At 42.7% G+C, this 277,403-nt stretch overlaps 2 protein-coding genes and 1 pseudogene across 3 annotated transcripts; 1 reads left to right on the top strand and 2 right to left on the bottom strand.

Annotated features, from left to right (window-relative positions):
• The first annotated feature begins 54,719 nt into the window (after positions 1-54,719).
• Positions 54,720-62,986, top strand: LOC308435298 (di-N-acetylchitobiase-like; annotated as a pseudogene). The gene is made up of 2 exons: positions 54,720-55,624; positions 62,961-62,986. The product of its transcript is annotated as a di-N-acetylchitobiase-like (transcript).
• On the bottom strand, positions 61,946-171,270 carry MSRB3 (methionine sulfoxide reductase B3). The gene is made up of 7 exons (XM_080935051.1): positions 171,118-171,270; positions 147,288-147,401; positions 130,346-130,454; positions 128,257-128,334; positions 103,686-103,714; positions 71,694-71,791; positions 61,946-64,842 (listed from the first exon to the last, which is right to left on the bottom strand). Exons 2-7 carry the CDS (start codon positions 147,361-147,363, stop codon positions 64,675-64,677), a joined length of 558 nt encoding a protein of 185 aa, XP_080791177.1. The 5' UTR covers positions 147,364-147,401; positions 171,118-171,270; the 3' UTR covers positions 61,946-64,674.
• A 21,147-nt stretch (positions 171,271-192,417) lies between these two features.
• On the bottom strand, positions 192,418-238,821 carry LEMD3 (LEM domain containing 3; the record flags this gene model as incomplete). Its single annotated transcript, XM_080935042.1, has 13 exons — positions 192,418-194,373; positions 194,569-194,647; positions 194,739-194,844; positions 196,447-196,528; positions 197,424-197,602; positions 198,126-198,228; positions 198,341-198,442; positions 199,675-199,820; positions 199,910-199,989; positions 209,885-209,952; positions 212,161-212,227; positions 215,040-215,077; positions 237,309-238,821. The coding sequence occupies 13 exons, from the start codon at positions 238,819-238,821 to the stop codon at positions 194,210-194,212; spliced, it is 2,727 nt and encodes a 908-aa protein (XP_080791168.1). The 3' UTR covers positions 192,418-194,209.
• Positions 238,822-277,403: the final 38,582 nt, after the last annotated feature.

Here is a 277,403-nt window from a genome sequence, read left to right as displayed (position 1 = left end):
CCCCCAAGTTGGAAATATTTAGATTGAAAAAGAATGTAGGTTCCAAGTACAATTCTGAACCTAATCGCTATCACCACAACCACGTGAGGTAAAAACAAAGACACACAAGCCAGCGAGAGAAGACCAGTTGCCATGGCAACACGATAGCGCTCACCAATCACAACTGACTTCGCAGAATCAATGGATTCCAGAAAGCAGTGGAAGACAATCTCTTTTTCACTGATGGGAAGCAACATATTTGAGCTTTCTGTAACTTGTTAAGATTTCATTTTTTAAGTGAGATTAAAGTAAAGATCCTCCCAGACATTTAACGACTAAAACTGCTCACTACCAAGACCTTCAGAGAAATATCGAAGAATACACCAAATTCAGAAGGGAAGAGTGAGGCATGGAAACACACTGGCTGACACAAATAAGCAAAGCATGCTGGGAAGTCTCCATCCACTTTGCCTGGAGATACAGTGCCATGTTATCAATAACAGAAGAAGAGGGTTACTCTGCAATTACTGTGTCAGGAGATACTTATCCATATTAGGAGAGGTACACATATTGGATAAGCTTCAGACTTTGAAAATGATATCTTAAGTTTAACAGCATAAAACTACATTAATTGAGGAAGAATATTTTTTGGCCATAGTTCCAGACCAACTTGGAAGTTCTTGTTCAGAGTGTCTGGAAAGGTCTCTATTTCCATGTGATTTAACACAAACTCCATCTTGTAAGCTAATTTTGCAGAGCGGTCATAGCTGAGACTCTACTAAGTGGAACTTGATTTCTGGGTTCTTTCTTTTGAGTCTTGAAGCTGGAGAGACAAGCTGCGAGCCAGGACACAGGAAAACCAGTGTGTCAAAAGGAGATGATTTCTAGACAAGTGTCCTGGGACTCAAGTGGGGAAATCCTCCATCATCTTCCTGGCATGTGATGTTTTTGCAGGTGATTGGAGTGACGAGGTAATTTCATAGATCCTGACCATAGGAAATGAATTGTTTTGAAGTGACAATTTAAATTGGGTATTTGCAGGGATTGAATATTTAGGCTAATGAGTTTAATTGAGTATCAGGAAGCGTTGTTCTTTTCTTCTTTTGCTTTTATTACTGTGATGTAATAACCATTGGCATTCTCTGTGTAACAGCAGGAAGGCTTAAGTGTTAAAGTGTTTGAGCAGTACTGGTTGAGAGAAAAGTGTAGCAGCATGTAAAAGTGATTAGCTCAGTCTGGGTGAGAAGCGGAAGTCACTGAAAGTCCAGAACAACCTGGCTTAACTAAAATCCAGAGCCACTTACCGGCTCCTTGAATAGAAGTCTTCTGATCAATATATGATACGTTCAGTGTCACCTCCCGTCTGCGAGTCCAGAGATGGACGCCTGTGTTGAGAGCCACAGTCTTTGGAAATACTGATAGACCTTGGGTGACTTTTGCTTCAATATGTAGCCTGTTTTGTTACAGCTCTGTCTCTTTATCTAAAGACCCATATGGATCGGTTAGAAGAAACCATACACACGGCTAAGCCAGAGAATGATGGCCAAGTTCTTCCTAATCTCAAAACAAGTTTAAACGGTAAGACCATCACATCAAATTGTTGCCACTCAGAGATGTGGGTGCCTCGAGAGCAGGATTCTGCTGTTTAATCAGGGCATCTCCAGATTCAGCCTGATGCCTGGCACATAGTGGTTTCCCAATCAACTTTTGGTTTTGAGTGAAAGTTAATGGGTGAGCTCCCGGAGGTCAGTGTTCCTCCTCTCACCATCTCAGAAAAAAAAAAATCTCCCCTACTTCCTACTAGTCTGAAATCCCATGTAACTTAGGCAGCATCCGGATGTGCCTCATAGAGACCCATGCCTTCTAATATATAGTTAAATCTGGTTATGCATATATACATTGATGGGATTACATTTCAACTCATCATACTAGCAATACTTCAAGAGTTCAGTCTCCGCAGACGACCAACAGCTACTACATTCAAAAGCACAGCTATAGAAGGTTCCCATCATTCTAGAAAGTTCTGTCATGAGGCTACTATAAAACCCAAGCTGGGATCTCTAAGCCCAGGTCAGAGTTGGCTACTTAGTAAGGATTAGTATTCCACTTCACAGACACATTCAGGTCTTCCTGCCCAAAGTACTCCCCTTTCCCATATCACTTAGCAAATTTCTTCTCTTCTTTCAGGTATTGGCTGAGTCATACTATGTCAGCTAGATCAACCTGAGTGAATCCTGCCCAAATTGATATTTTAGGTACCTTTATATATTTATATATATACATTTTGCAAAATCTGTCTCTCAAGTCAAACTAAGCACCAGGAGGCTGAGAGTAACCACATTTTGTTTACAATGTATCCCCACTGAAGAGAAAACCGAGAGGTTATACATTTGTTGCAGTTCTCTCTGGACCACCTATGAAGGAAGCATCACCTCCAATGTTCCAGCCTCAGCATCTCAGTGGTTGATGAGCTGCAGGACCTGCCCGCTGCTGTCACACACAGGGAACACCTTAGCCATCCTTTAGGGATATCATTCCTTCATCGCCTTCTCTGTTCATTTACCTTCCTTGGCTGTGCTAAATACTTTCTACATCGCTGTCAGTGAGACTATCCACTCTCCCGAATGAGAAGACTGACCCTGCTAAATGAGCACCCACAGTCTAGGAGAGCACAGCCCTTTCTGCAGGTATAGAAACAGGTTCTAGAATTCTCCATAGATAGATGTCACTCTTTTCCATGAAGTTGGACACTTAACACCCAGCCCTTCTCTGCAAAGTAACATCCCCTAGAAACCTCATCTCCAGGGTTTACTGTCTGGCCCCACTCTGGGGACACATATCCATCATTGTTCCAATAGAGTGACCCCAGTTCTCCCCCATGCCCCCAGAATTTTGCTGTTGTCTGGGTAGATTTCTGCAGCACCCTGGCCTATTGCTTCCTGGAGCCTGGGGAAAGCAGAGCCAGTTGCAGTTGAGTGTCTCCTGAGCTCTGCACATTTCACAAGTCTCCAGCATAGGCAGACAGACTCAGCAACAGAGAGGACAGCCCACTCCGTCTCCTGGGAGACTCCCTGTCTGAGTTCATGCAGCTCTCACTCCCAAACGGAAGTGGAAAACCAAATAAAGTCAACTCCACGGAGGTCCCGGGGCCTAACACTGAGCAGCCTCAGGAATACCAGAGTGAAACATCATGACTCGTGTTATTACAATAAATGCCTAAGAAAGTAATAAGAATTTGGCACTTAGTATAAAGCATTGGCCAGACAGCTTGAACGCTTTCCGCTTGTCATAAAACGTAGCCTGGGACATTTTCTCTCATTGAGCAACAGGCATTAGCAATGTTATCTACAGTAGTACAGGAGTTACTCACATAGCTTTATTAAGTGATGTCAAGCTCTGTCCTTCCGTGTGTTTTTCTCTTTCCTGGGAGAGGCTTCAGACACTAAGAAGCTTTTTCCAGGGTGTCTCCAACAGTCTATTAGGAGATGAAACTCATACCTAGAGGGTTAGCAATTCAGACATCACCTTCCCCAAAATGACTTGCTTGGAAGACAGACCACTTCAAAGGTAAACGTGCTCCTGAATCAACACCGCCATTCACATTTGCAGAAGAGGCTCTGCACGGGGACAGGGACACATTAAGACAACAAACAAACAAACACATTGCTCGCGAACCAGCATTGAGAGCAGAGGGGAAGAGAAGTCATTCAGCTAATGCTCTGGGCTCTCCAGAGCATGGAGCAAGGTTGTGGCTCTAAGCAGGGAAAGAGGGTCTCTCACGGAGAAAAAACAAAATCATCTTAGATCTGTTCAAGCGGCTGGTGTCTGTCCAGCAAACAATCTCACACAGGCCAGTGTGGAGACGTCTTCATCGCTGCAGGCAGGTCCCTTGGTGTGGTGATCTGAATGCAGCTGCAGTGTGTAGGGAAGGGGTGGCCCTTCATCTTGTGCCTAAAACAAGTTCCTCCTGGTGGAAAGCCCCAATGGTATGGAATCTTGCTTGAGAAGAGTTGGAAGGGATTGCAACAAGTACTCTGCTCCCTGCAATGGAAGGCCTGTCCCAGTCTGGGAAAGGAAAGAAGCCTTCTCTGGTTAGGTACTGCTTCCTTAGCTCACCCCACTAGGATGATGACCATGAGGTTTGCCTGGGAAGCAATGGCTTCCTGACATGTGGGATTTTCATGCCGAAATTAGGACAGTCTTCCTGCCTGCCATGCCTACATTGTGTGTGTGACCTTCCCCTGATGTGTCTTGTCGTCTGCCGTCACAGTTGGCTTAGAGCCCTGTAAGCTGCCAGCTTGTCACGGATAGGCTTTGGTGTCAGTCACCTCTGTAACCCCTGGTGATGGGCTGAGAAAACAACCCAAAGCTTTTACAGCCTTTTGATAAACGAATGGAAGGCGGTCCTCCCTCCTGGGTCCTACAGCCTTTCCAGCTACTTTGAATCTAGACACGGAGACTAAGATGATACCTCTGTGTCCTACACCCACAGCAGCCAATGGGTGTCTGATTCCTGCATCTTTTCATCATTTTGTCCCTTAGTTACTAGAATAAAGAGATTAAGGACTAGGGGTCCTGTTTGTCCCTTTCTCTTTTTCTCTTCTCCCCCATTTTCTTCTTTTTCAAACAAGGTCTTATTCTGTAGCTCTGGCTAGCCTGGAACTTGCTATGTTGACCAGGCCTTCCTCAACTAGCAGATATCTGCTTGCCTTTGCCTCCCGAGTGCCAGGATTAAAGGCGTGAATCACCATGCCCAGTAGACCCCTTCATTATCGCTGCTGATTTCTTTTTGTCTGACACGAGGAGAATATTTGTAAGAGCAATGGGACTCCCTACCTTTAACTTTCTGAGTTTACATTCAAAATATCCTACTGCCCCCATCTTCCAGATATAAGTTGGATGGGGCAGAGAAGTAAAATGATTTGCTCAAATGCCCGCAGTTACTTACATGTAGCCCTGAACTAGACCCCTAGCCAGACTGTGTACTGCACACGTTTGGAACCACAGAGCTTTACTGCCAGAAGCATGCGTGAGGGAGGCTGCATGCATGTAGGGGGGACATTACTGCCAAGTGTGGATGTAGCATTGAGGAAAGGGGTGCTCAGCGCCTGTTTCTCTGCCCCTCGTCCTTTTAGCCGTACTGAGCCTGGCTCCTCTGAGGTTAGAGAAAGCGTGGTGCAAGAGTGTGGTCCAGGAGACTGAATAGCTAACAAAACAGGAAGCTTGCTCACTGTTTATGAGACAAATGAGAAGCAGAGAGCAAAGCCAAGGTGGAGCTCCTGCCCAAGGTAACAGCCAGACAGCGGCAACGCCAGGCTGGGAGCCTTAATCCCCTGACTTCCTGCCCGGGTTTTCTCTAGGCGTCCCCCCACCCCATTCTGCTACTATAAAAAAACACACAGGGCTCTCTTTACCACATTCCTCAAGTTTTAAAGGCATCGCTCCTGCTGTCCTCCCTCCCAAACTCTAATACCCTTTTCTTTTTGGCATCTGAGGACGAGAGTGTTATAGTTGAAAGCATTTGGATTCCACTATGTCACTGTAACATAACGTGTAATAAATACCTCTTATTATTTATTACTAAAAACTTAGGGGCCATGGAAGACTAAAAGCTATCCCCGCTCCCCATGAAGATCTAAAGAAGTTTATTCCAGCCCCTGGATGGAGGGCAAGGGTGGAAAAGGGCGCAGCTGAGCTTGGGGATTTAATCTTCCCAGTACCACGGGGCATGTCTCTGTGATTATAGTGGAATTGTATGTGGTTGGAAGATTTGTTTTAGCTCAAACCTTGCAGCCTGGAGAACGGCAAGCTCCCGGAAACAACCTATGTAGAACATCCCCAGAAGCAGCTGAATCAGCTAAGGTAGAAACTGAACCCCAGAATTCCCAATGCTCTGAAACTGCTGTTTCAGAATAAGAGCTTCTGAGAGATCTGAGTCAGTTGAGCACTTTGTGGCTATTTCTGGTGAAGAAGGAAAACAAAACAAAATCCTTCATCTTAAAAGGCACAAAAGGCTACAAGTCACCCACACTCTACCCTCCTGGCCCTCCATACCTGATAGGTGAGGAATTTTGTTTGCATTAAAATGGCATCTTCCAAGAGGACCCATGAACCTGAAACAAATGTTGTTTAATTTGCCATTCATTAGGGGTGTGTCTGGATTGATTTATTGCACCCTTATGACCCTAAGTCTTTGGAACAGCATTCCTGAACGATTAAACAGAGAAAGGGTTCAGGCAGGACTTGCAGGGATCGGCAAAGAAAGCCACGGGTGATACTGCAAATTGCTGTGTATCGAATAACCAAAGAGAACACAGATCAGTTGAGCTTTGAAGGCAAGTGAGCCAGACAAGAGTGTGTAAGCCTTTTGACCCAAGTTTGCCAAGTCTCGCCTAAGGGATGTGGTCATCACAGATCACAGGTCACTGTTACCCAGGTTGTGATTAGAAGTTACAATCTCTCCTTCCCTCCCTCCATCCCTCCCTCCCTCCCTCCATCTGTCTCCCTCTGTCTGTCTCTCTCTGTCTATCTTGTCTGTCTCCCCCCCCCCCCCAAGGAACCCTGCTCTTTCTGCTAACTACACAGTGGCCGGAAAAAAAGATGGAACTAGGTAGTGACAGAGACAGACACTGGAGATGTGCACTAGGAAAACCAAATGTCTTCTGGCAGCTCAATGGGCTGGCAAGAATCAAAAAGTGACCGAATTAAACGAAACAAAACCAGACCAAAACAAAAACCTTGCCAAGTGCAGAGAATTGAGGAGACAGCCATCACCACCTGAGAACCAGGATCTGTCTCCTCTCTTGTATGTTGGCATAGGTCTAATTGCAGCAATTACAAAGGAAAGACTCCAGTGCTTTATTTTGTTCTCCACACGTAAACAAACCACCCAAGGATTAGCAAGCCCCAGATGGCTGGCATTTATTTATTATTTATTTATTTTTATCTTTTACAGTGACTCACATTGTTTTAATTGACTTCCCAGAAAAGGGAAGAGTGGAGAGCCTTTGTGGTTGTGACTGTAGTGAAATACCATGGTTTACCTGAAGCTGGGGGTCAGAAAGGGAGGACATGGTGCCTTTGATTCGCTACCCAACCTCCTTCCAACCCAGTCACCTTAGGCTCCCCTACCTGAGTTCCTGGGGCTGGGTTGGAATGATTGAGGACCCTGTGCTCCTGTGCTTCCTGTGAGAGTTTAAATGCTGGGTCTCCCTTGAAGCAGCTGTCCCTGGGTCTGACCTCCCCTACCCACATTCCTCTCTCAGACTCCCACTCCAAACTGGCATGTATCGGGTGTCTAGCAAGCATCCTGGCTTTGTTTGGTTTTCCCATTGAAACCCAATGACTATATAAGTAAAAAGGAATGTGAAGGGGCACATGATCACATTCTATTGTTTGGGGGGACGTTAGGAAGTCCATTTTCGAATTTTCTTCCCACAGAGGCTGGCATTCTACCACATGTGAGGGACTGGCTTCCCCCAAGAATGTTAGGATTTATTAGTGTAGTTTAGGAAAGGAGCCCCCAGAGACTCACCGTGGACTTCAGTATGCTGAACGGCTGCTGTGAGAAGCAGCCTGCTTGCAAATCAGATAGATACTCCAGAGGGTAACTTCCTGCCTTTCCCCAAAGAATCTGGGGTGTGCTTCCTGGAATTGACAGCAGTAAGTCTGACTGACCTACAGGTAGCATCCAAACGGAACTAGTGGTTCATACAACTGGCTTCTCATACATTCATTCACTCGCCAGAGGGATGGAACTTAAATGTTATTGATGGAAACTGATGCCTGCAGTTTAAGAATTTCCCTTACAGTCTTAGGGATAAAAATCTTGGCTTCCCTGTTTTAATTCAAACACAAGGTGAGAGGCTCTCCTCACAAGATGAGTGACAAGTAAATCTCTCGGGCTCTGTCTCTTAGGAGGCCCTGTCCTCCTACCAGCTCCGTGGCCTGGGTGCCTTTGGTGTTCAGACTCCCTCCTATACTAACTCCCAGCAGGATGCTCTCCCTGGTCCCTTGTAACCTCCCCACCCAAGGGCTTCTTGAATGTGGGAAAGGGGGTGGAGCTGAGCAGGGGGGCGATCTGAGGTTCCTCAGCCTGCAGGGATTTCAGGGTTAGAGGCCAAGTCAGCATGACAGACAGGAAGGTGCAAAAGGATGGAGCAGAGAAGGAATGCCCAAATGAATGAAGCCAAAGATCCAGCCAGAGCTTCCCACGACACTCACGCCACAAAGTACTGGCTATATTTGGCGAGATAGTTTTTATGCCCTTCATCTACTTAAATGGCCCCATGACCAACCAATTCATGCTTGTTTCTTCACAACTGTTTTCAACTGCAGAGACGACTCAGGATAGTGATGGACAGACAGACAGACAGAGTTTCTGGCTACAGCTGCATATGCCCACCTCGTTGTAGCCTTTACCCTTTTCCTGTTCCTGGCATTATCACCATGCTCTGCCTCCACTCCAGCTTTCTTGTCTTCACAATCTCTGCCTTGTTTGCTCTACGCCATTCAAGGAGCTGCAACACCTCCAGCTTCCTAATTTTCTTTCCACACCCAAACTTCATCCTCTCCCTTTGGCTTTGAAGATGTCCGTATGTCTCTTGACACTGGTAAATAAGTGTTCAGTGTGCAGATCCCCTTCTGGATTCTAGCAGAACTAACCCAAGAGTTGTAAGTAGAATTGTACATGGAACGGTGGCTATTGAAACTGATAGTCAATACATATCCCATGATGCCCTTCGGGAGACCTAAAGTCTGGGCTGTTCATCAGAGTTCCCAGATGTTGGCTCCGACTTTACCCAGAGGGCAGCAAAGGCTGGGTGCATGGCGTGAGTGTATCACAGGACACTGCCATTTTCAACAGGGAACAGGGCTGGGGAAGGTGACGACCTTTCTAACAGTTTCCAAAGTGCTGAGGAAACACGTTATGAGTGTTGGAAGAGTAGCTGCAGAGATTGTCAGGAGGGAGTGGAAAGGAGCCTGGCCGGAGAGCAGGATGTCAGGGCCTTGGGGTCTCAGAAACAATCTCTACAACCATCCATAACGTGGGCCCCGAGGAAAATGCCCCTTGCCCAGGTGAAGATTCCACGTGGAAGGCCTTTGCTTCTGAGTTAGTTTGCCCTGAGGTCTGGCACATTTCTGTGACTCCAGATGCATAGAGTAAGCTCTTGGCATCATTTTGGGCATCATAGAAATGTATCTCTGTCATTATTCAACGCTGCCACATTACTATCACTCTGTGTCCTCTGACACACAGGCTGGGTGGCAGAGCGTTCCGGGAATAATTGATTACCTCGGCGGGAAAACAGGAGCCGCCTCTGAGATTCACAACACCTGCAACAGGTCGAATGTTAGTTTTTCATTTCCCTGAGCAGAAGGTTCCTTAGTGCAGTACAATGACACGAAGCCACTTAGTGTCTGGCTTTCGCCAGATCTTTCCACTCCAGAGTGGAAGTATGGGGTGTTATTCTTAACTCCACCCCTGAGCTATCATGGGATAGTGACCGCCCCACACCAGACTCCCTATTGCTGGTGACAAAACTCAAGAGAGAAAAATATTTAGCACCCAGTAAAACTGCGATTGTTCCAAATAGTTCATAACGATTTTTCCCCCTTTCTGGGAACATATCGTTCAACTGAAATAGCATGAAAAGGCAATGGGAAAATGCACAAGCATGCGACAGCCCCCCATCTCCGCTGTTCCATGGCGGCATGTCACATCACGGAGAAGAAAATAGAAGGAAAAATGTGTCTCTGGAGAGTCAACAGCTCAAGTTTCTCTGTCCCACAGAAAAACGATTGTTTATAGTATATGCCAAAGCACCATATTAGGAGACTACTTTTTCAGTGTTTCTTTGTTTTATTCAACCAATTCAGGGGCAAAGAGCTTCAAAATGATTAGAAAACGTATTTCTGTGGTTCTTTAATGTCACTGTATTGGCACTCTTCGTCTTCTGACACACAGGCTGGGCGACGTGGCCAGGAATGATTACCTTGGCGGGGTGGGGGTGGGGAGGTGGGGGCAGCACCTTTGGGATTCACAGCAACACCTGAATCGGGTCAGACATTCCCAGGTTTTGATGTTTCTAAAGAAACGATCAAGCTGGCAAGCTGGGGAGGGAGTTCTTTGATGCTGCCCTGAACAAGATGCTGCCCAAGATCCTTGGTCAGGGAGAAGCTCTATTCAGTATGATGACTTCCCCAGTGAATGTCTCTGTGGCCAGCAGTGTAGGCTAAAGAAAAGATCTCTGGGAACCTCAGCTCAGACTGAATTCTATTTCACGAATCCATTAGGTACATCTCCTCTGGAAAGCTACTGGGCCTCGGTTTTCTCGTAGATATGAAGTTCTATAATAAGAGCTCTATAAATATTACACATCACTGCTACTTCCATTGAGCTGAGCAGCCAGGAGAAAACATTAAAGAATGGCTGCCTTAAACAGCACATTTGTTTTCTCTAAACTCTGGAATCAAGACCCAGGCCAAACTGGTGGATGGTTTGATTCTTGGTGAAGACTTTTCTCCTAGCTATCAGATAGCCACCTTCTCAGTTGTGTCTTTGTACAACCATTCCTTGCGTGGTGTGCAGAGAGAGAAAGGAAGAGGGGGGGGGAGGTGGAAAAAAAGAAGAAATGGGAGGAGAGGGAAGGTTGGTTTCTTTGGTAAAGCCTTGTGTCAGAGCACTAATCCTATTGGACAAGGGTTCCACCTTTATGGTTTCACTTAATTTTAACCCTTGAAGTCCACATCCCACATTGGGAACCAAGAGCCCGACTGAATGGATTTTCCAAAGAAAACACTTAGTCGATAAAAACTATAGTATTATCACTATTCAAAATTACATATTGTAAACTTTGAGTTAGATGGATCCAGTGCAAAATTATGAAGTGAGAGGAACATGTGGCAGTTTGAGTGAAAATGGTCCCATAGGCTAATAGGGAGTGGCACTATTGGGAGGTATGGCCTCACTGGGTAGGTGTGGCTTTGTTGGAAGAAATGTATCACTAGGGGGTGGGCTCTGAGGTCTCAGACACTCATGCCAGGCCTATTGTGACATTTGCTTCCTGTTGCCTGAGGATCCAGATATGGGATTCTCAGCTACCTCTCTAGCACCAAGCTGCCTGTATACCACCATGCTTCCCACCATAATGATAATGGATTAGTCCTCTAAATTGTAAGCTACCCCAATTAAAAGTTTCCCTTTGTAAGAGTTGCCATGGCCATGATGTCTCTTCACAGCAATGGAAATTCTAAGACAGGGGGTCTCTGTCTCCATTGTTAGGCCATGTTCAGTTAACCATCACACAACTGTTGATCAGACCCTCAACCTTCATAGTGACCACCCACAAAACCACCAACTACTCCTCTGAGACACGTCTTAGGGCTTTACTGCCGCGAACAGACACCATGACAGAACTCTTATAAGGACAACATTTAATTGGGGCTGGATTACAGATTCAGAGGTTCAGTCCATTATCATCAATGTGAGATCATGGCAGCATCCAGGCAGGCATGGTGCAGGAGGAGCTGAGAGTTCTACATCTTCATCTGAAGGCTACTAGCAGAATACTGGCTCCCAGGCAGCTAACAGTAGGGTATTAAAGTTCATACCCATAAGGCCACACCTAATTCAACAAGGCCACATCTCTCAACAGTGCCACTCCCCGGGACACTTACTGATGCTTTTTCCACTCATGATCTGACTAAACTTTAGGAAGACGTGATCTGGAGAAGGGAACTCTAAGAGGTGATGTGTATCGCTTTGACTAAAGACCTTGGTATGTATAAGCATCTCCAAATTTTCTATCTTCAATAACACATACACAGCAACTGGTCTGACTCACAGCTCCTGAACTCTGTGCTATTTGCAATTAGTTTCCCTGGCACCTGCCATGTTCCCCCTACTTGGCAGAGAATACACCTATGAAGTTAGAACCATGCTCATTACCATCCCAAGATTTTTGCTCAGGCCTGTTCAGCTGTCTCAAGCTATCCCATCGTCCTCCCTGTGCACACGCCTTTACCCATGAAAATTGCAAATGGTGATTTTCATACCCACAGTGCTTGCCCCAAACCCCTCTTCTGGCAAAGTCTTAAGCCACGTTTCTAGACTTTCTTTTCTACACTGGGCACACCTTCGCTTCTATCATACTTCTTACTCTCCTGGCTACGCATCTTCCCAGCTAGAATACTCTTGATGGTTTCAAGTCTCTAAAATATTTATGAGGAACATAGTAGCTCTTAGTAAAGAGCAACTAACCCCTTTCAGTCCTTTAATTTTCTTTTGAGTTTTTATTTTATGTGCATGAATACTTCATCTTCATGTGTACCTGTATACCACGTGTGTGTGTGTGTGTGTGTGTGTATGTGTGTGTGTATGTCTGTGTGTGTGTGTATGTATGTGTGTGTGTGTATGTGTGTGTGTGTGTATGTGTGTGTGTGTATGTGTGTGTGTATGTGTGTGTGTGTGTATGTATGTGTGTGTATGTATGTGTGTGTATGTATGTGTGTGTGTATGTATGTATGTGTGTGTGTATGTGTGTGTGTGTATGTGTGTGTGTGTATGTGTGTGTGTATATGTGTGTGTGTGTGTGTGTGGTACCTATGGAGACCAGAAGAAAACATTGGCTTCCCTGGAATTGAAGTTACAGATGATTTACAGAGGAAAACATGTGGGTGCTGGGAATGGAGAACTCGAAGACCCATCAGTGCTCTTTACTGATAAGCCATCACTCCACTCCCTAACCGTTTACTGAAAAGATGGCATCCTCAAATGGTCCCCACTGGAGCTGTAAGGTGGACAGCCTATGTGGCCATTCGTACAGCTCCTGAAGTAAATACTTTCTTGATACCTCCAACTGCATCATGAAGGAGACATCTCTACTTTCTATCCAGTCTCCAGAATCAGGTGACCTGTACAAAGTGACAATCTGACTCTCCCTTTCAGATGAGATTCCTTGTGTCTTAGTCAGGGTTTCTATTTTGGCACAAAACATCATGACCAAGAAGCAAGTTGGGGAGGAAAGGGTTTATTCAGCTTACACTTCCGCATTGCTGTTCATCACCAAAGGAAGTCAGGACAGGAACTTGGAGGCTGACATCCAAATCATTCCCTGAATACTTAGTGGCTTTAAATTTTTGTTTTAGTTGTCTCAAGGTTCAAGGTTAATTAAAAGGCTCTCATATAGACTTCCACACATTGATAAATGAATGCCTGCTATGTCTGGAGTCATTACAAAATCTTTTTACTCCTAAGTCTACCATCGATTCAGGCTGATAGCTGTGACCTCAGCCGGGAATGTCAGCTGAGTTCCTTCCTGCACACGGCCTCTTTGCTGACCAGGGCTTCCTCTTAGCATGGTATTCAGAAGAGAACATCCCACAAGGACCGGGTAAGAAGCTCCTTTGAATTCTATGACGAGCATCAGAATCCAGAGTAACCTCATACTCTTCTTGGTCATTCAGACTCAAGGGGAAGATACAGAAACCTCATCACCGCTGATGAGAGCGATCAGAGAACCAGATGTTCCAAACCACTGCAACTCGGCAAAGAAAACAACCACCGAGTCATATGATAATTATGACCAAAGGAAGGATTGTTGTGTGTTGCAATTAGTGAAAGGAAAACGGCCTCATAGACTACAAGATAAAGACACCAACAATCACACCTCTTACTCAAATTCTAGTGGGCCGGGGAAATGAAATAATAACCAGCCTGGGAATCCAAATAGTTTTCATTCCAACCCAGCTAATTTCTCTAAAAGACAAAAACGGAAACCAAAGAGAAACAGAAAAACAGACAGAAACCCGGTAAAGTTGATGAAGCTGCTGATCAAATGCATCACCAGCCACTCACCACTGGGCTCTCTCCCATCCACCAGCCTCTCTGTCAGTGTCTCCGCGGTGACCCTTGAGGTCCTTTACTTAACTAGATACATCCTGCCTTTCCTTGCTACCTTCTATCTTCTACTTCAAAACTGCTTATTTGGATGAGTTAGGGTGAGTGTCTAATTTCTCTTTTCTTCCTAGACGGTAATCTTCATGAGAGCAAGAACGAAGTCTTAGGGGCCTAGGGCAAAAACTAAATCTATTTTGTGCATGACTGCCTCCCTCCGAACTAGTATGGGTCTGGCCTGAACCAACCATCTAAGTAAACACATGTGACCAAAAAGCAAAAAAGAGCTGTTTATAAGGCATCTCATGTGTGCAGCTCCATGTTACATAAGCAGTTGGTAAATTACTTAGTCTTTCAAAATGAATGTATGTATATATATGTAGGTATATATGTATATGTATGTATGTATATATATATTCAACAAAAGTAGGATTTCTCTTTTGAAACCTATTGTCTGTCAAACACAAAAGCATCAACCGGAATGACTAAAGCCAGTGCTTCTACTCAAGTCCCTGCTTCACATTGTTTCCGATAGATTATGAATCAGACAAGATATCATTGACAAAGCATAATCAGTAAATGAGACCCTCGTTGCCTTGCAGGGGCAGAGTCCAGGAACATGTTTAAAACCCACAACATGTTTGGTGTCTCTGCAGTGGGCAGCCCTGGAGAAGGGCCAAGTATGGAAATTCCCTTCAAGTTTCAAAGCCAGGTGCATGCCGTGTGACCCCCCCACCCCAAGGATCTGAGTTCAGATCCTCAGAATCCACGAAAAAGTCACATGCAACAGTGCCCTTAACTCCAGTGCTCCCACAGCTGGAGAAAAAGGGGAAACACAGAAGACTCTCCAGCAAAGAGACCCTGTCTCAGACCTGTGTGAGGTGATGGTGACACTGGAAAGTGGCAGTATCCTGTTCCACTTGCATGTGCTCATAATTGTCCACACACACTCAAATACAGAAAACAAACAAGGAAAGAAAGAAGAAAAGGAAAGGAAAGGGAAGGGTCAGAAATTTCTTTTTTTTTTTTTTTTTTTTTTTTTTTTGCTTCTATTCCAGTCCTTCCATTCCAAATATGGGTCCCAAAGACTTGATAGTACATTTAAAAAAAAAAAATTAAGGGAAGAAAAGAAAAGGCAATTTGGCATATGTATTTTCTTTTATTTCCCCTAGGAAAAACAAAACAACAATAACATACGCACCAAGTCTGGGGTTACCAGCTACAGCCCACAGATACCTCGGGCAGAGTTCTTTGTCTGACCTCTGCTGAACTTCTTCTCTGGGGCCCTAAATCCTCTTTCTTGTCAAAGCCCAAGGATGACTTACCTTGTACCCAGTGTTTAGACGCGTTGCTTCTTGCAGGCAGGTAAATGGTCTCTCCTCCCACTGCATTCTTGTTTTCTCTGTCTGCCCTGAAGCCTCTTCTAAGACATGAAAATCCCATCTGTTTACTTTACAAATTCAAGGAAACTGAATTTGAATTATTTATTGTCTAACAAGAGATAATGCTATATAAAGCATTAGTTATGAGGGTTATTGCCTCTCAAAGATTCAATTTCTTTACCTGTAGTGTAAATAATCACAAAAGCTAAGTCATAAGATGTTTCAATAATTAATTAGTTAATTAATAAAAAACAAGAGAAGGCCGGCAAAGCTCTTAGCATGCGGTTTATAGTAGTGTGGATATTAAACAGGGTGGTGAAGTCTTTGTTGTCTTCCGTTGAAAGGCAGAATCCGATCCACCTACATCTGGATACTGAATGGTCTTTATGCCTTTGTTTGTTATCTCTCTGTGTTAACAGTGATACTCTGAGATTTCCAGGATCAGATCACGAGAAACTATCCACCTTTTGTACAATCAACTCATGAATTCCGCAGAATGCCCTCCTCCTCCCTCACCCTATCACCCCCCTCTCTCTCCCTTTCTCTGGGTCTCTCCCCCTCCCTCTCCCTATCTCTTCTCTCTCTTATTGCCTCCCTGTCTTTCTCTGTATCTCTCTCCTTCTCTCTTCATCTCCCTCCCCCTTCCCTTCTCTTTGTCTCCTTCTTCCTCTTCCTCCTCTCTCTTCCCCCCTCCATCTCCCTGTTGTCTGTGGACCGGGATACACTCAGGTTCTATTCCAGCACTTTGCCATCTTGACACATGCTTCCCCTCCATGGTGATAATGTATGAACCCTCTAAAACTGTAAGCAAGCCCCTCAAAGAGTTGCTTTGGTCATGGTGTCTCTTCACAGTGGCAGATCAGGAGCTAAGACACTTAGCAAGGCAGAGAGACAAGAGTGCAGCAGGAACAAGATGTTTAAGGAAAAACAGAAAGATCCAGAATGACTTTTGTGGCTCCTGTATGTACTGAGCCACCCCCCCCCCCTTTTTAGCATACTGTGAGTCCTTGGGAGTTCATGGAATGCATGCTGCTCAAATCTCAGATCAGGCCCATTAATATCTCCTGCTCCATAAACACTTATCACTCGCACTGCTGACATCTGTGTCCTCTTGTTTAGGCCCTTATAAGACATGCAGTAAACTGTGAGCCATGCACACTCCAATTTCAAGTTAGAGAGTCGGAAGAGCAGAGGAGAGGAGGAAACAAAGGAAGGCCACTGGAAGAAAGGCCACCATGTTCTTTGGAGCAACCAAGCGACTGCCACATTGAGAAGGAAAATAGATGAATAATATAAGTTCATTTGCTAAAAACAAACACCAATAACAACAACCCAAAACAAACAACAGTTAATATATCCCCCCTCATCCCCCCTCATCCCCCCACCCCCATCCCAGTGTTCCTCCCTCTCTCCAGACCTACACCTGGAGGCAGAATGAGGTAGAGCCAAACCCTACCATGGCAGCTGGTGGGCCCGAGCTTTTGGGTAATAAGCTTAAGTCATTGTTCAATTCTTTGACTATTCCCCTGGGCTGGTATGGTTAGAAAATTACCTGTTACATATGAGCAAAAATTCAAACTCAAAAGACTCGGATTTACCCTCATCAAGACAATTCCAAAGAATGTGCGGGAGGCTTGAAGACAATTCCCAGAGACGTGCATTCTCAGAATGGTTTCAAGTAATGGCTGAATCATTGGGACAAACACTGAGCTCCTCCCCTGGGGACCAAGCTCATTGAGATGCATGTGCCGAGGACTGTTCAGATTCCAGCTCATTACATAATAGTTGCACCTTATGCACTTGGATACCTGTGAAAATGCTTCCAGCCCTTCCATTTCAGTCCTCACAACCCACTGACAGGCTCCTGTGCCTCTGAGAGAACACTGCCCTAGCAAAGCTTAAAAAAAAAAAAAAAAAAAAAAAAAAAAAAAAAAAAAAAAAAAAAAAAGCAAGGCACTGCTGTAACCAAACCTCTCTAGTTACTTCCTTTGAAGTTATCCCATCTCAGAAAATGATAATTCAACCCCGAGAATAATTCCAGAGTGTAGGCTGACAGCACCTGGAAGGAATGGTTGCATCATCTGATGGACTTGCTGTTCAATCCTGCTTTTCATTAGAAGATGCCTCATTTCCCCTGCACGATGGACTCAGATATGGCTCTGTCACCAGTCTGTCACTCTCCCACTAAAGCTTGTGGCTCTACGTCTCTTCTAGCTACCTCACTTTGCTTTCTTTGTACTTCTTGTGACTTTTGAGCACTTCGTTGAATATGAATTACTCAAAGTCTTATGTACAGACAACTCAGATTTATATGTAAATAACAAAAACCCAGGTGTAGGGTGGAATGTTTGCCAAGAAAGCAGTCTAGTGTATAAGACATGAGTTCCAAGCCCATTCAACCTAAGGAACAAAAGGATCTCCCATTTGTCCAATCAGATTCAGAGTTCTAATACACATGGGTCTTAACAAATAATAAACCGATAAGGCTTCGGAGGTGGTTAGGAGCGTGTACTGCTCTTGCAGAGAACCCAAGTTTGACTCTCAGCACCTCTCTGGGTGGTTCACAAGCACCTCTGTCTTCAGATCCAATGGGACCTACATCTTTATTCTCTATGGGAAGTGCATTGATGTGTATGCACACACACACACACACACACACACACACACACACACTAAAAACAATTTAAAAAAAACATAGCCCTAGTGATTCTTTATTAAGTAAATTGATTTTTAACTACTCACCAAAAAAAAAAAAAAAAATTAGTCATGTCAAATACATTGTTAACTTTACTATGGTAATTATCTTAATAGATCTACACATTTCACAACGTCTTAAGCCACGAATCTAGGTAGTGAATTTTATTCCAAAACTTCCTTTTTAGCCAACTTATGCAGAACACATGCACCTTGCCCTGAGGACTTCGCTGTTTTTCGAAAACCCTGCCACTAACGGGACTGTCAGATGCAAAGATATTTTCAGTGCTATTAAGGGGAAAATGATGATGTATTCCACTTCTCGGATGCTAGATATTGAGATCTCCATGTTTACAGATGGAAACTTACTTAAGTTAGAGCTCTGTGTGGAGCTAGGGAAAGAGTAGCAACTAGGAAGCTGGGGGTTTGTTTAACCATTAAAAAGTACACATTTGCAGCTTCAGGATAATTTCGGCACTGTTCACACTAATCAGCGTATGCATTCATCAGGAGGGCAGCCAAGGCATATACTCCGCGAATAATAATCAGCCTTCAAAAGGAAGATAATGTCATTTGCAACAACCTGGATGAACACAGGGACATGACATCAAGTGCAAGAAGCCTGGGAGCAGAAAGACCACCAATGAACGGCATTGTTAAGATGCAGAATCTGAAGCTGCACTCACAGAGAACGGAATGGGGGACCAGGGGTGAGGAGGACGAGCTGGGGAAGTCAAATGAGGCAACATCTCAGAGAACGTGTGATCTTAAAGGTATTTATCGTGCAGTGCGGAGGAGAGTAGAAAGCTCTCTGAATAGTACACCCCCTGTGTACCATCTGTAGGTTATGTCCTGCAGTGTAGGGGACTTATGATCTTCTTGCATGTATTCTTTACTTATGAGTAATATTATTAATTTTTTAACATTAAGAGGTTTATTGTGTGTGAGGGCATGCATGGTGGGGCAAAGAATGATTTCTCCCTTCCAAAGATTTATTCATTTATTTCATGTACGTGAGCACACTGTAGCTGTCTTCAGACACACCAGAAGAGGGCATCAGATCTCATTACAGATGGTTCTGAGCCACTATGTGGTTGCTGGGATTTGAACTCAGGACCTCTAGAAGAGCAGTCAGTGCTCTTAACCACTGAGCCACCTCTCCAGCCCCAGAGGATGATTTCTAAGGGTCAGTTCTCTCCTATCATGTGGGTTCCAAACCTTGAACTCTGGTTATCAGGTTTGGTGGCAAGGGGTTTTGTTTCACTATAAAGTGTTACCAACCCACAAAAAAGTGGAAAGATATTTGGGGAACAAGATTTGTAGATTGCCTAGCCAGCTGTGTTCTTACGACACACTGGAGGTTGTAGGTGATATCACATCACTCCACTGTAAGACTGGAAAGAAGAAACCCTGGGTTCATCTAAACATAACTAACACAGCTCAGATCTGTCCCTCTGACATCCTGTGATAAGGAACCGTTGGGCTGAGGAAGTTGCTGAGTTTTCTGTTGTTGGAATTACGTTGAAAAAAAAAATCACTTCCTCCAGTGTCTGTATTTGTTCCTGGTGGCAAGTCACATGCCAAGAGCATAAAGGTGTTGTAGGATTTGATCTGCTGCTAGATAACCACCAGTCCAAAAGTGTGACCACGCACGACCACATACAACCCGTAAGGCACCTACTAAGAACCACATGCAGTCAGAACTCCAGTATTTCAGCTGAGCTGGTTCTGTTGGTTCTGGCCTCTCCCTGGATTGTTAAGGCATGCATGAGCAGAAGCTACATGGTCACCCGAAGGCTTGATTGATGCAGGTGGAAGATCCACTTCCGCAGGGCGACATCCGTCATGGCCAACGCGATGGCGGATGCTAGGATGGCAGTATGCATGCTGATGTTTCCATACTTCTGGTTTGGTACCCTCATAGCTGGCTTTCCCCAGAGAAAGTGGTCCTTGAAACTGAGGAAGAAGTTTGGGTGGCTTTTGAGACCGTATCCCCAACACTCATGTTCCACCATTTTTGAGATTCCCTGTTTTCCACAAAGGTCATCTCAGATTGGTTTGTGATCAGACTCTGCTTGCAACAGTTCTCAACCTGTGGGTCGTGACTCCTTGGAGTGGGTAGGGGAAGGTGTAAACACTTTTTCATAGGGTCACCAAAGACCATCGGAAGACAAAGATATTTACATTATGATACATAACAGTAGTGAAATTCCAGTTATAAAGTAACAAAAATAATTTTGTAGCTGGGGGGTCACCACACCAAAGGGACTGCATTAAAGGGTAGAAGCATTGGAAGACTAAGAACCGCAGAGGTTGTGGGTTATTTTGAAGGTGAAACACCAAAGACGATGTAATTTGTCAAGAATCGCTAAGGTGCAAATTTGCCAACTGGACAGAGGAGTTCCTTCTGTGTATAGAGTTTATTCTCAAGGTGAAAAGAACAAGAACAAGACATAATAAGCAACGAAAACAATCAGGGGATTTCAGTCTTGTTTGACAAAACAAGCCTGTGATCCCGGCATTTGGAAGGCAGAAGCAGGATGATTAGGGCAAATTGAAAGCCATCCTGGTTTACATAGCAGTTTCCAGGCTAGCTGGTGCTGCATTGTGAGACTGTGATTTAAAATACACACATATATACACATACATATATACACACATGCATGTATGCATTCATGCCTACATATATACACACATATGCATGCATACATATGTGCATACATACATATACACATACACACATGCATGCATACATATATATATACATCCAGGTGTACATGTATGTGTACATGCATACACATACATACACACCTGCATTCATACATATGTACATATATACATATATGTATACATGCATGCCTACATACATACATATACATTCATGTGTGCATGCATGCATGCCTACATACATATACACATGCATGCATGCATACATACATATACACATGCATGCATGCATACATACATATACACATACATGCGTGCATACATACACACAGACACCTGCTGTTGAGAGTTGTGGGAAAAATTAAACAAGATGAGCTGGGGCTTTCTTTTCTAACAGACATTCAAGGTGTCAGTGTCCAGGTGTGGCTCTCTGAGAAGGTATTTAAATTGAATATGAATTATGAGAAGGACTGAGCTTGAAGGGGTCTGGGGGAAAGTGCCCCTGGTAGTAAGAAGCAAAGCAAAAGCACCACCTGAGTATGTGGCAGACACAGGGACAAGGGGGAGAGGGAGGGAGCTGGATCAGAGACATAGCAGGGGCTGGAATGTGGTCCTTGGAGGGCAGAGTGGAGGGGTGGGGGGACCAGAAATCCTCTCTTGGAGGTGCTAACTTGAGACGTCTGCTGGTTCAGTAAGTAGGAAAGTCCAGCAAGAGGTTGGACCCATACAGAGTACAGGGGGCCATGAAGTAGACCTAGGAAACATCTGAAAAAGAGCCCACGCTCGGAGACGTGGAAGAATGGGAGGGTGGATTCCTGGCTGGAGGCTTCCCTTTCCGCAGAGACTCTGCCAGCAAAGAGAATGGGGAAGGTCAAAAGGAGGACAGAGACAGATTTTGCAGGATGGCAAGTCAGGGGTTTGACAGTAAGTAGTACATTTGAGAAAGGATGACCACAGTGTACACACATGCACACACACATACATACGCATGTATGTGTGGAGGAAGGGAGGGAGAGGAACAGAGATGGAGGGCAAGGGAGAAGAAGGGGAGGGGAAGGAGGAGAGAGGGGGTGAGGGAGAGAGAAGGAGGGAGGGGCATTAGGAAAAAGAAGAGAAGAAACAGAAATAGAGCAGAGTCTCCCTGTCTAGCTTAACTGGGCAGAGGCCGTCACTGAAGACCTTAACGCGCCTAAATGTTGGTTTCCATGGGCTCTCTGTTCTCTGAAAACCAGGACTAGCTTGCTCTCTCTTAGCACCCAGTTTATGTTCAATAAACAAATAAATTCCCCTGAGGAGGGACCATCTCCACTGTCAGGGGGCTCCCTCTTCCTAACTCTGACTTCTACTGTCAGGGGTCCTAAGGTGGCAGGCTCTGAGGCCACCCCCTGCACTCGGGAGAGGCTTCTAGCTACTGTAAACCAGGAGAGAAGTGGAGATGCCTGGTGTTTTAACTCAGGTGCTAATCTATCTCCCCTTTCTCTCACTTAAACTGTGCTTTTCCTGGGTGCACTGGGCTCACTGGGGAAGGGAAGGGAGGTTCCACTTAAACTGTGCTTTTCCTGGGTGCACTGGGCTCATTGGGGAAGGGAAGGGAGGTTCCACAAATCCAAAGTGAAAAAAGCACATTAGATACACTGGGCACATTATCCCACCTCAGAGACATTTTTACAAACACACGTATTCACTTTGTGCCTTGAAATGGGAAGATCTGTTTGATGCCTTCAGATTTGTTATTGGAATCAGTTGAATGGGGAGCCCCCCCCCCCGGAAAAAAAATAATGTCTCAGTAGGAAACTGCCACCCCGCCTCCCATGTCAAAAAAGCATCAGAGTGAATAAAACAAGGTTGTGAAATGTTTTACCTTTGGGACTTGGTTTGGACATTGAGATACTGCAGCCCCCTTTGGGGGCCTTGGTCAGCTCTCCACAGCCGTGATTTGCTATAATGTAGCATCTGTCACAGGAGCCTACTAGAGCATCACATCACACCCAGCAAGTTAAAATTGCTCACGTTTCTTGGTCTGACTCAGAGCCAACCAGCCCTTCCTTTTCAGCGACATCAAAATAGGAGCATCACGCAGGCCTGTCTCTGCGAGTCTCATCATTTTGAGTTCTCCAGGACAAAAGGAATGCAACTCAATTTTTAGGTTCTGATCCCTCAGCATGTTCCTCTCCTCGCCCCCTTTCCTTCCTCTTGACTGAGCTGCCATGGACTTTATCAAAAACCCTGTCTCTTACCTGAGTTTCATCCAGCGGTTCTCAGCCTTTCTAAAGCTTCAGCCCTTTGATACAGTTCCTCATGGAGGGGTGACTCCCAACCACAAAATTATTTTTGTTGCTACTTTATAACTACAATTTTTCCAACTGTTATACAGCATCCTATAAATATCTGATCTGTGAGCCCCGTGGGCGTCACATCCCACAGGTTGAGAACTGCTGCTCTAATTTTTGTCGTCTCTCTGCAATAACCTCCGTGCCCTCTGCAAACCTGAGTTCTTTAGTCAGTTTATCTGTGTGGCCCAATCCCCGTCCAGAATAGAATACCTCTGGCTCTGAGTCGAGGCGTGACATTGTCTACGGAGGCTCCAAAGATTAAATGTGATATACTATTGTCCCCTCCCTTAAGAGCCCACCAGGCCACCTCCAGGAAAGCTGGTTCTTCTAAAAGCATGCAAAGGGGCTGGAGAGACGGTTCAGTGGCCAAGGGTACTGTCTGCTCTTCCAGAGCTCCCAAGTTCAATTCCCAGCAACCACATGGTGGCTCACAACCATCTATAATGGGATCCAATGCCCTCTTCCAGTGTGTCTGAAGAGAGACAGTGTACTCACATACATAAAATAAATAAATACATCTTTTAAAAACTTCTTTTTTAAAAGAAGGCATGCATGAACATGGGAAAGAATAACTATCTCCTTAATGTGAAACCTAACTTCTCCCTCTGAGGGTCTGAGGGTGCAGCCATTGGTGTAGTTTTCATCGAGTAGCAAAGCAGAACCCGACCACTATACTGGCCAGAACCCCAAGTGTCACACTGGGTTGTCCCTTTTTTCCCCTGAGCTTGCCTACCCTTTTACCGAGCAGCTGCTTAGATGTCTACTGATAAAAAGGGCAGGGTCCTTGGCGTGTTCTCTCTCTCTCTCTCTCTCTCTCTCTCTCTCTCTCTCCCTCCCTCCCTCCCCTCCTGGCATCTGCCAAAACTTACAGTTTGGCTGCTCTGTTCTCTCCCCCCCACCCCACCTCCCACAAACTCTAATAAAATTGTCCCAGAGCTCGAGACCATTTCTAAGATCTAACAAGACTAAGACCCCCAAAGAGGGAACCCCAGTTATCCCAGACACAACAACCAACAACGCTAGAGGCAAAACAAGGGAAGGAAGTCTTAGGGTTCACGCCTTTCATACAGCTGGCCCAAACCAAATTGTTATTTGCCAGTCACTCTACGGTCCCATACCAAACACCTCAACCCCTCCTTCAGCACAGCAAGCAGTCTGTCGGCTGGGTGGTTCAGCCTCTTTCTTCGGGCCACACGTTTGACTGACCTTGGCGTTGTGCCTTTGAGTTCTGCCCACGGGGGTTTTAGGGAGAGGATGAACCTCTGCTAGAGCTAACAGGATTTAGCTTTATGTGATAGAAGACTAGTGTCAGCCCGAGCCATGCGCTGCTGGATGCTCTTTGTTAAGCTCCCTGGGTCTGGGAGGAAGCAGCTATGCTCTTGTTTAATTCCATATGAGCGGGTTTTTTTTTTATTTTATTTTTTATTTTTTTATTTTTTACAAATAGTCCTCTCGCTGTTAGGGAGTGAGTGAGGGGCATAAATCATCATGTCTTTGGCAGCCAGGATTTCGTGGGCATGGTCCTCATTAAAGTCTTTAGTCGCAGGGTTCCTGGAGACCTTGCTTTGATACCAAAAAAACATCAAACTGAAGCGCCACGGTGGGGGTGGGGAGCATGGAGAGGAAGGGGTGGAAACTCAGGGGGACCCCAGAATTTACTGTTAGGAAGCAGCAGAAAAATACTAGAATGATTATTTTTTAGCTACAAAAAAAAAGGCAAAAATTGTGGCGTTATACACCTTCTTCGCTGCAGTCCAGTCAGCCCCCCACCCCCAAATAACCTCACAAAGGCACAGAAAGCTATACAGCGAGAACGCTGCTGGAGGAGGGGGAGGGGGAGAAGAAAAGTTCTCGGAGCTTTTCCGTCCCCAGACCTCAGCCCAGCAGGCCACGGACCTCAAGGAACTAACCTTTTCCTAAGGCCTGATCTCCCCGCTGGGAGGGAATCCAATCCCCGGGCAAAGGTCGCCCGGAATGGCACTGCGCTGCTGGCCGCGCTGTTCATTCACAAAATGAGCTCTTGTGATAAAGTGAGGACAGCAGCCCGCTAGTGTGCTTTCCAGGTTGGTGGCAGGAGAGCTGCCAACAGCGTCCCAGGCTCTGAGAACTCAGCACTAGCATCTTCCTCCCCCCGCCCCCCCCCCCCCCCCCGCCTCCCCAACCGTCCCGGCCCTGCCGAGCCCTGCACCTCCAATTCCAAGAAATCAAAGCACGTTTGAAAAGTGTGTGGGGGCTAGCAATTGCAGGGAACCGTGCAGTTCCTTGTGACAGTTTTGAAAAGTGAAAAATTCCGGTTGAATTCATGTATTTTGTAACAAAAAATGCACCAGGCAAAGGGCTGGGCACCAGGAGCGTTTCTCTTAAGAAATCTCTTAAGGGTGTTCCTGGGCCTGAGGAAAACCCCTTCCAGGCTCTTAGTTTTGGTTTTGGTTGAGCCGAGAGGAGTTGCTTGCACACCAGTTGGCTTCCCTGCCTGCCCAGGCAATGCCTTTTCTTTATGCAGACAAGCAATATCCGACGTCTTTTTAAGGCCTGCCAGAGGAAAGATAGCCAGAGTCACAGGGGAAAGGCCAGGCACCCTAACTCAGAGAAGGCACCCTAACTCAACTGTCCTGTGGCAGAGCCCACCCATCCTGGCAGCCCTCTGTCTCCTCGTCCCTTCCAAGGGACCTCACAGCCCAGCTTGTCCACTCTTGTTCCTACGTACAGTCTGCTGCTGTACTGACCCACGTGCGACGTAAATCCTCAGTGTCATTTGGGAAATGTGCTGCACTTGAAAACGTGTTTAAAAGAGAGCCTAAAGAAAACAGAGCCTGCACCCCCCCTCAAAAAAGAAAGTGTGCACAAAGATGCACGTCAACTCACAGCTAACTGTTGCTCCGATGCCTTCCTGCCTGAGCATCCTAGGCCCAACATGCTTTCAACTGAACTTGGACTGAGTTTACCCATCAACTATTCAGGACTGCTCATTTATGAGATATGGATGCATTTCTGAAATCCCCCTATAAGGGAAATAAAAGAAAGACAGCGGGGGTCCGAGAGAGAGTTCTCTATTGGTTCACTGTGGCTGGGGGAAGAGGGGGCACAGAGCTTTAAAATGTCTGCATTTGGGAAGCAGAGCCAGGTAGATCTCTGTGAGTTCAAGGCCAACCTGTCCTTACAGCCAAAGCTACTACGTGAGACTCTACCTGAAAAACACACACAGAAACAAAAAGGGTTTGCCTCGAAGTCCTAAGAAGGATTGTGGCAGCGCTAGGTCCTCATGCGGTGACATTGGGAGGGACTTCAGGGAGAGACTGGGATGGGGCTAGCGTAGTGCTGAGATAGCCCATGTGCTAAACAAACAGATCTAATTACTAGTGCCACCTCCCACCTAGTCAGTCATCAATGCGGGGACACATGCCCTGAGCTGTCCATGTGTAGACCATCCTGGAGAAGGAATTGTTAGAATCCACCCTGAGCTGCTTACTTCGAGCAAGGTTTAGTGGCAATAAGTCCACACTGACCGTGCAATTGAGGATTTACCACAAGCAGAAAGAATCACACCTGCAGCAGTTCTGAAGGGCACGCACACGCCCCCCATAGGCGGTCTCCATTTGTTGACATGGAAGGGAGTGAGATAATGTCTCTAGGAAGACCACCGGTCCTGGGGACTCCTAGAGACTGTCCTGTGCACCTGGGTAGAATCCACCATGCCTTGAGAAATACTCTTCTCTCTGGCTCCTAAAACCTGACTCCCCCAGCTCTGAGGTGCACTTTGACCTCACGTACAGTCTCTGCCCTGGGCCACTCACTACCTTACCATCTTCCTTGTCTAGTAACCTATAAGATCTGCTGTAGAAATGTCCCAACTACACAATGTATGTTTGAATACAGCAGTTACACCATGCCCACTGACCTGAACAAAAAGAGACTGGTTATCTTAGGCTAAAATAGGAAAAAAAAAAAAAAAATAGTGCTTGGACATCTTGGCCTCAGAATGGGATGAAATCCAGGTCCAAATACTTCCAAGTAGACAAGAAGGCAATGTGGCCTCTAACAAGGTGAAGTGCGCAGCTGTAGTTACAGCGTCTGATGAAACTTGATTATCTTTATTTCCAATGTTGCCATCTCTTAGTAGCTCAGTTACCCACTGTGCTTTGTTGTAAGAATTATTTAGAAATCGGTGCGGGGTTTCTTCCCATCTTTGACCAGTTATGTTCCTGAATGAAACACACACACAGCCTTTATATGTTAATATGCTGTAAGAAGCACAGTAGCTGGACAACCGCCTACCCTCCGTGTTGTTAGGATCTACTCTCTCATAGACAACCCCAAATTACCACCTACTCTTTACTATGTTCCATCTTGGCTGCTCTTAACCATTGGGCTGGCCTCTGGGGCATGTGCGTTTGTCCCAGAGGCCATGGGAACTCTTGCTTCTCTCCTGCAAACTCTTCTCAGGCATGGTGTCTCTCTTCCTGCTCCTTCCTGGTGATCCCAACACCAGGAAACACACTCTGACTGTCTATCTCTCTCTTCCCCAGCTATTGGCTGCTGGCAACCCTATTCACCAATCAGAGTTAACTTGGGGGCCGGGTCCCAAAGGCTACGTGCTGGCTACAAATCTTAGCGTTAGAATCCAAGCAGCGTTAAACCACCTCACTCTGTGCTTCGGTTTTCTCAGCTATAAAATAAGGACCAGGGTGAGCCCTGAACGAGGTTATGCATCTGGAATTTTAAGAACAGCCCCAGGCACAGGGATTCACAGAACTCCCAGCACTAATATATAAACTCCATCTACAATACAAAAGATGGTGTGGTACCAGGAAAGTTCAACTGGGGACCACAAATACAGTATGAGAAGCCCAAGCCTGGTGTAATTTTGGACAGAACCAAGGCGAGTTCAGTGGTCAAAGCAGAAACTACTAAATGCTATCCCAGTTAATGCTCCAATTCCCTCCTAAGGGGAAGACTGTGGTCTTTATTATTATGTCAAAAAGAACACTAAGATTTTACAGTCATACAGGTACAATTTTTCATTTCTACTCTCACTGGCTTTTCCCTTTTATTTTTGAGACAGGATCTCATGATGTAGCCCTGGCTGGCTTGGAACTCATTATATGGACCAGGATACCCTTAAACTCTCAAAAGAGATCCATTTGCCTACCTTACTGAGAAATATTTAATCACACATCTTTGTGGTGGTAAACATGAGACTTCTTTCTAAGCCCGGACTACCTTCACATATGGGGAGATTATGCCATCAGGTAAAAACCTCAGAAGAAACCAGAAACCCCAATATTCACAGATTTCCTGTTTTGCTCATGTGTTCTCTTCCTCGGAGTTGTCTGATTTGACTGGATCCACTAATAATCATGGATGATTTTCAGATATAAAGACCCTCAGCTATAGAGCGATGTCATAGAATTGTTACAAGTATTCTAGACGGTGTGCCCAGAGTGAAGATCAAATACCCTGGGAAGGTTTTGTCCACAGGGGCAAATAGGGGATGGAGAATGGGCAGAGAATGTCAGTTATCCCTCCACGCAATGAGCAAGTCCAGGAGACACCAGCAAGCTGGCCTGGCTCCCAGTCACCCCGGCGTGGTCTCATCAGCAGGTCAACAAAGGCTAGTCCAATTCAGTAGACACAGACTTTGGCTAAACAAGTGTTTCGGCCTTGCTTCGTGTCAGCTGGAGGTTGCCTGTGCCTGTGTTCTAAAAATCTCAGCGGAGAGGCCAAGTGCAGAACTGTGCCGGAGAGTCTCTACTTCGAAAAGAATGAGAGTGGTGGAGGCACTCTGCCAAGGTCAACCTGGGACTGGAAGGCTGCGCCTGGGGGGGGGGGGGAGGCTGCAGGCGCTGGGAGGGAGACGCTGGGAGGGAGAGCACAGACAGGGCTGGAGGAAAGGGCCAAGTGTGGGAATGTTTATTGAAAAGAACATGCCGGGGAGAACCCAGCCCTCACACCTAGGGGATTTGGGAACTGGCTGTCTGCATCAGAAAGCCCTGCCAGAAGAGTTCAGCCATTTCCACTCCATAAAGTTCTTGGTGCAAAAATGAATGGCAAAGCCAGTCATGAACACGGTTTCTCAGCGAAGGTAATTGAAACCAATGGGTCTCCGTTTCCAGTCTTTTCTGGTGGTCTAGAGGGGGAGAAATGCCAGTGGAAAGAACTCTGGGCACTTGCTAACATCCCCGTCCCACTCTGAGAGCCACTGTGTTATATGGGCAGGATGAGCGAGAAAGGGCCCTATCTGCTAAGACTTCTCACTAGAAAGAGAAGGCAACAGTTTGGATCTGGTTGCCAAGGAGTCACTGGAAGACTGGCAGGGAGAGCAAAAAGGAAAAAGGATTTATTCATGACCTTGAAAAAACATGACCCAACTGCCCCCCCCCCCCGCGTGACGAAACTTCATAGTTGACATTAGACAGTAGCTCAAGGAAGAGACATGCTGATCACGTATCCTCATGACGTCACATACATCGGTGTGGTTTTCTGGATCACTATTTCCTCCAGGACTCAGTTTGAATTACTTCCTGGCACAGGTTTCATTTCCTTGCTTCCTGGAGTTATTTATTTATTTATTTATTTACTTACTTATTTATTTATTTACTTATTTATTTATTCATTCATTCATTCATTCATTCATTTTTTCTTTTGCCCGTAGTTTTGCGTTTTGTTTTGTTTTTAATTTTATAAATGTTATTATAGAAAAAAAAACCTGCAAATAAAAAAACAAAAAACAAAACAAAACAGAAACATTGTTACATTCAAACTAGCCAGACCCAAAACTGACTCAACCCAGTGAACCTTTCCACAGTTAGAGTTGATATTTGGAACAGAAACATAAAGTTTAGCACTAAAGTTTTATATGGTCAGCATCAAATGTATTTTATGCTTTTATCTGCCACCCGAAGTAGAAGCTTCATGACAGAGAATTAGAACCCAGGAAAGCAATTCTCTTTAAACCCTCATTATAACACATGCCCTCGTGCCCTAGCCCCTTATTCGTGCTTAGGGCTTCCTTGTGCTCTAATATTTAGGCTTTCTTGTTCCCTTTCTTCATGTTATATGGTACCTACGTGTGCATTTGCTTACAGGTATACATATATTCCTCATATGAGGGAAAAATGTGGGTTTTTTTTTCTGTGATTGTTTTCTCACTTAATATTATAAATTCTAAATCCATCTATTTTCTTTGTGTAGCCCTGGATGTCCTGGGATTTGCAAAGACCAGGCTGGCCTCAGACTCACAGAGATCTTCCTCCTGCCTCTGCTCCCCTCTGTCCCAAGAGTACTGCGATTTAAACTATGTCCCCCTACCCAGCTCCTACAAATTGTTTGACCTCCTTTTTCACAAGAGCTGAACAGTGTTCCATGACATGCATAGACACGCATGTGCATACATGCATAGACACGCATGTGCATACATGCATAGAGGAGAGAGATGTCTAGATAGATATGTGAGATTTGTATTATGTGTTCATCTGCTGATGGACCACTAGAATGGCTCCAACCCTCTGTGACGGTGAAAAGCAGCATTAAACATGGGTTTCCAATATCTCTGTTGTACAACATGGGGCTTTCTGGGTCTATGTGGCAAGATGAAAACATATGGGACACACAGTGATTCTAGTTTTGATTTTTTGAGAAGTTTCTCTATGGGTTTTCACAATGGCTGTGTTGACTTGCACCCCACCAACAGAGAAGAAGGTTCCTTTTCTCTGCAAACCCCATTTCTTTCCAAGATTTGTGTTCGAGAGCGACTCTGGCTGGGTGACTTGGAATCTCAGAGTGATTTTAATCTGCGTCTCCCTGATGTTTAGGGATACTGAAAACTTTAAAAAAATACTTATTGGCCAATTACATTTCTTTTTTAAAAGTGTCTGTCTATTCAGTTAACTTGCCTATTTGTTGGTTGGTAGTGTTAGAATTTCTGTGGTTCTTTGTAAATTCTGGATATCAGCCTTTCACCCAAATTGTAGCTGGTAAAAAATGTCTCTCATTTTGTGTCTTTGTGTTGACTCTGCTAGTTGTTTTCTGCTGGACAAAAGCTTTTTATCTTCAGGATTTTTTTTCTCCTGCACTGTATTGAAAAATAAAGGTTTTCCCTTCACATAATATATCCTGATACAGGTTCCATTCCCAGTCCCCCCTCCAAATCCGATCCATAGCCTTTCTGTCTCTCATTAGAAAGCAAAGAGACATCTATGGGATAATATGAAATAAAATATAATAAGCTAAAACAAAAAAACTAACACATTGGAATAGAACATCAACAACAACAACAACAAACCAGAAGGAAAGACACAAGGGATATAAATAAAGAGACCCACTGGTTCACATACTTGGGAATCTAATTTTTAAGAAAAGGTCCAGTTGAGAAAGAGAGAATAAATAAATATATATATAAAATAAATTTTAGAGATAAAAATAAAAACTAATATAATAATAATAATAACAATAATAATAATAATAATAATAATAATAATAATAATAATAAAGCCCTGGCTGCTTTCCCTATTCTCCAGCCCCTGTTCTTCTCCCCTTTCTCACAGATAGTCCTGGTCATGTCCAGTCTATAGGCCTAATTCTCTCTCTGCTCTGGACTCCTTCAGATGCCTCTGGCTGTTCTCTCTCTCTCTCTCTCTCTCTCTCTCTCTCTCTCTCTCTCTCTGTTTCTGTCTCTCTCTGTGTCTCTCTCTGTCTCTCTGTCTCTCTGTCTCTCTCTCCCTCCCCCTCTCCCTCCCTCCCTCCCTCTCTCTCTCTGTCTTTTTGTCTCTCTGTCTCTCTCTGTCTCTCTCTGTCTCTCTCTGTCTCTCTGTCTCTCTCTGTCTCTCTCTGTCTCTCTCTCTCCCTCCCCCTCTCTCTCCCCACTCTCCCTCTCATCTACAATAAGAACTTTAACCATATCATACAGTGGTTATCATTGATTTAACACCTACTATCCACAATTATGTGGATTTATTTATTTATCTATTTATTTGTATCTGTCTTTCTGGGTTACTTCAGTCAGGAGGATTTATTCTTTTCTATTTCTATCTGCCTACCCGTGAATCTCATGATTTTGTCATTGTTTTTAAAGTTGAGTCATGTTCCATCATGTAAACATACCATATTGTCTTTAGCATGGAGCATGTCAGGTATATGCTGAGAATGGTGTAGCTGGACCTTGAGGTAGACTGATTCCCACCATCTTGGGGACCCACCACACTGATTTCCATAGTTTGTACATCTCACAGCAACGGTTGAGTGGTCCCTCTTCTACATCCTTGCCCACATGAACTGTCACTTGTTAGCCATTCTGACAGGAATAAGATGAAATCTCAACACCCTTGGTGGCTAAGGAGCTGCATGTTTGTGTCTCTCAGACGTTTGAGTTTCCTCTATTGAGAATCTTCTGTTTCAATCTGAACTCCGTGGGGGGGGGGGGGTGGCTCTTGTTTATTTGTTGGTTGGTTGGTTGGTTTTTGATAACCAGTGCAGGGATTTTTCAGTTTTTGTTTTTCGGTTTTGGTCTGCTTGGTTTTTGTTTTGTTTTGTTTTTGAGATTTTTATGTATTTTGAATATTGGCCCTTTATTTGATGCAGAGTTAGGCTGTTTCTTTGTCCAAGTGGTGGTGTCCTCTGCTGTGCAGAAGTTTTTCCATTTCATGAGATTTTATTGTTTTATTATGTTTAAGTATGACTATTGTTTACTGGTATGTTGAGCCATCCCTGAATCTCTGCATGAACCCTACTTGATCATGGTGGGTGATTTTTTTTTTTTTTTTTTTTTTTTTTTTTTTTGGTATGTTCTTGAATTTAGTTGAAAATATATTATTGAGAATTTTTTGGATCTGTGTTTATTAAATAATTGGTTTATGTATAATTCTCTTTCATTGTCAGGTCTTTATGTGGTTTGGGTATCAGAGTAACTGACCTCATAAAATGGGTTGGGCAGCTTTTCTTCAGTTTCTGTTTTGTGGAACAATGTCTTTATGTCTTTCTCCTGTCTAACTGCTGTAGCTAAGACTTCCAGCTCTATATGAAGGAAAGAGAGAATAGGGTGGACATCCTTATGTAGCTTTCGATTTTAAAGGACGTGCTCTCAGCATGTCTTCATTTAATAAAGTGTTGGCTACAGATTTATGGTACGTAGCCTTTATTTTCAGAGATATTATATCCATTGCAAAAGTCTGGAGCTCCTTTTTTTTTAATCATGAAAGCACATTGAACATTGTTAAATGACATTCAAGCATCAGCTGAAATAATAGTGTGGTTTCTGCCCTTAAGTTTGTTTATATGGCATACTACATTTATTGTCTCTGAACCAACTTGGCCTTCCTAAGATGAAAATAACACCTTCAGTCTTGTTGCTTGTGATGGTCTGTTTAAATAATTCACATTGTCAAGGATTGATTTTGGTAGCCGATATGCTTTTAGAAATTATTCTGATTAGAAAATCCTTCATGATTTTCCAGCTTTTCAGTCTTAAGTCTTCAGAGTAATTCCTATGGATGTTCTGAATTTCACTAGAGTCAGCTGTGGTTTTTCATTTTATTTATTCATTTTAGTCTTTCTTTGTCTTCTCATATTCACCAAGGATTGCTCTATCCTATTAACTTTTTCAAAGAACCAACTCTTTGGTTAATTTTGCATATTGGTCTTTCAAAGATGATTTGTTTATTTTTATTTTATGTGCATTGGTGTTTTGCCTACATGTATGTTTTTGTGAGGGTGTTGGATCCTCTGGAGTTGGAGTTACAGAGAGTTGTGAACTGCCATGGATGTGCTGGTAAGTAAACCCAGATCCTCTGGAAGGGCAGCTGCTCTTAACCTCTGAGCCATCTCTCCAGACCCACACATTGTTCTTTTAATGTCAGTTTCATTAATTTCTTCCCTAATATTTATTCATTCTCACTATTTACTGAGTTTGAGGCTACCCACTTGTTTTTTATTTTTGAAAGTCCTGATGTGCATTATTAGGTTATTTATTGAATATGTCTCGGATTTTTAAATATGAGCACTTATTGTTATAAACTTTCCCCTCATGACTGCCTTGCCCAGAGGGTACTGTGCATTTTCCTTCTCATTGTCTTGGGGAATTTTTTAATTTTCTCTCTGATACCTTGGGTAGCACATTGCCCATTCAAAAGGTTTTTGTTCAATCCTGAAGTGCTTTTGTCATTTCTCTTACTGTTGATTTCTACTCTTATTGCATTAATGCCTGGAAGATAAGAAAATATTTCACTAATTTTAAATTTGTTGATACTTGACTTGTGTCCTATGATATATGATCAATTTTGAAGAAGGTTCTATATACTGCTGAGAAAACTGTGTATTCCCCATCACCAGATAGAGTATTATATATATATATATATATATATATATATATATATATATATATATATATATATATATATATCTGCTAACTCTTGTTCATCTATAGAATATTTTAGTTCTGAAAACATCTCTTGTTTTTAGTTGGGAAGATGATCTACATTTGAAAGTGGAACATCAAAGTCCCCACTACTATTGTGTCAAAGCCAATATGCTTTTTTATGTTCTATAGCATACATTTCATGAAATTATTAGGGGCTTCAGCATTTGATCCTTTAAAGTTTACAGTTGTTATATTTTCTTGACAAATTGTTCCTTTATTAACATATAGTGTCACTGTGTGTGTGTGTGTGTGTGTGTGTGTGTGTGTGTGTGTGTTGTAGTAGTAGCAGTAGTAGGAGGAGGAGGAAGAAGAGGAGGAGGAAGAACATTTTTTATCTCTTATAATTAGTTTTAGTTTGAGGTTTACCTTGTCTAGTATATGGATAACTATGCCGTATCTTTACATTTTGTTTGTTTCCCATTCTTTGGCATTAAGCTTTTGGGTATTTTTGACAGTTAAGTGTGTTTCTTGGAGACAGCATATAGTTGGTTCTTAGTGTTTTAATACTGTCTGTTAGTCTGTAACTTTTAGTGACAAGTTGAGGCATTTTACTTTTAAGGATAAGATAAGGATAAGAAAGTGGTTTTCTATTTCCTATAAAAAATTTTAGGTGATATTCTATTTTTCTAGATTACTGATATTTCTTTTTCTGTTCCCATATTAATTTTGAAAGTTCATCGAGCTGCTGTGTTCTTTCTTTCCTAAGGGCAATTTGTTTCTGTAAATAAACTTTCATCTTCCTCCCTGTAAAGTATTCCACTAAGAACATTCTGCAGTGCTGAGTCCAATGGTATGAATTGCTTTAATTCATGTTGTGCCTTGAAAGACCTTTTCTCCCATCAGTTTTAAAAGATATTTTTGCAGGGTATAGCATTCTTAATTCACAGTTGTTTGCTTTCAGAGCTTGAAATATTTCATTCCATACTATACTGATCTTTATGGTTAATAATGAAAAATCTGAGGTAGTTCTGTTATTTCTGCCCTTATATGTGAGTTGTTGCTTCTTTTCTTGTTGGTTTTAGGAGTATTTTCTTTACTTTGTATTTTTGACATTCTACTATAACATAAAAAAAAATTCTTCTCTGGCCACATCTATTTAGAATTCTATATGTCTTTTGTGATTTCTCTAAATTTGTGAAATTTTCTTCTAAAATTTCACTAAGTAGTCTTCCTATCCCATTAGATTTTTACCTCTGCTCCTTTGATATCATGGATTCTCGTGTTTGACTTCTTGAATATGTCCCAGGATTTCTGAAATTATCATTCATGCTCCTTGTTTTTTTTTTTTTTTTTTACTATATACATATTTTATTGACTTTGTTTTCTCTTTCATTCCTAAAATTTATTTTTCTTGGTCTTGTCTGTTCTAAATAATGTCAGTTGTGGTTTTGATTTGATAGGCCATAGCTTTCCTTTCATATATTCTGTTTTGTTATTTTTCAATGTTTAGTCTCTTTGTCCATCTTTTCCTGTATTTCTAATGTTTGTCTCCACGTTACAAACAGTCGTTTGCTCACTTTGGAGACTGTCTAGTCAAGGTCATGGATATCTTTCCTTAATTCACTAATATGCTTGTCCAACTCTTCTACATGAAAATTCTAAATTCATTCTCAGACATTTTGGCTATTTCTATGAGTTTGGGTTCCTTTCTCAGGAGTTGGCTGGTTGGTGTTGGGTCTGAGTGGTGGTTGTATCTTTTATTTTGTATTGTTTCATCATAGTTAATATATCTGTTAAAATGGGTTTGTTTTGACTTCCTCTTCTTCCAAGCCTGATGGGATATTCTGGGTTTTATGACTTGTCTTAGAGGAATATCTACATGAAGGAAGACTGATGAAGTTGGTATTTATTACTAAATTACTGAATGAGTTGCTGAGGTGATTCTGACTCAGCTACATACCATCAGGACTGTGGTTATTAGACAGAGCTGAAACCTTGGTCTCTGCTGGATTCTATGGAACTTCTGGAGGTAGGAAACCAACTCCCAATCCAGTGAAGCCTTTTTACTATCAGAGGGCTATAGTTAGAGCCACGGGCCCAAATAATATCTGGGTGTTCAGAAATATAAAATCTGGGTCCCAAGGAGGCCTTTAGTATGCTAGATATCAGAATCCTGCCTCTATGTTGATCATAAATACCACTGGAACAAAAGACCCATTTCTCAGAGGATTCCGGGCAACACAGAGCCAAAGCTCAGTTCTATACTGACCCGAAGTCATTGTGCTGGAGACCTGGTCATAAGGAAGCCAGAAGCCTGATTGTCCAGATGTTCTTTTCTTCTGTTGGCATTAATTCTCAGATCATACTTGGGGGTTCTTGGTTGTCTGCCCCCTTCCAGACCAAACTTGAAAATCCACTGGAGGTTTTCCTCTTGATCTGACTACTCAAAATAACCCCAAACTTAGCTAAGTTGTCTGGCCTTACTGCTTCTGGATGTCCATCTATAGCCTGGCCTTTTCCTCCTGATGTTTTTTGTTGTTTGGGGGGTTAAGATGCGTGAAGTCATCTTGACTGATCCTTTAAACATAGAGAATTTGATAAATGAATTTGTATGGGGTCTTGGCAGGCAGTGCTTTTGAATGAGGACAGTGACCATCTGGGGACCAGTCTTTCTATCCCCTTTTTTATAGACACACATTTAAGTTCAAATTGCTTTGCTAGACTGGTGTGTGTGTGTGTGTGTGTGTGTGTGTGTGTGTGTGTGTGTGTGTGTGTGTGCGTGCACGCGCTTGCGCTTATATTTCAGCATTATACAATTATCTGCCCATCTTCTAAGCTGACAGTGAGAAAGAGTAACTGGGAAGGCCTGCTCAGCCTAAGTCTTTTGAAGATTCACTCCATGGTTGCATATTTTTTTTTCCTCTAATGTTCCAGCGTCTACTCTGCACTTCTGGATGTTTCAAAAGCAATCTTGAGTAGATGAAGAAGGAGAACTGATTCTATCTGCACGCATAGACAGTTTTTCTGGACCTTCGGTTTCAGATGCTTTTCACTGTACAATTTATTTAGCATCAGTGGTGTCAAAGGGGAAGACGCAGTGATGCCGTGAGTATAAAGGAGGACAGGGGAACGCACGGGCATGTACGTTGTCCATAAACACAATGGTGATCTTCGGAGAGAATGAGGAAATCGATGAGCTAATTACCTTTCCAATTATGAAGAATTCTGCTCAGGGAACGGAGAGGTGGCTCAGCCCCTAAGAGTGTTTGCTTCTCTTGCAGAGGGCATAAGTTCAGTTCCTGGCACACATTTCAGACAATTGAGGCTGATGGAGTCCATAACCCTCTTCTGGTCTCCTTGGGCATTTTCAGAGTTGTGGTAGACACACACACACTCACACACACACAAATAATTTGTTTTTAAAAAGACTTTAAAACATTTGCCTATTTCTTCAACTTTGAAAAAAATAAGATCATATGTTTTCAATTCTTTCAAAAAAAAAAAAAAAAAAAAGAACTAAAAGCTTTGTCTTGCTAACAAGAAAGAAACATTTCTTTTTCCTTCATTGATACCCTTCCCAAATAAGGACTGAGGCTACTTCTGCTTTGGTGAAATGTCCTCTGAGCAATACTGGAGATGTCCCCATCTCTGATGATGAGTGACTTGACTATCACATGGTCTGTGTGCCAGAGAGGGCATTCTGTCCCCTTTCTGTAGCCATGGCCCAGATGTGTGCCCTGGTGAGGAGGCAGCTCTGTGACTTTCCCCAAAAGCTTTAGCAGCTGGAATGTTGTTTGCTTGTTTGTTTGTTTGTTAAATAAACCCAACCCCCCCCTTTCTCTCTTGCCTTGGGCTTCTCATTTTGGATGGCATTTCAGTGAATAGATATTAATGAAGGGGGAGTCCACATCTTTTTAGTGTTGAGTTGTTCTACCAAAGGACATGGTACAACTCCCAAGTCAGGATTTCAGTTACAGCAGTTCGAGCATTCCTAATACAAAAATCTGCAGATTTTCTTTTAACACTAACATGAAACAACAGGAGAAAAATTCTGCCATCTCATGTGACGGGCCACATTCAAAATGCAGGTTCACTGAAACTATTGTATGAGAACACCTTCAGGGTACACGGTGAAATGTACATGGTGCACAAACGGATGGTGTGTTTAGACCTGGGTTGTGTGCCTAACACATTTCATTAGGCATAACTCAGTATCACGTATTTCAACACGTGTCCTTCAGACCTTGACAGTTTTATCCCGGTGTACTTCGAGTATTGCAAAGAGGGTCTGTCCTTTCTTTACATTCTCTGCTTATTGCTCTATGTTCCAGATCCTCTGTGCTGGCTGCCTTCCTGAGTGATGTTGCTTTCTTCACATGAGCTGTGTGTAGTGTGTGGGTGCACAGGGTTCTCCCTGTCCCCAATCATTAACATTTCTTCGTTCTTATCTTACTGCTGTGCCTTCGAATCAAGTGTGAAATACCATGAATACACATCAATCTCATAACAATCATGGATAATTCAGAATAAAGTTCATTTTTTATAACCGCAGCTTTTATCCTTTTTCTGTATTTCCAAAATATCTGTAAAGAAATATTCCTTTTTTTTTTTTTTTTGAGAAAATGAGCTTGAATCTTAGCAAGGTAGGAATCTCATTTTCACAGTTATGAGCTGTAAAAACTGAGACTGATTTTCTGAGACAAAGTCAATAATAACAAAGAAAATATAAAGATACAACAAAAATGAACCCCAGGCCCAAGATCTTTGCTTAATTCCATGTATTGTAAAAGAGAAAAATAAAAGTTAAATTAATTTTTAAAAATTATTATATTCCTTTCTCTCTCTCTCTCTTTCTCTTTCTCTCTCTCTCTCTCTCTCTCTCTCTCTCTCTCTCTCGTGTGTGTGTGTGTGTGTGTGTGTGTGTGTGTGTGTGTAGACATACATCACAAGGTGCATATGGAAGCCAGAGGACAACTTTTGAGGGTCACTTCTTCTATCATGTGGGTGACAGAGGAGAAACTCAGGTCATAAGGCTTGTAGGCAGTGTCTTGACTTACTAAGCTATCTTTCTGGCTCTGAAAACATTGAGTTCTACTTTTAAAGTTTGGGGGTGTAGGCCCAATGCCAGAGAACTCGCTTATCATGTGTGAAGTCTTGGATTTAGTCTACACCAACCCCTATTCCCCCCAAATTCCCACTTGTATAAATCTAATACAGTTTTCTCACTCTTCACAACACACATTGTTTCTTCTGGCTCCTGACTTCAGAGGTCTGCACCCGACAGAACGAAACAGCACAGTGCTCTTCCGTACCCAGGAGTCATAACTTCACTTAAAACAAACATTTGGGAAAACTCCAGACCCAGATAGGATGGGATTCTCAACAGCTTTGACTTGGAGAAGAGGGAAGTAGGCTGTTACAGAGTGGAGACAAATATTAGCTGGTGTCTGACAATGTCAAAACAATTAACATGAACCACTAAACTCAAGTGCAATCAGTGCGCAGATGGGGGTGGTGTGACCCCCAAAGGCTCTCACCCACCAGGGTTAAGGAAACACTGCTCATGTATTACTACCTCTTCCCAGCATCCCTGTCTCTGTGGATTTCTGATGTGTGGCTAATATCATCACATTGCCTGCCTCCATCCCAAACATCTTAGGCACCGCACATGACACATACAGGCGCTGAAAAGTCAAAAGCGGAATTCCTCAGCCAGAGGGATCATAGGTAACGTTCCTCCTCACAGTTCAAACTTGCACTTAAGGGACTGTGAGCACCGTCGGAAGGGTAGAGTAGAAGAAACAAGCATCTGCAGAGACAGAAGAAGGGTGTTCTAGAAAGAGACAAGCCTGTTTTCCTGACATGGTCAGCAACATGATCGGTATAGCCCTGACCATTAGAGAACATTTTTTTAACATTTCCAGCCTAAGCTACAAAGATGTGGCCTGGAGGAAAGTCTTCTGATCAGTGGAAGCCATGGCTTCTGAGAACGCAGTGGGGCCCAGTCTTACCGCACATGCTCCTACTGTGAATATTTATCAGTTCATTACACGTTGGTGGTCCTTTAGCTGACCGTGTTGCTGACCGTGTAGTTTAGAGTTTTAACTTCCAGAACGGTAACCTACATACGCTAGCCTGCCTCAATTATATTGTTGAGGTAGCAGAAAACAGACCAACACAAGGGCTCGTTTACTTCTATTTATACTGTCATGATACCCTCACCCTGAGTTTATACACACTTGCCACTCTCACAGTGATGTTGTCTAGTCAGCAACAAATATTAGAGGCGTTCAAAAATACTTCCCCTGTGTCTTTATATTATATAATGAATCTGACCTAATGGCACCCTTTGAGGGGAGCTAGATAAGAAGAGCATCAGTAAGGTTGGTCCTCCGTGTGGGTTGAGGGGTCACCTTGTGATCAGCTGACAAAGGACTTTCCCTGGGGAAACACAAAGACCAAGCTCTACTGTACAGCTGCGTTTTAAGACTCTGTCTCTGTTGCATGCTAACATGTCACCAGCCAAAGCGAGTCATAGCCAACCCTATGATATGCGGGCTGCCCATTATGAAGTACTCCACTTTTCAGGCCTACACCAGGGCAGCAAAGAGATGGATGATTGTCACAGATGTAGGAAGGAATGAAATCGTGAACGTCCAAACCATCCTGTCTAAATCTTTCTTCCTTCTCGGAGCAAACAGAGACACACATAGCGTCAGGGCTCGATTCTTAGTCTCTGGTCCAAGGAAAATATTTATTTCAAGTCCGAGAAGGTTCAGTTGTTTCTCTCTGCCACTGGGATGTCCCCAGCCTCCCTCCCATACTTCTTTCTGTGACCAACAAGATCTAAATACAGGACTAGAGCCGCACAGGGGGATAGCTTTGTTCAAATTAGCCAAATACCACAGGCAGAAGTCAGGACTGAGGAGAATGAGATCAAGTCCACTGGGGACGATGGACTCACACCTGCCTGGTACATGGGTCTCACGTCCCCTGCCCCCTGCCCCCATGGCTCTGCCCTTCTTGCTTTAATGCCCAGCTGTTTCTCACCAGTGTGCCTTTGATTCTGAGGCCTCTCCAGCTCACACAGGACAGCCCTGCTTCAGTGAGTGACATCTGCTAGTAGGTTCACTGTTTCTCTCAGGTTTTCTTCTACTGCAAACCAACCTCAGAATAACTATTTCTCTCTGGCTGCCAGCACACATACACACACACACATACACACACACACATACACACACACACACACAGGTACACACACACGGGAACACACGTGCACACAGTTATGTACACATTTATGGGCACACACACACATACATGCACGGGCATGGGCACGAGCACACACTCATGCACACACACACACGGGCACACACACACTCACACACACATGCATGGGCACACATACACACACTTATCTCTGGCTGAGTGCTACAGCTGCCCAGGCCACACACTGGCCACTCTGGCAGCCAAGCTGCTAGACCTGACGAATGTCACACGGCTGCCCTGGGGCCCCTCCCGGATCTGTTCTCTACAAGAGAGATTTATTTCTCTGATGTTTTAAAACAGGAAAAAAAAAAAAAAAAAAGACTCATTCCTTGGAGGCCTGCCAAGAAGGGGGTGATCCACCCAGGAAACAAACAAGACCCTTCCCCCCTCTCTCTCCCTGTCTTTCCTGCTTCCTTGTGTCAAGTCCTCCAGGGCAGCTCCCCCTGAGTGGAAAGAAAGCTGTCAGGATGAAAGGGCCCTGCTCGTGATGAACAGCTGCTGTCTGGACCCGTGCAGGAAGAACCAGCATCATTTCAACTCCTTGCTCCCAGCCAGCCAGGCGCTGACTGCATCCAAGTCCTCTGAATCCACAGCCCCGAAGGGAGAAACTTTTTATGAGCAGAGAGCCATGCTAAGGGGCTCCAAAGCCCACAGGATTTGCCTGAGCCTATTTCCATCCCTCACTGCTCCCCAATAGACACCCTAATCCATCCAACTCAAGAAGCGAGAGGCTCAAGACCTCTGGAGCTTCCTCACATTCTCTGTATCACTCCCTAGCTGGGAGACCTGAAACAGCCTAGTGCTGTTGAGAGACACAAAAGGTACCACGCCAGAGAGTAGAATAGCGTCCGAAAGCTGCCTTAGTCAGCCCGGTCAGTTCCGTTAGTACCGGGAAGAGAAGAGAGATCGTCCCTGAAAAGGCACGTGCAAAAGATTCATTCTGTGTAGCCAGAAAACTCAAAGGCTGGGGGTATTTAAGGCTTCAGGTTCTGCTAAATTAATGCAGGAATGAATCTTAGCCATGCTTTCTAATGAGGCAAAATGTGGTTGATTTTCCAACCAGAAAAGCGAGCTCCAGCTTGTGATTGCTGAACAGATAGATGGTACAATTCTGTACCTAGGGTCTGCCGCAAACCTTCCCTCAGCATCTGCTGAAGGTTCTGGCTCCATTCTATAATAGTGAACAGGATAGGAGTATCAGCTCACAGGAGAAATAAATCTATACATTGATAGCTGTACGTTACTTGTAGGTACTACAAAAACTCAGAGCATATCTGAGAAAAACTATAGGTGAACAGTTTCCTCTGCGCTCATAGTTCAGGATTTTAGTCCTATGGTCACCTGGCTCTCTTGTCTGTAGATTATAGCGATGCAGACCACGTGATGGTTTAACTCTGATCATCAACTTGCTTAGATCGAGACACCCCTAGGGCATTAGTGAGTCACACCTTACCTCTGAACCTATCTGAGACTTTTTCTAGAGAGGAATGAGTAAGAGGGTAAGGCCTTTCCTGGACATAGGAAAGACCTTCCCATGCACTGTAGATAAAAATGGGAGAGGAGAAAGCCTTCTGGGCTCCATCATTCCCTCCTCTCTGATTCCTAGTCCACTGAGATGTGAACCATCAGTCTCATGTTCCCACTGCCATACCTGAAAGCCACACCCACTGCCATGCCGGGAAGCCACGCCCACCACCCTGCTTTCCTGACAGTGACAGACTGTACTCACAAACCATGATCCTACAGGAAGCCTCCTTCTCACAAGTTGTTTCTTGCCTGGCATTTGGCCATAGGCATGGGAAAAGTAACAGAGAGCAATTTGAAAGAAAGGAGTCTGGAGGGAGCAGAGTTACTGATCTCACTACAGCTGGGTAATAGCATTTGGATCTGAGCAAGATAAACCATTCAAAGGTAACAGCCCTCCACTTCCAGCTAGGTCAAAGGCACACTCAGTGATGAAGTCATCAATAAGATGACCCATTGGTGAGGTTGGCATCCTCCTTACCCACCGACTTCTCAACAAAACCACAGACTCAAGACCTGAGACGCTGAGGGGTATTTGAGGCTCATTATTACTCAGGGGTCTCTAAAGAATCAGATCCAGTAGAATGAATGTGTACTGCAAAGGCAATCCACTCCGATGGCTCACACAATAGGAGTTGGGTGGTCTAGCGACAGCTGTCTTCACAATGAAGAGGCTGAGAACCATGTGGCCGTTCAGCTCAGAGAATCCCGGGAGAGGCACTTGTCTTGAGTAGACATCAGAGGGTTTTCTCCACTACCAGTGAAGGGTCGCAGCAACCGTGGGAGCATCATAGTGGATGCATTCACCAACAAGAAGCAAAGGCAGGCAGGGAGAGCCGCCATCCTTTCCCATCAGACCGCCTTATAACAGGTCCTCCACTGGTGCCGCCTACTCCAGGACAACGTCTTCCCCACCCAGCTAATCCTTTCTGGAAACACCCTTGCAGATTGGTCTCTTTTCCAAAAGCGGATTCCAGCTCTAACCAGGTTGACAATGGAGTTATTCCTCATAGCATTCCAGATCCAAACCATTTCATACACACATAATTTTACATGAAGAACGTGCTTTGAGGTAATTCAGATTATTTGTGATTGATGAATGCCTTTGGTAGCCCAGGTTATACCTGGGGCCTTGAGAGTCTAAACAAGTGGTTCTCAGCCTTCCTAATGCTGCAACCCTTCGATGCCGTTCCTCCTGTTGTGGTGCCCCCCCACACACACACACCATAAAATCATTTCATTGCTAATCCATACCTGTAATTTTTGCCACCATAAGATTTGGAATGTAAATATCTGATATGCAGGATATTTGATATGAGTTCATGACCCCCAGGTTGGGATGTCAGAACGTTAATAGCACCAGTCCCCCATGAGCTACATAAACTCTCTTAGTAAATATTCCTCCTGCACACCACTGTGGTTCCGAAGCCACTGTGAACTCTAACAACCCAAATGAGGATGATGTCCAAGACAATCCAAATGAGGATGATGTCCAAGAAAGCCACTGTGACCCACCCTCCCCATCAGCAGTTTTACTGAAAGAGCCAAATTAAGGAGAAACAAAGTGTTTTTCGAGATACAAGCTATTAAATTCGAGTGAAAAGAGAATCCTAGTATTGATCGTGGTCTAGCTTGCCTAACGTGACAGCCGTGACTCTCATGGCGGTCACATCCATCTCAGCAGAGGTCGAGCGGTGGTGGAGCGCAGCGCCAGACTGACAGCTGCCAATAGCCGTGTCTCCTCTGTGCCACACAGGAAATGTACGTCCTTTCCACTCCGAACAAACCTGCTAGACAGGAGGCCAATGAAAGGCAAAAGACGGATAAGACCCTTCACTGGGAAACCAGCAGGAACAGCAGGAGCGGGGCTTCCCTGTCCCGTATTTGTTTTCTGATGTTCAGAGGAAAGTGGGAATTTCCATCCTGCTGAAGCTGCAGTGTTGTCCCGAAATAACATTCTTCGCTGGTTGTAAGGAGATGGTGGTACTTAGATCGTCTAATTCTATTTTTTTCATGAAGAGATTTAAAATCGTAGGGGAGAATGAAGGGGCTGATCTGATTAAAGTATTCTGGCAGAGGGCCTGGGAGAGATGCCTCAGCAGTTAAGAGCACTTACTGTTCCGGGGAGGCCCTGAGTTCTGGGCTACCCCTCCTAACTCCAGCCCCAAGAGATATGCGCCCCCTTCTGGCCTCTGCAGGTAACAGCACACACGCACGGCAGGTAAGAGCGCAGATGCTCTCTCCCTGTGCTGTTTCTCTATCTCTGTCTCCGTCTGTCTCTCTATCTCTCTCTGTCCATCTCTCTGTCTCTCCCCACCCTCTAACAGGCACATGCACAGCTGGGGGAGGAAGATGGGGTCAGACAGAGACATACATGTAAATAAAAAGAAATAAACGTCTTGGAAAAGCTTTCTGGCATAAAGTCAGATTTATTTGTTTTTGATTCTTCAGCTTAAAAAAAAAAAACAGAAGGCATTTATGAAAAGATCTGAGTAGTAGCACAGAGAGCAGAATTCTCTTCTCCATAGAAGAAGAGGAGGAGGAGGAAGAAATAGAAAGAAGGAGAGGAAAGATGAAAGAGAAAGCGCAAATACTTTAAATGGCCCGAAAGTCACAAGGCAGCTTGTGTTTAATTAATTAACAGATTTACTTGACAGTAATTATGTCTGTAAGTGTGATAATTATGTTTATCACGTTTGTAGGTATGTTAGTTATATTTTTCCTGTATGTTTTAGAAATACTAAATAATATCACTTCACTACTCCATCATTTCTTTGTGGTAATAACTTTAAAAAATTATTAATTCTTTGAGATTTCATATTTGGTTGTTGTTAGCATTCTGTCTAAGTTCCATGCATATGAGCCACCGATGCTGTGATAAATCGTGGCTTGAGCCAGGACGGACCACACCAGGCCAATACGGTCCCACGTGGAAGAGGTTTATTGGGAATGACAGAGACAAGAAGGGAAGAAAGAGGAGAAAAAGAGGGGTGGGGGACAGGAGGGTCTGCTGCTTATTTAAACTGTGACATAACTGCTCCCAGGGGAAGGTGGGAGCTAAACCAAATGTATGCTGGGAAAGTGTGGCCACTGCAGCTGATGTCACTGCTGGAGGCAAAAGCAGTTCCTGATACCAACTGTCATGTTTACCCTTTCTCCCTCAACTCCTCTCTCAACTACTTCCTCTACCCTCACCTCCCTACCCTCGAACTTCAAGTCATTGTCTCCTCTTCCTCTCCTCCTCTTCCTCTTCCTCTTCTCCCTCCTCCTTCTCCCAATTCTCCCCTCCTCCTCTTGCCCTCCTCCTCCTTGTCATTCTCCGAATTCTCCCCTCCTCACTTCCCTCCCCCTCCTTTTTCCTCCCCTCCTTCCTCTCCTCCTTCTTCTCCTCCTCTTCCTCTCCCTCCTCTTCTTTTTCTTTCACCTCAAGCCCAGTTTATGTTTCCAACTACTCTTGAGCTACTATCAAAGTATGGTCAGCCTTCCATGGATAGCATTGTGTGAGAAAACAGATTTTCCCTTCCCCCCATAACTCCTTAGTTAGTGCCCCGAGTTCATGCCTGCCCCCTTTCTCCCGTTCTTTGATTTATGTCTGGCGGGTCTCATGCCTGCTGCCGCAATCACTGTGAGTTCCTAGGGCAACTTCCCGGTTGTGCCCAGAAAACACTTTCCTTGCACCTTTAAAATATGCTCCTTGAGCAACTTAAAAATGTGTCATACACTCACTATGATCTCTGCACTGTGCTATTGCACACAGCTGACAGTTGTTGAACTCCACACAACTGCTGTTGAGGAAACGTCACACCCCTTGGCTAACCCCTCCCCTCCCCTCCACACCCCACCTCCAGCCACAGCCCTACTTAGGTGACCACTATCCTGCTCTTATTTCTCTGTACGAAGAGCCACATGGCATTTGTCCTTCCGTGCCCGGCTTAGTTTGCTCCTGTAGAACACCTCTAGCCTCATTCAAGTTCCTCATGAATGACAGAATTTACATTTTTAAGGCTGAGGGTGTATTTACATGTTAAAGTCTTTTTTTTTTTTCCTGAGTAGACACCAACACATGTACATCTATTCCTCCTCAGAAAGGATTCCCACAGCAGACCAGAGTACACTACACAGGAGTCCTCCGATGGTTAGCTTTTAGTGGGGCTTCTGACAGGAGAACAGGCAAGGGGTTACTCATAGGAGCAGGGTTGACTCAAAGGCAGATGGATCATGGAAAAGTCCACCCCATCATGAATGGCAGCTCACTGAGGAGTCTCACAGCTGTCTGCAGACAGCTTTGTAAGACAAACACTCTCCTCTCAGCAGCTTGGCCATTCCAAATCTCTTTTCCCAGTGAGAATGTACGTTCTATGAAGGTGGGGAGGGGTTTCTGCAAATATTTCGAGCAAATCTTCCTTGGCATGTGACATTTCTTTACCTCTAGGGTCTCAGAAGCCTCTTTGGGAGGCAGGGAATGTTTCACATACAGAGGAAATGGCTATACAGCCATACTGGACATTATATTCATCTATTCATTCATTGGTAGACACTGAGGTTGTTTCTGTGAATATTTCAGAGATGAATATGAGAGAGCCAATATCTTAACATAGAGACATGCATATGATTCCATTAGCATCAGATTGCTAGCCTATAAGAGAAGACTGTGGTAAGAAGCTTTGTGTTACAGCACTCTCTTACAAGGAAAAGATCTACCATCTGTAGGAAGAGAATTGAATATGGACTTGCAATGCAAAACGTTTGATCTAATACTCTCCCAATCATTTATCAATGCCTTGTCAGGATATAAGACATCTGGTAGACCCTACAGTCTTCCTTCACGTCATAGACTTTCACATGAAAGAAAACTGTGGTCAGAACTGTTCTAACTTTCACAAGCCCAAGGCATGAGTAACAACAAAGGCAAGCAGTCATACTGTGTGTGTGTGTGTGTGTGTGTGTGTGTCTGTCTGTCTGTCTGTCTCTCTGTAAAGTCAAAATGACAGCCTTTTAAAATACTTTTTTTTCTATTTAACAAGTTTAGTTTCATTTGGAAAATAGTTCTTTATTACAGAAAAACTTTAAGTAGAAAATTTATGCATCTCAAACAAAATAACAAAAGTAGTAAAATGGGGGGAAAACTAATTGCATTAGTATTTTTCAGGCCATAGTGATTCTGTTTGCAACCAGTGATGGCCAACAAATCATGAAATGGAAATGTGTATCATCTATGATCTATCACATGCTGACTATAGTCAGTGTTTGCTGCCATTTAAGTAAAATCCATGCCGAATTGATGAGAATAGTATGAAGATTAAATTATTAAGTGAAAGTATGTTTCATGCATATATTTTCAATCAAAATGCAAATTATGTAAACTTAAAATGCCAAAAATCATCAAAATTATTTTTGTTAAAATGTTTAAAACAGTTACGTTTCACACTAAATATTCAAAGCTTACTCTCACTGCCTCACTCTGTCTCTCACTCTCTCCTCTTTCAGGTCTCACTGTGTAGCTTTGGCCGGTCTGCAGCTCACTATGTAGACAGCCTTCCATCAGACTCACCGAGATCTCCTGAATGTTAGATTCAAGGAACACGTCACTACAGCTGGCGTTTTGTTTGTTTGTTTGTTTAATTTTTATTCTATGTTCTGTGCCCATGTGTGTGCACATAGGTGTGTATCATGGTGCTCGTGTGGCAGTCAGAAGTTAGCTTGCAGAAGTCCCCTCTCTCCTTCCACCCTGTGGGCCCTACAGGTTGAATTCAGATTGTCAGGTTTGGCAGCAAGTGCCTTTACCCACTGAGCCCTTTCACCAGCCCTCAAAAGTACTTCTTAGAAAAGGTGAAAATATTGGGCTGGAGAGGTGGTTCTGCAGTTAAGGGTGCTCATTGCTCTTGTGGAAAGCCTGAGCTCTGTTCCCTGCATCCTTGTTCACACCACCTGGAAATGTACCTTCAGGGTATCTGACAACTGGCCTCTTCAGGCGTACACATGTGAAGAAGAAAGTTTTAAACTAGTAAGTAAAGCTAAAATTTTATCTTTTTAAAGGTTTCATTAAAAATACTTTGTTGAGGTATGATATAAAAATACATGTGTTTAAGTGAATGTAATTTGTTAAGTTAAACGTACAGCTATAAATCCATCATAATTTAGGTAAATATTTTTCCCACTTCCAAAAGTTTCTTCCCGACCATCATCATTTTGTTTGTCTGTTGCTTTCTGTGTTTTGTGGCAACATGTCACATGAGATCTAGTCAGACATATTTAAAGACACAATACATGGTCTGTAGCTATAGGCACTATTCTTACATTGTATTAGAGGCTTCCAGAACTCATTTGCTTGGCATAATTGAAAATTATACTCACTGAGAAGCAACCACCCCCTCTGACTCCTTGGCAACAACCATCCTATTCAGCTCTGTGGGTTTACTTTTGACCCATGCAGGAGGGGAGCTGGGCGAGGATCGTCTTTGGTGCCTGAGTTATTTCACTCAGCAGAGTGTTCCCTGGCTCACCCGTGTTTCTGCGTTGTTAAGGTTTCCTTCTTTGGAAATGATGGATTATATCCCATTGCGTGCATGTGGCACAGCCTCTGTTTCCCATTGGTTTGTTTAGTTTGCTTGGCTGCAGAAAAAAAAAAAGAAGAAGAAGAAGAAAGAAAGAAAAGAAAAGAAAATAGAAAAAGAAAAAAATACTACAGGGAATGCAATAGTTTGGGTTTCCCCTTGAGACCCCAACTCCACTCTTTGTAGCCATGTTTAAAATACACATGAGCATTTCCCTAGGGGAAAATGGCCTTGCACAAAAGATTTTTTTTAAAAAAAAAATCATTACACTTTGATAGAAAATACCCCCATCTCAAAGAGCCTGATGCGCCGAGGGACTTGGCAGTGTCATTGATGTGGCTGAATAGTGGGTAATCCATTGATAAGTTCATAACAATTACCAGTGGGCTGTGAGACTATTAGGCTAGTAGGCATGGCCTACTTGGAAGATGTGCTTGTGAAGGGTGAGTCTCATCCTACACGCTTCTTCTCTTTGATTCTCTGGCTGCCATGAAGGCAAACAGCTTCTCTGTATCATGCCCTTACTCCACAGATGACCTAAAAGCAATGAAGCCATGGATCAAGACTTACAAAATGATGAACCCAAATAAGTCAACAAATACTAACTTATTTAAATTGGTTTCCCCAAAGTATGTGGTCCCGGGACAAAAAGTGAACTAACAGAGAAATGCTTTTGAGTATATGAAAGTATTTACATGGCAAGGTTGCACCAAGCACCAATTACTTTGAAACAGAGAATGCATCAAGGGCCTAAGTCTCCCCTGCTCCTGTTTGCTCAGACACTGTCTCCCCATTGATATGTCCTTAGAACCTCCAAACCGTTTCTCGTTTTCTCTCAGATGTGTATGAAGTGCTAAGATAAAATGCAGACTGGCCCCCATCCTCACTCTTGGGAACTGAGGATGCTGGGAAGTAAAGCTGACAAACTGCCCCTAAGCAGGGAGCTTTAGATGGCCCCATCCGAATCTCTTCCTTTCCCCGTGGCAAAAAGAAAACAAGGCCATTGTGCATGGCTGATAGAGGACAAGACTTGCTGTAAAAGTTGTTTAACTTTTCTGAGACAAATCAGACACTGTGAATAATCAATGTCTCAGAACAGAAGACTTAGATGCAGACGTGCAAAGCAAGAAGCCCTCGTTGTTTTCAAACTCTGCTACTTTTCAATGGATTCAACTTGAGAAGATAATGGATGGATGGATGGATGGATGGATGGATGGATGGATGGATGGATGGATGGATAGATAGATTGACAGACAGATAGACAGATAGACAGATAGACAGACAGATAGATAGACAGATAGACAGATAGGTAATATATACTTATGTGGGGATATGATTCCATTAAGAAGGAAGAGACTTTGAGAGCAAGATGTAAAACAGCAACGCCATTAAAACCGTTAGATGCCATTCCCAGATCTCCTGCAGTTTGCTGGCGACCTCTCAGCAGACAGTACCTGAACTCGGAGATCTAACCTTCTGACCCATTTGTTTTCTTCTGTTAGCCAGAGACAGACACCAAGAACCAACAATCCACGGAACCTGCCCTGATGGATCAGCGCTGAGAGGACCCACAGTCCTGCAGCAAACACATCATCAGACAGCTGCAGGGAGAACAGGAGGACCCACATCCAGATACAGGCCTCTGGGGTGTCATCCTGCCCATTTATACTATCTGCCAGCTGCACCCCAGCAGGCAGTCTGGGGTACAGGATGGATGTAAATGGACAGCATGACTATGACACGGTGCGGTTACAGGGGAGACATTTACTGTAGACACGAGAGAGAAGGCATCCAGAGGCATCTGGGAGAGTTCAGAGCAGAGAGAGGAAGAAGTAGACTGAACAGGACCAGCAGACTGGACTTGGCCCGGAGAGCCTCAGGAGCAGAGCCAAGAGGGAGGGATGGGGGGAGGTCGCAGAAGAAGAAGAAAAAAGAATGCAGGCAAAGGAGGGAGCACAGCAGAAAGCATAGTCTCTGGAGGAGGTGAGCATAACTGGAGGGAAGAAACCCCCGGAGTTGGAGAAGTTTAGGGGAGGAGTCAGCCCAGAAGAGGTAGGTACTTATCAATACCTAGTGAGCCATTTGTCTCTTTTGCCAGCGATAAGGGAATTGGCTTCTTTGGTAGGGAAAACCAGTTTCACAAGTTTCTGAGGAAGGCTGGCTTTTGTCTACCCACCAGAATTTGGGGAAGTTGGACCTGGTTTTGGGGGGACAGGGGGTGGGGTGGGATGGGGGGGTCTAGTATGTTTCCAGCAATGTTCATTTTCCATTTCGAGTTATGAACTTGCTGGTTAAAAGTCCAGCTAGAAGAATGTCCGACTGTACTGATGATGCCAGAAAACCATGGCGACATTCAGAATTCAGAACGACCTAGATGGATATGCTGTATGAACATTGTAGGGGCCTTTAAATGCCCTCCTATTCATGAAACCAAATGTTGGCACTTTATCAGATTGGACTTCAGAACCTATTTAAAATGTTTCCATCTGGCAACTTGGAGATGTCTCCTCAATAACGAGATTTATGAATGAATGGTTATCTGGTACAAAATATTTGCTCGGCATTGACGAGCTTCCTGAGGAATGCTACATATTTTGATGGTTGACATGGTTTTTGTTGTTTTGAAGGAGGTGTTTTTTTTTTTTTTTTCCCACCACCGCTTTGAAATATTTCACTTACAAAACTTTGTACACTGCCTCAAGTAAAACTGGAAATTTCCCTCAGAAATTTAAGGACTTAAAGAAAGCTGCATGCATTGAAATAATTCTACCAAGGAGAAAAGTTGTAGTTTCTACACCTAGGGAAATATCAAACGATCCTCGTTTGATTCTCCAGTTTCTAGGCAGGATCCTGATCCAAGTAGCTAAGAGTGAGTATATTTTTTAATAATAACATTCATCTATAAGGGAAATTAGCAGCACTTTTCTCTTTCAAATATCCCAAAGTCCAAGTTTTGAAAGTCAAAAAACCCTTTGCAACATCCAAATAAAATAATGACAAGGAGGAAATCTTTAATATACACTAGGAAGGCAGCAGTGTTAGTAGCCAAAGAAAATTCAAGGGTGAAAGAAAACTGAAGTGCTGTAAACTTCGGAGGAGATTGAGCTGAAAACCCTCCACTCAGAATGAATGGGAAAGTGTTCACTCATATGTCTCTTTGGGGATAAGAAAGGAAGGGATCACAGAGGTTCATAATATGGTAACCTTAGAATAGTTCCCATGACAGACATTTGTTCTGGTTCCCTTCTGAAGGCCATTTCCATGGGCTGGTTAGAGGTTGTTCTGACTAGTTTTATGCCAACTTGCCACAAACTAGAGTCATCAGAGAGGAAGAGTCTCAATTGGAAAAACACCTCCATGAATTCCGGCTATAAGTCATGGATGGGGGAGGGCCCAGCCCATTGTGGGTGGTGCCAACCCAGAGCTGGTTCCTGGGTTCTATAAGAAGGCAGGCTGAGCAAGACTGTAAGCCAGTAAGCAGCCCCCCTTCATGGCCTCTGCATCAGCTCCTGCCTCCAGGTTCCCACCTTGTTTGAGTCCCTGTCCTGATTCCCTTGAATGATGGATGGACAGCAACCTGGCTTACACTAGGTCTCTTTGACGGTGGTGTTTCATCTCAGCAATGAAAACCCTGCCTAGGAGAGAGGTGTGAAAACCCCACCAAGCATAGAGCACTGGCTCAAAAGTCTATAAATTCAACTAAACCAAAGAGCTCCTTTTATTTGAACAATTCACATCTCAACACAATGGATCCCAGAGCTGAAGAGGCCACTCTTTGAGAGTGCAAACTACTCAGAGGTTGGAATTTTCAGGCTTTTAAACTATTAAGTAATTTTGAGGCTTTTAAACTAAAATATGGGTCTGGAAGATGGCAGAAGAATTCGCTTTTTACCTCTTTCTCCAAACGTTACAAACTTACTGTAAAATAAAAACTATAAACAGAAACCCACAAAGTCTGTTTTGGAAGACACGTGTAAGCAACATACAACACAAAGAGCAAACACAGGTGCAAAGAGTCCAAGGGACATGAAGAAGAAGAAACCTAAGGCTCAATCCAGGAGCCTTTAGAAGGAACTGTTAGCTGTTAGCATGTCCTCTGGGCTCTGCACAACAGCCCAACAGTTACCTAGCAACCACCAGGTATGAGCCTGGCTCTCTATTAGAAGGACTGTTCAGTGCACTCTTTCCCTCTCCCCCTCCCTCTCCCCCTCCCCTCTTCCCCCTCTTCCCCTCTTCTCTCTCCTTTCTCTCCTTTCTCTTTTTTCTTTCCATCTGCTATAATATCCTCCCCACGTGTCCTCCGCTGGCCTTTTTCTCTTTTCCTCCCCCCCCCACCCTTCTCTCACACTCCTCTGCCTCCAACCAAATAAAATCCCTTTTATAAAAGTCCTGTCACATGGCTTGATTTTTCATGGGGACACCTTGGCAGGGCCACGGTTCTACAAAATACAACAGGAACTATGGGTGAAAGGCAGCATGAAACCTGGTGTCATGGCAAAGGCCTACAATCCTAGCACTCAATGAGCAGAGAAAGGAAGACTGTTGTATGTTTGAGGCCAGCCTGATCTACATAGCTAAGATCGAGCCAAGCCAGAGCTACACTGAACACCCATTTCACCAACCACAACTACGATAGCGGCAGTCTGCAGGAAAAGACACAGGAAGTAGACGCTGCCAGCTTGTCGGGCAGGATTTTTCTTACTTGGGACGGAAATGACAGTGAAAGCAAACTGGAGATTGGCTAACAGCCTCAATAAAAAGAAACCTCCTTCCAGCAGTAAGGTAGGAAGTTGATGAACTAAAATGTCCTCCTGCCAAAATGTAAGGAGAGACAGAAGGAGCTGTAACAAGAGATGTTCTTAATGCACTGGGGGAATAAGGGCAGAAGAATCTCCAGTTGCTCCCCTTGCCCTTGGTGGCAACAAGGAAACAGAGCCACAACAGCCAGCAAATGTCAACCGGGACAGTCCCCTTGGTTGCTCTGGGTGTGTACACATAAACACATGAAAAATGGAATCTGCGTTGGGAGACTGATCTTAGAAAATCGCAATTCTCGCCGCCTCCACCCTGGGCATGGCGCTGAGGGACCTCCCGGAACTCACTCTGCGGCTGGCACAGCTCATGCAGCTGCGGACTGCCCGTGCCCGAGGCCACTCTTTGCCAACCAATCCGATCCGCCATCGTCGCGACTTCGAGGTCAGCATTCCCTTTGCCCATCAGTCTGATACTCAAGGTAATGTATCCCTGAGGACATCATCGATGCTGCCTTCAGAGCATCATGGATAGCTCAAAGAGTTGATTTAGCCAAAACACAATATATGGATGGAGTTAATATAGTCATAGAACAAGAAGTTCATTGCTCATCAGCTAAATATGACGCATTGACAGCTTTGGTCAAAGAAACCACAGAGCGTTTCCATCTGAGATCGAGGGAGTCACAGGTAACCTTTGATGAAACTTGGTCACCAAAGTGTATAGACAAAAGGTGCTATCATTATACTGGGATCAAGGACGCCTGCGGCTTTCTTTTTGTGATGTCTTACGACGAGCAAAGTCAGATCTGGTCAGAACGCGCTGCAGCCGCAAGTGCTCCCTACAACCAGACATTAACTGGATATAGCGACTACATCAGGAGGGGCATCAAACTTGTAATGGGTGTTCCCTGATACGGCTATGATTACATTTGCCAAAATCTCAAAGGATGATATTTGCACCACTGCAAAGGTCCCTTTTAGGGAGGCTCCTTGTCATAATGCTGCAGGACATCAGGTGCCCTACAAGGTGATCGTGAAGCAAGTAAATAGTTCTGTTTCCGGAAGCCAGAGGAACAGAGAGCAGCCAGCTCCTTATTATTGCTACAAGAGGCCTGCTGGCCTTTCGTCAGGGGTGGTATGATGACCCCCAGAGCATTTCACTAAAGGCAGCATATGTCAAAAACTACGGCTTGCGGGGCATTGGCATGTGGAAGAGAAAAAGAGGTAAAACAAAATTAGTTTTGATAAAGAAAAAAAAAAACTAGGAAAAATAGAAGGTGTGAAATAAAATGGTTTGGGCAAATTACAATTACACAGATAGTCCATATATATAACACACATGTACACACATATATATTAAACACACACCTGGTACAGTTCAGTGTAAAAGGTGTATTAGATTATATGCCAGTGATCATGAATTGGAGAAACTTAGCACTATTTAAATGTCCAAACTCCTCAAATCTATATCTTCAATGTTACTTCTGTCAAAATCATTCTAAGGGTTTTTTTTTAAACCTCTGTCAAAACTACAGTGATATTTTCAAAGAAATAGCAAAAAGAAAAATTCTACAATTCATATGGATTCACAAAATTAGTGGTAAGGGATATTTACAAACTACGATTTCCATGAAGTATTTTTACCTAAAGTAGACATGGCTCTCAACTCAATAAAACAAGCCAACCAAAACCAAAATAAAACAAAAACAAACAATAAACCAAAAACTAAAAAAAAAAAAAAAAAACCTCAATTGGCTGTTGTTCTAGCCTTCAGAGGTAAACTCTTAAACTCTTTTTCAAAGTAAACAATCAAGAAAAAAAATACAAATCAGAGTAGCAGGTTCCCCAGCATAATTAACGCTTACAATGTCCAATGAACAGCTTATTCACAGGTACCCATTAAATAAAATAACAAACAAATAAGTAAAACTTTGTCAAAACTCAGGTTCAACATGAGTCAACCATATAGTCCATAGAGCAGAACAATTTCACACACTCACACACAAACACACACACACACACACACACACAGAGAGAGAGAGAGAGAGAGAGAGAGAGAGAGAGAGAGAGAGGAGGGTATGTACAGAGAGCAACTGCCAAGGCCTGTTTGCTGTTGTGAGATCCTCAACTGTGGTGCAGGTCAGATAGACTCAAGAGCAGACAGCACAGGGTTGCGGTAAGAACCAACATGAACCACAAACAGAGGCTGACTCCACCTTGGCTATACGGGCACACAAAAAAGCAAAGGCACTGTTCAAGACTCCCTAAGGTCTTTCTCTCCCCCATCTTCCTCTTCCTGCCCCCGCCCCCACCATTGGGTCTCTCTTAATTTATAAAATAAGCAAATAAATTACAGGAGCTGGAGATGAAGCTCAGAAAGTTGTGTTTGCCTAGCATGTTTGAAATTTTGGGTTCAGTCCCCGGTACAACCTAAACCACATGTGGTGCCGCAGGCTCAAAAACACAGCACAGGGATGGTGAAGCAGGAGGAACCAAAGTTCAATGTCACCTTTGGTACATAGTAAACTTGATGCCAGCCTGCCTGGAAGAAGAAAACTGGAAGAGAAAAGCTAACAAAATAAGTAAATAGAAAAACAAACAAATAACACTGTGTTTTCCCCCTCTGAAAATGGATGTTGTAAAGAGAAATGAGAACTCCTTTGGGAATGTGTCTGACTTAGGATCTTGGAAAGCTTGTCAGGATAACCGGCCCATTTGAAAAAGATAAGGACCACACAAATCTCTAGCAACTTCCTTAGACTGTCTTGTTTTCCCAGCATCGTTTTGAAGACTCCATCTCTCCATCTTTAAGTAGAATCCTTCATCCACCACTCCGCTTCAACCATCCTTCTTCCAATTAGCTCCCCCGTGTACTCACACTTTTCTCCAGCTTCATATGACACACTGGGGTTGTGTGGGGTTAGCTGCATGCTGTAGTCTTAGTCTGCCTCACTGCACCCAGCAGTGTCTGGCTCCCAGACATAGGTCGAGTAGATGAACTTTGACCCATACAAAGGGAATACTCAGAAAATGGGCAGCTGTTGATTTGTTCAAAAAAAAATTTTTTTTTTTGCTTTGTTTTGCTCTTGTTGCTAATGTGAAGTTTAGGGTAGTGCCTAGAGGGGAAAGGACCTAGCTTTTGCAAAATGTTAGTATCGTGCGATCTGTATTAAAACTCTGAGATTGGTACCAGGAAAACTGGTGGTAACTCCAAAATATCTCTATCTTTTTCCCTACAGCCATTTGTCTTTGTCCTTGGGGCATAAATAGAAGCCCTGGGCAAAGAGAATCAGGAACCCCACTGCCTATGCATAGGGAAAAGAGTCCTCCTATGTAACTGATGTTAAAAAAGAAAATCTCTTAGTGAGGCACAGGATTTTGGCTGAAGTTCAGGCACATACCTAGTCTAAGTTGAATTTGGGTATATCCCTAATGATTACAGTTACTTTTTAGAGAAAGAGCCCAGAGGTTTACCTAGAGATTCATTCCAGATGGACACAGGTATGTGAGGAGCTTCGTAATGAAGATGTAAACCGGATGAGGCCAGTTTGCGCCCCACAGCCTTCCCTGCAATCGCCCGAATGCTAGGAGATGCTCCCCAGCCATTTAACAAACACCAGATGCCTGACCAGCATTACAGGCTAGAGTGTTAAGAAGCGGGGGAGGGGGGAGCCCCAAATATAAATGCCTTTGCAATTATCAATCTGCTATGAATTGCAAACAAACAGAAACAGTTCTCTTTAGTCTGTCGTTCCTGGGGTGGACCCTTGTATGGTCCACACTCACATGCTCTGTTTCTCTCTCGTGGAAGAATGTGACCCTGGGGAAGGATACTCATCCCCTCCCTGTCTGTCACCAGGAAAGATTGCAGGGCCAGCGTTCCCAGAAGCTGGATGTTTTTGTCATTTCCAGTGTCACCTGCATTCTTCCTCCTTTCCATTTAAGATGTGGCTTACTATTATTTTTCCTTTTGCAACCAGAATTAGGAGAAGTATTCAATAAATCCACTGGGGAGGGTTTTGCTATTGCATTCATTTGTCTGTCTCAAGCAGAGCACCTGTGTATCCAGGCCAGCAATGACAAATAACAGCTGTCAACAGTGTCATCAAGTGCCACATCATGGTAACAAAGCTTTGACCAACAAAGAGGCCTCAAGGTCTCCCAGTGTGTCCCTGTGAATCTGATACCCTTGCAGACACATGGGAGTTGATTCTTCCGTCCACACTGAGACCTCCATGGAGACATGGCCGATGTGGGGGGGTGTGGAGCAGTCCTCAGAGGAACTCGACAGACACACTGCTGGCCTGCCTTCCTCCTGCAACTACCTTGGAGCCTCAGGCTATGGTTGCATCAGCCAGTCTGGATTTGCAGACAGAAGCCTAGCATAACTGTCTTCTGAGAGGCTCCATGCAGCAGCTGATTGAAACTGATGCAGAGACCCACAACCAAACATCAAATGGAGCTCCAGGAAGTCTTGTGGAAGAATTGAGGAGAGGGAAGGAGTGAGGAACCTGGAGGGGAGAGGAACTCCACAGAAGACCAACAGAGTCAACTAACCTGGACCCTTGGGGACTCCCAGAAACTGAACCACCAACCAAAGAACATACACAGGCTGGACTTAGGCCTCTCCACACATAGGTAGCAGATGTGCAGCTTGGTCTGCATGTGGGTCCCAAACAATTGTACAGAGACTAACTGGTAAACTACATTGGAGCATGCATAGGAGATAGAGTCTTTGTGCTCTCGTGAGCTTGAGTTCTGTTTGTGATTGGACAAGTATTATTAGGGACATAACATACCTTGTTCCAAGCTTTAATAGAACATCTTTAAGAAGACCACACATCTCTGATTGGAGGCCATGAAACAAATGGTTGACTTATAAAGATTATTTAATGTGTGATTCAGCTAAGGTGAATATACATTTCCATGTTGACACTTGAAGTCCTGAGAAATTAAACCTGAAGCAATCCCATCTCAACTTCGTGCAATTCTTTTGAGCTAAGACAGAGCCTTTCTTTAAAAAAAAAAAATATTTAATGTATGTGAGTACTGTCTCTTGTCTTTAGACATCGTCTTTTGTCACCTGAAGAGAGCATCAGATCCCATTACAGATGGTTGTGAGCCACCATGTGGTTGCTGGGAATTGAACTCAGGACATCTGAAAGAGCAACCAGTGCTCTGAACCACTGAGCCACCTCTCCAGCCTGACAGAGCTTTTCTTCATTCAAGTTGTACTTACTTACCTTTCTATACTTTCACCTGTAAGAGCAGCTAATGCTCAGTCAAGGCTTGCCTTGCCCTAGTTCCTGAGACCTTGTAAAGGTCCTCACCAAGCCTAGGTGATGGAAAGAACATGTTTGTATTTGCTGGGAATATCTCTGTGGACACTGATGGGAGGACCTGAAAACTTTCAGACAACAGATACCCCATGACCTCTGTGACATCATTGCCATCGATGATCTAGCTAAAACGTCTGGAAAACTACATGTGGGGTGAGGATCTGACTTGGCTTCTGAGCTGTCAAGTTTTATATCAACTCGATACTAGCTGGAGTCATTTGGGGGGATTGAGAAAATGCCCCCACTAGATTGGCCTGTGGACAAGTCTGTGATGAGTTTTCTTAATTAGCGAGTGATGTGGGAAGACCACTGTTGGTGGGCTCAAGCTTGGACAGGGTTGTATAGAAAGTAGGCTGAGAAAGCCCATAAACATTGATCCCCATAGAGTCTTCATCTGTTCCTGCCTCCGAGTTCCTGCCCTGACTTCCTCCCATGATGCTCTATGATGCAGAAGTCCAAGACAAATGAGCCCTTCATTCCCAAGTGACTTTTTGGTATGTTGTTTTACCAGAGTGGTTGAAACCCTCATTCAGACAGTTCCCAGAACTTGGGAGACAGAGACAGGTGGATCTCTGTACATTTGATGTGGGGAAAAAGGTAACACCCAATTCTGAGGTGTTTGTGTGGATTCAACCCACAATAGTTCAGAATTTTCCACAGTTATATGATAAACTTTCTGATATTTCAGGCTGGGAAGTCTCAGAGCTGCTTGGTGCAGGGCTGATAGTCATTGCTAAGTTGTTGTCTCTCATGGTTAGCCTAGGACAAGACCGTCATCTGAGTGAGAAAGAGCTGAGTTCTTGTTAGAATATTCTCCCATAGCATATGGCACATCTCCAAGCCCCGTGTTAAAAATGGAGACTGTTAATCAACCAGCTTTGTTGAATTCAAGAAACAATGGCTATGAATCAGTACTGGGTGCCTTTGAGACTGTCCCATGACTCACTCACTCGTTTGTAAATTCAAACTTTGTTGGATACCAGTATTGTCCAAAAGTCATTTTATTACTAAAACACGGGAAGTGTGTTTCTATATATGATGAGATATATGGGCATGTTCTATGTGGAAGTTTGAATGAGAATGATCCCCACAGACCTATATATTTGAATGCCTGGTTCTCAGTTGGTGGACTGTTTAGGAAGGATTAGGAGATGTGGTCTTGTCTGGGGAGGTGTGTCCCTGCAGTTGAGCTTCGAAGTTTCAAAAAGCCCTTTTCAGGTTCATCCCACCTCCACCCTGACCAACTGCTTGCCCGGAAATCAGGATGTGAGTATTTAGCTACTGTTCTAGTAAAATACCTGCCTGCCACCATGTCTAAACCTCTGAAAATGTAAGCAAGCCCCCAATTAAATGCTGTCTTTTATAAGAAACTCTGGTCATAGTGTTTCTTCACAGCAATAGAATAGTACCTGAGGCTATATATGTGTTTATGTGTGTGTGTATGTTTCATAGAGAGGCCCAACTTGGAACTGCTGGTCCATGCTTGGGATTCCAGGAAGGCCACGTGACTTAGAGCACTGAAAAGCCAGTCTCCAGCAGCCCCGCTTCTCCCTTAATTAAAAAGGTCAACAAAACAAATAAAACCCAAACATTTCAACAACAAATAGTATCATACCAAGATCTATCCATAGATGAGTATTGATTTTGTTTTGGATTCCAGAGACAGGGTCTCAGTTGTAGCCTAGGCTACACTGGAACTCACTAGGTAGTCCAGGCTGACCTTGAACTCCGAGATTCTCCTGGATCAGTGTCGCAAATCCTGGGATTACAGAATGAGCCACTGTGTTCCATTTGCAGAGATGAGGTTTAAAGGTAAAAAACAATCCACGAGCAGTAAGGACCTCTAGAGACCAACACGTGGCATGTGTGTAAGTTTCACACTGGACTTTTTCACCAGGCCTGCAGCTTACCACAGTGGGAATTTCCAAAAAGCATATTTTTAGCACAACACACAGAGAAACCATTGAAGAGTCTGCCGTGGTGAGGTCAAGGTTGAGGAAATGAGCATGTCTTCCTGTCCTCTGGTCTTAAGGAATCCTAGAGGCCTTTCCTTACACAGAGTCTCCAAGTTCCAAAGGCTGAAGCAAAGGAGAAGCTTCCTTGGGCACTAAGGACAGACCACCTCAGTAGAGGAGGTCTGTCTACACTGTGTATGGTAGGCAGCCATGCTAGAGAACCCAGCAGTCTTTAGGAGCCAGAGAAGAGAGGCGTTTTTATAAAGAAACTTTATTACCTAATTTCTGTATACAACAAATATTGAAAAAGGCTTCTCAGTGAAGGTTTCTTGTCACTTTTCAAAAGTTTTAAACTATCGGAAGAAAAGTCATTAAAAAGCTAGGTCAAGAATCATACACAATCCTCAAAACATGGTACTAATTTTTCATCGTCTTTTTTTTTCATACTAAAGCAAGACATTTTAAACAACGTGGAGAGGCTTCGTTCCAAGTGCTACGTCATTTGCATTAAGGTTTTAAATATATAAAAGAAGTGAAGAGTTTAAATACTCAGAAATACGCTCGATGCTGCTGCTTCGTTCCCATCTGTTCGGCACGCACGTACGGACATATTTCCTGCCTACCAGCCCATGGCCCGATGGTGCAGTCGGAGCTGGGGTGCAGGTAGGAGGACTGTGCACCCCCTGTGTTAAATGGCAGAATTCCCACAGATCGCATCCACCTCACCACCTCAGCTCACGCACTCCGGATCCTGCAAAAGTAAATCTAGCCCTTGATGGCTGGTATTATTGCTCACTGACATCTTAGCAACATATCTCTTTAACATGAGACAGAAATGGACTGAAACTTGATACCACTTGAGCCCAAACAGCAATCTGGAATTAAACTGGGTACACTCATTTTTCTTTCTTTTCCCTTTTTTATTTCAATGGATAGTGTGTGTGTGTGTGTGTGTGTGTGTGTGTGTGTGTGTGTGTGTAGTGCTATTGTATTATACAGAGTCTCTGGGGAGGGAGAACGTTCTCATTTGTCTTCTTTGTCCACTCCAACTCTCTGGCTTATATCCAAGGGCCCCTGAGAAGCCCACCACACAGATGGGAGGAGGCAGAAAGGGCTGTGTGTGTCTGAAGGATGGGTGACAAGCTGTGACAATGTCCTGTGAGACCCACGTCTGTCCTTATCCACCCTATGTGGAATCCTTTACGGTGTTGCAAAGACTTTACGGCAGTCTGGAGGCCTCTCCTTAAACGTTCCCCTTGTTTCTAGAGAAGAGTGAAGCCTGTGATGTGTAGAGCAACCCTGGGCTTGGGGTAAACATCTGGGGCCAGGGGACCCCAATGCTTAGGTGACTTTTCTGTGTGTGCAAGGCTAAGAGCATGGGCGTCTCTAGAATGGGGTGATGCTAGAGACCCTCCAGGATGTCCAGACCTTCGAGAGGTACCTGGAGAAGCTGCTGGACATGGCAGTCTCACCTTGCTCATCCCAGCTTTTATTGCTTTCCGATGAGCCCACAACTGCCACAGGTCTGTTCTTGTCATCGATACTGCTGACAGGGAGCGGATGCCAGGCTCCATCAAAAATTTAGAAATCTAAGTGCCTTTCAAAGCCACGTTTCAGGACAGTGCTGATGGGTGAGACAGCACCTGTGACTGCTATCACCTTTGTTCAGCCCTGTGAAGACCTCACGTCGCCACACAGAGCTCCCAGAAGCAGAGCTCTGGCTTCCGGCTGACTATTTCCATACCAGCCAACCAAGTCCACCTCTGCCTCTCCCCATTGCAAACTTGGCCTGTGCTCTGAGGCAATTACAACCAGACCAGTGCGATTTTACACTACTGATCTTATTCATTGGTACAGCAATATAGTAATTTTGCCCTGAGAGTATCAATATATTTTATACCTATATGAGTCCTGTTGTGTACGTGAAGATATAGGTACAGCGGGGCTAAATGGCTTGTCCCCTGTACACACAATGAAGGGTGGCTCTTGGGCCTGACTATTCTGTCTTTATCTCCAGCCTCCTCCCACTGACCTGATGCTATGTGAAAGTCTGGTTTAGGTGCACTACCTGTGAGATCCTGTTGGTCTTTTTACATAGCATGGAATTATTTAGGGCTCAAGATTTGACACTCGGTCTTCTCTGATCTGTCTCTTTCCTACTGCCTTGATGAAGTGTGCTGTCCCTAATCTTTTATTTTGCACTGGGGAAATCTTCTAAACTGTTCATCCAGATGTAGTTCACATGAGGCATGCCGAGAAAGGCTTATGCAGAGGCAATGGGCAAGCATTCTTCTTTGTGAACTTTGGACAAAAAAAAAAAAATGGAGGGGGAGGTGGAGACAGCATTTTACAACTTGTCTTACATTCTGCTGTTTACAGTGGAAAATAATATAAAATAAAGACCTGCCCAGAGGTAATGTTTGCATTTCTGCGGCAACCTTCAGTGAGCCCTCTCACATCTGGCAACAATGTAACATAAGGAAAGACTTCAGACCTTCACACCCTTCTAGTGAGAAAAAACAACCTTAGCTCGGACTTTCCACTCCGCCTATCAATCTAAGGCAGCGTTCCATCTTTACTGTATAGATGCTCTGCCTATCCTAGCCCTTCTCTCTGCCCCTGAGCACCAGCTCTCTGGTTTCACTAAACGGCTCCACCTCTTCTAAAGTGGGGTCCCCACAACGACAAACTTAAGGGAAGGTATGCGTTGGAAGAAAAGGATGCCAAGGCTACTTAGACGCTTACGAAGAAGCTCCACAAAGCAATCTCCATTTGCAAGATCTACACACAGTTCTGGACCTAGTCAACAGCAAAATACATGGACTGGCCGAACTACCATCAGACAAAAGAGAGAAAACATTTTCGATAGCATAAACTGCCCTTATGGCTTCTGAAAAAATAGCTCTGTTAAGATAAACCATTTTTGGTTTTTCAATCAGCTGTGCATTAAGAACACTTTGTTTCCGCAGCCGCCCGGATTCTACAGCTCAGCTCTGTCTGCTGCTGGGGTGCTGCTGTCTTTGCTGCCGCCTCCTTCTGCATCACTGCTGCCTGTGGGAGTGAAGGACAAGGATGCCGAGTTGATGCAGTATCTTTTGCCCGTTGGACGAGGTCCATCATCAAAAATGTGCCCAAGATGAGCACCGCACTGCAAGAGAAAAAGGATGCTTAAGGCACACATGCACAAAGTAGGCTTTGAGGGCAACGCACAGGAAGTAGTCAGCGTGGATGACCCACCCAGGTAGGGATGATGGGAGAGCATCTTGGACCATTTCTAATCTGACTGCTGATAGCTAAAAAGATGGTTCCAAACAGGTTTTGGACTACATGCTGAGAACAAAAAAAACACCAGAATTGTGTGTATCAGAAATCATTTAGGAGCCACTGTATGTTCTGAACTGTGAACTCTCCCAGTCAGCTGGAAATTGATGGCAATAATTTTATGACCTGAATTGACCCTGGCTCTCCCCTTATAAGAAATAGGACAGTGGCATGGCTTTTGGCTTTGGATGGGTGGGTTTCGGATATGCAGAAGTCCACTGTAAAAGATAGTCTTCAACTGGCCGCGACAGATGTGATGGTTGTTTTCATGGGTGGTAAAATTTCACAACAGCCCCAGATGTTCCCGGAACCCTGAGAAGCAGTGGCAAGACTCGGGAGATTTATGTCATGGTCGCCAAAGCTGCAAATACAGCACGTGGGAAGTCTCCGGCCAACACCATGTCTTGTTTTCTAGCTTCCAATGGTTGGATTGTCATGCTGACTTTTCTTTTCATAAATGATATACAGTGAAGAAGCGGTTCACTTGAATCTAAGCTCTTGACTGTTCGGAATACTGAGGAAGCCGAGATCAGAAGGAAGGACATGGCTGGTTATGCTCCACCTACGGAGGATGCAATTTGGATGCAACTTTTCCACATGCCTGCAGTAACTGTTTTGAAGCCAAGTATAGCTCCAGATGGTACCACACGCCACATGCACACACCTCCCTTAGCAGGGACAGGGAAGGTAGATTGAGAGAGCCCTGTACCATCTCCAACAGGCTTTGGAAACACACAACTCGTAGTGCAGCAGAGAAGCCAATGGCTGGAGTAAATGATTTCCATGTAACTGACAATTACGGAGTTCCTGTCACATGCCTGGCACTGTCCTAGACTCTGAGGATTCAGGAACTAATCCCTGGCCTTTGAGTGCTTACCTATCAGGGATGAGACACTGACAATAAACAAAATAATCAGTGCGCCATAAGGTGTGGTCAGTAGAAATCAGCCAGTGAGAGGAAAGGAGAGAATCAGGGATGCAGGTCGGGAGAGGGAAAGAAGATGTCGAGGGACCTCCACAGAGGCTTTGGAAACAGGTGAAAGAAGTGGCTGTCTGTGTGGAGAGGAAGGAGTGACAATCAAGGTAAAAGCAGGACAGAAGTGGCTTATGGTAATCTGCTCACTTCTCCCGCTGAGCTGTTTATAGGGTACCTATAGACTGAGAAGGGTATAAGAACTCGAAAGGGAGAGGGATGAAGAAAGAGGTGATGTAAGGTGCTCATCAGAGTGGAAACACCCAGAGTCTCAGTTTTCCCTCTGCAGGTGCTAAGCCCGGTGCTAAAGGCTCTCTGTTCCTAACACAGTACCGAGAGCAGCTTCCGTGTTAAAGGCGTGCGTGCCCTCGTGTTACTGCCAACGTGCCGGGTCAGTTTATTAAAGGACTAAAAACGAACCCAAACTGGTTTCATCTACTTCCTGGAAAAAATATATATGAAACAGGCCTGAAAAACAAATCTCACATTTGACCATAGTCTGTGCAGGTTTAGGTCATCTCAGATTGCTTTTCCTTCCTGCCAACAATGGAGGCCAACGGGGATCTGCAGCTTTGATGCACACCGTAAGAGTCTGTACGTTCACGCTGTGACGCAGGGAAAGACCTATTGCTGCCAAAGCATGTACGGTGGTGCAGGCTGACAGGAACCAGCATTCTGCGACTGGTACACAGTTCCTGATCTTGTGTGTAGGTCTGGCACTTGGATCACCTCGACGTCTGAGAAGGAAAGTTGGCAGGGAAACGCCCGAGGTGGGGTTTGAGAGCATGCGCACCAGTAGTCATTGAGAGAACACAGCTTTCCGGGCAAAATAAATGGGATTGCTTCTCTTCGTTAACTGTCTCAGTACGAGCTTGCCTCCCTACTGAAAAAGTATGGTAGGAACAGATTTAAAGCTGGTTAGACGTTATGTGGTCTTCTTAACTCCCCTACATTTTTCGGTAGCTACATGACAGTGATTGAATCTGGTGAATTAAGCTGATTTTCAATATGCCCTTTTGTTTGCTAACTAGGGACTGGTCCTCTGATTAAACAGAAAGGCAAGTTTCACTTCAAAACATAGCCCTGGTACAAGTAAAAGGGACAGAGGAAAGAAGACACTATTCAGAGAGGACAACAGTTATCTGCAAGCAAACATGGGTTAGAATAGTGTCCTGCCAGGAAATGTTCTGAACCCCAAAAGACCAACAAGGAGCCAGTTCTGATGCAATGGCATCAGGGTCTCTTTATTCAAGCTTGAACTTGGGCCACACCACTGTCTCTGACACAGCAGATCGGGAGTAGCCCTAAGCTTAGTTTCAGGCAAACATTTAGAGACAAGTAGCGGGTATCTAGCCTGGCACACATCTGACTGGCACACACTGTGGCCTTTAACATAGTTGGTTGGTGCTGGGAGCCAAACCTTAAACTTAACATCTGTGTTTTTTCCTGACTGGAGGTTGTTAGGAAGTAAAGCGCCAGAGGCGGGCCTGTAACCTGGGGGGTGCAGATTTGTTGGGGAATAATGGGAAACTGGCGCTAGACTCCAGTTTTGTTGGGGTATGTCTTAGAAACTGGTGCTAGACATAGGCCTTGTTAGGGGTTAACTTGGAAGCTGTTGCTAGGCACTGGCCTGTTAGTTCACTTGAGTTCAACCTTAGGTCAGGTGCTCTAAGATGGAGTGTGAAAAAGATCTGGCCTCTCAATAGGGCAGTGCCCCAAAAAAACGATGGAGGTGACCTCAGGGTGCCTATCACAATATGCTTTAAAGGCTCACAGCACACCAGGTCACAGAGGGTGGCACAGGCGGGGAGGGGTCACTTCTATCTCTGCCACCAGAGCAGTGCCTGTCACTCATTGCCAGAAGACTAACCACACAGCATGCCACGTCAGCTTCCTCTCAGGTAGACTGATCTGAGCTTGAGAGTATGAAAGCCCTAAGGGAGCGCACATGGAGCCCATTCTCTCCTGCTTCTAGCCGGCCAGAGGCTCAGATGATGGATGGGAGTTGTCAGTGATACATTGTTTCCTTAGCCGCCTGCGAGCTCTGCCTCCCTGGCCCCCGCCAATTGGCAATGTGCAGCTTACACTTAGCACACCTGGTAGTAACTGAAACAAACTGGTTGCCTGACGAAGAAATCTCTGAAGCCTGCTGTTAGTGATTTCTTCCAGGGATAGACTCTCGGGTGTTCCTTGAGGCACGCAGGCAGCTCCCTATGTTACCGAGAACCGCTGCACCTGAGTATTCTAGTCATCATTCTAAAGGTGCAGGTGAAAAGGGTTCAAAAGGAAACATCGATTCTCATGGGAGTCCTTTCCCACTCTACAAGATTCAGGGTGGGGGGAACCTGCAGAGAACCCAGAGCTAGGACATCCTAGGGAAGAGACCAAGAATCAAACTGAACTCCGACTGCAATTCCCAGCTGTGCCCCCACCCACCTTGAGAACCCTCCAGGGATGCATCGCTCCGCACTAAGGTATTTCCCACCATCCTCCAGGCCTTTCTCAGAGGACACTTGAACTTTTTTTTTTTTCTTACTGTCAGCTTCTCTTAAGCATTTGATCTGCAAAAAGGAATCACTTTCAAAGCTAGGCCTTTACATGTGGGCACATGGGAAGAGAAAGGAAAAGAGTTTTCAGAAGAAAAGCAATTCACTTTGCCATTAGTACCGGCTCCTCCCATGCTTCCTGGGGACACCTGCGTGCAAGCAGGAGCCCTGTTTCTCTTGCTTGCAGTATTAATCTTTTGTCAAGGAAATGGCTGTGAACTAGCCAGTTTGGTGTTAAGGTTTTACAGAAAGTCCAAGTGTCACTCGGGTATCTTCAATCATCAGAGATACGGGAGTTGTCATCTACAGAAGATTACTAAGGCTTGTAGGTTCGCTAAAAAAAAAATGCTTAGCTTAGGAAACACTCTTGGTGTTTGTGGATCTTCGCCTTTCTGTTGATTTTGTTAATGAGATAAATTAATAAATGTCAAGGACAGACACTATGGTGGCCCTAGCAGTAACTAAGTCAGCACAACCCAAGTGAGTTTGGGTTTGATGGCTGGCTACCTTCAAGATTATTAAAGAAAGTTCGGTGAATTCTTGGTCTCCCGCTCACTCTAAAAGTACAATTCTGACCTGCGGAAAGAAGAATCCCAGTATTTGCAGGAGAGACTGACTTTCCTGGACTACTGACTATTCCAAGCTTACCTCTCTGACTGACTTCTAAACTCCTGACTGAGTGCCACTAGTAAAGCTGGGGGTCTGGGGAGACTGGGCCAGATAAGGATTCTTAGAGCTTCTGAACCTGTAAAAGGGAGGCTCACTGTTTCCGTCAGCTTAAAGACAAAGCCTTCTGAAGGCGGAGTCAGTCTGCTAATGCCACAGGAGGAGGCAGAAAGGAAGCCTTCTTCTTTTTCCCAGAAAGGGCAAAAACAGGTCCCTGCCCCTCTTCAGAGCAACAGAAACAAGCCTTCTCCACAGGACCAAGTGCTGGACACCTTCTGTGAGAATGATCCTGTTTTGGCATAATCTCTTTGATCACCTCAGGACACCTCTGTAAGAGCCTTTCCTGAACTCTTGCTGATGTTATCTCTGCCTGAAGTAGGGAAAGAAGGAAGATGATTCCAACCCTGAATTACAAGAACCAGACACAACTGGCTCAAAAATTAGGGGCTTGGGGAAGGCTAATCCCTCTTGTCCCAGCTTTCCAGTGCCTTTCAGAATCTGTTTAAAGACCTTAGAACTAAAGGCGGAGCTGTGAGCAAAAGGAGAGCAATGGGCTTACTAATGGAGCTGTAATAGACTTGAAAGCAGATTTTGAAAAGAGGGCACACCTCAGAGGCTGGCGACACAGAGAGATGGCTCATGGAGTAAAGTCATCTGCCAGCAAGCCATGGGAGGACATGGTTTCCCTCCACACATACCCCTGTCTAAAAGAGAGTTCTGGAATCAGGTTACCTAGTCACAAGCCTGGCTTTGCCATTAGCACTATACAGCTTTGTTCAAACTCAACTGCCTTCTCTGGGGCTCTGTTTCCCCACCTGTAAAGGGAGAATAACCTTATCATGACCACTAGCCAGGAGAGCACTGGAAAATGCTGCCGCAAGGCTCAAACCCAGTGGTAGAGAGTTCCATCTTCGTGGTCAGACTCATTTCTCAGAGAACAAACTGCAATCATGAGTTAAATGAATGAAGAATCACGCTTTCCAAGGGCAAGAGAGGCCTTCATAGTGGAAGATGGTATACTTGAGAACCCTACTATTTAACTAAAAACAGAAATATTCACAGCATATCATCTACACATATGAAATTGTCAAAGAACAAGTTTAGTAATTAACCCCCCCCCCAACGCACACACAACACAAATTCACTGGATGGTCAGGTTCAAACAAGTACCCTTCTTCTTGGCAATAAAACGGTCACTGACTTCTCTAAGAATCTTGCACCCGCTGAAGACCAGAACCTGGATAAAGAACAGCAGAGTCTGGGGGGAGGGGAGCCCCCATGGCCACTCTGCTCCTGCAGTGTGGCTCAACTGTGCCTTCCTTTACTGGATCTGTGCAAAAACCATCTTCCAACAACACAACCTTGGGTACCAGAGTAAACGTCAGTAGCACAGAGCTCTGCGTCCGGATTTCAATTGTGTGGGGCTCTTTACTGTAGCGTGTGCTGTGGCTCCTTCTCTGTACAGGAGATTCAACTGTGTCTCTTCGTTAGCCACCAATGAGTTTAAGTCTCTTCACACATTAACTACTCTCAGGCCCCCCTCAAAGTGCCCCCACTTTCTGCCACCAAGGATGGTAGCATCAATTTGGTTACAGAGGAACGTGGCAGGACTAATTAGAGCATCATTGGAAATAGGCACAGATAGAGATGCGGCCAGAAACTAGAAAGAACTGTCTTGGCTTGGTTCTCCTCTTTGACTAGCCTAACTTAAGACTTCCGACAGCTTCCCTCCAACCTGCACCCAGGAAAAGCCATTTCTGAGACCTTTACAGACAGTGTGGATCACAGTCATTAAAGACATTTTGAATAAAGGCTGGATAACAGCACTGCGGGGGAGACATCAGTGCGTGAGGCTTCACAGACTCTATAATAAAATCTCCATCCACCCCCTAAGTGCTTCATTCGCCATTATAGTGAGAAAGCTAGTCTGATTCCACAGCCGACTTCAAACTGGCAGGTTAGGAGACTACGTCAATTACTAATAGAAAAGAGCCCCCAGTCTCCAACCTTCACGTCCTGATAATGGTTCTGGAATGCCCAGAGACAGAGTAAGATAAAGTTCACCTTCCCTGGGATTCCCCTAAGGTGCTTTAGATTGGGCCTGCAAGCTCACTTTGGGGTCTCTCTATCTTGGTAATGGAGACCTCAGCACGCTGGACTTCTGCAGAATAAAACACTCTTTGCATTTACACACTATTTGAGTCTGGGTGTCATTCTTCAAAGAATCATGGCCCCTTACAATAGTAAATCAAATGAAAAAAAAAATTCCCCTACCAATGATTGTTTAATATTGTTGAAGCCAATGACCGATGTCCTGTTAGTGTTGCTAACAGTCTGACGATAAAGGTATCATTCAGACATTAAAAAGAACCTGCTGTCCTTGTCCGCTTGTGAACAGTCGCTTGGCCTTTGTTACCGTAAGTACTGAGAAGCCCTGGAGCGTTTGCAGCAGACAGCAAGCCACCTGCTGGGATGCAGGAGGAGTCAACTCACCTGAGAACAGCTTGTTTCCACCCTGTGCATCCCATAGGAAAAATCATCTGTGAAGTCAATGGCCTCAGAACTGATCACATCGTGGAAGGAAGGCCAGCCTGGGATGGAGCAGCCACAGTGACCAAAAGAAAAGAGACAAAACCTGGGGTTAGAACGTGATTCTCAAGAATGGTGCCACCAACGAACTGAAGGCTGAGCTTGGAACTGGGGCTTCTCCGGGCCCGGGAGAGAAGGTCAAAAGCTGAAAGGGAACTTCTGCAAAACAGTAAGACCGCATACAAGTTTGACTCCTTCTTACGAGGGACTAGGGACGGACACAGAGGTGAGCTGTTGCGTTTCCTGTGATGGTCTTGAGTCCTCCGATAGTTGAGTGTTGAGATTTAGGAAGCACCCTATGGCCACTTCCTCTTGTCTTCAGAGGCACCCAGCATGAGTTGGAAGCACTAGTGAGCTTCCACTGTGCCTGCTTCCAAACCAACCGATTGTTTGCATGTTAACATTTCAACTATCCAATATTGCTTCAGAAAACCATGTGGCTTTCAATTCTAAGTGTCATACAGTTAAGATAAAAGGGGTGGCTAGCTTATTCACCATCTCTAATTTCTTTCCTAGTCTGAAGTGTATCTGGCACGCAGTGTGTATCTCATAGGTGTAAGTCTTGCTCCCTTCCTGGGAGAAGTTCAGACTGGCATGCCCAGGCATTTGTAGACAGCATTCTTTCTCAGAATGCTCAGAAACTCTTGGTGAGTAGAGATTCAGTTTGGTTTACTTGAGAGAACAAGTACACACGTGTGCACGCGTGCAAAAGTGCGTGCACACACACACACACACACACACACACACACACACTCCTTTCTAACACAAGGAGGTACCCACCCTAGCTCAGTCACTTGCTAAGCTCTCTACATGGACGGTAACTGTTTTATTACGTACATGGGGTCTCAGAGACATGGAGCCTTTAGGCCAAGCATTCTATAGGACTTTGGGGAGAGAGGATGCAGGAGATGTTCCAGAGAACCTAAGTTAGAGCCTGATAAACTAACTCCCTCAACCTCCTCACACCCTGCTGATTCCTCTCGAAAAAACTGAGAGCTCTTTCATTGGAGCAGAGCACTGGGAAGGAGATCTTGTTTTCACAAAATTACTTTAATGTCCTATGTGAATGAGTTGACTTTGCCTCTGGAAGCACATTGAATGAATTAGTTGAATGAATGATAAATGAGTGAATGATGAATGAAAATAATGGATGAGTGAATGAATGCATAATAAATACTAATTGTTTTTTAGTGACCAAACTATTCAAAGGGAAAATCCAAAAGTCACGATGTGAGTGCATCTAGTTAGAGACTATATACATTTTTACTCATTTATTTAAAACACCACAAAGACAAAGCAGCTCAACTCATCCTTGTGTGATAAGGAATCTTAATTAAATCTGAGTTTCTCAGTTCCGGTGATCTGGTTGGCCATAAAGATAAGCATTTTGTCAACCCAAACGAAACGTTCAGAGAATTTTCCAAAAGACCGTGTTCAAGAACAGATCATCTCGAGGACGGTAGAGCGGTGTGGAGCCGCTGACTAGTCTATTGGCTGTTTACTCTGCTATTTACAATTGGAGGAGACACTAGAAATCATTCGTGCAGGCAATTCGACATTCCAACTTACAGCGACACCGTTGTGCACTGTGGAAAAAAAGGCCACTGTATAAATAAATAAATACATAAATAAATAATCACGCACTCAGTGTGTCATTCCAACCTTAATCCATGAATAACAAGAGAATGACAGATTGAATTTTTACAGAGGACAGTGGCCATCACCGTGACGTTAAAGAAGGAGGCTACCTGTTGTGTCATGTGTCTCCAGGAAATCGGTTGCTACAAAGCGGATCCACCGGAAAGGTAAGTTCTTCGTGACAGTCAAGCTAAGAAGGACCGTTGCCCGGGAATAAATCGTCTTATGACAGGGGGCCAGAGTGATGACAGCTCTTTGAAAGCGGAATTCCCTCCTCATGTGTAAGTATTTAAAGGAGAAACTCTTCAGTACAGTAAAAATCCTCAAAGGAAACCCTGCCCCCACTGCTAATAAGGAGAGGAGCGCTTCAAAGGGTGATAGGCAAAGGCTGAAGCAATCTGCGTCTTGTTGAGAAAATTATCTTGTGCTGAGGGGTGGGTGGGGGGAAGTGTGTTTATGTCAGTTTTGACATTAAAGAAAGATCATCTATCCTCCTCTCTCCGGGCCTCTCCTTCTGGTCTCCTCATCCAACTAAACATCATTTGTTTTGGATGTGTTCCATGCACTTTTTAAAAGGAAAGTCATGTGAAAACCTGTATAAACAGTGCGCTCCCTCCGCCCCCCCAGTATGCCCCTTTGTTTCTATTTGATGAGGTTGGATGCGGGCCTATTAGCATCTCGTTTCAAAGAATATACACTGTACTCTTTTTAGATCTCAGCCTACTAGTATTGAGATTTGTCCTATTTTTAATAAACGCAGTCTCCCTTGGAGGAACTCTCATCTCAAGATAGCAAATAAACCCAGAGGCTACAAGGAAAACACACACCTCAGAGTGTAGAAGCTCTGCCTGGGCTCCGTTCAACAGTCGGGCCGTGTCATCCACCGTTGTATCTTAACACTTCTTGTACGGTTGGGAGCAAGTTCAGAGTGTGCTCATTGACCTCTCTGGCCCAAAGCAAATGATCCAAATTATTACCACTAAGTTGTCCCTTGGTGCTTACTATACACACTACAATGGGTTGTTCCTAAATGACAATAAAACTCATTATTCCACTCTGACCCACAATACAGTTTGATCCTGCCTGTTCCGAGGCTACTCCACCTCCAACCAAACAGTGGCCTGGTGCTCCTCAAATAGTGTGGACAAAGTTTAGAATGTTCATTTTCATTTCCTATGCAAATCCTTTTCAGCTATCCGGTCCTATCTTTCCCCCTTTCCTTTCAAAGAGTTAAAAAAGAAAAGGAAAGAAAAGAAAAGAAAACCCAATTGTCAAAATTAGCAATAGGATATAAATAAGCTGAATGCTGAGCTCTTCTGGATGATGTCTGCAAAGTGTGACCAGCATTCTCTGTTATCAACAAAGATGATACATTGTGTCTGCCTCCCTGGGCTCTTCCTCTACTCCTAAATCAGTTAGAAATCCCAGTAAGGCGGCTACATGACTAGTCAGTAGACAACAGTAGAATCTTGGATGAAAATCTATTGGCTTGACAGGTAATTCCGAAACTGTTATCTGAATGTAGACTTGAGTTTTAGTAATGACAACTACATCTGAGCATGGTTTGGGGTGAAGATTCGTATGGTTAGGGTACACCAGGTCCTGCAGCTCTAGTTCTAAATAGTCCAAATTTTGTTAAGTTTGGGGTTTTCTGAACCCATTCACCTCCCTGACCAGGGTTTCCCTGCTTAGCTATACCAAGACAAATCACACCCTGGGAAGGCCTCCTGCTGACAATTGTTGGAGGCTTAGATCCTAGTCCTTGCCAAATTATTCATGAGAGTTGACATTTCCAGTATAACTTTTATCTCATTTTTTAAAAAGGATGACTCTCAACTCTCCTTCAAAGACCCCATTTGGTTACAATCTCGTCTTCCGGACATTTTAGTAATCAACCAAATAGATCCGCATAGCAGAAAATCACACAATGCAGATGGCTCATCGGGAAACATTTCCTTTCATTCTCCTACCTAACTACAGGCAGCCATGATTTATCGTTTTCCGGTTTAATTCCTTTTTAAACGTGTTTGCTCCGGTTATCTCTTGGTTTGCTCACTTTAGACCTGCGCTGTTCAATACAGTAGTTCCGAACAGCGGGCCATTTGGAGATGGTCACCTGCCAAATCCTTGACACTCACACGTCAGGTGACTGCTGTTCTGTGGGCAGTGCAGACACACAGAACCTCTCACATGGTTTCTACAATGCAGAAGACTTCGGCCACCAGACAGCACAGTTCTGAGGATGGCACAGACTCGTGGGACCATCTTACTGTGATTTCCACAGTACAGCAGGCTACGTAACTTGACAAGGCTATTTTAGATGTCTTAAATCCTTTATGAAGAATGGGAACTTCCTATTCTGTCTTTACTAACCCTCCCATTTCCAAGTTTTTGTGTTTACATCAATTTTCTTTTAAAAACCTTACTTGGAGACGCCAGCCTCTGGAACCAGAATGTGAATGAATCCAATAACATCGGCAATTTGATCTGTGTATCACTAAATTTTCACCCACCCAGTATAGTGCCTGATGGCACAAGTGGTACCCCAAAGCACCGGTACTAAGGAAGGAAGGACTGTAGGGACGGCTGTGCTTCAGGATGACACTGATTTTCCACGCTGTGAGAGGGACCTCAGCTGAGCCTCCACTCATTCTACCACTGCTGACACAGGCGAACCTTTGTGCTTCTTCACGAGGCTGAAAAGGAACAGGCCAGACTTGTTTTCAGTCTGTACCCTTGCTTAAGAGAGGGCTAGAGTGTCAGGGTTACAATTTCTCCTCCTCCCGTGATGTATATGTATATGTGTATGTATGTGTATGATGTATATGTGTATATATATATGATGTCTATATATATATATAATGTATATGTATATGTGTATGTATGTGATGTATATGTATGTGTGTATATGTATATATTTCATCACTGCTAAGTATATTTTTTAATCCCATAAGGAAGGGCATTAGCTCACCATTTTATAGTACAGTGATATAACAGGTCTTTTATTTTTTCTAACCACTTGACATCTTTATCTTTAAATTTTTAATTAAAACATTTCAAAGATAAAAATATAGAAGCTTGTAGATCCCTCTGGTGTAATACTTTATCTACTCAGATTTAAAAGATAGCTCAGTATACATTTTTTCTGCTTCAGATAGTTCCCCCTGCTTGTTCACAAAGTAACGTTATGACTGAAGCCAGCTCTCTATGTCTATGCCTTTGGATGTCATGAAGGCAACTGTTTTGTAGACTTCTCCCACACGCCTTCCTCCACGGGGACAACCTGCGCTACAGAAGTGACATCACATCATGGCTGTCATTCAGTGACTCATTCTTCTTGATATTCTTGGTCTTTGGTGTTCGTTAATGGTCTCATCTAAGTTCATAAACACAAAACCTTTCAAATACCTCTGAGAATATGAACAAGAGGGTTGGTTCATCTTCAATTTTTTGCCATTTTCTAAAATATGATTTTCCGGGGCAACTGTCATGCTGGCTTTATTAACTCCAGCTCCTGGTTCTGTTCTCACACCTCCAGAGAGCTTTGACCACTGTGTCCATTAAAGAATGAAAACTGGATAAATTGTCCCACCTGCCTGACATAGGCACTTCTGTTATTAGGCATAATGTGGGTTTGCTCCTTCAGTGGTTCTTATCTCTGAGTGGAAAGACTGCTGACAGAGGAGAGTTTATTCTGAGGTTTCTTAAATACCTAAAAGGGAAATAGTTGATACCACAGGACCAGAACCTCAGCGGCAGCTCCAGGTCACTGACAGCCAGCTTAGTGGTATCTTAAGAGAACAGTATTCCAGGACTGTTTTCATGTAGAGAACTGATGATCTGTCCTTTCAAATGTGAAAGTGAGAAAGATGTAAAACCGGTCTACCGATTCTCCATGCTTCCATCCTCCCCCACCCCACCATGTTGCTCTTGCCAGTCCTGAGCTCTGAGCTTCTTCGTTATTCTGCTGGGCATCAACTGCTGCACTGGGATCCAGTGTTTTAAAAGCAGGGATGTACATTGTATACATTTTCATCCTTTTCTTTCCTTAGAAAGGTGGCTTAGACTCCCTGTGTGTCCAACTCCAGGGCTCTACAGCTGGCGCTGCTCTTCTTGCTTAAGTCTTTTCTGACCCTAATTTAAGGAGGTTTTTTTTTTGGTTTTGTTTTGTTGCAGAGGAAAAGAAATAACCATGCATCTTATTCTAGGAGAAAATAAAATGGCAGATTTTAGCTACAATGTACTATTTTCGGTGAAGAAGCAGCAGATTTAAGGTTTCATTTTTTTCTTCTTCTTCCTACCAGAAGGATGGTTTTCATCTTTATGGAAAGCAAATACTAAAGTCAGCCCTGAGTCTGTAGCTTGAGGGAAGAGTTCTTGCCTAGTGTGTGTGAGGGGCTCTGGGTTAGATTCTCAGCAATGTAAAACCAAATGCACAAAAAATAGGCAAAAGTCAGTATTGTGTTAAGCAGCTTTAACTGGCTTAGGCTCTGTGGTTAATAACTGACTGCAGGCTGGGTCCTCCAACACTCCGAAGGAGTTTGTGTTGCCAGTTCAGGTAGAACCCGTGGGTTAGAATCAGAACTTAGGATCAGTTAGATCCGGACTGATTCTGTGAAAGACATTTCTCACACAACCTTTCAAGTCGGTGTGTCTAACACTGTTTGAAGACTTGTTGTGCTCCTTTCTAATGTTGCAAATACAAGAACAAGAAGCCCCCACTACTATGTGAGGACCACAGGATTTCATCTCTATGAACAAGACCTCTCTCAAGAAGCAAAAGACAAAAAGGATCAACAGTAATCCCAGGAAAACCAGAGTTATGGCTTTAGGCAAACATTTCTACATAGTGTATCTAATTTTGTGAAGTGGCACCTGAAAAATAAAAAGTTAGCTAGAATATACCTTTAAAAATATTTGATTTTATTTTTGTAGGAATGTGCGCCAGAAGAGGGCATCATACCTGGATTTCCCGGAGCTGGTGTAGCGGACAGTTGCGGGCTGTCCGTGTGGGTGCTGAGAACTGAACCCAGGTCCCACTGAGCCATTTGTTCAACCTCAATCTGAATGCCTTCTAAACTCTGTGTTACAGGGGCTGGACGAAATGAGAATGTGGGGTCTGCTTAGAGGTGTCATAGACTACTAACGTGATCATATTTGTCCTTTTGAAAAGATAGCTCTAGAAACAGATCGCAAAGGCAAACAAAACAAAAACAAAATGAACAAACCTTCAAGGGGGAGTGTGAAGTTAGGAGTGTTGGAAGGTTCTGCCCTGAAACAGAATCCATGATGTTCTAAATCAGTGGTTCTCAGCCTGCCCAGTGCTGCGACCTTTTACTATAGCTCCTCATGATGTGGTGACCGCCTAAAATTATTTCTGTTGGTGTGTCAAAACTCCAAGTTTGCTACTGATACGAATCACAATGTAAATATGTTTGACTAAAGAAGTTCATCTAAGGGGTCCTGACCCGCAGGTTGAGAACCGCTGCTCTCAGTGAATTCATTCACTTTGGTGACTGTGCTATTTTTGGCAAGATGAAGGAGCAAACCCAACCCGCAGTCCAGTCTGGATCGCAGCTGACACACACTTTCCGTACAACACATGACGCCGGTTTCTTAAGGAAGGCAGAGTGAGGACACAGAGGAGGTGACCGTTGGGAGAGGCAGGTGAGGCAGGCACTGAAATTAGGCTAAAGAATGAGTTAGCAGAAGAAAATAAAGAGCGCTTCTAGAATTAGGACGATGAGACAGAACTAGCTCCGAGTTCAAAAAGGAAACAGCTAAGGTTATAGGGCCCAGGACAGTGACAGCATCTACAGGAAGTCAGAGGAAGGCTGAGTGCTGTGAAGGGAGAGGAAACAAACCCTCTTCCTTCCTTCCAGCAAAGGGCAGGCAGAGGGCATAGAATCTCTGTGTTATCTGGATTCTGGCTCCTCCCACTCTTCCCGTCTCTGGTCTCTGTTTCCTAAGGCATGTTCAAGTAACAATGTTACTTTCCCCAAAATTTCTAAATAAAAATTAGTATGAGACATGAAAATATTAGATATTGCTTTTTAAAAAAACTCGCACTATTCAAATGCTCCTAAAGATTCTAAGCAGAAGAGACATTGTGTGTTATATACCAACCGAGTCCATGAAGAAAGGTCCTTATCAGGAAACCAGCGGGTGTCTGAACCAGGGCTGGGTTTCCCAAACTCCCAACAGGAGGAAATAGGTTTTATTCTTTTGGCAAGAAAGAGAAGAGGAGAAGAAAAGGAACAGGGGAGTAGAAGAAGATACAGAAGGGAGTGGAGAAGGAGAAAGGGAAAAGGAACATTTGGATGTATCTGTTACTGAACCAACTGAAGAAATAGGCAAAAAAAAAAAAAAAAAATGGCAGAAAATTCTATTTTCTTAGGCAACTTTTAATAAATAACAATTAAACGTGAATTGTTTTTCTATCAAAAAGAATGCATTTTTTCCAGGCATGCTCACTGATAAATTTAGGTGTAAAATAATGGAGCCTCGTCACCCATAATCACTGCAAACATTTGAGTCTATTTAAGCACACCAGAACCACAGACTGTCGGGAACACTGAGGTGTCCTCTGGGCTGTGTAAACATCTGGTATCTATTCTCTGTAGAGATTAATAATGGAGCTGCACTGCACCAGGTTTCACACTGATTCCTTTGAGCCCCGTACCGCGTTTGTAAATGCTTCCAAACACACATGATCTCTCATTGGTACGGAGTCTATCCACAATCTCGAGCTGTCTCCTAAGCAAGAACTGACAGGGACCAGCTTCCCTGTTTCCCTTAGTGGAGGCCGCTATTAATAAAATGGTTTTTCCAAGTTCAATAACTACTGGACTAAAACAAACCATTTCAACAAAGGGGTTGGAGACAAACACTTGTCTGTCCCTGGCCAATGACTGCCTCTTGTTTCTCTAAATCACAGTCGGTGTTTTAAAACACACATCTCACATCTTGAAGACTCTCAGCATCAAGGGACCTGAGCAACACCAAATGCCTCGGCCAGACTTCAGCCATAACTTCTAAGAGCCGTTAAAAAATGTCTCTCAAATTGGGTTTAAATTTAGTGTTGACCCAGTAACCTTGATCCCCAAAACATTCAACATTAGATGATTATTTTGTTTTGCCTCCCAGAGCTCTTTAGTCCAGTGAGGTATCCATTAGGAAGTTGCAAAAGGACTTTGCAGTTTGTTTAGAATTTATTAGCCACGGCACACAGGAAGGTGGTGATGTGGGCTGTTTGCTGAGTGAGGGTTATTTACTGTGCTCACCTGACCTTAGAAATACCACAAGAGATAAAACAGGGAAATTCAAAGAAACGCAGATTCTATCCCTAGTGGTATTTGCCCTTTACAACGAACAAAAACAATGCTCCCACCAAACGAGGTCCTGGCTCCTACCACCCACTCCAGAGCATCACTAGACGGTGCCAAACTTATATTCTTCAGCGTGGTTCCTGTCAACATCTCCACAGTCATTCCTTGTCTAAATGCATGGACCTGGCAGAAATGTTAAAACTATATATATATATATATATATATTTTTTTTTTTTCTTTAAAAGGCAGTTCGGTTATCAAAATTCCTTGACTTGTCTCAAATTTCCCCAATGCCTTAACTGCTCTTTCCAAACACGAAGCTGGCTTCTACTCTTTATCCTATTATAGAACCTTAACTACTACAACTTAACATAAAATTTCCCTCTTTTCATCAATATTGTATGATCATTTATAATCAGCACTGACTCTCCATGTGTCAAAACAAACTTTACTATTCCTTACATGTCTGATAGTCCATCCTGAAAAAAATACTGTTAAAAATAAAAATTTAGAATAAACTAATTTTCTCATGAGGCTTTTATTTTTTGCATGACACAATATATATTTGCCTCTGTAGCAGACACGTGGCAAAACTGAAGCAATTTGTCAGAACACTAGGCATTTCCTAATATAAAAAGATACATAATAAAAAAGGCAGGTAGCAGGCTAGGAAAGTGTTAGAGGTCTGCCACACAGGCAAGAGCCCCTGAGGTTGGATTCCCTCCACTCATGTAAAAAGCCAGGTGTGTGGCAGCGCCCGCAATTCCAGTGCCAGGAACACGGAGGATGGGAGACCCAGGAACATGAGCCACTCGTCTAGTGGAACTTCTGAGCTGTGCTCAGTTAGAGACTCAGTCTCAGAGGAAAACAGTGGAAAGTGACTGAGGAAGAGACAACACTAACCTCAAGCCACTAGCTCCATGCACACACACACACACACACAGAGAGAGAGAGAGAGAGAGAGAGAGAGAGAGAGAGAGAGACAGAGAGAGAGGGGGAGGGAGGGAGGGAGGGAGGCAGGGGGGAAGGAGGGAGAGAGGGATGGAGGGAGGAATGGAGGGAGGGAGGAATGGAGGGAGGGAGGGATGGAGGGAAGGAGGGATGGAGGGAGGGAGGAAAGGAGAAGGAGAGAGAGCAGATCAGTGGCGAATTGCATGTTAGCAAATTATTTCCCTGAAGAGTTTCAAAATGTTGTGAAGCTATGTCTTAATGGAACATGGGTTTCTTCTTCCCCCAACCCTGTTTTGTGTGTGTGTGTGTGTGTGTGTGTGTGTGTGTAAGTGTATGAGTGTGTATGAGTGTGTGTATGTATGTATGTGAGAGAGTGTGTGTAAGTGTGTGTATGAGTGTGTGTATGTATGTGTGTGAGAGAGAGTATATGTATGTGTGTAGGTATGTGTATATGAGTGTGCATGAGTGTGTGTATATATGTGTGTGAGAGTGTATGTATGCGTGTGCGAAAATGTATGTATGTGTGTAAGTGTGTGTGTATGAGTGTGCATGAGTGTATGTATGTGTGTGTGAGTGTGTGTGTGAGAGAGTGTATGTATGTATGTGTGTAAGTGTGTGTGTGTTTCCTAAAAGCTTTCCCTTTCTCCTATGTCATAGTCTCTGTGTCTCTTATTTGCATTCCCTCAATTTAAATATAAACTCCATGAGTTTATATAGTTGCTTTCCTGCCAAAATATTCCAAGTTCCGAAATTGGGCATATTGTGGAATAATTCTTGATGGGATGGAATAATTTCTTACGAAATCCCATTACTCCAGAAAGCTGAGATTTCAGGATTTGATCTAAAACTTGCATTATATTTAAAACACACTAAGTATTTATACTGTTGTTAGAATTAATTCCGGAACCTCTACCATTTACCAGTATTTGTTAACCGCGCTCGCACCTGAGGACTATATTCCTTTCTCTTAGTTCCAAATTCTTACCAACATTATACTGGGCATCAGTGACAGAGGCCCATGTGATACCCCTCGTACCTTTGGGGACCTCAGGCAGCCTACATTAAGATCCAGGCATACAAGTGGCCCTGGCACTTTGAAAGTTTAGATGATTTTAGTTTTGACCATGGGCAATAATCGGAAGCTCTTAAGCGGCATGCATCGCATGGAGGGCTAAACCACGCAGACAGGCTTATCTAAAGAGCAGCAATGCAAGCACTGTGGGGTAGCATTGGACCCTGGACTAGCTGGTTCTGTATCCCTGGGCTGTAGTCTTAGCTTCTAAAAGAAAGCAGGACGAGCTAGCCATGGGGAACAAGCCAGTGAGCAGTACCCCTCCAAGGCTTCTGCATCAGCTCCTGCCTCTGGGTTCCTGCCTTGTTTGAGTTCCTGTCCTGACTTCCTTCACTAATGGACAGAAATGTAAAAGTGTAAGCCAAACAAACCCTTTCCTCCCCAGAGTCACGGTGTTTCACTGCGGCAATAGAAACTCTGACTAAACCCCCAAGACCCAATAGGGTAAAATTTCATGAAGATCTAACCATCCCCCAAATATATTCCACACTCAAAAGGCCAAAATATCATTTGGCAGCTATGAGGTAATTCTCAAGTTTACCTACCACACCAGGTACAAGACATGGGCACATAGCATTAGTGGGTACTGTAAAAACTGTGCTTTTCTGGTGGTTTCCTTGGCATAGGCCCCCACTATGGAGCCTTTTCTGATCTAGAACTTGCTAATTAAGACTTAGCCTCTCCACCACAGACACCCGCATATTTCTGCATCCCAAGTGCTGAGAACAGGTGCGTGTTGCTATACATAGCTGAACATTTGTTGGAATGGAAGCCAAACTGACAGAAGAAAATATTAACAACAACAACAACAAAAGACGTCAGGACAAGGACTGAAGACACTGAAGTGTGAACATGGCTGAATCGTGTGGTTTACATGTAAGGGACTCTCATCATGAAACCCATACCTCGTACTGTACTACAAGTCTATGCAATTTTTTAAATTAAAAATCCAAATAAAATCGTGTCATGCACTTTAAATATACAATATATAAAAGAAAAGTCCTGGAACATTAGTGTTACATTTGGCAACATACACCTGTAATCCTAGGGCTTGGTTGACTAAGGTGGGGAGAGCCGATAGTTCCAGGCCAGCCTCGGGTACAGAGTAAGTAAAAATAAATAAATAAATAAATAAATAAATAAATAAATAATAAAATCCAAGGTCTGGAGAGCTGGCTCAGTGGTTAAGAGCACTGACTGCTCTTCCAGAGGTCCTCAGTTCAATTCCAAACAACCACATGGTGGCTCACAACCATCTGTAATGGGATCTGGTGCCCTCTTCTGGTGTGTCTGAAGACAGCTACACTGTACTCATATATAATAAATAAATAAATCTTTAAGAAACAATAAAATCCATTAAAAAGTGCCTAAGAATGGCCATAAAAATTATAAAATAATTTTGGGGAACTATCTCTGTAAAATTATTTAAATACAACATTTAAAATGGTGTGTGTGTGTGTGTGTGTGTGTGTGTGTGTGTGTGTGTGTGTGCATGCCGTGGATGGCTTGTAGGAATCAGTTTTCTCTTTCTTCCATGTGGGTCCTAAGAATCAAGGTCAGGTCATTAGGCTTGGTCACAAGTCTCTTAGTCCACTGAGCCATTTATCGGCCCTTACGCACACTCGTAAGCTACAACAACGCAGAAGCCGTATAGACCCAGTATCAATGAGCAGAAGGGAAACCCAGAAAGAGTCCTATGTATACATGGAATATTTTAAAGACATCAGAATCGTAGTACATATCAACAGTCCATATTAATAGTGGTGACCATCTTAATACTACTGGGTTGTTGTTGTTGTTGTTTTGTTTTGTTTTGTTTTTTCGGGGGTTGAGAAAATTCATTTCCCAAGCATTTATGTTCCCCTGCCACTACATGACAATACATTATGTCATGGGCTGCTAGCCTGAGAGCATTTTATAAAAACATAAAAGGTCTCTGACCTTCTCTTGGTTATCAGAATTTTATGAAAGCTTTGGTCAGCATTCAATTAGCATCACAGATGCCGGGGATTTAAAAACATAAAAAAAAAAAATTACAGTCTTAGCCACACACTATGAGGCTGACAAAAATCATGGTCTTAAAAATGAATTTTAATATTGTTTCCCATACTGGAAAACTTTCCTTGGGAAAAGTTTTACCAAACTTTTACACTATATACATGTAAGTTTTAAAAATGACCTTTGACTGAAGGGTGAGCCATGAGAAGAGAGAAAAGGTCTTTGGTCTTTAGGTTTTTGTTTTGATTCGTTTTTATTTCCAATGTCCCTTTCACACAACTTTATACCTTCCAATTAATCTCAGCTTCTCACTCAGCTCCTAGAAGGAGCCCTTGGCTTCTGGCCTCTGAGTTGGTGCAATGTTGTTACTTTTTAAATGCCTTGTTAATATGCCCCTGCTAGCTTAAAAAAATCACGCACACATTTATTAACATATATAAATGTGTAAATGTGAACATAGCAGACAGACCTTATGCACAAACTTTTCCCTGTTTTTTCTTCTTGGCAATTTACCATTCCCATAGGAAATCTATGTTAACAACCTAATAAGGGTTGTATTGCATATTTGTCTCTGCTCTAAGAGCCACATAAAATCATAAATATTTACACACAAATAATCACAAATGCTCTATCAACACCTAACATTCCACTCTGCAACTGTCTCCCAAGCCACAGAGGTGACTTCGAATCTAATTCTTCCCTTAGCTTAACAAAGAGCAATAGGCAGGAAACCATTTGTGATGAGGGAAGGGAGGAGGAGAAGTGAGACGGGAGGGGAAGGGGGAGGAAGTGAGAGGGAGGAGGCCAAGAGAGTGTAATGAGGAAGTGAATATAGGGGCACTGCATTATATACGGGTATTAACATCTTACACGGGGCTGGAGGGATGCTCTGAGGTTAGAAAAGCTTGTTGCTCAGTCAGATGACCTGAGCTTGTGTCTCAGCACCCACACGGGTGCCTCACATCTGCCTGCAATTTCAGCTCCTGAGGATGCAACCTACATTTTGAGCCTCTATGGGCACCCACTTGCATGTATACCTTGAACACGTGCAGAAGCACACACACATCCCAACACACGCACACACACATGCCAACACACATACACACACACACACACAGACAAAATAAAAAATTTAAATGCTACACTGAAGCGTGTCATTCTATATAGTTGACCATTTACATAATTATTTCATATGATTAATACTTTATATGTCAATTTATAGGATTGATAAATACTAATAAGAAAGAAGGAACTGAAAAACACCGTGAATGCCCATCTTAGAATAATATCCGGGAACAGCGGCTCTGCACGTGGTAGAGCTCCCCGAGTGGGAAGGATTTATAGAAATTCTCTATTCTTTCAGCAGTGATGAGAGCACAGTGCCTTTGCTCTCCTCTGCTCAGCTGGGAATCCAACTCAAGGCCTTATCCATAGCCCCTTTGCTAGATGAGTCGGGGGGCATGCCACAAAGTTCCTGCCGTCACCTTTTCACTATTTTTAACACACGCATTTCTCCTGGAACACTGTTGTTTTCTTCTGCTTACACTGAACAATACTTCGTAGGCCCCATGTCTGTTCATTGCTTTGTCCCACAGCAGTGAATCCAGAAGCACAGAGACCAGCTACTGACATTCTTACCTATGCTCCATCCACTGGTACTATCAGCCCCTGTTCTGTCTATACCAGTGGTTCTCAGCATATGGGCCATGACCTCTTTGGGGGTCATGGTTCTCAGCATAGGGGCCATGACCTTTCACAGAGGTCACCTAAGATCTTGGGGAAATCACGGAGATTTATATTACTATTCATAGCTGTAGCAAAATTACAGTTATGAAGTAGCAACAAAAATAATTTTATGGAAGGGAGGGGGAATGAGCACAATATGAGGAACCATATTAAAGGGTCTACACTATATGGTACAGATTATATGTGATAATGGTATACTATATAATCTATATTATACACAAACTAACATTGGTGGTCTATAGAAAGCTAGGGGCATGATCATTAACTTCGCCAGCTTGGTGGTCAGGCACATGGGGAAGAAATGGAGTGAAGTCAGGCTTCAGTGTGCGCCATGGGGTGTTCACCTCAGTACACACTTCATGATGTCTGCCTGATGCTGTAAACGCATCATCCAGTTTACAGCTTTGGCCATTTTTTTCCTTGGGTAGTGATAGGACCCCTGTGGGTTCCGTGGGGTTGCTGGTTAGTATCTACTCAGCAGGGAAGCATTCCAACTCCTACCTCCTCCTTGTGTGTGTGTGTGTGTGTGTGTGTGTGTGTGTGTGTGTGAAGGAAACTTTGGGCTCCCCACCCATTTAGATTATTGTGTATTTTTACAGCAGTAAAAGGATCTCCAAAACTCCTGCAGATTAGGCTCTACCCCTCTCCTACCAACTCTCCAATTGTAGAAACCGGGTTCTGAAGCTCCGGTCCTACCTTATGACCAGCCACTGTGCCCTAGAGAAGAACAATAGGTCTTCCTTCACACACCATCTACCAACTACCTGCTACCTTACCTTGCCTTGCAGAAATTCTCAAGGTTTAAAACATGTATATGTACATGTATATGTTCCTTGAATTACTTTGAGACTTGAAGAGTACGAAGAAAAAACAAAAACAAAAACATGTTTCCATACCACCATCATGTCCTAAGCTCTAACTCCCCCTTCTCTAACTTATAGTTGTGATCGATTGGGCTTTGGTTTGGTTTGTTTGTTTTATCCAGACAGGGTTTTTTTCTGTAGCCCTGACTATCCTGGTGCTTGCTCTGTAGACCAGGCTGGCCTTGAACTCACAGAAATCCACCTGCTTCCTGGGTGCTGGGATTAAAGGTGTGCACCACCCCCCACCCCCCCACCCCCGCTCAGCTTGGCTGTGAAGGTTTTTAAGACATTTTATATAGGGCTTAAAATATGTAAAATACAATGACATAGCCTTATTATAAACAACACATGGATATAGAGTATGCGATGTCAGGGGACACTGCCTTCCAAGGGCTATATTTTCTGTATTATTTAACTAGCAAGCAATTATTACATTAATTTCGACTAACAACAGTTATTGGTTGCATATTTGAATACCCGGTGATATTGATCAGTTGCTCAGCTGATAATGTAGTCTATTAGCAACTCTGTTTCTTTTTCTTCTGCACCAAGTGAGTTTTGGAAACCTGACAACAGGGGAGCAAGCTTGAGGGCTGCATCAAGACTCAAGTCAAGACTGGAACGGAGAACTAAGTCTCTCATCAAATCAGACAGCCAGCCCACGCCAGCATAGACAAACCAACTCGGAACCAGCCTCAGCGCAAGCGAAGGCGTTCTGCTGTGAGCTTAACTGTTTGAGAGAATTTCCAAAGAAAATGACCAAAGCTCGGGTAGTGAAAGGGATTAATATTCAGTCTTGTTGAAGAACAGGAGTCGATCTGTGACCCAGCTCCCCGGGTATTACCGGCCAGGCCCCAAGAATAGAGTCATTTACAAAGTAACTGCTTCAAGCAGTCTACCTTAAACTACAAAAACATTGAATTCCTGTCAGACACAGGAATTTCTTCAGGGAATAAAAGAATTTTATGACTCATAAGACGAAAAATCTCCTGAATACTTACAAAAGTAATCTAATGAGGCACTGTCACCAGGAGAGAAGTTTGATGAATGGATGTGTTGTGCGGGAAAGTTTCAGGCAAAACAGGAAATTGAAAAGACTCGGACATGTATTCATTCGTGATTTTTCCTTTCAGGGTAAAACTCACTTCAGAAGCACACTTTCCCACTTGGCATGGCATTTCCATGGGAAGCCACATTTGACTTATAGGTCCTTAATTAAAAGTTCACATTTATTCAGAGTGTGTGCAGGTGGTGTCAAACCATCCTGAGTCCAGGACTCTGTTCTAAGTCATTTTGAAGGTTCTTATCCACCAAATTAGATATAATTTAGAAAAACAAAATGTAAGTGCTGAAGTTAAAGACTTAGAACCTATGTTGATTAAGCAGGAAGGAGGTCGGGATTTTCCTAGGGAAATCCAAAACAAAGCTGAGAGACACCAGGGTAGCTTTGACTTTTAGACAAGGCCTAAGCACACACCACCAAGGAGGCCACCTTGACCTTAAACTATTCCCAGTTAATTCTAATCAAAATGTTGTCTGTTCTATATTAAATTTTCTTTTACTAACAGGTTGTAAAAATAGAGCCAGTCATGAAAGCCCTCTGTTTAATCTTTCCCAGGGACAAACACCGTGCAGTGTATAATATGTAACTTTGGACTGGGTGGCAAATTGCCTTTATTTAATTTAGTCTGTGCTTAGCTTCACCTCTGAAATATCGGTCTGCGTCCTTCTATCTGGTTGGATGCTCTAGTCCACTTAACACAGTCAATGTTTACACTGAGGGGACAAGAAACCGTGTGATGTATTTTAACTGTCAGAAGTGTTGTGAACAGCAGCAGCTGGAAGGAATGCCTAGCCCACCCCTTTCTTACCCTAAAGCCTTTCGTTTCCACACACCAGAAGTCACATCCTTTAATGTCTATGTTAAAAGGAAGGCAGAAGGAAAGAAAATGAATTTATGGCTGTTTCTGAAAAGACACAGTATAGCTTCTCTCATGTGTGGTCTTTCCACATCCAATGCAAACTTCGAGTTCGTGTGGCGGGGTGAATTGGTCGCCGGCGATGAAGGTTTTCTTTCTTTCATTCCGTTTTCTTGGTGGGTTTTGTAGACACAGAAGCCTGGGGGACCCTCCATGTGAATTCCGCTCGTTCCTGCTCCTCTATGCCTACCTTGGCTGCACTGAAAGGCTAACCTCAGCAGACGGAAGTCTGAAAATAAGTCGCTTCTTGTCACTACTGAAGCTGGAGAAACAGCTGTATAACACCCCGGCCACAGTGATGTATTCTGGGGTAAATATTGGATGGTAAGGACAATGCGCGCCTAATTAGGCTTCCTGTTTAACACATGCAATTCAAGAAACATGTGGGGTTCAGTCCTGCGCCCCATCACCTAGCTCCCGCCGGCCTCTCCAAGCCACAGTGCCAACCCACACTCCTGTTACCCACAGTGGCGGATCTTTCTGCTTCTCCAATGGATCAAGAGTTTGCTTTCTCTCCTGCTTAGAATGTCTGGACTCTGCGTGCAGCTCGGCTCTCACACTTCAGAACCGAGTCACACTCACGTGGTGAAGCGTCCCTGAAATTCCCGTCCAGATCTGCGGCTCCTCCCACGCACTCTTAGTTTTCATCCGACGTCAACGTGTTTCTTCACACATGACAGAGATCAGAGTGTAAACTGTCCTGCCTATTTACCATAGGATCCCCTGGTCCTACGGAAGTAAATATTTACTGTGTAGCACTACTAGAAGCTAAGGCCTACACGAAAGTCTGCAGCCTCATCCCCCACCCCTCAAAGAAAGGAAAGGAAAAGAAATCTAATGTAGACATTTTGTCTCGTAGCTCTCACCAAGCATCCTCACCAACTACTACCTTATAACCAGACATAGACAAAAGCTCAAAACCCCATGAATATGTAAAAATTAAGCAACAAGCCCCTAAAGAACCAAACACTTAAAAAAGAATTAAAAAAAAAAAATCTAAGACAAATAATAATGAAAAGACCAAAGCTTATGGGATATGGAAAAAGCAGTGCTGAGCAGGAAGTTTCTAGAGTTAAATATCTACATCTAGAGAGAAAGCTGACACGGCTTTGCACACCTGTCCTCTCCAGACCTGGAGTCCAGGGGTGTACTAAATATTCACACGTCTTTTCTCAGTGAGCCAAAAAGGCAAAGCAGCATGAAGGTGGCGCACAGCAGCCAAGAAGGCTGACAGACCTGTGACACCTTCTGCCGTTTGTGACTGTCCTGTACCGTCTGGGGCGCTTGTGCTCCTTTTAAACAGGCAAAAACCTGCCTATATAAAAAGCAGGACGAGCAAACAAATCATAAGGAAAGGCAGCAATATCTTCAAGGACTCTGCCCATAAAACAGAAGTAGGATGTATAGACTAATAGAAGATTTCCTGTTTTACACACAGAATGTTGTGAACCCCGAGTGATGTTATTTTATAAGATTCTCACATGAATTCAAATGACAAAAAGAGGTTAATATAGAAAAAAAAAAGCAAAGCTACAGCAGGTAGATACCACACAAGGGAAGTGGGGGGGGGGACACAAAGCCTGCTGAGCAAAATAAATAAACGCATAAACAAACAAATAAAATCAATCCTAAAAGCATCCACATTCACAAAGGGGGACAGGTTAATAAAGGGTAATAATTCAAAAGCACATAACCTCCAATGTACTTTTACATAACAGAGCTGTGGACTGAATAAAACAAAAATTACTAGGAACACATACAGACAAAGAGACACAGAGAGACACACACACAAACCCTGGCAGTCCTCACTTACTCTAAGGGCTGTTAATATACATACGACTGAACGACAATACAATACAAAAGCAAACAATAATACAGGCGACGACACAATGTGAATTCCATCGGGAGCCATATTGGCAGGACACGGCAGCCCGTAACAGGCTCCTGCCTAACATGCCAAGGTCACAGGTTTGACCCTGAGCACTGGGAAGAGAATAAGGGCTTACTCAATCCTCCTATCCGTTTACCAGCTACAACTACTTTGAGAGCCCCCAGCTCACCCAGAGGGAATCTGAAACAGAAGAAAACTACTTGCTGAGGTGGGGGGATGGGGATCTGGGAAATGTGGTATCAAAGAGACCAAACCGCCAATCAAGGCTAAAAGCCCTTAGCTTCTGCCCAAGATTCTTTAGAAAATGAGTCTGCCTTGGGATCTTAGTTCTTGACAGGTTCTTGACAACAAGGACTGAGAAACAGGAGTCCAGGAGACATGGAGTGCCAAGTGGGGGCTCTTAGGAATCACACAGAAGACCAGTTGTCTGAACAGAGGGAAGTTCAGAAAAGACTTGCCATGAATGTGACCTGTTGCTGAACTATAATCCACGGAATTAGAGACTAATTAATTCCATCCCTCTTCCTTCTTTGATTCATTCTTGAGTCTACGTGAATGTTCACTGAACTTCTAGTAAGAGCCAGTCCGGTGCTGGACAAGGAGAAAACAGTGAATGAAAGAAACAGCAGTGTGTCCCCTTACATCTGATTACTTCCAGGGGTCAGCAGCCTCTACATACACCCAGGAGTCACTTGGGGGCCTCTGAGAGCATTGTATAACCAAGCCAGACACTGAGCCAATTGATCATCAATGAAACCAAGGACCTATGGGGCTTTTTGTTACTTTGTTTGTTTTTTAAGTTCACTAGGTTGTTCTGACACTCGGATAGGGCTGAGAGAAACTGTTCAAAAGAAGAGGGGTCTGAGCAGAACTCGGTGATGGCGTAAATAAACCCAGGTGCAGGCAACAGGCTCAGCACCACAGGAGACACTGGAGGCCCTGAGGTCTTCAGTCCTCTCTCCCCTCCACTTGTAGATCCCTGGGATGGGCTCCCATTTTCTTTTAGCACTTAGCTCAAATTATCTTTCTAATCCAACCTTTCATGATCTTTCATACACGGCTTACATAGAACTGTTGATAACCTTGGCTACCTCAGTCCCCACAGCTCTACAACTTTCACTCTCAATCCCCAGCTGCCGAACAGATGGTGTGAATCCAGAACCAATCACTGCAAACACTTTAGCAGGCTCCCAACGAGCTCGGAGCTGAGTGAAGGACCCTCTCAGTCCCACAAATGGAAAATCGATGCATGACATCCCAACCTGACAACCCCAATAAACTGTCTACAGAGACCCTTGAATACTATCTAGTACATTATAGGTTCCACCCCCAGGAAAACCGGCCTTGAAGAATGCTACTTTTGCATATCAAAATATATTCTAAGCTCAAAGTGGTTAACTTACAAGCGAACTTTTGAATAAAAAACAAAACAAAAAACAACCCACTCGAGTCTTTAAGAGTGTCTGTAAATCACATCCTGGCCAGTTCCAGGAGCAGCTGTACCTCTTACAAAGGGCAGAGTTGGAAGACAGACGCAGTGAGTTCTAGGCTACATTTTAAAAGTCACAAATTAAAGAGGCCTTCAGCTAGACGCGTGTCCATGGTAGCCTCACTCAACCAAGAGCAGTTTCTAAAGAATACACACTGTCGTCTTTCTGGGGAAAGAGCCAGTTCTTCCTTCCTTTCAACTACATCATGTTTCAGCTGTTGGTTTTACCATTCCATAAGGCTCTCCTGAGGAAAGCCACGCAGCACCGACGGGGAGCCCACCGACGGGGAGCCTGCCATCTTTTGACTTGTGATGTTCATGTTCAGTTCCCTGCTGGCCTCTGTCTTCTTTAAGGCGTCCATGTGTCAGTCTTGGTGACTTCCTCTTTCGGCTCCCACATAAGGCAGCGTGTTCCTGTCTTTGTCCGAGAGATGGGAAGCCCGTGTAAATCACATTTCTTTCCTTTTTATTAGGAGCTCCTGTATTTCTCGAGACAGAACCCCACGGAACAACTGGAACATTCTGAAGGTCACCGGGTGGGGATCTTCTGCCAAGAGCAGAGATGATGGACACGGGGAGCGGAAAGGTTGGGTTCCCTGTTTGTAAATGTATTGGATTTTTTGCACATTACACTGAAATATTACAAGAAGCTCTAACGAAGATACTAAAACCACCGGTGACCTCACCTCACTGAAGTAACTACCATTGAAATGTCCATGTATTCCTTTCTTTTGTTCTGCATGAGAAAACATGGGGACCCACCCTTACTATAGAGGTTTCAGAATATTTAGACTCTCTTTCCTCTCTTCCCCCTCTGTCTCCCCTCACTTCCTTTTCCTTTCTTTTCCTTCTCTTTCTTCCTGTGATCATGAGTATTTTATGAACATTCTTCCACATTTGCCTTTGAGTATTTTCTCTATAAAAATGAGATTTTTTGTATTAAGCAATCATTAAGTTCCTTTTCAAGGAAAAAAAAAAAAAAAACCTTGTCACAAGTCTAATATATTACCAACATTTGAATTTGGTCTAACTACATACACTCCTGGAGCCCTAATTTGGGGGCATTTAATAGTTGGTACCATTTATATTTCTAAGATTCCCTGTTTGGTTAAACATTGGAAATGTTTATTGGTCTCTGAAAAAACATTCAATTCTTTTATCTGTTTTTTTTTTTTTTAGGCTGTTTCCATGAGTAAGGTAAAATGGTAAAATTCACAATACTGTACTCAAAACTTTGTATTCAATGGACAAAGGAATTTGTCAGAAGCAAATGAGGCTGAAAAGGTTATGTTTTGTTTGGTTTTTGTTTCTTTGTTTGTTTTCCACATTTGAAACATAGAAAGGAAGGAAGCAAGAAAAACTAATTTCCCTCAAATGGATTGAATAATCAACTATAGCTGTGTGTCAGAGAATGAAGCTAAAGTGAAGCTGGCTTTCTAATACGAGTCAGCAATCAGCAGGCTTCCTCGGAAATTCTCTGTCCCGGGTAAGAGACACAAGAACAAACAATGAAAGATAGGCAGAGCGGAGGCCGCAGAAAACCAATCGGCTTTAAAAGAATTTAATACCAGTTTGCAACATAGTTTGGCTTGATTTGCAACATAGTTTGGCTTTGTTATTATCCATTCTCTTCCTTCCAGCAAACAGCCTCCTAGCGCAGTCCTCTCAAACCAGGCTCTTTTAAGATGAATGGTTATCTTTAGAAAAAGCAGACTTCCTTCCATTTACCCATTTTATGTAGTATTTACACATAACCTCAGAGAAGGAGAAAAATGAGGGATTAGAAAAGGCTTCCTCTAGGTAAATATGACAGAGAATGAATACACATCGTTATCTGGGGATTAAAAAGAGCTGTGAGAGTCAGTGGGCAAACGTCCAACGTTCAGAGTGGCACCTAGTTAGCTATGAGTGACACTTTCTGAGATGATCTGTTTCCAAATGATGAGGCTATGCCTAGCTTTAAAGATAAAGTTTTAAAATTACAAACTAATTAAAAAGCAATCGTCTTAGGTCCTTTATGCTAAGCCTAGTAAATTTTAACACTTTAATGAATATATTAAAAATATTACAAAAGCTCCATTTGAGTTGAAATTCATTCTTAATTTATGCTTTTTGACTAAAAACCCGGCATAAATTCGATAAGGTTAAACAACTTCAAGTGGATTGTGATTGATATATTTTTCTTGTAATAATTTTACTAGCTGTAAATTTCAGGGCAGAAACAAGATAGTGGTCATTAAAAACAGAATGTGAAAATATTTTAATCTTCTTTGGTCATTAATCACATCAGCTTTACTAGATCACCCCACAAAGCTTTCTGAAGCAGATTACGACATTTTCTAAACCATAGCTTTTCTGTTTTGGATCATTTTATTCCACTGACTCACTAGCAAATTCCGATAAAAGATAAATATAGAATCCTTTAGTGTTTTGGTCCATAGACCCATGACTCAACTTGTGATACATCACACATCATATAAATTAGAAAAGCATAATTAAAGAAGAATAATGCCTAGTGAGGAAAATCATAAATCTAGCAGTAAGAAGAGTGAAATGGAAAAGTTGCTACCAATCAACTTTATGCATGATTCTACTAAATTCCACTAAAGCAAGTCGTGAGGTATAACACATTTAAATAGATCCCTGTAAAATCAGTGGTGCTGCTGTGTGCCCTTAATCCCAGCACCAAGGGCTGAAGCAGGCAGATCTCTGTAAATTCAAGTCCAGCCTACAGAGTGAGTTCCAGGATAGTCAGGCCTATATAGAGAAACCAGAAAGCCCTCAAAAATTATGTGGATACCTATAGAAATAATTCTGGATGGCTACATTGGAATGAAATGTTGATGCACCTTTCACATACAGCTTTTCTATTAGTATACAACACTAGAAAAAATTAATGCCAGTGAAATGTTATTTCAGAAATAAATTTAAATCTAAAATGCCATGGAGAAAGCTCTAAATTCCATTTTTTAGATTTCCTGCAGAACCTCAGGCATATTCTTACCGCTATAGCATAAAACTAGAAGCTTTGTTCAGCTGCTCTGAGCTACTAAGCTCTGCCACTAAGCACCTTTACTGTCACTAAACTTGCTACTAAGCACCCCTACTGTTACTGAGTTTCTGGTTATTGACACTTTTTATCTCCCACCAATCATCCTTCCATTCATAACATGAATGATTTGGATACAAAGTAATTTATGGATATACTGTTTATTTAAAAAAAAATACTACTTTTGTTAATGAATGTCAAATAGCCAACATTACTTTGGATAAATGGCCTAACATACTTTATAAAAACTCGACATCATTTTACCTGTCTTCCATCCACTCAACAAACATTACACACGTCATATTGTGTGAAGATGTCATATGAATTAATTGTTTAACATATAGTAATTAAATGTCTTCAAATCAATAAGAATAAGATGTCCGGCTAATATTAATAGTAACATCTGAATACAGTATATACAGTTTGCTCATCTATATTCTTAAGAAACAATATATGAATCTCATATATATATATATATATATATATATATATATATATATATATATATATATATAAAAACAATGAAAAAATCACAAGATTAGTGATCATCAAGCAGAAATGTTGCTCAAAATTTATTCATATTTAGTTCCTACCATCAGAAATTGGGAAATAAATAAAAAATAAAATATTTTTCTAAAAGACTTATTTTTACTATTTTGAATGATGTGTGTGTCAGGGGCATGTGATAGGGGTGCAGTGCCCATAGAAGTCAGGAGAGGCTAGCAGATCCCCTGGAGATGACACTGCAGGCACTTGTGAGCCTTGGGTGCTGGGAACTGAACTTAGGTTCTTGGCAAGAGCAGTATGCGTGCTTGATCAAATCATCTCTCAGCCCCAAAAGAACCTCCTATAAAATGTTCTTTTCTGTAGTGTAATTACATAATACAAAAGACAATAGGAAGCTATTTACGCATAGAAACAAGTTTTAAAAGTCCAGTTGAATCTAGAACTCAGTGGCAGGACATTTTCCCGGTATATCCAGGTCCTCTGACCTCCAGCACATGTGTCAGTCAACTCTAAGCTCACACTTGGGAGGCTGAGGCAGGAAGATGGCCAGCTCTAGACCTTCCTGAGCTGGGGTGAAATCCTATCTAAAACAAAACAGTATTTTTAAAACATGTAGAAGAGTGGTTTTTTTTAAATATTATAGACAAAAAACAATGCATAGTTTCATTGATTTAATTTGTTCTTTGACAAGCAAACCCTTTTAAGAGTAGAACAAGCTGGTAGACTCTTAATCCTGGGACCAAGAGACATGTCCCACCAGAATTTCTAGGTACCACTGAATGATGTCCTTCATTTCTTCCCAGGAATGAGCAAGATGTGTCAAGGATATAAATATTCCAAGAATGTCCTGTGTTGACATATAACATTGACCTGTAAAGTCAGCATTACCAAATGCTACTGATATTTACAGGGTTACCTCAAACTCTTTATATTCTATGCCCCAGAATCTGTAAGAAGATCTCAACACCACCTTGACCTTCCAACAAAATTCTCTAGTTCTCGTGGGTTGGTTTCCTTATCCATCCCCAGAGATATTTGCCACTGTTATCTCTGAATTTGGTCCCAAACCTGGTTCTTGAAGACCTGCCACACCCTAAAGTAGTTCCTCTTCCACAAATTCTCCTTGGATTGCACTGTGACAATCAACCACGTTGATGAACCTATAGATGTCATTTCTGCAATGAGATTACAAGGTCGATGAAAGGAAGGAATGCTGCATGTCCCCCTTCATGTCTTATATGTGCAAGCAGAAACTGGAGTGAAAGTATCTACATACTAGCCCAGTGCTTTGGTATTCTGGGCCAGAGTATTAAAAACTAGCCTGTTAGTAAGTAGAAGTAGTTATTGGTAGCCATCGTTGGACTTACACTATCCAGCCCTATTCAGCTGTAACTACTAGAACCTACAGGTATCTACGTGGCCTTAAGGAAGCTGCACAACTCCCTGCAGCCCCACTCCCTTCACTGAGAAGTACGGCCTAGCAGAACTTATGAGGCTCACACTTGGTAAGATGTATGAAAATGGCTTCTACTGGTAAAGCGCTATGCAAATGTCCTCATGATTATTCATCACAGACAGCATGGCTGAAGTTCGGTTTCCAAATCATGAGGAATAAAAAAAGAACTGAACCCGTTTCTAAGAATGTATAATCGCTCTGACACAGGACACGCTTTCATAAGGCTTGGGGACAGTTGTAGACGAGCCATCTCCGTTCTCTGCACCTTGTCTCGTCCACGCTTCCCTCCAGAGAGAAGAAAGAGCTATTGCTAGCAGCAAGAACATTTTCATACACATGAACGTACCCAAGAAAAGAACAAAACTGAAGGTTTTTTAAAAAAGACTATATAAAACCTTCCGGGATTCAGCGATAATATCAAAGGAAGAACTTCATAGGATAATACTTGTGATCTGGTGGCAAACAAGAAAACTTTCCGTGAGGGCCAGCCTGCTGTGCTGCCTCCTGCCTCCAGAGCGCTCCGTCCTGAGACACAGGCACCAATGGACTGGCCTCAGAAAAGTGGAGTAGGAAGCACTTCTGGGCTGAGCAAAGTAAGGGTAGCATGTTTGTCTAAACTTAAAACATACTGGCTCCTGCTCACACAGTGAGGCCTTCTTAAACTCACCGTCGGGATCTAAGATTAGCCTTTGCTAGTCCTTCTCTGCTGAATACAGAGAAAGCAATGGGGAATTCACATAAGGAACTGAGTTCTGTGAGAAGTAATTGTGTCTACTGTGTTCCCAGCTACTACCTCAACATCTGGCGTACAGCACGCCCAGTAAATAGATGTTGAATGAGAGAACTGTTCAATAGCCAGTGTTTCTGTTATTTCTACCGAATGGTGTCCAGGTATGGATTGTCATACTCTCGTAAAGAGACTCATGCTGTCTTCCCTTTGGCCCACGTTGTCATTAAAATGAGAAATTTAAATCACAAAATTATAAGGCTAAAACGGGTTGTCAACCTAGTCATGCAAGGATGGAAAATATTTTCCTTATTAGCGTTTCCTGAGAGGGGCGAACTGCCTCGTTTGTGAGAAGTATAAAACTCGGGTTCTGCTATGTCCAGACTCTCCATCTTGTTCGGTTCATTGCCTCTCATAATATTCCTCACTGCACCTCAGTGCCTTTCGGCATCAACAGAGTCCGTTCTTTGATTTCCTTACCACAGTGTGGAGATCCCTTTTAACTAAAGAACCTAACAACGACACTAGATGCTTTTTATTCCTTGGATTTTTTTTTTCTCCACCCTTTGGGATAATTATATTCTGCCGTGCCTTTTTATATGGTGTTGTTTAGGACCTCCTAACCTTCTCCGCCCGGTCTTTATTTAAGAAAGCAAGTGCCCCCGCCTTTGCTCTCCACGCTAGCCCATGCTCATTAGGTTTCTTAATCCTCCATAATTTGCTTTCATCAAATCTTATACCTTTGAGATGCTGTGTTCTGTGAGCCCTGTTCCTTGGGAGAGCTACTCCAAACAGTGCAGAAGCAATGGGCACAGAACCTAAGCCTATCCGTCTTCCATAGGAAACTTTGTTCTGAATGTTTATGGGCCGTGAAACTATACCTTTTAGCTTGGTTTTTCATTTTACCCAAACGTTCCTGAGATGTTTAGAGCTACAGCGTGCAGCTACAGGCAGCCTTCCACAGAGAGTTATTAATTTGTAAGCATCCGAATCTTCGAAAACTCACAATCTCCTACTGCTCTGTTGACTCGTTAAGTTCAAACTACCTCCTAGAATTTAGAAGAGAATAAAACCCACACGTGGTTTTGCAGTTACTCCACATGGCTGTGAATGACATGCGTGTTCTTTGACCTCACGGAAGACCCGAGTCTTTCCAACCGCTCCTCAACCCAGTTCTCCCCATTCTATTCACTGACACTTCTACTAAGGTGTATATTCAGAACAGACAAAAAAAGCACATGTTTTCCATTTGATTTCTAGCTTTTCTAGGAGCCTTTGTTAAGACAAAATTGTTTTGGTTCGTGGGCTGAAAGAGTGAATGAATTTTCCAAAGGTGCCAAGCTTTACTCCAGCAAAGTTCACACTCTCGGTTCAGTGCATGTTAGCGTGGGACCCCCGTCCAGGTGACAGAGAGCAAAGCCAGAGTTCCTTGCTTAACTGGTTTGTGTCCACACCCTGACCTCCGGGGCTCTGTTTATATAGTCTATCCTACAATATACTCCGCAGTTCTCCGCTGCAGAAGCGCTCCTCTCCTGAGATTTGATACAACAGCTTTCACGTGTGATCATTGCGTTAAACCCAATGCTCCGCTTCCTCCAGCACCAACTAGCTTCCTGCTTGGGTGGTGGGCTGAACAGCACAGCTTCCTGCTGGTGCTGAAGACAAAAGGAAGTCTGCTTTACTCTAGTCGAGGCACCAACATCCCACCAGCTCTTGGGCAAGAGATGTGCACCGGGAGCTCTCGTCAACGCAGGAACTCTGAGGTTTCTGTAGAAAGGCAGCCAGGTCACTCTTCTCATCTGACAAACCCAGACTTCAGGTCACTGAGTCACGAGTCAACAGAACATGTCCACAAACGTAGAATTCACTGTAGAACTCAGTACACAGAAATCACAGAGAAATGGGGGCCCGAGGCTCACCCAGGGTCATCCCATGGATGGGACGTTTCTGTGAGTCTTAGGTCAGAATGGATGCAGTTTCTCTGTGCTGGCTGTGGGACTTCCTAAGGAGACGACTTTCCAGGTGCGAACATAGAAGCATCACCATCTTCCAACTCATAACCCGTGGGTGCCCTAAACTCTTACAACAGCTAAAAACCTGAAAACTTAATTGACCCCAACTCGGTAGGTCAGAACAATCCATAATTGTCAGGTTTTTAAATACCACATAAGTTTCAAGATATTATGAAAGAAAAAAAAAAGGCAAGACTTTGACAAGTTGTCAATAATAGTAGAATTTAGATGATAGTGGCGAGGTGCTCACCACTCTCTCTACTTTTAAGTATGATTGAAATTTTCTGCATAAAAGTTTTCATCTCAGAGGCTAGAGTAGTTCAGAGGGCACACATGGCTCTTGTGAGGAACCCAGGTTTGGTTCTTTGCACCTATGTAGCAGCTCTCAACCCCCTATAACTCAAGTTCTGGGAGACCCAGCAGCCTCTTCTGACCTCTATTGGCACAGTACACATACGCTGAACTCAAGCTCATGTAGGCACACATACACATACATACACTCTTATTATTTTTAATTTTAAAAAAACTTAGAGATTTAAGGCACTAAGAAGATGGCTCAGTCAGTAACGTGCTTGCTTGCAAACATGAAGACTTGATTTTGATCCCTAGAGCCCACACGTTAAAAAAACAGCCAGGCATGTAATCACAGCACAGGAGTCCCGAGTCAAAGAGAGAGGGTCCCTTGAAACTGCTGGACGTCAATCTAGCCTACTTGACAAGCTCTCTGCCAGAGAAATGAAGTCACACATGATGGTACATGCCTTTAGTTCAGCAAAGAGGATCCCCTAACCTCTGTACACAAATATATGTTCATACCACACATACACACACACACACACACACACACACACACACACACACACACACACACATTTAAAATATAGCAGAAGGTTGTCAGTTGGCTTCTTTTTATAAAAATAACTAACAATCAAGTCTTTATGTTATTTTCTTGGCTGATGATTTAGTGTATACTCAACAACCAAATTTTTTTTTTTAACTATGTGATGGTAGTGAAAACCTTCCTTCCACCTCAGTCTGAAATTCATTTGTACAAACTACCAAAGCTGTTCATAAACAAACCCTATGCATATACACACACACACACACACACACACACACACACATATAAAATGTAAGCACACACATAGATAAACTTTGAAATCCTGGGCTTTGCTACTTGTTGATCAGCATATTTAATATGGTGCTGTTCTTCAGCCAAAGATCTTGCTTTGCCAATCTGTGTACAGCATTAGACAGAACTGTGTTTGATGAACAGTGAGGAAGCAGAACCTGTTAGAGTCGTACATCTAATTGTCCCAATGTTGTCTCGTTCATAACCCAAATTTGCTTGATAGAAAACACTAAAGACCAAACACCGTGTCCCCCCTCATCTTAGTCCCCATCGATGCTAAGCTCGGAAGGGAAGAGAGTTACTTAGTTCTTAATCTCTTAATTTTAAAACATCTAAATTTACTTCATAGTTCAATGCAGAAATCAAAGTACAGATACACTTTTAATTCCTATTTCCCATACGGCTTTAGACATCTCTAACTGTAGTTTTCAAAGATATGCGGATGTTGTCTAACAGACATTCAAAAAAAAAAAAAAAAAACTGAAATTGAAGGAAAAAAATTGTGGGCAAAAAAGTGAAATGTGAACCTGCACACATGTTATAACCATTTCCACGACAGACACTAGCCTTCTGTACACGCATTTAGCAGCACGCTTTAATTTGAATTAAAAATCTTAGCATAAATTATTTGGCTTTGACAGTAGCAGCCTAATATTTCAGCTTTGTACATCATTCAGGGCTTTCGCTTTCACAATGAACCCACTGGGCCTGCTTAGTTTTTAAAAGCCACGTTCCAGGTCTTGGACCTTAAAACCAGCTTCTTGTCTGACTTCTAAAGAATGGAATTACATAACCAGCAAGCACCAGCTATTACCTTATTATTTGGAGGTGGACAGGTTTTTGAAGGCATGTGTAATCTTAATCTCAATCAATGTATGTATCACCCCATGTAGAGATTTCAACTACTAAAGGCATTTTCATGCTGATGCAATTTCACGGGGTCAGGGGTCAAACGGTAGGCTTCAATGTCATTCCATCTTTAGGTGCCTTCATACTGGTAACATTTTGTGTCTGACTTTTGTTTACCATGTTGCAACGGGGACACGCATGACTTCGAAGTCCCAGAACGTTCTGACTAGAGAGGGTCTTGGAATCCTAGCATTTAAATTAGGTGAGTGTATTTGGTCAGGTCTATAGACTTCATTGGCTGAGGGTCCCTCTGAGCTAGAGAAACTCACACAGCTGTGGAACACGATGATCAGGCTCGTTAAGTGAGCCCGGGGACACCCCTCAGGAGTTTACAGCCCCTCCACAGCTATGGCGTTCTAGACTAAGAAACAGTGAAACTCATGACTGTAAGGGTGGCCCGTGGCCCTTAAATCCAACATGTAAATTTCCCCTGCAAATTATCATCTATTAGGATTGAAAACTAATGCCGATCTATTGAAATCCACCAAAGGGCATCATTCCTTGGCACCCAAGGTGAGACAAAGTTTGCGTTTTAAGTGTGAAGAGCACCGGGAACTCTGCTGTGCATGGGTCTCAGCAGGAGGTGAGTGACACAGATGGTGACCATGACATGACAACATCAGTGCTCGGTGACAGAGAGTACTGAGTGTCTGTCTCCTTAGATACAGAGCAACAGCCTGAGGTGATTTTAATTTTCTATCATGCCCCCAATAGAACATTCCAACGTCTAACTCATAGATGAATTTCTTGGCTCCATGAAAATGTATCCCTGCCCCCAAAACCACTTGCAAACATTCAAATGTTTATGATGCTTTGAGTATTTACAAAGAAATGTTCTGTTGTGAGCACTGAGAATGGGCAACAGACAGCCCTGCTTTTAAAAGGGAGCTCTCCTCAGTTAGAGGGCAATTAATACTTGCTTATTCAAAAGTATTAAAGATCCTAGAATGAACATCTTAAATTATGGTCTGAAGCATCCTGTAGCCCTGCTCTGAGGTGGTGCTTGTGTTTCAAGAGGATTGCTCATTCTGTTTTAAGTCAAAATGGTTCTTGATTACTAAATTTCAAAGCATCATGTAAATATATATATATGTGTGTGTGTGTATTTATTCATATGCACTCGGAATAGCATTATTAGTGTAAACATACCTGAACCAGAGTCAAATTTGGTTTCTGACCTGTAAAACAATAAAAAAAGAAAAATTAATATAAAAAAATTATAAAAACATCTGGAGTGGGAAGTGCAGTAATTATAGATTTCTATATAATGGTCAAAATAAAGAATGTCATTTCCTTAAATGTAAACATATATATTTTTTCAGCCGCTTCAATTGAATGCATATAGTAATTCAAGTCACATGGGAAAGAATCATTTCAAAGTTTGCTCTTCATAGAAGGGATTTTATTTTCCAGAACTTCCCAATCTTTCTTCACAGAGAAACTCGGCTGTGTGACGGAGCAATGAACAAACCCAGCCCATAATTATTACTAAAGATTTTCAATTACTTAACACCGAGTCATTCTCCAGCAGGTTCTTAGCCCACAGCACATGAACTTAGTAACCTCACACACTTAATAAGGAGAAAGAGAGAACAGAGTCCTTGTGGGAACATTATGTTTCAGATATAGGTTAATACCGGCTGTAAACTCACAAGTCTTTGAAGCCCTTGGTCCGGCTGTGGGAAACTGCTGTTGGGTAATTACTCTCAAGACGCTGCTGAGATGCTTTCAAGCAGAATTAACTCTGTGACTGGGCCTATCCACACAGGCCGCTATAAGACAGCATTGTCTACATCCAACTCTCGGCCCAATTAGTGGGCATGCTCAGTTGGATTTATATCGCGCATTCACAAGTGACGGTATATATGTTCACAGCTGCTGCAGCGAGATACAAGAACCGAGCAGCAGGAGTCCTGTTAAGGACTTGCTGTCGGCAGAGAAGATTTTCCCCTCTGTGGAAATGCAGTTAAATGGGAAGAGGAGATCTCTTTGAAAAGATGCCAGAGGACTAAAGCCCACTGGACGTGGTGGCTGTCCTCAGGAACGCATCAAAGTACAGATGAGAAAATAAGACTTTTCTTTGGTCACGAAAATCTGTTTTCTCAAGTATTCTCAAAGTTCACCTTTAGCTCTGCCTCCGGTCCAGTGAATCGGTTTGCAGCAGCTACCTCTGTAACACAGACCCAGCATCCTCCCCAAATCCAGTTCTCCTGTCTGTCCCTCTGTGCCCCTCCCACTTCCCATGCAAACTCATCTCACTCTGTAAGATCTAGGATTCTGGAAAGCTGGGCTTCATGACTACACCATCCTGATGATAGCTCAAAGTGTTACTCGATTGCCTTTCTGACCAACTTCCTCCCTAGATCCCCATGCCTAGACCCTTTGTAGCCCCAGTATCTAAACACCCCCGGTATGTTCACTTAGATGCCTATCAAGGAAAATCACAGTGACGATGGTCTTAATAAGATACACGTTTTGAAATATGAGAAATGATGTCAAAACACCCAGAGAATCTTATATCATCCCGAGACACCTGGTCAATGTGTAATATACCCAAAAAATGAACGTAAACTATATTCTCAAACAAATTGGTGTCCCGGGCATCCACTGAAAAATAGAAACCATTTTCAGGATTCTCGGACGTAGCATTAAACGTTTAGAAAAGAAAGCGTTGCTGATAATGAAAAAAGGATCACAAAACCGTCACTGTCAGATGTGCAGTTATGGGAACTTGGTCCCGGGATTTAAGTTCGATGAAATTTCTGTGAGATCATTCCCATAACCAAAGACACTAAGCCGGTTGTGTCATAGTGCATCACAGTGTCTGTTACGACAACCTCCGTCCACGAACACTCTCTGAGGAGGTGAGTAGAGTGTAGGGGGGAACAGGTTTAATACAGGTGTACATGTGGAGGGTCTACGGTGTTCCATCCATCCGGAGCGCACATCTGGCAGGCCTAGAGCTCCTTGCAGCTCTATGAACTGCCACAATAGGAGAAATCAGAACGAAGGCCACCAAATGGAAAAGCACAGATGTCTGCACGCACACCCATTCTATCCCCCTATACGATACACTCCTGCACTGGAGGGCACAAGTATTTAGTCGGCCCCTTTGGTGACCACCGAGGGGAGTCGCTTGGTGCTGGTTTTAACTGTCTTCCAACACACCTTAATCCCTTTTTATTTTTCCAAAGTTTAAATAGGCGCAGAGCTGCACAGGTGAGACTACTTCTGCACGGTTTATCACCTCTCTTGTGGCTCATTGTGACCACGTGGCCTAATTATCTTGCCCCAGGCCCCACCTCTTAAAGACCCAGCACCTGAGCACCATCACACTGGGGACCAATGTTCCAGCCACAAACTTTTGGTGGACGAACTGCATCCAAATCACGAACAGGGTTACACTAAAATTTACTAATGTTTCGATGTGAAAACAGAGGTCTTGTACATTTTAAACCAGAATCGGTTGACACTGGAAAGTCCAACTATCATTCACAGTTTCAAAAATAATTTAAGCCGGTAACACACACATTCTTTTAATAGGGAAATTGAAGGGCTTCGGGGGGGGGGGGCAGATTTAGTCACTGGTTAGAGTTGTAAGCTCCTGGAGAAAGTAAGAAAAGAACTACCATTTTCTATTTACACTGAACAGACTATGTATGTCAAAGGAAAAAGAGATGAGACTGAGGATGTCGATTGGTTGGTAGTACCTGCCTGGATTTGAATCCTCACAGCTTCTGAGCCGGTCGAGGTGACACGGAACTTGGGAGGCTGAAGCAGGAGGGTCAGGAAGTGAAAGCCTTCCTCAGCCATGCAGTAAGTTCTAGGCCACCCTGAGCTACTCCAAACCTGTCAGTGCAGAATAATGGGAAGGGGGAAGGAAAGAGGTGGGGAAGGGGAATGTTCAGAAATTATAATATTCCAGGGCAAAGATTAAAATATGTGAGGGCCACACTTGCTAGTCTCAGAACTTCTTCCCATCTCCGGGCCAGGGCCTTCCTCAGACAGAACAACGGATAATAGTACTGAACATTCATGTGTCGTCTCCAGAAACATAAACATGGTGTGCGTCCTCTCCTTGAGACGCTCCCAATCCGCCTACCTCAGAAATTAGCACGTATCAGCTTCATAGTCCTCTGAAGCAAAGTGACAGACTAAATCTCTGCCCCATAGCACGGGGACACCTTCCTTTGTATGATGCTCACCAGAGCTGTGATTCTATAACTGGTTTGTTTATATGAGGTGTTCTTATATTGCCTGTTTTGGTTTTTCTCAATATGTACTAATTACACGTTAACTGTGCTTCCTGTGACATTTTCATGCACATGCACATGGCTACATACTGAGACCTGGACCTCAACAATGGCAGCAGCCACTGACTGATCGTTACCGGCCTCATAACTAGTCTCTCATTGCCTCGGGAGCCCAACTGCAGTTTCTGGAAAGTGCCAAGGCACCCCCACGTGAACAGTGACCTTTTCGAGTGCACTGAAAACTGGTCTAACACTAAGCCCTTGGCCCACCTGAGTCCTGTGAGGTAAAACCTGGTGGTGATTGTTCTTGGAAAGGTTGTCAGAGGGAAGGCCCTTCCCAGACAGTGCTCTCCTGAATTCAAAGTCTCCATAAAAAGATGCTCAGAGCTGCCATTGTGACCCCCAAGGACTGGACGCGTGCATAACCTCTCCTGGGCTCCTTTGCTACCCAAAGAATGGGATAAGAAACTTGCTTTTAAGAGCTTTTATGTAGATTAAGAAGAGCCTAGGGCTGGAGAGATGACTCGGTGGTTAAGAACACTGACTGCTCTTCCAGAGGTCCTGAGTTCAAATCCCAGCAATCATGTAGTGGCTCACAACCATCTGTAGTGGGGTCTGATGCTATCCTCTGGTGTTTCTGAGGACAGCTACAGTAGATTCATATTCATAAAATAAACAATTCCTTTTTAAAAAAACCTAGAAGAGCCTGGGTCAGGTCTTGATATTTATTAAAAATCCAAGTAAGAAGTTTTAAGTAATAATGTTACACAGATTTAACCTATGACAACAAACTCAATCAGCAATGTTTCAGCTAAATAAAAACAGCATTATATTATTTTTTTAAAAAGAACTATTGGTCTGGTTAAGATCTTAACATGTGTGCAGTGCGGAATGGTACAGGCAAAACAAAGAACAGCAATGAAAATAACTGAAAAACAAAAGGAACTTTTAAGCAGTCAGAAAGTAAGAATGATTCTGCGTTATCTGGTTTTCTCATTTCTAACGCGTATTTGACAGAGGCCGCCAAAGGGAGGAGACAGTTACTTCAGCTCACTCTTTAGGACATAAGTCCACAATGGAGTCTCAGGCCACGTTGTCCATATCTGTGGGAGCTTTCGATGTGACTTTTCACATCTTAGCAGATCAGGAAGACAATCAGGGATGTGAACTGGTATTAGCCTGTCCCCAGCCGCCTACAGCAGTCACATAGACCCTGCCTCTCAAAGTCCCACAAGTTCCTCAAACCACGCTATCAACTGGAAACCAAGAGCTCAAACACAGGAGCCCGGGAAGGACATTTTATATTTGAATTAGAACATTCTGCTCCAAACCCTGAAGGCCATCCCATCATGCAAAATGTATCGAGTCCAATTTTTCTAGCTTTAACAGTCCAAACACTGTTTAGGGCCCCAAAGTCCACTGTGTGTTCTAAAGCTACAGACAAAGAGATGTGAGTCCCTGTGGAATAATAGTAATATTTAAGGCTACCTATTTCTAATATCCAGTGGGGCATTCCCACTCCTAAAAGGAGGCTTCCGGTACAGTGAGGAACACTGGACCATAATCAGAATGAAACCCAGTAGGACAAAAACTAAACTCTGTAGCTCCGGGTTCAGCACCAGGGCTTTGGTGGTATCACCCCAGTGCTAACAGGTTAGGTTAGCCTTATCTCTTCAGCTCTGTCCTTTGCAACACACATGGCCTGTCTGGTGAGCCTGCAGCTTTCTGTACATTCTTGGCATCTCCAACATCCTGGGATCTCCAGTGCAACTTGACCTTCATCTTCACAGCCTCCCCAGACTGCTCAGATGTCCCGCAGAGAGAATTCAACCTTGCTTCACACTGTGTGAGCTCATAGGCCTTCTGTAACCTTATCTCAAGGTCCCAAATACCTGCAAAGCCTGTAGATGATACAGTCCTGCTGCCAACTCAGGATGTAACGGCGTTCCTAACCCCCTGCTGCAGCAATCTCCCAGTGCCTGTGTGGCTAAACCTAGGGATGCACTCCTGGTTGGCTCTGTAAAAGTTGAGCACCCTGGTTCTCTCTCTCTTTTCAAATAAAAGGCCTCCCTAAGGCTGGCCACTAGACAAACCTCTAGAGCGCTTTCTTTAGTAGTGGTTGTTCTGGGAGTGAGGGGAAGAGATGAGATGTTCCTCTGCCATTCTTTCTAGGACATCCTTTCTAGGCTGGCACTGAGCCACCGGTTTCAAAGGCCTGCGTCACTGGTCCCAGAAGACATAAGGTTCTCCAGCTCACATCAAGCTTCTGAAAAGCAGAATGAAGCTTGAGAGAATGCAGGCTTTTAAGTTCTCCAAGCGCAGCCTGAGCTCTTGTAACCAAACTGGCATTTCTTTACGGCGAAGAGAACCTCTCCTGTTAACAACTGCAAAACTTCCCACCTTTCTAAGCATTCCAGCTTGTTTATATTACTAACTTTCCAAGTAACATTTTGCCCAATGGGAAAATAGAGAAGATTCCCTCCCCCCCCCCCCAACCTGTATGAAATTTCACCTGGAAAATACTTTTTTTTCATGTCACTTAATAAAGTTATCTTTTGGAGAAATACTGAAATAAACAGCAAACAAGTAGAAATCTATTGGAAAAGACCCAGTTCCTGAAGAATTTATATATGTGTGTATGTGTGTGTGTGCGCACACATGAATGTATGTGTAGGTACATATATATGTGTATGTTTATGTATATATATATATCAAGTTATATATAGAGAGAAGATACATATCTTAATGAACATATTAAAACTACTGTTTTATTGTATAGCTAAAGTCTCTGAGAATATGAGTCAAACAAAAACACGCCAGATTGTAAAGATTTAGACTGGTCAGCAAACCACCTAGAATGAAAAGATAAGTCTCATGAAGTCAATAAAATTATATTCCATCAAAGCCCCCAAGCAAAACCCATGTGAGAGATGCCATTCCAGAGGCCTTCCCACCAATCTGGAAACCAGGCAGAGAAGTTCATGGGAAGGTCGGAACACACATCAAGTCATAGTTGAGAGCATTTACGGACTGCTTACTATGTAGAAAGCACTCTGTTTGAAAGAGGAGGTCTTCTATAAAGTCACCGTAATTCAACCTATAAAAGCCCTTTATAGTTTAAGATCAATAGCTTGAACCTCCTTGAAGAGCAACCGGGTAACTGGTACTGAAGGAGACAGGTGTAATTGGTCAGTCAGGAGTGTGTGGTGTCTCAACTTGAGTAACTCTTTGCAGTCTACGCAAATGCCACATCCTGGGTGGTCTCTCGGAACATTTTCAAAGAAGGCACACCAGAGGTAGCAGGGTTAATTTATGGTTCTGCAGAGTACGAGTCATGGGACTGTCATTCACACTTAACTACATGCCAGGAAGTAAAACCTGCAAATCCCTGAAAATGCAATGCTAACTTTGCTTACAGCAGAAACCTTGCAACTAGATGCCACCAAAAACCAAATCGATCCATGAATTTTGAAAGGCATATTTTTGTTTCTGGTCTGATGCAAGCAAGTTAACGTAAGATACAAGCAGCGTAAGGAACAAGCCCCTTTCCAGCCACGTGATCATGAGATATAAGGTTGATGAAGCAGTTACCTACCTGGCTTGATGCTGCTGTCTATTCATTCTCTGGTACACACAATGGCTACATAGGAAGAGCTGCCAGGTACCAAGTGCTACTTTATGACAACATTTTTATACAGCAGGGAAACCAGACAATATAGGAAACTAAAACAACCAGAAACTCAGCTTGGGGGTGGACAACTACTCACCTAGGAAGAGTCTACTCCCAGAAAAAAAACCAGTCTTCATTCCTAAAGCTAATTCTGTGGTCTTTGGTTCTCTTTCCCTAGCTTTCGCCAACTTCAGCGGACCCATCTGTAAGGCTTCCCCTTGACCCTGCCTTCCCCACCACTGTGAGGAATGGGTCTTACTGTTCCTATCTTAACCCTCTTGGCCCAGTCATGGCTGCTGCGTTTTCTGAAATAACCCTTCACAATAACTCCTCTTAGTGTTTATGGCTTGAAACTTACTTAGATCAGACCCCAACCTCTTTGCCACCCGATTTTTGAAGCCCCTTCTTCTGAAGTGTTTTCCTAATACCGACAAACCAAGTCGGTAGTCCCTTTCTTCTGCATCTCCAGTGTTTCTGAGCTTTCTCTGGTACCAGTACCTCTAGCACTAGCCTCCGTTCTAAACCCATGCATCCTTGTCCACTCTTGGCATCTTGTGGTTCACAATACCAAAACAGCTAACCTCTAAATATGGTTTTCAAATACTAGACTGATTCAGTGGCCAAAAGATGTTTGAAAACAATAGTCACTGTATCCTAGTCTGAACACTATTAGTTCAGTAAACAATTTACCCCTAAATACAAAGGACATTTTTTTCTTTTGCATAGAACACAATAGTTCATTAGCCTAGAATTGTGCAAAAGTATTATATTCAAGAGAACACATGTTTGCAAGAATACTGATATGAATTAACATATACATGTATATATGTATGTATAATATATATGTGTATATATGTATGTGTATATTTGTGTGTATGTATATATATACATACATACATACATGCATACATACATACATACATATACACATACACATTCTTGGTTATAACTTCAAGCTTATCAGACTTCCAAAACTGCATTTATTACCTTCCCTCCCATTCATGGTGTTAAACATCAAATCATCATTATTGAGAGCTTTTGCACCAACTTCACAGGCAGCTGACAGCCAGTCTCCTCGCCCTGTGACTGGTTTTGCAGCATGTGTTAAATTGCTATTGGTACCATCCAAATCAGATCTCTTCAAGTCAGAACACATTCACGCTGGTGGGTGACCACACTCAGAAGATAGAGAGGGACTTTTCAAAACACAGAGCAGGTTCTGATGTCTACAGCCACTTCGATAAGTAAGAACCCTGCCAGGGTGTGGTAGAATCTGAAGCTCTCTGTGACATCTAGATTTGCACGTTGCTGCATGAAGCTTGGCTTGGGGGCCATGACTACTCTCCTTGAGTTCCCCACCTCTCTCACGACCCTTTGTCACCTCTCCAGTGTGGTGTGGTTTGAAGCATCCTAGTGACCAGTTGGACTCTCTCTGAATTAGCCACTGTAGCCACTAACTTTTAAATGGGTATCTTGTGCCAAGCCATAGAATACCTTGTATATAGGTTAGCCAGTTTCTGAAAGAGCATGCTATATTATTTCCTGGGTTTACCTAGACTCTCTTGGTTTTGGACAAGCAAACCCACCTCCCTATCACTTGTCCCCCACAGCAAATGACTATCTCTTCATCATCAACCCAACTGAGAGAAATTAGCCGCTCAATGAACAGAGAAAACCTCCCACAGTTCTGAAGCAGGGTTTGGCTCAGCCCTGGCCTTTGCTCCAAGCACAGTGCCTTCCCTTTCATGGAGCTGCCACAGCTAATATTAGATTAGTCCCTCGTAGTACTTTAATGTGAAGATGTCATGGTTATAGTGATCTTTTCCTACTCCTAAGACACTGTTTACTTCATCTTTAAAGTTCTTGTGAGTGGGCGGCAGAGTCCTTTCCTCACAAACAGGGAAGCCTCCAGCTGTGAGAAGTGAGAGTGTCTTAGTCACCTACCTCAGTAGAGAGGGGCAAGTTGTGGATCTCACCGCATGCCTTAGTCACAGCTTTCCTTGCTTTAGCATCCAAATATAACTACTTGGCCATCATCAGAAAATTAGCACCAATTAATGCTGTTGCCAGAGCTGCCAGATGGTCACTGGCCAAGGGAAAAGACTGAGCAGTCAAAATGTAGGGGGAGCGCTGTATTACAGGAGCTGAGGAGAGAGGGCCTGGGGGCTGTGGGACCCAAGCATGGACCTACTCCCAATGTTATCTGAACTACACAGCCTGTGTGGCCCTTGGGTTTTGTTATTAAAGAAAAGGATATTTTTTAAAGTTATTAGCATATGGTTTATAACATGGTAATCTCTCAACTGTTGCTTTAAAATCTAGCCTATTTGAGCATGATCAACAGTTTGTAAAATCAGTCTTTTTAAAGATGAATATAGATCTTCTTGAGATGGTGCTCCCTCCTCCACCAGTTTCCCTGGGTTTCTGAGAACAGGACTGTGATCTGAGAACAAGGAAGGAGGACATTTTGAAATATAGTGACTAATAGAGAGGCCAAGAGAAAAGAAGTCAGACTAAAGACTTTGTAGCTTAACTTCCCCCTGGCCTCAGACAGGGGAGATATTAGAAAAGAAGAGCTGTGCCTTTAAAAGAACACAGCTCTCCAGAAGAATTCAAAATAAAGATCATGAGGAAACTCAGCAAGACATTCAAATCATCATGAGACAATTCAGCAAAATTGATAAGCCAATTCATGATATGAAAAGGAGTAAGAAATTCAGCCAAGAGACTTTAAAAACAAAAACAAACAAGGGCTAGAGGTATGGCTCAGTCAGTAACATGTCTGCCCTGCAAGCACGGGGCCTGAGTTTGTTCCCTACAGCCCACAGAAATCAACTGGTTATGGTGCTACATACTTATAATAGAAACAGTGGGGAATTAGGCAGGCAGAACTCTTGGGCCTTTGGCCATAAAGCATAGTGTGATATAAAGTGAACCTAAGCCAGTCCTTGTCTCATAAAAGAAGATGGCTAATATCTGTAGAATGACACCTGAAGTTGACCTGTGGTTTACACAAACACACACACACACAAAGGAAATGGGGGACACCATGAAAAAAAAAACTTTTATGCTACAGGCATATATGAGAAAAAAAAAACCAAAATAATAGTTAAAAGAATAAGTATACATCAGAAAGAAAGTATATTGAAAGCTGTAAGAGGAAAAAAAACACTATATATATATATATATATATATCACTCAACAAACTAACAGCTGACTTCATTTAGAAATCAGAAATGTTTAGAAATTAGGAAACATTAAAAGTTAGAGGCTGGAGCAATATATTCCAAGCCCTAAAAGATTATGATAGCCAGCTTGGAATAATATACCCAGCAAAACTACCCACAATAGTCGAAGGAAAAAGAAAAACTTTCCACATTATAAACAACCTAAAAAAATTATATCCAGCAAACAAACCTAAAGAAAATACAGAAAGTGACATCTCGGGGCTGAGTAGAGAACTGTGCATAGAGGAGAGACTGTGGAAGGAGACATGAAGCCATCATTATTAAAACACAAAATACAACTCAGAACACTGACAACATCAAAATCAACAACACAATGACTACATTTCAATAGACTTTAAATATCAATGGCCTCAACTTCCCATTCAAAAGACACAGGCTGGCAGAATGGATCAAGAAAACCCACCCCTCTGTTCTCCACAGACACCAACCCAAACTTTAGAAATGGGCTCCGCCTTTCTTTGAGTGACAGGATGAACAAAAGTGCTCCGGTCAAATGGAGTATGGGGCCAGGAAGAAGATGAGTGTCACTGTCCTAATATTTGACAAAATAGACTTCAAACTAAAACTAATCAGAAGACATTAGAGAGACTCTTCGTTTGAACGGAGGGAACAGTTAACCAAGTAGATATTGCTATGTTTGTTTGCATATATAGATATTTGTACACATGTATATTATATTCATCAAACAAACCTAAAGTGTATGTGTGTGTGTATCTATACACAAATGCATACGTATATGTGCCAAACTCAAGGCACTAAAATTCAAAAAATGATGTCCTATTGGATATAAAGATACAGATGAATGAATAGACAGGTCATCTGGTTAAAAGAAAAAAAACAGCAGTAGAAACAAGTGACATCATAAATCAAATGAACTTAACAAACACCTACATATATTCTACCTAAAAAACAAAGAGTACGCATTCTATTCAGCAGCACAGAAAAGCTTTTCTAAGGAAAAAAAAAAAAAAAAACTACATGCCTGGACACAAGACAAATCTTTATACAAACTTGAAAAGATTAAACAACTCCTTGTGTCCAATCTAACCACAATGCAATAAAACTTAAAATTAACAACAAACAGATCTTGAGATGAAACAGCCCATTACAGAATAATGAGTGAGTCAAAGATAAAGTCAAGAAGGAAAAATTTCCTGAGAGTAAGTTGAAATGAAAACACAACATAGCGAAATGTCTGGTACACACTGAAAGTAGTCCCTACTGGGAGATGAATAGCTCTAAGTGCCTAGTCCTCTCAGCACCTGTCTCTGCACCTGTCTCTGCACCTGTCTCTGCACCTGTCTCTGCACCTGTCTCTGCACCTGTCTCTGCACCTGTCTCTGCACCTGCACAAAGTGAGCTGTTTCTGACAGGGTGGTTGTAAAGACCATTCAACCACTCTTTACAAGATAAGGTGGCTGCTCCAAAAAGGAATTGTTACTATTTTGTAGACAAAATGTACTAAGTAGGTGATCTGTTTTTAAAAGTTTCTATTCTGTGACAGTTTTTTATAGCTTTCTTTGTATGTGACAGTCTCTTCTATACCTTTTCCTTGTATCTGGAAGCCATGCCTAGAATAAATATTCAAACAATCCAGACTGGATCAAGAATAAAAAATGAAAAACAAAAAAAACCCAAAAAACAAGCACAAGTAAATGACTTAATGATGCAGTTCAAAAATTTGGGAAAAAAATAGGAACAAACTACAGAGCTAGTCAATGGCAAGAAATAATAAAAAATTAAGGCAAAAATCAATTAAATAAAAACACAAACCAATATAAAAGGATGAATGAATCTAATAGCTGGCTCTTTGAGAAGATTAACCAGACTGACAGACCACTTAACTTCAGCCCAATTAACCCAAAGGAAGAAAAGAAAGAAAGAAAGGAACACAGGAACAGACTTAGAAATGAGTATGGAAATATTTCAACAGATCCTAAAGAAAGGCAGGTTATTATTAGAGAATACAAACTAGCATTCTGTTGAGCTGGAAACCCCAATAGCAACAGCTGAATTTCTAAATATGAACTGCCAACACTGAACCCAGAGGCCAAAAAACTGAACAAACCCATAATAGAGGAAGAGGTTGAAATAGTAATTAAATCCCTCCTATACTAAAAAAAAAAAAAAGAAAAAAAAATCTAGGACTTGAAGAAGTCACAGCAGAATTCTACCAAACTTTCATAAACCATCTATAGTCAATCTGTCTTGAACTATTCAAACAGTTAGAAACAGAAAGAGCACTCTGAAACTATTTCCACAATGCTGATACCTCTCTAATACCAAAACTAGGTGAAGATACAGAAGAGGAGGAGGAGGAGGAGGAGGAGGAGGAGGAAAGGAGGAGAGGAGGAGGAAGAGGAAAGGAGGAGAGGAGGAGGAAGAGGAAAGGAGGAGAGGAGGAGAGGAGGAGAGGAGGAGAGGAGGAGGAGGAGAGGAGGAAAGGAGGAAAGGAGAGGAGGAGGAGAGGAGGAGGAGAGGAGGAGGAGGAGAGGAGGAGGAGGAGAGGAGGAGGAGGAGGAGAGGAGGAGGAGGAAAGGAGGAGGAGGTGGAGGAGGAGAGGAGGAGGAGGAGGAGGAAAGGAGGAGAGGAGGAGGAGGAGGAAAGGAGGAGAGGAGGAGGAGGAGAGGAGGAGAGGAGGAGGAAAGGAGGAAGAGGAGAGGAGGAGAGGAGGAGGAGGAGAGGAGGAAAGGAGGAAAGGAGGAGGAGGAGGAGGAAAGGAGGAGGAGGAGGAGGAGAGGAGGAGAGGAGGAGGAAAGGAGGAAGAGGAGAGGAGGAGAGGAGGAGGAGGAGAGGAGGAAAGGAGGAGGAGGAGGAGGAAAGGAGGAGAGGAGGAGGAGGAGAGGAGGAGGAGGAGAGGAGGAGAGGAGGAGGAAAGGAGGAGGAGGAGGAGGAGAGGAGGAGGAGAAGGAGGAGGAGAGGAGGAGGAGAGGAGGAGGAGGAGAAGGAGGAGGAGAGGAGGAGGAGAGGAGGAGGAGGAGAAGGAGGAGGAGGAGGAGGAGGAGGAGAGGAGGAGGAGGAGAAGGAGGAGGAGAGGAGGAGGAGGAGAAGGAGGAGGAGAGGAGGAGGAGAGGAGGAGGAGAGGAGGAGGAGGAGAAGGAGGAGGAGGAGGAGGAGGAGGAGGAGAAGGAGGAGGAGGAGGAAAGGAGGAGAGGAGGAGGAGAGGAGGAGGAGAAGGAGGAGGAGGAGGAGGAGGAAAGGAGGAGGAGAGGAGGAGGAGAAGGAGGAGGAGAGGAGGAGGAGGAGAAGGAGGAGAAGGAGGAGGAGGAGGAGGAAAGGAGGAGGAGAGGAGGAGGAGAAGGAGGAGAAGGAGGAGGAGGAGGAAAGGAGGAGAAGAGGAGAGGAGGAGGAGAGGAGGAGGAGGAAAGGAGGAGGAGAGGAGGAGGAGAGGAGGAGGAGAAGGAGGAGGAGGAGGAGAAGGAGGAGGAGGAGGAAAGGAGGAGAGGAGGAGAAGAGGAGGAGGACGAGGAAAGGAGGAGGAGGAGGAAAGGAGGAAGAGGAGGAAGAGGAGAAGGCAAGTAAGTAGGCTACAAGGCCAATATCCCTGGTGAACTGAAACTCCAAAATGCTCAATAAAACATTTGCAAACATCAAAAAAGAATTTCCACCATGAACAAGCGTGCTTCATCCCTGAAGGGCAGAGACTATCTTGGGGTTTCTATAGCTGGTATCAAACATGACCAAAAAGCAAGTTGGAAAGAAAGAGATTTATGTAGCTTACACTTCGACATTGTAATCCATCACTGAAGGAGGTCAGGAGAGAAACTCACACAGGGCAGGAACTTGGAGGCAGGAGCCTTGGAGGGTGCTGCTTACTGGCTTACTGTCCCAGGGCTTACTCAGCCTGCTTTCTTGTAGAACCTAGGACCACCAGCCCAGGAATGGCACCACCCATAATGGTTGGTCCTCCCCCATCAATCACCAATTAACAAAAGCCTTACAGGTGGATTTTATGGAGGCATTTTCTCAATTGAGGTTGCCTCCTTACAGACAACCTTAGTTAGTTTGTTTGTTTGTTTGTTTGTTGCTGTTATTTTCTTGCTTTTTTTTTAAACTCTAGTTTGATTTAAGTTGACACAGAACTAGCCAGTAAGTGGTTCAAAATACATAAGCCAATAAATGTATTAAACCACATAAATGGCCTTGATATCTCAATAGATGAAGGAGAAAAAAAAAAAAAAAAAGCCTTTTACAAACTCCAACATGTACTGATGATAAAAGCTCCAGAGACTGTAAGGCTAGAGGGAACATCCCTTAACATGACACAAGCTATACATGAGAAACCCATAGCCAACATCATGCTAAATGGAGACAGGCTTGTATCAGTCCCACTAACGTCAGGAACGAGACAGAGGTGAACACTGTGACCCTGATGCTTTTAAATACTGTGCTGTAAGCACTGGCTGGAGCAATAAAGCAAGAGAGAGAAATGAAAGGGATTCAAACAGTGAAAGAAGACAAACTTCCTGTTACAGGTAACATAATTGTATATATTCACTATCCCAAACATTCGACTAGGAAACCTCTAGAAATGATGAACAAATTCAACTCTTTGTTTATCAAAAGGCTATAGAATCAACTTGCACAAACCAATAGCCTTCCTACACCACCAGCAAACATACAGGGAAGTATCTCACAGACACTGCATGACAGCCTCAAAGGGGGGAAAAAAACTAAAACTAAACCTAACCAAGGAAATAAAGGACCTCTAAAAATCAAAAGTTTAAACCTCTCAAAAGAGGAGAGAAAAAGACTAGAAAATGGAAAGACAGTGCATGATCATTGGGTGATCAAATCAATATTGTTAAAATGACTGTCTTATCAAAAGTCATTTATAGATTCAGTGCCACTCCAATCACAATATCCATTTTATCCTTAAAAATAGAAAAGAAACTACTGTAAAGTCCATTCCATATGCAACCACAAAAGGCTGCAGATAGCCGACATAATCCTGAAGAAAATAACAGTGATGGCAGGGTTGCCCTTGCAGATCTGACTCGATATAACAGAGCCATAGTCATTAAAACAATATGGTACCAGCACAAAAACAGATTTGTAGGCCGGTGGAACAAAATCAAAGACCCAAGCATGAGGACACATGACTTCAACCATTCAATAAGTTGCCAAGATAACAAACTCATACTGTGGAGAAAAGAACATCTTCAAAAGCAGGTGCTGGGGAGCTGGGGAAACTGGGTGCCCACGGGCACAAGAATGAAAAAAAAAAAAAAAAAACTAGAGCCATTGTCTATCACCTTGCACAAAAAGTAACTCCAAATGGGTCGAAGACCTGAATGTGACACCCGAAACCCTGGCATTGCTAGAAGAAAATATAAACAATGTCTACAGGGTATAGGTATAGGGCAGACATTCTGAATAGGACTCTGGTTGCTCAAGAATGCCAAAAGTCTTCTGCACAGCTACAGAAACGACCAACTGGGTGGACAGGAAGCCCATGTGATGGGAGAGAATCTTTCTCTGGACAGATGGTTACTAGTTATACACTTAACAGACGATTACTCGTCAGAGTATATAAAGAATTAAAAATGCAAGGGATAGAAAAGTAAAAGGAAATGACCCATTTGAAAACTGAACCTTGGGCTTGAATTGAGACTTCTCAAAATAAGAAAGAAAAACTAAGAAAGATCTTTGAATAGGTTCATCATCCCTAGAAATTAGAGAAATGTCAATCAAAATGACTTTGAGATTTCATCTTACCCTAGTCGGAATATTAAAGATCAACAAAACAAGTGACATCAGATGGGATTGGAGGGTGGGGAAGAGGAAGCTTTGATTCCTGGTTGGCGTAACTGCAAGGACGGCCAATACAGAAATTCGTGTGGTGTGAGGGTCAATGTGCACTTTTTGAGAATTCTCCACACTGTGACATCCCTTGGTCTATGCCCAAAGGACTAGACAGGGGTTTGCTCAGCCATGTCTGTTTCTGCACAGTCAGGAAACGGAACCAACCTCTCAGCCATGTCTGTTTCTGCACAGTCAGGAAACGGAACCAACCTCTCAGCCATGTCTGTTTCTGCACAATCAGGAAACGGAACCAACCTTTCAGCCATGTCTGTTTCTGCACAGTCAGGAAACGGAACCAACCTCTCAGCCATGTCTGTTTCTGCACAGTCAGGAAACAGAACCAACCTAAATGTTCTTCAACAATGGATAGTGACCACGTGGCACGTATTCACCGTGGAACACTATTCAGCTGGAAAGAAAAGTGAAGTCATGAACGTGCAGCTAAGTGGATGGATAGAAAAGACCCTACTGAGTGAGGTAACCAGGCCCGGAAAGACAGACGCTGTATGATTGCTCACCAGCGGCTCTTAGCCGTTGATCGTCAGGATCAGTTGTTTTCAACTAGAGATAATTTTGCCCTTGATGGGAGAGACTGTTGCTGGTTGTAAAAGGGGAAATGCGGTGGCCATCTAACGTGACTGAAAGGCTGTGCACATGTAGAGATGCCGCTCAGACCCTTGTCTTTTGAGACATCTTCCTGGGTGGTCCTGCAGGGATTGCCCACTGTCTTCACCACCCCTGTCCGCGTTACTGGAATCACCAAGCTCCCAGGAGAAGGCCAGTATCTTATCCCCGTGTGGTTTGCTGAAGTCGTCTTGTGATTCGGTTTTTGTTGTTTAGCACGTTGATCCTAATGTGCATTACAGCTTTCTTTTTTTGAAATAAAAGTTGGTTCCTTTCATTTCTTTTAACAGAGCTCTAAATATCTGCTCCTTGTCTGTGACTTTCTGCTCTGTTCAATGTAAGAGAACATGCCAAACGCCACCACTGTCACCTCCCGCTCTGTGGTAGGAGATCGCCTTTGCAGGTGTAGATGGAGCTGTGTATACAGTAAGCGTCTACTGAAAGTAAGTTCTGTGCAACCTACCTTTCAAAGAATCGCTCGCCATGGAAACGTGGGAAGAGGGAATAACTGAGAATGTTTGCAACGAAGAACCAACATGTCTACCCTCTTAGTGTCAAGATGAACTATCTAATTCTCTTTAAGGAAGAGTAACCTAATTAAATATGCAAAATCCCAATGCCTTTCACCTGAAGGCACAGGAATTACAAAGCTCCCAGATCATAGCCTAATCTCAAGAAGTTGATGAACTTTTTAGGAAGAGAGACTTAGAAATGGCCAAAGCCTTGTATAGTTATTTATTTAAGAACATCGCTCGTGAAATTTAGAATCCACACTAAAATAAGTTTTATGTCTCTCATAAGAGACAAGGTATTTTGGATGAGCTGAGTTATGGGGTCGAAACCATGAAACACCAAAGTCATTGCACAGCCCTGCTAACCTGACTGAGGCAGCAAGAGGAAAACAAAAAGAGGAACACAGACTCACAAAAAGCTGTGATCAGGTCTAGTCTCTTAGAGGGGGAAACCTCGGCACCCTGGAAGCTCCGAGTCTTTGCTATAGAGTTGAACGAACAGAGAGGCAGGGCTTCTGCATAGAGCTGAGCAAGAAGCAGGAAAGAAAGCTTAGGATATAGATTTGTGAAACACAGTTTTACCGTATGGTAGGAACTACACGATACACTTCACCTCCTGAATGCAGTACTCTCCCTGCCTGCGATGGTTTTGAGGTATCACATCAATAGTGGCTTTTCCTCCCTATCCATCCCAATAGCCCGGGAAGTCATTCTTTTTCCTCCTGGCCCATCTGTGGTCTTATCCTAAGTTTTCCAATGAGGCGAAGGTATAAACAACTCTTACTACAAACACCTCTCCTGCAGGGCACAGGGTAAGAGGAGACTAGAGGGGGCGGAGGGATTCAGGAAGCCGAATCTATGTTCTCTTCAAAAACAGACGATCTGTTCAGTTAAACAAAAGTTTATGTAAAGCCGCTCCATCTCACTGTGCCGCAGAGCTTTATGGGATTTAGGTTATGGCCATGGGCGAGGTAATTTCCGAGACTTCAAAGTTAAACGCACTGCAGGAACGATTAGCGCCTTCCTGGAATTCAAACCGTTTCCAGCAGAATCCCATGAAGAAGAAATCTTGAAGGTAAGTTCACATTGCCCCAAGAATTCCATTGTGGCTGCAGAAATAGTGCTAACGGTGTCAAGGAAGCAAGATCTCATAGAAGAACAACTCCATCTTCCACTAACCCCATCCTCCCTGCCACACAGGCACACCTTTGTGTCTGAGGACAGAGGGTTCCTGTTGAAAGTTTCCTGTGGTGCTCAATGGAAGAGCATGCCTGAGAGTCCCAGAGGTGAGCAAGCTGTGTGTGGCATTGGATTGGAATTCTCTTAATGAAAGAGCTTATGTTCTCAAAGGACTGAAAAACGCTCCAGTTTTCTGGTGGTCTAGAATAAAATAGCATGGGGGGTCACGTGAAATATAGAGCATGCACACAGCTCTGCAGCATGGCAAGGGGTGCGCATGAACGATAGCGCATGCGCACAGCTGTAGCAAGCATTCAAGTAGAATGGCGCAGCCCAGGCTTGAAGCAGTAATTCGGTCACACCAACATCTACTGTTAAGAGACAGACCCGCCCGGACAAGCTCACATTTCACGGTCCTTTGTACACTCTTGTGATAGCGTATGTGCCTAAACTTGGTCAAGCCACCTACCTTTAGCATTATTTTAATGACCAGCATGCATTTGGTGTGTTTGTACATTTAGGTTTTTTTAACCCTGTTTTGGCTTTGCCTTTCCCAGTTTGCAGAGAACGAATCTGAGCTCATATACCTGGGCTGGCATTCTGCATGTCCTGTGAGTTGCTTTTGGCCAGTCCCTGTCTGGTGACTCGATGAAGATGGGGACACAGAGAAGACATTTAGAATTGCTCATGCCCGTTAACGTCAGTGTTCTTAGAAATCCAGCAAGAATTTTTGAAAGAATGGATAAGCGTGTAATATAGCTACTTGAGATAAAATGAGACCAGAAATCGATAGGTAGAAATCACGTCTCCATTGCTTCCGTCCTAACAGGTAAGTCCATCTCTGCTCCTGGGGCTGGTACGTCCTGGCTCCCGCACACTCATGACTTCTTACTGGGATGGTTCCAAGTGCCTTTAGAGCTGAGTCGTTCTAGCAATCAACCACAGCACAGCTGGCCTTTTCCTGAAATCATCTCTAATGGTCTACTCACCTCCGCGCATAACGAAACAAGGTGCCACAGGGAACTGAGGCTCGAGTATGTTCCGTTATTAGTGACGTTGATTGAAATAGTCACACCTGATTGGCCGGAATAAAAGAGAAAGCTCTGGACCTAAGAACTCCTTTTAAATTGAGCATTACCCTGTAACATACCCTCACATGCTCACCGAGATTCTAAGGGGTTTTCCTCACACGGCTCTCTTCTATGAAATGTGTAGCTATAGAGATTACATGCTTTTTACAGGACACACTGGTCCATGTCAGGCATATACTCATTGTTATGTAAACATTAGCTATCCTGTAATAGTAATTGTTCTCAGTAATGAGCGCAGTCTACAAAATGAGCTGTTCCACGAAGGGTGACTACGCATATTTGGTGTGGGTCTTCAGAGTCGCAGACAGATGACGTCACATAGATAATGGCGCAATCGATCGGCTAGTCTGGGTGTGACTTCCCAGTGACTCCATCACAAGCCCATAGCCCTTATTTTACTCCCAGAAATCCATTTTGTGCACTGTGACTTCCCACATTCCCCATGCTAGTCCTTTCCTCAAATCTCCAAAATCTGTACAACAAAAATGAGCCATGCATGTGACATAAATATCCGATTACTACATGCCTGGCACTAAGAGAAAAATATCACTAGGGCATGTTCTTTCTATGGTGAAATTCACTCAGTAGAAGGAAGGCACATACATGCACACACGCTCACACACAGACACATATATACACAGGCACACATACATATACACATATACATGCACACATATACACACACATATGCACACAGATGCATACATATAACACACACATACATATACATGCACACATATACACACATGCACACAGATGCATACATATAACACACACATACATATACATGCACACATATACACACATATGCATACAGATGCATACATATAACACACGCATACACACACATACACAAGCATAAACAATCCAGAACTAAGTAGAAACTGCATGAAAGAAACATGCTAAGGAACTCAGATACAAGAACTGTTTCCTCCAGAAGGAACAAAGGAAGAATCTGATGGAGAAAGGATGTTGGAGCCTACAGGAGGTAAGTAAGTTAAAAGCCTTTTCTTCACTACATCCTACAATGTCCCAGCTGCATCTTCACTGTTCTCAACACAGCCCATCTCCCCATTCCTATTGGACCAGCCTCATTGTCGTGAAAAAAAAACACGCCTTTGATCTTATCACCAATGTCTTTTTTCATGAGATATTCCTCAGGATCCTCCAACAGGGAAGAGCCAAACTTGCTCCTTTTCTCTTTCCCATCCCCCTTCCTCCCCAATTATTCAGCCTCCTCCTCCTCCTCCTCCTCCTCCTCCTCCTCCTCCTCCTCCTCCTCCTCCTCCCACCTTCAGTCTCAGGAGCCCTTAACAACTTGACACAGCCATATCCTCTAATCACATATGAAAGCATCTCATCCAGGAGCATTGTGATGTTTATAACTGTCATTTTCTCCCGTTGTGCCAACCAAACCACAGCCATTTTGAGAAAAAAAAAACAACTTTGTAACAGTATTCTATTTGTTCCATAGCTGGTGACAATGTATCAGCCACAGCACAATAGAAACGGTCAAAAAAAACTTTCTGAAAGGGACTGTTTTACCTGTTCTCTCTCTCTCTCTCTCTCTCTCTCTCTCTCTCTCTCTCTCTCTCTCTCTCTCTCTCATTCAGCTGATGTGGAGTAAGTTTACAAAATTTTAGAAGTTCAGATAAGTAGCGGTGAGAACATTGTCGCTTCTGTCGCTAAATTTACTGACTGAAAGCCTGTAGTGCCATAAGAAAGACAAACTAGCTGGGGAAACTCTGTGAGTGTGAAAAAACAACACAAACAACACCATGGACTGCTGGGTAGGGGACACTTTGGTCTGTACGAAGGCCGAGACTGTGTGAGGGAGCAGCGTGCCGTTGACAGAAGGAAAAGTTTACACGTTTAAGTGGGAGGGGTTAGGCAGGCACTTTTGGAGGAACTGTAATACCTGTGTGTCAGTAAAGTAAAAGGTTGTGGGTGGGGAGAAATCCCAGTGGGCACAGGGACTACACAAGTGTGAGGACTTGGGGGTCAGATTCCCAGGACCCATGTAAAAGCCAGATGCCGGGGTGCATGCGTGTAATGTCTGGGCTCCTGAGAAAAAGGAGGCAGAGACGGAAGAGTTCAGGAACGTGTGGGCCACCTAGTCTGGCATGCATGGCCACCAAGAACTAGACACCTCTCTCCACAAAGATGGAAGATGAAGACCAACATTCAAGGCTGAAGGTTGTCCTTCAACCCATGGAAGTAATAGCATGTACTCTCATTCATATATGCTCACACACATGTACAAACACATGTTTTAAAGAGAAGCTTATGCAAACACACACATGTATATACTATGTATGTACCAGGTAACACAAATAAAGGTTTGGGGGACATTTAGACACCTCCAGGTCCAGTACCTCCCCAAGTCTCCCTACAGCTTTCCTCAGAACACTCCCAGTTAGTCTGTTCGGCTTCTCATCTCTCACCCCCTTCCCTCCAACGAGACCACAAACACACAGTCACTCACACAACACCATACTTGTATTCAGAGCAAGAGGTGAGCTGCCTCCCATGAATCCCTAGTGGTGACATTACTAATTCATTTGTGTCCTTTGTTTTTTTTTTAAACCTTTGATCGGGAATCCCTAGAAAGAATGATGAAGAAGATACAGACTTCACCCACTCCATTTGGTGCCTCTCACTTTAAATCCACACTTCTTGTTTGCACCAGTGAGTTCTTTGAACATTTTTCCTGGTCAGCTAGCACCATGTCATGGTTGCCAGGAGAAGGCACAGGAGAAAGGCACTGACAGAAGATGGCTCCTCTTCTGGAGTACAATGAACATCTTCTGCCCCAGGAGTTTGCCCAGCTTCTGAAACTCCGATCATATGACGACTCCCTTTCTAGTTCTTGCAACATGAGCAGCCTCTCCTGTGCCAGGCTCCTTCCTTACTCAGAGCTTCTCCACGACCTGATTCCTGTAGAGCAAACAGCTTCTCCTCACAAGTCTCTCCAGCAAAACTCGAGTTCCAGGAACTCAGCTGATGCAGAAAGAGCACCTTCTGGGGTGCCCGGCCCCCACAGTGCCAAGTGTGTTCAGTGTGCTGTGAGCAGCAGAACTGAGCGGCCAGCAGCTTTCCTGACTCCTCGTGGGTGGTCCCCAAGTCAACTGCCCCCTTCTGCCAACAGCTTTCCCAGCAACGAAAAGGTTGCTTTACAGTAAACCCCAAAGGGCAAATGTCCAGTGCATTGCAGCACTGGGTCACAGCCCTGAGCTCCGTGTCACAGCCCTGAGCTCCGTGTCACAGCCCTGAGCTCCGTGTCACAGCCCTGAGATCCCATGTACTTGTTTGCAAACCCAGTCCTCACCTCACCTCACCTATCAATCGGATCTTGTTTTTTTTTCCCACGAAACAATTATGAAACTCCCCCAAAATTTCATTTTCTATTATTTGAATAAGCTCACTGATGCATGCTCTCACGGCGACTCATGTAAGTCCGTGGGTGGGAAGCGGGTACACAGACAGACCGGGGAGGGAGGTTGGTGGACCCGTGGCAGGAGCCGGAAACGCTCTCAGTGTTTTCAACCTCTTGAAGACTGTAACTAGGGACAATAAACTCCAGCAGTATTTGGGACAGATAAAAGGCGCACCACCTCAAGTTGAGAGAGGAGAACAAACACAGGAGAGATTGGATGGAAGGAACAGCGACCACTGACCCCCAAGAATGCAGTTTCTGGAAAACGTGCGCAAAGCGAGGACGGGAAACCCCGAGTCTCTTAAAACCGCGCATGCCCCGTGTCCCCTGCGTCTCCGCAGGCACCCAGGTGCACATTTTGAACATCTTGAACGTGAAACCATACAAAGTCGATAAAGAACTCCGTCTCCAGCAGCGGTGGAGGAGCGGTTGTCCTTTCCTCCAAAGTAGATGAGAAATCAAGAGAGTGATGAAGGACGAAACCCAGCAAAAGTATGAGTGAAAAATTAAATCCTATTTCTCAGCAGTTTGGAAAATGGAAGCTGACAGGAACGCCAAGGGGAATGACACAGGGTCACCGCCAGTGTCACCAGGAAGGTCACCGCGAAGGTGGATGTGGCTCTTGCAAGCATTCAAGTTAGTGTAAGAGTCTTGCTTTCAGGGTTTGGGATTCAAACGCTCACAAGGGTTAAATTCTCCATTCGCCAGTTGGTTCTGTTTCTTATTTAAAACAGTATGTTTTCCTTCAGAAAAAATCACATGATTGGGAAAGAGGTGGAGCATCTCAAACAAAAAGCCAAGGGATGTGGGCAGCTTTGACCGTTTGGGGCATTAACCAGTTTAGCATGGCTCAGCAGCCACCTTACGTGTATGTCAACTATTACGACGTAAGCGAAAGGCATTGAAATATGAGGATGTGTGTTTTCTGACAGGGAATGGTGACAATTTGAAGGGTCGGTTTTTTAACATGGTGGCGGGGAGTAAGAATTCGGAACAGATTGTCAACCAACAGGAACGTGCAAAAATGGTTTATGTAATTGGGGAAAAGTTGAAGCTCTTAAAAAAATGTTAAGGAAACTACCAATTTCCTGTTATTTCAGAAATATCTGTAAAAGCTAGCTAGTATCTTACAGAAAAGCATGGGGCAAAGTAAAGTGTGTTTTCCATTCGCTGTTTATTCTCTGAGACTTCCTAATCCTGTCTCAGATAAAGGACATTCTCTCCTAAGTAAGGGCTCTCTGTTTTCTCTTCCCCGGGGCAGCAATTCTATGGGACATTCTGGGATTCTGAGATTTTACGCAACCAGATAAAATGTCTTTGGTAAAGACTGTCCTTTCTTGCTAAGATTATCCTATCCAGATCAAAAATTATCTGTCTTGGTTTTAAAAAAAAAAAAATCCATGTAGGCCTGCATTATTGGAAACTGTTGGAATCTTTTCTAAAAAAAGGATTTTAGGCCAATGTAAAAACAATGCTAACCTCAGATATACAATGTCACTACCTTGTGTTTACTTTGGGTATAATCCCTTCATTGCAGAAGTATAGACTTCTCGAGGAATGTATTTTAATCTGAAGGATGTGCATGAATGACTTGCAAAATAGTGGATTGAAGGGAGGCCTGTGCTAGGGAAAACAGTCACTGTAGGAGAGCAACACCAATGTGTTAAGTGCTCTAGCAGAACAAAATTACCCAGTCTGTTGTCACACTAGTGATTAGCCAAGAAAGTCTGTAATCATTCTCGTTTTCAGGGAATGAGAATGAATATATATATATATATATATATATATATATATATAAAGATAGAATCAAATTCAGCAAAGGAAAGGTTCACAGGTAAGTGAGCATCAAGGAGTGTATGGTCATGTGACCCGGCCACGCCCACTGGTGTTCAGGACACTTACTTGAACAGCGGAGTTCCACAGACAACACATTTATATATTCCAGGATCTTTGTGATGTGTGTATTCTCCTTCAAAGGCACTGATAAACAATAAACAGATCGTCAAAAATATTAACAAGGTTAGTATTACTTCTTAGAGAGACACATTAATTTAAAAGACATTTCTTAGGTAAAGCTTTTCAGCGTTTCTTGGCCCTAAAATGAGAACAGACCAAACATATGGAACTTAACAATAGTAGTAATATACTTCATATATATAGCATATAACTACTCCAAACTAGTACAGGTTAAGTCAAAATATCAAACCATCTAGTAACTAATTCTTAGAATATTTTTTAAATAAAAAAAAAAAGCCCATTGTTTGAGTCACATAAAGAACATTATTACCTAAGATTTCTGCTGCCCCACACTATGCAAGAGAGGACCAGAAAATGTAGCAGGTTCCAAGCCATCAAGTGGAGGGAGTCTTTTTTTTTTTTTTTTTTTTGGTTTGAAAAGGAATATTGCAGCTTTAAAGGAATATTTTTTCCCAGTTAACAATCTTAAAGGCGAGGAGGTCACTCGGTTAATACAAATCAGCTGCGCAGCCCAACAAAAAGTCTGTGTGCTCCCCGGCTTGTTTTTATTATCGTTTCGCCCTCTTTACGAGGTCCAATTTTTTTTTATAAACAGAATTTTTAAGAATGACCTAATCTCTGGTTGTTTGTGTGCATTAAATCATTCTGCTAGCAACGCACACGGCATCGGTGGGCGGGAGGCCCGGGCGCTGGGATCCAGCCACCGCTGGTAGGAAGAAGGCACACCTTGTCAGAGCTTCGGTGTTTAGTAAACTTGGTAAACACTGAGTTCTGTGACTGGGAAAGCATGGTGTCTATTAGCAAGGATCCCCTGTGTGGGAAAGGGCTCTTTCAGCTCATGAATGGAGACACGGAGTTACATCATTAAGAAAGCTGGAGCAGAGCTGCATTCACAGACACAGGCCAAGCTCCATGGGATAAATTAAACAACAAAAAATCACTGGGCCTTGGCAAGTCACTTTTTAGCTGGAGTCAGCTGAGAGAGATTTTATTTTATTCACTAAAAACAGTCTTGGAAGTGAACGAACTATTTTTTTCCCCTTCCAGGATGTAGGGCGGACTTCCAAGGACCAAAGCCATGCAAGGGCAGTTATTGAAAATTTTTGACATTCCAACCACAAATGAGCCAATAAATACTTTCTCCACATGTGCTTCAAAAAGAAATCGGAGCGGGGTGGAAAGGAACTAAATTATGCTACCTTCTTTTTGCAGCCAAAACGTCTATGCTTTACAATGGCCACCTTCAAAATGCCAGCCTCCTGGCACAGCTCCATGTCCCTCATGGTTTTCCTTGCTGTGATGTCGTCCAAAAAAAAAAAAAAAAACAGGACCCAAATCTCTATTACTTCCACACATTTCATTGTAAACTGAAAACAGGCCCTTAACAAAAGTCCCCTGGCTTTATATAGATGGCACGTTCCCTGAGTGAAGGGAAACAGAAACAAAACTCAGCCTTAACCTACACAGTGACATTTCCAGCCTTTGCAAAAAGACAGTCATTTGCGGGCCTTAGCCAGTACGTATCGTTTCTTTAAAATAATCAACAGGGAAGAAGACTCTGAGGGGGAGAAAGTGGTGCTTGTTTGTCTGCCTGCCTGCCTGTCTCCTGCCTGTTTCCTGCCTGCAGCCTGCCTGTCTCCTGCCTGTCTGCCTGCCTGTCTCCTGTGTGCCTGCCTGCCTGTCTGCCTGCCTGTCTCCTGTGTGCCTGCCTGCCTGTCTGCCTGCCTGTCTCCTGTGTGCCTGCCTGCCTGTCTGCCTGCCTGTCTCCTGTGTGCCTGCCTGCTGTCTCCTGCCTGTCTCCTGTGTGCCTGCCTGCCTGTCTGCCTGCCTGTCTCCTGTGTGCCTGCCTGCTGTCTCCTGCCTGTCTCCTGTGTGCCTGCCTGCCTCTCTCCTGCCTGTCTCCTGTGTGCCTGCCTGCTGTCTCCTGCCTGTCTCCTTTGTGCCTGCCTGCCTGTCTCCTGCCTGTCTGCCTGTCTGCCTGCCTCCCTGTTTATTTTACTACAGCACACATTACCTTTCTGTTCCTTTCTCCTGAGTGACGTGGTACTGCAGGGGTGTCAGCCGCTTCCTCAGTTCCTGCTGGGAAAAGACCAGCTTACAGTTCTTTTTATCCCTACATGTCCCTGGAAAGAGAGGATATGGGAGAAAGAGCCATTTTAGCCAGAATCCTAAATACTCACTTTGGCTGGCCACCACAGCGCAGCCCTCTACAACCACCTGTCAATGACCAGAGAGTCCCTAATGGACCACAGAGTCTTACCTGAGCTGCCGCTGGTCTCCAGGTTCAAACAGAATGCACTTAAAAGATCCCCCTGGAGCAGCAACAATGGGCCACAGCCAAGTGTAGCACGTGATACCAGAAACTCACTGGGCATTTGTGTTTGCAGGATTGTGGTGCATCCTTTATGCCACCTGATACCTTGAGACCCCCCTCCCCTTTAAAAGGTGAATCCAATAGCATGCCTGCCTTTGCAAGTGTGTAGTGACTATGGACATATAAAGATCCATTCAATGATTTCGCAACTTGGTAGCCTAGCTTGAGGCTGTCATCAAACCACTGTCGTCCAAGATGACCTCCTACCATCCTATTTATTTTTCTGAGGAACCTAAACATACCTTTTCTACAGTGGGGGCTACTGTTTCCTACATGTCTATCAGATATCTAACTAGGTTTTTTGTGGTCTTTAGAAATGCAAGAAGGCTAGCAAGAAACTGTCAGGAGACTTCAGGGAAAGGTGTTTACTTATACTAAGTGAGATTCAAGAATTTCAGAGAGAGGAAGAGAGAGACAGAGACAACAGAAGAGACAGAGGAACGAAGGCAGAGACACAGAGAGAAACAGGGAAGAGAAAGGCAGGAAGAAAAAGACACAGACAAACGGAAGCTAAGTATGATTTTACTTCAGGGCTTGGGCTCTCCTGGCCACGTGCAGCTGGGAGGAGTTCCCTGATTAGTATCTGAACGTTGAAACAACTCTAATGTGACCTACAGCAAAGGTAACTTTATTTCGATATACATAGACTGCAGTGTTTGTATACACTATTTTTATTTTACCTGAGCAAGTGACCGAAAAGAGACAGGACAGCCATTACCCACTGCAGTAAAGGACCTTTCCTTGGCCATCCATCACAGTAGGAAAGCAATTTGCAGGTGGCCCTCAGCACAGAGATTTCCTACTATGTCTTGAAAGTTAGTCTTGGTATCCTGAGTATTAAATTCGACTTTTTCTGACTTGGCAGTGGAAACCCTTCCCACTGTTTACTTTTAAGGCACCTAACATAGACTATGAGATTATTGGAGTTAAACTTGGCAAGAATTAACTAGCCAGCTTATCCTGATTGTGGGACTGAAGAAGGGCTGTCAGAACTAGGGCCACCAAGACAGATGGCTGATTCTCCCGCCAGAAAGCCGGTAACCAGGGAAAGAGCAAACCAGAGCCAACACAAGATAACCTCAGCCAGGCCAGGGCCCACAGTGACCTCTGCTACTCTCCCCATCCTTTGCTGGTCTATAAAGGGACTCAGGAACAACTGGCACATCTGTAATATGAGGGCTCCCACCTCACTGAACTGCAGTTAACACCAGGCTCATCCTGATGTGAGAAACCCTGCTTACTGCTGTCCAGGGCAGAGACAGAGATGTCTCCAGGTAATTACCTGTTTGGCTTGAATGAAGCAAGGCTCTTTCTCAAACACCGGGCACCGAGTTCCCATTAACCTCCCTCACACACTTCTTACATTTTATTTTGCCTTTATTGATTTGTCAGAATGGCTGCCTGCTAATTTTGTCACGAAGCTCATTCATTACAAGCTTAATCTGACAAATTATCATGGCTAAAATTATTGGTTCCAAAGGGCTTGATAATTAAGATCTGAACAATTACAATTAAGCAAATCTGTCGAAACTATTTTAGGTTTAATATACGCTCATTCATACAAAAGGGCCAATTGTGTTCCCAACATGTCGAGAGCTCAGCCACCCATCTGTATGCTATTTGGTACAAGAGAAGCAGCCGCAGGTTTAAATTACATGGTATTGGATTGCAATTCCTTAACATTGGATACTTTTCTGCTTTTTTACCTTGAGTCATTTGACTGAGGAATAGAAGTTGCTTCAAGCACAGAGTCTTGCAAATCACTTAGGCAAAGATGTTTCTCTCTTTCTCATTCTCTCAAGCTTTCTCAAAAATTAAAAAAAAAAAAATCTCTCTTCTGAAGGAAAAGAATAAAGCCGCTGGTCAGTATTGATAAATCCTGTCATGTATTTATAGAGGGGGGTGTGTGTAAAATTGAAAACATCTGATTGAAGTAAATAATACAAACATAAAAGCTTTACTGGTGAATGGGGGGGTATTGAAGAGTCCTTATTTCATAGATTAGAAATTACTTTTGATCTAAACATTCTTAAAAACAGATTGTTTTCCGCTATGAGCCCACCTCATTAGCTGTGCCATGGAGACCCCGTTTTAATGGTGGACTTTGAAAGGGGCCCGCTGTACTCCTTTGTTAGTTCCCATCGTGTGGAGGGGGAGAAGCTGGCGCCCGGCTTTCTTTGTTTGTCTTTGAACCACGAAAGCAGCATTCACACAGATTTTGGAGGAATGAGCCCTATACCACAGCCTACACGTGATTTGGTTCTGGTGCACCTAAAGGTCGTCTTCCAAGTTAGTAAACTTTTCCTACATCCTGGCTTCTCAACCTTAAGTACAAATGCTGGTTCCTAGCTGTAAGTGAGATTTGTTCTCTGAGAAAGGCTGAGAAAGGCTGATGATTATGCAAAGTGATTGAACTTTATACTTTTTTTAAAAAAATTCTTTGGTCATACTGTGTTCACCAAATAATTAGGCATTTAAAGTATATATAAAATATCCATTCCAATATCGAAAGGAAGGCCATGCGTGTTAGAAACAGTTACTGTGACTCGTGTATTAAGCAAGAAGGTCAGATTCAATAAGAAGCTGTTCTCGATGGCAGTGGCAGTGACAGGCTTCTTGGACAACTGAAAGCCACACTGGAGCACTGAGTCCGCCAGCATCACCAACAGCAGTGTGCACAGAGAGAAGCCTCACGCCGGCTCAGGCCTCTGCTCCCCACCAGGCTGACTTTGCTAAAGGCACATGGTGCCAGGGCTGACTCTGAAGACATCATTTGAAATCCGAGCGTCCCTCATTGGGTGTCTGGTTTCCCTTTACTATCTTCACTTAGGGACCGTAATTTTCTCATTACACAGGGTAATTTAACATTAGTGTTATACGACATCTGTTCAATGACTTCTAAATTGGCCTAGAAGTATGTCAGGGAAAGAGGTATCCCTTTCTTGAAATGTTTAATAGCGCACTTTGAAGGCACAAGCCGGTGCACACACATGCAACACAGTGCGTCTGGAGGAATGATATTATCCCCTGTATATCTAATCACAACCCGTTCCCTATAGTGTGATTGTTACATGGATCAGATCTATCCTAAACCCAATCCAGACGTATTTAAATACAGAAATATGCCCGGGGTAGCCTGCTGAAGGGAAGAATTACACTGAAACTCCGGTAGCTACACAGATGCAAGAGATTACACCTGTAATCCCATACAGCAAGGCTTTCACACACACACACACACACACACACACACACACACACAGTTCTAACACAGAGTCTGCATTCTGGTTCTTCCTGCTTCAAACTGTGAGTGTAGACGAATGTTTCATCAGATCTGCCGCTGTGCTGATAACAACAACCAGGACTTAACAGGCTCCGGATGCAGGACCGCAGAGGATGGATGGATCGTGTCCATTTTACAGGCAGAAACTAGGCTCGCAGTCTTGGTGATAACATAACTTATTAAGGAAACATAGCAACTCAGACATGCAGCTGTTGGACCATATACCAATTTCTGCGAGTAAATAAAAATTAGGCAACGACTTTCTTCTCAAATTATGCAGTAAATTTCAACCAAAAAAGCTAATAATAATCCTACACGAGTTAAGACAACAGTGTAGGAAGGTCATGGCCGTGGTAGGACACGCAGAGAGTGACAATGTCCGCCCTTAGCCCGCACCTGCTGTCCCTACACCCTCTGCCATCAGTGACAAGCCCACGTAAGCCTTTTGCCATGTCTACAAAATGCTGAGAGAACTTTCTACTTCCTGTACAGAGTAAATCAGCTCTGTCGCCTAAATGCTTAGAGCACTCTTGAACCCCTACATTTGGTATTTCAAGATGGGAAAGAAAAAAATAATCCAAATAAAACCCAAACCTGAAGATCTCAGCACTTGAGCTTCTGTTCTAGAACTAGGGAAAGATGAAAATATTGACCATTCTCCCCAAGGTAATAAATATGAGATGCGAATCTTGTTCTGATTTAATTTCACTAAGATCGTAAAATTGATGTAGAAACATCCTGCGGCTGCACTGACAGACGGCATAAAATTAAAGCATATGTTAATTTTTTACTGTGAGCTCCCATGTTCAAGTTCACACTAGTCTATCCTGATGGAAAACATCTCTGGAGCTACGCGCAACTCAAGGCGTCGGGACGCAGCTTCCGGCCCTGGCTTCTGCTGCACTGAGAACACTGAATCAGGACAACTTAACTTTTCTAAGTCATCAAACTGTTGCCGGCGACCGAGCGACATCTTGCTGCGTCCGCTCCTGGTTTCTGCCATGGTTTTGAGAACCAGCCTACACACTGGTGTTGCTCTGTGGGAATAAGACCTTCTGCCGTGGAGCTCCCGTTACAGTGGAGGTAAGATACACAGAACACGGGAAAAGCAAGGACCTCTAGTATGAGGTCTTTTAGAAGGTGGTGAGCATGGAAGTGTGGAAGGGCAAGCAAGGAGCAGGGCCAGGGCCCCCAGGCTACCGGAGGATGGCAGTCTCAGTGGAGTAGGTAGGGGGCTCTCACTACAGTGATACTTGGGCGGAGTCCTGGAGAAGGAGAGGAAGCTGATGGTGAGGATGTCTCAAGAACTTTCCAGATGCACAGAGGAGATGGCTAGGGCAGCAGGTGAAGACACTGTACAGCCCATACGTGAGTGACAGAGACGGGTGACTTGAACGCAGCCAGAAATCCTGAGTGGAGGCCGGATAAACACGGGACATGGGCAGAGGGCAAGCCTTGAGGCCAGGGAACTTGGCTGCTCTGCGGGTCCGATCTTTTCTGCATCACTAAATATTCCCGTAGCTTCTGTTTCTAAGAGGACTCTGGGGCCACCTTTCCAACGGTTTCTACCCAACAGGGTGTGTTTAACTTGCTTGCTGGCTTAATGTCACACTACCTAAACCCAGACTGTCATTCCCAATCTCAAGCTCCATGTGAGAGGTATCAGTAGAGGGTTGTTTGTTTGGTTGGTTTTGTTTTGTTTTGGGTTTTTTGTTTGTTTGTTTTTTGGTTTTTTGTGGGTTTTTGTTTGTTTGTTGTTTGTTTGTTTGTTTGTTTGTTTTTTGAGATGATTGTCGCAATAGAGAACAAAACCCTTTGGTCATTTTAAACAAGGCATTTACTCTGGGAAGCACGGGCATCTCTCCCACTACAGGGTAACCCTATAGGTAATGGCAGGGGATATTCATAAGTAAAGAAAAGCATAGAAATAATACCTTAGCTGAGTGTTTTAAAAACAGTCTTAATTTTTACATCCAACTTAGTTTAATTTTATCTGGGCTCCGAGCCCCAAAAAACACATAACATAAAGAATCATTACATTTCTTGAATTAAATAATACTGAGTATTTCACAGGTGCAGCAGCACAAGTTGAAACTGGCCTCTAGTTTCTAGAGTGGCGGAGTGAACAAGCCAGCTCACAAGACACACATTTCCGGCCAGTTTTTCTTTCCACTCTACGAACCCAGGTTTCGCCTCTGCCGGCGTTCAGTGATGGCTTGTTTGCTCTTCGGGATAGCATCTACATAAGTAAATATGGTGTAGTCCAACCTTGTGCGGGTATCTCCTAGAAATATTGTAAATTCTTCAAGATACAAACTCCTGAGCTTAGTATTGACGTGGTCTCTCTACAACCATTTATTAAATATCTTCAGTGAGTTAAGACTGGAGGTGAGCACTGGGGGAGTTCAGGACAAACCAAGGAAGGCCCCTGCCTCCTAAAGAGCGCACACACTAGCAGGGGCAGTAAGAGGTCAGCACCGCCTTAGTCTTTAGGGAAAGCATGTGCAAAGCTCCACGTAAAGGGAGTTAATACTCAGGGCACTTGTACTCTAAACGTGTCCCGTCCAGATTGACACTGTCTAGCTGTCCCCTCAGCATAGGAAGCACAGATACCCCTGGAAATCAAAGAGGGAAGAAAGCTCCACCTAGGAAGCTGACCAATAGACATGGTGGGACTAAATGTGTCTAAGCCAAGACCAGACACATCGGGCCTGCTGAAAGCTATGCAGATGGAGCATTTGTAGCTGTATCAGCTAATTTTATGAAGCTGCCAATTCTCCAAATGGGAAAAGGTGTGGGTTCCGATTCAAAAGAGCAAAACGTTGGGATCTGAGTAATTTCAAAGCCAAGGAGGGAGGTGTGAGCCGACAGAAGACCAGAACTATGGGAGGCCAGCACCGGCTCTGTGGTATCTCAGGCTAATTACGATGACTGGAAATTCTCGCCATGTTATTGAAGTTGCGTGACTTTTCTGACCAGAGACCACGGAGAGGTTCGTCCATCCTGATGTAAGAGCCGTGAAAATCCTTGAACAGCCATGAGTTAGATGCCATCTTCTATACATCTTTATTTACGTGTACGCTATAAACTTTTAATTGTGCGACCCATATACAGCGACCATTCCATCAGCCTCTGTTAAATTCCCAAGAGAACTAGAAACTACTTTATCAACCCTTCAAAATTTAACGCAAACCCTGGGAGCAGTGATGCTTGTGTTAATGTGGACCGTGAAGTTTAGGGTTTAGAGAAATATTTAAGGCATGTCTTGATCCTGAAAGCATTTTCTTGCTTGTGAAGCAAATGACTAAAAGAGAATTTCTGAAGCGCTGCCATCATCGAGGGACAGCAGTGGAAGGGAAAGTCACTTCACGTCAATCCCATCTGATTGCTTGTGAGACTTCTGACAAACCTGAAGTTCCCTGGTTTTAATTTTTTTTTTTTTTAAGCATGGGTTTTCACTTGAACATCATAGCCCATAGAGGAAAAAAAAAAAATTAAAACCAGACAGACTTAGCTCAATTCTACATTTTACGTGCAATCAAAAAGATTTGTATGCATATATGAGCACACACACACACACACACACACACACACACACACATGCAATGTCCTCTCTATTCATCTTTCCTTCCTCAGTTTCCCAGCTTAGAGATCATAGTCTGCTTAAGAGATAAGAGGTAAGTCACCTACTGAAACAAGCTTTCTCTTAGTCATCATGCAAAACTTTATTTAAGTACAACTTTGAATATACTTCATTTAGAAAGAAAATATGTTGTCTAAAACCTCATTTTTTTCAAGTTTCCAAAATTAACTCATGGTACATCAAACTTGGGTCTAAATTTAAGTACAATGACAAAAAACCAGGTCTGTAACTTCTGCCAGATGAATAGCTAACTGATTTGTCCAGAGGAATCTAAGCTATTCTGGAGAAAAGGATACAATGTAATGTTTTTTCTTTTTCACACAGACAACTCAAGAAAAGGCACGGAAGTTTTCAACAGCTGCTCAAAGGAGGGCACTTGCATATTTATTTACTAACTATCTTTGCATTTCCCGTACCAAATACTGTGCCCATGCAAGACAAATATCGATCTAAAATTGGCTTGCTTATTTATTTACTTAAATCTCCATCTCAGTGCTGCTGTTTAAACCTTCCCCAAGATGTCTTCTAGTTTCCTGTGCCCACTTTTCTTAGATCTCGGTTTCAAATATACAGTAAGGTTTGTTTAGTGAGTCGGTGATAAAAATGGTGTTTGATGATGGAGCAAAAGAAATTTCCTTTGAAAGTACTCCATCCGTTCTTACTTCTTACTTCTCTCGAGGTCCTTACCATGACTAGCATGTAGCTTCTTCAGATGTCAGGCTCTGAGAACGCAGGAGCTGGTATGGGCCAGAAAGTATTTTATAAAATACTCACTCTTGAAGGGAATGCTAGCCTGTTGTTCCTCTTGGAAAGGGAAAGAGGGAACTTTCCATAGTCAAATCAGGTAAGGAGAATCTACCTGTTTTCTTGGTATGGTTCATCTCAGAAAGTCTCTTACATTACTGTACATTTTTAAACATGGTACTTTATCTACGGTCCACTAGAAAGGGGAAAGAACACTGCCAAACTATCATATAGCCTTATCGCAGTGTTTGTCCTAAAGATTTATTTTTATTTCATGTAGATGGGTGTTTGCCTGAATGTATGTGTACCATGCATGTAGTACCATCAGAGTTCAGAAGAGGGCGCCGGATCCCCGGAAACAGGAATCCATAGAAGGTTTAGGATCTGCCACATGGGTGCTGGGACTCCAACCCCGGTCCTCTGATAGAGCAGCAAGTGTTCTTAACAGCTGAGCCACCTCTCCAGCCCCCATCACAGTGGTTTTTAAGCTGAATCCTCATTATAAAAATAGTAAAGTGGAAAAGGCTGATTGATGGAAGACAGCAGTGTCTGATAATTTACAAGGTAAGTAAAAGAAGCAATATTCTTCATATTATAAATTGAAAAATGGCAAGCTTCTAGACTAAAACCCTCAAGAATCAGTTAATGCCCAAAGAAGTTACCTGATGTGGTCACACACCTATCTGATGTGAGCCAGGACCTGGAGGTTGTACTGTGACTCACTCACTGGGCTCCCTCCTCGGCCCATGCTCTCTGCTACCTTTCTACGCCGCCTACCACTAACTCACGTTCCCCAGGCACGTGCTCGCCTCCTGCCAGCTCTACTCCCCACCAAGTGCGGCTACCCCTGTCCTTCCGCACCCTTCACTGTCCTGTGTGAAACCTGGTCCCAGGGAGCTATCTATACTGCCTCGCAGCCAGAAACTTCTCTCCCTGCTCCTGCCTCCATTGTTAAGCAAAGAGAGCATGTCTCTGCGGACTCACAAAGGCATCCGTCAAGTACTTCTTCTCACCCTAGAGTTAATAAAGCTCGCGCCCCAGTGGCCATCTTTTTGTGGCACTGTTTTGATACATGAGATGGTGTTACTTGTTCACTGACATCTATCTGGTCCACAAACATGCATCGGGTACCAGGTATGGGACAGACATGGGTCTAGTCTGAATGGAGCAGTGAATCAGTCAAAAACCTCAGCCTTTCTGGTGCGCTACAGAATCCAAGCGTTTCCTGTAACAAGAAATACTTTGCCAACCCATCACCTTCCGGGCTTTACCGGGCTGCTCCTCGGGTTCTTTCCTCTACTTTCTTCTCTTTGAGAGCAAGAAACTGAGGTTCTGTCCTAACAGGTTTTGGAAAGTTTCAGCTAATGTAACACTTGAAAATTTTGTCTAATTGTAATAATAATAATAACAATAACTGTTATATAACTCAGTTTACAGTTGAAAACATGGAATGAAAGATAGGGGGGAAAAAAAAACTTCTGGAGCCCAAAAGCAAATTGAAAAAAAAAAAAAAAAAAAAAAAAAAAAAAAACAAGCCAGTAAGGAATAACTTATAATCTGTTTCTTCATCAATGCCAAAAATACAGTAACAGGCTCTGAAACTTGAGGTTGAGTTTTATAAAATCACATGAGTGATATAAAAATATCAATCAAGTGGAATGAGTCATCCTGAGATAATATGTATTCTGGCAATAAGATAAAATCTTATAAAATTATAATAGTAGAGATGTTTACAATGGTAGATTTTCCTAAAATTCAAATAATCTATTGATTTAAAAATAATATACCATTCTCTGTAATCACATGGCTGAATATGATCATCATAAGTAGTTCTGAAGAAAGTATTTATCATAAAAGTTAACATGTGTAAGTGTGCAGATATATAATGTATCAATCCATTAAGTACCTAATAAATTCTTTTGTAGCATTTTAAAATAAGTGATACATGTGTGAGCACATTACACACATATCAAGGGGAAATTTTAAGGGATTTCTAACAAATGTTGAGCTTTCCAGTAAGTGGTTGCTTTCAAATGTGAAGGGACAAAATATCTGCATGCGCTTATTTACCATTATATACTGTATCTCAACAATGAGGTTTAAATGACTTTAAATTAAAACGTATCCAGCAAAAGAAATCATGAAAATTCTCACTGCTAAGTAAAATGTTTCTGCTGAGAGTATAAACTGGGAAAGATGGACAATGAACTCTGCCCACTTCTTCGTCATGCACATGGGTTGGGGGGAAAACACCTTTTAGTGCATTCCTCTCCAACCTTTCTCATAACATCACTGGGAGCGTGCATACACACAGAAACACCCCAGCCACGCAATTTCTCCACGTTCATCTTGTCTTGACTTCCTAATCCTGTGGAATTGCCGGAGACAGTAATGTTTTATATCCTTTACAGTAATTGCTATACTTAATTTTCAAAAAAGAATGCTCAGACATGTGTAAGGCATTCTTCATGTCTGTCTTGACTGACCTACTGTGCCATGGACTTTGTAATTGCTAACTTATTTGCCAGTTAACAAAGTTTAATAAGGCATATGCCCAGCACCTTACATTTATACATATATGTTATTTTGTGACAAATTGTCCTTGACCAAAATACGCATCCTCTACAAATAGTTTATAAAACACATACCATATGCCAAGTTTTCAGCATTAATTGAAAGCCTTGCTGTATTATGAAGCTACTAATTCTAGTTTCAAAAACACTCAACTCATTAATCATCTCATTAATAAACATTTAAAATACAGTTTTCCTAGTTTCCTAAAATATTTCATTCATGCACAAACTGATCCGGGCTTAACATTCAACATGTTTAACTCATAACATCTCAGGATACTATAAAAATCCAAAACAGGGCAAAACAAAACGTATAGCTTTCTTTCATTCTTGGGTGGTCCGCTGCAGAAAATTTAGCTGCATATAAAGTTATAAATTACTGCTAAGTCAGCTGTATGGTACAAGATAAGTTAATTTACAAAGACTTGTTTTCGTTTGTAGAAAGTCTACATATGAAAGACATTTCCAGGAAACGTCCAAGCGTCCAAGCACAGGGGGTCGGGGTCCTATTGAAGACAAAAAAGGTTTCCCTCTACACATACTGTTGGAACACAGGCAGGGAAAGTGTGGTTTGTAAGCCCCTGTGTTCTTAACTGGGTATTCCTTCCGTACTTCCAGAGTTTTACAATGCACCTATGTGTGTAAGGCCAACACTGCAGAACAAGCCATGTAAGACTTTAAATCCAGCGCCACCTAGTGGAAGGCAGGTATAGCAGCCAGGCAACTGATAGCTAATTCTGTTGGGAGCTGTGTTGAAAATTGTCTTGTTTTTAAAGTTATTTCTCTTTAAGAAAACAAACAAACGTGCTCCCTTCAGAAGCCCATATGCTAAAATTGGAACGATACAAAGAAAGAAAACAAACAAAACAAGCTACGCCTGGCTTATTAGTGTACATAGCACGTATGAGACCCCACACCGAGCCTGCAGAACTGCATGCTCATGCACGCACACACACTCACATGCACACACCACACATATCTGTGTTTCTGTGTGTCTTTTCTCCAGAAATGTTAGTATAATTAAAAAGCTAGGTGAGATGAAAATGTAAAAACGATGAGCACACAAAACAGAACTCTACCCGTGACACCAACGGAGAAGCAAGGACTTCTGAACCCTGACCGACGTTGTAGTGGCCCTGTGTCTGTCTGAGAGCAGGCCTCTGCCTCCACTCGCAGAGATGAAGACTTTTCGCACGAGAACAACAGAGAGCTTGGAACTACTAAAACATTGTGTTCAGAAAACTAGGGTTTTTGTTGTTGTTGTTGTTGTTTTGTTTTGGGGGTTTTGTTTGTTTGTCTTTTTGTTTTTCTAGAAGCCCACTGTGTCTGTCAAAGGCCCATGGAGGTGGTCTGGATGTTAACAGCCCTATCTGAACAGCACTAACAGAAACAGTGGACTCCTCCCAGTGGGTAAGCTGGCGGTTTCTAAAGTAGTTGTAACACCAGTTGCTACTGATGGACTATTGCCAGTTTTCATTGAAAATTGTGCTTTTTACTTCCTGGAGACACTGTTCTGGGCATCTGCTGTAAACCCTGCTTAAGATGGGCAAAGTACAAACACACCCATTTGCTCCACAGATGGAAACAAAGGAGCCAGAGCGCTTAATTCTCGTAGTAAGTGGAAGATCTGTGTATGCACTTCAAGAGCACCAACAAGGTCATATTACTTTAGAGGAAAAGGCAAAAAAATTATAGATGATATGTGTGTGTGTGTGTGTGTGTGTGTGTGTATATATATGTGTATGTATACATGTGTGTATATATGTGTGTATACATATGTGTGTGTGTTACATATGTGTGTATATATGTATAATTATGTGTGTATATATGTGGAGTTTATCTGTGCTTTCACTTTTGTTATTTAACTGAAAATACTATGTTCTATATATAAGACATCCACTATATTGTAAAAATATAATAAAATGAGAATAAATTGCCTTTTGAAAGTAAAATTGAAAGGCACATAAGCTATAAACTTCACTTTTAATCTTCCCATATAAAGTAATCTCGAATGAGTCCCTACTCTTTGTTATAGTTATGACCTCATATACACATAAACTTTCCAGATGTTTATTGTTCATTTAAGAAATACTCGCCAACCAGCAGACACTGTGTCGTTACGTTCCAGGGTCACAAACCCTGGTTCACAGAACTCTGCTCTCACGCAGGATGGCCTATGTTTTTCAAACCCCATTTTTCACACTGTGCCCTTGGGAGTTTTATTCACCAGAACATTATGTCATATCTTCTTCACAAACAGCTCAATATTCACGGGCTGGCTTGTCAAACATGTGGTGAAGTGACATCAAAGTCCTAACTGCTAGTTGTGTGCACGGGGCTAAGTGTGACTTATCACTGTAATTAGACCTATCTAGACAGGCACCTCAAGTTGGATGAAAACCACCATGGTATCTGATCTAAGCTACTACAACACCTAATTATCTCTAGTATTAAAACTGTGTATCAAATTTTGCTGCACAAAATTATCTCTTCAGATAATTCGTTCATCTTGATTTTGTGACCTGGGAGTCTGGTGTTCAAGTGTTACCTAGCGGACTTGTCTAGAGCAATAGTTAATACTGAAGTTTGAGGTGTAATTCACCTCAAACCAAAGATTAAAACTGTGACTAAGAAGGAAAAAAAACCCACAGAATTTCATAAGATTATCTAACTTTTCTTCTTCGTTTCAAAGAAGAAGAGAATAAATTCTGGACAAGTTCACAGATGTGTCCAAGGTCACACACGAGCCAACGGCAGAAATGTGGTCAAAGTTTCTGTTCCCATCCCGGAGTGCGTTATAACACTTACAGGAAGCTGTTGTAGGAAATTACCAAGAAACTTCGAGTGAGAAAAATTACCTTTAATGACAAACATGAGTGAACCATAACTCAGATGCACCTAATAGCTCTAAGTTAAAATTATGCATTATTAAAAAAAATAAGGAGAAAGGTGAGCCAGAGCTGAAACGTGATAAATCACTTCTGAGATACAGACTTTGTGCCAGCCAGCCTACTTATGACCAACCTTAGAAGCCTGCTTCTGTTATTATTTTCTTCTAGCAATAGAATTATTTCACATTGAATTATTATTCAAAATCAATTCATAACTCAATGTTTATAATTGTTCAAAATTAATTTGTTATTCAATATTGAATTATTATTCAGTGCTCAGATGTAATGGGGATAAGGAACCAAGATCTTTTTGATTTACAGTCGTAATGGGTTTGGGCCAAGGAACAGTGATTTAAAACAAGAAATAAAATTTTCATCTTAATTTCCTATGCCTCCCATTTTGCCCTCTTTTCCTCTTTGTACCCGAGTCATAAAAGTTAGGGTTCTGGTCCAGCGCAGTGACTGACACTTTAAAATTTAAGTTCAACTAGTTTGAATCACTGTTGCTAAATCTAACAACTTCTTCAGCGTACTTGCCTCTCAAAGAGTAAAATCCCTTTAGAGGCAAAGATAACAAGATAACAAAGCTCACTGGGCTTCAAACAGGAAGGACCCTGGAAAGTTAGAGAAATCCTAACCAATTCATTTGCCCGCTAAAAGGCACCTGTAAGTCCAAGGGAGGAAAGACAAAGGGCTTCTCTGGGTTTTTATCAACACAGGGCGGTGAGAACGGGAGAAACATGTATTTGCAGAACTTCATGTCTGGCACCGAACATCCACAAAGAACAGACACATCTAACTCCAGTGGGGGGACCGGCAAGATGGCTCCCTAGGTAAAGGCACAAGCAGCCAGGCCTGGCAGCCTGACTTTAATCCCCAGGAACAATGTGGTAGAAAGGGAGGACAACACCCATAAATTGTCACCTGACTGCCAGAGATGCACAGAGGTCTCTCTGTCTCTCTCTGTCTCTCTCTCTCTCTCTGTCTCTCTCTCTGTCTCTCTCTCTCTGTCTCTCTCTGTCTCTCTCTCTCTCTCTGTCTCTCTCTCTCTCTCTGTCTCTCTCTGTCTCTGTCTCTCTCTCTCTCTGTCTCTCTCTCTCTCTCTCTCTCTCTCTCTCTCTCTCACACACACACACACACACACACACACAAGACATCCGTGTTCAACAGAAACAATAGATTGAGATGGGTTATACATCGAGTTTGTGGTTCCTGTTAGAGTACAAGTAGTTAAACAAAAATTTATTTATACACGTTTAGGTGTTTTAAAAGCCCATTTTCGTGTAAAAATATGAATCCAAATATATATAAATGTAAAGGCTTTCGTAATGAACCTGGTGGGAATATCCACGGTGCTTACTCTGGGCCAGGCAGTGCCCCAGGGTTTTTTTTTTTTTTTTTTTTTTTTTTTATGCTGATCTATTTAATTCTCACAGCAAGTCTTTCTCGAGAAAATATGGGAACTAAGACATCCAGACAGTAAGAGTCAAAGGCAGATTCCAATTTCCATCAGTCGGGATCCAGAATTGCTTGCCGAGCTCTGGGCCGGAATGGTTTGCTCCTTACCCGGTTTGTTGAGCTTATCTGTGAGTGGTTTTGTTATCAAATGTTAAAGCTGTTTGTATTTCAGCAGTTCAATTACGGAGCACTTTAGTGGCCTGCTGTGTTTTAAGGAACACGCTGCTGTTTGTAAGTTACTTCTGTGAACTCTAAGCCTCCACTATGGACAGCAAACCCGCCCTAGGAAACTATGTGCAGCTCTTTTCTCCCATAGGGACATTTACAATGGGAGAAGAGGCACGAACTTTGCGGTCCAGTTGTTGCACAGAAAGACTGCAGTGAATGAGGTTTCCCTCGTGTGCAGACACAATGCAACAGGTGAGCCAGCTTCCCCCCATGGTCTCCCATCTGCTCTTACCGCCTTCTTAAAGACTCAACTCCTGACGACACCGCGCAGCCTCACATTCATCTACTCTACCACATGGGGGCAGCGCAGGCTGTGAAGAACGGTGCCAAACAAACGCGGCTGGGGGCGGGGCTCTATGCCTTACTGCTGCATTTACTCATGAGCTGTCATAGACCAAAAACATAAAATCTACTTTTCACAAGTGCCTTATCTGACGCTTGAAATCAAGTTGCCATCTCAAGTCCTATCATAACTGAGTAGGAAAACTGGCACCTGGCACTTGGCCACGCTCCCATGACAACTTGATCGCGTGAGTCATTCCCTGAACTCCCTAAAGTGCCTAGATGTCCCCTCGCCTCCTCCACTTGCCCTTGTCTTGCCCAGCTACCCACACAGACCGCCTGTTTCCTGCCACACCCCACCCATGTCCCCACTCCGTGCCCGCCATCGTCCGGCTCCCTAGTGGAGACCTCCTAAACTCCAGAGACCCACCTCCTTCCAAAATGCATTTCCCTAGAGAAAGCAGGTAGGATTACTCTGCTCCGGTCCCCTCCTCTGCCCAAGGCACTTGTTGGAAAAAAATCAACCGAGTCTTCTTTACCATCTTATCCTTACTGCGCACAGTGTGCATTCAATTCTTGGGAAGTGTTTAATAAGTTAAATTCTCTACCCGATATATTGAGAAAGATATATACAGCAATGGGATGATAAATGACATGTAAACCATCATATTCACTGAAATAAAACATTTGACCATTGAGGATTTCATTAAAAAAGTGAACAGTGAAAGTCTGAACTTTTATGCTTCCTTGGCTCACATGCTTTTAAAATAAATCACATTTTTTAAAAAAGCATAGTGGTTCTAGTTTATCTTATTTTTGTTTTTGTAAGAATTATGGTTTTTTTTTTTTTTTTTTTTTTTTTTTTTTTTAATGTATATGAGTACACTGTAGCTGTCCTCAGGCACACCTAAGAGGGCATCAGATCCCATTACAGATGGTTGTGAGCCACCATGTGGTTGCTGGGAACTGAACTCAGGACCTCTGGAAGGACAACTGAGTCATCTCTCCGGCCCCAGTGGTTCTAATTTCAGAACCAGTTTGAAACATGCTACATTGGTTCTGTTTACTTGGTTCTTGTTAAAAGGAAAATCCTTTCTTCTTGGCTCTAGTTAAGTGACACCGTTACCTTACAGTTTCTCATTTTTCACCATTTTCCTAAAGGGCTGACCACATGCTAAATGTTCTCCCTCGTGTGCACTGACTCGCAGATGTGCACAGAGTACACGGAAGAACAAGACAGCAGGAAATACTAGTGACAAGTGTAGGCTGGGCAAGAACTGGGCAGTGTCCCCAACACTGAAAGGACCCATGGAAATGAATGTCACTCGGAGTAGAGTGAGGGTTTGTAACCAATCTCTATCTTTCAGTTAGGGTCCAAATAAAAGAGATGAAGTTTGGTAAAACATTCTGGCATACCATTGCCTATGGCAGAAATACCCACCCAGCCCGGTGCCCTACAAAAGACAGTACAACAGTTGGCAACCTGAGGGAAGCCCGCAGGCTCTTGGGGCCGTGGACTGACTCTTCGTCACCAAGTGCAGCAGGTTGAAGGCAGACATCGCTGTGGTGTCTTTAGCAACAGACCCGGAGGCAAAAGCTGAATAGGAGACAGAAAACAATGAATTAAATAAGCGCAAGCTTCAAACAGCTGACGGTTTGGGTGTATCTGGGGCTACGCGCATGCGCAGTCACTAATGAACCACGGGGTCTCGGTCTCAGATGGATAGCAATCGTCGCTGACATCAAGAATTCTTGCACTACTCGGAGGAGGCTGGTTTTCTCCCCAATACTTAGGTGAGTGAGATCGAGGCTTAAAGGTTCAAGGACACAGAGCAAACGCATTGTAGAAATACCCATTTGATGGCAGAGCCAGAATGTGTCCTTATGTAGAGACTTGTCCTTTAAGACAAAGAAGAAAGCCAAAAAAAAAAAAAAAAAAAAAAAAAAAAAGAAGAAGAAGAAGAAGAAGAAGAACGAAAAAACTAAGGACAACTATAAATCTTCACTCCCCAAACTCCAAACTCTCAAGTTTGAATAAGGCATAGGGAATGTGCCCTTTTGTTCGACTTTATGAATTATACCTTCTAAATAAAATTTTGTGAGTAGAACTCATGACCCAGGATTGAAAGGGGTAGTATATGTAGTGTGTGTGTGTGTGTGTGTGTGTGTATTCACATACATACACACTGCTGAAGTCTTTGGAAATGAATCATGTAGAAGAAACCCCAACTTGTCGGATGTTAGGACTTCAGACAAAAGTCCAGGTTGTGGGATTTTCATAAGCACGCCACACAGGGCTGTGATTGGTGTGGACCTTCTTCAAATGAAAGTGGAGACTTCTCGGTGATTATCAATCTCTCATGTTTCATTTAAAACCACCATGTTAAGTAACTTCAGCTGCCAAATGTCCAAAGAAGGGATAATAATGCCCGGCTCACTTCCTCGCCGCCCCGAAATAAAAGTCTTTCCGTGGACTCTCCTGACCCCCTTGAAGAGCAAACATGTAATAAACAGTAATATATTTGACCAAATCGCTCTGGAGTATATCTGAGCAAAATCTGCTTGTATTAACATGCCTGAACTCTGACTTTCCCAAACTAAACTCAGTACAGAACTAAAACATTTTTGTGTTACTAACTGGACATAAAGGGGGTGGGGGTGCTTAAGAATCACAATGCACAGCCTGAGAGAACCGTTAGACATAAATAAAGATGTCATTTTCACGAGTGACTACGGAGCAGGCAAAGACTGCATGCCTTTGTAGCAGACTACTGGCTAATAAAAGATCAAAGGTCTATACCTCACAACGCCGTAAATAAAAATGTAGGTTTTTTTTTTTTTTCCATGAGACCCTTCCCCGTGAGGGATAAAGTATGTGCGGTAAATGTAATTACTTAGCAAAGCTGCGGCCTCTCTGTGCTCCCGCAGCTGACCATAAAACGTCTTCCTATTCTGTTTCATCAACCGCTGTACCAGTCGGCCTGGGCGCCTACGGATCACTGTGGCCATCTGGCTTGTGTCAAAGCCAGCACACAGGAAGAAAGGCAGTGACGTCACTTGGCAGGTCAGGCAAAGAACAAAGATGCCTTCTACAATTAAAAGCCAAGGACTGCAAATACCAGGGGCTCAAAGAGACCGTGATTTCATAGTCCCTCCTCGCTGCCTTTTTTTTCCTACCCAAATAGCCAGAGCTCCATCTAGTGGCAAATTGGTTCTGCCCAGTTCGGGGTGTTTCAACTGCTTTGTTTCCATTTTTGGTGTTTCAAGTCGACCCTGGAAGTGTCACTAGCGCCTGCACAGTGAAGCCACCGACAGACTTATTGTCACTGCCACCTTGCCTCTTCGGATGCTGGAGAGTGAAGAACCATGACATCATTGTGTGAGCTACTCACAAATCTCACCTTTTATAGGCTGGGAACTGATGGGACCTTAATGACATTAGTGAGGGGAGGGAGGCTGAGATTTTGAGGTTTTGAGGAAAGAGAGAGTGTATATTTTTCACACTTGTAATAAAGAGCGGTCACTGACAATAGACCCAACATAAACAGCCCGTGTCCAGAAAGATTCGTGTCGCTGTGATGTGTGTAGGCTTTGTTGCCGGACTGCCTGGCTGGAACCCTGTCAGGATCTGTAACTACCTGTATGATCTTGGACAAGTCACCTCTGCTTCCCCAACTCTAAAATTACCATTTCAGTAAAGCAATGAGCTAAATGCACCTCTAACAACTCCTCGTGTGTGGAGTACGTTCAGATAAGGTTAGCTGTCAAATATTTGCCGAGTTTAATATGACATGAGTTGGAAAGTTACACTTACGGAAAATAAAATTCCCAACAACAGATACATTCTGATTCTGGTGTCCCCGGCCCTCCTCCCAGGCCCTCCCACCGCCCCACCCACTCAACTCCATGTCTCCTCCTGTGTTTCTCTCTACATCCTATCCCACACTATGGTCCTGCTGGATCCACCACTCACCACACACACACACACACACACACACACACACACACACACACCAGAACAAGCCTACTTCTCCCAGGTCTCTCTTTCAAGCCCGTGCCCTCTGATCCCTTCTCCCACCATCTGCAGACCAGAGCTTAGCGTTTCCAGTGCTGACCCTACAGCATACCTCAAGAGCTATCCTACCACAAAACATTCAGGATCCTGGTGTGTTTTCATCTTTACCTCTTCTAAATTAACACTGCAGGGCAGGGTGGGGGATCTTTTTTCGTTTTTGTATCCCACTACCCAACATGGCAACCAAGCACTCACGCACTTGCTGAGTAGAAGACACGGGTTGTTCGGGGCATCTCATTTCCAAGGTTGTCTCTGACAGCTGCCTTGCTAACGGTGCTTAAAGGAATTAAAATCCATTACAATGTATGATTGCTAGCAAGGGCTACAGGTGGGATGCTGAACATCCCCCACTTAAAATTCAAAGATAATTCAAATGCCCTATTGGTTTCAAAACTCTCTGCTTTCCTATTAATACCCGGACTACTTCAGACTTGTAACGTGCAGATCTTGCCTGAACTCAGTTTGCTAGTGGCTTTGGTCTGGATGCTCCCGGACTCCCCCTTTTCCTCTCTGCCCTGAAGTTGAACAATGTACCAGCCAGAGAGAGTATTACCGGGAATCCAGAGAATTCACCAAGCTGATAATTAGTTCCAGACAGAGCTGACTGTACCCGTAGATTTGAAGTGTCAGCCCTGAAGGTCGGATCTCTCACCAACAAATGCGAAGAACTGTGTTCATGAGCGGTTTTCACGAGTTGATTAAACGTTCTCCCCCAGATGACAAAAGCCAATGACAAATTAGAATGTTGTCAATGACAATTTTTAAAAACATAACACTCAAATCTCACCACAATCTCCTCTCTCTCCAGAAAGAAAAGGTGTGCAGACAGCAAGAACCAGAAAAGCAATCTTAAAGCAAAGACCATCCTTAACAGAAAATGTTCCGCTGGCCTGGGAGCAGTTTCGAACCACCAGTTCCATTTCCTTTAGAAGAAATGTTACCATAGGTCGGGAACCTCTAGCTAGAACACCTGCTATAAAGTTCTATTGGAAACAAGGTTCTCATTGGCCTGGGGCCTGACACACACTTTACGTCCAACTGTTATTGGCTGAATGGATGGGCAGCTCCTTCAGCTGCTGTGCAAAGTCAGCAGCTGGAAAGTCAGCAGCTGGATAGGTAGCTGTGGCGTCACCATTGCTAAGCTGAGTTACTGTTATGCGCAGAAGCCTGGAGTTTAAGAACGCCCCGGCCTTCCAAACCATTCTCAAATCAAAATTAGGAACGGTTCCAACCGCTGCTTTAAAATGTACCACAGTGCAAAACATACCTTTGCGTGTGTATAGCCTCGTATGGCACCTATGTAGGGCCTTGGTGTCAGTTTTATAGCTCCTACTTTATATATGTATTTCAGTTACCTTTTTCTTTTCTTTCTCTTCACATGGGTTTTGGAGATCTCAGATACCCTAATATTTTTCTTAATATATACGAAGTATTAACAAGACAGAAAAACCCACGTAAAACAGTTTAATTTTTAAATACTTTTAGGAGGAGGATGACTGGAGACTGAACCTAGTTAGGTTCCCGCCCCTTTTGCTAGGGCCCCGCCCCTCTTTCTAGGGTACCGCCCTTTTTAGGCAATCCCTCTGTCATCACGCTTCCTCCCAGGCATTTCTGTCGCTTTTTATGTGAAATGGGGTCTTGCTGGCCTTTAACACAGTCTATAGCCCAGGCAGGTCTTGACATCTTGCTCTTCAGCCTCCCGGGGCCCAGTTTAGTTCTGGTTTTTCTTTTCGCGCCCTGAGATCACACTAAGACTCTCACTGACCTCTCTATGTTGCAGTGAGGAGTTTCACCCTGAGGTTTGCAAGCCCCCTCTGTAAACACGAAGCTTATGGTGTCAGCCATTAGAAGAGCACATGGCACCTCTAAACTAATACTCCGGGCTGGAGAGATGGCTCCGCGGTTAAGACCACTGTCGGCTCCCCCAGAGGTCCTGAGTTCAGTTCCTGGTGGCTCACAGCCATCTGTAATGGGATCCGATGCCCCTCTTCTGGTGTGTCTGGAGACAGATACAATGTACTCATATATGGAAAGTAAATAGATAAATATTTTTAAAAAAGAAAAAAATACTACAGACCCCATGGAACAGAGGTGCAGCACCTCCTGGCGGCATCTTCTACGGCTGATGGTCACTTTTTCCCTTTGCAGAAACCGTGTCTTTATCTCTTACAGTATTTCCTTTTATTCCCAAAGTAATTATGCTCCTAGTCTGGTCCTTTGGATTCTTCTGGGTTTCTGACTTGGTTACTCTATTATGGACCCACATTGCATATTTAATCTCCACCTTCCAGAGGCTTGCAATTTGGTAGAGAGCTATAAACTCCAGAGCTGGCCTTCCTCAAAGCTCCCGATGTCTCATCTTCTAAAGGTTTCTAGATAACCGCGGTATCAGCTTGTGTGTGCACTGTGTGCTTTTATTCGCTTTTATTCCCTACAGTTTTATAACCTCATAAGCGAATCTACCTCGTGTTATTTAAATATTTGCACGTGTGCGTTTCATATTACTATGAATAGTAACCGGATTCGAGTGCCTGAACTCGGTGAGTCTGAATGTGTGAATCTAAGGTAGCTATTCCTACTGCTTGCTGTTCTCGGTTATTTCTGGCTCTTCACTTCCCACGCTGGCGAGCAGGTCCTCCTGCTGCCCCCTGGTGGTGGAGACACCACATGACACGTTCCAGGCAGTCCATTAGCTGCAGAGATGGTAAAAGTGGTGCTTCCAAGTCCCTTAGCTGTTGGTATGAAACTGTGCAGCGCTTGCTTTTCTTCTGTAACAACCCCAGCTCTCCAGCAAATCTAGAGCGGCTCTGTTAACCGTGACCCCGGAGCAAGGAAAGAAGAAATAGATCTTCCATCTGGTTCACAGAGAATACAAAGAGCAAACGTGGATGAAGCTTCCGGCATGTGCAGCCCTTGGTACCTGCGATCGTTTGTCCCAGCAAGAACTCAGGTTCAAATAAGAACTTGTTTGATGTGCCAGGACAGCAAGCAATAGAGACCATAAGAAAGTTTATTTCAATCTCCTCTACTATATTAAAAATTCCTTTGGGCTGGAGATAGCCCCGCAGTTAAGAGGGAGCATTGCTCTTCTAGGGGACCCAAATTAGTTCCTAGCAGTGATATCATAACTTCTAGTAACAGCAGCTCCTCTGTGGTGGTCACATACCCCGGGTTCCATGAGCATCTCCATTCACGGATATCTACCCACATACACATAACTTAAAATAATAAATGTTTAATCCTCAAGGACAGGAAATCTGCTGCTAAAGATTACTGTACCCATTTCAGAAAACGCATCCCAGAAGCATGAGAAGTCTGATGCCAAGGTCATGGGAACATCACAGGAAGCCTACAGATGCTCGTCCACTGGTCACCTCATTAGTAACTGTTCCAAAGCACCTCTTATGGCCGGAAGAGAGGATTCTCCTCTTAGAAAGACGCTGAAGACCAGACGATTGTTGCTTTAACCGGACCACACAGCGTTAACTGTCCCAGTCCTTCTGAAAGCGAAGCAGTCAGTCGGTCCATGGCAAAGTTGAGTAACTTGTGGGGAAAGCTGAATGAATGAATGAGTGGATGGATGGATGGATGGATGGCTGAAATCCTTATCCCAAAGTGACTGCGGCTCCCTGGGCACTAACCACATCCACTACAGCTTCTTACTGATTCCACAAGTGGGGAGGCTGGACACAAGTACACAGAGATGATGCTCTCATTGTAGCTCCTCAATAAATACAAGAAAAAACACTCGCCATGATGCACCAAAAACACTTTAGTTTCTCCAGCCCTGAGGTTCAGCGATTAAACAAACAGCCTGATTTTTTTTTCAACCTAAAAGTAAACAGCAATAACAACACAGGCAACACCACACACAGACACACATCCATACACATACTACAATACACATTCACACACCATCCACACACATACTCATATGCAAGGACACACATACCACACAACACACAGACACAGATACATACAAACACAGACATATACACACTCACCCATCACAAGCACATTCATGCACACACTCCCATGCACACACACTACAGACCCACAAACACTCACACACACACACACACACAGGTGCACCCACACACATATGCACGCACATGTCATCACAACATAAAGCTTTTTAAAAATAGCCCTCGGACAGACAACTTGGCGGTTTCTGAACATAAGCAAACAGCGGCAGCTTCACACACGAGAAGGAAAAGGATCTCGCAATGAAAGGCAGGAGGGCAATCAGAAGAAAGTCCGAGGGCATCAGGTTCTTCATCTTGTGAAGCACAAAGACACACCACCTTGGCCATAAAATGGCTCCCAGAATTCCCTTTCCCTGCATCACAGAGCCCCCTGGGATGCTGGCTCCGTACAGTCACAGGTCTGGGCCTCCCAGCAACTGGATCGGAACACACAACTGAACTATGGAAATGGAGTGCAAGTCTGCAGACCATGTGATCTGCCAGAGGAACTTTAAAGGCCAAGGCACTTGCTTTCAGTTTCTTCCTCCCTCCTGGGATGTGGTAACAGTTAGTAAGCACACGTAAGCCCCGAAACAGAAGTTGCTTGAGAAGAACATGAAGCCATGAAGCAGAGATGGCTGCCAAGTTCGACCTGGTACATGAGAGAAAAATAAGTTTCTGGATTCTTTGAGTCTGCTGTGTCACTCTCTACCACAGGTAGTCTCTGGGCTATCACAGGCTAAGCAGTAAATACACCAGTGCTGTAAAACGAACAATGGACAGATCACAGCTCCACCAGACTGGTGGACGATGCTAGACTAAATACCGAAGCAATAGGAGGGGGAACCCCTTAGCTTTCATATCTGGATACTATCCCCGGATATGTTGCTATGACTATATCAAAAGTATAGAAGTAAGTATCAAAAAATAATGATTCAAAGTTGTTTCAGGGGAATGAGTCGGAGAGAGGTAAAGTTGGAAGGTATTGCTTACCGCTTGTGCACTAAGAACCATTTGCAGATTTTTTTTAATAAAAATAAAATTAACATGAAAAGCATGCTGTGTTCCAAATGAAAATGTGTTTCACCTAAAAAACAACCACTCTGAATGTTACCTTAACTGGTTCAAGGCCCAGGACTTGTAAGTTAAAGTATCTATGTCTAGCTGTGATTGGTATCACTTTTGAGGCAAGGTCTTACTATGTAGCCCAGGCTAGCCTCAAATTTGTGAGGATTACTGAGGCAGGAGGATTATGTTAAGTGCAAGGCCAGCCCAGGCTATATGAGTGCCTGGATAGCCTGGTTTACAGGGTAAGGTCCTGTCTCAAAACAAAACAGCTCCTTCCTTCCTTCCTTTCCTCTTTCTTCACTAATTTATTCTTATTTCTATATTTCTGATTTTGTTCAAAAATATTCCCAATGACCCGTCACCAAAATTGCAAACATGATTTCCTGGTTCTACTTTAACCACTACTACCCAGGGACATGAACTGACCGAAACTCTATTTCCATTCTGTTCACCTAGGAAGCTGCTGCTAGGAGCCATTCACTTCTTCACTGAAGCCGTCTTCTCATCTGCCCTGCTGCCCACTACGCATACTGTATACTGACTCTGCGCATGCTCAGACACGACTTAACATGCTCCAAGACTCGTCACCATCTCCAGAGAAAGGCTCAACCAACCTATCCCACCTTTAAGACCTACCAGAGTCATTTCCTTTGCTGCTGTAGAACTTCATTCAGCCTTCCACATCCTCTGGTCCATACTGCCCTCCTCTGACTCTCATACCCTTCACCATTCCTAGTGCCTCCCTCTTAGAAGACAGCCAGCGTATACCAGTTGAATAGATAAATAAATACTATGTTCTGATTATGACCCACTCTTCAGTTCCTTCCTAAAATCCCCCTTTTCCTAGAAATTTCTACAGATTCTTAGCTTCCTTGCCTGTAAAATATGGGTTATAATAACAGTTATTTCGTTAAAGTTTGCATTAAATGAAATGTGTTATAATACTATATAGCTCAGTGCAGTAAATTTTAACATTCCCTATCCAGAAGGAAAACGAAAGAAGGAAGAGGAGAGAATTATGGAGATGAGGAGGAAGAGCATGGGGATAAGGGGGAGGGGCATGGGGATTAGGGGAGGGGCATGGAGATGGGGGAGGAGCATGGAGATGAGGAGGAGGGTATGGAGATTAGGGGGAGGAGCACAGAGATGAGGGAGGAGCATGGAGATGAGGAGGAGGGTATGGAGATTAGGGGGAGGAGCACAGAGATGAGGGAGGAGCATGGAGATGAGGAGGAGGGCATGGAGATTAGGGGGAGGTGCATGGAGATGGGGGAGGAGCATGGAGATGAAGAGGAGGGTATGGAGATTAGGGGGAGGTGCATGGAGATGGGGGAGGAGCATGGAGATGAGGAGGAGGGTATGGAGATTAGGGGGAGGTGCATGGAGATGGGGGAGGAGCATGGAGATGAGGAGGAGGGTATGGAGATTAGGGGGAGGTGCATGGAGATGGGGGAGGAGCATGGAGATGGGAGGAGGATGATGAGGGAGAGCATGGAAATGAGCGGGGAGGAGGGAGGGAAAGGCAATAGGGAGGAGGGACAAAGTTACACAGTTACAGAATTTAATTAGTTTAGTTTGGAGTAGAAAGATGGGACCATTAAACAAGTAACTTCACAAAAATGACTTTTCCACTTCAGAAATTACACTTCAATGACCTTATGAAAATATACATATTTTTTTTTACTTTGAGAAAAAGTGAAATTTTAATTTTTGCAACCAATCATTTCAGACAACTCAGAGTGGCCCAGCTTTGTGCGTGCAAAAAGAATCAAAGGGTGGAGGCCACTCTTATCAACTCCAGCAGAAGTTATAAATTACAGTTACGATGTTACTGTCATGCAAAGATAAAGTGTCCAAGGACTTAAAACTAATTTTGCATATGACCCTGAGAAGTAAGTATTCATAACTTCTAAGACTTGGATTCTCAGCGCTTACAACCTTGTGACTGACACCCTCCCTCATCAAAATACCAGTGAACTCCACTGTCCTAGGCACCTCCTACACAAGATGCTGGCGACTTTGTATATATACCACGCATATTACCTCTTGCAATCAGCTTACCAGATAAGAACATCCCAACCTCCTTATTATGCTCTTTTGATAACCTTTTTAATCAAAGGCTTTTAAAGGAATATGATAGTTTTTATTAAATTACCTCAGACTTAGGAAATAGATATAAATATATCTTTTCTTGTTTAAAAAAGTATCAGCTCAAGAATAGACTCCAGGTTATAAATTAAAATATCATTAATGAATTTAAGGTTGATAGAATTTAAAATACATGGTGATGTGTTCGTTTCAATGAGATTGCCCCCCCCCACACACACACACACATACTAGGCTCACTGCTCTGAAGGACTGGTCCCCAGGGAGTGGTGTGTGGCCTTGTTGGAGAAGGATGTCATTGGAGGTGGCTTTGGGATTTCAAATACTCGGCTCAGGCCCAGCGTCTCTGTGTTCCTGCCAGATGCCTCTCCAGCACTGTGTCTGCCTGCTGTCACCATGCCTACAAGGGACTGGCCCTCTAAACGTGTGAGCCAGCCCCACTGATGATGTCTCTTCCCAGCAACAGGACACTGAGACCTGGTGGTAACTAGTAAATACAATAATCCTTAAAAGGACACCATGGTATAAAAACAGTAATGCGAAAACAACCACCTTCAACTACAGGCTCCATCTTAACTAACAGAGACAAGAGAGAAAAAACAGTCCCAAATTCCTGCCGTAGAGAAGAGTAAAATCCGAGGCACTTTTCACGTGCTGGTTAGGTCGGGTGCGATTGGTGGTATTTCTACAACCACAGAAACCAAAATAGTCCAAAACCAAAACAATCCGGGCAAATAAACAGAACACACGACAAGCGATGAGCGCAGGGAGAAGAAAAATCACAAAAACCTGAGCAAACAGAAGACAGGCCCATCAGCCACGTCCATGGAATAAAATAAAAATGATTTTTACGAGCTTATTAAAAAAGAGTGACTCACACAGCATTGCAAAATAAAGAAATGGCGCGGCACGGTTCGAAAGGGGACGAGGGAGAACCGGTGCTTCCTGTCCTCCGGTACACACGCGCACCGTTAAAGGGGAAGCGATACTTTTCATCACTCCCGTGAATGTGGAGAGCAGGTTATGAAAACAGGAAAGCCTGCATCCGCCCTTACGACGTAACACAAATAAGGCTCTTCTAGAAAGCTTCTGCTGGAGAGCAGAAGAGACGCACAGGAGAAAAGGTCAAATCCACACTCACATCCCACTGACCACCGAGCCCAGCACATTCCCACTGGGCTCTAGAAAGGCAGAAGGAAGCCCAGAGTACAGCTAGGCCACCGGGTAGAGAAAGTACCAACTGGGCAAGCTCTGTCTAAATCCCCTGGGTAATTCTGGCAGTACTGACACAGGCTGTCACCTTACAAAGGACTAAGGAAGAGCCTGTATGTGCTGACTCTCAAGAGACAGGCAAATCTGGGAGATGCTGCCTCCACCCCCTGCCTTGAAAAGTCTAGCTGGTGCTCCAATCAAAATCAAGACACTCCAACCGGAAGCTGATTCCGCTCCAGTAGGATGCTGCTCCCCACCTCTCTCACAGGCTGAGTCTTTGAAAGCAAATCCACAGAAGGCCCTCTGTCCTCCTCCTTGGTAAGCTTGAAGGGCAACACAGGCCAAACTCAGAAGTGCTCTCATGCTCTAGGTGGGCTCTCTAGGTGGACAGGCCGGCCTGCATCTGCTCCTCTGTCTACCGGACAGACAGACGCTGAAGGTAAGACAGAACGCCACAGTAACTGGCAGCTTACATGTTAGTAAAGTGAAAGCTAAGGTTACTGAGCTTGGTGGCAATCGCGCAGACAGAAGCAGGAAGCACAGACCCATACATATAAAAGGTAAAATAAATAAATAACATCTGGTGGCCAGGGGTGTGGGTGAAAGAAACCATGTCATGGAACGCAGGTAAAGCCCTGGGTTGCATCCCTACCTGCAAAAAAGAAAAGAATAGAAGGAGAAGGAGGGGGAGGAGGAAGAAGAAGAAGGGAGAGGAGGAGAAGGGGAAGAAGAAGAAGAAGAAGTAAAAAAGAAGAAAGTGTTCCAAACAAAGAAAACTATAACCATAAACAGTGGTCTGGAGCTAAGATTAAATGTTACCCGCCAGTTATGAAGAAAGAGTGTGTGGCTGAGGCTGACATTTGTGAAGATGAAGGTGACAGGAGCGAATTGTGGAAGCCAGTGCAGGAATTTGTTAGAAGAAGAAGAAGGAGAAGGGGAAGAAGAAGACGATGACGAAGAAGAAGAAGAAGGAGGAGGAGGAGGAGGAGGAGGAGGAGGAGGAGAAGGAGGAGGAGGAGAAGAAGAAGAAGAAGAAGAAGAAGAAGAAGAAGAAGAAGAAGAAGAAGAAGAAGAAGAAGAAGAAGAAGAGACTCAAAAGAGAGCATTACTATCAGCTAGGCAGATTTAAATTCTAAAGAGACAAGAGTGAAAATGGCAGGACTCACTCAGGACCAAAGGAGACACTGACCTCTAGTGCCCCAGCCTGGGCTGAGGTCCACTATCTGGTGGGGGTGAGAGAGTTTAAAGCCCAGAGCCCAGCTGTGGCTCAGAGAACCATGAAAATGGTAGCAGTGGTTACCAATCTGGGGAATAAGGAGGAGGCCAAAGTTGAGGTAGGAAAAGAAGTTCTGGTTTATGGCATGTCAGGGTGCCCTAGACAAGGCTATCCAGTCAGTGATGACACAGAAGGAAGTGGGGGTGGGGGAGCTGGGCTGAAGGGGAGATAAGAGGGAAAGTGACCTAAATACAACTGGACCTGGGGCCACGAAGTAAGAAGACTGAAGGAGCCACATCCAGGGAGTGAGAAGGGCAGGTGAGCTGTAGCCCAGCTCAAGGCGAGCTATCGTAGACAGGGTCTAGAAGAGAGTCAAAGGCGTTATCCCAGAAGGGCAGCAATGACCATCCCTGTAAAAGCAGTCCTGTTGCTAGAAGCACTTACTAAGTAGTCTCTGGGAAAGGAACCCTCCTAAGCAACTGTCTGGCTAACACCAGGGCCAAGGCAAGTACTAAAGAAAGCACTTAATCTGAAGGCTCCTGGTGGTTTTCGAGGCCTAGAGGGCCTGATCACCAGAGCAGGGAGCATGGCTGCGGGCGGGCAGACACAGCGCTGGGGCAGCAGCTGAGAGACACTGGGCTTGCTGTGGGCTTTAGAGACCTCATAACCTGTCCTCGGCGACACATCTTCAACAACGACACATGCCTTAATCTTCCCAAATTATTCTACCCACTGGGGACCAAGCAGTCAATACATGAGCCTATGGTAGTGTTCATACCACAGTAGCATAGTAGCACACACACACACACACACACACACACACATATATATATATTTCTCTTCATGATTAAAACAGTCCATGAGCAATGATACAATAGCATCTCCATTTTTCAAGCAAAAGAACTGAGGTATCATTTCTAATTAATTGAATAAGTCAGAAACCAAGACAAAGGCCGGTTCTAAGATGAAATGGCTGCATCAAACAACCCAAGTTGGGAAGAGAAGGGTCCAACAGAATCCACCGAAATTAACAGGAACACCGTTAGTGGTTTCCACCAGAGCAGAAATAGTACCACCAAGGCTTCACTTCTGAGACCTCCTGCCCCAGCTCTAACCCGTATCAGTCCCTCTATGAACTGTGGCCACGGCCCTAAATGCTGTACCTACTGCTATTCTCGAGGTCCACAGTCTATTCCCCAGACAGCAGCCAGAATGCTCGTTTAGAAAGGAAGTTTGGGTCTCCACACAGCCCGCCTAACATCCCCTCAGGGCTTCCGTGTTCACATAGCTCAACTCTCACACTCCTGAACACCCGGTAACTGGCAGGGGAGAGCCTTAAAAGGTACAAACATTAACTTCCAAACCTGACAACTTGAGTTCCATCTCCAGACCCATAATGGTGGAAGGAAGAGGAGAGCCAACTACCAAAAGTTGTCCTCTGACCTCCACGTGCCTCTTGTTGACATGTGGGCATGCACACACATGCACACACATGCACACACATGCATGCCCACAATAAATTGGTAGGTGACCCTCAACTCTAACTGCTCTCTCTCTTGCCCCTACCACAAAGCAGTCTTGCTTTTTCTGTGACAGGATGTGGCAGTTTCAAACCAAGAAGGAAAACCCGAGAATGAGGCCTGTCTGTCTAGTTCACGATACCTCCGTCCCAACAAGAGACACATTAATTAGTGCCTCACGAGTAAGAAAGAGTCCATGTGTGCTTTAGATAGTTGTGAAAGAGAGCTGAAGAGGAGATGAGGCATTTGTAAACTAGCTTGAAGAATAAATGTAGAGCAATAGAACAAGAAGGGTTGGGTGGAGTCAGGTCATGGGTGAGAGGGCAGGGGTGAGTCAGGGGTGAGAGGGCATGGGAGAGGAAGGAATACTGGTAAGGACATCTAAGTCTAAATGCCTTTGAAAAGCTGCATTGAAACCTACTACTGTGTAAAGCTTCCTAAAATATATGCATATGTATACATTATACATATATATATACACACATGTATATATAAATATACATATGTGTATACACACACACACATAGCCTACAATGGGAGTACAATGTCATTCCCAAACACCACAGCCTGTCCAATAAAAAGCCCTGTGGCAGGCAGGAGTTTATTGGTCAGTGGGATCTGGTAGACACGCCCTCCCCAAATATCACAGGTCAGTTCCACTGCTGCTGGTGTTCTGAGAGGTAAGACATTGTTACTAAAGACTTCGTGTATTTGAGCCTCGGAACATGGGAAAATCAAACTGGTTCTCACCGGGATGCTCTCTCTACAGGTGCGGGAAGATGCTATGCATGGGAAGCTACTAAAGGGAAAAAGCACTTAGCTCTGAATCCACAAAAGTAGGCAAATGTGATGATGGTGACCAGCCACAGTCTGGTTGGATTTAAGGCCCACAAAGGGGAACTCACGTCTAGCACCTTTATCAGCATCAAGAGCCTGTGGCTGGGTAGATGATAGGCCCTGAGGGAGAACCAACTACTATCATTATGCTAAATGAACACAGAATTAAACAGGAGATTACGCCACCTCTCAGCCCTCACCTACATTTGTAATAGACGGTGAGTAACAGAGAGCTCACCCAAAAAGAAACATCTAGAGGGCAGACCCTCCTCCCAAGGCTCCATGACCATCATGGAAGAGGAAACAGAAAGACTGCAGGAGTCAGACGCCAGGCAGGGTTGCTGCCCGGATGAGGCGATGAGGCGGGGAGAGAGCTGCGCACCGCCATTCACAGCCGCCATCACTGCGTCACTGCGTCACTGCGTGCCCAAGGCTCGCTTAAGACCAAGCCAGACAAAGCTCCAAGCAGAGACTGGAGAAGGAGTCACAAAGTCCCACCCCAGCTGAGGAACCACCGACAAGTGATGGCTACTGGGAGAGATTGAGATCAAGTCCATTCTCCTCCGAGATCCAGTCCCTGAGAACCTAACGGTGCTCCAGCAGATGGACCTACGCCCCCGCCCGTGCACACACAAACAATGCCCAATGAATTTAGCGGGTTTGAACACAGAGCACTAAAAACCGGGAAAATTCAAACAATAAAAAACGGGGGAAAAATGTAATGGCCCCTCCCCCCACAGCCAAAAACAAAGTTAAATCTCAGGGGATGCTAGGATAAATGGGCTTCCTGTTTTGTGGGAGAAATCTAGCATGTTTAAATGAGAGGTGTTAGGAAAATGTCCCAGAGCTTGGAAAAAACTGCAGGTTATTTTTAAAACTCATCTGAAAAAGTATTAATTTTTTATTTCTAATTTTGATCTCTAAAAAAAATGCACTTTTTAAAATAGTGAGCATTTGGGGGCTTCTGCTCCTTATGCGAACACAATTCTGTAATTTGGGGTTAGTGGAAAACCAGTTGCTTCCATCCCCATCCAGAACTTTATACCCCCCCCCCCACCGTCATTTCATGCTAGAAGGAAGTTCTTACTAAGTTCCCAACATATGAAGTATCCCTTGGACAAAAGTTATCTGAAAAGTCCTAGAACTGATTCACACAGAACCATAAAAATTCCATTAAAACAAACAAACAAAAAAAACCCCGATATTTAGAGCTAGCAAGATGGCATATCGGATGAAGTGCCTGCCACCAAGTCTTACAAATGGAGTTTGATCCCTCAAATACACAGAAGGGGAGAACTGACTCTCTCAAGTTGCCTTCTGGCCTTCACAAATGTACTGCAATGTGTATGTGTGTGTGTGTGTGTGTGTGTGTGTGTGTGTGTGTGTGTGTGTGTGTGTGTGTGCGCGCGCGCATGCACAGAGGCACACACTGGCATCTGCATACATAAATAAATGTAAAAAAAATTTAAGAAATGCTGGTCTTGTTTTAAAAGTGTGTGATACATGCCAACATAGAAACACAATATTTCGAGGGAAAAAGCAAAGCCCACACTGTGGCAGCAGACAGCAAGCATCTGTAAACACAGACTGAGCGGTGGGATATAAAGCTTCCTCTACAGCGAGGATGAAGACAGAGGAGTTCACACTATCATTGGTGAGGAATCCCCCCCCCCAAAAAAAAATCTCAGAGCACTGATTGATTCCCAGCAGAGGAACACGTGGCAGGCATTCAGACTTTTAAAATAAGGTCTATATATTTTATGTAGGTGACTTGCTCTTTCCACACGCATTAAATAATTTTGAATAAAGGAGTATAAAGCTTACTAATAAACTGAGGTGAGTGCTCACATATCATACAAGCAAAGCATTTTTCCTTTCACGGTCTTTAAGAGTACAACCTACTTTTAGCATGGCCAGGGGCAAATTCTGCTGGTTATTCATACCTTTGAAAGAAGGCTTCCCACTCACAGACATTCTCCCAAGCATGAAAAAGCAACCCCTGGCTGCTACACTTTAAAAAAGAAAGAGGCCTCCTTTCTAGTGCTTAATGCTGCTACTTCAGACCAGGCATATGATGCTTCTAATACACTGTAATCTATCTTTCGAATAAGTACTAAATCTTTAAAAGGCTTATGTAACTGTAGCTATAGATCCAATTACTGGGCTCTCACTAGGATACAAAGTTCAAAAACAAGATCTTAGACAATATCTGTAGATAGTTCAACAAAACAGTGAAACTTAAAAGCATAAAAAGAAAAGCATAATTCTATAGAATTTATTGTCCATGCTATCTCCACTAGAAGTTATGGAAGCTCCTGGGAGATTTCCAGATAACCCATAGACCACAGATGCTTAAAAGCAACATCAGAGGTTGGCAGGTAAACCCTAATTCTGCAGCTACAGAGACAGAGACATAAGAAAGTTAAATGCTTAGAACACAAGTTAGAACAGTCCCCTAACTGCCACCCACCATTCCTCTCAGACCACTGCAGCTCTCTTGCAGCTCTACTGGGTAATTATGCAAATGAGCCTGAAATGTTTCAAATGGCTCTTCTTATGGGTGAACAACCTCTGTATTCAAACCATTCTCTTCCTGGCCCACTAAGGCAGTCTGACACATTCAAATTAAGAAACCAGAAATAGGGCTGGAGAGATGGATCAGTGGTTAGGAGCAGACTGCTCTTCCAGAAGTCCTCAGTTCAAATCCCAGCAACTACATGGTGGCTCACAACCATTTGTAATGAAATCTAATGCCTTCTTCTGGTGTGTCTGAAGACAGCTACAGTGTACTTGCATATAATAAATAAATCTTTAAAAAGAAAGAAAGAAATCAGAAATAGGGGGAGGGATGGGTCAGGAGTTAAGAGCACTGGCTACTCAGAGTACCAGAGGACCCAAGTTCAATTCCCATCACCCACATGTCAGCCTACAATCATTTGTACTTCCAGTTCCACTGCCCTCTTCTGGCTTCCATGGTCAGTGTATATACATAGTATAGACACAGACATAGGAAAAATGCCCATACACATAAAATCTAAACAATAAAAGAATTTAAAACCTAACATAATTTTAGAAAAAAATATCAGAAGCAAAGATGACAGTGAGCTTTCAATTTTCAACTCTCCCTTTGATTACCATGAAACTAGAACTCCAAGAGTACTTGTGGTCACCTACCCCAGTACCTTATCCAGTCTGGGCTAGGTCCCGGGAGACATGGCCACACTTTTCTTACTAACACATTACTGATCATAAGAAAAGAAAAAGAAAATAACACACACATTACAATTCTCTCCAACTCCCACCAAGCCCAGAGTCTGTGGTCACCAAACCCGGTAAAAGCAAAAGAGTAAACAGGCAAATGTAAGATGGATCTACGCCAGGACTGTCTTACGTTCCCACGTAGACAGACTCATTCGTGTTAATGACTTAAATTTGACACGGGTTCTGAAACATTTTTCTTGGTCATTAAAGAAACCGTGAGAATATGTTGCTTCGTGTGTCGCAGTGGCAGACAGTTATGACCAGAACAGTGAATGCTACAATGGGTTACACAAATTTCACCTCAGAATCACATGGTAGACCTGGGATTGGTGCCTGAAAACAGAGTTTTTGAAGTATACCATTCATGTCTCCCCAACCTCAAGACCATTTAACAACACTGTATCTCCTGGCCAGGAAAAGAAAAAAAAAAAAAAAAAAACTTTAGAAATTAAAAATAAACCACAAATCGGGGTATACTATTATCTGTAAGCTACCTGAGAACAATTTCTAGGCCTGTTCTCTCAGGTTCACCTTTAACCAGCTACAGGTGTTGTCAGTCTCCACGGGCCATGGGAATAAAGCCTTACTCAAAGGCTCCCTCTCAACCTCAGACATCAGGAGTATGGATACTCTGAGCTCACCTCACACCAGAGAGCCACGCTTCTCCATGGTACAGTGGCCAGGGCGGCTAGCTCGAGGGTGCTGGAACCATACAGGTGACAACGGTTAATACAAGACATTCAGGGGCTCTGTGTGTGTGTGTGTCTGTCTGTCTGGCTTAGTACAAAATGGCGTGCAGTGATAGTCGGGCTTCATATATTTTATTTAGACTAAAAAAATGTCAACAATTATTTAAGACAGCAATGGAACATGTCCCTAAGACACAGAGCCAGGCAGAGAACTGAAAGTTACCATCTTTACCGCCTGCCCATTCCAGGAGGGGTGTGGGACACGATGTGTCCGGAACTTAAGTTTTGTTGTATTGAGGAGGATGGGGATAGAGCAGTCCCACTGCGCAGGTTAAGGGCACTCTAGATTCGGTACCTGCCCTATTTCCTGCACAGTTCATGGGCGATCTGAAAAGCCACACTCACAGACAGAATGCCAGGTGCCGAGTGGATCGCTTTCGAAGCCTTCTCAGGTTCCGTGTTCTTTGGGATTCTTTTCCCCCTTCCCTCCTCTGGCTGGAGCCAACCCTGTTCTCCTCTTACCTCTCTCTCCAGCCCTCTCCACTCACACAGGTCTCGTTTCCAGTCCTTCTGGCTCTCCCTCCAACCTCAGCACACGTGGCTCCGGTGCCCTCTTCCACGGCCACACACAAGCCTACCACACACTTCCACAGCAAAGATCTGAAGCTAATGCTTCACCTCCTTTACAAAGCTGTTTGGAGTTCCTGTTCTCTCGGTCACCCAGGCCTAACACTTTGCCATCACCCTTTACCCATCCCTTTCTTTCTCAGTATCCACTTAATGATCTCAGCCCCTCCCCCAAGGCTTCCCCCATCCCATTGCTGATCCCTACTTTGGGTCTTCATTAAAAAAAGAAAAAAAACAAAAACAAACAAAAAAAAAGACCCTCCCACGTTGTTTCTCAGTCACCCAATACTTTGCCAATACTTTGCCAACTCCACTTATCCTGTGACCTGTTAGAAATACCACCTGCAATTCAACTCTGATTGCGACATTCCAGGGACCAAGAAACTCCAATTTCATAGCTAATGAGGCCAGTCCAAACCTCCGGGCCTTTACATTAGCTGTCGAGTTCTGAGCCCATCCAAGTGCTCCCCCCCCTTCCTTGTCACTGCCCTGCTGTTTATACCTGTTCCGTGCCTTCTGCATTTGCTGTGTCTGACGTAATATCGAGGGCTCAAGCAGAGCCATTCTCTCCCGTCCTGTACTACTTCAGTTGGTGGGAAAACTTCCTGTCTCTTACATATTTAATCCTCACATGGAAAATTGGAATGCTTATGGAAACGCTTATTAAAAAAAAAAAAATCTATGAAACAAACGAAGATTAAGAAAGGGCAGTGCCCCTGTGAGGAGGAAGTCGGCATATAGGAGGTCAGCATATAACATAGCTGTGGCCCTGTTAAAGGGCTGGGAGCCTTCTCAGAATTGCAAGTGAACCAGGAGCTCGCTGCATAGTGAACGCACATGGTGTTGGGCGACACAAGCTTTTGGAGAACCCAAGGAAGTTACACACACAGTTCAGTAGGAACAACTTCACAGGGCACCACAAGGGGCCGGGTCGACCACGGAGAGGGGGCGGTGGAGGGGGAGAAAAGAAAAGAAGAAAAAGGCTGGCGTCGTGAGCCAAACCTCGTGAACTCATGCTCCCTAAATTCTTCCTCTTTTGAATGACGCTGTCGCTTTCACACCATTCATGAATACTTGGACTCAACATTGTCGTGAGTGGATTCCTGAGAACAAGCAGCCGGCGGCCCGCAGGCTGGATGGATGGTTATCATCCAGGATCCTCACAACTGCATCGTTCTCTGAGCTCGTAACTCCTGGGTGTGACGCGTTCGGGACGAAATCCTGCAGTGTAAAGACTGAATCTCCCCAAAATCTAGCACAGGAAAAGGCTGACTCAAGCTCGCCACATGATGCCAGAGGTCAAAGAGACTTTGGAGGGAAATCTAGACCAACCGCACGAGCCACGCTGTGTGTCGTCAGGTTGTTAATCCTCTGAGATCCATTCAGCCAGCTTTATATTTGTGGTCAAGGGACACAGACACACATGAAGAGCGGCGGAGCTGCCAAGAGTAACTGTAAACAGCAGAAGGACAAAAGGGTAAAAACGGGAACAGCCAGAGACAAGGGACACACGTGAAGGCAAAGACTAGAGACATAGAATGTCCCAGGTCTTCGTTGTCCATCATAATCTTGGACCCTAATAAAGTCCGTCTGTGCTTGGCTTCCAACGGTCTTCCAGTGCGTTCCTTTGCCCCTTTCTTCCTTCCTTCTGACTAAAAGCTCAAAACTCTTCGCTTTGGATTATTTCTACTTCAGGGTTGTTTCTGTCTCTTGAAACAAGCAGTAATCAAAACCTTCCACAAAGTCAGCTGACTCATAGCTGCTCTAGGTTTTTCCCCCTACATTCTCTTAAAGGCTTCAAAAGAAAAGTTCAGACTGTTGTTGGGCAATGAGATCAAGAGCCACAGTGAAGAACATTTTACAAGAATGAATTACGCCCAAGAAAGAGACGATAAAGGGCTTTCAGGGTAAAGTCACAAGATCCATGTCAGCCATAGGAAATGCTAATGGACTGCACCATCCAAAGGACAGTCAACTGTAAAGACCTCAGGCTGGTAGGTGGAACCGAGTCTTCCCAGAGGCAGGATTCGAAAGCAATGCATCACTTGATGGGGTTTTGTTTGGAAGGTTCCCCAGGTAACTAATCACAGGCTTTGAGGGCAGGAAGTGCTGAGTGAACTCTGATTATATCTCCCCAGACCCAAATACAAACCCAAGTTATGGGACGGGTGTCAGAGGCTTCGGTTTACCTACCGAAATGGCAGACAGACATTTGCCAGGGACAGAGCAGCACACTCTGAAAGTACAGGGCTGCATTTTAAAGGAGTTCCAGTCAGGTAAGTACCTTCTGTGAGAGACAATCCTGAGGCAGATGGCTCCCCAACGCTGAAGCCACGCCCATGGGACCCAACTACCTGGAGACCAGTTTAACAAGTCAAAGGCTGAACTGACACTCAGATGTCTGAAGGAATGAAGTGGGTGGCTCTTCGGGGTTATGTAAATAAAATTGTACCAGAGAATCCTGCAGTTGGGAAGTATTTACAGAACAAGTTGGAACCAAATTCATCAACCAATCCCCAGCCACGTGTGTTACATATATAAATGTGTGTGTGTGTGTGTGTGTCTGTGTGTGTATGGTTTAAAAATAAAAGGGCTCTGACTAGATTATGATGAAACTCAAAAGCATCTACTAACTTTGTTTTCTGATGCTTTAAAAAAGAAAATCTATGTTTGCTTACCAAGTGAAAAAATACACCAGAAAAACTGATAAATCCTAATTTCAGATAGTTTTTAGACTTTTTTTTTCCCTGACAGTCTGACAACCAAACCTCGGCTGGCCTAGAACTTGCTACCCGAATGAGACTGACCTCAAACTCACACAAGCCTGCGGGCCTCTGTCTCCGTGTGCTGGGATGAAGGGCCTCCCACTGTGCTCCATGTTAGATGCTCTTATCTCGGAAGTGAAGGGACAAGGGCTTCTGACCTGATAGGTTCAACATTTTAGCCGAGCTACTGGAACAAGTAACGTTAGAAGTTGAAATAGGGCTTTGATTCGAAAACTAAATGACACCGTGTGCTGCGACCTTGGCAGTCGGGCAGTTTAGGCACTATGACAAAAATCTAAATGGCAAAGAGCTACTGAGTTTAATATAAAAAAAAATTTCCAGACAGCCACACAGGAGAACTATTTAAAGCATCAGAAATTCGACTATCAGGTAGAAACAAATTTTTAGAACTATGTTTAAATAGTCCAAATATAAACTTGGTGTTTGAACTTCCTGGCAAGAGGCCATGGCACAGTTGATTTTGGTTTTCAAAGGCTGTTTGACCACAAACATCAATAAGCCCACTTATCACACACACACACACACACACACACACACACACACAATCATTCATATATTCCCTTCAGCACAATCTGTTCCCTATCCAGCCCAGCAGGTTTTAGAAACCCATTGATAAAATGTTTAGTGGGAATCTGCTGATTCCCAAGAAGGAGCATTACCAAGCAGCTCCAGGATTCTGAGTCTATTTAAAGGTGGATCCTTCAGAAGAACACTGCTCAGGAACAAACAGTAGAAGTGCAGTCATTGCTAATGTGAGTGATTACAAACTGTGTACATTTAACCATGAGCCACTGGTTCTGAGAAACCACATTAGAAACTATAACCCTGAGAATCTTTCCTGGGTAACATTTTATCCACCAAGGACCTTTAAAACCTACTTTGTCTTTCATGCTGCATGGGGTGTGGGGTGTAGTCAACTGTCAACTAATGTGGCTCGTCCTGGGTAGCCAAACCTCATTTCGACAGTTCAGTCTATCCTATCGATGGATAGCACGTCGACCACCCAACACTTCCCACGTAATCCCAGTTTCTGATGACTGTAACTTTCTGCCTTGCCGGACAAAAATGAATCAAGCCGTGGTTAGTTTACTCTGTCCAAATTCAGGAGCCCCTGAAACTTAATATTTTCCTTAAAAGTCTCCCCTTTGTACTTGAAATAATTGGTTTTTTGACACTCGATGTAAAAAAGAGGGGGGAAAAACACCCTCCCTAATACTTTCCATATGATTCAAAGAAAATTCTTTTAAATTCTTAGTGTTCCCACTTCAGAATTACCACGCTCGTCGCATAACCTACAAAGGCAGGAACAGTACTTTTTATTGAGATAGTTTGACTAGAAATAGCCCAGTGGAAAAGTTTAAGAGAAAAAAAAAAAAAAAAAAAAAAAAAAAAAAAAAAAAGGAGGGGGTGGGGCTCTGGTGTTTGTTTCCACTTGAAAAGAAAACAGAACCGGTACCTGTTCCCTGGGGTTCGGCTGGTACCTGTTTGGCCTATGAGCAGCCAGCCTGGTCCCGGGTGTGCCCCCTGTCCCCGGGCCTGGCGACGCCTTCCCGGTTCCCACGCCCCGGCCCGTTATACCCCAACCGCAGCTGCGGAGAGGGACGCGCCCTCGAAATTGCAGCCCGTGCCCCCCGCCACCCCACTGAGCCTCCCCGGGGACCCGCGCGGGGCCGACGGCTCAGGTTCGTGGCAGGGACGGGTAAGGTGTCAGCGCGGCGGTGGCGGGGCGCGAGCTCTCCCGCCTGACCTCGATCTGCGCTGCCCCTCGTTGGCGAGGCGAGACTAGGCGAGTCTCCCGGGTCCGCCCGGGTTCTACGACCGGGGGATGACGCTCACTGCTGAGGGGTGGCGCGGGCGCTCCCGGGATGGGGGTGGGGGGTGGGGGGTGAGACTCAGGTCCCAGGCTGACTCTGAGGGTTGGAGGGCGGGATGGGGCGAGGCGGGGACTCACCGCGCGGCGTGGTGGCCGCGACCACAGCTAAGCAGAGGCCGAGACAGAGCGCGATTGGGCGCCGGAGGGTCCGCCGCGCACTCCGGGGAAGACGAGCCGCCGCTGTCCGATCCCTCCTCCCTCCCGGCTCCGGGCGACAAGACGGGGCGGCGGGAGGCATGACGGGAAATTCCTGGGCACGGGCGGCCGAGTCCAAATATGAGCATAGCAGACAAGCGAGGGAGGACGGCGGAGCGCGCTGGCCGCGGACGGGGCCCGCTGCCCGGGACGCCGCGGAAGCCAACTCCCGCCTCCAGCGCCGCCTCCGCCTCCCCGGGCCAGCCCTGCGGGGACAGCGCTTCCTTGCCTGGGCACCCCGGGGCAGAGCCCCCTCGCGGCATCCACCCGAGACCACTACTGTAAGGTCGGGACGCCAGAGAGCACAGAACCTGGGGGATGACGTGTCCTGGTGGTGGCGGGATTAAGTCTTGGCCTGTACCAAAGTGCCTGAGAAGTGCCAGTTAAGGTGTGGCATGGGCGCTCCTGTGCCTACTGAATACGCATAATACAGAGGACCACGGTCTGTGTCCCAGGGGTCGCACCTGAGAGGGTCCCCACCACACCCACTGTGTGTCCAGGTGAGAATGAGAATATGCTTATCACTCCCCACTGGGGTGTGTGTGTGTGTGTGTGTGTGTGTGTGTGTGTGTGTGTAGTGAGATTCAGCAAAAGGGCAGCCCCTGAACTTTTACTTGAACACCATATATGGAGTCAAAAAAGCAGGCTGACTGGAAAAGTTTTCATCCAGCTAAAATGACTTTACACCAACATTCCTCCTCACCTTGACTCAATAGTCACTCATACAATCTGTCCCCAACCCCACCACCTCTCTGTCTCTGTCTCTGTCTGTCTGTCTGTCTGTCTGTCTCTGTCTGTCTCTCTGTCTGTCTGTCTGTCTCTCTCTCTCTCTCTCTCTCTCTCTCTCTCTCTCTCTCTCACACACACACACACACACACACTTGTATTTATCACACTGTCCAAGGAGGAACTTTGATATGTATTCTAAGGGCACTACCTCTGATGACCAACATGTCAGCCCCAGATGTTTAATCACAGGCCAAGCGTGTGAGTACCTGACTTTTCTTTGGCACTAAACTCTACAATTAATCAGATCCAAATGACCCTCCGTCTCTCAAAACAATGAGTGTAATTATGTCTTAATTACTATAATATATATCCACATTCCTCCCCAAACAAATGTTTGCCAGGATCTGGAGACGTGGGACGTTATACAATCACTTCTCAACATATTAGGATAGTGCAGGAGTGATTAATTGGCGGCAAACACGGAAGGGGGAAATGTCAAACAGATTTAGAGGGTGGATTATTCCAACATGAGCTAAATGGGGGATAATTTGTCCATCACACTGTGCTTGGAAATGCTTTATCTGAAAGTTAGTAAACCTCATTTCCAAACAAATGCAATTCTGGCAAAGTATGAAGGCCCACAAGCCAAAACACAGTGCATTTGCAATTGGCTGCTCCTAACGCATCCCATGAATTACGCCCAACGAATGGGCAGATTTCACCTCATGCATTAGCAGTGGTGGTGGAGCTATGGGCAAACGGCCTAAGTTGTAATAGGACAAAGAGTTTTCAAGGCCCATTAATACTATCCAGCTATGTACCTGGGACACAGTGGGCAGGAACAGGAAGCTTGAGTATCCCCCCCTTCTCCCTAGCCACCCCTCACCACACACAGTTGAAGCTTGTATTACACAAGCAGCCGTTCTTTCTCCTCTTTTCCCAGCATGGTCCCTTCCCCATAATCTAAAGAACAAAAGTAAGAGTGCAGTCAGTCATAGACGTTAGAAAAGAACTCTACATAAAGGGGGAATCGTGTCTCGAAGGGCTGTAGCAAGCTTAAAATGTAGCTAAGCTTAAAATGACGCTAAGACGGGCAATGCCACCACAAGGCGACTTGTGGGGAGATGGAGACGGGTTCGCAGGCTGCGCCTGTCAACCGGCAACTATAATGTCTGAATTAAGTATGTCAAGGACATACTCATGGACGAAGAAAGGACGAACTCAATGGATGTAAAGTAAACGGCAGACAGGAGGCTAGATATTTTACACCTGATGTCCTGTTTGAATCCTGGCAAATACCTGTGAAGTTAGTATTTCTGCCTGTCCTGCAGTTAGGAAGACATAGGCACAGAACCTTCACCAGGAGGAAAGAGGTGGGGTTGGAATTCAAGCTTCAATCTACAGTGTGTGCACGTTTTCACCATGTTAACATCATCTATTTCCTACACACACACACACACACACACACACACACACACACACACACACACACACACACCCTCACAATGAGGAGCCTTCAAAGAGGATGTCCCTTGGGTTCTTAAGGTTTTAAGTATCTGTCAGGCACTCAGGTTACCTCAGGTACGGGAGGTAGAGACCGACACAGAAAGAAACTTGACCTTAGCTGGCTTGCCAGAGGCTCCGAAAAGAGGGAAGGTGCTATCCTCAGACCACTCCCCCATGAGGTCTGTGACTGAACTGCTGAAGTTTAAATCCCCACGACGTTTCTCGGTGCCTTTTCACCATGGACTTAGTAACAACAATCTTGTGTGTTATCTTAAGCATTACTTGATTTTAATTTTAAAAAGGGCCTGGTGGAAATCATCACTTTCCCCGAATCCTGGGCCAATTCTCCAATGTGACAGTGACACACTGGCAAACATTTACACCAGAACAGGCGAGTGGGGGACCTGACCGGTTGCATTAACTTACTCTGGGGCTGTAACTACTCTACTAGTTACATTTATTAATGAGCTTGAGGTCAGAGTTTGGACAACATAAACAAACATAAGCAGTCCTTGGGCAGCAGAGCTGTATTGCATGGCTGTGATGCCTCCCAGCCCTTGCCAGATGGCTCATAATCAAAGACCCTACAGGGAAGAGCCTCCTTCTCCCACCAGTCTTGCAGGTGTCTGTGGGTGTAGCCTACACAATACCACCAGAAACAGACTATGTCTCTAGGTGATTCAGCAGTGGCTAACCTGAAATGGTTGCATACTACAGAGCAATGTCAGGTGTGCTGAAGAAATGAGTTAGGAAGGGGCCAGGCATAGTGGGGCAGCTTGTAATCCTAGAGCTCTGGAGTCTGAAGCTGTAAGTTCAAGGTTAGCCTAGGCCGGAGAGCAAACAAACATGTAAGAAGGAAAACAAAAATGAGAGATAAAGCCAGACAACACCAAAAACCACAAGAAAAATCAGAGCCAGCTAAACGATACCCTCACGGACATGCAATTCTCAGCTCCTTAATAAAACCTCTCGCTTTTTAACTAACTCTTAGGCTGATAGCCATAAATCTTTTAGTGGCTTCTTGCCTAACACGTTGGTGCGCCACCTGTTGCAGTAAATATTAAAAAATAAAAAATCGGTTTATTTCTTTACCGGCCCTGAGGTCTCACTCCTCAGGCCCGCCCCTGATACGGAGCCGCAAGCACCTCTGGCACCGGGTCCGAGCCACCACCATGGCCCAACTTGTCCATGCAACTCCCTTCCCTTGGTGGTTTACTACTGCCTGTTCTCCGCCTCTGTCCCAGGGTGTTTCACTACCCCAAAATCCCACAAACACAACTCTACAGGCTAATAGCTTTTCGTACAGATTTATATATTCAACTCTCAATCCACAAACCCTCTACACAAGATTGCATCAAGTAGACAAAGATACAAACTGCCTTTCTATATGAGATATTAGACCTATAAAATCCTTAATGTTCATGGCTTTTTAGCACCAATCAATATCACCTGGGTCCTTGGGAAGCTCCATGTCACCACGAACTTCCCCCTCCGTCTTCTGACCTCCTCTGACCTCTCAGCCCTCTCTACTTCCCTCGCCCCGCCCAGCCACAGGCTTTCCTCTATTTTACTAATTAAAATAGGAAGGTTCTGTTGGAGTCACGTGACTACGCAGCCCTTCTTGGGGAAGTGGAATTAACAACCACAGCTCTTATACATGAAAGCATGTCATCGGGGTTGGCTTCTAGGTTCAGAGGTTTAGCCTATTATCATGGTTGGAGGCACGGGGGCAGGCATGGTGCTGGAGAAGGAATTGAGACGAGAGAGCAAGCCATTGGGTCTGGCTTGAACTTCTGAAACCTCCAAGGCCACCCCAGTGGCACACTTCCTCCAACAAGGCCACACCTGTTCCAACACGGCCTCATGTCCTAATCCTTTCAAACAACGCCATTCACCTTGAGCATATGGGGCCATTTTCATTCAAACCCTACAAAAAGCTGATACAGCATTATGTTTTCAAACCTTTATATCCTTTCCTACCAGCCTGCAATCAGCACAAAACACACTTTACCTTTAAACCCTATCTGATTGGATTTCCTGTCTAAAGCCACTCAGATTTTTTTTCTCACAGCTCATGGTCCTACATTTGTGTTTAAAAATCACCTTTCAGGTCATGTTTAACAGTTTTCCAACACATTTTTTAAATTTTTATTTTTTTTACAATATATTCAAAATTACTAATAATGACTCTTTTGAACTGTTTTAACTTCCTCAAAGTAATCAGAAGCCCACAGTCATGTTTGAATCTAGGTTGTGAAAACTGCTTGTCATCAAAACATATGGAGCGATTAAAAAGAAATCTTCAAAAGAAGCGTTCTCTTCCAGTCATCTTCTTCTATGTGCTGAATGCTCACTGACGTACAAAATATACCATGAAAACAATAAAATGGCAAAAAATGTTTAGTATGCTAAATAAGAGAAATAAGGCAGGGGAGGTTTGCTAAAAGCATTTGGGAAAGAATCTGGAATGGCCCCAAAGAAGTAAGGAATCAATCTAGGAAACAGTGAGAGAGGGGGCTGCCGACCACGAGGCTGCCACGGGCCACCTCAGAAGCACATGGGGCAAGATCTGCTGCTTCTGGTGGTGTGCTGATAGAAAGACATGTGTCCTAGTGAGGTTCTGAGTAGCTTTAGGGTCTGAGCAACGGTTCCCCAGAAGTGTAAAGGCAGATGTGGTGATTGTCCTAAGGGTGGGTAGTTACTCCTATGGAGTGCTGTGTATGTTTCTCCCCTGCAGAGGAATACACTGAGATGTGTGCAGACTGTCCATCCAGCCCAGGGTCCTTTCAGCAGCCATACGTGGCTGATGGAAGGGTGATGGCACAGCAGCCACCGAGAGTCAACTGCAATGACAGGCAAAAAGTGTGACCGTTCTGCCCAGGCCCCTAGCCAGGCAAAGCAGTGCCAGCCGACCCACCAAGCCCACTGGAGGAGTGGAGGTGAGTAACAGCCCCATAGTAGTGCCCCAAGATGAGGAAACAGGGTGGCTCATGAGGAACGACTGTAGACTAAGGAAGGCTAGAGGGGTACTGTCCCACATCCGTGCCACTGTGGAAACAAATGACATTAGCTAATTTTTTTTTTTGTTTTGTTTTATTAAAATCTCTTCATCTCGGTATGGTAGTGACCCTTCAGAGACTGTGCCAACTCTGATTTTAAAGAAGAGTTTCATTATTTAATAGTGTTGCACGAAAAAAATCCCCAATACCAGGGGCATGTCACCTTCCTATAAGGTGTTGGCCAGGGCGGTGCCTGGGGTCTGTCACACACCAGAAGTTGTTACTACACACCAGAAGTGAGCTGTAAGTCCATACTGCCGAAGAGATCGTATGCTTCAGCAGAAGTGTGTAAAGATCAGGCCAGGAAGGCAATGGGAGGCCCATCCCTGACTGATGGCTTTTGTAGTGTTAGGAGGTACGCGGCAGGCTGATGGGGAAGGCTTGTCCCATTGTTGTCCCTGATAGGCTTTTGACACAGTACATTACTTCATCGGTTACTCTTCCGGGGCTGTGATAAAACACTGTGCCCAAAGCAATTTATAGAAGAAAAAGGCTACTTTGGACTTACAGTTCCAGGAGGTTGGAGTCCATGATGGCCGAGCAGAGGCGGACGGCAGCTGGTGGTGGGAGCAGCAGCTGGGGGCTCACATAACCAACTCTAAGAAGGAAAACAAGAGACCTACCTCATCTCAAAGCCTGCTCCCAGTGATGTACTTCCCAGTTGGGGACCAATATTCAAATGTCAGACTTACAGGGAACATCGCTTTCTAACCACAACACACCAGACAAGACATGCCCAGGGCAATAGTGGCACAGCTGTTAAAAGCACAACCCACTGCTTTCTTGCTTTTTGGAAGGCACACTCCAGGAGGGGAAACTCCTGTCTGGTACTGTGAGCCAGGGCAACTATTTGAAGGTGAGGACCTAAAAGGCTCCGGAGGGGGGGGGGGGGAACAACTGCTATTGTCTTGTTAAACATGTATGATATGCTTACCAAATTGCCTTTTGTGTGTTTATGCCCATAGTTTAGAGCAGCTGTCAGCCTAGGTCTTGGAGGAAAGCCCTTTGGTTCTTAGTAGGCAGTGGTTACTATCACAACACAACTTGTTGCATTGACTGAAAGTGTCTTGTAGAAGAACAATTCGGTGTTCACCCATAAATGTTTAAATATGTTAATTAAATGTGTGTATGTATGTATGTATGTATGCATGTATGCATGTATTAGCCACCAATACTCAGAGATCATAGAAGACAGGGCAGGGAGAATGTTAAGAGCTACAGGAAGGGGCTGGAGAGATGGCTCAGCAGTTAAGAACACTGACTGTTCTTCCAGAGGTCCTGAGTTCAAATCCCAGCAACCACATGGTGGCTCACAACCATCTGTTATGGAATCTGATGCCCTCTTCTGGTGTGTCTGAACACAGCTACAGTGTACTCACATACATAAAAAAAATAAACAAGTAAATCTTTAAAAAAAAAAAAAAAAAAAAAAAAAAAAGAGCTACAGGAAGAATGGAATGTTGCTCTCTATTTCCTCCCAATTGAAATATTGTATCTTGGAAGGAACCCTGTATGAAGCTAATGGATACCTAAAGACTTTGGAGGCTCATTAAGGTGTTGGATCATTTGTCTTTGGAGACAGACTCCCATACAGCCTAAGTGGATGTGAATTTGCTGTGCAGCTGAGGATGGCTTCAACTTCCTGATTCTCCTGCCTTCGGTTTCCAGTTGTTGGGATTACTAATGTGTGCTATCATGTCATTACTTGCTATTTTTCTCTAAAGATGTGTGTGTGTGTGTGTGTGTGTGTGTGTGTGTGTGTGTGTGTGCATGAGTGTAAGTGCCGCAGGGGGCCAGAAACAGGCATCAGATCCCTAGAGCCAGAGTTTCAGATGACTAAGCCTCCTAACTCGGGAACTAGGAATCGAACTCTGGTCCTCTGTAAAAACAATTAAGTGTTCTTAATCACCGGACCATTTCTCTAGCCACATATGAACATTAACCAATCGCCGGGGAAGCAGATACTCTGGCAGAGCTGCCTGCAGGATATGCAGGAGCCCTACTGACAGAACCAACCGAGTCTGCACATCTGCACCCATTCACCCCAGGGTCTGCTTTTCTGCAGTGGGGCTGCCTGATGTGGCTGCCTTGGAGTCATCCACGCTCCTGTTAATAACCTCAATAAACTCCTTTGTTCACCAAACTCAACAAAGAAAATTTTCCTTGGTCCATCAGTGCTTTATCTGGGATGAACAGACATTTTATTCATGTCTCCCCCAGAAAAGTCAAATACACAGATGTTTGTTATCTCTAAAGCTGGCTGTCAGAAAAGCTGAGCAATAAACTTGTAAGTCAGCAGCATCTTATTCAAGCCCCATGGCAGGAGACAGCCATGTATGACTTTGCAATTCATTGTACTCCACTGGGATTTCATTTGTATCTTAAATTAATAGCTGTCTCGTCTGCTCTGTGAGATGCTGGAAGTGAAGATAAATAAGGGGACTTTGCAACTACTGATACCTGAAGAAAGGCATGGCTGAGGTTGGTTGCATTTTTCTAAATCTGCCTTTTCTTTAAATAAGCCAACATTCTTTACATATGTCGAAGACGCTTCCGTAAGAGTCTGTTACAGGGGCTGGAGATATGGTTCAGAGGTTAAGAGCACTGACTGCTCTTCCAAAGGTCCTGAGCTCAATTCCCATGAACACATTCTGCACATGGTGGCTCACAACCATCTGTAATGGGATCGGATGTTCTCTTCCGCGTGTGTCTGAAGACAGTGTACTCACATAAAACATATAATCTTTAAAACATTATTTTTAAAAAGTCTGATATAACTCCAGTTAGATATCCATGCATACGTGGGTCATAAAAGATGTCAGCCCTAATGATCAGAAGACACTTCGTGGGCTGTAGGTGTGGGTCAGTCAGTAAAATGCCTGTTGTGCAAGCATGAGATGTGGGTTCAGATCCCTGGCACCCACAGAAGAGCCGGGTGCAGAGGCATGCATCTATAACTCTCATGCTGCAGGGAGGATGGTGGGCAGACAGTAAATCTCACTCACGGGCTGGCGTGTAGGTGAATCAAGTTCTAGGATCCTGACGTCCTATCTCAAAGTAAGGTGGTCACTGGTCAGGGATGGCAACCGATATTGACTTCTGACCTATCACACACACACACACACACACACACACACACACACACACACACACACACACGGGTGGAATATGGTGCAGGCACTGGAGTGATAAGGCATGCTGGGAAGGCTGCCCCGGCAGGTGATGAAGAAACCGGAGCCTAAAATGTACAAGTGAGACTGAGACAACGGAAGATACGCAGAAATATAGTTAGCAGATATAATGTAGAACATGCAAATACATTTGGATCTTAGATACAGAAAACCATTTTGAGCATGCAAATGTCTGTGTATTGTATGGAGCATGTTAAAACATCCCTGATTTATCTGAAAGCACCTTTAGGCGTCCTTTGTTCCCGTTCCATAAACCTGCAGTCATTGAGATCCTCAGTAACTGCACGCCCACACCCGTGTCTGTGTTTCTATTGGGTGCATTTGCTTTTCTCTAAAGAGCGGCCTATTTTCCAATCAAGTATATAATTCAGTAATATTATGACTGTAGTCTTTATTTTATTTTTTAAGACAGGGTCTTATTATGCCAGACTGGTCTGGACTCGTGAGCAGCCTTACCTCAGCTCCCCAGTTCTGGGATTACTGCTCAGTCCGACTGATCTGAAGACCTAGTCTTTTCCGTCACCTTCCACTTACACACAGGAAGTACACAACACAAGCATGAAGCAATGGCAGGAAGTTCTCCCTCCCTGACTTCAGAAAGTCTGAGTAGCCGCACCTCTGACTGCTCACTGCATGGTGTGTGCAAGAAAACAAAGAGAAAGGTCCAGACTAGGAGGTCTTTTCAGTGGAGGAGGAGGAGAAGCTACTGAAATCCAAAGAATCCATTTCATGTGGCAATGTGAAGCGCAGGTTCGGCCATCAAGAGCAGGGACCCTCAGAAGGCAGGCTCTATTTAAAAGCTAGGGACCACGAAAATCTTGCTACAGGGAAGCCCAAGCCACAGCTGAAGAACCCGAATTCCTCTCTCCTGCTTTATAACTCCACTCTGAAATGAGCAGCCTTGTCAGGACTTGGATGCTGAATGACTCACTAGTAAAAGCCTTTCTGCTTTTGCGACTCCTCAAAGTACAATGAATGTGTTAAAAATGCTGCTGACCTTCCAAGTGGGGTTGGCGTGATTATGTAGGCTCAATACTTACAGAGAAAACAAAGCAGGAAAAAAAAAAAAAAACATTAGCCACTTACCTTCATACAGACAGGAAGGCACAATAAAAATAATTCTGGAAACAAGTTCCACTCCCAGTAATGAGTTTCAAGAACAAATATCATTGGTTCCCAGTGATGGAAACAGGTATCAGAACCAAAGCTCTAAAACATCTCAAAATGTTCAGGAGAAAGAACCCCTAGGAGAGGCTTCTGTAATGTTCTAACTTAAGAGAAAACATCAAAATAGGAAAAAAAAAAAAAAAAAGGAAGAAAATATCTTTCACATAAGATATGCTCAGCTAATTTCATGTTACTTTGTGTTTATAAAAAAGAAAAACTGTATTTATATCAAGTATAAATGCCATCAATACCATGGGAAAAAAATCTCTGGACAATGTCCACCTTTGCCCTCGCCATCCCTTTGCCTCCACAGAGCACCATTTCATGTCCTGCTCTTGTACTGTGGGAAGCAGAGCACCCATTTCAACCCTGCCCCTCCCCCCGCATCAACATTCATAGAAACAACCGTTTGGTGATTTAGTTAATTCTAGATTGATGTCTCTCAGCCAGATCCCAATACTGCCAGAAAGGCAGAACTATCTGGGCACTTTGATATTCTGGGCTCTTTCTCAGACAAAGTGATCCAGTTCCCAGCAACTACCTCAGACGGCAGACAACAAGACGTCTACAAAGAATTCTCCTAAAACTCTGGCTTAGATTTAAAACAGTAGTTGCTGCCCTTACAGGTGTTCTTCACTACATCCAGCTATGAGGATTGATTTTCAATGTCTTATTTCCAATTGAGAATTCAAGAAGGGGTAAGCTTTGCTCTCTCCTTTCAATATATTGCTCACAACAGAGTTGGGAAGGGCTGATAAAGAAAAACATATCGAGATCTAAGACTCAACTCTCACAGCCTTTCTAAGACACACAATTCATTTATAATCCAAATAGTCAAGTCAGAGCAGACATTTCTACCTCAGTTGTCAGCAATGAACACTTAAGCCTGCCTCTTCCACAGCAGTCCCTTGGTAAATTGGGCTCTCTGTATGCTGAATGCTAGGATTACCACAGTCTGCAGGAGGTAGTCATTTTCTTTAAGGTTGTGCCAAATCTTAGAGAACTAGGATATCAGATTTATTGGAATACACTTTTATTGTTCCACATAATCAGGAATTTATGAATCTGATCTCAGAGTACGATATATATTTACTATATGAAAAGTTGGGACGTGAGATGACTTATAGCTAAGAGCACTCGACACTTTTTCTAGCACCCAAGTCAGGCAGCTTATGTACACCCGTCACTCCAGCCCCAGGGCATCCCGTGCTCTCTTTTGGCCTGCATGGGCACCCATACCCATGTAGCATAAACACAGACAAACAACTCCAGAACCCATTGTTATCCTGAACATAATAAAAATGCACGTGTCTGTAAACATGTTAATTATGCATGCAGTATTTCTTCCATGAATATCTACAAGTCTTGGGTTCTTCTGCTCACACACCTGCTTATACATCAGCTCACACCCCTGCTTACAGAAACAGCCGTTCGCTGCTGGGGTCTCTCACGGCCATTGCTCTGTTGTCTCCTGGGAGCCAATGCCACATAACTTAGCTATGGTGTCCCAAGGTACGCATCCTATGACATGAACATAAAACTGCCTGATGAAAAAAATTATGCCAGCACTGTGTTCAGAACAACATGGAACAGTCCAGTAACACAGAACCGACTGTACACACCATGCTCACGATGTCCCCATTTTCCACCAGCAGGCACAACTGGTCCACTCTAGTGGGGCCAAACCCCTTCTAAATACTGATGCTGCCCTAGTTCCAATGTCTGTAATTCCTGAAAACTGACAAACTTGGCTTCTGATCGAGATGTTGTTATACTGGGGGAAGGGGGTTAAATTTTGATTATTTTACCTTTTTGAATAAGTTTTAGATATTTTAGAGAAAACAGTAAAATGAAGAAACAATAGCAAAGTATAGTGTTCCAAAGCCAAATAAAATTAAGACAATCTACATACGTGCGCGAGCGCATGGGGTGTGGGGTGGGTGGGTAGAATCATAAATAAAAATATTAAAATCTAAAGGATTTAAAAAGAGAATACGTTAATTTCAAAAGAAAAAAAATGACAATGACTGTTCCATTTGTTTTTTCTTGACACATTAAAAAGTATTTGTGAGGAGGGAGCAACTGAGAAAATGCTTTACCAGACTGATTCTAGGAAAAGCCTAGGATTTTCCAAATCATTTTCGTGATTGATGACTGAGGAGAGAGGGCCCATGACTCCAAGCCAGTAAGCAGCATCCCTCTGTGGTCTTGGCTTCGATGTCCTGCCCTGACTTTCCTTCCTGACAGACTACAGCCTGAGCTGAAAGACTTCAGCTTAACCACAGCTACAGAAAACAAACTAAGACAGAGGTGAAAATGTCTTCCTTTCCTTTTAAGCTTTAGGGGAAAAAAAATCATCAGAGCATTCAAATTTTTAGTAAGTCCCTTGGGGCTAAAATAGAAACCCACCAGGTCTGTGGCAGTCATGTGTGCCTTTCGGTGGACTCCCTCCATTAACGGGAATTCTAGTATGCTTCATGTTTTGGGAAAGAAGGCATGTATGGTAAATGTCACCTGATATTTGGGAACCAGCATGTCACGGCTTTGTCAAACTTGATGAATTAGTATCATAAAGCAAACTAACTCTGTTGTGCTCATGGATGAACGTGACTTGGCTGTGACATGTGATTGGTACTATGTAATTTGATGAATTAGTAATGTGAGAACAGCACATTTCTGGATTCATTCACCGACCAATGTGTTTTGCTTCTGACACCTGTGTTTCCCACTCAGTCAGCCTGCCTTGCCGCTGTTCCCTTTCTAACTACTGCTTCCTAGTCAGGAATTTACCCCTTTCTTCTCTGCAACTGAGATTTCATTTCAAAATGAAGCACCGAAGAACTATTTTGAAGCTTCTCTCCTGTGTGAACGATATGAAGGACCACAACAAAAATTTAAAATAATTGCTATTACCAAGCAAGTAGCCTCGGCTTAGAAACAGTAACACGAATGCTCTTCAGCAGGTGATTTTCAAAATTATTTTATTGTTTTGTCAACAGTACAAACAACTGTAACACCCAGCCTGAAGTCACAGACCGGTGTGGGTCAAAGCTGAAAGGAAACACTCTTTCAGCTCCGAGGCCACACCCTCCATTGTCTGGGGAGTGTTGGAAGACTTTCCTTTGCAGACCTGCTAACACTAACAACTAAGGCCAAAATCAACATCGCCCTTTCCCAATGTGCTGAGATGATTAAACACTAAGTGTCTGAGCCTCATTACCGAAGACTGGCAATGATTCAAAGGTAGCAGGAGACCAATTCTAACAGAGGAGGTGATTATAGCAATGAACATACGAACACACATGAAGTTTTGTAAATAAACACGTAACTCAACAGACTGCTTTCCACAGCTAACTTTGAAATGTTTCCTGCCCGATGTTATGCGAATATGCCATCCATTCTTGACAGCATCTTGTTTTAAGATTTATTTAACATATATGAGCACACCGCAGATGTCTTCAGACACACCAGAAGAGGGCATCCGATCCCACTACAGATGGTTGTGAGCCACCATGTGGTTGCTGGGATTTGAACTCAGGCCCTCTGGAAGAGCAGACAGTGCTCTTAACCGCTGAGCCATCTCTCCAGCCCAGTTTCTCACTTTTTAACAACTGATAGAGAATTACATATTGAAGTAACAAAAAGTAAAAAGCTCTCGCCCATGTAAAGGGCTTCTTCAGCCAGGATCCTGATGTTTCTTCTTCCTGAGTGAACAACCAGCTTCGTGTGGCGCCAACTCCCCTTGCCTGAAGGCTTCTGCAGTACAACCCAAATGAGGGCCAGCTCCTTCCTCTCCCCTCCCGGAGAAAGATCTAGCTCTCGTTTACCCTGATGAAACCTGCTTTAGCTTTGTCAGGCAGGGTCTTCTCTGAGATTCTACACCCTGGGTAGCATTCTGATTTTTTCCTAAGCATCAGAGAAAATGAAGGAACCACTTCTAACTGTGTCCTACAATGACACGTTTTTGAGATAATGTCAATACAGCATTAAGTATGACATATGACATGATTTTTCCACTTCTTACTCCTCAAAACATTTCCACAAATAAAGTTCCCTGAGGGATTGAGATGGAGCAGTGGTTAGGGGCACGTTGCTGCTCTACCAGAAGACCCAAGTTTGAGTCTTCTCAAACGACTCCACAGAAAACCCAGACAGCGATGAAAACATCTTAAAAAAAAAAAAAAAAAGCTGGGGGCAGGGAGCAGAGTATTCAAAATTGTAGTAAGCCCGGTAGAGTTAAAATGAATACAGGGAATCCCAAGAAGATAACAGAGAGTAGAAATCATTCTCTACTTCTGAAACTTATTGATTAGAGCAAATGATCGACATTGATTGGTAGCAATGTTTCCACGACTTAACTCTGTAAACCTAAAACCTTTCTTAATGGTTGTGATATTGAATCAGTTTTAAAAAATCACACTTCAGGGGCTGGAGAGATGGTTTAGTGGTTAAGAGCACACATTGCTCCTTATAAGATCTAGGACAAACACCTCTATCCCCCACCCCTGTGCCTGCATGGTAACCCACAACCTTCTAACAACAGTTCCAGGGGGATCTGACGCCCTCTGCTGGACAATGTAGGAACAAGGCATGCAAAAGGTGTACACATAAAATTAAATCACAAGGACCTGCAACTCCAGCTCCAAGGGATGCAATGCCCTCTTCTGGCTGTCTTGAAACCTGCACGTATTTGGCATATACTCACGCTGATACACTACCTACATACATACATTTAGAAATTATATAGAAAATACTGTTAAGACACCCTGCGGGACTCTCCTAGGTATATCCACTCTGAGAACTAACACCTATGCTTAAATGTTAAAAATCTCCTAACATACTCCGTGGCAGGTAGCAGTGGAAAGCTGTGTCTCTGGCTCCCACGCACCTACTGACAACTCCCACACCTTAGAGGTATTGGGCTACCAACATCATCTATGTTACAAGAAACTCAAGGGTCCCAGCCATTTCTAAGAACTTCAAAAGAAAATAAAAACCACTGTCTCACTAGTTTTATAAGACACCACCATATATTGAATTCTTATATATCAGAACAGTCCTTAAAACACAAACGTTTACAACTACATTACCTCAGTTGCTTGGTTATTAATTCATTATATATAAAACTGTTTCCCAGAAAGTCAGCAGATATTCCCTGCTTCACCTATTTCTGCCCACTGGTAAAATGTGCTTTCAAACTGTCATTCAACAATATAAATGCAATGAAAATACCTTATAAGACGGACTTCAAGTCTCTCAAATTGGTTAAGATCTCAGGAAATCAGCACAACCTGCTCCAGTCACAAGCACGGCCAGAGACTGTGGCAGCCTTAGTCCTGTCAGGAAGGAGGAGCTGACAAGAACAATGGTGGCACTGGAGAACATGAAAGGCACACCTAGAGACAGCCTTGCACAAGACCAGATACGGTCTGCCGTAATTTTTCAAAACTGATTTTGGAGACGGAAGCAAATACTTGGAAATTACAAACATATGCTTATAATGGCTTTTGTCAGAAAAAGAAAAAGATAGGATTCTGGAAGTTAACATAATTATAATCTACCTTAATAGTGTGTGTGTGTGTGTGTGTGTATGTGTGTGTGTGTGTGTGTGTGTGTGTGTAAAACCTTAGTAATTTGATTAAAGCACTTCAAGTTAAGCTTTAATGACACTATTATGAAAATCTGGTCTCTGGTTAAGGTGGATATAGTGACTTTGAGTGTCAGTTAAGCTAAAAGGAGGACAAACACCAATGAAGGCACCAACACAGAACGGAATACTATTTCCTTAAAGGCGAAGAATGAATTTTGATGATGGGGACCACAGGTTTTACAATTTATTTCCAGGGACATAATAACATAAAACAGTCTCTGTAAATGACAGTAAATGTCTCGTAGAACTAAACATAAAATAACGCTTTACACAAGTTGCTAATCTAATAAAGGACATCCTGAGGCTAGGAGACACACAAAAGGCCCATCAGTGACACGGTCCATCATGAGCCAGTGTGACCAAAGGGCACCCAGAGGGTTCACTAGCAGCACAAACATTCTTCTCAAGTGTACAGAGACTGCTCTCCAAAAAAGTTCACTAGCAGCAGAAACATTCTTCTCATGTGTACAGAGACTGCTCTCCAAAAACGTCCCTATGCTGTGCCACAAACCCTCAGTACATTTTAAAGGCTCAAGTAATACAAAATATGTCCTTTGAACCTCGTGCCTTAAGTCAGTTAAAACTGACTCTGAAACATTACAGAGTAGGGCTATAAGGGACCGTGTGGACACTGCACATGCACCAGTTAAGGGACCGTGTGGACACTGCACATGCACCAGTTAAGGGACCGTGTGGACACTGCACATGCACCAGTTAGATGAGAAGGGACTGGGACTTCCTAGTAGGAGACAACTTACCGAATCTGAGAAGAAACATCTGCGTTGATTCAACAAATAGGGAAACTGATTTAGTAGTAAAACCTGGACCCTGTGGTGGTAAGCCTACCAAACTCTGCAGCTATCCCAGAAAGATGAGAAGGTCGTTTTTTTAACTCGTTCTGGAACTAGTCTTCTCCCAATTCCAAAACCAGACGAGACCTCATAAGAAAAATACAGTCTGTTAGGAATGCAGATGCCAGAGCCCTCGACAAAAACTATCAGACCAAGTCCAGCAACACAGAAAAAAAGACAACTCGTAGTCTTCATTTTCTATGGACTAAAAGGTGAAAGTCCCACCGGCTTAAAAGACAAACCTTTGAGAACATCCCAAATACAGCCCTGGTAAAAAGCAACTGACACACTAGAAACTGAACCTCAAACTGACAAACTCAATTAGAAAACAGCACGAGATGAACGAACACACACACACACACACACACACACACACACACACACACACACACACACAGGAGAGTCTGGAACCTTTGGTGGGTGGGGCCAACTAAGAGGACCTTTCCCTGGCCTTCTCTCTTCTAGTTCTCTCCGGTTTGTTTTCTGGCTCCTGAGCCTCACCGCCGTGCACCATTCCTGCCAAAGGCTCATGGTTGATGCCACTCCACCTTGGACTTGAGCCTCTCCCGTCATGAATCAGGGCAAACCTGTGCTGAGTTACAGGACAACATGGGCACAGGCTTAGATGATGGACCTGCACATTACACAGCCCTGCTCCCCTTTCTATGGCTCTCCACAATGGGAAGATGAACACTCCTATCAACAGCGTGCAGGGTTCCGTTTCTCCACATCCTTGCCAATACTTGTTACCGTCAACAGGCTCAGCAAATGTTACTGACTTTAGTTTGCATTTCCCTGAGGATTATTCTCTTTAACATTCTGGTTGGTCATTTGAGAAGTATCTAGTTCTATTTTTTACCTCAGTTCTTTATCAGGACGTGCCTGCCAGCTTTTATGTGAATTCCTTATATACTTTGGATATTAACTCCTCACACACAAAAAAAAAGGTTTGAGCTGAGCAAGTCACAAACTTTTATGTCGGAGCTTTCTGGACGCTGAGACAAAAAGACCGTCATTCTGGGACTAGTCTCAATTTCACAGTGCATTTCTGGGCTACTGAATATTTGTTTGCCCTAGAGTGCATAAAAACTAAAGACTGATGACAGTGCTGCGTGCGCCCCTTGCTTATGCAGTGGCTCTGTGGGGCAGAGCAGAGCAGCACAGGGCAGTCTACTGTGCTTTTCCGGTGTTCTCACAGGGACTGTGACTCCTGCTCGGCTTTCACCCGGCAGTGTGACTCCTCCTACTCGGTTCCGTCTCCTTCAGGACTGTACCGAGCCAGGCACAGTGGCCTGTGCCTGTGTTCCCAGCACAGGGAGAGAGGAAAAAGGGGTAAAGTTCAAGGTTGTCTTGGGCTATACTACTTCAAAAAACAAAACAAAACCCAGAGGAACAAACAAAAAGCTGCACCGACTCTTAAACTCTAGGTAGTGTGGACATTTTAGTATTTATTCCATTATGGGGCATATTTCCACTTATTGTGCAATCTTTAAATTTCTTTTACCAGGATTTCTTTTAATTCTCAGATTACATATTTTTTAGTTCCTTCAGAATATATTCCTAAATGTTTTTATTTTTGTTAGTTACCATGGATTAAACTGCCATCTTGATTTTTCAAATAGATTTAGCACATAAAATTACCACCGATGTTTTGAACATTAATTTTGTATCCTGCAACTTAAACAAACTAATTCCTTAGTTTAAGTCATTTCTGTATTTTCAGTCAGAGTTAGGGTTTATTCAGGATATTCTGATATAGATTAAGGACAAAATAAGAGAAAGAAGGAACTGCAAAGAGAAACGCCTGACAGCACTCACTGTGGCATCACACGCACAGGACACGGGGAGGAGAGGGAGAGAGCAGGTTCTAGCAACGAAGCAGTAAAATTAGAGTTAAAAGTAAATTGTGATAAATTTGTGATGTATATTATACTCTAATGAAACAAACAAAAGGGTCAGAAAGGACCTAAAATACAATCTCTCTCCACACACACATATGTACACACATATAAACACACATAGGTATCTTCATTATGTGTGTGTGTGTGTGTGTGTGTGTGTGTGTGTGAAGAGGAAAAAGAGTGGAGGCAAATTTTAGAAAAAGAAATCCAAAATGGCACATTATAACCAAATCAAGTCACTTCAAACACTATGCATCTAATACAACAAAAAGTCCAACTAAATTAGACGTATGGCAGGATGTCAGCTGAAATGTGAATATGGAAGCCATACTGAGACAAGAGGCCCACAGCAGGAGTCACCAAGTATAAAGGTCTGAACACGGGAGGAATACTACAAGGGTACAAGGAGAACCAATGTGCTTGCAAAGAGAAAAACCAGTCAAGTGTGAGTCAAACAAGACACTTGCTCTTGCTCATGCATGAGGAGGGCAGTGTGGGTGCCACTGAACTGCACTAGGCAGGTCTACTTTGGTCAAGATTCACATTCCAGATGTTAGCAACTGTTCACATGCAGCTTCTGAGTACATAAGCTGGACTATAGCAGTTGAAAAACTGGAAATTCAATTTAGTTTTAATTTACTTAACACTGTTTCAACTACAGACCCATGACTTCAATAGAGAGTAGTAATTCTACTTTGGTTTTCTATCGTAAGTCACCACTGGTTGGGGACAAAGTTTATCCTTGAGAGTTTATTTCTGCTGAGAAACAGCTGTTACAGTTATGTCCTGATGGTCTGTTTTCTTGATACTGAATATTCTTTTAGTCTGTGAAAAATGAGACATTAGGTAGACTGCTAAACCTGTAATTCAGGAAATTAAAGAAACAAAAATGAACCCACTTTACCATCTCTCCTATCTAGTATGTTCTATATGACCTAAATGTTAGAAATTTAGATTTTCCACCAGAAAAATCAAACACCAGTTTCTCCCTTATCTAATAATTAAATCTTTTCCATTTCATCTTGTCCCTCAAACCCTTTATTCTGACAAATCACTAATTGCTCATCTGAACTCTTTAAATCAATGTTCAAATTTTGTTCACACCAGATATTTCAACAGCCTGAACATTTGCCTGAACAGGAGAGCCTTGTGTATTTCCTACAACCACTCCAAACTCAGTGACTCATGAAAGCGCCTGCGAGCTCATGGGTGTGCTTGTGTGTGCGCACGCTCTGGAGCATGTGTGTGAGAGACAGTAACGGTATGAGGTTGGCGGTTCATTAGTCTGTCTTTGTTAGTGTTCTCTAATTTTCCTTTTCAAGTTCAGGAGAGTATGCTGAGGTCTACTCACAAAGAAAAAGCAAATCTGAATAAACATGCTCTATTGGTTTTTAACCAACAAAATGTGTTTATCATGCTGCTGATGGGTTTCCTTCACAGGGATTCAAGACCAAAAGTCACAAGTCCCACCCAGTTAGTTCCTAACTATGCCCAACTCTCTTAAATACCTGCTGATGTGTATCCCTCCCAAAAGAATGGCTGTCAACATTCTGCTGACATGACTCAGAAAACTAGTCTAGGAGAAAAGGGTGAGAAAGCCATGTAGGTGACCTATGATTTTCATGACACTGAAGGCAAACTTCAAGGGGAATTTCATTAACGGCATGTTACACATAGCACATCTAAATTCTCACATACAAACTACTTCTTATACACACTGCAAATACAACATAAAGGAAACCCAAGGAGCCCAAAATGAGGGTTTCAGAGTGCAAGCAAGAATGCACACACCAGTGAGTATGACAGGGGGCTTCATGACATGGCTTCCACACCCTTAGCCTACTGCAGGGACAGACGCTCTCTCCTGAGAGAGCTCAGATGCTAGTCCCTGTCCTAACCCTGCCTCACTGTCCTGCATCTGATCCTTCAAAGTGCATCCAAGCTTCTGTCTCAGAATCTTGCCTACTTTCCTTTTACCTCATAATGCTTTATCCACAGCATCTTTTGCCTTACTATATAGTCTCTTCCTCCAGATGTTGTGACTTCTTCAGGATTAGCCTGTGTTTTTCACCTCCGTACCCCTGTCTACCACATGACTAATGAGTCAAATCTTTATATTGATTAAAAAAACCAAAGACAAATCTAAACTAATGCTCTAGGAGCTTAAAAAAAGAATTGATTGTGATTGGTTTGTAATGGGTTGAGGCTTTAAGTCAGGATGTATAAAGCTGTCCTCTCTGTTGAGAATTCCTTCTTTGACAAAAGGGAAACTGAGCTCAAGTGCTTAGTGGCCTAGCTGATTTACATACTTTTCACCATTTGGTCCAAACACCTCAAAGTTAAATGAAGACATTTTCATAAAGAGGAGAGTTAGAAGACAGGATTAGTGCTGGAGAGATGGTTCAGTGGTTAAGGCCACTTCCAAAGGCTCTGAGTTCAATTCCCAGCAACCACATGGTGGCTCACAACCGTCTATAATGAGATCTGATGCCCTCTTCTGGTGTGTCTGAAGACAGTGAGTGTGTTCATATACATAAAATAAATAAATCTTTTTTTAAAAAAAGAAGGGATTAGAGAGACTAGGAAGAGGACAGTCAGAGTAATGGGGTGAACACAGGAACAAGGATTATATACACTCACACATAAATAAAATATCATGGTGAAGCCCATTACTATGTAATAAATGCTAATGACTGAAAATGGATGGTTACAATGAACTTGTCACCTGGGCATGGTGGCTCACCTCTGTAACCTCAGCACTTGGAAGGCAGTGAGGCAGGAGGATTCACAAGTCTGAGGTCAGCCCAGGCTACACCGTGAGATCGCCATTTCAGAACAGTAAAAACAAAGAATTAACTTTATGATTCTCATCCCTAAACACATCCAAGCACAGATCCTTAGATTTAAAGATACCGACTTGTACTGGCAAAAAGAAACAGACACATGACACGTCACATGTTTCTTTAAAACAAAGACGCATGTTTTAAAAAAACCTAATAAACTTTTAATTAGAATGTTTTCCTTCTTTTTAAAACAGAACAAGAAACAAATTACATCAAAGCAGAACTTTTCAAATACCTAATTATTATACACATTCCCATCTGTCTTAAAGGAGGACGCTTGGTCGGCTTTGAGTTCCAGGTAAAATAAGCTGCATAACAGTATATATTACAATAATAAATGTACAATGTTTACATGAAATATATCTTAGAAGCAAGAAATAGATGCATCTGCATCAAAAGGTGACCTGTTTAAATGCCACAACTATATTTTACATTCACTCTTGCAACATGTTACAAGATTGGGTCACTAAGCTCAAATAAATCACTATGATGCACATAAAATACAGAAAGATTGGTTACTTTATATATTATATATAGAGAGACATAGATTGAGAATTTAAAACTTATTCTCTTCTGATAACAAATCATTTATTCTTCATAAACATGGTGCCCACAAAAGCACACAGGTAAGGCACAGGGTTTTCTGTTACAGAATTGTGTGCATCATGTTTACTTAACCAGAAACGTGCATTATCTGTGCAAGTTCATGCTGCAAACCCAAGACATACACAACAAAAGAAACCTGAACTTAAAAATTAAGATTCGTGTAATTCCAGCTGTTTCACATCTTCACTTGGACCAACAGTGACCTACCCAGGTTATTTTTCAAAGAGCCAACTTTTAGGTTACAGGTAAACCTTCATCAGTAACTATTCTGATCTGAAATCATAAAGAGTAATAAAGTAGCTTTACTGAAATAAACATTGAGGCACAAACCAACTCGTGCACAGTCTACACTGCAGACTCGCATGGCCCAACATTCCAAGGATAAATTATATAGTACATTTTGCTGCAACAATGAACCCTGTTTTACACAGGACATAGAACAGGAGCTAACATTTCTTTAAACTATAAACAAACTGGGAAATGACATAATCCCTTTAGTACTGTCACAGTCACAGTATTTATAATAAATACAGCTTTTCACAAAATATTTTCCAGTATCTGCCAATTGCTTCTTTATTGCTCACATAAATTTGAACTCATTACAGCTGGTGCCAGAACTTTCACACAAAACCATACTCGGGTATTTTTATATAAAATCTATAAAAGATATTTTAAACATGTATCTAATACTTCCAGGTATTTGGCTGCTTGATCATCTATGACTGTACAGCCATATGTATATATCTGTGTGGGTATGTACATATGTACAGTTACACATGTACATAAACACACAGCTACGCATATATATGTATATACACACACACACAGATTAGATTATGAATAAAATAGAACGCTTATTTTACTGCTAATGCAGACATTCTCACAAGACTTTCACTACCATCAGCATTTATACATATGTACAAAAGCCAATTTAAGTACATGTACATCCACTTACACATGTATGTAACCATTAAAACCAAATACATTTCCCCATATTCCAGCGGCAGCAAATGAACCTTTTACAAGCAATAAGAAACCGAAGGTTAAAGTGGGAAATGAACAGTTTTACCACAATACCCTGTAAGAACTGCGCAGCTTACTGTATACAAAATTCACATTAGTTCACAAACTATGGAAATACAGAAGCAGCTGCTTTGCCATGTTGTATATGTTTATCTCAACACGTCTCGGTGCAAAACTGTGTGTGACCTAAGACTGCTTCACATAGTCAGTGTTCCTCATGCACAAGTGCAAACGCACTGGCTCAACTGAGCCCCAAAACTGAATACAACCATTATTCTGCCTACTCAGCACTGCTGAATCCCTTTAGAACCTTAAGATTTCCGGAACTTTCAAACAGCTGTCTTCAGCAATAAAAATATTACATACAAAAAGCATTTTAAAAGGAAGACAGGAAGCCAAATGGGAATTTTCCTATTTAAATTAAGAGTCCTAGGAGTGAAGACATCTTTTCAGGAACTTCCTTGAGAATTAGCTAGGCCAGTCCGCAGGCGCAGATGAGACATAGAGTTCATATGTTTATTTGATGGCTTCAAGGGAGTGTTGCAAGTAAGAGCCTGGGGAAATCGGTGGTGGTATCTATCTAGTCGTAAGTATTTTACTGTAACCAATTTTCCTGTTATAAGATAAAAATAGTATTTTAGATCTGTAAAATGATGTTTAGAATTTGTAGAAAATTAACTGTGATAAAAATGAACACAAAACAAAGTTATATAAAATTATTATTCAAAAACTGTTAGACTAAAGTGATTTTATTTAAAAATAAAACTAATTATTCTTTCCAAATCTTTGTAACAGTCAGATTTCTTACCATCAAACCAAGAGCCATGCAATGCTTTAAAAGCCTTCCCAGCATATTCCGGAGACAAACATTTAACATATACACAACCCTGTAACATAAACAGAAAACAGAGACAGAATGGTCTTAGTTTAATAGCAACAGACCCCGAACAGCACATCTGCCACTGGACTCGGCTTTACCTCTCGTGAGCTTCTGTCCACTGCAACGTGAACAATGCCATCATTGTCACTGCATTTCTCTAGAATGGCTTCTTCAATTGCCAGATGCCAGTGATCTCCTATTTCCCTGGAATTAAGAGAAACAAAATCAACCGTGCTATTCCTACGCTGCACCGGCTGAGCCCACACTGCAGCGTAAGCATGGAGTCGTACGGTTTGTGCAACTATATACTACATGCTTCCACTCTGTCCAGACTAGTGTCAGCGTTAGTGCTGCAGTAGCTCAATACTCTTTTCTAATTTTAACTTATTTTCAATAAACACTACACCCCAACCTTCTCATTCCAAAACAAAGAGAAACGCTACAAACCAAGCATAGTGCCCCATCATACCACCTCAGCGAGGGCTTCAAGAGCTCCTGTCTCACCGAGGTGAGCCACAGATGGGAGGGCGAAAGGGAAACTTGACTTTAAATCTGTCTAACACAATGAAATGCTGGGCTGGAACTCAGCGGATTCCCTATAGAAGGAGGGAATCCTGCTAAAAGCAGAACAGAGTGTGCTGACAGTGACAGTGCCTTCCTACATCTAATCTATTCTGGTGTCATCTGTAAAGCCACATTAAGATCACAAGTGAGTGACCATCACATGGGATCAGCAGTTATTTTCATAAAATGTAATTTATACTGGCACGGTTTGACAGTTGATGGTTTCTGGAGCAGGGGAAGAGTGGGTCCTTTTGTAAAGGAAGGGCGTGGTCTTCATAGCTGTACCGAACTCCACTGGAGAGCTCCGAACCCACGACTACAGAGTGAGGAGGAGGTGGAGAGTGGGAGTAGATCTGGGACAGTCAGGGAGGGATATGGGGTAAATATGGTCAAAATACACTCTATGTATAAATAAAACTCTCAAAGAATAAAAATATTATCAAAAGACAACTTGAAAAAAGATTTTATCTGTTGTATCATTAACAACTAAGCAGTAACTATTAGAATACCAACTCTAAAAACCATTACACTGCTAACTAGAATGAACTAGGGAGACCGTGGGTAGATGCTTGCTCTGTAAGCATGAGGGTCAAATCTCTAGCACTTTCTAGAAAGATGGGCATGAGCTAGGCATGGTGGCTTATGCCTATAAGCAGTATGTGGAACAAAATAATCAGATCCTTAGAGCTTGCTGAACAGCCTAGGAGACACTTCAAGTCTAGTGAGAGACCCATGTATAGACATAGGACACATGCGTGCACACACACACATTACAACACTCTAAGGTGCCATATTCTGATACTACCATTCCCTGAGCATGTTCTATAATGATTACGTAGTCAGAAAAGCTTCTCAAATATTCCATTAATAAGTACATATAAAATATCAAATAAGGTGTGAATCTCTGTAGGGTTTTGTTATATTTTCTTGTTTTTTTTTTTATATAGAAACTAATAATTTCTACAAGATTAAGACAGAGTACTGAGGTATAATTGTCAACAACTACATATAAAATGAATGTTTCATTTAAGAGAGTGCATTATTTGTTATTAATCTACCTTCATGCATTTATCTGTTAGGAGGAGTCACACTGAATACAGAGATTTATAAACATCTTACAAATCCTTATTTCTGTGTGTCAAAGGTCAAACCTTTGCTTGGAATTTATCAAAAAGGGGGAAAGGATAACATTTATAGTTAGAAATAATAAAACTCATACGCATACCTGATCATAATACTTACATAACTGGGTCAAACATATTTCGAATCTTTAAACATGGTGTCAAACTATTTGGTGGTGAATTTCTTCTATCTAAATGAAATGCTACAAAAAAATAAAATAACTGTGTTACTTGCCATTGTCCCATTTTTTGAAAGACAATCATTTACTTCATTAAATTATCTGTAGGCGTTTAATGATCCACTTCGGTGGATTAAGACAGTCATTAACATCCAGGGTCAATAGCTAGGTGGGAGAAACAGACAACTGACAGTTATGTTCCAGGGATTGGGTTATGATAAATCAAGAAGAAAAAAGGAACACTCTAAAATAACATCTCATCAGCGTAGGTAACATTTCTCCAAGGACGTGAGACTGCCCGAGAGCTAAGGAATAAGTTAAAGCAGTGGGGGGAAGTTAAGTCACAGGACATTTCAGATGAAAATAAACTTTGTACTCATCTCTGTGATGAGAAGAGAAAGGCAGATTCAAGTAACTAAATCTTCAAAGTATTTTACTACATCTCTTCTGAAACCACACACACTATTAAGAAAAGCATGTACTGACAGCTACAAAAGACACCTGGAAGGGGAAAGATTTAGGCAAAGGCGTCTCAGTGAGAAACAGGAGAAAGGCAGTTAAAGCGGGAAAGAAGCTATCACGGCTGTGGTTCCACAGGCACACTTGATGTGTCCTGAACATACATTAGCAATGCCTGTGATAATAACAAGACCCCTCGTGTCCACAAGAGGAACTCAGCCAGAGATACAGCACGAAGCTGCTCTGTTAGACAAGAGGCAAAATCAAAGAAACATTTGTCTTTATTGATGCAGACAAAACAGTTCTGTTCTAACTTTTATTCCTTCTATGGGGGAGAGCTGTAAAGAGAACCTTCGCTTTCACATAGTTTCAAATTACATTGTTTCAACCAAATATATATCATAGATTTTGAAAACTTAGAAGAAAAATCTTTGGTTTTGCTTAAAACCTAAATACATACCTTGACCTTGCCACACTTTAGAGGGTATAACTAACGTCTTGTCACAAGATGCAGAAGGCTGGACCCACCGCCAGACTAGAAAGTCTGCACCACCCACTCTCCGCGTCTCTGTGCGCACTCTAGACTCATTGGCAGCAAGGAAGTCAACAGCTCTTTCCCAGACTTTCTTCATCTTCTTCCTATCATATAAACCAAACAACTTTCATCTTGGCTTCTCATGTTTGGGACATGTCAGTAACTGAGGGAATGGCTATCGTAAACAGCTGCTCTTCACTGGAGATGAAGACGTGCTGTCAGACTTAGGAGCCATACTTTCCAGAATATGAAATATGAATCTTTTCTGACATTTTCAAAAAGTCAGATTTTAGAATTCATTTTACAAGCTTCAGTAATAACAACCTAAGTAGTTAAGATATTACTAAAATCATAACTAGCCATTTCTGTTTCTTAATACAATTTTCACTGTCATAAGGGATAAAGAGGAAGACTGACAAGCAGGAATAAACAAACGCAGGAGTGAGAATAAGCTATAAACCAGCTGTCTCACTACACACCGAGATCAGGAGACCAGAACTAACACTGAGAGGACAGACTGAAACTCTGTCCAGTCGAGCAGGTCTACTTGAGAGTCACAATTCTCAATAAAATCCAAGTCTCCACAGATATCTACATTCTGACTTTAATTCATGTTGACTTACACACCTGTCACTGGGCTGTATTAAGGAATCTCGAACATGTGGAATAGGCATGTAAGGCTGTAAATCTTTAGTTTCCTGGCAAGCTTCATTATGACTTCGTAAAACATCTGAAAATAAACCAACAACAACTTTACAAGTAAACCAACTGCTGACAACTGTGTTGCAGCTTTGTCATGTAGTGACTGTTGCAGAACAGTTAGGACTGTACAGATTCCATACCTATAATCTTTACCACCATATCGTACATCTGCCTTGTCTCCTCTTCCTCCTTAGTCCAACGGTATTTCATATAGCGCACAACAACACAGACCATCACCACACCTGCAACATTCAGGGTTTGTGTTAAGACTGAGCTCAGTAACAGTTACCTGGTAGCTGTAACAGGGACCCACCCTCTCCACTAGCCTCACGGAGTCATGGAGTGCAAAGATCTGAATGTAACAGGATAATAAAGTTACACTTAGAAAACCTTAAGTACTTTCCCAAAACTTCACCCCTCTTTAAGCAATTCTTCCATTAACAGATGAGTATTTAAATCCCTATTACTAAAAATAACTGTTTCAGACTTTTCTTCTTTCAGCACTAAACTACTCAAAAAGTGAGTTTTATTAAACATACTAAATATTAAATAAACTGATTTGTGTTTAGAGCACTAATAAAAGATAGTTTCTTATTCCCTATTATAAAAATATCCAAGAACCTAAGTTTAAAAAATAATTTCCCATAAATAACATTTTAAACCAAAAATTTAAGGGCTTACTTTATTTAAAAATAAGCTCAAACTTAGCCAGACATGGTGGTACCTGACTTTAATCCCAACACTCAGGAGGCAAAGGCAGATAGATCTCTGACTAAGTTTGAAGCCAGGCTAGTTTGCAAAGTGAGTTCCAGGACAGTCAGGGATACACAGAGAAACCATGTCTCAAAACAATTGGGGCGCAGAGCTTAGCTTTTGTGTTTCCTACTCTGCTTTCTATGGTAGGTTTCCTCACACACTACTATACTTGCCCCCTTTACGACATTTTCATGACAAACTTTTCTCCTTCTTCTTAGGCTACCATTTTCTAAGTCTTTGGGTCCACAACTGTCATAAATACCCCTCTCCGAACCCGAAATGTTGTTATCATTTAAACATGAAAATGTTCCCTCCTACAGCCTGGGTCAGCACTAGAGTGGGAACTGTGGACGTTTCAACTGTGGGACCTAGCTAGAGGAAGTAAGTCACTGGTGCAGGGCTTTGGGGACACTTGCCTCTGGCCACTCTTTCTCCCTCCTTCTCTGCTTCCTGGCCATCATGCTATCATCTGCCCTGCTGACCCCCCTCTCACGATGGACTGCCGACTCTCAATTGTAAGCTAAAATAAACCTTTCTTGCTGAGAGTTGTCTCTGTTGCGTATTTGGTCACAGCCACACAAAAGTAAACTAAAGACTTAAGTGAAGACTCCTGGATGTCATTTCCAACATCCTCCTCAGAAGCAGGGAGTAAGCCGTCTCGGCTCTGGCATTCCATGAGGAGCGGGCAGTGTAGCCCTTGGTAACCCTGACAACATACCTAAGCACAACAACAATAACCTATGGGTCACAGTGACGAGAGCACGACGAAAACGGCACCAGAAGGGCATCTGCGGTCTGGTGGACTGTAAAAACTGCACGTCCGTTACGTTTGTCAGCTCTTCCTCAGCCCCATAACCAACACACCTATTTGAAAATAATTAAGGGAGAGATTAAAATTTTAAAAACCACTTCTTACAATACAAAATCATCAAAGTGTAAATCAAATCCTGTACCTTATTCCAAAGTCTTTCCCATTTTTAAAAATCCACAGCAGTGAAGTATTAAATACATCTTCATAATCAGGACCTAAATTCTAACAAGAGAAAAAGAACCATTCTCAAAAGTCCTATATAAATAACACATTTTTTGTTTTGATCTTAACCACATAAATAAAATAATAAAAACATGTAATTCAGTGCTAAAAAATAAAAAATGAAAAGCCACCATCTTCTCATGATTCCAATATAACCAGTATTAATATTGTGCTATGCTTTCTTTCTGGATTTATTATATTTAAGATTTTAGTCATTTGTTAAGCTTATTATCATATATCATTGTGATAATGAATTAACCTTACCTTTCAAACATGCAAATAGCAAATTACTGAGATGATTAAAATTAGTGAAACCATTAAGCCAATAAGCTCAAAAATGTTGAATTATAAATATAATTATAAATTCAAACTTCCAAGTGAAAAGGTATAAATTAGAAAACTCACACTTGTCACCTCAGTTCACAGTACTTAAAGGTTTTTCATATATTGATATGACATTAGCAAATATGACTTTGATACAGCGTAACAGAAAGCTGTTAGCAACTTAGTAAACCAGTATTTTTCAACCCATTTTTTGTAGACATTAATCACACACAGGGCCCACTCAGTCCAAAACAGACTCAAGAACTTTATGAAACAGTGGCAACTACTGCTTTTTCACATTACTACTTGGGCTAGGGAGGTGGCTTAGAGGGCAGGGAGCCTGAGAGACAGCCACAAGGAGCAGAGCTCAGACACCCGGCATCCATACAAAGGCCAGGAATACTCACACACAGATAACCCCAGCACCTGGGGGGGGGGGGGGGAGTAAGGTGAAGGCAAATGATGGGCACAGAAGACAATTTAATCAGAACACCAAATTTCATCTTCAGTGAGACGCATGATCTCCAAAAACAAGTTGGAAGAGAGAAGATGCTTAACATCCACACACTCGCAGGCGTGTGCGCGCACAGACAGACAGACACACACACACTCACCACTCACACACACTACTACTACTACTTCTTAGAAGTTTGATGTGGTATCAAAGAAGAGTATCAGTAACTATCTGAAAAGCTCTTTGAATATCTTGCATGGTGTACAGAGTAACAATGACACGACATTGTATCTTACATACTATCTATAATTACATTTATCATAAAAAGTCTCAATACACACAGGGAAACTACTTTTTCCAGCCAATTTGTATCTACCATATGAGTATTTTATAAATACTTTAATCAACTATTAATCAATATACAGAGAATATCTAAACATTGTTATTTACTCTGGTGCTAGGGATCAAAAACCGAGGCTTTATGCATGCTCAGCAAGCCAACCTGACACTGCTCACCCAGACCCTATCCAATTTCTTACACATATTTTAAACAACTTTTTAAAAATTCCGTTTATCTTAATAGAATATGTATTTAGCCAGGATCCCTAGGAACTGCAAGCGCATCACTAAAGCAAGCAGCCCATCTCTTACATTAACACAGCCCTTTATCAAGGGCCACTTGATACACTTTCTACAGTGCAAAGTCTGCATTTTAAAAATCCCTTTTAAAATAATTTTAGAAATGTCCATTAAATTACTATATCAACAGATTATTTAATGACACTGGAAATTGGTTTCATTGGGTCATATTTATACTCCCTAATTCACTGGCAATTTTGCTTTAATGTATCCAATCTTCAAATATACTAAATTGTACAAAGCACTGCTGGGGACCATACATGAATGACACAGAACTTTCACTAGGATTTTTGAGATAATAAAGGTAACTTACAGGCCATCTGCTTGAATTTGCTTTATTGAAAGGGTGGCTTTCCCACTTCTTACTATCATCACACTGTGTTATGGAAGAAGCTGAGTCTTTTACACAAAACAATATCATCTATTTTTGAGATGGTCTAGATATGAAGGCATGGCTCGCTGGTCTCACAACTGAGCCCATTAAATCAAACAACTGCTTTTGTACTTTTTAATTTGCATCTGAAGCATCTGCCAATGGTTTTAAAACATAAATTTTCAGCAGCTATTTTAAAAACCAAGCAAGTTAACCTGGAATGGGTAACATACATAAATGCACACAAATACATACATATGTCAAATACAACCAAGACTTAGAACTCTGACGTGGCCAGCGCATGCAAAGGATGCTGCAAGGCCAAGACAGCTGTATGTCCTCCACTTAGAGAATACAGTTTACTTTTGAGATGCTATATGCTATGAACTAAGAAGCAAAACTAAGCCAAGCATCGCGATGAATCTTTTTAATCCCAGCATTCAGGAGGCAGAGACATGGTGAGTTCCAGAACAGCTAGGGCTGCACAGTAAGACCCTGTCTATTATTTTTTTTAAAGAAAGATTAAAACCATATTCAAATTTAAACGTTGATTCAATGGCAACTTGATTTGTATCAAGCAGGTATGGGACTAGATCTCAGTTCTATCACAAACTATATATATATATATGCACATACTTAGTGACATGTATGTTATCTACAACATATAGCTGTTTTAACTGCCACTTCAGGGTATTCATAACTTAGCGGGTTATGGTCCCAGATGGTCAAAGAAATGAACAGTGGAACGTGGAGGACAGACTTTCTACTCCTACTCCTAGGCTCATCACAGCCTAGCCTGGTGACCCAGTTATTAAACCTCAAGCTTAAATTTGTTCATAAAGTAGGTTTCCTGTCATTCACCTTGTTAGATAAAGGAGAAACTGAGAGCAGCACATGACATGAAGTGAATCCTTAATAAAACTATATTATAAAAGTCTTGCTGCCTCACTTTCTAGAATACTTCTTTTTCTTTTACCAAATTTCTACTAGATTTAACTCTGCATAAATCAAGATCAAAATAAAACCAAACTTAAATGAAGTTGGTTAAATGTGTAGAGATGTAGAAGACATCACATTTTCAAAAGTATGAGTCACCAGAAGAGAGAATTTTCTGTTCAAAATAATCTGTCCCGTCACAGGCCTCTTGAGAATACTTAATTTTCCACATTAAACTTCATCAACAATGATCAAGGTGCCAGGCCAAACTATAAAACTCTTATCTGGCCAGCACTTGGCACATTTGCAGAGATCTACTTTCCTATTATGTTCTTCACAAACTTTAAATATTGCATTCTCTGTCCAGAGTTAACCAAGTTTTGAAAGCAATGTGGGAACTGAGCCAGCACTCCCACACTGCCACAAGAATGTCATTGAAGGGCTCTGGTTAACACAAAGCATGTACTTCCTAAGTGCGCCACCAGAGGGACCTCTTAACTTTCCAAATTTGAAGTCTGCCTTCGCTATCAGATTACAAAAAAAAAAAAAAAAGCTCAAAACAAGCACTTGGTAAGAGAGAAACATATTTATATAAATAAGCCAATTAAAAATCCTTTTGAAGGAGAAATAATAAGAATGACAGTAAATGTAATGAGTCAAAGTCATCAAGACAAAAGCACAGCATTGGGACTTCTTTACCATACATAGAAACCAGAGGAGCTAGTGAGCATCTCTGGAGTGCTGGGAGTGGCTGCCTCATTCGCCACTATATCCAAGTGTTCACGATTTTGCAGATGAAATTATAATATAAATATGTAGAAATGAAGTGTACAATATTTCTCCATAAACAGAAAAATTGCTGTGTATACAATCATTATTTGGTACCAAGTGGGGGTTTCTTATACAACATAGATAAAATAGCCAACAGGGGCTATGCTAGGCTAAAACTGTCATTCTAGAGTACAAAGTAATATTAACATAATCAAAAGCATTTTACAGAGCTTTGAATACATAATTTCCTTTTCAGGATTATTTCCTAAGGAAATGACTAGAAAATAAGTCAGTACACTTTGGTTACATAACAAAATATTATCCAGCAATTAAAAAAAAAAACTTAAGCTGTTTAGTGGGAGATGCAGATGTACCTAATTCTAAGGGTAAACACATAAATATTTATAATAGGAGATATTTACAGTCATACTAATTTTAAAGATGCATTTTAAAAGACTAAAGAAAACTAGACTAAATACTACTGGAGGTTACTATTGTTCAGTGAATTTTAAATTTTTCCCTTTATTTCATGAGAATTAAATTATGATGGTAATTTATATTGAAAATAAAATACTACATTAGGAAATACTCAATACTTGAATTAAAATTTGAGACTATTTTTAGCAAAAAAAAAATCTAGTTTATTGATTTACTTACTAGTTAGGGGAATATTTTTGGCAGCTGTCTAAATGGAATCTATAATGTGACAACCATTATATATTTCACAACCTTAAGATAAAACTCCAAAAAGATTAACAAACACAAATGTGCACACACATGAACCTAATGAATATTAACAGTTGAAAATAACTTTAAGAAGTAGAATCTAGAATCTTTTATAATCTACAGTAAAAAGTCTATAGAGTTAAAAACAAAAGTGAAACCTCAGTCCTCAATCTGGAATATAAAGTATGAACTGGGGACACATCTTAATGAGAAAATGCTTGCCTAGCAAGGCCTGGGGTTTGATCTACTAGCTTCAATCCCTGGACCTGCAGAAACAGAAACAAATAAAAAGCCAACAACAACAAAACCTAAACCAGACCAAACCCACCACTACCAAAATCCAACTAAGTATAAAATAGTTCTAAGAAAAACCTTATAAAACCACAGAAGACCAGGTTCCATTCACAGCACCCACATGGCAGCTCACAACTACAATTCCAGGGATTCAGAACACCCTCTGACAATGGTGCACCTATATAAATACAAGCAAACCACTCATACACACAAATACATACTTTTTCAATGTTCAGAAAGGTTACTAGACAGAACAAATACACAGTAATAGAATCTGAGTCTAGGTCTCATCTTGATCACATGACACTGTGTCTGCACCTTTCTGTAATGCATATGTAAATTATATATTAAGCTTAAAAACTCAGTCCACTTTCACCTGGGAGTCCATTTAATCCCAGCACTAGGAGGCAGAGGCAGACAAATCAAGGCCAGCTGGTCTACAAAGTTAGCTCCAGACTGGCCAGCCAGGAATACACAGAGAAGCCCTGTCTCAACAACAACAAAAACCAACCCCCCACCTCAGTCTATTTTTATGACACAACACTAAAGTTACTGAAGATTAGTGTTCAAAAATATACAAAAAAGAGCAACTCCACCATCTGATATTATCGAGCAGTTTGTGTTACATTAAAAACAGGCAAAGTGTTTCACTGAAGATACTATGAAAGCATAAATGGAATAAGGGAAGAAAAATGCAAATATAAGAATCAGAAAGCTCCCAAGTATGGGTAAGGAATTAGGCGTTCAGATTGAAGAAACCCAACAAGAAAGAAAAAATTTTAAATCTGAATAATGGGAATAAGAGCACATCAGGAGACACTGCTTTCTTGGGTCAAGGAGATGGCTCTCAGCATTAGTGCTTATTTGCATGAGCATTCCGACCTGAGTCCAGACCCCCAGAATTATGAAAAAGAGCCTGTCACGGTGGCACATGCCTGTACTCCCAGAACTGGGGAGGCCAAGAAAGATGAACCCTGTAGCATACTCACCATGCGGCTTAGGTAAACCAAGGAGCTCAAGATTCAGTGAGACCCTGTTTTTCAAAGTAAGCAGAAGGTGGAAGAAGACAGTCAATGTTTACCTCTAGCTCTACACACACACACACACACACACACACACACACACACACTAAACTGTCAAAAGGCAAAGAAAATTTTAAAGAAGAGAAAAGCTGGGCTGGAGAGATGGCTCAGTGGTTCTTCCAGAGGTCCTGAGTTCAATTCCCAGCAACTATCTGGTGGCTCACAATCATCTGTAATGGGATCTGCCTCCCTCTTCTGGTGTCTGAAGATAGCTACAGTGTACTACTTATATATAATAAATAAATCGTTTTTAAAATATAAGTACACTGTAGCTGTCTTCAGACACACCAGAAGAGGGCATCAGATCCTATTACAGATGGTTGTGAGCCACAATGTGGTTGCTGGGATTTGAACTCAGGACCTCTGGAAGAGCAGTCAGTGATCTTAACCACTGAGCCATCTCTCCAGCTCCATCTTAAAGAGAGTAAGATGAAACACATGAAGTGCTGAGAGAGGAAGAAAAACAAACCAACCAACCCACCCTGCCAGCCAGGGTTATCATATCAAATCCAGAAAACTGACCTTCACATATGAAGAAATATTACCCATATAGACAAGTTATTAAGTTCAATACCATTAAAATTATGTTATAAAAAGAAATAATGAAATATGGTAGGAAAACAAAGGTTCCATACAGAGAGAGAGCAATGAAAACTAGAAAAAAGTCTCTCCATCAGCAATAGATGTCAAATGAAAGTAAGCTAATCAATGCAGGATGGATGAATAAAAAACCCATCTAACTACCTTCTGTGTCAAATAACCCCACTTTAGCTTTTAGGGCATGTACATGGGCTAAAAAGGATATCTGAGAAACATTCCACTGAAAGAGCTAACTACTTAAGGAACATGGTGACTGCTAACAAAGCTGGAGTAAAATGTCACATGAACAAGGCAGCTGGATGCACTTGGAAGATGTGGCAGTTACATTGCATAGACACAGAGGAACCAGATGTAGAGAATAATTAAGGACAGAACTGAAGGGAGACCATACTGTTGAGAGTAGATTACTACACCCAACTTTCAGAAATGCGTACAACACAGATTAAGAGCAATAAGAAAAATGATGACTTACATACTACAGACCAGACAGAACTAAAAGACAAAAATTTCATCCAAAGAAAAATACAACTTTCCTTTTTTGAGAATTTCAGAAATGAACACAATGTATTTTTATTATTCCCACCTCTCCCTCCCTCTCTTAAGTCTTCTCTGTCCCTCCATAAACCCCTCTAAAACTCATGCCCTCCCTTTCTAAACACTGTGTGTGTGCGCCAACTTATCAGACCCAATTAGTGTTGTTTGAGTTCAGAACTAAGCACCTGAACATGAGCAACCTCTGGAGGGCTTCCTGAAGAAACTGACTCTCCCTCCCTCAGCCACTGACAACAGCTATTCAAATAGGGGTGAGGGTTTATGTGCCTGTCTCCATCCACACTGGAACACTGACTGATGTGGTGTTGGGCAGGCATGAAAGAATAATTCATTCCTAACTTTATTACTTCATTAAAGAAAATTACAACCTCAAATTCTACAGAAAACGAAAAGAACTTTTCCAAACCTATGAAAAAGTTAACGTTTATTTATATATTTATTCAGGGTGTGTATATATATGATGAATGTATGCATGCATGACCATGTGATCCAATGGTGGCAGTAGGAGGGTTCTCCTTTCACCACATGAGTCTCAGGAATTGAACTCAGGTCATCAAGTGTGTTTATTCACTGAATCATCTTGCAAGCCCCCAAACTGACTTTTATGTTGGTTTTTGTTATCAATGTTAGATAGATTGGACACGAAAATTCAGACTAGCATCAATGAATAGAGACACAAATATCCTCAATAAAATAGCAGAAAAGGGACTTCAACAGCATATTAAAAGTATTACATAGCAGAAACCTATCATAGACAGACATTTCAACACAAAAAATTATCAATACAATCTTTTCTTAATCTGTTAAACCTATTGTTTTGATCTGTTAAACAGATCCAAAACAATTAAAAACCACATTATTTGGGTTTGTATCTATCCTGTTTATTACAAGTGGTATTCATAATACAGTCCCAATAAAAAAATAAAATGAAAATGAAAATATTTAAATCAAATGAGTCTTTTAATAGCTGCAGAAAAGCATGAGAAAACTCTTTAACAATGAGTTTAAAAACGTCCAGCAATAAAAGGAAATGATGTCAGTGTATTAAGAGCCATGCCCACAAAGGCCCACACACTAAGACTTAACTGTAAGAACTCACCCTCTAAGACCAGAAGAAGGTAAGATGCTGCTTACCACTTCTATTCAACACAGCCCTAGAAATTCCAGTAGAGTAACTTATGCAAGAAATTTTAAAATCCGAAAAAGGAAAAAGTAAATTTATCCCTTTTCACAAATCATCTACATAAAAAAATATCTAAAGATCCTATATCAAAAAAAGTCCTCTTAGAGTAAATGAATTCAAACTTTCAGAGAACAAAGGGCCCCAAATCAGTTCCCAGCACCCAGAACCCACAGGTAGTTCATAGCACCTTTAACTCCTGCTCCAGAGGATATAACTCCCTCTTCTACCCCCAGAAACATTTAATGCACACGCACATGCAACACACACACACACACACACACACGTGCACCCACACAATTGGGTCTTAAGAAAGATAGTTTGATGGGTAAAGTACTTCCTACAAATACAAGGATCTAAATTCAGATTCCCAGCATTATAACAGATGGGAGGGAGGAAAGGATGACATGCCCTGGCCACACACTTCTGAAACCTCAGCCTTAGAGGTGAGTGGGGAGTTGTGAGAAGTGGAGACATGTCCTTCAAGTTCTCTAACCAGACAGTCTGTCTAGTAGCTAGGTGAACTCCAGGTTCAGTATAGAGACCCTGTCCCAAAACTAAGGTGAAACAGATCAAAGACACCTGGCAGTGACACACAAAACAGCCTAGATTTAAAAAGGACAAAGTTGAAGCCTTTTTACTTCAAATCTTATTTAAAAGGTATAATAAATAAAAAGAAATGTACTATCAAATCCATCAAATGGTCTTGCAAGACAACAAATGCAGTAAGTCTGATAGGAAAGTATCAATGAGCCTAGTTACATATCTAAACACTGCAAACTGATGTAGAACAACACAGTGAGCTGCAGAGTTAATAGAGAAAAATGGGTGGCTACTGTGCAATGAGTATAGGGTTTCCATCATTAAAAAAAAGTCCTAGAGATTACATATATAAAATAGTGTGTATACAATTACCACATTGTACTATATGTACATTTAAAGTATTAACAGGAAAGTTTACTTTTTAAAACCATGATATTTGAAGGGGTAGGAGAAATGACACTGGCTTACATTTGAACACACAGAGCTATCTAAAAGCTGGCTGGATCAGCATATCAGTTTGCAAGCATTCACACATTTAGGAGGCTATGGAACTGGATGGTCATGAAACTTTCAGTATTTCTGACTAAATGCAAGCTCCTCACTTACTTTCCCGCATGCTGCCCACCCATCGGAACCTAAATCTCTTATCTAAATCTCCTTCTTAGTAGTGCTCGAATTTTTGTTTAATTTTGTTTTGTTTAAGACAAGTCTTGCTAATTTGTCCAGGCTATTCTCAAACACGGGGTTCTAAGCAACTGTCCTGCTTTGGCCTATGAAGCAGCTTTGAGGACAGGCGTGTAGCACAGTGCCTAGTTATTATCTGTGTTCTTCAAACCCTTATGTGCATTTTCTTATGCAGAGTGTTCTAAAACAAAAATACTAACAATTTCCTTTTCCCTTTATTATATCTACTTGTGTGACACTAAATAGCTTTATTATGAAGAAATCCTGCAAATAAACAACCATACACAAGGCCACACAGGTCAATGAAGTGCCACCTGGAAGAGGGCCCGAGAGTAGATGTTTTTGAGCCTCACGTTCACTACAGCTCTGTAGAGTGCATGGCGTGTGCTTATTCCTCCAAAATACAACTAGAAAAGCAATCAGCTTCATATCCTTAAGATAAGAAGTATACGTCAACCAGCTTTATATCCATAATCTGGGAAAGAAAACTCTCCACATGTTATCACCTAACCAGAACCTAGTGAAAAACACACAGGAGTAAACAGGCATGCACGTGGGCCGGGTAAAGTGGGAGGGAGGCTGATGTAAGGGACGAAAAGCCCGGGATGCAGGTACCAGGCGTGAGTGCTGAAGCACTGAGACCTCCTCAAACAGTGCACAGTGACCCAACATGTCACACTTTGACAGTATATGAACTTTAAGAATATGGCTATTAAAATTCTGATTTCACTGCTTACTTTTAAATATGTAGCTGCTTCTTGGACAGAAAGCATCCTTTGACTAGAACTGCCACATTCATGATCTCCTGAAAAAATCAGCATATTAATTTGGAGTAAGTACAATATCAAGCAGAAAAACAAAGAAATAGAATTTAAAATATTTTACAAATTATACAATTATATATTTTAATCAATAAAGACTGATGAACATTACTTTTTTTAGAAACAATTCTAATATCTAATGTAAACAAACAACTACCCTTACATGAACCACTACACTTTCAAATGAACTTTATATAAGAATATCTTCCTCTATTATAGTTCTAAACTATAACCCAATATTGGCACAATGTCACTCTGATGGCTTGTTCTTAAGGGGGAACATCCAGGAGACTCTCTTCACTAACTGACACATAGATTCCAAAAGCTGGTAACCCAAAGATTCAAATCAGTGTAAATGTACTACTGCACCGCACCTGTGGTACTAAGCCATAGATTCAAATCAGTGTAAATGCACTACTGCACTGCACCTGTGGTACTAAGCCATAGATTCAAATCAGTGTAAATGTACTATTGCACCGCACCTGTGGTACTAAGCCATCTCTGCTTGCACAGTGTAAGCAAGCTCACCGCTGGCAGGAACACACCTCCCTGAAAACTTTTTACACAGATAACAGTGAAACTAGGCAGAAACATCTACCCGTGAAACTAAGATTTAGTTGTTATAAAGGGGTGTGCTATAAAAGTTAGAGAAATTACTTTCTTCTTTACTATAACTGCAGAGAATTCAAACCCTTTTCCAGGTTACATGTACTTGTTAGAGATATTTTTCCTCACACCAAACTTGAATTCTAAGTTTTTGCTGCCTTATTACTTTCAAGTAATTTAAAAATATCTTCAACATAAACATACAAAAACCAAAGTAAAATCCTGCCAACCTTTCTGTAGTGAAAGTATGTTTGTACTTATTAGTTTACTCATGAAGCCAGGCTGGAGTGGGGTAATTAGATAAGGGATAAATAAGTCTTCAAGCTTTATAGTGCTTCTCAGAGACTCAGATTCCACAGGTCCAGGACAGAAGAAGTCAGCAAAACAAAGCCAAGGGCCTGCTGCTGTTGTTCATAAGTGGAGTATAATCAAGCTAGTTGATTCATATGCTATCTATGGTTACTTACATGCTATAGCGGCAAATGAAATAGTAATGACAGAGGCAGCCAGTCCACAAAGCCTAAAATATTAACTACAGCACTTTATAGGAAAGACTTGCCAATACCCACTCTGAGGGAAGAGATCTGCATCTTTAAAAGCAACCCTCGTGTGTTGATCTGGTAAACCTCAGACTATGCTCATAAATTTGCTATTTAGAGCCATATAGGCCTAAGTTACCAACATTAGGATTTCTTAGCTATAAACTACATTTAACTTACTTCCAGGTACTAGAGTATACCAAATGTCACTAGCTGTAGTGTACGATTGAAGGCAAATCAGTATACAAAGGAAGCATTTAATGATGTACACAAACTGTACACAGAATTCTAAGACTAAAAACTGAGCAAAACTATGGACTCCAAAATCAAGATAGATAACACAGAGGAAATGATTTCTGTTTCACCAGAGGAGTCACACTACACCTGTCCCTGGATTTCTGCCAAGAATCCCAACTGCACACAGCAGTCTGCGTCTGCAAACCCTGGAAGGGTCCATTTTCGTTTTCCAAATCCCTTATAAGAAGAGATCCAAAGTCACTTCTTTCATATTATCTGTAAAAATCTTAATTTCCATATTGCATTGGATAAACACAGATGCTATTACCATAACTTGCAAATCTCAAACTTAGTAAGAATCTATTAAATAATTGCACTAAATTATTCAGCTTGCATGTGTTGATACCTGAGTACACTAACAAACTTAAGAGAAGAGCATGTAAAGAAGTAAAAATAAAGGACTTTATTTCCTTTTAAGTACAAGAATGACAACTGCATAATTGCTGAAAGAAGGTCTAGACCTATATATCTATCCAAGATTCTAATTAATCATGCTAATTCAATCAACTGTTGTTTAAGCCTTTAGAATTTGAAACTATTTGCACAATATACATATAAAAACACCTAATATACATGGCAAGCAGAAGAGTGGCCTTTACTACATTTGTATGTCAAAAGATAAATAAGTAAATAATAAATAAATCCCATCTAAGCCTGTATTTAGGCAAGACTACTACTACTGACACAACACTCAATGCACATTGGATAATTTAGAAATGTTTTGGGAGACAATGAATACTAAAACAATACCTGCAATCTGGGCCAAGCGATCATGAAGTTTGTACAATGTGCTCATCATAAGATTTTTTTCACTTTCCTAAAATAAAAAAAAAATTATGAAATATAACTTTTTTTAAAAGTCTGTAGTTTTTAAAAAGGAGGAAATCAAGCTAAAACAGTTAAAGTCATAAATATCAAAGACAAATCATATGAAAACAACAGCTATTATATTTTAAGAACATTACCATAAATTATCACTGTAAATATTTTACTTTCTTGAGAAATGAACTGACATGGGGCTGGAGAGGCGGCTCAGTGAAGAAGAGTTTTTTTCCCAGAATGCTGGGCCAGAGTTCAAGCCCAGCATTCCCCTGTCAGGCAGCTCTCAGTCTTTCACAGGATTTGATTTCTCTGGCCTCTGTGGGCACCAGTATTGATATGCATGTACCCACATATAGACACACATATGTATACATGAATGGTTCTCACACATGACAAACCTCCTCTAGCCATCACAGAAGCCCCTCTGATTTCACACTGTATCATGCACACACTGTATCATGCACACACCATGCTCAGGAGACTGGTCTTTGTCTTTCCTCTGTCTAGGTTACACTGGTTACATTTCATGTTTGAGTGACTGATTTAATTATGTACATACATGTGGGTTGCACACACATGGGTATACTGGTATATATCCCTTGTAGTCAGAGAACAATTAACAGGAATGGTTTCTCTCCTTCGACCATGTGTGTTCAAACTCAGGTTGTCATGTTTGCTAGCAAGTACCTTTAGCCACTGAACCATCCTCCAGCCCCTCATGGTTTGTTTAAATCTGACTCCATCATATAAAGGAATGTGTGTTGTTACTTTGACATACATCCTGTCCTAGACTTCCAGGACGACCCTAGTATATAATTACCATTAAAGTGAAGCATGCAATGAAGATAAGGAGTAAAGAACTATTTTCTCAGAGCAAAGTGAAACACAACAAACAAGGTATTTCCTACTCAAGACCACCACCGAGCACCATGCAGTGTCACATTGTAACGGCCAAGTACAGTACAGAGAGGGAGGTCGACAGAAGCCCATCTGTGTCACAGCATTAGAGCTGGGCTGCACAGGAAGAAGAGAGACTTGGCCATCATTCCAGCCAGAGGGAGCTGCACAAGCAGAGGTACAGAAGCATGAAAGTACTGGTTAGACTTCCTCCATAAGCAGGAGCAAGCTGAAAGAAGAACAGCCTGGAACTGACTGCCACAGAGCCCTAGACATGAAGAAAAAGTGTGGTTTATTCTGAAAAGTTAAGAGAAAAGTAAGCCAGCCTTGTGCGTGTCTGTATTGTTGTTCTGACCACAAGGTAGAGATGCTCTGGAGTAAACATGGTGCAGTCTATCTAACCTATCAAATAGTCTAAGCAATGCTCTCCAAGTTTAAGAACAACTGTAACTGAGGTAACCACTGGAGTGATGAGAGGGCTAAGACACCATCACACTGAGATAAGCTGTGATCATCAGGGCAGCCTTCATGAACACAGGATTCCGAGTGAATATACTCATGGAGCAAGTTCGGGCACGGTTAGACAGTGTAGAATGTGACATGAAGCTGCTTCTATCCTTCTGTCGCTCAGGTCCAGGAAACAAAGACAACAAGCAAGCACACTCTGGGGAACAATCTAGTCAATGCAACTATGATCAGTGATGGAGGAAGAAGCCCTCAAAGGCTCCAGATCCCTGCATCATGGACCTGGATTATGTCTCATGACGACAAAGTGTCCATCCCTCCAGGTGGCTGCTTGCCCCCAAGCTTTTGCTACATCACCCTTTTACTGACCTCATCCTTAGGTTAGTATGGGTCAAGGTAATTCCTATCTTCATATAAAGTTAAAAACCCAGTGTGTAGAGCAGAATGGTTTAAACCTGCAATCCCTGCGCAAGACTGAGACAGGAAAATAGGTGGACTATTTAACAAGACTATCTCATAAATAAGTAAGTAAATAAATAATGCTCTGCCTCAAAAATAAACAAACATTCCCAATAATCAAACACCAAAAAGTAAGAGGTGGGGCCGAAACCCAAGAGTCTTAAATTTAGTCTATGATTCTACAAATTACTAAAGAAAATAGTTTTCTACCTTCAAGATTCCATGAGTCCACTGTACTAAGTCTCAATAACACTACTGCATTTTTAAGACTCAGTTGTCAAATTCACTGCAAATAAATGTCTTCCCTACAGAATATACTGAAGAGATTTATTCCAAAGTCCCACTCTCAACAATCTAAAATAATATTCTACAGTCTGACTGCACTTTATTATATGCTCTTGAGTAAAACAAATAACTGTGATACAGATCTATATAATGGTCAATTCCCATAATAAAAAAATTAGCAGAGAATTATGTACTGTAATATTCACTTCAGCTTTAAATATCTCAATCTTCAGTGTCTAGTCTATGGCAAGCAAAAAGTGTTTTGATGTAAATAAAATTTTGGTTCAAGTTATATTATCCTTTGAAAAAGAATCTTTAAGAAACCTTGGTTTTTTTTCCTTTTAAGCCTTTGCTTTCCTGATAGGTCATCACACCAACAGAACAAAGATCCAAAAAGAAACAACATGAAGACCAAACAAAAGCCTGCTAAGGCCTCAGACAACACTAGGCACACTTATAAGCAGGAGGGCCAGATGCAGGCATGGCACGGCCACTCCCATTTGATGGGGCAGTTGTCGTTTCACAAAAGTAGCAAACATCCCGTTGTGAGGAGCAGTTCTGTGTTGGAATCCCAGAATGACCAAACATAATGCTTCAAACTAAAAGGGCCTTACAGTTACTTTCCTTAGTTTACAGTCATTTTAGTATCTTCATCATTTCAAACATGGCATACATTATAAGCATCATGATCTTTTACTTACTTGTATTTTTCCAAATGTTTCATCAAAGGGTTTTTTTACTATTAAGGAAAAGAAAGAAAAAAGAACTATTAGCATCACTCTAGCACTTCAATCCTAAACAAGTACCTGAGAAGCCAGCACATGCGGTTCCACCATGCACATACGCAAACCAATGTGAACAAACTGGAGGTAGAAGCCGGGAAAGAAATAAGACCAACTATGCTAGACAGTCTCACTTTTAATTCATGCATGCTTTTCTCCACCACAACTGAAAGCAAGGGTTCTGGTGTTTTACAAGGAATCAATTCAAGTCTGCACTGGTCCTTAGTAACACTCCTTAACCCAATGCTTTGCTCACTCTCTGCCAATTGCTAATGTTCCTGTGAAGAAGGAGTAACAATTGCACATACCTTGTCCAGTCACGTGAAGACTAAGTAAGACAGCCCTATAAAATGCCTGGCACAGCAGCAGCTCACACTCACCATCTTCTCGGTATATACAGCCCACGTTATTATTACTAAGTATCTCATATCTCCACCTTAACTTAGTGCTTTAAAACTAAGTTCTTTTAGCATTTAAAACTCCTAGTATCTACCAAAAACAAAACAAAAAACAAAAACCTGACTCTGCTAACATCTAGAAAAACGGCATGGAAAAAATTAACAAAGTAGCTGACAATTAGATTTTAGTATTTGACAATCAAATATTATAAAGGGAATTTATAGTATTTTCCATGTAATCTTTCTCTACCTAAAATCTCCCCAAAATATGATGCCAGCTTATGGCTAAATAAATAACATGCCATGTCACAACTACTCAGTCCCTTTCCCTTATCACCTATGTCATTATATATAAAACTTGTCATTGTTCACAGACACTTGTAAAGTCTTACTCATTTTATACAGACCACATACTATACAATTCAGGCACAAGGAAGTCCAACCCATCTCATAAAGTAGTTCATACTGACCAGATTTCCTTTCTGAGATGCTTTTCTATTTTTATTTGAAAAAACAGGAAGTTCCATAGGAACCAGGAACTGCCTGATTCTAAGAAAGTTCATGTACAAGACCATTTTGACAAGGTATAATCAAAAAGCAACAGGGAGAAAGCAGTATCTCCAGTTCTCAGATTTTTTTAAAAATGGTCATTTAGATAACCTTTCTCTGTACAACAAAAAAAGGTATCAATTCTGGAAAAGAAATATTTTTAAAAAGTAGAAAATCAGAAGTTCTGAAAATAGGAGTAGAAAATTGAGTTAATATCAAAGCTCATAGATTGCAAAACTACTTTTGTAATTGCATTAAGTTTTAATGTGAAATCTGAATACTCTGAAATAAAGCTAGGTAAGCTCAAGTGTGACTGCCAGCAGAACTATATGTAAACCATCCCGCAGACTGCTCCTCTAAGAGCTGCCACAGCAGACACCAGTGTAAGGCACATGAGGAAAGATGGAGACAAGTAGTCGGTGCTGGAAAAGGCTTAGTGACATATAAAGTAAAGCCGCACCTATGTATAATCTGCTCCGTGTCTCACAGTGTTACAATTCTAAAGGAAGCTGGGGGAGGCTGTCAGAAGGACTGGGAAAGAGAAGTAACACAGAAAAGCAGCCATGTTGAAAACTGCTCGCGTCTTTCGTATGCTAGATCTGTGTTTCAAGACCAACACTGAGAGCTGACACATCTCAAAAGCCGAGGGAGGGTTTTCTACCCTTCAGTTAATATTTTCCCCTCAAAAAATGCCAACAAGTGACACACAATAAATTAAGAATGGTGAGAATAAAATAGAGTCTTATGGTTAAGTTTTAGAAGGAAACTTTATGTAAGCACAGCAATTCTTAAACAGTAAGTCAGCCCTCGAATTTTGAAGAAGCATGTTCATGCATCTTTCATCCCTCAAATCACTTTAGTATTTTTAAAGCACCAATATACTCAATTGAAGCTGCATGGTCTTTACAGAGAAAAAGATCTGTCATGTGTTAAAAAATCCACAAATATTCTTATCAACAATGACCTATCTAAAGATGTGGAAATGTGGCAAGTGCAGCTAAGACCTGAACTTCAAGATCATCTGACAGGAGAACTCTGTCACTGTCTTAGCTGTCTCTTCTCTCAGAACTGAGTGAACCTCGGTACTCATCTTGGCGCACAGTGACAATGCCAAGCACTCCCAGAGTCTGTTCCCATATCCTAAGGCACAGTCAGCTACAGAACCACCTCCTTCTACAGCTTCACATCACTGCCTCTTCTCAGATTTTCCCAGGTGAGCCATTTCCTCTTCTATAACCATACAACTCTCCAGGTCATTCCAAAGTTCAGATATACCAAACTCTTCTTGTACATACCTTAATACTTTGACTTTTCTTTAAACTACATGACTACAAATCAAATTCCTATAATGTTTAATTTAATCTTCAAAATATTCCAGTGGTTTCCTAAATTTTAGATTATATATATTAGATTAAATATTAGATTTTATATATATATAACAAGACACAATTTTATTTTCTTCAAACTCATGTTACCAGTTTCAAAAATATAATATGTTCTGTCAAAGCTTTCAATAAATGTAAACTTTTTCAGTTTTTAACCTAAACATTTACCAACCACTATGAATTCCTAAACAGGAAAATTATTATGAAGGTGTCTATGAGTTGGGATACTGTAGAGTATGTGCTATTCTTAACCAAATAAACTGATGACCTTTCCAAAGGACTCCATATGGGCCACAAGTGCCAGTAAAGAGATCAGTCCTTTGAGTTCTTCATGCTAGACAATGTAAATCTGGGCACTGAATGAATAACTGTATTTGCCCTGGTGTGGAGTGTTTATTTGGCTTACAGGTCCATCCTTTAGGAAGCCAGGGTCAGGTGTTCAACACAGGAATGTGGAGGCAGCACCTGCAGCAGAAATCATGAAGGATGCTACTTACAGAGCCAGCCCCACCTTCCTAGGGCACCGCTCCAATGGGCAATCAGGAAACTGACCCAACAGACATGCCCACAGGACAATCTTACAGAGATATCTCTTAACTGAGTCTTTATCCCCAGGTTATGCCTAGGTTTGTGTCACAATGACAGCTGGTGCAACCTAGGACCCCTGCCCTCCTGATACTTATGTTTTGCAGGGATTCAAAGAAACAATGAACAAGTGAATGCTAAAAATACATATATGCCAGGCAGGACTAAGTATTATAGATAGAAACAACAGGGCTTGATTGTGATGGAAAGAAACTGTGTTAAGATAATTGGAGAAGCCCTTCGGCCAATAGCATCTCAAGACTCCTGGAGGAGCATGCCACAAGACTGTAAAATTTGAAGGTTAAACACAGGAAAACCAGCCAAGTACACAAAAGCTGGAAGGTACTAACATGGTATGTTACTCCTGGAATGAAGTAGCCAGTTCATCTATAAGGAGACAGCCGCAAACAGTAAGAAACTGAGACTGTAAGATCAATTAAGGGAGTCAGTATGTAGGATCTTAAACATTTTTACTCCAAGGCAGGAACTTCAGAAAACTAGAAGCATGAGTAATCCAGGTCATCTTTTAAAGAACAGCACATGTAATAAGGAGCAAGTCTATCTGGCTGAATAAGTATCTACTAAGACCAGAAAAATGGGCAATTGTATATTCAATGCTTTTCTTCAGTTTTCCCTGGGTCAATACAATTAGCTTCACAGTATGCACTCATATTTTTCTATTCTAAGAATTTGAAATTAAAGTAAATACAGTACACAGATATTTTGGTAAATATTTTAAAAGGCAGCTACCGGTTCCTAAGAGTTCTTCTCCTTGAACCACTCCAGCATGGCACCATGCCACGCTACCCACAGGTACTCTCTAGCTGCTCTCTCCTGGCTCTCTCTGCCAGTAAGGAACTCTGCTCACATTCCCTGGAACCTGGTAAAATCAGGACTCTAGAGGCCCCAGCAGTAGCTGGTCCCTGACAACTCTGACCTATCACAGCTCCTTGCCGCAGACAGACGCTGTCCACACCAGCCCAACCAAATCAAAACTCCAGAAACTTGTAATTTAACAATGGCTTTATCTCAAATTTTCTCAGAAGATTTTACACTCCATACCATAAACTCAGAGCCAAATATAATTTGCCCATCTAGACAAGACAAATCATTCTGTACAAACCCATTCTTTTAAATATTTCTATCAACGTGTATCTGTGCAGAGACACACAGAAAGATCATCTATGTCTTCTTCCATTTTCTCTTCTTCCCTTCCCTCCTCTCTCTCTTGCTTTTCTTCCTCCTTCCTTCCAAAACTTTTCCCTGCCTACCCTTCCTTCTCGTCCAATGATAGGCTTTGCTTTATCCTGGACCTGCCTCCCTGCATAATGACATCTTCACACAGAAAGATATTTTCCCAGGAAAATTCTAGACATTTGCTTTTTCTGGTAATTTTCATTCTCTATGTTCTCTGCTTTCTTTCTACCTTGAGTCAAGTATACAGCTACAACCAAGGCCGTACTTTAACTCACTACAACTGTCCTCATCTCAGATGCCTGTGTAGTCTTAATCTGATTTAACTATGTGGTGTTCATTTCTTTCCCTAACAAGAACACAAAAATTTCTTCCTCTCACAATACCTGGAGAAGTTTGGTGCTAAAGCCATTAAGAACAGTCAAGCTCATGTCTCACTGACACCAGAAAGGTCCAATGACCCTGACCACTGTGCAGTCCTCTCAAGTGACAGCAATTACTGCAGCACTCCTGACATAAGTGCCTCCTTTAATAGAACACCACAGTTTTAAAGAACATAGTACTACATTTTGTTCAGAGACACTGACCCGTAAAAGGTTAGGCTACCTCCTTGGGATAAATGAGCTTTTCTTAATGGAACTGATGACAAAATTAAAATCTATGTCAATAACTAAAGTATTTTTCTACCTTTAAAAAAACGAAGAGCATTTTTTCTCTTGCACTTTCAGATGTTGAGTTACTAATCCTTGACTCCTTATGATATAACACATCAAAACTAGCAGGTACATGGCCAGAAGACTGCTGGTGGAGATACACTATAGGCTCTTAGGCAAGGAAAGCATCTCAAAACAAGTTCTCAAGTACACAAAAGGAGATGGATGTATCAGTGATGTGTCTGTCCCAGTCCCAGTCTTTCTCTGAACAAAAGCACCACATTCACAAGACTGCTTTGGAACTTTCCCAGTGACATCAGTTTCTAACAGCTGTAATCTCTCAATGTAGTATTGAGATAGGTCATTTCGCTTTAACTTGCAAAGCAAGACATTGGAAAAAGGTATTTGTTCTATGCACTGCCATGCTTAGTTACAGGAGTTAAGAATAAAGATATGCCCACCTCAGTTCTCTATAGAGCAATGACTACAGACAGGGCTACAGGGCAGCCTCTTACAGTTCTAAAACTCTGCCAACTAGCCCAGGCGTGGTGGTGCACACCTTTAATCCTAGCACTCAGGAGGCAGACAAAGAGTACTCAAATGTGCGAATCCCACCTCTACCATTAGTGGGATTAAATGAACTGATTCCACGGAAGAGGAGGGGAGGGAAGGAGGAGGGAATGTTTCCAACAGCTGAAGAACACTGCACCTGTGTGGCAAGTGCTTCAGAATGTCACCAACAGCCAGGCTGATCTAAATATGAACAGTGAACAAGGGAGGACATGCTTTTGCAACAGTGACTGCCCATTTGTTTCCTGAAAATTTGATAATTATCCCTGGCCTTATTAAATATATGCTCATTCCATAACAGAGCCTCCTGAGGTAGACTTAGAAAGTCCTTTACAGTCTGTTGCCGTGAGACTTGCGTTCAGGGGACACTTATACCACCTCACCCTAGACATAAAGGATCCTTCAGCCATAGCACATTACCAACCTGGAATAGAAATAAAAAGTCAAAAAAGTTGATTCATAAAAGGGAAGGGGGGGAAAACATTCTCTAGCACACATATTCTATTCTACAGAACTTCTAGTTTGTCATCTGTCTGTTTTAAGAAGAGATAACCCCATGTGACTTCCAAATAAAATATTCTTTGAAAAACAAGTTTATAATGTCTTTATAAAAATAAAGAGGGCTTTAAGTATGGATATCAAATACTAATGCACAGAAAAATGTACTTAATGATATAAAAGGTCAAAATTCAGAATTAATAGGCCAACCACTTTCTTTAAATGTGGTTAGCTCTTGCTCTTTGTATATGGCAGATCGTGAGCATGGCAGCGCACACCTGGCTCTTAGGAACCAGAGTCAGGCTAACAAGCTCAGAGCATGCTCCAGCCACAGAGAGAGACAGTGCCTGCAGGAACTTTTCTCTTTTAAAAAGAAATAGCATGCAAAACTGGTAAGACTATAGTTGAAATTGCTTATCTTTACCAAGTTTTTAAAAAATTATTATTTATTTAATGTATATGAGTACACCATAGCTGTCTTCAGACACACCAGAAGAGGGCATCAGATCTCATTACAGATGGTTGTGAGGCACCATGTGGTTGCTGGAAACTGAACCCATGTCCTCTGGAAAAGCAGTCAGTGTTCTTAACCATTGAGCCATCTCTCCAGCTCCATCTTTATCAAGTTTTAACTTTACACTATGGTTGTACTCAGGTCTGAGATCTCGGTTACAGAAACTAAATGGAAAAAAAAAAAAAAGAGAGAGAGAGAGACAAGCAAAGGAAACACAAACCATATAAATAAAAGGACTATACATGCATAATATATATATATATATAAACAGGAGGACCATATAGACTATATAAGCAGTAGGACCACATAGACTGTTTAAGCAGTAGGCCCATATAACACTGGAGAGTTCAGTAGTTACTTGTAAGTGAGGTCTCATGGCCCAGATCTAAGTTCCGACCATTCAGTAAGCTGAGGCAGGCAGAATGATTAGTTCACTCACTGCCTGCCTGGGTGAGCTCAAAGTCATCTTTGATAGCTTACTGAGACTTTAAGCTAAACAGCCAGACCCAATGAATAAATGAATGAATATATACTTTTTCATACTTGCACGAAATATTAAAAGTCCTTCAGAGAGAAGAAGCATGATTCAGGTAAGAAACTTGGAACTAGATAAAGAAATGAAGCACATCAAAAGAGAAATGTGAAGATAAAACTATAGTCATTTTTCTTACTATTAACTAAATCTATTAAGAAACTTAATAACTACCAAAAGCAAAAAACATCAAGCCCAGGTGGTTTACTGGTGAATTTTACTAAAAATCTGAAGAATGTAACTAACTGTCAACATTATCCTTCAGAAGATGGAAGGAATACTTAACTTATCCTATCAGACCAGCATCACTCTTAATATCAAAACCAAAAGAAGATACTATAAGAAAGTCATACATCAACAGCTGTCATGAACTCAGGTGTAAAATCCTCTACAGAACAACTCAAATCTAACAATGCAAAAAGAACAACCTAATTAAGTGTTATTTAGCCCATGTATACTTGGCTAACTTCATCATCTCAAAGTCAACTAACTTCATCCACCAAAAAGGCCAAAGAAAAACCATTTAATGAAACTTATTACCCATTACTAACTCTAAAAATGCTCTGTAAACCAGGGCAGATAGAAACTACCTCAACTCTGAAACAATACCTTCAAAAAACTGACAACAGGTTGACAACAACAGAGCTCTATTTATTCCCAACAGCTAGAAAATGGAACCAGCCTACATGTCCAGAAAATGATGGACAATGCTATAGTGGTACATACACGTAATTAATTTTATTCAGCTATAGAGAAAAATGAAATAAAACTTGAAGGAAATTGGATGTAACTGAAAAATATTGTACCAGAAAAATCAAATATCACAACATGGTTTCTCTCAACTGTAGATCTAGCTTGCAATGTTTAGAATTAATTGAAATGTCTATAAAGACCAGGAAGTGACCAAGGGCCATAATGGATGCAGGCAAAAGGCCTTGAGGGCAGGGAGGGCAGAGCACAGGGGACATGAAAATGAGGTGTTGCAAGTGTTTAACAGGTACAGGTTGAAAGGTGGAGATAAAATGGGATACAGGGAAGGAACTAACAAAAATTAAGGACATACAAAGTGACGTAGAAGCTCATTACTTTATATATAAATTAATTAAAAAACACAACTAAAAAAAAAAAAAAACAGAACAGATACCATTTATGGGTAGATAGTGCCAATCCCAAAGCCATGGTTATTAAATGAAAATTTCAGTGCCAGGTGCAGGACGCCTCTCAGTGCTGTTGACTAGCAAGGCCACAGAGACCCTCAAAGCTACACAGCTGATGGCTACGTCCCGCGGCTGCCCGAGAGTGGTAAGAACCTGCTAAAGACACTAGACACCCAGGTCAGTGATAGATAAGCCAGGCTGGAACTGAAAGAAAAGCTTCCTCCCTGCACACTGGTCTTCATAGTACCTCAATTTGCTATGCAGACAGATGAAGGAAAAAGATTAATCAATGGTCACTCTTGGCTTTGTACCACGTACACACATTGCCAACTTACCAGGCACGGCTTGCGCAGTATGGCTATATGGAAACCACCAACTGATTCGATCTGAACTGAGGTTCACTTGCAGTAGGAAGTTCAAGTCTCTTACTAAGAATTTAGACAAAGGTCCATGACCAGGGAGGTAAAAGGTCCTAGAAATGAACCTACTACTCTTATTTTATTAAAGAAACATGACATGCCCTCAAACTTGGTGATGTCTCTTTGCAGTGGAGGCCACCTAATTCAGAGACTCATAGCTGGTCAAGGTGCTCAGAACAAGTAAGTGTTGAGCTTAGCCTTACAAGGTATGTACCACATCACTCCCTCTAAGGGTCAGAGCGCCCCCAAGAAGGGGTAGAAAGAACTGAAGAGCTGGATGATAGAGGAGAAAAGCCATGAAAATGTCTTAGAGACAAATGTGACCAGAGCTCTTATGAACTCACAATAACTACAGTTGCCTGCAAAGGGCCTCAACATGATTGGGCAATAAACATCCAGCTATCAGGGAGGAGCTGAGGCAGTTGTGGCTACTAGAAAGGAGAAAGAAATGCCTTTGGTGATGTAGCCACCACTGAGTTAGTGACTCATGCTCCAGGGGATAGCCTTACAACTGTGTCTCTAACTGTCTGGAATTCCCAAGCATGACTGAGACTTTAACACAGCACCTGCCCCAGTGCTCAAGGAGCATCATGGAAAAAAGAGCAGAAAGACCGTTAAAGCCAGAAGTCAGGGAGGATGCCACTAACAGTGTCATCCAGACATGGCAGGGCTGTGAGACTCATGGCTGTCTGTATGGACACAGCATGATCAAAGCAGTCAGCATGGCAGCACGGACCTGGTGAACGCTGTGCTCAAAGTCCACCAGCTGACGCACTACCAGCGGTTGAAGGCTTTCTTCCGGGGTGTGCTCCAGTGGACGGTCCTATACCCATGAGCATGTGAGCAGTACTAACTGGACTCAGCAGAAATGGGAAAGGACACTGGGAGAAAACACAAAGGAAGATGACATGAAATTGGAATAGGAGATGGCATCCTCTGCATGTATGAGATTTTCTAAGACTAAATAAAAACATTAAGTCAACTGCCCTCTTATACACCAGGCAAGGGACACGTGAGATACAACACACACAAAAGCAAGAAGAAACAGATAAAGTAAAAGTCAAAGGCAGCACTGCCAGGCTGGCCGGCCTCTCTCTGCAGACTACGGAGCTCCCTGAGTCTTCTGCTTCTCAACACCACCCAACTAGTGAATTGTTTTTGCTCAAATAAACTTAAATTTATTTTGTGAAGTTTTTTTTTAACAGTATGCTATTCCTTCAGATTCCTTTTATTCCCACAGAGCTTTTATAGCATACTTCAAATTCCAAATGTGATTTTAATGTAAATTTCTACATTAAGTTTAAGAAAGTGTAACTGTTCTAAAACTTCCTTAGTTATTAAAAAAAAAATCTAACTTTATATTGAAAAGAAAAAGTGGCCTTCTGAGAGAGCACAAGGAAGCCTCCATATCTAAGAAGTTTCCAACTGCACTTCTACATTTTGACCATGTTCAATTTCTGCTTTATACTCAGATTTCCGAAGCTTCATGAAAAGCTCAAGAATTGAACTTGCCAGTTGCATAACAATACTCTGAACAAATCAACATGGGTGATACTTTCTCTAAAATCTAATCAAGCAACCTTAAAATCCTGGAATAAAACAAATTTAGTTTATGTACCTTTACCCCATCCACAATGGTTTGAATACATATTACTAAAGCTCCTTTGTTACAGGATAAAAATGCCCTGGGATAATTATCTATACGCAGATCTTGGTTCCACCAAACACACACACCATAGTCTATTTCTTAAATCTTTGAAAAGACTTAGTATCCTTATGTAAACAACAGAGCTGCTAGGGAATTGTTGTATTTCACTTTTTGCTAACTAAATTTGTCCTCAACAACTTCACCTACACAATATACTCTGAATATTCTCAGCCCCATGTTCTCCTCTCCCTACCACTCCGGTCAAACCTCCCCACTGGCTCCTTTCCAGTATTTCTGTTTTGTTTTGTGAGCCACTAAGTTTAACCAGGTGGTCTCTGTGAGCATGGTTGTGAACTATCCAAGGGAGCCCGATGAGCTCACCTGTGGGTACACAGCTGAAGATGAGGACTCCCTTTTCCCAGAAGCATTCAGCAGGAAAAAGCAGCCCCACCCCACCCCCAGCTCTTCCACCATCTGTGACTATTTCCAGGCCTACTATTGGATAGGTCCAATGAAGGCAAGAGGCTGCTGGGGGTTCATGACTGCAACAACCCCCAGCACCCATGCACAGCAGAGGGCACTTTGCAGCCCTTCTTTCTCTCCTTACAGTCTTTCTATCCCATTTTCTGTGATATTCCCTAAGCTGTCCAGGGGACAGTAAAAATGATCTGTTAAGTCTCAACATGCAGCTGTTTTGAACAGCCAGGAGTCTATGCACTCACCCACACTCTCTGCAGAGAAAAGCTTCTCTGGCCATAGCTTAAACATGTCCATCATGGGAGTCCTCAGCTACTAAGTTTTTAGAACTGAATAATGCAAAACATTTCAGTACTCAAGTCACTGAGGCACACATACATAAACTCAGGGCCCCTTGAACTAAGCTATCACTAAAATGTTCTTAACTACAAATCCAAAGTCACAGTAAAACCTGTAAAAACCCAGTTTCTTTCTGGTTTGGTGTTTTGGTTTTGGTTTTTTGTTTGTTTGTTTGTTTGTTTGTTTCCCTGTGTGGCCCTGGTTGTCCTGGAACTCAATCTGAAAACCAGGCTGGCCTTGAATTCAAGAGGTGTGCCTGCCTCTGTTTCCTGAGTGCTGGGATTAAAGATGTGTACCACCACTGCCCAGCTAAACTGTTCCTTACACCTGAAGAAACTTGGCTAAACAACATCCAAATTCTACCACTGCATAACAAAGCAGGCAACTCTGAAAATTCCTTTAAAATCAGTTACTTTATGTCCCAAAAAGTATCTTAATTTTAAAAGTTTTAACTCACCAGGGGTATCCTTTCTTCCTCAGGAACCAGAATTATTATTCGTAAATTGGGGGTAGGGGACAAAGAAGCCTCATGACCCACTGACAGAGTTACAAACTATTTACTTGTATTCTCAGTGTCTGCTCTAGCTGGAAGACTTACTAGAATGTTTCTACTTTAAGTAACATGCCCCATTTTTGTCAAACCATATACCCTAGTATACTCTATTTTTAAAACATCTGAATTCAAGTAGCATGCTCACAGTTTTATTTATATTCCTCGAGGATTCATGACTAAGCAGTAAGTGATGAAACCCGGTGTCTATTATTTAAATCTCTATAGAAACTAACAAATGATTAAACATCTTTAAGAAAAAATGTGGTGAATGTGTAGAGAGATGACTTGGCATTTAAAAGCACTTGTAGCCCTTGCAGAGTCCCTAGGTTCAATCCTCGGTGCCTACAAGGTGGCTCATGAAGGCGTGTAGCTACAGGGGATCTGATGACCTCCCTGGGCACCAGGCATGCATGTGGTACACATATACACATGCAGGCAAACTCATGCATATTAAACAAACAAACAAGAAGGAAAAGGAGGAAGAATGAAAGAGAAGAAATGCAAAGCAAGCAAGCTACAAGAGTACTGCCGCCCACTCCCATTTTGCCTGACCCGCTGGAGACTGACCCAGACTTCACAAACACAAGCAAGTGCCTTGATGCTAAACTGTAGTTCCAACCCACAGTAAAGGGCACTGCAAGATTAAAGATGTATATTACACATCATCCATGATTCTGACCAATTCAAAATAGAGAGCTGACTGTTTTCCCTTTTTGAACAAAGAAGGCTGTGATGACTAAAGAATTAAATTGGAGATGCTAAATATAAATGTACTATATAATATACAATAAGCTGATAAAAATGTATATAACGCAAATGTGATTACTAACAGCTTCCCAGAAATCTTCTCAAATACTGACAAAGTTAAAACCCTATACAAGTTTCACTCATCACTGGTTTTCTCTTCCTAACAGGAGCCTGACTGCCCCGTCTCACTACAGTCCACTGTCAGACAGAACACCCCTCATTCCTGTCTAGTTGCAAGAGTAATAGAAAGCAGTTAAAACTGGAAATGGGAAAGCAAGCGTACAGGACTGTGAGAACAGATGCCAGTACTACTGTCATTTCAAGCTAAGAGACATATGGTGCCTAAAGTAAGGAGCCATGCAGTCAAGTCCTAAGGACAGCACAGGACAGAGGTGAACCTCATTTACCTGCCTGCCCTATCCCTGAGTGGCTGTGTTCAAAACAGAGGGGTTTAAATCAAAATAGTTGTAAATTTACTCTTGTACAGAATATCTGTTTATCTCATTATATGTATCTATAAACTGATAACAAAACCTTTATCATATTACTAGAAATATTAACTATAAAATTATATAGAATATAACGCATGGCACAATGTAATCATCCCAGAATGAGCCATTAAATCTAATTAAACCAATAATGCAGAGCAGTCTAGATCTAAGCTGCCCCAGTAAAGACTAGCCATGTGTCTACTGAGTCTTGGAAAGATTACCAGTCTGTTGATTTATACTCTGTATAAGACTCCCTGAGTTTTGAATACTTAGTACACACACAAAAGCACATAAAATATTTCATCAGCAATTTCTACACTGGTTATTAAAAATGATAGTCTAGCTATACTAGATTAAATTAATTATTAGTATTCAGTCTACTCATGTCCTTATATGCTTTAATGTGGCTATCAGAAAATTTCAGCTAATTATATATACTATATTTCTGCTGAAAGATTCTAGTAAAAAAATCATTGCATTGACGTTTCAAATTCAAAATGGAACAAAACTATCATTATGTTTCACAAAAATTATCCAAGAGACCAGATATCTTACTGCACTTTAAATTCCTTCTAATAGGGCAGTTTGATTTTAATGTCCTGTTTATCAAATCCATTTTATACCTTCCAGTTTCCTGACTGCACCCATTTGACTGTCTATTCACTGGAACAAAATCTTCCCACTATGGTAGAAGAATACTCATCTTACTTTCCAAGTTATCTGAAGAGCACTTAAGCCAAACAGGTACTGCTCCTCAGCTAGTATCTTATTCTAAGATCCGACTGAGGCAAGTCTAAGAGGGTATTTCCAGGAAGGAATAAGCAGGAGAAAGCTCCTCCCCTAAAGTGGGCAGCACCTTCAGGCTGCAGATACAAAGAGTTTGTAAAAGGCAGTGCTGCTTTGTCTACCTGCCTTGCTCATTGCCAGTAAATCCATCAGTCTTTCTGCTGCTACAATTGCTGAGGGAGGGAACTCAGCATCTTAGGCCTTCCACCACACACTGAACCCCCACAGCTCAGGTACGGTCCAGGCCTCCAGAGCCAAACTGAGAGTATTGAGAGCTGAAGAGACTGAGGGCTGAGAACTTTGTGGAGTGAGTGGCTGTAGATACTCTGCCTTTCTAGAATGCAAACAGCTATTGCTGGCTACCAGTCACTGTCATGCGAGCCTAATAATTCCATACTATGTGAGCATAATAATGCACGCACACACACACACACACAAACACACACACACATTCTATTATTTCTGTTCCTCTAAAAGCAACATTTCTGCCTCAAATTCAGTACTACATTTACAGTAATGTAGTATACTAGATCATTACCGATCTACCTTCTTTTAGCACCATTAAAGTCTAGCTTCTGGTTGTGTTTTAGGATATATCATAATAATATAGCTACAAAATAAAAGATTCTTGTTCAGTCCAGGAAATAAGAAAGATACTAATTAGATGGTATGTAACAGTAACACCTCCCCTTTTCTACTCAGAGAGCACAAGAGATATATTTATAAGTACTGATAAGGACTATAAATTTAACATATTTTACTACTTACTAACATTATTAGTAAACATAGCACTGAGCTGGACAAGTGTTTCTTAAATTATACTACTATTGTTGAAGAGTTCTAGCTTACAATATGAGAAGTACAGTTTAGATCATTTCAGTTTCTTCAAATCATTGATATAAAATTTCCTGTAAAACTCATTGGCTGAACATAAGGAGTACTTGAATATGCTGTTACCTTAATAGCTATAAGAACTAAGGCTCAAAGATTCTAAGTACACCCTCACCCATCAGGCAGTAAGCAGCGCCTCACTCACACTGGAGCTGGGATGCCCAGCTAACACTCAGCTGCAGGACCTTGACCAAGACACCTTTTCTTCCACGGTCCAGTTTCTCACAGGGATAGTAGAAACTACTCTCATAAAAATTGGTGTTCACACATAGAAAGTTGTTAATGGTTCTTTTTATCAGTTAAGTCTTTAGATTCTGAAAGGGATACTCGAAATGGTAGTTTAAAAAATTTGTCATAAGTGTAAGAATGCTTCTAGAACATCTTGAACTTAGCAGCAAACGTTCAGATTTATAACATCTTCATTTGGGGCACATTTATTCTCTATATTTCTTCCCCAAAAAAGCTTACATTTAAGTTTTTTTAAAAAAAATAATAATACCTATATTAAAATATGTATGTACAATTGAACTGGAGAGATGGCTCAGTGGTTAAGAGCACTGACTGCTCTTCTAGAGGTCCTGAGTTCAATTCCCAGCAACCACACAGTGGCTCACAACCATCTGTAATGATGTCCTCTTCTGGTGTGTCTGAAGACAGCTACAGTGTGCATATATATATATATATATATATGTATATATATATATATATATATAATTTTTTTAAATCTGTATGATTTATAGACAGAGTCCTCACTTAAGAAACTTTTGACCAAAGCTAGGTGGAGAGAAGTTCAGCCTATACTAACTCTCAGCACGAGATAGCAAACTTGCAGAACTATGTTTCAAAGTTACAATAGACAAATTCAAACACTGTTGCATAAAAACAAAATCCTAAATCCTCGTCTAAATTTTAAAGTATACATACCAACACTCTAGAACATTTCCTTTCCACTAGAACAAACATTAAAAAAATTGACAACACAAATTTTAGTCAAAAAGAAAAACCACGTATATTATGTATCTAAACCTCTTCCCCAATTTAAACCCTAGGAAACAATTAGTTTTATACTGGGAACCCACATCATAAGCCTACTTTTTCCACCACTTTTATGACTGTACAACTATTTTAAGAGTTAGAAAGTATCTTACGATGGGTTTATGTATTATATACTACAGTTTGTATTAAGCAGACACCCCTTCCCCATATATCTACGAATTAATCTATAAACTCTTCAAGTGAGAATAGTTGCACACAGTTTCTAGTAGTTGAGTATAATTTTGTACTTTCCTTTCACAGATTAATTTTAGCAGTTCTTGGATCCCACACACTAATCTGCATAACCCACCCAGTTCATCATGTTATAGATAATGGTCACAAACAAGAACTGAGTACTAATTTTCTTACCCATATAAAGGCAATCTAGCATGGTGACTAACAGCTACTACAAGTTTCAACCCTCCCCTTGCAGGACTGCCTACACAATCCTGAGCAAGGAAGTTCCTTGGCCTCGCCCTTTCTGTCCATCCTACAGTAGGAAAACACCCGTATGAGGATTACTGAGTGCTTGGTCCTCTGCCTGGAACACAGCACCCAGGGAGTTTAAGTGTTGCTATTCCTACAGCCACACGCCAAGCTTTACACTTATTATTTCGTTACCCCACTTAATTCCACAGACAGGACTCAGGCTTACAGTGCCTACTTAGCCTTAGTTTACAAGCTGGTAAGTGACAGTGCCAATTCACACACACCCTTATCCCCTCACATCACTTACTTCCATGGTGATAAACTAGCTCTCGTGATGGTTCATAATTTCAAATTCTTCTACAGATAATTTTAAAAACACATTCTCATTGAGAAATTTTCTTAAGTTTCTAAAATCGTCAAACTTGTTATAACAAACATCTTGGATTTACAGGAATAGTCTTAAATCTAAAAACATTGTTTTCTGATCATTTTTCACAAATAAGTACAGGTATTTTTTTTTCAAAAGTTTTAACCCCATGTCAATAGCAGGTTTCACCTTCTAGAGTTGGCTAGTTGATATCCTTCTAAAGACTGAAGTATTCAACACCCACAAAGTGGCACACTTTACTTTAAAGGGACTACAAAAAGCAGCTACTCCTTCAGCAACACACAGCACAACCATGCTTCTACCTTGACGTAAAGGATAGTTCCACTTGAAATTGAAAAACAATCCTAAATAAAAGTTTCTCTATATAATTTTTTTTTCCCAAATAGGAGCCCACTTCTGCATCTCTAATTCTTTCTCATGGTATCAATATTCCTAAGTCGTTTGAGCTCATGACCACAAAATAATCTTTTGATTCTGAACACAGAAAATAAAGAGGTCGACAAGCACACTTCTTTCTTCAAAGCAATTACCTTAAGCCCTCCTCCACTCCCAATCACTGGCGCAGGTTTCATAATATCTTGCTTATCCACTGCCCGCCACACCTTCTAGGAAGTGTGACTGTGTCAGCTCTGTCTAAATCCCCCAGGATTTTCATTGCTTAACCTACTAAACTAAGTCCAAGCTTGGAATTCAGGTTGATTGGGAACTACTTCCTACCACTGATCTTGATGTAGTCTAAATCTCTGTGGGAACGAGTTATTTTCATATACTCTCATTGGAGTAAAAACTGAATATACAAGAAGCTCATCAGTGTATATTTAAAGTGGTTCTCAAGTCTGCATGAAGAATGGGACTCCTGGACTGAACATCTGAAACTTCTGGTATCTGTCACATAAAATGGCACAGCATTTATACACAGCCTCCATTCATCCTCTTCTGCACTCTAGATCTCTACCTTTCACACAAAATACTCCATAAGTAACTGAATAGAAATTTATGGCATTGCTATAAAAGGCCATTGTACCATACTGTTTAGACAATAACAAAGTACAAGTTTAGATGCAAATTTCTGTCAAATATTCTTGATTGGTGGCTGGTTAAATCTACAGATGTGTCTATACATACAGAGTGGCTACGTTGGTACTTATGTAATCATTTATTCATTAAACTAAATCCTGGGTTATAAATGAGCCAGGAATACTAAAGTGATTTAATGCTTAAAGCCACCCCCACGGAGGAATCAAGCACCTTTGTTTTTAACCACTAGACAATTATATTTCTAATAAAGTCACAAAACAAAGAGAACTGAAATTCAAACCCAAAACTGAATGATAAAGTCTGTATCTGACCTACAAAAAGATTAAAGCTAGGGCATATAATCTATCTATCATGGTGGGCTCACAAAATAATACAATGTAGTAAACACTATGAAGAAGTTCTTGTTTCAGTGAAGAAGCTCTTCTGAGTGATGGGCCAATTTTAGATAAACAAGATAAAATGTTTGAGTTCACAAGGAAAACTTTAAGAATAAATAGTAGAGAGAAAAAGAAACTATTCCCAAGAAATGGACAATATGTTCAAAGACACAGAATGCCATTACATACTCAATGTCTAGTTGGAAATGAAGGTGGACAGGGCAAGTGTGATCTCAGGACAATGAAATCAAATTTAAATTTAACTAGTAAGAGAAAGTCACTGGATGCTCTGAAGCCAGGGACACTAATTTCCTATATGCTTTAGGATACACAGAGATGGATTGGAGAGGCTACTGCCTGCAAGCATAGACTTTGGGCTACAAAAAGCTTGGGCAAAAGCAGAAGTGATAAAAACAAAGATTGAGCCAAGCAGCAGTGGCACACACATTTGATCCTGACACTCTGGAGGCAGAAGCAGGGGGATGTGAGTTAAGAGTCCAGCCTGGTCTACAGAGCAAGTTCTAAGACAGTCAGGGCTACACAGAAAAACCTTGTCTCAAAAAAACAAAACAACAACAACAACAACAACAACAAAAAGATTGATTCAAAGAAAACAAAGAAGAGCTACTGAACATAAAAATAGCAACAGGGCCAGACATGGTAAAGTGAAGGGAAAGAAAATCTAAGCAAACCCAAGTCTCTCTCTCTCTTGAGCTCTGGATATATATGGAAGCATCACTATCAGACCAGAGAAGAGAGGGGCAAAACCAGGATAACAGTACAGAAGGTGGCAGATGGTGCGGGGACTTGGGACATCCAAAAGACATGCATTCAGAAAGGATGTTTGAGAGAATACTAATTGAGAGGAAAGACCTTGAGAATGGATGAAACACCCACCGCAGGGAAACAGGAAAGATGGCACTGAACATAAAGCTTCAAGGACTAAACCTTTAAAGCATAGGCAGGAATGAAAGCTAGGAGACACTGGTGCTGTGTAAGTCAATGCACAGAATCAACCCAAGGGAAGAGAAATGAAAGCTGGCTACTTGGTGACTGGGAGGGAAATCCTGGGAGGGAAAAAAAGCAGACAAAGCCAAGTCATCAGCAGAGAAGGAGAATGACTATTGACTGCAAAGCGAGCAGTGAAGTAGAATATGGAAGTGAACATTTTTAGGATAGCCGATTTAACAGTTTTACAGGGTGAGAAGAAGACCTGTGGTGAAAGAAATTCTTAAAATATACCTTTACACTTAAACTCAGTACATGGAAAGGATACCTATAATGTTAAGAAAAATACAGGTTGCTTAATATGCAAAGATGTCACTTAAAATTCAGACTCCTACTCCATTATGACTTCCCCAAGCCATAACTGACTGTCACATGCCATTTTCCCTCACAGGCAGTTCCAGAAACACTGGCATTCTTTCTGATCGTCCAACACGCACGCTAGTTACACCTGCCCCTCTCTTCCTGTCAATAGCTAACCCTCTAGGCAACCCTGATCTTGGCTCACGTGTCCCCTCCTCAGAAAGGTCCACCTACCTGTATGCAGTATTAGCTACGCCCCCTCCTTCAGCTCTATCTCCAGACACTATCTTTTTTTCTAGGATGTAGGTTCTCAAGATTTCTACCACACATCCACATACTGTTTCAACACACTTCTATGTTGTTTAAAATGTTTAGCATGATAGGTACTTTAAAGTAAAACTTAACACATATCATTTGAATGAAAAGCATACCTATTTTTGTTTAAAATGTAAGGAAGGTTCTAAAAGGAGCTAATAATATTCCTGGTATAAATTAACAAGAATGTGCACAAAATTAGAAAGAGGGAAATACATAATTATACTCATTTTTTTTTTTTTTTTTTTTTTTTTTGCTTCACCTCTCTTCAAACTGTCTACAAGAATCATGTCTCTTGTTCTGGTTCTTTTCTTTTAGTGAGCTGTCATGATCTAATCACCTATGGGACAGTTTTACTGCAGGTTAAATTTGTGAGTTGCTCTGATAGTAGTTTAAAGTTAGAATGCTTGTTCTTGGAATTGGAAAAAGCTTAGATCATCTAATTTATCACCTAATTCTGAAAACATAAAAGCAAACTAAGAAGATTAATGAGTAAAACTAATTTAATAAAAGATCCTAGTTTAAAAAAAAAAATCAGACCAAAATAATTAAGAGCTTTTTACTTTAAAAGAAAAATTAGAAGACCATTATACATTGTATAATTTCAATAGTAACTAATAAAAAACTTACACATAACCTACAATCTTCTAGTGAAATTATTACTGAAGCAAAACTTGAACATACTATTTGACCAATGATCATTACAACTAGACATTATAACAAGAGATTCGGAATACATACAGGGAGTGCAAGTGTACACTCTTGCAACCGTAACAGTGGTAAGTGAGCAGACTGACTGAACAAGCAGGAATTCTACCTACTCTGGCTTACCCTACGTCAAGTGCATCACGGATTCATCACACTTTGATGCAAACTTCTGCATCAGCTACTTTACTGTGTTATCTAATGGAACTGGTGATAATTAAATGATAGATTCAAAAACAATTAAAATGTAAATATAATTTACATTAATTATTACTTCATTACATATACAATTTATCAGAAATACAGCAAATTTTATTTGAACTTCTAAATAAATATTATCTTATGCTCACAACTCCAAAGTTGGCAGCTATGTCTACCTCTTACATGTAAGAATGAGGCTAAGAAGTTAGGGGTTGATCCTTTCAGCCAAGCCCTTGGTCATCCTAGCCCTTGTTTCCACTCAGGATGTCCAAATACCATGTTTTTTATGAATTTTTTTTTTTAAGGAAACTACCATCCTATCCAGCATCCTGTTCAAACTACTTGAAAATTAAGTCCATAACAAAGCATTAATCATCCACCGTACAGTGATGAAATAGATATAAAAGTGGCTTTAATAAACCTGGGTCATTACTAATTCCATATGAAGTCCTATCCAATGCTCTACCTTTAGTAAGCACAATAAAGATGCCCTCCTATCTGTAACACTTTACAAAAGACATGCAAAATAGAAAGAAACTGAAACCATAATAAATGATACAAATCATAGTCCCTTGACTCACTAAACTTTAAAATGGACACTTCTTGACCTACTTATCCTATCCATTAAATGAAGGTAACCTTTCCCTGAGAGTTGCTGAAGACTAAATAAGACACTATGGAAGCACTTAGGTTTAAGATAACTGCAAGACAGATGACAGTCATTAGAAAACAGAGGCCAAAACAAGAACTGTCATTTAACTCCTGAGTTTGATTGAGAGAAAATGGGAGGGGAGGGGGGTTTCCCTCTCAAACATTTAAGGCAGGACACAGCAGATCATTCTTGCTCCTAGAGAGCCAACTGAAGTGAATGCTCTTGCAACCCTGTCATTTAACAACACTGCAGTAATCTGTTTACTATCTTGGACTTAAGTCATATTGAAATCAAAGCTCCTACTACTCAGTCTTCCAACAGCATCTATTCCATTACCACGGAATAATATACACAGTAAGCCAACGTTATAAAAAATAATACTGTAAATTCATGTGAGGAGAAAATTCTTCAGGGGAAATGGAAGAAACACTAAGAAACCTAACAACAGTCCATTAAGTGTCCTATTTTATCAAACCTCATCCTAGTCAATATTAACATGGTTTTCCCGATTGGGAAAAGTTCCAACCACAGTAACCTACATAAGTCTCTTGGTCCATTCAAGTGCTTTCCCCTTGTGATCCTTGCCCAGAAATGTTTTCTCTCTCCAATGCTCAAAAGGTAGCCTCCCCCCTACCCCCCATACAACCTAAAATAGCTCACCCCAATCACTGCATCCTTATGTCCTCACAGGACAATGGTTTAAGTTCTTACTGTTGTCTTGATTACTCGGTATGGAGGAAGATGCTGGCTTAATGAATGCACAAGCCTGCCTATAGTCATTTACCACGACTGACTGACTCTGAGTTCCTCTGCTAAGCCTACCATGACTTTCTTCAGGGTTGGAAGTGGATTGAGAAGTGAATAAAGAGGTGTGTCCTGCTGCCTTTTTAACATTCATTCTCTTTAAAGAACTTAGAGAACTAACTACCTATATTGTATGTGCCAGAATTTCAAAAAAACAGCACGTTATCTTTTAGAATCCTAAGGCATTTAAAAAGAGAACACCGCATGTATGGTGCTGCCTTAAAATGGCAATACTTCAAAAACTCACGAGCAAAAGACATCTGCTGTTATTTAAAAATAAAAGGAATTAAGACATTCAAGTGCCTTTTACTGACAGACTTACAAGGTCTTCTTTGGTAAACTGTTTTAAATTTGAACCATGCAGAAAAACTTAGGAACCAGCCCTAAGACATTATTCTGATACTGGTAATAGTGCCCCTTCTCAAAGGGAGGATGAAGCATGTATCCCCCCGCCCCCATTTTTGGTGTTAAGTAAATTTCCTGCAGGTCAAGGTCACCACTAGGCACGCTGCTTTGGATATCTGGCCCTCGGGGTTTACTTAATACTTACTGAGTCCTCCGTCCTCGGGTACTCCTGTCCCTCTCATTCCTAGGTAAGTCAGTCCCAATATTAGGAAAAATAAGCAGGCAGCAGTTAGGAGGGACATCGACAAGTAGTGGGCACTGAAACTCCCCGTCGGAGACACCTCCTCACGTTTAAACTGCTGGAGAAGTTCCTCTTCAGGCTCGCAAAGCTTCGGCTTGCCATAGGCGTTTTTCAGGTAGGTATGATTGGAGCCAGTATGGTTGGCGTGGTTGATCCTGAGTGAACCAGGGGCTGCGGCGGCCGCCCCGGGAGGGATGCTGTTGGCATACAGACTGGGGGAATCCAAGCCGAAGGCCCCGCCGCCTAAGTGATTATTGGTTTTGAGGAGGGGCCCTGTGGGCGACTCCAAGGTTGAGTCCACGTCGGGGCTCGGCGGCGACAAGAGCGGGGCCAGCTTCTTCGCGCCAGCACGGTATCGAGGAATGGAGTCCACTTGCTCGCACCCTCCTCCTCCCGGCTCGGCCGCCGCCTCCTCGGGGTTTCGGCTCCTGTCTAGACTCCCGGCAGCCGCCGCCCTGTCATTCATCGCGAGTCCTCCCCCTCCTTGAACCGAACTCTCCTGCCGGCTGCCGCCAGATTTAGCAGTCAGCGCGGAGAACGGCTTACTATGGCTCCGTCTGGGTCGGTGCCGGGAAAGGGAGTCGTCCTTTAATACCTGTCTGGCCGAGGCCACGTCGCCGTCGTCCTCCTCCTCCGAGTCCGAGTAGTGCTCCCGGCAGCTGTAGGGGAGAAGCCGGCTGCCGTTCACGGCTCGGCTGGCCCACAGCGGCTCCTCGGCCTCGGGGTCCCTGTCCTCCCCGTCCGCTACCTCCTCGTCCACGTCCTCCGCGGCTCCGTCGCTCCCCGACGGGGGCTGCGGCTCGGGGCCCGCCGGCCTCCGCGCCCCCCACCACGAGTGGGGCTTCCTCCGTTCGGCCGAGTAGCCGCTCGTCACCTCGCCGGCGGCCGGCGACGCCGGCGGCGCCTTGAGTCCGCGGTACTGGAGCGCAGCCCGGTCCCTCCGCGCGCCGCCGCCGCCGCCCGCCTGCTCCCGCGGACTGGCCTCCACGTCCGACTCGTCGGAGCTGAAGCCCAGCAGCACTTTGCTGCCCGCCGCGGGGACGGCCGCCGCGCCCCCGGAGCCTCCCACGGGGCTCTCGGGAGCCGAGGCCGACAGGCGGCCGAGGCCCGCGGGGGTCCGTAAGTACCCCAGGTCCCCCGAGCCCGGCCGGCCCCCTATCCCCGCCGGTGCGGCGGCTGCGCTCGCCGCGGCCGCCGTGTTATTGTTATTACTGTTCCGCGTCTTGTTGCCGCGGCCCCCCGCCCGGTGCTGCTGCTGCTGCTCTTCCTCGCGAAGCTTCTTCAGCTTCTTGAGGTAGACCGGCCGGGTGCTCTCCGTCACAGGCCCCGGAGACAAGCCGTAACGGCGGAGCTGAGAGAAAAGCTCCTCATCCGAGAGCTGCTGAGGCGCCGAAGCCGCCGCCGTCGCCGCCGCCATTTTCTCTCCAGGGTGTTTTACAAGCTCCGCGCTACCGGAAGTGACGCGCCGCCCTAGACCCTGAACTAGACCGGGCTGCGTCGCCCTTCCAGCGCCACGGGCGCCTCGGCCAATGGGAGGCGCGGGAGGAGCTCACCTGAGCGGGAAGGCGCCACCTGAGCGGCGCGGGCCGGCGTGACCGCGCTCGCCCGGGCGGCCGCGGCTGTCCCGCTTGTCACCGCCGAGCGCCGGCCGTTCGCCTCCACACCTTGACCTCCCCCCCGGGGTCCTGCCACCGCGCCGCGGGCGTGGAAAGGAGCCCTGCCCTCAAGTTCATGGCGACACTTTCCTGGCTCGGATCGGTATGGAGACCCCGAGAGCGACCCTGGATCTGCAAGTTCGCCGCCCGACTCTAGGCTCATTTTGCCTCTCCGTTTGACTTTTTTTGTTTTATTTTAGATTAAGTGGTTTTTCCCTCGCTGCCTTTTCAGAGACTGCTCTCCTTTTGGGAGAAGTGGACTAGATCGTTCACAGAACAGTTTTCAAAGATGACAGCTACTCTTGGGTGTGTATAATTAACTTTTTGTCTTGTTTTTTTTTTTTTTTTCTAAGTATGATGACCTCATATGTCGTCATGTGTCACCATAAGTCAAATGTCATCATTTGGAGAAATGAAAGAGCCCTCATATGGTTTGTTTTGACTGAAGAAAGACCAGCTCACCATGCAAACACTTGCCTAACACCTATCCAATACTTAATAAATGTTTTATTTATTTTGAAATATTTTATTGCCCCTTTGGCTGTATACTCTCCGTACAGTGGAACTTTGCGTCTATCATTTTCAATACTGGAAGCACATTAAACACTTGTTGGATGAGGCCATGAACTTCGAACCAATAGAATGAGTTTAAATTTAGGGGGCCTGAGGAAAATGCCTGGTGAGATCAATAAACTTCCCCCATCCCACCCCCAAATGAATAAGAACTGGAAATCCTACCTTCATGGTCACAAAACATAAGATGAATCCTACAGAGGAGAAACTTGCCAGTTTTGATGAAGAGTGCCTCCCCTTTGCTTAAATCCTGACAGAGCTGGTGTTACTGAGTACTTAAGCCCTAGAAGCTGCTAGGCAATCCTAGTGCCAAAAATTAAACATCATAATTTTTGTAATGTTGCTTTACCCTATAGCATCTATGCAGAATAGGTTAGTCGAAAGCATCGATATCAGCTTTTCAACACCCAGTACCCCATGGCAGAAAAATACTTAGTAACCTCAGTTCTTAATTTCTAGCAAATCTTGCCTTGTCTTCAAAACAAAGACGGCTTCCCTTTTTCTTGAGACTTTAATGTCACAGATGTTCCGGAATGTACAACTGTTAAGCAGGACACCAAGAGTGTCTGACCCACTATACCTTAATGGTTAGGATGACCCAGACTTATTGCCCTAAGTTTTGGAGTGGAGACTCAAATGACCATAAACTTACTGGACCTATGTCTCAGATAGCAAAGGAGTTCACGTGGAAGCTTTGATGTCAGCCAAACTGAACATCAACCCTGTCCTTTCTGTTACTTTTCATCTTAAATCATTTGTTCATTGAGTGGGAATTCCAGGCATCTGTGGTGGTTAACAATGTCAGCTTGACTGGGTCTAACAGATGTGAGAAGACACACTTTAATTCAGGGTGGGACCATCCAGTGGGATACTAGACTGATTAGAAAACAGAAAGTTGACTGAGAACAAACCACTGGACCTTTCTGCTCCCTAGTTGCACATGATCAGCCACCTCAGGTTTCTGCTTAGTTCTTTGACTGCCATGAACTTTGGCCTCATAATATAAGCCGAAATAAACCCTAACTTCCTATGGTTAGATATTTTGTTTCAGCTGTAAAGTAGTAATACAGTATCTACTGGTCCCACTTCAACTGCCATGAACTTTTAAATACCAACTTAGGTTTCTATCTGGAACTTTGGTAAATTAATGGTTCTGTGTCTTCCTTTCTGTATACACAGAATTCTTCACAGATGACTGTCTTAGGGATTAAATGTCCATGTGATACTCACTGCCCTGTGTGATCTGATGCCCATTGTACACAGTAAGTGTTAGTAATACAGAATCAGACATTGTGTGTGTGTGTGTTTTAGTTGTATGGTTGCTGGGAATTCCATGTAACAACAACCAAAATACTGCTGCAGAGACAGAAGTAGAATTATTCAGACTTTGCCCGAGATGTTAATCACGTTATGATTTAACGAAGACCAAAGGCTTTAGTAACCACAGTCCTTGTGCATCTGGGTTTTGAATGAACTAGAAGTAAAGGTCTCGAGTCTCAAAGTTATATACTGAAGAGCAAATCTTAGGCCCTCAGAATCTCAATGTGTTCCTTTGAAGTGTTAGCAACATTCCCTTAACTATATGGCAAATAACTAATACTTAAGAATTTTTATGAGAATGATGAATAATACATAATAGTATGTGAAAATAACATCCAAGTGCAGTGTGTGCATGTTAGTTACTACGGCACATCCACACACTGTGGCAATTATACCAATACGCACATCTTTATTTTACAAGAAGTTCTGACAAGTGATCTCATTCGGCCTACAGAACAAACAATAACAAAACCCTTTCTTGGAGGATGCTGAGGCCATGGCTTGTCATAGGGAAGTAGATGGGGTTGTAATTCCCCCTTGGTCTTGGAGAACTTCCCCAGCCTCAGCCCAGACATTGCTCATCTGTGGCTTGCTTCTCATTTGTCAGTGCACCTTACTCTAGCTCCGAAACCAGCTGCTTCGTAAAGTTTGGAGCTGTGTCTCAATGGCACCCAGATACTTAACAGGGAATACAATCTTACTGGGCTCCATAGATTCTGAAAATCTGGCTGAGGGAGACATTTATGATTGGCTGTCCTGTACAAGCTTGGCAGCAGCTTTCATTGAAAAACTTTGTATAGAATGCTTAGAACCCAATATTATAATCAAAGATACCATTCATGCTTTTATTTCCTAGAAGAGTATTCTTTCTGGTCCTAGTACTAAAATTAGTTCTCTGCCTCCAGATCAAAAGATTTATTTGAAAAAATATTTAGTTTTGATTTTGGCTTATTCTTACTGAAATGAAGTTCACAAAGACAAAAGTAGCATTTTAAACTATACTGACAGCATTTAAGACTAGTGCATAACTGTCACCTCTTCTGTTCCAAAGTATCTCCATCACTCCACACGTCCTTCTTGCTCTACCTACAAACAACCATTATCAGTTTCTTGTCTCGATGAATAGAGCTCTTCTGTATATTCCTTGTAAGTAGAATCAAAAGTCATGTGACCCTGGCATCAATGTGAGAAGAGGCTTTTGTTCCAGAGAGGGCACAGTTTCCCAATGTAGGGGAAGGAATGACAAGGCAGTGGGGGTAGAGAGGGGGGTCAGAAGGGAGTGCACCTTTGTGAAGGCAACTGGAGTGTGAGGGGGGATGGGAGCTGGGCAGGGTAAAGGGATAACATCTCAAATGTAAATACAAAGTATCTCATAAAAAGAAAAGAAAACACTGTATGTATATAGTGAAATACCACAAACTATTAATATGCACAATGAATACATGTTAATCAAATATAAAATAATAAAAGTATAAAGTGGAATAAAAACCAAACAAAAAGTTATGTGACCTCTTATTTGGCTCCCTTCACTCAGCATAATGTTGTCAAGATTTATCCATGTTGTAACAAATCTTTGGTTTATAATGTTATCCTTACATATATCTAATTTATATATAAATATTATACTATGATTCGAGTGTTTTATTCTACAGACTGGACATAATTTATTTTCTACCCATCCATTGACAACCATTTTCATTGCTTTTACACTTGCTTACTGATCATAATGTCATAATAAACATTAATTTTTTAAGGATCCTGTGATAGTTCAAATATGCTCAGCTCAGGGAGTGGCATTATTAGAAGGTGTGACCTTGTTGGAGTAGGTGTGTCACTGTGGGGATGAGCTTGGAGACTCTCCTCCTAGTTACCTGAGGATGCCCAGTCTGTTCCTAGCTTCCTTCAGATGAAGATGTAGAACTCTCATCTCCTCATGCACCATGTTCCTGCCTTGATGATAATGGACTGAACCTCTGAATGAGTGAGCCGGCCCCAGTTAAATGTGGTTCTTTATAAAACTTGCATTGGTCATGGTGTCTGCTCACAGCAGTAAAACCCTAACTAAGACAGGTCTATTTTCAAATCTTAGAGTGTGCTTCAGAATGGAATAACAGATCATGTGATAACTATATTGGAATTGTTGCAGATTTGAAAATTTTATGAATGTGTTAATGAAAGAAGAAAGGAAGGAAGGAAGACAGACAGACAGACATTTGCCCGGTACTGTCCCAGCACCCAAGGCTTTTATGTAGCCAACTGAAGCTTGGATTTTTTATAACTAACCACTATGCTCTGTATAAGGTCTGTTCCCGCCCAAGTTTCTGTTGATGTTTAATTCCACAATCTGTAGAGTGCTGGGAGGTATAGAGGTCATAGGAGCATAATTTCTATGAATATATTCTTACCTTCTGTTGGGAATGGGCACCCACTTTGAACAGTGCTGGAATAATTACCTGGAGAGTAAATTATTATAAAGTAACCTGGCTTCTAGGCTCCAGGGCATGTGCTGAGTTCTGGCTGCTTCCCAGAATTCTATGGGAAGCATGGTTCTTGATGCCTTGGGGTTTGTTTTATGACCCTGGTTTTGGTGGTGATTTTATTACAGACACTCATGGGGCTGGCTGGAAGAAAATACATCATTTGGCAGTTTGGGGGATGGAATGATTCTGAGAGAAGCGTTGCCTTTACTTCATCCTGTCTGCTGGACCAAGTGAGGGCCGTGATTCAGTCCAAGAGGAATTTATATAAACCATTTAAGAGATAGGGGAAAACTAAGAATGGGGATAGTAAGGAGGAAAGGGATGACTGGGGACGAGCCAGGATGGGAGGAGCCAAGAGCCTGCCCTGCAAAGAATATCTGGCATTGAATGTTTTGAGCTAGGTCCCCAAGTCTTCAGGTCTCATTTTGAACGAGTGTGGATTTGTGGCTATAGAAGCGGCATTGTTCCTGGTCCCTCCATTAGTGACAGTCAGGGAATCTAGAGCTCTTCAATTCAGAAACCACAACAGCCAAGAATCGAGTTCTTTCTGAAAGGGTCCAAGCTGATCTGAAATTTCTTGGTTTTTCTGAGACCTGATGAAATATATGAAAATATACATATATTTCCCTATTCATCTTCTCATATATATATGAGAAACAAAACCTCTCAGTTCTACCATTTGAGTTTTTGAGTTCTGATTCCTGAAAGAATGCCCAGGGTGGCAAGAAGAGGGATGAGCTAGAAGACACAGTAGCTAGGCAAAAGCTGTTGGCATCAGACACTAGTAAAGTGGGGGTGGGGTGCAGATGGGGCAACTGAGTTAGGTTTGAATTGGGAGTAAATAGGGATGGGGTGTGTAAGTGGTCCCCAGCAATATTGAAGCAGAAGACGACTCAGAAATCTGAGCAAAGGTAGTTAGGCCAGGGAGGCAGTGCCAGAGGGGTATTCGCTAGCCTTGTGGAATAAAAGGGTAGTGGTGAGATTGTCTTAGTCAAGGTGGGGAATAAACACAGGGAGGTAGGTGTCTATAGACCCATAAAGGGACCTTAAGAAGTCATCTTATATTCCTCATTGCTAAGGTCCCTTGAGCAAATGTTTCAAGGAACAAGTTTTATGAGGCTCTCCAGGATGGTCAGAGGTATGGCCTAGTTAGTAAAGCTCTCTCACCATTTCAAGGGTCTCCCACAATCTTTCCAGGTAAAGTGAAAGCCTCGTGGAAAGGTGTCCCCTTTACTCTGACCTACACTGAAGAGGAAGGAATCTGTAAGGGTGTGAGGAGGAAGACAAAGGCTTTCACAATCACCTTGTCTCTCAGTCTTGATGCTACGTGCAGCAACTGGAAAGAAAGCCCGGAACATAAAAGCCTAACCACTCGCTTTTCACAAGATCAAAAAGGCGACACAATACGAGATCAATGTTAGCATTGCAACTCTTCTCGAAGTGCCTCAAGGATGTGTTTGCTAGTTTTCAGTCTACAAAGTTCCTGGTATTCATTTCTCTTTTTAATTGCTCAACTTCTATTTAAATGCTAGCACTTCTAAGGAAGAAGCTAGAATAAACATGCTGGAAATACAACATGGCATTAGGAAATGGTAGACAGAATTTTTATCCTAGGTTAGGGTGAGAATTTGCCAAGAAAGTTTTGTCGTGAGAGCATCTGTCTTACTTTTCTATATATAACTCAAACAGGTGAGGAGAAGTCATGGGATTCAAGTAAACAGCACACATATGCCACGATTGATATTTATATCCTACTGTAACTATGCGAGTGAATCTCCTCAATCGAATGCAAAAAGTCACAGAGAACACTTTACTTTAAAGCACAGTGGCTGAGGGTCTCAGTGTTAGATGGGAAGCCTATTTCTGGTTCTACGACTCACTGCGGTAACATTTTACATTGCCTCATAGTCTACAGAAATTCCTTATTATGTCATTTTGTCCTTACACCCACTCTGAGGAAGATATTACCACGACAGTTTGGGAGAGAGGGAAACTAAAGCTTGGGAAATGCGCCCTTTGTCCTTTGTGAAGCAGATGAGGACCGAGATCCAAAACCACTTTTGGGTTGCCATCCCCTAAGCAGGTTGACTCCAGCCCACCACAGCCTCAGTCAGATTGTGCGGAATGAGTTCTTGAGTTGTGTGCTTTTGGTTAACTCATCTGTATAGTGTGGTATGCAGTGGTTTAACCAGCAGGATGCCTTCAAGATCCAAAGCATTTGAAGGCACCTTCTTCCCCACTCAGTACTGTGGATCTTCCTGTGCACACCTTGCCTATGTCCCTCACCTCTATGTGGCTTTTTGAAAGTTCCATCCTTCCTGTCTCTAACTTACTGTCTATACAGCTGTGTTGATTACACAGAAAGCACACAAAGGCCTTAGAAAGGTTTCCAGCTGCCCTGCAAAGAAGGGATATGCTAGAGCTGGGTCTCCTGTAGCATTAGGAGTTTGAGAAGGATGTGTGTGAATTGAGTATGGAGTGTAAGAAATATTTCTGCAAGAGGCTCAGGACACTCTGGGGGTTTAGTTACATTAAGCAGAGAAAGTGTTTTAGTGACAGCGCTTTCCTGTCTCACATCATATGGGCAGTGGTGCAAACACAGCCACACTTCTTTTTAAACTTTGTTATATATACACTTAATATCTCTCTGTGGGTGTCTCTCTGTCTATGTGTCTGTCTGTACCTCCCTCCTCGCTGTGCGTGCGTGCGTGTGTGTGTGTGTGTGTGTGTGTGTGTGTGTGTATGTATGTATGTAGATCAGAGACCAATTTCAGATTTTTAGATATTATGGGTGTTTGAATAAGATGTCAGGCATAGTCTTGGGCATTTGAATACCTGGTCTCCAGTGGGTGGCACCATTTAGAAGACTTAGAAGGTATGACCTTGCTGGAACAAGTATGCCACTGAAGCAGGGTATGAGTGTAAAGACTTGGTGCCGTGTGGAGTTTGCTATCTCTGCATCCCTGTTTGCAGTGTGAGATGTAAACCCTCAGCTGTCGCTCCATTCGCCATGCCTGCTGGCTTCCACACTCCTCCACTGTGATGGTGGTGAACATATAACCCTCTGGAAGCATAAGCCCCAGATGAACCCTTCTTCCTATAAGCACTGGCCATGGTATTGTATCACAACAATCAAAACCTAGCTGAGATAGCTGTGACTTCTGAGACAGGCTTTCTCACTGACTGGCTAAGCTAGCTCTCTAGTGAGCCCCAGAGATCTTGTGTGCGCACTATCCCAGCATCATTACACCTGGCTTGTATGTGGATGCTGGGATTTGAACTCGGGTCTTCATGCTTGTACAACAAGCACTTTACCAACTGACCTGTCTTTCCACTGTCTCCTTCAATGTTTACCCTTAGCAAATATTAATTTTGATTTTACTTATGTGTATATGTATGTGTCTGAGGTCCGCCGTATGTGCATGTTCATGCGCACGCATGTGTAGGTGCCTATGGAAGCCATTAAGAGGGCATTGGACTGCCTGGAGCTGGGGTTACAGGTGGTTCTGAGCCACTAGAAATGGGTGCAAAGAAGCATGCTCAGGTCCTTTGAAAGAGCAGCTAGCACTGTTAACAGTGAGCCATCACTCAAGCCACACTTTGAAGCTTCTTCTATGTCTTCCCCAGAAGCGTAAGGATAGAAACCTACTGTTAGTTTTTGCTGATGGTATAAAACAGTTTTCCCACCACAGAAAGCTAACCTTTGTGACAGAGTTACCTTTGAAGAGACACCGGAAGAGAGAGGGGTATAAACAAATGAGGCAGATGTTAAGGAGAGCAGGAACAGCCAGTGTGAAGGCCAGGGAGATGGTGCTCGGACCGGAAGTCAGGAAGACTGGAATGGGAGAGGAATGGGGCACAGAGCATGGGAAGTTACATCAGTAAGGAATGGAAAAGGAGCACATGTGTGGTAGGGCCTTTGAATCTACACAGAGACTTTGGATTTTCCTCCAAATACAATGGGAAATCATTACCGGGTTGTAAGGATTGGATCAATGCCAGCCCATTTGTTTTGGGGCCTGCAGGGTTTAGGTTTTAGGAAGGCAGCAAAGAAATAAGTTGGCAAACAGTCTCAGCAACTGTTGAAAAGATGGCGAACAGGGTTCTGAATCAGTGGTGGTAGTGGGAAGGAGGGAGAGCTACTGGGATTATAGATAAGTTTTTATCTCATCTTAGTTTTTTTTTTTTTTTTAATTTGTTTCTGAGACTGGATCTAATTACATAGTATAGGCTAGTCTCAAACTCACAATCCTCCTACCTGTACCTTGTGAGTAGTGGGACTGCAGCTATGGGCCACCTCACCTGGCTGTGCTTTCAGTGTTTTAATAGTGAACATTCAAAGTCCTTGTGTGCATAGAGCATACTTGTTATCCAGTGTCCCCTGCTGTGCAGGAGCACACTGGAACTGCCCTGTCTGTCACCTCACACTCATTGCTACACCTTCCATTATCCCTCTGCCTCATTTCCTTTTTTAAATTGAGAAAGTGCAAAGCAGAAGCTGCTTACAGATGCATCATGGGTATGAGGAAAGGGCATCTTCCAAAGGAACCAATAGCAACTGCACAGTTCCGTGCAGCAAATCCAGTGAAAAGCAGGTGCTAACTGCTCAGATGGAGCAGCCCACAGAGTCAGTTTCCCGGAGGAGTCAAGAGATGCCTTTGGCTATGAAGTTTGTGGTTACCAAATAGAGAGGCTCGAGAAGCGGCTGTGCACTGTGTGGAGCCAGAGGTGGGGGGTGCTGGAAGGGAAGCAAGGGGACATGAGCTTCATCCAGTGTCACAAAGTATCAATTTAAAGTTGTGTAAATCATGTGAATAGAAAAAAGAAAAGGGTCAGGGAGATGGCGGCACCTGCCTTTAATCCCAGCACTCGGGACAAAAGGGCAGGTAAATTCAAGGCCAGCCTGTTCTACAGAGCAAGCTATGGAATAGCCGGGGCTACATAGAAAAACCCCATATAGAAAACTTTAAAATGAGAGAGAAAAAAAAGTAAGGAAGAAGAAAAAGAGAGGGGAAGAGGGAGGAAGAGAGGAAGAAAGGAAGGAGACTAATCTTTGCTGTAGTTAACTCTTAGAGATAGACAAGTCAGTAAAGAGGGTGACTGACATCTAGCTGGACGTGAGACAGATGTGGAGAGAGTTGGAAAAGCTCTCCTCTGCCACTTTCTCATCCTGCGGATGCTGGACTTTCTCCACTGAAGTCCAAGGGCCATGACTCCCCAAACATTAAATAAGGCAAGTACATGTCTGTTAAGAAGAAATGAGCCGTATTTAAGACAGCAGAAAAGTAGTTCAGCAGATAAAGGTGTTGGCTGAGTGTGTCTTATGTTTCTGTTGTTTGATAAAACACCAAAGACCAGAAGAAAGCTTTGGGAAGGGTTTATTTAGCTTATACTTCCACACCACCATCCATCATGAAAGGCAGTCAGGGGACTGAAGCAGAGGCCTTGGAGGAATGCTACTCTCTAAGGCTTGCTCAGTCTGCTTCCTTATACACGCCATGGCCACCTGTCCAGGGCTGGCTCCTCCAACATCAATCACTAATTAAGAAAATTCCCCCACAGGCCAATCTGGAAGGAGCATTTTCTCAACTGTAGCTCCCTCTTGTCATATGGCTCTAGCTTGTGCCAAGTTGACAAAGCATGAGCCAACACACTGTGCAAGCCTGCCACCCTGAATTTGAACCCAGAAAAAAGTAGGATAGAACCAGTTCCATGAAGTTGTCCTCTGTCTTCAACATAACACACCCAACACCCACATATATATATTTGTAGTGGTGAGTTTTTGCTACACTGCTTTGGCTCCCAGTGGAATGCAGGCACACACTGATCAGGAGCCATCTTTGGATCCTCAATGAAAACCACACAACCCATTAGCTTTTTTAAAAAAATACCCTGCCTACCTCAAAGGCTGGTTATGCCTAAACCTTCCCGTTATCCCAGGCTCAATCAGGGAAGGGGCCAGTGTCCAACCACCTGAATTCTCATTGACTCGTTGGTTCTCTCCCCCGCAACTCTCCTCTCCAGTCTCCCATCGCATCCTCTGGATCCTGTGTCTCCTTCCCTCTCTGTCCTTGCCTACTCAACTCTAAGGGTCCCAGCCCCTCTCAGCCATTGGCCGTTGGCATCTTTATTGATCGATCAAAAACCAATTGGAGAAAAGGACCTTTAGCATTTGGACATGCAAATACCTGATTGGATCAAGGCATTAGAACCAATCTCCAACATATACCACTACTAATAATAAATAACATTAAAAAAAACAGAGATAACATTTAGAAACATGTTATCATTGACTCAAAATGGCAGGGCTCTGACTAATCTTTCGAATTGTCTCGTGTACTTAATCATGTCTTCACTAGAAATAAGCTGCCACAGAAAGAACTTGAACTGATATTCTAAGCAGCGATCCTTTCTCTCAGCCTCCACTTCTCAGCATTTTGATTCTTTCTGCATAAAAGTTCAAATGATACATTTCCCCCCTAAGGAAAAAAGACCACGACTGTCTGCATGTTTTAAAATTCACAGGAAAAGGTTAACCGTGTTCATTTAAAAGAGACTCGTTATTGTTATTAAAGTCTTTAACTCAGTTTTGAGGTAGGGATCCGAGCTACAAAATTAATAATCAGTAAGTAGAAAATTCTTTCTACTGTGAACCCATGGTTGTTGGAATTGTTTGAGCTGAACCTTGTTGGTGTCCATGGGTGTCTTAAGACTCCCAGGGATGGTGCCTCTGCCTCTTTTTGAAAAGCAGCACAGATATATCTCAGCGAACGTAAAAGCCAGCAGACATGTTCTGGTGGGTACAGGTAAATAAGGGGCAGACTCCTGTGTGGATCACCGCTGACGTCTTTCTAATTCTCAGAGCTAAGAAGCATCTTAGCACGTCAGGAAGTCCTATCGCTTTCGGGTTTAGAAAAAAGAAGCCTGTCAGATTGTATCATTTGTCCAATGCCGGGTAACTAGGGACTGGGACTGGAGTCCTGGTGTAGCCCCACTTGTACCCCAGTCTTCAATACTGCGAAGATTTACTCTAAGTGAAAAGGACACGGATGGTGCGATTGATAACTCCGTGGGTCAAAAGCTTGACTTCTAAGTGGGCTGCTCAGAACCCACATGGAAGAGGAAAAGCACACAAACACAAAACCAGACAAGGTGGTGCACGCTTGTCCTCTTAGCACTGGGGAAGTGGAGGCAAACAGCTCTGAGGCTCCCTGGCCAGCCAGCCAGCTTACTTAAGAGAGTTCCAGTCCAGTGAGAAACCCTCCCTCAAAAAAAATTAATTAATTAATCAAAAAAGGTAGGAGAGAAGAAAGGAAGGCATGTCAGTAGGGTGGCACCCAAGGTCCCAAGTTTGTATGTACTCTTTCATACACATAAAAATGTGTACTAGCACACACAGCTGTGCATACCTGCTTACACACTTACACATACTTACACACACACACACACACACACACACACACACACACTAAAAGAATAAGAAAAGGCCAATCTAGTTGTGATTCAATTTTGAGTCTCTGGCTCTCTTCCTTCGTGCCAGTGGTCTCTTTTAGAACTCCCATAGTCCCGCTGAAGTTTAAAACCATGCTGTTGGATGGTAACAATGTCCAGTTATCATCATCCTACACTAATAATGAAGTTGAGATGTTGAAGTTAATTTTCATCGCTGAGCTCACAGAAGAAGATGAGACCCTGCTCAGCTCTTCTGAAACCTACTTATCTGTTCTTCCTATAATTAGTCATATTAGAAAAATATGTTAAAAGGACACATCAAAAAAAAAAACCTCAGCTAAAAATAAATTAAAGACCTTTATGATACACATCACTTGAAAAGGTAAGAGCAATTTTGGTGGGAAATATGACTAAACACAAGTAGGAAAAACCGGAAGTGTTGCCATAGTAGCAAAACTGGGCAATTAGAAACATTGATGCAGATTTCTTTGAGCAAAAATAATCAAATTCTACGAAACAAGATCATTTGGGTCTATCCTTATATATTTTGAAAACACCAACTGCCTAAAAGCAAAAGGAACAATCCAAATTATTGTCATTTTCTGGGTAAAGATGTGTGTGGATTCTCTCATGGAAATACCACAGTCATGTGCAGTCAAAAAGCAAACGACACCCAAAGTTGGGGATGTGTGGAAGGTTTGGGGAGAAGTTGTCACTTTGCTTGGGTTTTGACAACACTTTTGGAAGACTAAAAGTAAAAGGTATGCAGGAGCTGGCCAGAGTAGAAATCTGCAGGCTAGATTCCCAGAAAAGCTTTTGTAAGACAAGGATATTAATTCAAAAGTAATAAGAAGGTTCTAAGTCACTCAACAAAGATCAGTTGGATGTTTTCTATATAACACAGTAAGAATAGTCTTCCAGAGGCCATGAAGATGCTGGATGGGACCTGGGTAGGTTGGGAGCCATGGCAAAGGTTACAGGCAGAGAGAGGAGCAGCCACACATCAGAACAAGTTTTCAAAGACACCAGGGCGGCACTTGCACTGAGAATAAACCAGATGATTAGGCATGCTGGAAGCAGACAAACCAGGGAAGGTTACTGCAAGAATCCTGGTAAGAGGTGAGAACTGCTTACACCACAGGGACAGCAGCCGCAGTGACAGCAGCCAAGGAAAAGAGCAGCGCCTGCCTTTGAGACATAATTAGAATTTGGAATGCATTAATATAGTTAAATAATATAGTTAAAAAGATGTAACATATCAGGCATACACCTTTAATCTCAGCACTCTGAGATCAGAGACAGGTGGATCTGAGTTCAAGGCCAACTTTGTTTCCTTTACATATTGAGTTCCAGGATAGCCCAGGCTGCATAGTAAGATTCATTCTCATTCTCTCTCCCTTTCCCCTTTCCCCTCTCCCCACCCCTCTCCCTGTGTGTGTGTGTGTGTGTGTGTGTGTGTGTGTGTGTGTGTGTGTGTGTATCTGTGGTACTGCTCCAGAACTATCAAGTGGATCGAGGAGGAACAAGTATGGAAGGGTGGAATTCACCCGGATAGAATTTTTCAGTGACAGATTAAGGAAGTCTCTATCATGTGTAGCAGATGTCACAAAGCAGCTTTGTCTTACTTACCTTCGAGTAATTTTTCTAATTGTGACCGACCCACTTTCAAGCCCCTGCATCCCTCTAATTGTCATCACTAAGGTAACTCCATCTTGAGTGAAGACACAATCCTTCTGAGTCCCAGAGCACAGTAGAGAATGTTTTGTTCTAAGCTTGTTCTGGGGTACAGGAAGTAAGTGGAACCTTAAGAGCTCCAGGATGAAGGTTCCCACCTCAACACAAAGCCTGCTGTGAGCTGGGTATTCTGGTGCCATGGTAACTGGAACCTGCTTTGTAGGTGTATTTGTTCTAGCCATCTTATTTGGGTCCTTTTATCTCTATCTTCCTTCCAAGCCTTATCCACCCTAGTCCCTTCCAACCCCCAACACTAGGTAGGAGAAAAGGATGGTTAGAGGGGAAAAGGGACATATATCTCTATAGGCCACTTCCTCCTGAATAGTTCCTTGGGGGTAAATCTAGTCACCATATCCAGCAGTCTAGCAAACCAGAAACAACAAATGCAGCAGCAGCTGCCTCCAGTCCTCTGGGGCTCACCCATTTATACCAACAGTTCCTAGACATAAACTATCTGAAGCTGACATAAATCGCCTCCCTGCAAAAGCAGGAGACACATTATAGTCAGCTGCTGTGGATAACCTGAAGTAGCCCCATATCCCACACCTGGGATTAAAACAAAACCATATTTACAGAACATAACTTGGTGTCTTAGGGTTTTACTGCTGTGAGCAAATACCATGACCAAGGCAAGTCTTAGAAGAACAACATTTAATTGGGACTGGCTCACAGGACCAGAGGTTCAGTCCATTATCATCAAGATGGGAGCATGGCAGCATCCAGGCAGGCATGGTGCAGGGGGAGCTAAGAGTTCTACATCTTCATCTGAAGGCTGCTAATGAAAGATTGGCTTCCAGGCAGCTAGGATGAGGGTCTTAAAACCCACATCCACAGTGAAACACCTACTGCAACAAGGCAACACCCACTCCAACAAGGCCACACCTTCTAATAGTGCCACTCTGGGCCAAGCATATTCAAATCATCACATTTGTTTTTTAAAGAACCCAAATCCTCACTACAGTGCTTTGCCTTCTCTTGGAGACCCTAGTTAACCTGCCTACCTACCCATCAGTTCAATCACTTTTAACAAAAGTGACCATTGGTCTCTACCTCTGCAATACTTTACTGCCTGGACTTTTGTTAAACAGCTGTCCCAATCCCCTGTATTAGTCAAGGTTTAATCATAGAAATAGGATCTGAACTATCTTAAAGATATTTAATGTCAAGAATTGGCCAAGCACGGTGACACACACCTTTAATCCAGCACCCTGGAGGCAGAGGCAGATGGATGTCTGTGAGTTTGAAACCACCTTGATCTACATAGCGTTCCAAAGTCACAAGAAATGCCAGGAGACTGGGTGATAAGCTGAGATCCCGGAATGATTCATAGGACACAGCACTCTGGAGAACTGTCTCCTGTAATTAGGTAGGGAGCAAATAGAGAATTTAGTCTTTTTTTCTAATTTATTTATTTATTTACTCACTTTACAGCCAAGACTCTACTCTTAGAAGTATTTAGATTGGGCTGGAGAGATGGCTTAGTGGTTGAGAACACTGACTGCCCTTCCAGAGGTCCTGAGTTCAAATCCCAGCAACCACATGGTGGCTCACAACCATCTGTAATGGGATCCAATGCCCCCTTCTGGTGTGTGTGAAGACATCGACAGTGTACTTACATAAAATAAATAAATCTAAAAAAAAAGTAAGTTAAAAACAGAACAAAGTCAGCAAATTGCTGCAGCTGTGATACAGGAAGTGCCTGCTGCCTTCACTGCAGAGCCTCCCTAGCAACCTTCTGTGCTAGAGACTGCCGTGTGTCTACACTGCACCTGCCCTCCATGGACCTAGGGACTCCTTGTTCGAGAGATCGCCACATGCCCACACTATGCCTGTCCTTGGTAGACAGCAAGGGGATGAGAAAACAGCACCTTAAACCTGTGTAGGCAGATCTAATTGATGGTAACTGATCAGATATAGAACCCTGGTTGCAAAACTGTCTGGAAATTTTGGCATTTAGCTTTCCACCTACTTCACTACAAAAAGCCACACTAGAAAGAAATGGAAATAAATGCCGAATATCATATTCTGAGCATCACACTCATAATTAGTGGAAATCCTCATTAGTGTATTAAAGCAAAGAAAACATATAGAAATGGGTAATAAAGAAATGGTGGACATATTAAAGCTCTAATGATGCAGATGTATCAAAATGGCATAGCGAGTCTCATTGCTTGGTATAGTAAAATATTTAATTTTAAAAGAAAATTAATTTTAAGAGGGAACAATATGAGTTTGCACATGATGAGTCATCAAGAACCCACAAGGCCAAAAAACATTGCAAGTGCTAAGGAAATAGAGGGAAGCTAAAGATACAGGGTGAATTCAAAATTTGTTTCCTCCATATAAGCAATAACTGCTTTGAGAAATTAAATTTAATCTCAATTTTAATTAGAAAATTTTTAAATTACCATTTATAATATAATTAGAAAACATAAAACACCAAGAATAGATTTTATAAAATACATATAATGTATGTCCATTTAATATTTCAAGGAGCAGGAACCGGAGAGAGATGCCTCCTCAGGGGCTCTTCCAGAGTCACACATATACAGCTAAGCATGTTTGCAGCTAACCATTGGACTGAACTCGGGGACCCCAATGAATGTGCTAAAGAAAGGACTGAAGGAGCTGAAAGGATTTGCAACCTCATGGGAAGAACAACATTATCAACCAACCAAACCCTCCAAAACTCCCCATGGACTAAAACACCAACCATTGAGCACACACTGAGAGACCTATGGCTCCAGTTGCATATGTAGCTGAAGATAGCAGTGTCTGGCATCAATGTGAGAAGAGGCCTTTGGTCCAGGGTGGGCATGTTCTTCCAGTGTAGGGGAATGCCAAGGCAATAGGGTGGAGAGGGTGATTTGGAGTAAGAGCACTTCTTGAAGACAAGTGGAGGGGAAGGGGGGATGGGAGTAGGGTGGGGGAAGGGGATAACATTTCAAATGTAAATACAGAGAGTATCTAATAAAAAAAAAAACATTTGAAGTGTAATAAAAAAATATTTCAAGAAAAGGCTAGTGAGATGGTTAGCAAGTAGAAGCACTTCCCACCAATCCAGAAAACCTGAATTCAATACCCAGGAATAATGTGGTGGAAAGAGATAGCCAACACCTGCAAGTTTTCCTCTGACCTCCACATATACTCTGAGACACAGGGTCCTACACATGCACATACGCACACACCCATACACCCACCCATGCACGTACCCAAGCACTCTCGCATGTGCACACACACACAGACACACATGCATGTATGCATATGCACACTAAACAAAGGCTTAAAAAATAAAATTATGAAGCCCTCCTGGGAGTTGGAAGACCTAACTAAATTAAGTTTCATGCTTATAAGTTGCAAGCCGTTGACAAGGCTCAGACCTAGTCCTACAGCTGCTATTACGATCTGCTTAGGATAGTAAAGTAATACAAGTTAAGGGCCAGCTAGTTAACTTGTGGTAATATTAGATTCCGGTTTAATTATAATAAAGCATTTTCAATATTATCATATAGAAACAGCTAAGAGCAGTCAGGGTTTAACAGTTCAGGTATACTTTATATAGATAGATAGTTTTCAAAAGCCATCAGAAATCCACTGAAAACATTTAAAGTCATTTCATTCTTGTTAGATTTTTGGCTAAGAGACATGTCTACTCCTGATAGTACCTCCTTCATGGTTCATAGAAGATATTGAGCACCATAACCTCTCTATAGAGTTGCTCCAGTTGTGGCAAGAATTGCCCCAATTCATCTATAGACAAAACTACAGTTCAGGAAAGGATACATAATGAGGGATAGTCAATGGCTTAGCTCTGCCAAGACAGAGTTAAGTAGTCTTTCATTATTCCTGCTTCACTTAAGGCCTGTCAGATGATTCTGGGCCAGAAGGCTGAAGACTGACGTTCCAGCGTTTTGAGGAGTAGAGGGCTGTCCAGGTAGTCAACTCTTTCTGCAATTTGTTTATGTTTCGGAAGCTAGGCTTTGCTTTCATGCTTCCTGTATATGGATCTTTGACAGAGTTGAAGACCAGTTACAATCTCATAATCAAACTTAAGTTGTTTAGCATTGAGGAAGATGATGTAGATTTGAAAGGATAGTTTTCAGATGGCAATACAAGTTAAAATTAAAACATAATTCAGGTATAGAATTGTAAACTCTTTAAGTTAGGTGACCAAGGCCACTCAGTCAGTCAACAAGGTTCTCCAGCAGTGGAGCAAGCATTAAAAAGAAAGAGATGTTAGACAAAACTGCAGCCTGACCCCTAGCCAGTTCTGAGTCTGAAAAGGGCTGGTTTAATTCTTCCAGTCTGCTTTTATACCATTTTAATTACATGCAGGTAATAATAAGGTCAGTTCTAGTCAAGGGAACAAGCAAGACAGTGAACACAAATAGTCAGGGAACAAGCCAGGCAATAAACAAAATCTGTGATCAGTGTTTCTAAGGCTTGTAAAGATGACAGGATTATCTGAGCCTACTTGCCTGTCCTAGGCAAAGTCATACTCTTGCCTAAACTAACTTCTTTGTTCTATCTTAAGATCAGATTCCTCTCTGAGTTTATTTCCCCATCCTAGCCCAAAGTTATTGCATGAAGCCTACTTCTTTTTTCTAGCCTAAAATCAGATTCCTGACTAAACTCCCCTGCCCTAGCCCAATGTTAAATTCCTGCCTGGAGTAGTCCTACTCCCTTGTCTGGGCCCAATGTCAAACTCTTGACAAGTGACCCCAAAAGCTCTCCACTGTTAAGAGGGATGTTAATGTGCCTAAACTGACAAAATTGATGGCCCGGAGAGTATTCATACTTATAGTTTATGTAACTGTCGTTACTATGTTCAGCATATATCTGAGAGAAAGGATTGTTTTCATGGATGAAAAGGGTAAAATGTTCTGGATTTGGTTTCTTGCTCACATTATATTAACTAGGTTCCCAAATTACATGGGAATTTACACATCTGCATGTAAGTTGTCATGGGTCCCTGCTCCCAGTTGGCTCTAACTGGTAATAAAATTGCTGGCGGCCAATGTCTGGGCAGGGAGACAGAGGTGGGACTTTAGATTTTTTTTTTTTTTTGGACAAGGGAACCCAGGGAAGAGGAAGGATTTAGAACCACCATTGCCAGGGAAGCAGAAAGGTCAGGAGAACATGCAGCCATGGAAGAGCCAGGGAAGAGCAGCACATGTGCCCCTCCCCCATGCCACTTTGGGTTTGTGGTAGCAAAGATGAAATCTAGTAAGAAATTTAGTAAGTAATAGCTTAGGAATATCAGAGGGGAAGTATTAGCAACATGGAAGTTTGAGAGTGGCCCAGCCATTGCTCTGTTTAAGGCATATTAAAACAGTGTGGGGGGGGGCATTCATTAGAGAATCCAGGGTATTTGAATGGGTGGCAAGGAACAAACACTGCCACCAGCAGGGAGAGTAGAGCAAAATTTAATGAACTATCACAATAGTTCTCAACCTGCGGGTCATGACCCCTTTGGGGTCATATTTCACAGGGGGTCATTTTACATCATGGAAAATGGATATTTACAATTCATAACAGTAGCATAATTACAGTTATGAATTAGCAACAAAAGTAATTTTCTGATTGAAGACTGCCACATGAGGAACTGTATTAAATGGTCATAGCACAAAGAAGATTAAGAACTACAGATCCAGTGAGTTTCAGGCCAGCCAAGGCTACCCAATCAAATCCTGTTTTTAAAATAAAAAAAAAGAAAGAAAGAAAAAGAAAAAGAAAAGAAAAAAAAGAAACAAACAAGACATCAGTTGTTTCTAGTTAGCTCTCTGTGCTTCCTGCTTGCAAGTCAAGCAGCTCGAAGCTGATGCCTTTGCTCCACCATTTTAGACTCTAACCCTCAGCAACCGTAAACCAAAATAAACACCTCCTTCAGTAAGGTGCCTTGGTCATGGTTATTAATCGAAGCAATGTAAAAGTAAGTAAGCACCCACTAGTCAAGAGGAGGAAAGCTAAATGGTTTGAAAGAAGCTCCCATAATCTCAGGGAGTGACACTATTGGGAGGCGTGGCCTTACTGGAGTAGGTGTGGCTTTGTTGAAGGGAATTGGTAACTGGGGGCCAGCTTTGAGTATAGCCTGTGAATCAAGATGTAAAGCTCACAACTTCTCCAACTCGAAGCCTGCCTGTCACCATGTACCCTGCCATGATGAATGGACTAAACCTATCAACTGTTAGCCAGCCCCAGTTAAATGTTTCCCTTTATATGAGTTGCCATGGTCCTGGTGACTCTTCACAGCAATAGAAAACCAAACTACGACAGATACCTTATAATACCTGAATTGAAGACAGGGTCAGAAGCTATCCCAGCCAATGCCATGTGGTACTGGAGATGAACACAGAACAAGTTCAATGGAACAGAAGAGTGTTTCTGAAATTAGAGCACACACATGACACATTGATTCTTCAGAAAATTTCCAAGGTGATTCACTGGAGAAAAGAAAAGCCTTGTTGAAAAATCATGAAGGGACAAGTAGAGCTGATGAATGAATTTCTTTATATCACATCACACACACACACACACACACACACACACACACACACACACACACACACACGCACGCGCGCGTGCACACTCTCGAGCTCTAATGTACAACACAGCCAAACACAAACCAGAATGTCATGTTTTTACAGAATAGCATGGCAAAACATCTCTGTGACTTTGACGGATGCAAATACTTCTTAGACTAGACCATTGAACTGGTTCTAAACATCAAAGGACTTTGAAATCAAGTTCTAGTTTGTCCGTGATGGCACACAGGTGCTTTTACTCTATTAGCAGAGTTTCCTCTTCAGCAACGCTTTTCACATGAATTAAATGAACTACTGTATATAAAATAATGATAGCTGTTAAGATAAATAGAAGTAGCTATCTCACAACTGGACTGTGATAACATTTGCCTAGGTGCTAAATCCACCCCCACTGTTGTCAAATATCTAAATAGTAGACAGACTGTCTTAATCAGGGTTTATATTCCTGCACAAACATCATGACCAAGAAGCAAGTTGGGAGGAAAGGGTTTAATCAGCTTACACGTCCACATTGCTGTTCATCACTAAAGGAAGTCAGGACTGGAACTGACACAGGGTAGGCACTTGGAAGCAGGAGTGGATGCAGAGGCCATGGAGGGATGTCACTTACTGGCTTGCTTCCCCTGGCTTGCTCAGCCTGCTATCTTATAGAACCCAGGTCTACCAGCCCAGGGATGGCACCACCCACAATGGGCTGGGCCCTCCCCCCTTGATCACTAGTTGAGAAAATGCCTTACAGCTGAATCTCATGGAGGTATTTCCTCAGCTGAGGCTCCTTTCTCTGTGATAACTCCAGCTTGTGTCAAGTTGACACAAAACCAGCTAGTACTGGCTAAAACCAAAGCTGAGACTTGTGGCTTATTTCCTTAAAGCTAGAGCAAATCTAAAGTTTTAAATCTTGATTAATTTTTTTAAATTGAAACTTAGCCAGGTGGTAGTGCTGCATGACTCTAATCCCCTGGGAGGTAGAAGCAGGCTGGTCTACAGAGTTCCAGGACAGCCCAGCTACAAAGAGAAACTCTGTTTCAAAAAACCAAACAGAAATAAATAAACAAATAGAGAAATTAGAGGCTATTATAGCTTTTTAAAAAACCTCTATTGTTTTAACATCACTTTTAATAAAATGAAGAAGCAAAACCACAGGCTTGGAGGAAATATCCATAGTGAGTAAGTCTTATAATAGCCTGGTATCTCAAACTTTTATAGTTCAGTAAGCTGAGGATCCAGTTAAAACGAGCTAAATATTTGAACACTCCTCTTAAGCTGATATACAAATGGTCAGTAATTGTATAACAATCTGACATTAGTAATTATGATAATGATACTTATTATTGCATAATGAAATATCACTGTATACCAATTAGACTGGGTAGTTTTAAAAACTGGCCACACCGAATGTCTTTGGGTGAACAGACACCATGACCAAGGTAACTCTTATAAAAATAATATTTCATTGGGGTTGGCTTTGTTGAGAGGTTTAGTCTATTATCATCAAGGTGGGAACACAGCAGCTTCCAAGGAGGCTTGGTGCTGGAGGAGCAAAGAGTTTGACATCTTTGTCAAAAGAAATCCAGGAGCAGACTGTTTTTAGGCATCTAGAACAAGTGTCTCAAAACCCACCCCCACATGACACACTTCCTCCAACAAGGCTACACCTCCTAATAGTGCCACTCCCTGGGCCAAGCATATTCACCACCACAGCAGGTATAGGTAAGAATGTGGAACAGTAAATACTTTCATGTGCTGCTGGAGGGACTGTAAACTGGTGTGCACACCTTGGATGCTGTTTTGGAAGTTACACATATAGATAGCTTCGAAGTTCTGCTCTGGGGAATTTGCCCACGAGAAATGAAAACAGACATCTGCACAAAGACTAAACTATGAATGTTCACAGAAGCTTTATTCATGGCAGGCAAAATGGAGTGTCAATGTCTAGGGACAGGATACTGTATAAATAGATTTAGTGGAGCCACTAAACATAACTTTGTTCGAACTACTCATTAATTATAGGTACTTACCTACTTATACATGTATATTAATCTAGGCATATTTCAAAAATCTTAAATTACATAAACCCAGCATAAAGGGTAAATATTTTCTGATTCTACGTAAAACAAAATGACCAAGCCAGCCCAGTCAGTCAACAGGTTCTCCTGTGCAGGAACAAAGATTAAAAAGCAAAAAGACAATTAGACAACTTTGTAGCAATACCCCAGCCAGTTCTGAGCCTGAGGTGGGTTTATTTGTTCCTAGTCTGCTTTTATACCATTTTAATTACATGCAAGCAATAAGGTCAGTTCTAGGTTAAAGGAACAAGCAAGGCAATAAACAAAAGTCCTGTGATCAGTGTTTCTAAGGGCTTATCACGAGGATCAAGGTATCTGAGCCTACTTCCTGGTCCTAGCCCAACGTCCTATTCTTGCCTGAAGCCTATTTCTTTGTTCTAGCCTAAAATCAGATTACTGCCTTCGGTTACTTCCCTGACCTGGCCCAAAGTCAAGTTCCTATCTAGCAGCCCCAAAACAACAACGACAATAACAACAACAAATTAAAGAAAGTTAGTCCATAGGTACAAAAAAAGCAGAGTGGCTTTGGTGTAGGGCTGAGAAGAAGTGCAAAGAGCATGTTTGGGGATAATAAAAAACATAAATAAAAAAAAATGATACATAGTATACATTTGCATACATACAATGATTGGTTTGTCAAAATAAATCCAAGAAAACCTTTCAATTGTTATCATTTGTTTTATGCAGTTTATATATTCAAATGTTGACTTAAACCACAAAACAAACTATTGTAGTATACACATTTCCAATCTTCAAATTATACCTCAATTTACAAGTTTATTTAATTTTGTTTTTCAACTCAGGCAGACCATGCATTTAGCACCCTGCTGTTTCAGCCTACAGAGTGTGTTGATATCACAGGTACTGGCCACATTCCTTCCCTAATCCCCAGATGATGCCCCCCCCCAGGGGGGAACATATAACTTTATATTTTTTTCCTATACTGATAAAAACCCTGGAAATGATTAAGTACCTCAATAATACGTTCCTAGTTGCTAGGGGAAAACTAATCAAGACAAGAAACTTTGGTAAGGGAGGGGATGGGATAGGGGGTTTGTGGAGGGGAAACTAGAAAGGGAGATAACATTTGAAATGTAAGTAAACAAAATAACCAATAAAAATAGATTTTCTCACTTCCCCTGTCATTTCCTAGTCGTGTGTCAATCCTTCATTCTTTGCCCCCTTCAGATTAGTATTTAAGACCATTCACTAATGTTTGTGTAAGACACAAGTTGAGTTTTATCTATTTGAGGCTCCCATGAATGAGATGAGAGATAGGGGATCAATGCAAAAGCAAGAGGTTTATTAGTCCAGTGCACTGGGGTGGCCTACAATCAGAGGAGAGGTGGCCCCGAAAGGCTGTTACAAGTAGTTTTTAATACTTTTTAGGGGTAAAGGTTACATCAGCAAGGTTATAATTTAAATTCATTGGCTAAGCTTATTAGCCTTTGAATCTATTGGTCCTCGGATCAGAGGGCCAGGTGACTATCAATCAGTACATTTTGCAGTTTTTCAAGAATGTTCCTGCTCCTCCCAAGAACTGTGGGTGGAGAATGGAACTTGGCCTAGCCTTGACCTGAGGCGGTGGGTATAAGGATGGCGAAAGTCCCTAGGGTCCTTCACTTGGACAACACAGGTCAAGCAGCTACTTCTCTGTGCACAGCACATTGAGAAACGTTCATTGAGTCCTCTGACTGTTTCTAGTCCAGCCATTTGGTTTTGAGTTGCCGAGTTATTAAGTTCCATGTATATTTTGTGTATAAATCACCTTATAAGACAAATACCTATGAAATAGTGCCTTGTGTTTCATGGGCCATCTTCTTCTTCTTATTCCTTCCTTTGGTTGTGTTTGATGCCGTCTCATTTGTCTGCTCACATTTTGTTAAATACAGTCTTCATATCTAAATAATTGTGCAAGTGTAATGTGCAAAAAAAAAAAAAAAAAAAAAAAGAAAGAAAGAAAGAAAGAAAGAAAGAATAAAAGACCACCTTTAATCATAGTAGAGGCAGAGGCAAGTGAATCGATGTGAGTTCAAGACCAGCCTGGTCTATATAGTAAGTTCCAAGCCAGCCAGGGTGATACAGCGAGGCCTTTAAGAAAGTTTTCCGTTATGATTTCTACTAATATTTGTGTGGTTTGGAGTCATACTTACATTTAATTTAATTAAGGTGTACCAGTGTAACTTTACTCTTAGGTACACAGACCTCAGTTTCCACAGCTCCTCTACTTGCAGTATGACTCACTTGGCTTTAATTATGTGGTCTTCATTAAATTCTTCAACTATCTATTCAGAACAATGTTGTGAAATGTGTTATACTAAATCAAACAAATTGGGGAAAACTCTTGTAAATGATTAACAAATTCTAAAAATCTGTACTCTAAAGCAAAAAAAAAAAAAAGTATCATGAAAAGAGACATATGCAATATTATAGAAATGTAGGAAAGGGGCCATGACATTTATGTGTTGTTTGCTGCTTTGTTGAGACAATGCCTTATCCTGTAGCTTGGGCGGCCTTAAAGTTAAAGCTATCTTTTTGTCTACATTTCTTGACTTAGTTAAATTTTTTGAAAAGATTTATTCATTTATTACATATAAGCACACTGTAACTCTCTTCAGACACACCAGAAGAGGGCATCAAATCCCATTACAGATGGTTGTGAGCCACCATGTGGTTGCTGGGAATTGAACTCAGAACCTCTGGAAGAGCAATCAGCGTTCCCCCACTGAGCCATCTTCTCAGCCCCCATTAATTTTTTATTGCTATGAAGAAACACCATGACCATGGCAACTTACAGAATAAAACATTTAATTTAAGGGTTTGCTTACAATTTCAGAGGGTAAGTCCATGACCATCATGGCTGGGAGCAAGGCAGCAGGTTAGGCAGGCATGGTGCTGGAACAAAGCTTAAAGCCAACTCCCAGTGACACTCCTTCTCCAACAAAGCCAAACCTCCTAACCCTTACCAAACAGTTCCACCAACTGAAGAACAATCATTCAAACACAAGATGGAGGCCATTCTCATTCAAACCACCACACCACCTCCTAAATGCTGGGATGACGGGCTAGAGGGTATGAGGATAGGAAACTTTTAAAGGAGATCCTGGAAGCTTATCCAGGATTTTGATAGACAGAGATGATTCCAGAATGTTTTCTGTTCAGAAGAATATTAAAGTCCAAGAGTCTAGAAAGCACTGGAGGATTTCAGAAAGGGATCTGTGCATTTACCTGAGGCATAGTAGTCATGAAGTGTCATGGTTGTTGATGTAGATTAGATTCAGGTCCAGAAGACTTTGAGCGGAGCACTACAGGAGCTAAACGTGTGATCAAAGTAAGAAGCCTGTTCTACAGAATATACCCTATGTGTGTTCGGCCTTGTGTTTAAGGAAGATTGAGATGCCACAAGTCTAACTCAACAACACCAGGTCAACAAGCAGAGAAAGAAACTAAAATGGTGTTTTAGAAAAACTAAAAGAAACTAAAAGCAGTGTTTGCTGCTCCCACAGATGACCTGAGTTCGATTCCCAGCAGCCAAGTGACTGCTCACAACCGCCTGTAATTCCAGCATTGGACAGTCTCCTGACCGCAGAGGGCACCCACCACCCACATACTCTTGCTAAGACATACAATCCTTGTACAGAGTAATAACAAAAGCTAACCAATCTTTGGAGAGAAAACTAAAGAGGAAGGTGTGTGGAGGTGACACTTGTATGTTTCAGCAGGATTCAGCAGTGCATCATGGGAACAGCAGGAGAGGGAAGAAGGTAAACATTAAGCGAGCACCCACACACTTCAGTCCTGGGCCCACCAGGGCCTAAGAAATGCAGGTAAGAAGAGAAGCAACACTGTCTGCAAGGTCAGAAAGAAGGTGAACACTTGTTTTATCAACAGAAATTAGGAAGTTAGGAGTCAACTTCATTAAGATGGGGCACACTTAGCCTTTGGGTGGAACATCTGGTTGGTGATCTTCAACAGACTTTGAAAATAAACATGGGTTTGAACAGACATAACTAGAAATCATAAATGATTCATGTAGCAGAGTTAGTGATAAGTTCACCAAAATTAAGGTGATAGAGAGAAAGCCCCTGGGTATTGATTGCCCTCACCATTATCTTTGTAAATACTATCTAGTAATTAGTGTGCTCTGGGAACCATGCCAAGAATTCTCCACATATTAATTATCACAATAAAGGAAAATGGGAGGTATAATTATGACTAATTCATTATTGATAAACACTATGGAAGTTAATTTTCCAGAAATAGAGTCCTAGATGACTTCAAGGTTGGCAGTAAAGAAGAAGAGGACAGAGACAGGGAATCGGAAGAACATCAAATTTTGTTGTCTTCAAAGGCTAGCAAGTCACTGCAATCATTCACTGTTTAGACAGAAATGCATAATCTGGGTTTTGTAATGGACTGACACTGGGTGTGTCAACCACGTCAGACAGGCCTTGTGTTTAGGAGTAGTTGACCAACACACAGAGGACTCCGCAGTGTGTGTGTGTGTGTGTGTGTGTGTGTGTGTATGTGTGTGTGCTTTTCTTTGGTTACGGTTAGGTAGGTTTTGTTGTAGGTTTTGTTTTTGTGGTTGGGGGCACTTCATTGTTCCGGGTTTTAGTTTGTTGTTTTTATTTTCAGAAAGAACTTAAATGTGGGAGGGGAGGACTATGATCAAAAATATTTAAATTTAAAATGTGTTTTAAATAATAAAAATATAAAAAGGAAAAACAAATCCAGTATTATGAAGAACCTTTAAGTGGATATAATATGCTTTCAAATTACTGGATTAATAAAACATAAGTAGCTGTAAAGATTCACTTGCTATATGTTGATAATCTACGCACACAGTTCTAAAATACATACTTATACCTTGTTAGAAATACAGACTTGAAGATCCATTGTAATGAAAATTATAAACAACTCCACTTGTATAAATTTACATATCAAGGAGATAAAAAAATACAAAGATTTAAGTGGCATCACTTAAAAAATAATCATATAACAAATAGTATGTTTTCATGTACGCATATAAGTGATTATAGAATTTATTTTTAAATGTCTTGGGATATCATTAATGACATGGATTTTTGGATCAGGAAACAAAGATGATTTCAACAAAATTTAAACAGCAGATTTATGAAATCATATATTCTACCCATACCATAATAATATAGAGAAACAAGAGGACAAAATACTCTTTGTGTGGGCTTAGAGACTTAGGGTAGCCCCTATAAAAACTCCAAGCTTAACCTAAGTTCCCATGAAAGTGTAAAGATCCCACAGCACTCAAAGCAATCTTGAGAAAGCAAGCCAGGTATAGGAAATAATGTCTTCCACTCTCAGAGTCGTCACAAGGACGTGCTAATCATGGCTGTGTGAGGATGGCTCTAAGCACACACACACATACACACACACACACACACACACAATGGTGGAGTTAACCCAAACATTAAAAGTCGGGGTGTCAGCACCCACTAGTAGGAAAAAATAACCACTCGAATAAATGGAGTTGGGAGGTAAAATTACAAAACGACCACATGAAACTGTATTTGTTATTTTAGCATCTCTGTGACGATATACTTTAAAAGTAGTTCTCAACCTGTGGGCCATGACCCCTTTGGGGTCAAGTGACCCTGTCACAGGGCTCACATATTAAATATCTTGTATATCAGATATTTACATTATGATTCATCACAGTAGCAAAATTACAGTTATGAAGTGACAATGAAAATAATTTTATGGTTGGGGGTCCTGTGTCTGCAGCATTAGAAATATTGAGAAGCCCTGCTTTAAAAGGAAAGATTTAACTGGGTTTATTGTCTTAGAGAAGTGTCAGCCCATCATGTGTGAGAAGTCACAGTAGGAGCACCTCCATCTGTGGAAGCAGCACTGGGAGGAGACTGCTGTCTGTAAGCCATGGACCACAAGGCAGAAGGCCCCAGGCAAGAACCCTGAGTAGGTAATGTCCTCAGTGGTCTGCTTCCAGTGAGCCACCCCTGCTATTCGCCACCCGCCCCCATCTCCTAAAGGTTCCACAGCTTTCAAAAGTGTCACAAGATGGGACAAGAATTCAAAACATGAGTCTGCAGTGGTCATTCCATATTCAAACAATAACCTTTGGCCAGTGATTTCCATAGGTCCTGGACTTCCATAGATCCTGGATGCAAAATACATCCAGTCTATTTTCTAAAGCCCCATGGTCTTAGCAGTCTCAACTGTTCAAAAACCCAAAGTCTCTATAGAGCCCCTCTAAAATCTAAAAGAAAGTTGTATGAGCCTTAGTTGGGGTTTCTATTGATGTGAACAGACATCATGGCCAAGGCAACTCTTGTAAAGTATAACATTTCATTGGGTCTGGCTTACAAATTCTGAGGTTCAGTCCATTATCATCAAGGTGGGAAGCATGGCAGCATCCAGGCTGGCATGGCACTGGAGGAGCTGAGAGTTCTTTATCTTGATCAGAAGGCAACCGGGAAGAAATTCGTTTTAAAGGAATCTAAGAGGAGGGTTTCAAACCTACCCCCACAGTGACTCACTTCCTCCGACAAGGTAGCACCTACTCCAACAAGGACACATTTCCTAATAGTGCCACTCCCTAGGCCAAGCATATAGAAACCGCCACAGTACGTTTCTAATATACAATGACATGCAGTGAGGATTCTCATTCCAGAGGGAGAGATTGGGAAATATCACGGAAAGATTGGACAGTGCGACACTGCATCCATGCAGGGACAGCGCTCACTCATGTAAGTCCTGGCACACTGGACATGTGATGGCATCTTCTGTACGCCAGTCTCTGGTAGATCCTTTCTCCGGCCCTGCTGTTGGCGGCACACATGTGTCATCTGTAAATCTCTCTTTGCCTTTTCCCTACAGCAGATGTCTCATGGCTTGACATGGATAAAAGTGGAGACTCTATGGACATTGCCGTCAAAGCTTCTTAGTCCACTGGGAAGCTCCCTACAGAGACTGTGACCACGTACCACCCTGCGTCCCCTCCCAGACTCTTCTCTGGGGCCTGGGGGTAAGACTCCAGGATACATTGCTCTTGCATTCTGCACACCTATAAAGCAAGCCTCACACGAACAACACCAGAGTTCTGCTGCCAACCCAGTAATCACCTTTCTCGGGCAGTTACCATACCTTTGCTGTCTAGGGCCTGCACAGGTGAACTGAGGGACTTTTTAAAAATAATATATTCTGGAGCCTTTTGTAGGCCATAATTTTCCCTCAGGAAAGCATTCCAATTCTAGTGCAAGGCGAGAGGTATCTTTTTTTTAATTATTTTATTTTATTTTTATCTTATTTATTTTTAAAGATTTATTTATTCATTTAATGTATATATGAGTACATGTAGCTGTCTTCAGACACACCAGAAGAGGGCATCAGAGCCTATCACGGATGGTTGTGAGCCACCATGTGGGTGCTGGGATTTGAACTCAGGACCTCTGGAAGAACAGTCAGTGTTCTTAACCATCTCTCTAGCCCCAGGCAGTATCTTTTTCATGGTGCTAATATCTTCAACAACTGCCAGCACTTTGCTCCTGTTTGCTCTTTCTGGACCTTCAACCATATTCCAAGTTCTCTCCTCCCCAAACCGTACATCTTCCACATCTTTCTGCCCCTCTGTTCCCTCCCAGTTCTCACTACACGCCTGACTAGATAAAGGCATCAATTGATAAGAATGCAACAGCCTGTTTCAATTTTCCTCCAACAAACAGCCATTACTCTTGAATTCATCCTCACTCCAATTTTCAAGACAGAGTACATGGGTTCTTGGCCACAACATGATGTGAATATCCTCCAGTTCGGTTTCAGGGCAGTCTTTATTTCCATTCAAAATGCCCCAAATAGTCTTTACAGCTGGAACTCCTTGGAGCACTCCTTGTCTTCAGAAGGCTCAACAGAGTCGTCCATTGAGTGCAGCTTGCCTCGTGTGGGGTTTCTCTAGCAGTCGGCTCCAGACTCTTCCATGGTTTCTAAAGAACCAACCGGGCACAAAGACCCCACAGACCAATTTGTCACAGCCACGAAGCCATGCCCTCATTCTGCCGAGTGTCTGTAGCAGTTCCTTTGTATTAATCACCTTCTTCATATGCTCATGGGAGGAAAGAGTTATTCTGGCTTCCAGTCTCAGGGGACTTTCATTCATTGTGGCGACTGTAGGGAAGCCTGGGAGCTCTGTATGTGGCAGCTGAAAAATGAGGTAGTAACTTCTCACAGGTAGACCAGGAACCACAGGGCACAGGTCAGAACCATGGGTGCGAGGTATCACCTTCTAGGGCCTGCTCCCAGTGACCTACATTTACCAGCAAGTTCCCAAGTCCTAATGGTGCCATGGCCTTCAAAGTAGCCCTTCAACTAGGCTCAATAAGATCCACCCATGCATTATAACAAGACAGGTTCATTTACTGGGACGTCAGATCTCAAACAGAATGGATAAGGGTCTGAAAATCGCTGAAGGAAGACTCCCAGACTCAGACAGTATGCAAAAAGGAAAAAAAAAAAAAGCATTTATTCTGCAGAAACAACCAGCATGCAGGGATCAACCACTCTTTGAAATGGTGACACCAAAAAAGGCTTTTGGGTCTTCTTATAGGGAACCAGGAGAACTCTCTAGAAGGATTAGATCATCTAAAATTTCATTGGTGGGTGCTATTTCACAGATGGTCAGTGGTCCATTCCTATGTCATGAATGTTTAACCATAGGATAATCCAGCACAAATAGCCCATTCTGAGATTTCCTCATTTTTGTGGTTACTCCCAGACTGTTCTTTGGGAGGGGGTTTTATGATCTTGTTCCGGATTTTATGGTCTGTCCCTGGAGCTGGTGCCTTACGGCCTTTTTACAAAGTCATGCCTGGTCCTTCAACAGAGACAAATGGGGTTTATGTTGTCCTTTCAAATGGCACCAAGACTGATCTAGAAGGTGGCTGGGATGTTGAGTTACCAAGGGGAACAGCTGGTGTTGGTTGCTTTTCTGCTGTAGACAAAGTCATTTGTTTGTCCACCACGGTTTCAGAAGACACTGTTCTTGTGTTTAAACATCCTTGCCTTAACAGTTACAGGATGGTGGGTGGTTGACTCAGCCCGGGAGTGGCTGAATTATCTTCCAGCTTGTGTCATCTTGTGCAAATGACCTTGTGTGGATGTGGAGGTCAACCTTGTGAAGGAAAAGGTGGGATGGAGAGTGAGGCGCCTGCCACAGCCTCTTTAATCTCCTCAAAGAGTCCTGGTCTGCCACACATGGTATCAGATCTAAGATGGCTCCCAGAACGCCAAGAGCTCAAAAAGGAACTGAGGTCAAGGCGGTGAATGCTTCCCCACCGCCCCATCTTAAAGGAAGTCCTAACGGTAAAGATGCTCCCCTGACTCCTTCTGAGTAACTTCATCAGGCAGGACTTTAATTGGCGCACGGCGATGGTGTGGTGAGAAAGGACTGGCCAAGGATTTAGGGGCTCGGGTTTAGCTCAAACATTGTAAGTTTACAGGCTGCACAATAAATTCAGATCTGCACCCTGATGCTGGGCTTCTCCAGAGTCTGAGTCCCTGGGATTGGTTTCGTGACTCTGCTGGTGCAAAAACCACGCCCACGCCCCTTCCCAATCCTCCGTCCTGTTCCCACAGTCCCTGGCCTCTTGTTTTGTTCTTGGATTTAAGATAAGAGCATTTGAGCCTCCAAGAAGCACCAGACCAAGCACGCCCTGCACTATAGAGCAGGATAAAACTGTTTTTTTGAATAGTCGATGTGTCCACGCGCAGAGCTGAGCAGGCTCTGTCCCGTGGGCTAGAAAACAAAGGATACAGAGAGAATGAGGCGCAGATGCCAAATCTCTTCTCACAGCGCACTCATCCATCAGCTAGCTGAAGGTCTAGTAGGAAAAGTCAGTATTTTTGACAAAGGTGACCTTCAGATTTCTTTGAAGTAACCTAGGCAACTGTCATCGTGAGCCAGACATCAAAGAGGTTATCTTACAGAAAAGCTACCAGGAAGCTAACAGTGCACTGTCCCGCTGTGAAACCTCTGAAGTTGGTACTTTTAAGCCAAGGGCAAGAGAGTCTTCTGCTCCAACAGGTTGTCTTGACATTTGAGTTGACTGGAGTGGGGGCAGGGTAGTCTTACAGAGGGCATTTTGTAAGATGTGATTTTTTTCCCCTTCAAAGAGTTTATCCATCCACTTAGTCCCTTTTATGCTCTCCTTGAACTCCACTGGCTTTAACTTGTTTTAGTCAGAAAACAATCCTGCTTTGTAAATATTTTAGCCTTGGGGCTTTGTGTGTGTGTGTGTGTGTGTGTCTGTGTGTGTGTGTGTGTGTGTGTGTGTGTGTGTTTGGTGACAACACCGTTTAAAGCCTCAAAGCATACTTCTAGCAGGTGACAGGTTAAGACTACTTGTACCTTGTCCCCCTGTGACTGTCCCTACCTGTCTCACTAGTGCGGGGATAGCACGTACAACGTCACATGCTTTTTGTCCATGAGGCACTTGTGGTGGTTACGGTTTGTGCTTTTCAATTTTGTTTTGATTGTGTATTTGTATTTTTTTAACCCAAATGAATCCCATGAACCTGTGGAGCCGTCTCCTGGGCTGCGGGGAAACCTACAGTGGCCACATCGCTAAAGAAAAGTTACACCCCCTTACCCCCTTCCCCCGGCCCACAGCCATCAACTGCCAACAGCTTCTCAGAAGTGGGACCCTAGGAGTCCTTCCTCCTATTTTTTCCTCCTCCTCCTCCCCCTTGCTAGAGCTTTTAACTGGTTTGATCTTGCACAAATAATCAGAGCCACTGTGAGTTTGTGCGTGCAACAGCCAAGTCATGTCCAGAGGATAGCGTTTCTCACTATCCCTCCCATCTTCTGGCTCTTCCGTTCTTTAGGCTCCATCTTTTTTGATGCTCTTCGAGCTTTGGTTAGATGGAGAATTGATAATAGATATTGCATCTGTGGCTGACCGGACACAGTCACTTATTTTCAGCGCTTTGACCATTTACGAGGATGCATTAACCAGTACACACTTGGCAATAAGAGGTTTTTTTCTGACTACAGTTGGGGGCAGCACAGATCTGTGGAAATAAGTATGTGTGTTTAGAAGGGAGTTTGACAACATGACTGCTTTAGTCAGGTTTACTACTCCTGTGATAACATGCCATGGCCAGAACACGTTGGGGAAAGGGTTTGTTTGGCTTACACTTCCTCATCAGAGTCCATCATTGAAGGAAGTCAGGACAGGAACTCAGACAGGGCAGGAACCTGAAGGCAGGAGCTGATGCAGAGGCCATGGTGGATGTTGCTTACTGGCTTGTTCAGCCTGCCATTGTATAGAACCCAGGACCACCAGCCCAGGGAAGGCTCCATCCGTAATGGGATGGGCCCTCCCTCATCAGTCATTGACTAAGATGGCTTAGTACCTACTGGAGGAGGGGCTCCCCTTCTCAGAGGAGAAGGGGAATGAGGGAAGGGGGAATGAGGGTGGGACTGGGAAGAGAGGAGGGAGCACGGGTTGTGATTGGGATGTAAATTGAATAAGTAAATAAGTAAATAAATTAAGAGGGAAATGCTCTATAGGTTTGCCTATATCCTGAATTAGGGAGGCATTTTCTCCACTGAAGTCTTCTAAAATGACTATAACTTGTGTCAAGCTGATGTAAAAATAGCCAGCATAGGGACCATTTAGAAAAACAAAACCAATTAGGCCCTATAACTTCCTTAACCACATTTTTTTTTTTTAGCACAGTCACAATACCAGGCATGAATTCTTCCCTGTGGAGTGGGCCTCAAACTCAACCACAGAAACAGTTGTTTTTTTTCCCATGAAGCAACTCGCCAGCACTGCATAAGTGGACGGATATCACCCGGCAGCTTGGTATTACTCCTCGTAGGGCTCAGCACTTGACAGGATGCCTTTTCTTCACCTGCAGTTTGCATAACGCCTTCCAACTCTATGAACGCTGAGCATCAGGAAGAGATTCCCAGTCTATGCAGGACTAATTTCTCTGGTTCCTGTAACATGGTGTCTTCAGCAGCTGTGTCTTACTGTCAAGTAGGTTTGGTGGGCAATTAAAGACAAGGCAATTAGCCCATATTGTTTAGGGTAATGCTGGGGCCTCCAAAATCAGTAACTGGTAAGAGGTAATCATGCCTGAGATTCACATTTAATATCTTATGTTTTCTGGTAGTGATATTGTTTATTAATATAGGATATCCCCATTCATACACATACTTCATACATACACATATATTCTTATATATATATTCTTATAAACTAGAAGGCTTTCATAAAGCTTCTTTATACATCCTTAGTTTTGTTTAAACCCCATCTACCCCACTTTTTCCTCCCCCATTTTCCTCATCCCCTCCTAACCCTTTAGCTCCCGGTGCATATGTTCTTGACCTGCATGTCTTACTATCTGCATTCATTATATTTTTTTGTACTTGGGTTGCAAGTTAGGGTCCTAAGTCACTTCTTCGTGCCCATTCATGTCATTCCTGTTAAGACTTCCCTAGCCTTTGATCCCTGTCTCTACCTGGCGGAGACCTTCTTCCAGTATTATCCCTTTCTACAGTCATTTCTCCCATTTTGTGCTATCCCCACCTCCCTAAAGTCACCCCAAACCCCTTGCCAAAGACCTGTTTTCTAGTTTCTTAGCTTCCAGAAACATGTTTCTCAATCGAGGGTGAGACACTGTCCTAGGCGCTAAAAACACAGCAGTGAGCAGAACAAAAGAAGCCCTTCTTGCAGAGTTTAGTGCTGTGGGTGAGGAATGGGGCATTAGGGGAGGATAGGCAGATGCCCAGGTAAAGGGTGAATGGAGCAGGGGAAAGCATGGCGTCACAGAGCCAGCGAACTCTTAGTGTAAGGTGAACATGGCTGCCCTGTGAAGAAGCAGAAGAACGAATGTGGAGAATGTCTGTAAATGAGTGTTACAGACGCAGGGAAGATGCTGCGGAGGCCTTGAGCTGGGAATGCACCCTAAGTGTGGCAGGATCAGATCCACGTGGCCCTTGTGACTCTATGCTTGTCATCTGCTTCAGAAATACCCCTGACATCCTTCCTCTCACACGGTTCTCTCTTTCTTCCCTCCCTTGTTCAGGAACACTGGCCGTCTGTAAAGAAGTTTGCTTAACATTGTTGTCTTACAGAACGCCGAGCTCCCACCAGCATCTCTTCTCCTTTTCCAACATTCCGTTTGGATAATTTCAAATCCCGTGTTTTCAAGTCTAGTGGACTTTCCCCCTGTGTACTAATATGAAGATTTTCATGGTCATCTTGTGTTTCATGATCTCATGTGAAGACTGTAGTTGCTCTTGAAGGTGCCAAGTTATTTGTGGACATGTCAATAATTAAGCTGACAACTCTTTATACAATTTTATTGTGTAATATTGACATCATAATAGGAAAAAAATCTACTGGACTGAGTTAGTTTGGGTACTTTAAAGTCCTTTAAATACAAACTACATTGGACACACACACACACAAATTAACTTAAGAGACAAGTGTGAATAGCAGAGAAAACAAAACACCCAGTTAGAGAATCACAGGCAAATATAAAACCTTCTGATGGAAATCACTCCCACAAACAAATGTAAAACCTGTTTATGTACTTTAAACATGAAAGGCCCTAGGCCAGCGGTTCTCAGTCTTCCCAGTGAGGTGACCCTTTAATACAGTTTCTCATGTTGTGGTGACTCCAACTATAAAATTATGTTCACTGTTATTTTGTAACTGCAATACTGTTATGAATGCTAATGTGACTGTCTGTGTTTTCTGACAGTCTTAGGTGACCCCATGAAAGGGTCACTGGACCCCAGAGGGTCATGACCCACAGGTTGAGAACCACTGCTTTAAGGCATTAAGAGGACAGAGGTTCTAACTGTATATTTTTCACGTCTACACTCGCTCTGGATCTCTCCCTCAGAATCTTTGGTGTATTTTAAAAACTGACTTACTCGTGACTCCCATTGTTTCTGCTTTTTATTTTTGGCATTTTTTTTTTCCGTTGACTTACTTGTTCTCTAGTTTATGTACTAGTTTCTCTTGCTTCCTCAATAAAAAAAAAAAAAAAAAAAAAAAAAAAAACACTTTTTAAAAAACGGGCTTAACATTGTAAATGTTAGGCTTTAATATTTAGATTTAGAAATGTGTCTTCGATATCTGTCTAAAGATTTATTTACTTTTATTTTATGTGTCCGAGTGTTTTTCCCACATATGTATAGACATCAGAAGAAAGTGTTGGGTTCCCTGGAACAGGAGTTATATAGCCAGTTGTGAACCACCACGTGGGTGCTAGGAACCGAACCGGGATGTTCAGCAGCAGCATTGAGTGCTTTTAGCTGGTGAGTCACCTCCTCAGCCCTCTTGAAAGTCTTTGAGTCTGTTTTCAGGGAATGGCTTTACTAATAGATTAACTTAATTCTTCCTTCCTTCCTTCCTTCCTTCCTTTCTTTCTTTCTTTCTTTCTTCCCTCCCTTCCTTTTTTTCTTTTTAGCTCATGGCCTTCCTTATATATGGTAGGCAAGCAGTCTCCAACTGAGCACCTTTTGAATCTGAAATTTTGTTAGGGTGAGCCTAGAGTAACACACTTTACTATAGGGTTCTCTTTTTTATAATTAGATTTATTTCTTTATTCACTTTACAACCCAATATCAGCTCCCTCTCCTCCCAGTACCCCCTCACTTGGATCTCCCCATTCCTCTCTCTCCTCCTTTGAGAAAGAGAGTCCTGTCTAGTCCCCGCCCCCACACCACCCCCACCCCCACCCCCAGCAGCAGCAGCAGCACATCAAGTCCTTGCAGGACTAGGTGCATGCTCGCCCACTGAGGGCAGACAAGGCAGCCCATTTAGGAGAAAAGGATCCACAGATTCAGGCTATCTTAATTCTACCTTTAAGAAAGTATTCTCCTGGAGTCTCTCCCCAAGCCTTAGGTATTCTGTGAGGTTTCTTCACATGGCTTGCTAAGAACTCTGTTCCTCCTCTCTCTGAAGAAGATCTGGGAGTTTTCATCATATCATGCCCCAACCATAAGCAGCCGGTGAAGTTTCTGCCTGTGAATTCTCAGCTTGTATTCATAAACAGAGGTAAGGGACCTTTTATCCTAAGTGGTCTCTTCTTCCCCCCTGCCTTCCTTTTCTCAGGTAAGTCCTCTAAGGCTTTTGTTACAGAACTCTCGGCTGCTCAGACCCCATCTCATTCTCCTTAGAGACTTGTCAGCTGTCTGCAGGTTTCAGCACCCCACACTCTAAACAGGGGCGCACTTTACACTCGCCAGACTTAAGTCATTAATTAGCAATCTGAGGTTTACAGTATTGCACTATCTATCATTCAACGTCTTAAGATGATTAAGGAAAAAAACATTTGGTCTTATTTTCTAGTTGTTTTCCATGGGGAGATACACACGCTGGCTTCCTCTATTCTGGCTGGAGAAGGAAGTCTCGCTTCCACAGTTGTAATCTTAGCTATTCATAGCCGGCGCTGTTTTACTGATGCCTCCACAAATCCCTTCTCTTCTATGTAGATATGAATGTCACAGAAGCAGCCACATTTAAGGGTGGATGGAAACTCATTTAAGGGTTGTCATAGGAACTCACACAGAGATTGACTGTGTGTTGTAGATGCTGGGATGCTGCAGTTCGGATGTGAGCTTCCCTCATTCCGTCCTGGAAATCCTCGGTTTAGTTAGCAACAAAAACTGATTTTGGTTTTCTGTCTCAAGACGTGTGTTTTCTTCCAAATCAAGTATCATCACTATAAGAAGTGGTTGCTAACCTGACATTCATTTGGTTTTCTTTTAGAAAACCATGCACACTGGATTTAAACCTCAAGGCCTTAGTATGTATCAATCCGAGACAAGATGCTAGATTACTTCTATTAGGTCACCTGTGAGATTCCTTCTGCTTGTTCGAGTAGCTGCACTGACCCATTTACTGTGTGGCAAGAAAAATTTAACATCTGTCCACTTATCACTTTGACACCTACTATTTGAATGTTATGCAAATTAGTCTTTTATTGCTCCTCCCACTTAATTATTCTAAGTGTCTGCAGTAAGTGAACTATTTCTACATGTTAAAGTTTACCAAAGTCATTTCAGAAAGCACTCCCCCCCCTCTCTCTCTCACACACACACATACACACATACACAAACACACAAACACACACACACATGAAACCAACATTATTA

Source organism: Micromys minutus (assembly GCF_963924665.1).
Source record: "Micromys minutus genome assembly, chromosome: 22".
NCBI lineage: Eukaryota > Metazoa > Chordata > Mammalia > Rodentia > Muridae > Micromys > Micromys minutus.
Note: the sequence above shows the minus strand (reverse complement) of the source record. Positions and strands in the feature narration are given on the sequence as shown.

Excerpts from the sequence above, each read along its gene's own strand:
- MSRB3 (XM_080935051.1), bottom strand. The coding sequence starts at position 147,363 with ATGTCTGCCTTCAACCTGCTGCACTTGGTGACGAAGAGTCAGTCCACG. Across the intron at positions 71,792-103,685 it reads CAAATTTGACTCTGGTTCAG|GCTGGCCTTCCTTCCACGAT; the intron begins GTATGTTTACAC and ends GCTCCATCCCAG. Across the intron at positions 64,843-71,693 it reads TGGAAACAAGCTGTTCTCAG|TGCGGTGCTCATCTTGGGCA; the intron begins GTGAGTTGACTC and ends TTTCTCTTGCAG.